The sequence below is a fragment of the Scyliorhinus torazame genome, chromosome 5, assembly GCF_047496885.1.
Source record: "Scyliorhinus torazame isolate Kashiwa2021f chromosome 5, sScyTor2.1, whole genome shotgun sequence".
Taxonomy (NCBI): Eukaryota; Metazoa; Chordata; class Chondrichthyes; order Carcharhiniformes; family Scyliorhinidae; genus Scyliorhinus; species Scyliorhinus torazame.
The window spans coordinates 326667574-326955931 of record NC_092711.1 but is presented as its reverse complement, the minus strand read 5'-3'; the positions used below and the strand labels follow the sequence as shown (position 1 = coordinate 326955931).

Genomic DNA, 288358 nt, shown 5'->3' with positions numbered 1-288358 from the left:
CGCGGCTAATTCTCAGGACTGACGACGGGAAAGTCACGGCTAATTCTCAGCACTGAGCACCAGGGAAACACGCGGCTAATTCTCAGCACTGAGCACCAGGGAAACACGCGGCTAATTCTCAGCACTGAGCACCAGGGAAACTCACGGCTAATTCTCAGCACTGAGCACCAGGGAAACACGCGGCTAATTCTCAGCACTGAGCACCAGGGAAACACACGGCTAATTCTCAGCACTGAGCACCAGGGAAACACACGGCTAATTCTCAGCACTGACGCCGGGAAACACGCGGCTAATTCTCAGCACTGACGCCGGGAAACACGCGGCTAATTCTCAGCACTGACGCCGGGAAACACACGGCTAATTCTCAGCACTGACGCCGGGAAACACACGGCTAATTCTCAGCACTGACGCAAGGAAACACGCGGATAATTCTCAGCACTGACGCCGGGAAACACGCGGCTAATTCTCAGCACTGACGCCGGGAAACACACGGCTAATTCTCAGCAATGACACCGGGAAACACACGGCTAATTCTCAGCACTGACGCTGGGAAACACGCGGCTAATTCTCAGCACTGACGCCGGGAAACACGCGGATAATTCTCAGCAATGACGCCGGGAAACACGCGGCTAATTCTCAGCACTGACGCCGGGAAACACACGGCTAATTCTCAGCACTGACGCCGGGAAACACGCAGCTAATTCTCAGCACTGAGCACCAGGGAAACACACGGCTAATTCTCAGCACTGACGCCGGGAAACACACGGCTAATTCTCAGCACTGACGCCGGGAAACACGCGGAAAATTCTCAGCAATGACGCCGGGAAACACGCGGCTAATTCTCACCACTGACGCCGGGAAACACACGGCTAATTCTCAGCAATGACACCGGGAAACACACGCCTAATTCTCAGCACTGACGCAAGGAAACACGCGGATAATTCTCAGCAATGACACTGGGAAACACGCGGCAAATTCTCAGCACTGACGCCGGGAAACACGCGGCAAATTCTCAGCACTGACGCTGGGAAATACACGGCTAATTCTCAGCACTGACGCAAGGAAACACGCGGCTAATTCTCAGCACTGACGACGGGAAACACGTGGCTAATTCTCAGCACTGACGACGGGAAACACACGGCTAATTCTCAGCACTGACGCCGGGAAACACGCGGCTAATTCTGAACACTGACGACGGGAAACACGTGGCTAATTCTCAGCACTGACGACGGGAAACACGTGGCTAATTCTCAGGACTGACGACGGGAAACACACGGCTAATTCTCAGCATTGACGCCGGGAAACACGCGGCTAATTCTCAGCACTGACGCCGGGAAACACACGGCTAATTCTCAGCACTGACGCCGGGAAACACACGGCTAATTCTCAGCACTGACGCAAGGAAACACGCGGAAAATTCTCAGCAATGACACCGGGAAACACGCGGCTAATTCTCAGGACTGACGACGGGAAACACGCGGATAATTCTCAGCAATGACACCGGGAAACACGCGGCTAATGCTCAGCACTGATGACGGGAAACACACGGCTAATTCTCAGCACTGACGCCGAGAAACACACGGCTAATTCTCAGCACTGACGCAAGGAAACACGCGGAAAATTCTCAGCAATGACACCGGGAAACACGCGGCTAATTCTCAGCACTGACGACGGGAAACACACGGCTTATTCTCAGCACTGACGTCGGGAAACACACGGCTAATTCCCAGCATTGACGCAAGGAAACACGCGGATAATTCTCAGCACTGACGCCGAGAAACACACGGCTAATTCTCAGCACTGACGCAAGGAAACACGCGGAAAATTCTCAGCAATGACACCGGGAAACACGCGGCTAATTCTCAGCACTGACGCCGGGAAACACACGGCTAATTCTCAGCAATGACGCAAGGAAACACGCGGATAATTCTCAGCAATGACACCGGGAAACACGCGGCTAATTCTCAGCACTGACGCCGGGAAACACACGGCTAATTCTCAGCACTGACGCAAGGAAGCACGCGGATAATTCTCAGCAATGACACCGGGAAACACGCGGCTAATTCTCAGCACTGACGCCGGGAAACACACGGCTAATTCTCAGCACTGACGCCGGGAAACACACGGCTAATTCTCAGCACTGACGGCGGGAAACACGCGGCTAATTCTCAGCACTGAGCACCAGGGAAACACACGGCTAATTCTCAGCACTGACGCCGGGAAACACGCGGCTAATTCTCAGCACTGACGCCGGGAAACACACGGCTAATTCTCAGCACTGACGCCGGGAAACACGCGGCTAATTCTCAGCACTGACGCCGGGAAACACGCGGCTAATTCTCAGCACTGACGCCGGGAAACACACGGCTAATTCTCATCACTGACGCAAGGAAATACGCGGATAATTCTCAGCAATGACACCGGGAAACACGCGGCTAATTCTCAGCACTGACGCCGGGAAACACACGGCTAATTCTCAGCACTGACGCAAGGAAACACACGGATAATTCTCAGCAATGACACCGGGAAACACGCGGCTAATTCTCAGCACTGACGCAAGGAAACACGCGGCTAATTCTCAGCACTGACGCAAGGAAACACGCGGATAATTCTCAGCAATGACACCGGGAAACACACGGCTAATTCTCAGCACTGACGCCGGGAAACACACGGCTAATTCTCAGCACTGACGCCGGGAAACACACGGCTAATTCTCAGCACTGAGCACCAGGGAAACACACGGCTAATTCTCAGCACTGACGGCGGGAAACACGCGGCTAATTCTCAGCACTGACGGCGGGAAACACGCGGCTAATTCTCAGCACTGAGCACCAGGGAAACACACGGCTAATTCTCAGCACTGACGCCGGGAAACACGCGGCTAATTCTCAGCACTGACGCCGGGAAACACACGGCTAATTCTCAGCACTGACGCCGGGAAACACGCGGCTAATTCTCAGCACTGACGCCGGGAAACACGCGGCTAATTCTCAGCACTGACGCCGGGAAACACACGGCTAATTCTCATCACTGACGCAAGGAAATACGCGGATAATTCTCAGCAATGACACCGGGAAACACGCGGCTAATTCTCAGCACTGACGCCGGGAAACACACGGCTAATTCTCAGCACTGACGCAAGGAAACACACGGATAATTCTCAGCAATGACACCGGGAAACACGCGGCTAATTCTCAGCACTGACGCAAGGTAACACGCGGCTAATTCTCAGCACTGACGCAAGGAAACACGCGGATAATTCTCAGCAATGACACCGGGAAACACGCGGCTAATTCTCAGCACTGACGCAAGGAAACACGCGGATAATTCTCAGCAATGACACCGGGAAACACGCGGCTAATTCTCAGCACTGACGCCGGGAAACACACGGCTAATTCTCAGCACTGACGCAAGGAAGCACGCGGATAATTCTCAGCAATGACACCGGGAAACACGCGGCTAATTCTCAGCACTGACGCCGGGAAACACTCGGCTAATTCTCAGCACTGACGCAAGGAAGCACGCGGATAATTCTCAGCAATGACACCGGTAAACACGCGGCTAATTCTCAGCACTGACGCCGGGAAACACACGGCTAATTCTCAGCACTGACGCCGGGAAACACACGGCTAATTCTCAGCACTGAGCACCAGGGAAACACACGGCTAATTCTCAGCACTGACGGCGGGAAACACGCGGCTAATTCTCAGCACTGACGGCGGGAAACACGCGGCTAATTCTCAGCACTGACGCCGGGAAACACACGGCTAATTCTCAGCACTGACGCCGGGAAACACACGGCTAATTCTCAGCACTGAGCACCAGGGAAACACACGGCTAATTCTCAGCACTGACGCCGGGAAACACACGGCTAATTCTCAGCACTGAGCACCAGGGAAACACACAGCTAATTCTCAGCACTGACGGCGGGAAACACGCGGCTAATTCTCAGCACTGACGGCGGGAAACACGCGGCTAATTCTCAGCACTGAGCACCAGGGAAACACGCGGCTAATTCTCAGCACTGACGCCGGGAAACACGCGGCTAATTCTCAGCACTGACGCCGGGAAACACGCGGCTAATTCTCAGCACTGACGCCGGGAAACACGCGGCTACTTCTCAGCACTGACGCCGGGAAACACGTGGCTAATTCTCAGCACTGACGCCGGGAAACACACGGCTAATTCTCAGCACTGACGCTGGGAAACACGTGGCTAATTCTCAGCACTGACGCCGGGAAACACACGGCTAATTCTCAGCACTGACGCTGGGAAACACGCGGCTAATTCTCATCACTGACGCAAGGAAATACGCGGATAATTCTCAGCACTGACGCAAGGAAACACGCGGCTAATTCTCAGCACTGACGCCAGGAAACACGCGGCTAATTCTCAGCACTGACGCCGGGAAACACGCGGCTAATTCTCAGCACTGACGCCGGGAAACACACGGCTAATTCTCATCACTGACGCAAGGAAATACGCGGATAATTCTCAGCACTGACGCAAGGAAACACGCGGCTAATTCTCAGCAATGACACAGGGAAACACGCGGCTAATTCTCAGCACTGACGCCGGGAAACGCGCGGCTAATTCTCAGCACCGACGCCGGGAAACACGCGGCTAATTCTCAGCAGTGACGTAAGGAAACACGCGGATAATTCTCAGCAATGACACCGGGAAACACGCGGCTAATTCTCAGCACTGACGCTGGGAAATACACGGCTAATTCTCAGCACTGACGCAAGGAAACACGCGGCTAATTCTCAGCACTGACGCCAGGAAACACGCGGCTAATTCTCAGCACTGAGCACCAGGGTAACACGCGGATAATTCTCAGCAATGACACCGGGAAACACGCGGCTAATTCTCAGCACTGACGCTGGGAAATACACGGCTAATTCTCAACACTGACGCCGGGAAACACACGGCTAATTCTCAGCACTGACGCCGGGAAACACGCGGCTAATTCTCAACACTGACGCCAGGAAACACACGGCTAATTCTCAGCACTGACGCTGGGAAACACGCGGCTAATTCTCAGCACTGACGCCGGGAAACACGCTGCTAATTCTCAGCACTGACGCCGGGAAACACGCGGCTAATTCTCAACACTGACGCCAGGAAACACACGGCTAATTCTCAGCACTGACGCTGGGAAACACACGGCTAATTCTCAGCACTGATACCGGGAAACACACGGCTAATTCTCAGCACTGACGACGGGAAACACGTGGCTAATTCTCAGGACTGACGACGGGAAACACACGGCTAATTCTCAGCACTGACGCCGGGAAACACGCGGCTAATTCTCAGCACTGACGCCGGGAAACACACGGCTAATTCTCAGCAATGACACCGGGAAACATGCGGCTAATTCTCAGCACTGATGACGGGAAACACACGGCTAATTCTCAGCACTGACGCCGAGAAACACACGGCTAATTCTCAGCACTGACGCAAGGAAACAAGCGGAAAATTCTCAGCAATGACACCGGGAAACACGCGGCTAATTCTCAGCACTGACGACGGGAAACACACGGCTTATTCTCAGCACTGACGCCGGGAAACACACGGCTAATTCCCAGCATTGACGCAAGGAAACACACGGATAATTGAGTGATGTTGATCTCCTATCTGCAGAGAGATAATAGGTTCCCTGTCCGATTGGAGAGTCCTTATGGCTAAATTAGCTAGTCAATCCTGTGTTGGGAAAGGGTTTTCCTGGGAGAAGTCAGTGTATCTCGTCTGTCCTCCCCTTGGTGTGTACCCTCTCCTTTGGGTCGGATAATCTCCTTCTGCTGCCTGTCTTTTAAAGGGGCATTCCTGTTGCCAGTGATCTGCACGGCCGCAATTAAAACATGAATGGCTCCCTCTATATCTGCCCCGTCCTCTTCTTCCAGTAGACCAATGGCCCCTCAGAGGGGGCTGCGGTTGTAGAGCTGTTGATTCGTTCGGTGGGCCATAAAAAGGGGGTGAGGGTCCCTTTGGGTGGGTTTGGTATCCTCCTCCTCGCTGATCCACCCACCCAAAGTCACAATATTAGGGCTCCTGCTGATAAACTACCATTTCTGCCGCTTGTTGGGATCGCCAATCATCCTTTTTCATTACATACTCAGTCTTAACCTTTGTAACTGAGCCTCCTTCTTGGCCTACACCCTCCTTCCAATAAAATCTGACTGCCCTTGCCATCTGGGAAGGGTCGTTCTCTGTCCAATTCATGTTATTACATTTCACAGCAGTAACCACAGAAGGTGGTAGGCAATGCATTAACATAGCACAATATTGAGGGGAATTCTGACCATTTTGATACAGCAAATCGCCTGACTGCCCCCGGTAGATTTCATTAAAACGCTCCAGAAATTCCTCTGGCTCTTCAGTCTTCTTAGGTTTTAGGTCTAAGATAACAGAAAGATTTATGGGCCTTTGAAATGTGCTATTCAACGCATTCAAGATCTGTGTCCTTCTATCGTCGTCTAACGCATAGGCCTGCTGAAGTGCGGCATGACTAGCATAATTCAGGTGGTTAAGATAATTGCGGTACTCTGCTGGGGTTAAAATCTGCTGGACTAGGGCCCAGAGGTCCCTTGAATCAGCTTGATAAATTGAGATGGTAGTCCTCAAGGAATCCATGAAGGCAGCAGGAGATTTTTTTCTATCTGGGATTGTAGCCATAATCTCACTGGGTGTCCATGGGAAGTAAACGTCTATCGTGGGGTTCGCTCCCGCAGTCACTGCGTCGGGGTTTCGCATCTTCCTAATCGGTAACTGTCTCCGAATGTCACCAGGGGGCACTCTAGCTATTTCCCCTGGTTGTTCCAAGACTTCAACGTCTCCCCCTGTCACTAGGGGGAGTTCTTTCTCTTCAAAAGAAGTTGTTTCAGCTTCCTTTGTTCCCGAATCTTGTGGTTTCTCCTTAGTTTGGAGAGACTTAGGTGATATGCTTAATTGTTTCTGGTGAGGGTCAAGCCCCTCTCTCGCTGTCCGAGATCTTGTCCTAGAGCTAACTGGGCTTGTGGGACAGAGTTCCTTTTGCTCTTCTGGTCGTGAAGTTGGTAAATCAGGACCCACACTATCACCCACACTATCATCCAAAAGGGCTTGAGTTTCTGGCATATTTGGAATCTGGGGAGCAATAACTGGGTATATATTATTGTACTCTGGTGGTTCTGGAATGAGCGCAGACCATGCTATGGGTGCAGACGGAACTTTTACTGACTTTTCCAAATTATTGAATTTGTCTTTTTCTGTCAATTCAAGGCCAGCCATTGAACTACGTAGCTCATCTCTTGTTTGACCCGCGTCTTTCCTGTCTCTACTTGCTCTTTTTTTAAATGCACATTCCTTTTTCAAGATCTGTAATGTTTTTAGGCTACCCTGTTCACTAATTGGAATCCCCATTTTAAGGACATTGTCCTGCCAGCTAGACAACATAATCTTATCTCTTTCTTCTTGACAATATTGCCTCCATAATCCAATTAATTCTTTAGCTTTTATACTTTGATTTTTTCTCCAAATTTGTCCCTGGATTTTCTTAACCATTTCTAGGTCTTTGGTGCCCCCTAGTGGCCATTCATCTCCCATTTTAGTTCTTAACTGTGCTGACAATTTTCTAAAATCCTTCGCTTTGTCCGGATACTTATCACATAATATTTGCAGTGGCATGCCTGGATCATTTGGGCTATCCAAGGAATTCCCCATAATCTCAACTAGTCCTTGGAACTGCGTTTTTCGCCACTACAGTCCAAGGAGAAAATGTTAGCTTAATCAACTATATTTTTAACACACACACACATAGAGGTGAACCATTTTCAATTTCAAATGTCGCATCGACCTCCCATAACGTAACCCAACCGAATTAACTCACAAATGAAGTTGAACCATTTATAGTTTTAAATGTCTCATCAACAACATAGCCTACCCCAGCCGAATTAACTCACAAATGAAGTTGAACCATTTATAGTTTTAAATGTCTCATCAACAACATAGCCTACCCCAGCCGAATTAACAATATGAAATCCCATCAATTAAAATGCTAATCCCCAGACTGACCTGTGATTTCGTCGAGGCGGTCTTTCTGTGCCAACCGCAAGTGACCAGACTAATCAGACGATAAGAAGAGGGGAACAATCAATGCGCGGTCATTTTCCAGTTCTACATTGAGGGCCCTCGTTCCCCATCCTCCTGTTCATAATCAGTCTAATTCTGATTTCGCAGTTGGACCAGGATCGCCCTGAGAAATCCCGGTTTTCGGCACCAAATGTTGAATCCCAAATTTCTTTATCCGTCAGTCTGGCCTCAATAAAAGTCGAGATGGATTTGCAAGTATAACAGAAGTTATTTTATTCAGCTTGCAAGCTACCTAGTCCACAGTGATACAGATAACATGTTGCTTTCTGCAGCCCCGGGAACTAAGTGAAGGTCCCAGACAAAGAGATCAGTACTCATACATTCAAATGGCATCAAGTTTCACATACTCGACACCCATAGGTCATCCTATGTCCCTCCTGACTTGTTTGATCTATTCTGATTGGCTCACTTCCAATCCCTTTCTCCGGCCCCTATCAATGCAGCATCACTCTCATAGACACACCTCTTCCTGCTTTTTCCATGCGGTCTAAAATCCTTTGTCTCTACTTGCCAGAATCAAAGTGGCTTATTTCTACATTACATTAACTAATATCTCTAAAGTAACTATTTTATATCACATTCGTCACTCTTAAGAGGAATGTGCTCACCCTGAACCCTGGTTAACACATTTTTGAAAGCCTCCCACTTACCAGCCGTCCCTTTGCTGCCAACAGACTTCCCCAATCAACTTTTGAAAGTTCCTGACTAATACCATCAAAATTGCTTGCCCCAATTTAGAATTTTAACTTTTGGGCCAGACCTATCATTCTCCATAGATATCTTAAAACGAATGGAATTATGGTCACTGGTCCCAAAGTGATCCCTCACTAACACTTCCGTCACCTGCCCTTCCTTATTCCCACGAGGTGGTCAAGTTTTGCCCCCTCTCTAGTCAGGCCATCCACATATTGAATGAGGAATTCCTCCTGAATACACTCGACAAATTTCTCTCCATCCAAACCCCGAGTGCTATGGCTGTCCCAGTCAATGTTGGGAAAGTTAAAGTCGCCAACTATTACCACCCTATTTTTCTTGCAGCTATCTATAAACTCCTTACATATTTGCTTCTCGATTTCCCGTTGACTATTTGGGGGCCTATAGTACAGTCCTATCAAAGTGATCTCTCCCTTCTTATTTTTCAGGTCTTTTTTATAAATGTAGAGTACCCAATTCATTTCTTCCAATTAAGGGGCAATTTAGCGCGGCCAATCCACCTACCCTGCACATCTTTTGGGTTGTGGGGCAAAACCCACGCAAACACGGGGAGAATGTGCAAACTCTACATGGGCAGTGACCCAGAGCCGGGATCGAACCTGGGACCTCGGCGCCTTGAGGCAGCAGTGCTAAGCACTGCGCCACTGTGCTGCCCTTTATTTTTCACTTCTACCCATATAGACTCAGTGGGCGAACCCTCGGATATATCCCCTCTCAGTGCTGCTGTGATATTCTCCCTAATCAAAAACGCGGCTCTTCCTCCTCTCCTATCTAAGGTCCTGTATAGAACCTTAGTTAGGCCACACTTGGAGTATAGTGTTCAATTCTGGTCGCCACACTACCAGAAGGATGTGGAGGCTTTAGAGAGGGTGCAGAAGAGATTTACCAGAATGTTGCCTGGTATGGAGGGCATTAGCTATGAGGAGCGGTTGAATAAACTCGGTTTGTTCTCACTGGAACGAAGGAGGTTGAGGGGAGACCTGATAGAGGTATACAAAATTATGAGGGGTATAGACAGAGTGGATAGTCAGAGGCTTTTCCCCAGGGTAGAGGGGTCAATTACTAGGGGGCATAGGTTTAAGGTGAGAGGGGCAAGGTTTAGAGTAGATGTACGAGGCAAGTTTTTTACGCAGAGGGTAGTAGGTGCCTGGAACTCGCTACCGGAGGAGGTGGTGGAAGCAGGGACGATAGTGACATTTAAGGGGCATCTTGACAAATACATGAATAGGATGGGAATAGAGGGATACGGACCCAGGAAGTGTAGAAGATTGTAGTTTAGTCGGGCAGCATGGTCGGCACGGGCTTGGAGGGCCGAAGGGCCTGTTCCTGTGCTGTACATTTCTTTGTTCTTTGTTCTTTGTTCTATCTCCTGGTCTATCTTTCCTAATGTGGAGATGCTGGCGTTGGACTGGGGTTGCACTGGGTGACAAAGTCAATGATGCCAGACGATACTTTGAATGCGACTCTTTGCAGGTAATTATGTCTTTACGGGTCCAGATGGAGAGGGATAATCACAGGTTAAAGAGGTGTGAATTGTCTCAAGCCAGGACAGTTGGTAGGATTTCGCAGGCCAGATGGAGGGGGGTGAATGTAATGCGACATGAATCCAAGGTCCCGGTTGAGGCCGTACTTGTGTGTGTGGAACTTGGCTATAAGTTTCTGCTCGGCGATTCTGCGTTGTCGTGCGTCCTGAAGGCCGCCTTGAAGAACGCTTACCCGAAGATCATTGACTTTGTCTATATATGTGTTTGTGGAACCCACCTCTTCATTCACCTGAGGAAGGAGCAGTGCTCCAAAAGCTAGTGATTCAAAACAAACCTGTTGGACTTTAACCTGCTGTTGTAAGACTTGATCTCTCCCCTGCTTTCTCAGACCATCTGTCCGGTCATGTTTTGCACACTCTCGCTGTGTTTATTTCTCTTAGCCTTACTGGACCCATTCACTGAGTTCTCCACAGTCTCTGGACTGTGGTCCTTTTTGATCTTTCTCTTTGGTTTCTCTGCCTTTCACTTTTCCCTTTACTGCGTTTTGTTTCTGTCCCCACTTTACTTCCCTCCGACTTCCTGCATCGGTTCCCACCCCCACATTAGTTCAAACCCTCCCCAACAAAATTAACAAACACTCCCCTGAGGACATCGGTTCCAGTCCTGCCCAGGTGCAGACCGTCCGGTTTGTACTGGTCCCACCTCCCCAGAACCGGTACCAATGTCCCAAGAATTTGAATCCCTCCCTCTTGCACCGTCTCTCGAGCCACGTATTCATCCTCTCTATCCTGACATTCCTACTCTGACTAGCTCGTGGCACTGGTAGCAATCCTGAGATTACCACCTTTGAGGTCCTACTTTTTAGTTTAACTCCTAACTTCCTAAATTCAGCTTGTAGGACCTCATCCCGTTTATTACCTATATCATTGGTGCCTACGTGCACCACGACAGCTGGCTGTTCACCCTTCCCCCCCCCAGAATGTCCTGCAACCTTGTCCCTTGCACCAGGGAGGCAACATACCATCCTGGAATCTTGATGGCGTCCGCTGAAATGCCTGTCTATTCTCGTCAGCACTGAATCCCCTATCACTATAGCTCTGCCACTCTTTTTCCTGCCCTTCTGTGCAGCAGAGCCAGCCACGGTGCCATGAACCTGGCTGCTGCTGCCTTCCCCTGGTGAGCCATCTCCCTCAACAGTATCCAAAATGTTATATCTGCTTTGGAGGGAGATGACCACGGGGGACCCCTGCACTGCCTTCCTACTCTTCCTCTGTCTGGTGGTCACCCATTTCCTATCTCCCTCAGAGCTTAAAACTCAAAATAAGAGATATCCGTACACGTGCACCTCCGGCCCTTTGCAAATTAAACTGAATTTGCTTTCAATGAACCTGCATTAATACGGCAACTCGGTGCATCTTAGGATGTTCCACATGCAATGCATTACATTTCTAGTGCAGTCACTTTTGTTGGCGAATGTAGCCGTGGCTGAGTTGAACAACCCCAATGAGATGTGTGACCAATCTTTTGTGATGTAGGATGAGAGGCCAAGGACTTCCATGCATCCAATTTCCTGTTCTGGCTTGGAATACCAGGGATCTTAAACATTTCCTGAACAGGTAGAATAAGCCTCAGCCTGGTGTCATGGAACTGGCCAAAGGAGGTGTTAGAGAATGGTCAGAGGCGACATGCCCTGCAGTCTTGCAAAGATCAGGATTGTACGGTTGTGGCCTCCCAGACAAATATGGTGAGGTGGTTCCTCAGAAGATGCAGCGAGAGCAGAGTTCATGGCAACGTGGACGACTCAGTTGCATAGGAGGGGAAGGAGAAGAGTGAAAGTGCTTTAGTGATAGGAGATTCCATAGTTAGTCAAATAAGGGCAGGACTGAGCATTAAATGCCACTGGGTACAAAGTGTTCAGCAGAGACAGGAAAGGAAGGAAGGAAGGTGGGGGTGGGGGAGCAGTGGCAACATTGAACAAAGAACAATACAGCACAGGAACAGGCCCTTCGACCCTCCAAGCCTGTACTGGTCATGGTACCAACCTTGGCCAAAGCCCTCAGCACATCCTTGTGCCGTGTCCCTCTATACCCGTCCTATCCATGTGTTTGTCAAGATGTCTTTTGAACGCCGTTAATGTATCTTCTTACACAACCTCCCCTGGCAACGCGTTCCAGGCACTCACCACCCTCTGTGTAAAAAAACCTGCCTCGCACATCTCCTCTAAACTTTGCCCCATGGACCTTAAACCTATGCCACCTGGTAACTGAAAACTCCACCATGGAAAAGTGTGCCTGCCCATCCACTCTATCCATGCCCCTCATAATCTTGTAGACCTCTATCAGGTCGCGCCTCAACCTCCATCGTTCCAATGAAAACAGTGTATTCAGCCTCTCCACATAGCTAACACTCTCCAGACCAGGCAACATCATGGTAAACCTCCTCTGCACCCTCTCCAAAGCCTCCACATCCTTCTGGTAGTGTAGTGACCAGAATTGTGCACAATATTCCCAGTGTGGCCGTGCCAAGGTTCTGAATGTTTGACGTTTTAGTTGCTGTGATATGAAGAGTCTAAAGTTCTTGTTCCTTTTTCACAAACACACATTTATTTCATTCCAACAGCCTTTGCACAAAACTCTCACTATACATCACCTGACAGAGGCCACCTGAAGCCCCTTTACATATCAGTGTCAATTAATGGATACTTAACATAAATGAGACAACTAATTGGAGGAAAAAAATAATTAGGTGAAAACAAAATTTCAAGAAACTCAAAAACACACACATGATTCACCCCCCCTTTTTTCCCCAGTTTTTTTTTGTTTGGACGAGAAAGAAAACAAAACAGTCACAGAAACAAGCGCCCTTCATTAACAATATCCAAAAGTTTCTGTGAACTCGCCCCTCTTTTTGTAAAACAGTCTGACAGTTGATAGCTACTGTTGACCCATTTAATTTTTGTTATTTCCCCTCTGTCCAACATCTGCTTCAAACTTGCGGTGTCTATCCGTAACCTCTTTTCATTTACACGTTTTGTAGAGTGCACATTTTCCACAGGGATTTATTGTCAATGTGACAATCAATAGGTATATTACCCAAATCCCCTAATACCAACATTTCTGTCAATGTCTGACTTATATAAAAGGCCATATCCACCACCTCTACAAGGCTGAATGTCTCAGCAGCCAAAGTGCTTTTTACCACTCTCCTTATTTTCTTTGTTTCCCACACAAGCGGGCAACATTTATCATTGTTCCCCAAAAGGAAAATTATAAAACCTCCTGCGCTTGAAACCCCATGACATAAATTTGCATAGGACACATCACTATAAACTATGAGTTTCAAGTGCCGAAGGTCACCTAAAACCGGGAACTTCAAAACACACTCCTGCATTTTTAGTTTGGCCAAACGCTTTATTTGCTCTTATTATGTCTTCCACTTTGGGATCATTCATTTTTGTACTCAACTCTGAGACATCAAAACTCACGTCCGGTCTAGTCTGTCTACCTAACCAGTTCAGTTGCCCAATTAAACTTCGCAGTTGCTCTTTTTCTATCTTTGAAACCATTGCGTCTTTTTGTGAAACTCGGCCACGACTAATTGCTATTGGGCTGATGCTTTCCAAATAAGATTGCTGACGTAAAGTTGCCCCTAACTTAGTCTGTCCAATTTCCAGTCCAATATATTTAAATGCACCGGAAGCCTGACTTCCAACCCTGAATTCTTTCCTCAAACCAGAGATTACAATAGCTTCAAAATCACTAGTCCCACCCCACAAAAAATCATCAACATGCATCATAAAGATGCCAGAAAGATTTCCTTTATAGTGCCAGTAAAACATTGCAAGATCTGCTTTCAACTGGCAACAGCCTAACTTTAACAAAACTGACCTTACCGGAAAATACCAGACTCTAGATGCATCATTTAATCCATATACGCATTTGTTCAACTTCCAGAGTACCCCTACTGTGTTAGCTGCTTCTTTGGGAGGACGGAGAAAAATGTCTCTCTGGAGCTGATGCCCCTGCAAAACGGCAGCTTTTATATCTATAATTTGCATTCCCATGCCTTTGTGGCTAATAGAGCCAAGAAGATCTTTAAAATAACCTTTCCTGCTGTAGGTGAATCTACCCTTAAATCCTGATCTTCTAAGTTTTCTTCAAATCCCCTTGCCACAAGCCTGGCCTTTGCCTTATAAGTTCCATCTGGAAGAACCTCTTCCGTGCAAATCCATCTGTGGGATAGAGCTCTTTGTCCTCTATCCGGTACTTCCGTGTATACCCCAAATTCACTCCAACTATGCAATTCTTGCTGTTTAGCATCTTTGATAACTTTTTCATCTAATTTATTTGAAGCCACCAAAATCTCACGTGCATGTGGGCTTCTACTCCTATTAGTATTCGTAGTCTTACTCATGGTCCGAGATCGTGATAAACTACATCCCCTCTCCCGCCTGGTATCTCGTTCTGAACTGCTACTGCTTGATCTTTCCCTTCTGCTGTGGGATGTCCTTTCAATAGTTCTTGACCTTTTCCTGCGGACCTGTTCACTATCCGATGTACAATCTGAACTGGCACTGCCTTTCTGTGCCCTCCATTTTTGAACTTCGTTTTCCCAATCCATTGTCTTGACTCCTTCCCCTGAATGCTGTCCATTCAACCAATGTTTATACTTTCCAGTGGCCTTCCCTGCTCTACTAATAACAGTTGCATCCTTCCATTGACTAGACCCTTCAGGCAAGTATGTCACTTTTGTACCAACTTTTGGCAGTTGCCCTTTCAGAAAAATGGCCTGTTCTAATTCATCAGAAGTGTTGTGTTCCTCTACAGAAACCCTGTCTATATCAGTTAACTGGTCCTCATAGTTCTGTAACACATGCGTACCAGATGACTCTGGTTCCTCGTCATGCCTGTCTGCTCTGTCTAAATTTGAAAATTTGTAATCTGTACCCATTATCCTTGATGAATGGACCCTAACAGTTTGATTACTATGTTGCAAAATAATTGTTTTGCCATCTATGCCTATGATCTTTCCTGGGCCTTTCCATTCATTAGAATTGTCTCTCTTATAGTATACCATGCCTCCTTGCTGAAAAAAGGCACCTGATGGCCATACATTATGTCTTAAAACTCTGCGAATTCTTTCAGAGACTTCTGCTTCCAAAAAAGCTTTTCTACTGCTATGTAATGCATTTAAATGTTCAGCAAAACCAGAGCTAATTGTAGTCCCCTCCCAAGCTGGAGGCTGGTCATCCAAAATGGACGGAATTTTAGGATTTCTACCAAACACTAATTGATAAGGACTATAGCCCCCAACCATCTGCAACAAATTCTTTGCATGTACCGCCATGCTAAAGCTGAATTTAGCCTGCAATTTGGTCGATCTGCCAAAAGTTTCCGAAGCATGTCCTCGATGACAGCATGATTTCTTTCACATACACCATTACTAAATGGGCTTTCTGCAGCCATATTCATAACTCTGATATTCACGTTTCCACTCATATCCCTGAACTCATCATTAGCAAATTCTCCCACATTGTCCGTAAGGAATTTTGCCGGTGGACCCATTCCTGTCCCGATTCATTTTTCCACGATTTGATCCAGAATTACTCTCTTTTCTTTACTTCGTACAATCGTTGATTGACTAAATCTGGTTGCTAAATCTACAAAATAAATATATTATTTGCTTTATCACAGATCTTAAGGTCCATGGCCACAATGTTGTTAAAATCCCTGGCCAAAGGTAGGGTTACTATCGGTCGTGCTGGTGTCCTTCTGTACTTCCTACAAACTTCACAGCGGTCACTAACCTGTTCTATCAGTTTAGTATCGTTGTCATCCCTTACCCCTGCATCCTTTAATAAATTTTTCAGCCTCCGAGGAGACGGATGTGCAAATTGCCTATGCAGTTTTAATACCACAAGCTTTTTATCAGCTAAAGTCCCATTTTCAACTGCCATTAACACATCCTTAACCACTCTGCTTGAAAAATTATTTGTCAGTAATGGAATACAATAGTGTCCCGACTGTGTAAATTGTAAGTCCACCGTCTTTCCAAAAACTGTTGCCTTATCCTGTTCCCTATCCAGTTTCATGTGTGCTTTTTTCATCGATGGTCTGCTCAGAAGCAAAGGTATCTCACTTGATACAACATCCGTGCTAATGAAATGATTCACTCCGGCAATATTGCAAGGGATCACCACTCTTTTCAGCGACTTCAGAGTATTATCATCCCCAAACTTGAAACTTGTGGAACTTCCAAATTCCTTAACCTTGTTACGATTTTCAGCATTCAAGGAGTCCAGGTAACATTTTAACCAGTCAATTCCACACACAGTAGATGTGCAGCCACTGTCCAATACAACACGGTTGAAGGATTCTGCAACCAACACCCTTATTACCGGCGTAAAACTGCTTGTCAATCGGACAATGTCTTCTTTCTGGTCACTATCCTTTTACTCTTTTGACTCTTCCGTGTCATGTGTCGCTTCAAACACTCTATCGCAACGAGTTGGACAGTTGAAAGCGTAATGGTATTGAGAGTCACATCGAAAACATCGATTTATCATGCCCCGTGCATTTCTGGGGTTCATCTTCCTATTGTTGGTTCTAACTGGGTTTCTGTCTTCATAATTTCCTTGTCTCGGTCTCCTTCTATAGTCTTGAGCCCTGTTCATAGCCATACGATTTTGCAATCCTGTTAGTAGTGTATCTTCCAAATTCTGCCTTATTGCAGGCTGACCTATTTGGGTCATCAGAGCCATCGGAATCGAATGTTTCCCCAGAAACATTTGTAAAACTTTTGTCATCTGTTCGAATAAGGTATCCTTATCAGTAAACTGAACTCCTGTCAAAACCAGGAGCCTACCCATGTTGCTCACTCTAGCACAGTCAAGTAATTTAAAGGCCAACACAGACTGTGGAAATTCCAGGTTGTGTTTCTGCAGCCTTTTATATAGTCTGCCAAATTCCATTATATAGTCTTCCATGGAGATATCCTCCATTTTCTGGATCTTATCAAAATCCGACCATGCTTCATACGCACTTAACAAGTCATCTTTCTTATAAATCTTATCCATATAATGTAATAAAGTCTCCAGACCTTCTTCTGAGTCTAACTCTTCCAATTCCAGCTCAGAAAGCTCTTTGTTTCGGATTTTACTGCCATATGGTAGAGAAAGAGCCAATGCCATACCTTGTTTTCTCTTTCCCAAAGCAGTTACCTTAGTCCACATAACTACTGCACTTCTCCATTGGTCGTACGATTCCCTTTCAGAAAATAAGGGAGGATAGTCATATCCAGCCATCTTTATCCTCGGTTCAGCCATATATCCCCTTTTTGTTTTTTCTTTTCTCACTCACTCCTTGGTTTGATCTGGAAAAGTTGCATCTTTCAACTCTTCACATTTGCACAGCAACCATCCTCTGCTACCAATTGTTAGATGTTTTAGTTGCTGTGATATGAAGAGTCTAAAGTTCTGTTCCTTTTTCACCAACAACCATTTATTTCATTCCAACAGACTTTGCACAAAACTCTAACCATCCATCACCTGCCAGAGGCCACATGAAACCCCTTTACATATCAGTGTCTATTAATGGATACTTAACATAAATGAGGCAACTAATTGCAATGTCTCTTAACCAATTACTTAACACTGTACAACTGTAGCAAGACTTGCCAGTTTTTATACTCAATGCCCCGTCCAATGAAGGCAAGCATTCTGTATGCTTTCTTGACTACCTTGTCCACTTGTGTTGCCACCTTCAAAGATCTGTGGATCTGCACACCCACATCTCTCTGACTTTCTATATTCCTTTTTAAAAATAAATTTAGAGTAGCCAATTATTTTTCTTTTCCAATTAAGGGGCAATTTACAAACAAAGAACAAAGAACAAAGAAATGTACAGCACAGGAACAGGCCCTTCGGCCCTCCAAGCCCGTGCCGACCATGCTGCCCGACTAAACTACAATCTTCTACACTTCCTGGGTCCGTATCCCTCTATTCCCATCCTATTCATGTTTTTGTCAAGATGCCCCTTAAATGTCACTTTCGTCCCTGCTTCCACCACCTCCTCCGGTAGCGAGTTCCAGGCACCCACTACCCTCTGTGTAAAAAACTTGCGTCATACATCTACTCTAATAAACCTTGCCCCTCTCACCTTAAACCTATGCCCCCGAGTAATTGACCCCTCTACCCTGGGGAAAAGCCTCTGACTATCCACTCTGTCATAATTTTGTAGACCTCTATCAGATCGCCCTTCAACCTTCGTCATTCCAGTGAGAACAAACCGAGTTTATTCAACCGCTCCTCATAGCTAATGCCCTTCATACCAAGCAACATTCTGGTAAATCTCTTCTGCACCCTCTCTAAAGCCTCCACATCCTTCTGGTAGTGTGGCGACCAGAATTGAACACTATACTCCAAGTGTGGCCTAACTAAGGTTCTATACAGCTGCAACATGACTTGCCAATTCATATACTCAATGCCCCGGCCAATGAAGGCAAGCATGCCGTATGCCTTCTTGACTACCTTCTCCACCTGTGTTGCCCCTTTCAGTGACCTGTGGACCTGTACATCTAGATCTCTCTGACTTTCAATACTCTTGAGGGTTCTACCATTCACTGTATATTCCCGACCTGCATTAGACCTTCCAAAATGCATTACCTCACATTTGTCCGGATTAAACTCCATCTGCCATCTCTCCGCCCAAGTCTCCAAACAATCTAAATCCTGCTGTATCCTCTGACAGTCCTCATCGCTATCCGCAATTCCACTAACCTTTGTGTCATCTGCAAACTTACTAATCAGACCAGTTACATTTTCCTCCAAATCATTTATATATACTACAAACAGCAAAGGTCCCAGCACTGATCCCTACGGAACACCACTGGTCACAGCCCTACAATTAGAAAAGCATCCTTCCATTGCTACTCTCTGCCTTCTATGACCTAGCCAGTTCTGTATCCACCTTGCCAGCTCACCACTGATCCCGTGTGACTTCACCTTTTGTAGTAGTCTACCATGAGGGACCTTGTCAAAGGCCTTACTGAAGTCCATATAGACAACATCCACTGTCCTACCTGTACCAATCATCTTTGTGACCTCCTCGAAAAACTCTATCAAGTTAGTGAGACACGACCTCCCCTTCACAAAACCATGCTGCCTCTCACTAATACGTCCATTTGCTTCCAAATGGGAGTAGATCCTGTCTCAAAGAATTCTCTCCAGTAATTTCCCTACCACTGAAGTAAGGCTCACCGGCCTGTAGTTCCCTGGATTATCCTTGCTACCCTTCTTAAACAGAGGAACAACATTGGCTATTCTCCAGTCCTCCGGGACATCACCTGAAGACAGTGAGGATCCAAAGATTTCTGTCAAGGCCTCAGCAATTTCCTCTCCAGCCTCCTTCTGTATTCTGGGGTAGATCCCATCAGGCCCTGGGGACTTATCTCCATTAATATTTTTAAGACGCCCAACACCTCGTCTTTTTGGATCTCAATGTGACCCAGGCTATCTACACACTCTTCTCCAGACTCAACATCTACCAATTCCTTCTCTTTGGTGAATACTGATGCAAAGTATTCATTTAGTACCTCGCCCATTTCCTCTGGCTCCACACATAGATTCCCTTGCCTATCCTTCAGTGGGCCAACCCTTTCCCTGGCTACCCTCTTCCTTTTTATGTACATGTAAAAAGCCTTGGGATTTTCCTTAACCCTATTTGCCAATGACTTTTCATGACCCCTTCTAGCCCTCCTGACTCCTTGCTTAAGTTCCTTCCTACTTTCCTTATATTCCACACAGGCTTCGTCTGTTCCCAGCCTTTTAGTCCTGACAAATGCTTCCTTTTTGTTTTTGACGAGGCCTACAATATCTCTCGTTATCCAAGGTTCCCGAAAATTGCCGTATTTATCCTTCTTCCTCACAGGAACATGCCGGTCCTGAATTCCTTTCAACTGACACTTGAAAGCCTCCCACATGTCAGATGTTGATTTACCCTTAAACATCCGCCCCCAATCTAGGTTCTTCAGTTCCCCCCTAATATTGTTAAAATTAGCCTTCCCCCAATTTAGCACATTCACCCTAGGACCACTCTTATCCTTGTCCACCAGCACTTTAAAACTTACTGAATTGTGGTCACTGTTCCCGAAATGCTCCCCTACTGAAACTTCTACCACCTGGCCGGGCTCATTCCCCAATACCAGGTCCAGTACCCCCCCTACCCTAGTTGGACTGTCTACATATTGTTTTAAGAAGCCCTCCTGGATGCTTCTTACAAACTCTGCCCCGTCTAAGCCCCTGGCACTAAGTGAGTCCCAGTCAATATTGGTGAAGTTGAAGTCTCCCATCACCACAATCCTGTTGTTTTTACTCTTTTCCAAAATCTGTCTACCTATCTGCTCCTCTATCTCCCGCTGGCTGTTGGGAGGCCTGTAGTAAACCCCCAACATTGTGACTGCACCCTTCTTATTCCTGATCTCTACCCATATAGCCTCACTGCCCTCTGAGGTGTCCGCCCGCAGTATAGCTGTGATATTCTCCCTAACCAGTAGCGCAACTCCTCCATCCCTTTTACATCCCCCTCTATCCCGCCTGAAACATCTAAATCCTGGAACGTTTAGCTGCCAATCCTGCCCTTCCCTCAACCAGGTCTCTGTAATGGCAATAACATCATAGTTCCAAGTACTAATCCAAGCTCTAAGTTAATCTGCCTTACCCGTAATACTTCTTGCATTAAAACATATGCACTTCAGGCCACCAGACCCGCTGTGTTCAGCAACTTCTCCCTGTCTGCTCTGCCTCAGAGCCACACTGTCCCTATTCCCTCGTTCTCCCTCAATGCTCTCACCTTCTGACCTATTGCTCCCGTGCCCACCCCCCCCTGCCATACTAGTTGAGTATGGCCAAACCACCTAACCAGCACATCTTTGGGTTGTGGGGGTGAAACCCATGCAGACATGGGGACAATGTGCAAACTCCACACGGACAGTGACCCAGGACTGGGATTCGAACCTGGGTCTTCAGCGCTACAGTGCCAGTGCTAACCACTGTGCCACATGCAGTCCTGACGCTCTATATTCCTACGAGTTTTGCCATTCACTGTATATTTCCACTTTATGTTAGACCTACCAAAATGCATTATCTCACATTTGTCTGGATTAAACTCCATTTGCCATTTCTCTGCCCAAGCCTCCAACCTATCTATGTCCTGCTGTATCCACTGACAATCCTCAACACTATCGGCCCTCCACCAAACTTGGTGTCATCCGCAAACTTATTAATCAGACCGGCTACATTTTCCTCCAAATCGTTTATATATACTACAAACAACAGAGGCCCCAGCACAGATCCCTGTGGAACACCACTAGTCACAACCTTCTATTCAGAAAAATACTCTTCTACTGCTACCCTCTGCCTTTCTTTGGTGAACACTGATGCAAACTATTCATTTAGTACCTCGCCCATTTCCTCTGGCTCAACATATAGTTTCCCACTACTGTCCTTAAGTGGACCAAGCCAGTCCTGTATCCATCTTGCCACCTCACCTCTGACCCCATGTGACTTCTCTTTTTGTACCAGCCTGGCATGAGGTACCTTGTAAAGTCCATGTAAACAACATCCACCGCCCTATAGTTTCCAGGATTATCTTTGCTACCCTTCTTAAACAGCGGTACCACATTAACTATTCTCCAGCCCTCTGGGACTTAAGCTGTACCCAGTGAGGATACAAAGATGTCAGTCATACCCCAGCAACTTCCTCCATTGCTTCCCTCAGTATTCTGGGGTAAATCTCATCAGGCCCAGGAGCCTTATCTACCTTAATGTCTTTTAAAACACCCAATACCAACTGCTCTTTGATGTCAACATGGCCCAGACTCTCCACACACCCGACCCAAGAATCATTTTCCACAAAGTCCCTTTCGTTGGTGAACACTGAAGCAAAGTACTCATTTAGTACCTCGCCCATTTCCTCTGGCTCAACATATAGTTTCCCACTACTGTCCTTAAGCGGTCCAATCCTTTCCCTGGCCACCCTCTTAGAATCATAGAATCATAGAAGTTTACAGCATGGAAACAGGCCCTTCGGCCCAACCAGTCCATGCCGCCCAGTTTTTACCATTAAGCTAGTCCCAGTTGCCCGCACTTGGCCCATAACCCTCTATACCCATCTTACCCATGTAACTATCTAAATGTTTTTTAAAAGACACAATTGTACCCGCCTCTACTACTACCTCTGGCAGCCCATTCCAGACACTCACTACCCTCTGAGTGAAGAAATTGCCCCTCTGGGCCCTTCTGAATCTCTCCCCTCTCACCTTAAACCTATGCCCTCTAGTTTTAGACTCCCCTACCTTTGGGAAAAGATGTTGACTATCTACCTTATCTATGCCCCTCATTATTTTATAGACCTCTATAAGATCACCCCTAAGCCTCCTACGCTCCAGGGAAAAAAGTCCCAGTCTATCCAGCCTCTCCTTATAACTCAAACCATCAAGTCCCGGCAACATCCTAGTAAATCTCTTGCTTTGTACATATGAATAAAAATCTTCGGGATTCACCTTAGCCCTACTTGCCAAGGACTTTTCATGACCTCCCCTAGACCTCCTAATTTCCCGCTTAAGTACCTTCCTACTTTCTTGATAATCCTCAAGGGTTTTGACTGTCCCCACCCTTCTAGACTGTACAAAAGCCTCCTCTTTAATCCTTGATTAAAGATGGCATCACAATACTGTAGACAGACCTTCTGTGACCGTAGATATGTTTCCAGGATGGGATGTTGATTCCCTGGTGCCAGGGTCACAGAGTAGCTACAGGACATTCCTTTGGGGAAGAATGAGCAGCCAGAGGTTGTGGTCCAAATCGACACTCGTGACATAAATAAGAAAAATGATAATGTCCTGCAAGCAGATTTTAGAGAGTTGGGAAGGGCCTCAAGAGCAGTAATTTCGGGGGGGGGGGTAAGTACAGTATTGTGTCTGGCCAAAAATCCAGAGACCCAGGGTAATGATCTGGGGACACAGGTTCAAAGTCCACCAGGACAGGAAGTGGAACTGGAAAACAATAAAACATCTGAGTCTAAAAGTCTAATGATGACCATTGTGGATTATCGTAAAAACCATCTGCTTCGCTAATGTCCTTTAGGGAAGGAAATCGGTCACCATTATCTGGTCTGGTCTACATGTGACCCCAGGCCCACAGTAATGTGGTTGACTCTTAAATTGACTCTGAAATAGCTCAGCAAGCCACTCAGTTGTATTCACTGCTACAAAAACACAAAAAAGGAATGAAACTGGACAGACCATCCAGCGCGACCCAGGTACCGGAAACCACAATGGCAAACCCAGCCCTGTCAATCCTGGACAGTCCTCCTTACTAACACCTGGGGTGTCATGTGAGAGTACCTTTAAGGAATAGGTGTTTATAAAATCGCTGCAGTGGATGTACCTTTAAGAAATAGGTGTTTATAAAATAGCCGTAGTGGATGTACCTTTAAGAAATAGGTGTTTATAAAATAGCTGTAGTGGATGTACCTTTAAGAAATGGGTGTTTATAAATTATCTGCAGTGGATGTACCTTTAAGAAATGGGTGTTTATAAATTATCTGCAGTGGATGTACCTTTAAGAAATGGGTGTTTATAAAATAGCTGTAGTGGATGTACCTTTAAGAAATGGGTGTTTATAAAATAGCTGTAGTGGATGTACCTTTAAGAAATGGGTGTTTATAAAATAGCTGTAGTGGATGTACCTTTAAGAAATGGGTGTTTATAAATTATCTGCAGTGGATGTACCTTTAAGAAATGGGTGTTTATAAAATAGCTGTAGTGGATGTACCTTTAAGAAATGGGTGTTTATAAATTATCTGCAGTGGATGTACCTTTAAGAAATGGGTGTTTATAAAATAGCTGTAGTGGATGTACCTTTAAGAAATGGGTGTTTATAAATTATCTGCAGTGGATGTACCTTTAAGAAATGGGTGTTTATAAAATAGCTGTAGTGGATGTACCTTTAAGAAATGGGTGTTTATAAATTATCTGCAGTGGATGTACCTTTAAGAAATGGGTGTTTATAAAATAGCTGTAGTGGATGTACCTTTAAGAAATGGGTGTTTATAAATTATCTGCAGTGGATGTACCTTTAAGAAATGGGTGTTTATAAAATAGCTGTAGTGGATGTACCTTTAAGAAATGGGTGTTTATAAAATAGCTGTAGTGGATGTACCTTTAAGAAATGGGTGTTTATAAATTATCTGCAGTGGATGTACCTTTAAGAAATGGGTGTTTATAAAATAGCTGTAGTGGATGTACCTTTAAGAAATGGGTGTTTATAAATTATCTGCAGTGGATGTACCTTTAAGAAATGGGTGTTTATAAAATAGCTGTAGTGGATGTACCTTTAAGAAATGGGTGTTTACAAATTAGCTGTAGTGGATGTACCTTTAAGAAATGGGTGTTTATAAAATAGCTGTAGTGGATGTACCTTTAAGAAATGGGTGTTTATAAAATAGCTGTAGTGGATGTACCTTTAAGAAATGGGTGTTTATCAGTGATGTCAGAGTGTGGGTGGAGCTGGGCTGTCTGTCTGCTTTTACTTACGCTTTAGGCTGTCTGCTACAGGGTGTGTTTAATTTCATTTTAGTTTTGGAGACGCTGCAGTCACAGCAAGTTGTGTATGAATCTTTGCAAGCTAAAGAATGTTCCTTTGGTGATTTCAAAGTGGTAACTGCTCTCAGTAGAGAAGTTAAACCTGATGTCTTTCTGGAAAGAGGTTTTTTTTTGTCTTATGGATGTTGCAAGGAAATATTAAGAGTTACTTATAGAGTACTGTATTCTTTGGGGGGATTTATTGGTGTTGATAGTTGTTAAGATGTTTACTGTGGGTTTATAAAATAGCTGTAGTGGATGTACCTTTAAGAAATGGGTGTTTATAAATTATCTGCAGTGGATGTACCTTTAAGAAATGGGTGTTTATAAAATAGCTGTAGTGGATGTACCTTTAAGAAATGGGTGTTTATAAATTATCTGCAGTGGATGTACCTTTAAGAAATGGGTGTTTATAAAATAGCTGTAGTGGATGTACCTTTAAGAAATGGGTGTTTATAAATTATCTGCAGTGGATGTACCTTTAAGAAATGGGTGTTTATAAAATAGCTGTAGTGGATGTACCTTTAAGAAATGGGTGTTTATAAAATAGCTGTAGTGGATGTACCTTTAAGAAATGGGTGTTTATAAATTATCTGCAGTGGATGTACCTTTAAGAAATGGGTGTTTATAAAATAGCTGTAGTGGATGTACCTTTAAGAAATGGGTGTTTATAAATTATCTGCAGTGGATGTACCTTTAAGAAATGGGTGTTTATAAAATAGCTGTAGTGGATGTACCTTTAAGAAATGGGTGTTTACAAATTAGCTGTAGTGGATGTACCTTTAAGAAATGGGTGTTTATAAAATAGCTGTAGTGGATGTACCTTTAAGAAATGGGTGTTTATAAAATAGCTGTAGTGGATGTACCTTTAAGAAATGGGTGTTTATCAGTGATGTCAGAGTGTGGGTGGAGCTGGGCTGTCTGTCTGCTTTTACTTACGCTTTAGGCTGTCTGCTACAGGGTGTGTTTAATTTCATTTTAGATTTGGAGACGCTGCAGTCACAGCAAGTTGTGTATGAATCTTTGCAAGCTAAAGAATGTTCCTTTGGTGATTTCAAAGTGGTAACTGCTCTCAGTAGAGAAGTTAAACCTGATGTCTTTCTGGAAAGAGGTTTTTTTTTGTCTTATGGATGTTGCAAGGAAATATTAAGAGTTACTTATAGAGTACTGTATTCTTTGGGGGGATTTATTGGTGTTGATAGTTGTTAAGATGTTTACTGTGGGTTTATAAAGTGTTAACTGGTTTCATAAATAAACATTGTTTTAATTTAAAAGTACTGGAACTCTCTGTTGCCCTACACCTGTAAGGTAGGCCCTTGTGCTCCCCATAACCACAGTCTATTAAAAGTTGTGGGTCAGGTGAACTCCCTGATACACTTTGGGGTTCTGGCCCATAACAGGGGCTTGTGCCATCATTGGGCGAGCTGTCTCACAGACTAGTTAAACAACAGCCTGACATAGTCATATTCACACAATCATACCTTACAGAAAATGTCTCACCGGCAGGACAGACCCAGCAGGGTGGCGGCTCAGTGGTAATCAGTCGGGAGGGAGTTGCCCTGGGAGTCTTCAACATTGACTCTGGACCCCATGAAGTCTCTTGGCTTCAGGTCAAACATGGGCAAAGAAACCTCCTGCTGATCACCATGTACCGTCCCCCCATAGCTGACCAATCAGTTCTCCTCCATGCTGAACACCACTTGGAGAAAGCACTGAGGGTGGCAAGGACACAGAGTGTTATCTGGGTGGGGACTTCACTAAGAAGTGGCTCGGTAACACCACCACAGACCCAGCTGGCCGGGTCCTCACAAACAGAGCTGCTAGACTGGGACTGGTGGTGAGGAAATCAACAAGTGCGACCTTATCCTCACCAATCTGCCTGCTGCAGATGCACCTGTCCAGCGGTAGGACTGACCACCACACATTTCTTGTGGAGATTAAAACCCGTCTTCACATTTAGGATCCCCTCCATCGTCTGGTCCATGTGTGGCACAGTGCTAAATGATGCTCAAAGGCACTGTGGGCCATCAGCAGCAGAATTGTATCAATCACAATCTGCAACCTCCTGGCCCGGCGTATCCCCCACTCCCCCATTACCACCCAGCCAGGGGATCACCCTGGTTCAATGAAGAGTGCAGGAGTACATGCCAGGAGCAACATCAGGCAGACCGAAAAATGAGGTGTCAACCTGTTGAAGCTACAACACAGGACTATAGTGGCAGGATCGGAAAGAGTCAGCATGGATTTATGAAGGGATAATCATGCTTGTCAAATCTACTGGAATTGTTTGAAGATGTAACTAGTAGAGTTGACAAGGGGGAGCCAGTGGATGCGATATATTTGGACTTTCAGAAAGCTTTTGACAAAGTCCCGCATAAGAGATTAGTGTGTAAAATTAAAGCCCATAGGATTCAGGGTAGTGTATTGAGATGGATAGAAAACTGGTTGGCAGACAGGAAACAAAGAGTAGGAATTAACGGGTCTGTTTTAAATTGGCAGGCAGGGACTTGTGGGATACCGAGGGATCGGTGCTGGGACCTCAGCTGTTCACAATATATATATATTTTTTAATTTAAGGGGCAATTGAGCGTGGCCAATCCACCTACCTGCACATCTTTTGGGTTGTGGGGGCAAAATCCACGCAGACACGGGGAGAATGTGCAAACTCCACACGGACAGTGACTCAGAGCTGGGATCGAACCTGGGACCTCGACGCCGTGAGGCCGCAGTGCTAACCCACTGCGGCACCGTGCTGCCCTCCACAATATATATTAATGATTTAGATGAGGGTACTAAATGTAATATCTCCAAATTTGCAGATGACGCAAAGCTGGGAGGAGGGTGAGCTGTGAGGAGGATGCAGAGATCCTTCAGTGTGATTTGGACAAGTTGAGCGAGTGGGCAAATGAATGGCAGATGCAGCATAATGTGGAGAAATGTGAGGTTACCCACTTTGGTCACAAAAACAAGAAGGCAGATTATTATCTGAATGGCCATAAATGAGGAGAGGGGAATGTGCAATGAGACCTGGGTGTCCTTGTGCACCAGTCACTGAAGGTAAGCATGCAGGTACAGCAGGCGGTACAGAAGGCAAATGGTATGTTGGCCTCCATTGTGAGAGGATTTGAGTACAGGAGCAGGGATGTGTTGCTGCAATTATCCAGGGCCTTGGTGAGGCCACACCTGGAGTATTGTGGGCAGATTTGGTCTCCTTATCGGAGGAAGGATGTTCTTGCTGTGGAGGGAGTGCAGCGAAGGTTTACCAGACTAATTCCTGGGATGGCGAGACTGATGTATGAGGAGAGATTGAGTCGGTTAGGATTGTATTCGCTGGAGTTCAGAAGAATGAGGGGGGAATCTCATAGAAACCTATAAAAACATTTTAAAAAAACATTTAGAGTATCCAATTCTTTATTTCCAATTAAGGGGCAATTTAGTGTGGCCAATTTCATAGACCCTGCACATCCTTTTGGGTTGCGGGTATGAGACCCTAGTAAAGATGGGGAGAAGGTGCAAGCTCCACACAGACAGTAACCCGGGGCCGGAATTGAACCTCGGTCTTCTGCATCATGAGGCAGCAGTGCTAACCACAGCGCACCGTGTCACCCCGAGAAACCTATAAAATTCTAACAGGACTGGACAGGGTAGATGCAGGAAGGATCTTCCCGATGATGGGTGTGTCCAGAACCAGGGGTCACAGTCTGAGGATACGGGGGAGACCATTTAGGACAGAGATGTGGAGAAATCTCTTCACCCAGAGAGTGGTCGGCCTGTGGAATCTGTTACCACAGGAAGTAGTTGAGTCCAAATCATTGTATGTTTTCAAGAGGCAGTTAGATATCGCAGTTAGGGCGAAGGGGATGAAAGGATATGCAGAAAAGTGGGATTAGGCTATTGAGTTGGATGATCAGCCATGATCGTAATGAATGGCGGAGCAGGCTCGAAGGGCCGAATGGCCTCCTCCTGCTTCTATTTTCTATGTTTCTATGTTATTTGCATAGGCAGCAACTCAGAGATTTGCAGATGACTGCACAATGTTCAGCATCATACGCAACTCCTCAGATACTAAAGTCGTTCATATTCAAATGTGTAAGACTTGGAAAATATCCAGGCTTGGCCTGATAAGTAGTAAGTAGCATTCACGCCACACAGGTACCAGGAAATAACCATCTCCAACAAGAGACAACCTCACCATTGTCCTGTGAGATTCAATGACATTACCATCGTTGAATCCCCCACTGTCAACTGGGGGTTACCATTAACCAGAAACTAAACTGGACCAGCAAAGTGAATAATGGTCCTGTCTATGCAGTAGACCTGGATTTCCAGAAGGCATTTGATAAGGTGCAGCACAAAAGGTTAATATATAGGGAAGATCACGGGCGGGATTCTCCCAACGGGAGTCTAAGAGCCGACGCCGGAGTAAAAACCGGAATGTTTCGCTCCGGCCGCGCCCGTTCCCAGACCCCTATTCTGGGGCCTCCGTGGGGCTGGCAGGGCCGAGGCACGGCATCCCGCGCATGCGCAGTGGCCCCCACCCCCCAGGCCGCCCCGCACAAAAATGGCGCAGGGATATAACATTGCCGGCGGAGGAAAGGAGGACTGCCGATCGGTGGGCCCCGATCCCGGGCCAGACACCATTGGATGCCCCCCTGGTGAGGGAGCCCCCCTCCACCCCCCACAAGCCGCCCCCCCGAGCGATCCCGCAGAGTTCCCGCCGGCAGCGACCAGGGGCGAACGGCGCCGGCGGGACTCTGTCGTGTCGGAGCGGCCACTTGGCTCATCCGGGCCGGAGAATCGGCAGCACCGACGATTCCAGCGACCCGCGGCCGGCGTCGGGGCGTCATGGCGCGGTTGCTCTAATTCTCCGGACCGGCGCGGAGCTCGGAGAATCGCCCCCCACATGCGGTTAGGGGTAATTTATTAGCTTGGCTAGAAGACTGGCGAACTAACAGAAAGCAGAGATCAGGATACATGGATCATTTTCTGGATGCAGGATGTAGCTAGCGGGGTTCGGTCCCCAGGCCCCAACTATTTACATCTATTTTAATGACTTGGATATCGGGATAAAAGGAAGTAGCCAAATTTGCAGATGACACTAAAATAGGTGGGATATGGATAGGTTAGGTGAATAGGCCAAAATCTGGGCCCACTCCACCCTCCCCAGCACAGCCCCCCCCATTCCACCCTGCCCCAGCACAGCCTCCCCCACTCCACCTTCCCCAGCACAGCCTCCCCCACCCCACCCTCCCCCAGCACAGCCTACCCCACTCCACCCTCCCCAGCACAGCCCCCCCCACCCCATCCTCCCCAGCACAGCCTCCCCCACCCCACCCTCCCCCAGCACAGCCTACCCCACTCCACCCTCCCCAGCACAGCCCCCCCCACCCCACCCTCCCCCAGCACAGCCTCCCCCACTCCACCCTCCCAGCACAGCCTCCCCCACCCCACCCTCCCCAGCACAGCCCCCCCACTCCACCCTCCCCAGCACAGCCCCCCCACCCCACCCTCCCCCAGCACAGCCTCCCCCACCCCACCCTCCCAGCACAGCCTCCCCCACTCCACCCTCCCCAGCACAGCCCCCCCACCCCACCCTCCCCCAGCACAGCCCCCCCACTCCACCCTCCCCAGCACAGCCCCCCCACTCCACCCTCCCCAGCACAGCCCCCCCCACCCCACCCCACCCTCCCCAGCACAGCCCCCCCACCCCACCCTCCCCAGCACAGCCTCCCCCACTCCACCCTCCCCCAGCACAGCCCCCCCACTCCACACTGCCCCAGCACAGCCCCCCCACTCCACACTGCCCCAGCACAGCCCCCCTACCCCACCCTCCCCAGCACAGCCCCCCCACCCCACCCTCCCCAGCACAGCCCCCCCCACTCCACCCTCCCCCAGCACAGCCCCCCCACTCCACCCTCCCCCAGCACAGCCTCCCCCACTCCACCCTCCCCAGCACAGCCCCCCCACTCCACCCTGCCCCAGCACAGCCCCCCCCCCACTCCACCCTCCCCCAGCACAGCCTCCCCCACTCCACCCTCCCCAGCACAGCCCCCCCACTCCACCCTCCCCAGCACAGCCCCCCCCACTCCACCTTCCCCAGCACAGCCCCCCCCACTCCACCCTCCCCAGCACAGCCCCCCCCACTCCACCCTCCCCCAGCACAGCCCCCCCATTCCACCCTGCCCCAGCACAGCCTCCTCCACTCCACCCTCCCCAGCACAGCCTCCCCCACTCCACCCTCCCCCAGCACAGCCCCCCCACCCCACCCTCCCCAGCACAGCCCCCCCCCACCCCACCCCACCCTCCCCAGTACAGCCCCCCCACCCCATCCTCCCCAGCACAGCCTCCCCCACTCCACCCTGCCCCAGCACAGCCTCCCCCACTCCACCCTCCCAGCACAGCCCCCCCACCCCACCCTCCCCAGCACAGCCCCCCCACCCCACCCTCCCCAGCACAGCCTCCCCCACCCCACCCTCCCCCAGCACAGCCTCCCCCACCCCACCCTCCCAGCACAGCCTCCCCCACCCCACCCTCCCCAGCACAGCCTCCCCCACCCCACCCTCCCCAGCACAGCCTCCCCCACCCCACCCTCCCCAGCACAGCCCCCCCACTCCACCCTCCCCAGCACAGCCCCCCCCCACCCCACCCTCCCCAGCACAGCCCCCCCACCCCACCCTCCCCCAGCACAGCCCCCCCCACCCCACCCTCCCCAGCACAGCCCCCCCACTCCACCCTCCCCAGCACAGCCCCCCCCCACCCCACCCTCCCCAGCACAGCCCCCCCACCCCACCCTCCCCCAGCACAGCCCCCCCCACTCCACCCTCCCCAGCACAGCCCCCCCCCCACCCCACCCTCCCCAGCACAGCCCCCCCCACCCCACCCTCCCCAGCACAGCCCCCCCCACCCCACCCTCCCCAGCACAGCCCCCCCACCCCACCCTCCCCAGCACAGCCCCCCCACCCCACCCTCCCCAGCACAGCCCCCCACCCCACCCTCCCCAGCACAGCCTCCCCCACTCCACCCTCCCCCAGCACAGCCCCCCCCACTCCACCCTGCCCCAGCACAGCCCCCCCCACCCCACCCTCCCCAGCACAGCCCCCCCACCCCACCCTCCCCCAGCACAGTCCCCCCCACTCCACCCTCCCCCAGCACAGCCCCCCCCCCACTCCACCCTCCCCCAGCACAGCCCCCCCCACTCCACCCTCCCCCAGCACAGCCTCCCCCACTCCACCCTCCCCCAGCACAGCCCCCCCACTCCACCCACCCCCACCCTACTCTCCTTCAGCAGAGGGGCCGCTAGCTGGCTGTGTTCCCCTGAGAGGGGGCTTTGTGTGGTTATGGGCGGGGCCCCTGTCTGAGAACCACCAGTGATTGGCTGTTACCGCTTGCCCCCCCACCCCCTTGGTTGTCTCCAGGTACTGAGCTGTGCTGGAGGAGGGTGGGGTGGAGGAGGGTGGGCTGAACTGGAGGAAGGTGGAGTGGGGGAGGGTAGGGTGGGGTGAGGGTGGGCTGGAGGAGGGTGGAATGGGGGGGCTGTGCTGGGGGAGGGTGGCGTGGGGGAGGGTGGACTGAGCTGGAGGAAGGTGGAGTGGGGGAGGGTGGGCTGGAGGAGGGTGGGGTGGGGTGAGGGTGGGCTGGAGGAGGGTGGGGTGGGGGAGGGTGGACTGAGCTGGAGGAAGGTGGAGTGGGGGAGGGTGGGCTGAGCTGGAGGAAGGTGGAGTGGGGGAGGGTGGGCTGGAGGAGGGTGGGGTGGGGGAGGGTGGAATGGGGGGCTGTGCTGGGGGTGGGTGGGGGTGAGGGTGGAGTGGAGGGGGCTGTGCTGGAGGAGGGTGAGATGGGGGTGGGGTGAGGATGGGGTGTGCTGGAGGTAGGGTTGGGGGGCTGGAGGAGGGTGGGTGGGGGGCGTGGACCCACTGGGTGAGCTCGCCGCTGCGGTTGCTTTCACCTAATGCCCTTTGTCCCTTTCAATTGTCTCCTCCTACTTGCGCTGCGTTTCCCTGGTGTTTTCACCCCCCCACCCCGGCCTACCCACTCCCCTCTACTCCCGCTTCCTACACCCCCACTCTCCCCTCTGTGTTGTGGTCTGTTGTGGTGCCCCCCCACCCCCCCCGGTCTGGAACATGCTGGCAAACTGGGAGATTGCCTCTAATCCTCTCATGGCGTATTTTATTTTCTCTAACTTCCTAATGTTCTCTAACGGGCAGCACGGTAGCATTGTGGATAGCACAATTGCTTCACAGCTCCAGGGTCCCAGGTTCGATTCCGGCTTGGGTCACTGTCTGTGCGGAGTCTGCACGTTCTCCCCGTGTCTGCGTGGGTTTCCTCCGGGTGCTCCGGTTTCCTCCCACAGTCCAAAGATGTGCGGGTTAGGTCGATTGGCCATGATAAATTGCCCTTAGTGTCCAAAATTTCCCTTAGTGTTGGGTGGGGTTACTGGGTTATGGGGATGGGGTGGCGGTGTTGGCCTTGGGTAGGGTGCTCTTTCCAAGAGCCGGTGCAGACTCGATGGGCTGAATGGCCTCCTTCTGCACTGTAAATTCTATGATGATAACTTGATGAATTCCGGCAGGTCAGAGAGCCAGTCGCAGCTTTGGGTGACGTTGCCAATCGCAGCTAAGCCTCCGGCAGGCCAGGGCGTCTGCCCCTCTCCCCATGAAGAGCTCTGGCTGTTCTGATACCCCGAAGACTACCACTAAAGGGAATAGCTCCACCCTCACCCTCCTGGTCATTGCCGTGTGGTGGTATGTATTAGGGGTAGTATGGTACCTGTGATGCCGAGAGGCTATTGGTAGACAGACACTGGGTCCTGGTTGGTCTGCCGCCTGCTGGCTCCACCCAGTAAGGCGGAGTATAAGAGCCCGGGTTCTCCCAGCAGCCGCACTCTGTAACTGAGCTGCTGGGGAACAAGTTTTGCTTAATAAAGCCTTCGATTGACTTCATCTCTTCGCGACTCGTGAGTAATTGATTGTGCTACAATTTATTAAGCAGACTTAAAAAGACTATGGAGCTCCGGATCGCCCCGGAGTGTCTGCGAATCAGCCCCCATGCAGCAAACTCGGCGGCCGTGTTTAAACACTGGCTAGCATGCTTCGAAGGTTACCTTCGAACGGTCCCCGGCTGGACCACGGAAGACCAGAATTCATGCAGGTCCCGCTATCTCCGGGGGAGAATGGGGACAGCAGACTCAACCCCCCCCAACGATCCATGTGCGGCCCGCGGGCGCCGCCATTTTGGGTCCCGGACACCACGCGGGGAGGATGGGCGCCGCCATCTTGTGACCCCCTCCCGGCCACGTGCGATCCATGGGGTCGGCCATTTTGTCCGCCCCCAACCGCGTGAGATCCATGGACGCCGCCATCTTGGCTGATAGCCAAGGACCCCAGCATAGACGGCTCCACGGGGTCGGAAGAAAACGCCACGATGCAACAACCACGACTGGCTTCGGTGACCCTGGACCAGTCGCGGCCCCGGACGCTCCAAACGGCACCAACAACGGTGCTGGTGAACGGGTACGAGACGCCATGCCTGATCGACTCTGGGAGCACAAAGTTTTATCCACCCGGATACGGTAAGACGCTGTTTTCTATCCATTTGTCCGAGCAGCCAAAAGATTTTCCTGGCAGCGGGATCCCATTCCGTAGAGATCAAAGGGTTCTGCATCGCGACCCTAATTTAAGAATTATCAGCTTTATGTCCTTCCCCAACTCTGCGCTCCCACTCTCTTGGGGTTAGATTTCCAATAACCTCCAGAGCCTAACGTTCCAATTCGGCGGCCCAATACCCCCACTCACTATCTGCAGCCTCGCGACCCTCAAGCTTGAATCGCCGTCCTTGTTTGCGAACCTCACCCCGGATTGCAAACCCGTCGCCACTAGGAGCAGACGGTACAGCGCCCAGGGTCGAACGTTTATCCGGTCTGAAGTCCAGCGGCTGCTGAAGGAAGGCATAATCCAGGCCAGCAATAGTCCCTGGAGAGCCCAGGTGGTAGTAGTAAAGACCGGGGAGAAGCAGAGGATGGTCGTAGACTATAGTCAAACCATCAATAAGTACACGCAGCTAGATGCGTACCCTCTCCCCCGCATATCCGACATGGTCAATCGGATTGCACAGTATAAGGTCTTTTCCACCGTGGACCTCAAGTCCGCCTACCACCAGCTCCCCATCCGCCCGAGTGACCGCAAGTACACCGCCTTCGAAGCAGACGGGCGGCTCTACCACTTTTTAAGGGTCCCATTTGGCGTCACGAACGGAGTCTCGGTCTTCCAACGGGAGATGGACCGAATGGTTGACCAGCACGGTTTACGAGCCACGTTCCCGTATCTCGACAATGTAACCATCTGCGGCCACGACCAGCAGGACCACGACGCCAACCTCCGCAAATTCCTCCAGACCGCTAACGCCCTGAACCTCACGTACAACGAGGAAAAATGCATGTTTAGCACCAACCGTCTGGCCATCCTGGGATACGTAGTGCGTAATGGAGTGATAGGCCCCGACCCTGAACGCATGCGTCACCTTATGGAATTTCCCCTCCCCCACTGCTCCAAAGCCCTGAAACGCTGCCTGGGCTTCTTCTCGTACTACGCCCAGTGGGTTCCCCAATACGCAGACAAGGCCCGCCCGTTAATCCAGTCCACTACCTTCCCCCTGTCGACAGAGGCCCACCAGGCCTTCAGCCGCATCAAAGCAGATATCGCAAAGGCCACGATGCGCGCCATCAACGAGTCCCTCCCCTTCCAAGTCGAGAGCAACGCATCCAACGTAGCTCTGGCGGCCACTCACAACCAAGCGGGCAGACCCGTGGCCTTTTTCTCCCGGACCCTCCACGCTTCAGAAATCCGCCACTCCTCAGTGGAAAAGGAAGCCCAAGCCATAGTGGAAGCTGTGCGACATTGGAGGCATTACCTGGCCGGCAGGAGATTCACTCTCCTCACTGACCAACGGTCGATTGCCTTCATGTTCGATAATGCACAGCGGGGCAAAATCAAGAACGACAAGATCTTGAGGTGGAGGATTGAACTCTCCACCTTCAACTACGAGATTTTGTATCGTCCCGGAAAGCCGTCTGATGCCCTATCCCACGGCACATGTGCCAACACACAAGTAGACCGCCTCCAAGCCCTCCACGAGGACCTCTGCCACCCGGGGGTCACTCGATTCTACCATTTTGTGAAGTTCCGCAACCTCCCCTACTCGGTTGAGGAGGTCCGAACAGCCACCAGGAACTGCCACATCTGCGCAGAGTGCAAACCGCACTTTTTCAGGCCGGATAGAGCGCACCTGATCAAGGCTTCCCGCCCCTTTTAACGCCTCAGTTTGGATTTCAAAGGCCCCCTCCCCTCCACCGACCACAACGCATACTTCCTGAACGTGGTGGACGAGTACTCCCGTTTCCCCTTCGCCATCCCCTGCCCCGACATGACAGCGACCACAGTCATTAAAGCCCTTGGCACCACATTCACACTGTTCGGTTTCCCCGCGTACATCCATAGCGACAGGGGGTCCTCCTTCATGAGTGACGAACTGCGTCAGTTCCTGCTCAGCAAGGGCATTGCCTCGAGCAGGACGACCCGTTACAACCCCCGGGGGAACGGTCAGGTAGAGAGGGAGAACGGCACGGTCTGGAAGACCGTCCTACTGGCCCTACGGTCCAGACGTCTCCCAGTTTCCCGTTGGCAGGAGGTCCTCCCGGATGCCGTCCACTCCATCCGGTCGCTGCTGTGTACCACCACTAATCAAACACCTCACAAGCGCCTCCTTGTCTTCCCCAGGAAGTCCTCCTCCGGAACGTCGCTGCCGACCTGGCTGGCAGCCCCAGGACCCATCTTGCTCCAAAAGCATGTGCGGGCACACAAATCGGATCCGTTGGTCGAGAGGGTTCACCTTCTCCACGCAAACCCGCAGTACGCCTACGTGGCGTACCCCAACGGCCGACAGGACACGGTCTCCCTGCGGGACATGGCGCCCGCCGGAACCACACACACCCATCCAACACCAATCACCCCCTCCCTCCCACCGCCGCACCCCACGCCTGCTCCCTTCCCGGGTGGATCGGCCCTCCTCCCGTGCCCGCCCAGGAGTAAAGAAACAGGGACGAACAGCGCACCGCTCCCAGAGACGACAGTGCCCGAGCCAGCACCTGCACCACCAACGGGGCTGAGACGATCGACGAGGACGACCAGGGCACCCGCTCGACTCGTGGAATCCGTGTGACGAAACAAAAATCTGTAAATAATTCTGACAAAACCTGTAAATAGTTAACTGTTGAGATCAATGCATAGCCACTGTATGGAAAATAATTCCAGGACCAGCTTTGTAAACCCCTACCACCATGCGACCCACCACCCCGCCGGGTTCCTTTTTAACAAGGGGTGAATGTGGTGGTATGTAATAGGGGTAGTACGGTACCTGTGATGCCGAGAGGCTATTGGTAGACAGACACTGGGTCCTGGTTGGATCTGCCGCCTGCTGGCTCCACCCAGTAAGGCGGAGTATAAGAGCCCGGGTTCTCCCAGCAGCCGCACTCTGTAACTGAGCTGCTGGGGAACAAGTTTTGCTTAATAAAGCCTCGATTGACTTCATCACTTCGCGACTCGTGAGTAATTGGTTGCGCCACAGACCGCAAAGAAGGACATCCAGTACCCGGCAAGTCTGGGCAAGGCCAGAACATGTGGGTGTGGTTGGCTGGGCCTCTCTGATACAAGTCATGATTGGCAAGTCATGTTGCAGCTGTATAGAACCTTAGTTAGGCCACACTTGGAGTATAGTGTTCAATTCTGGCCGCCACACTACCAGAAGGATGTGGAGGCTTTAGAGAGGGTGCAGAAGAGATTTACCAGGATGTTGCCTGGTATGGAGGGCATTAGCTATGAGGAGCGGTTGAATAAACTCGGTTTGTTCTCACTGGAACGAAGGAGGTTGAGGGGAGACCTGATAGAGGTATACAAAATTATGAGGGGCATAGACAGAGTGGATAGTCAGAGGCTTTTCCCCAGGGTAGAGGGGTCAATTACTAGGGGGCATAGGTTTAAGGTGAGAGGGGCAAGGTTTAGAGGAGATGTACGAGGCAAGTTTTTTACGCAGAGGGTAGTGGGTGCCTGGAACTCGCTACCGGAGGAGGTGATGGAAGCAGGGACGATAGTGACATTTAAGGGGCATCTTGACAAATACATGAATAGGATGGGAATAGAGAGATACGGACCCAGGAAGTGTAGAAGATTGTAGTTTAGTCGGGCAGCATGGTCGGCACGGGCTTGGAGGGCCGAAGGACGTGTTCCTGTGCTGTACTTTTCTTTGTTCTTTGTTCTTTGTTGATACAGTTCACACTTGTCATCCACCTCCAGGAAGAACCCACTCAATTCTTGTCCTGGTTATAACAAAGAACAATACAGCACAGGAACAGGCCCTTCGGCCCTCCAAGCCTGTACCGGTCATGACGCCAACCTTTGCGAAAACCCTCAGCACTTCCTTGTGCCGCATTCCTCTATACCCATCCTATCCATGTGTTTGTCAAGATGCCTTTTGAGGGCAGCACGGTGGTGCAGTGGGTTAGCCCTGCTGCCTCACGGCGTCGAGGTCCCAGGTTCGATCCCGGCTCTGGGTCACTGTCCATGTGGAGTTTGCACATTCTCCTCATGTTTGTGTGGGTTTCACCCCCACAACCCAAAGATGTGCAGGGTAGGTGGATTGGCCACGCTAAACTGCCCCTTAATTGGATAAAATGAATTGGGTACTCTAAATTTATAAAAGAAAAGAAGATACCTTTTCATAGATTATCATAGAATTTACAGTGCAGAAGGAGGCCATTCGGCCCATCAAGTCTGCACCGGCTCTTGGAAAGAGCACCCTACCCAAGGTCAACACCGCCACCCTATCCCCATGACCCAGTAACCCCACCCAACACTAAGGGCAATTTATCATGGCCAATCCACCTAACCTGCACATCTTTGGACTGTGGGAGGAAACCGGAGCACCCGGAGGAAACCCACGCACACACGGGGAGGATGTGCAGACTCCACACAGACAGTGACCCAAGCCGGAATCGAACCTGGGACCCTGGAGCTGGGAAGCATTGTGCTATCCACAATGCTACCATTTTTTGAACGGCATTAATGTATTTGCTTCCACAACCTCCCCTCTGCGTAAAAAGCCTGTCGCACACATCTCCTTTAAACTTTGCCCCACGGACCTTAACCCTATGTCCCCTGGTGACTGACCCCTCCAGCCTGGGAAAGAGTGCCTGCCCACCCACTCTATCCATGTCCCTTATAATCGTGTCGACCTCTATCAGGTCACCCCTCAACCTCCGTCTTTCTAATGAAAACAGTCCGAGACTATTCAGCCTCTCCATATCACCCCCGCAGGAACACTCCTCCATTCTGGCCCATTCTGCTCCCGGTTCTTTGACCCATCCCCATATCCTCTCTGGGTAGCTACCCAGTGGTAGAATGTTCCTCTTTCTCTGTGTTTTTAAAATTACTCTATCAGAGCTACAATGCCGGAGCTCAGTGTGGACAGGGGCAAACTCCCAATCCACTCCTCATCTGCTCCCAAACCCAATTCAAATTGAATCCAATTCATGGGGCAGGATTCTCTGCAATCGGCGCGATGTCCGCCGACCGGCGCCAAAAACGGCGCGAATCAGTCCGGCATCGCGCCGCCCCAAAGGTGCGGAATTCTCCGCTTCTTGAGGGGCCGAGCCTTCACCTTGAGGGGCTAGGCCCGCGCCGGACTGATTTCCGCCCCGCCAGCTGGCGCGGAAATGACTTTGCCGTGCGGCGCATGCGCGGGAGCGTCAGCGGCCGCTCACGGCATTCCCGCGCATGCGCAGTGGAGGGGGTCTCTTCCGCCTCCGCCATGGTGGAGACCATGGTGAAGGCGGAAGGGAAAGAGTGCCCCCACGGCACAGGCCCACCCGCGGATTGGTGGGCCCCGATCGTGGGCCAGGCCACCGTGGGGGCACCCCCCGGGGCCAGATCGCCCCGCGCCCCCTCCAGGACCCCGGAGCCCGCCCGCGCCGCCTTGTCCCGCCGGTAAGAGAGGTGGTTTGATTCTCGCCGGCGGGACAGGCATTCCAGCAGCGGGACTTCGGCCCATCGCGGGCCGGAGAATCGCCGGGTCGGGGGGGCCGGAGAATCGCCGGGGCGGGGGGGCCTGCCAACCGACGCGGCGCGATTCCCATCCCCGCCGAATATCCGGTGCTGGAGAATTCAGTGAATCCCGCCCCCGGCGATTCTCCGACCCGGCGGGGGGTCGGAGAATCCCGCCCATGATCCCCACAAGAGAGACGTATCAGATCCAGGCATTACACCTGACCTCACGCTTAGCTTAGCCAAAAGGCCGGGAAGCGATGTTCCTCCTTCTGTTGAAGTCCTAACCCTCGAGCTCTACCCCCCCCCCCGCCCCCCCCTCCCCCCCCCCCCCCCGCCCCCGCCCCCCCCCCGCCCACCGCCGCCCCCCCCGCCCCCCGCCCCCCCGCCCCCCCCCCCGCCCCCCCCCCCCCCCCCCCCGCCCCGCCCCCCCCCCCCTCCTCAAATGGTTAGTTTATTATCTTTGATGAAAAAGACCTCCGGGATGAAGATCAGCAGGGATCTGAACGGGAAAAAAAAACAATAAGATCGTAAGACACAGGAGCAGAATCCACTCGGCCCATCGAGTCTGCTCCGCCATTCAATCATGGCTGATATTTTCTCATCCCCATTCTCCTGCCTTCTCCCCATAACCCCGGATCCCCTTATTAATCAAGTACCTATCTATCTCTGTCTTAAAGACACTCAGTGATTTGGCCTCCATTGCCTTCTGCGGCAAAGAGTTCCACAGATTCACCACCCTCTGGCTGAAGAAATTCCTCCTCATCTCTGTTTTAAAGGATCGTCCCTTTAGTCTGAGATGACGTCCTCTGGTTCTCGTTTTTTCTACAAGTGGAAACATCGTCTCCACGTCCACTCTATCCAGGCCTCGCAGTATCCTGTAAGTTTCAATAAGATCCCCCCTCATCCTTCTAAACTCCAACGAGTACAGACCCAGAGTCCTCAACCGTTCCTCATACGACAAGCTCTTCATTAGGTAGTATGTTCATCTTGATAGTCTGCATTCTCAGTGGGAGTGGGCCCAACCTCTGCAGGTCCATTTTTACCTCTTCCACCAGATGCGTCAGGTTCCATTCATGGCTCTGTGTCCAGTCGTGAGCTATTTGGATCCCTAGGTATCGGAATTTGGTCTGGGCCAGTTTGAATGGCAGCCGCCCCAGCTCTGCAACCCCTTGCAGGTTCACCAGGAAGACTTCATTGTTGCCCAGGTTAAGTTTGTAAGGGGGTTCAAGATGTACAGCAGGACATTCGTGTAGAGTGAAACTCCATGCTCTCTGTCTCCGTTTTGAATGCCTCTCCACCCCTTCACTGCTCTAAGAGCGATCGCCAGTAGCTCAATTGACAGGGCAAACATAGCAGGGATAAGTGGCATCCCTGCCTCGTGCCTCTGTGAAGTCAGAAGCATCTCGAGCTGGTACTGTTTGTCTGTTTGTCTGTATGGGCGTTGTACAGCAGTTTCACCCATGAGGTTAACCCTGGCCCAAACCCAAATCGTTCCAGTACTGCCATTCAACCTTGTCCAGGAAGGTGATCACCTCTGGTGTCGCCTCCCCAGGTGGGGTCATGAACTTGTTCAGCAGGCACCTGATGCTCGCTGTTAATTGTCTGCCCTTGACAAAGCCCGTCTGGTCTTCGACGATTACCTCTGGCACACAACTCTCCAGTCTCCTCGCCAGGAATTTGGAGTCAGTGTTTAGGAGTGAGATTTTATTTATTTATTTTATTCGTTCATGGGATGTGGGCGACGCCGGCTGTGCCAGCATTTATTGCCCATCCCTAATTACCCTTGAGGGGGCAGTTAAGAGTCAAGCACATTGCTGTGGGTCTGGAGTCACATGTAGGCCAGACCAGGTAAGGACGGCAGATTTCCTTCCCTCAAGGACATGAGTGACCCAGGTGGGTTTTTATGACAATCGACAATGTTTCACAGTCATCATTCGACTTTTGATTCCAGATTTTTATTGAATTTAAATTGGTGGGTATTGAGCTTGGGTCCCCAGAGCACTACTCTGGGTCTCTGGATTATGTCCAGTGACAATCCCACTACGCCACCATCTTCACCATCTGTATGACCCGCACTCCATCAGGTCTTTGTCCTTTTTAGGGATCAGTGATATCAGTGATAGAACATAGAACAATACAGCGCAGTACAGGCCCTTCGGCCCACGATGTTGCACCGAAACAAAAGCCATCCAACCTACACTATGCCATTATCATCCATATGTTTATCCAATAAACTTTTAAATGCCCTCAATGTTGGCGAGTTCACCACTGTAGCAGGTAGGGCATTCCACGGCCTCACTACTCTTTGCGTAAAGAACCTACCTCTGACCTCTGTCCTATATCTATTACCCCTCAGTTTAAAGTTATGTCCCCTCGTGCCAGCCATATCCATCCGCGGGAGAAGGCTCTCACTGTCCACCCTATCCAACCCCCTGATCATTTTGTATGCCTCTATTAAGTCTCCTCTTAACCTTCTTCTCTCCAACGAAAACAACCTCAAGTCCATCAGCCTTTCCTCATAAGATTTTCCCTCCATACCAGGCAACATCCTGGTAAATCTCCTCTGCACCCGCTCCAAAGCCTCCACGTCCTTCCTATAATGCGGTGACCAGAACTGTACGCAATACTCCAAATGCGGCCGTACCAGAGTTCTGTACAGCTGCAACATGACCTCCCGACTCCGGAACTCAATCCCTCTACCAATAAAGGCCAACACTCCATAGGCCTTCTTCACAACCCTATCAACCTGGGTGGCAACTTTCAGGGATCTATGTACATGGACACCTAGATCCCTCTGCTCATCCACACTTTCAAGAACTTTACCATTAGCCAAATATTCCGCATTCCTGTTATTCCTTCCAAAGTGAATCACCTCACACTTCTCTACATTAAACTCCATTTGCCACCTCTCGGCCCAGCTCTGCAGCTTATCTATATCCCTCTGTAATCTGCTACATCCTTCCACACTATCGACAACACCACCGACTTTAGTATCGTCTGCAAATTTACTCACCCACCCTTCTGCGCCTTCCTCTAGGTCATTGATAAAAATGACAAACAGCAACGGCCCCAGAACAGATCCTTGTGGTACTCCACTTGTGACTGTACTCCATTCTGAACATTTCCCATCAACCACCACCCTCTGTCTTCTTTCAGCTAGCCAATTTCTGATCCACATCTCTAAATCACCCTCAATCCCCAGCCTCCGTATTTTTTGCAATAGCCTACCGTGGGGAACCTTATCAAACGCTTTGCTGAAATCCATATACACCACATCAACTGCTCTACCCTCGTCTACCTGTTCAGTCACCTTCTCAAAGAACTCAATAAGGTTTGTGAGGCATGACCTACCCTTCACAAAGCCATGCTGACTATTCCTGATCATATTATTCCTATCTAGATGATTATAAATCTTGTCTCTTATAATCCCCTCCAAGACTTTACCCACTACAGACGTGAGGCTCACCGGCCTATAGTTGCCGGGGTTGTCTCTGCTCCCCTTTTTGAACAAAGGGACCACATTTGCTGTCCTCCAGTCCTCTGGCACTATTCCTGTAGCCAATGATGACATAAAAATCAAAGCCAAAGGTCCAGCAATCTCTTCCCTGGCCTCCCATAGAATCCTAGGATAAATCCCATCAGGTCCCGGGGACTTATCTATTTTCAGCCTGTCCAGAATTGCCAACACCTCTTCCCTACGTACCTCAATGCCATCTATTCTATTAGCCTGGGGCTCAGCATTCTCCTCCACAACATTATCGTTTTCCTGAGTGAATACTGACGAAAAATATTCATTTAGTATCTCGCCTATCTCTTCAGACTCCACACACAATTTCCCATCCCTGTCCTTGACTGGTCCTACTCTTTCCCTAGTCATTCGCTTATTCCTGACATACCTATAGAAAGCTTTTGGGTTTTCCTTGATCCTTCCTGCCAAATACTTCTCATGTCCCCTCCTTGCTCGTCTTAGCTCTCTCTTTAGATCCTTCCTCGCTACCTTGTAACTATCCATCGCCCCAACCGAAACTTCACACCTCATCTTCACATAGGCCTCCTTCTTCCTCTTAACAAGAGATTCCACTTCCTTGGTAAACCACGGTTCCCTCGCTCGACGCCTTCCTCCCTGTCTGACCGGTACATACTTATCAAGAACACGCAGTAGCTGATCCTTGAACAAGCCCCACTTATCCAGTGTGCCCAACACTTGCAGCCTACTTCTCCACCTTATCCCCCCCAAGTCACGTCTAATGGCATCATAATTGCCCTTCCCCCAGCTATAACTCTTGCCCTGCGGTGTATACTTATCCCTTTCCATCATTAACGTAAACGTCACCGAATTGTGGTCACTGTCCCCAAAGTGCTCTCCTACCTCCAAATCCAACACCTGGCCTGGTTCATTACCCAAAACCAAATCCAACGTGGCCTCGCCTCTTGTTGGCCTGTCAACATATTGTTTCAGGAAACCCTCCTGCACACACTGTACAAAAAACGACCCATCTATTGTACTCGAACTATATCTTTTCCAGTCAATATTTGGAAAGTTAAAGTCTCCCATAATAACTACCCTGTTACTTTCGCTCATATCCAGAATCATCTTCGCCATCCTTTCCTCTACATCCCTAGAACTATTAGGAGGCCTATAAAAAACTCCCAACAGGGTGACCTCTCCTTTCCTGTTTCTAACTTCAGCCCATACTACCTCGGCAGAAGAGTCCCCATCTAGCATCCTCTCCGCCACCGTAATACTGCTCTTGACTAGCAGCGCCACACCTCCCCCTCTTTTGCCTCCTTCTCTGAGCTTACTAAAACACCTAAACCCCGGAACCTGCAACATCCATTCCTGTCCCTGCTCTATCCATGTCTCCGAAATGGCCACAACATCGAAGTCCCAGGTACCAACCCACGCTGCCAGTTCCCCTACCTTGTTTCGTATACTCCTGGCATTGAAGTAGACACACTTCAAACCACCTACCTGAACACTGGCCCCCTCCTGCGACATCAAATCTGTGCACCTGACCTCTATACTCTCATTCTCCCTTACCCTAAAACTACAATCCAGGTTCCCATGCCCCTGCTGCATTAGTTTAAACCCCCCCAAAGAGCACTAACAAATCTCCCCCCCAGGATATTTGATGTCACGTTGGTGGCAGGGTTCCGCATGATATTGAGTCAATGACCATCTCCGCAGGGCCAGTGCTGGCGTGAATGTTCTGTAAAATTCTTCCAGGAATCCGTCTGGCCCTTCCACGTCTGCATGGAGTTAATGCTCTCTATGACTTCCCCAGCTCTAGTGGTAGCCCCTTCTCCCACAATACTGACATGTCCAATCCATCAAGGAACTGTTTAATCTACAAGTCCCCCTCCGTGGGCTCGGAGATGTACAGCTCTCAGTGGAACGTCGCAAAGGTCCTGTTAATCTCATCTGACGCTGCAACTTGTTTGCCGTTCCTGTCCTGCAGCTGTGCTATTTCCCTTGTGGCTGCTTGCTTTCTCAGATGGTGAGCCAGCAGGCGGCTGGTCTGGTCCCCATGATCACAGAGGGTCCTCCATGTCTAGCAGAGCTGGTGTACTGATCTCCCGGTGGAGAGCGGGTCAAATTCCATTCATAATTTTTCCTCTCCGCCAGTAGTTCCACGATCGGGGAGTACTGCCAGTCGGTCAGCTGCTGCTGGGCCACCCTCTCATTCCTGTCCCTGACAGCGCTGTATCTGTAATCAACCCCCCCCCCGACAGCGCTGTATCTGTAATCAACCCCCCCCACAGCGCTGTATCTGTAATCAACCCCCCCCCCACAGCGCTGTATCTGTAATCAACCCCCCCCCCCGACAGCGATGTATCTGTAATCAACCCCCCCCCCGACAGCGCTGTATCTGTAATCAACCCCCCCCCCCGACAGCGCTGTATCTGTAATCAACCCCCCCCCGACAGCGCTGTATCTGTAATCACCCCCCTGACAGCGCTGTATCTGTAATCACCCCCTGACAGCGCTGTATCTGTAATCACCCCCCCTGACAGCGCTGTATCTGTAATCACCCCCCCTGACAGCACTGTATCTGTAATCACCCCGACAGCGCTGTATCTGTAATCACCCCCCCTGACAGCACTGTATCTGTAATCACCCCCTGACAGCGCTGTATCTGTAATCACCCCCTGACAGCGCTGTATCTGTAATCACCCCCCCTGACAGCGCTGTATCTGTAATCACCCCCCCTGACAGCACTGTATCTGTAATCACCCCCTGACAGCACTGTATCTGTAATCACCCCCTGACAGCGCTGTATCTGTAATCACCCCCCGACAGCGCTGTATCTGTAATCACCCCCCCCCCGCACAGCGCTGTATCTGTAATCACCCCCCCTGACAGCGCTGTATCTGTAATCACCCCCCCCCGCACAGCGCTGTATCTGTAATCACCCCCCCTGACAGCGCTGTATCTGTAATCACCCCCCCTGACAGCGCTGTATCTGTAATCACCCCCCCCGCACAGCGCTGTATCTGTAATCACCCCCTGACAGCGCTGTATCTGTAATCACCCCCTGACAGCGCTGTAATCACCCCCTGACAGCGCTGTATCTGTAATCACCCCCTGACAGCGCTGTATCTGTAATCACCCCCCCTGACAGCGTTGTATCTGTAATCACCCCCATGACAGCGCTGTATCTGTAATCAGCCCCCCCGACAGCGATGTATCTGTAATCACTCCCCCGACAGCGCTGTATCTGTAATCACCCCCCGACAGCGCTGTATCTGTAATCACCCCCCCGACAGCGCTGTATCTGTAATCACCCCCCCGACAGCGCTGTATCTGTAATCACCCCCCTGACAGCGCTGTATCTGTAATCAGCCCCCTGACAGCGCTGTATCTGTAATCACCCCCCCTGACAGCGCTGTATCTGTAATCCCCACCCCCCTGACAGCGCTGTATCTGTAATCACCCCCCCCCGACAGCGCTGTTTCTGTAATCACCCCCCCGACAGCGCTGTATCTGTAATCACCCCCCGACAGCGCTGTATCTGTAATCACCCCCCCGACAGCGCTGTATCTGTAATCACCCCCCCGACAGCGCTGTATCTGTAATCACCCCCCTGACAGCGCTGTATCTGTAATCACCCCCCTGACAGCGCTGTATCTGTAATCACCCCCCCGACAGCGCTGTATCTGTAATCACCCCCCTGACAGCGCTGTATCTGTAATCACCCCCCTGACAGCGCTGTATCTGTAATCACCCCCCTTGACAGCGCTGTATCTGTAATCACCCCCCTTGACAGCGCTGTATCTGTAATCACCCCCCCCCCCGCACAGCGCTGTATCTGTAATCAACCCCCTTGACAGCGCTGTATCTGTAATCACCCCCCTGACAGCGCTGTATCTGTAATCACCCCCCTGACAGCGCTGTATCTGTAATCACCCCCCTTGACAGCGCTGTATCTGTAATCACCCCCCTTGACAGCGCTGTATCTGTAATCACCCCCCCCCCGCACAGCGCTGTATCTGTAATCAACCCCCTTGACAGCGCTGTATCTGTAATCACCCCACTTGACAGCGTTGTATCTGTAATCACCCCCTGACAGCGCTGTATCTGTAATCACCCCCCTGACAGCGCTGTGTGCTGTAATCACCCCCCCGACAGCGCTGTATGCTGTAATCCCCCCCTGACAGCGCTGTATCTGTAATCACCCCCCCCCCGCACAGCGCTGTATCTGTAATCACCCCCCCTGACAGCGCTGTATCTGTAATCACCCCCCCTGACAGCGCTGTATCTGTAATCACCCCCCCCGCACAGCGCTGTATCTGTAATCACCCCCCCTGACAGCGCTGTATCTGTAATCACTCCCCTGACAGCGCTGTATCTGTAATCACCCCCCCCCTGACAGCGCTGTATCTGTAATCACCCCCCTTGACAGCGCTGTATCTGTAATCACCCCCCTGACAGCGCTGTATCTGTAATCACTCCCCTGACAGCGCTGTATCTGTAATCACCCCCCTTGACAGCGCTGTATCTGTAATCACCCCCCTGACAGCGCTGTATCTGTAATCACCCCCCCCTGACAGCGCTGTATCTGTAATCACCCCCCTTGACAGCGCTGTATCTGTAATCACCCCCCTGACAGCGCTGTATCTGTAATCACTCCCCTGACAGCGCTGTATCTGTAATCACCCCCCTTGACAGCGCTGTATCTGTAATCACTCCCCTGACAGCGCTGTATCTGTAATCACCCCCCTTGACAGCGCTGTTTCTGTAATCACCCCCTGACAGCGCTGTATCTGTAATCACCCCCCCCCGCACAGCGCTGTATCTGTAATCACCCCCCTGACAGCGCTGTATCTGTAATCACCCCCCTGACAGCGCTGTATCTGTAATCACCCCCCTGACAGCGTTGTATCTGTAATCACCCCCCTGACAGCGCTGTATCTGTAATCACTCCCCTGACAGCGCTGTATCTGTAATCACCCCCCTGACAGCGTTGTATCTGTAATCACCCCCCTGACAGCGCTGTATCTGTAATCACCCCCCCTGACAGCGTTGTATCTGTAATCACCCCCCTGACAGCGCTGTTTCTGTAATCACCCCCTGACAGCGCTGTGTGCTGTAATCACCCCCCTGACAGTGCTGTATCTGTAATCACCCCCCCCCGACAGCGCTGTTTCTGTAATCACCCCCTGACAGTGCTTTATCTGTAATCACCCCCCCTGACAGGGCTGTATCTGTAATCACCCCCCCTGACAGCGCTGTATCTGTAATCACCCCCCCTGACAGCGCTGTATCTGTAATCACCCCCCCCCTGACAGCGCTGTATCTGTAATCACCCCCCCCCCGACAGCGCTGTATCTGTAATCACCCCCCTGACAGCGCTGTATCTGTAATCACCCCCCTCGACAGCACTGTATCTGTAATCACTCCCCCGACAGCGCTGTATCTGTAATCACCCCCTGACAGCGCTGTATGCTGTAATCACCCCCCCTGACAGCGCTGTATGCTGTAATCACCCCCCTGACAGCGCTGTATCTGTAATCACCCCCCCTGACAGCGCTGTATCTGTAATCACCCCGACAGCGCTGTAATCACCCCCCCCCCCGACAGCGCTGTATCTGTAATCACCCCCCCTGACAGCGTTGTATCTGTAATCACCCCCATGACAGCGCTGTATCTGTAATCACCCCCCCCTGACAGCGCTGTATCTGTAATCACCCCGGCAGCGCTGTAATCACCCCCCTGACAGCGCTGTATCTGTAATCACCCCCTTGACAGCGCTGTATCTGTAATCACCCCGACAGTGCTGTAATCACCCCCCCTGACAGCGCTGTATCTGTAATCACCCCCCCGACAGCGCTGTGTGCTGTAATCACCCCCCCCCCTGACAGCGCTGTATGCTGTAATCACCCCCTGACAGCGCTGTATCTGTAATCACCCCGACAGCGCTGTTATCACCCCCCCTGACAGTGCTGTATCTGTAATCACCCCCCCGACAGCGCTGTGTGCTGTAATCACCCCCCCTGACAGCGTTGTATGCTGTAATCACCCCCTGACAGCGCTGCATCTGTAATCACCCCGACAGCGCTGTAATCACCCCCCCTGACAGCGCTGTATCTGTAATCACCCCCCCGACAGCGCTGTGTGCTGTAATCACCCCCCCCTGACAGCGCTGTCTGCTGTAATCACCCCCTGACAGCGCTGTATCTGTAATCACCCCCCTGACAGCGCTGTGTGCTGTAATCACCCCCCTGACAGCGCTGTATCTGTAATCACCCCCCTGACAGCACTGTATCTGTAATCACCCCCCGACAGCGCTGTATCTGTAATCACCCCCTGACAGCGCTGTATCTGTAATCACCCCCCTGACAGCGCTGTATCTGTAATCACCCCCTGACAGTGCTGTATCTGTAATCACCCCCTGACAGTGCTGTATGCTGTAATCACCCCCTGACAGTGCTGTATGCTGTAATCACCCCCTGACAGCGCTGTATCTGTAATCACCCCCCCTTATCACCACCATCGGAGCCTCCCAGAAGGTGGAGGCTGAGACTTCCCCATTCTGGTTGCAAGTTACATACCTGTCGATGACTTGTGATATTTCCTCACAGCGCACCTTGTCATCGAGGAGGGCTGTGTCCAGCTTCCATTGGGGTTGCCGGATCCGGCGTGTCTCCAAACTCACATCCAGGTGCATGGCCGGACATTACTATTGTGGAGTATTCTGCCACTACCACATCTGGAAGCTCCGATTTCCCCTCTCCAAAGAAGTCTTTCCTGGTGTAAACCTTATGGGCCTTGGGGGAAGGAGAACGCCCTCTCCGTGTGTGAACCTCCAGTGGTCTACTGCCTCCATCTGCTCCATAAAGGTGCTCAGTTCTCTCTCGGCGTGTTCCCGAATTTGGGGCTGGATCTGTCCGTCTGTGGGTTGTAGCCACCTGGGTTGGCCAACTCCCGACGTAAAATGGAGAACAGCAAAGGCTGAAGGGAAATTCAACCAACAGAGGCAGAAACCAGCAGGTGCAAGTTTACTGTGTATTAAACGCTATAAAAGCTAAGACAGCATCGATACAAGCAGCCATCTGCACAATAATGTAGCAGCCATCTACATACTAATGAGCGATCCTCGGGAACAATCGAAACATTTGGGATGAACAAGGCCAAGCCAGACTCCTCGGCGCCAGCAGGCGCCAACACAAAAGAGGTTAACGGACACCTCAAGACCGCCCATCGATCAGGGGACCGCTCCGGTATTGGGGAAATCGAACCAAGCGATTGGAACAAAGTCCAATCACTTGAAACCAGGTACGGGGTCCGCCCCGAAAGGCGGGAAGCCCCTGGGGACAATAAAGTTAAGCCCCCAAGTTCAAATCGTCCTTCTTGACCGGGTCACTCAGCAATGCGAACCAACCCTTGACAGTGACCTGTTCAGCCGCCGCCAAAAGACCGTAAGTCTTAAGTCAACGCTCGCTACGAGATAGGCGCTCCTAGCTACCAGTCCGTACCAGCTTTTGAATCCCGCAGACTCAGAACCCGAACGAAAGGCCATTTGTTCCCCTGACCTGGTGGGCCAGTCCGAAGCTAAGTATCGGCCTGTTAGTTGTAGAAATAGCTTAGAAGTAGAATTTATGCATGAGTAGCGATTACTGTGTATAATAAATGTGCTTTGATTTGAATCTTACTAATTGGTGTGTTGAGTTATTGATCATTACTTGAACTTGAACCTCGTGGCGGTATCATAAAGATACCTGGCGACTCGAGAGCAAAGGTTATAAAACAGATCAATTGAACCAACCAAAAGTTAGCAACAGGGTCCTGGACGCTGTTGAAGTCCCCACCATAATTAGCCAGCGGGAGTCTATGTCGGGGATTTCTGCCTTGGTTTTCAATATAAAGCTGGCACAGTTAGGGGCGTACACATTCACAAACACCACCGCTGCTTCTTCCAGGACACCGCTCACTATGACATCCGTGTACCAAAGAAAAGCCAAGCAGCGTGGCCTTAATGGCTATCGTCCAGTGGCTCTAACATCCATCATTATGAAGTGCTTCGAAAGGTTAGTCATGGCATGAATCAACTCCAGCCTCCTCGATTGCCTTGATCCACTACAGTTCGCCTACCGCTGCAACAGGTCCACAGCAGGCGCCAACTCCCTGCACTCAACTCTGGAACACCTCGATAACAAAGACACCTATGTCAGACTCCTATTTATTGACTACAGCTCAGCCTTCAACACCATTATTCCTACGAAACCCATCTCCAAACTCCGTGGCCTGGGCCTCGGCTCCTCCCTCTGCGACTGGATCCTGAACTTCCAAACCCATAGACCACAATCAGTAAGGATAGGCAACAACACCTCCTCCACGATCATCCTCAACACCGGTGCTCCACAAGGCTGTGTCCTCAGACCCCTACTATACTCCTTGTACACCTATGACTGTGTGGCCAAATTCCCCTCCAACCCGATTTTCAAATTTGCTCATGGTACCAACGTAGTGGGTCGGTTCTCAAACAATAACGAGACAGAATACAGGAATGAGATAGAGAATCTGGTGAACTGGTGCGACGACAATAATCTCTCCCTCAATGTCAACAAAACGAAGGAGATTGTCATCGACTTCAGAAAGCGTAATGGAGAACATGCCCCTGTCTACATCAATGGGAACGAAGTAGAAAGGGTCGAGAGCTTCAGGTTTTAGGTGTCCAGATTACCAACAACCTGTCCTGGTCCTCCCATGCTGATACTAGTTAAGAAAGCCCACCAACGACTCTACTTTCTCAGAAAACTAAGGAAATTTGGCATGTCAGCTACAACTCTCACCAATGTTTAAATACACCATTGAAAGCATTCTTTCTGGTTGTATCACAGCGGGGGGCCTCAAATGGGGTCTGGCCCACGATCGGTGCCCACCAATCGTTGAGCTGGCCTCTCTGAAGGAGGACCTCCTTTCTTCCGCAGCCCCGCAAGATCCGTCGGACAGCTTCTTGCGGGGTGGACTCGGGGAGGACGGTAACCACGCATTGCGTGGGTGACGCCAGTTATGCGGCACCAAGGCCTGGCGCGCATAAATGACGCGGCGCCGCTCCTTGCCCATTTTTGGGCCCTGAATCGGTCGGGATAGGGGCCGTTTCGCGCCGTCGTGAACCTCGACGGCGTTCAGGATGGTGCGAACACTGTCTCCATTTCAGAGAATCGCGCCCACCTTCTTCCGCCAGGAAAAAGAAACCAAAGTTTGAGGTCACGTACCAACCGACTCAAGAACAGCTTCTTTCCTGCTGCCATCAGACTTTTGAATGGACCTACCTCGTATTAAGTTGATCTTTTCTCTACACCCTAGCTATGACTGCAACATTACATTCTGCAGTCTCTCCTTCCTTCCCTATGTACGGTGTGCGTTGTCTGTATAACAACACTTTTCACTGTATACTAATACATGTGACAATAATAAATCAAAATACTGACCCCCAGGTCTGTAACTATCTTTGTTGCTGTCCTCATATTGAGAATCATGGCCACCCTTAGCCCTCGTCCCACCCAGACTTTTCTTACCCTCCGTCGGTCCTTCTCCCTCAGGTGTGTCTCTTGGAGGAGATTAGGTTGGCCCTTCGGCTTTTTAGATGGCGAAGACTCTGGATATTTTCACCGGGCCACAAACCCCATACAGACAGTCACCCAGGTCGGAATTGAACAAGGATCCCTGGCACTGTGAGGCAGCAGTGCTAACTACTGTGCCACCCTAATGTAGTTGCACTGGGGCAGTTCAGAGGAGGTTCACTTGATTGATTCCAGAGATGATTCCAGAGATATGGGGTTTGTCTTGTGAAGAGATATTCAACTGTTTGGGCCGACTCTCGAGTTTAGAAGAATGAGAGGAGATCAAATTGATGTGTATAAGATGCTAAAGGGGATTGACAAAGTAGACATAGAGCGGATGTTTCCTCTTGTGGGGCAATCTAGAACGAGGTCATAGTTTTAGGATAAGCAGATTTAAAGCACAGATGAGCAGAAATTACTTCTCTCAAAGGATCGTGAACCTGTGAGATTCACTACCCCAGAATGCGGTGGATGCTGGGACATTGAGTAAATTTAACGAGATAGACAGATTTTTAATTAGTAATGAGTTGAAGGGTTATGGAGGACGGGCAGGACGGTGGAGTTGAGGCCAGGATGGGATCAGCCATTGTATTGAATGGCGGACAGGCTCGAGGGGCTGAATTGCCTAAACTTGCTCCTAGTCCTTACATACATACTGTGGCTAACAGAGCAGGTCAGTTCTAGGAATCCTGCAGTGAGCAATTCACCTCCTGACCCCCAAAACCCTCCACCATCTACAAGGCACAAGTCAGGAGTGTGATGGAATACTCTCCACTTGCCTGGATGAGCGCGGCTCCAACAACACTCAAGAAGCTCAACAGCATCCAGGACAAAGCAGCCCCGCTTGATTGCTCCCCCTTCCACAAACATTCAAACCCTCCAACACCGACGAACATTGGAGGCTGTGTGTCCCATCTACAAGATGCACTGCAGTAACTCACCAAGGTTCCTTCGGCAATACCAAACCCATGACCTCCACCATCAAGAAGGACAAGAGCAGCAGGTACCTGGGAACCCCACCACCTGGAGATTCCCCTCCAAGTCACTCACCACCCTGACTTGGAAATATATCGCTGTTCCTTCACTGTTGCTGGGGAAACATACTGGAACTCCCTCCCTAACCACACAGTGGGTGTACCTACACCTCAGGGACTGCAGTGCTTGAAGAAGGCAGTTCACCACCATCTTCTCAAGGGAAACTAGGGATGGATAATAAATGCTGGTCTAGCCAGCGGCACCCACATCCCATAAATGAATGGATAAACGGGAATAATGCAAAGACAAGGACTTCAAGCAAAAAGTATTGTAGGCAATGTCAAATGGTAGTCCCTTGAAGTGGAAGGATAGGACAAATAAATCCAGAGTGCCTTGGATGACAAGGGAGATAAAGGTGAAGATGCGGAAGAAGTGCGCATTTGACATGTCGGGTAGCAAACACAACCAGGAATCAGGTTGACTAGAGAATGACCTTGTTCAAAAACGTTTGTAACCATAACCGCAGCAATTACAGAGCAGTCAGTTTAACATCAGTGGTGGGCGAGCTTCTGGAAACAATCATGAAGGATAGAATTAGTGGTGATATGGAAACATGTGGGTTTATTAGGAAGAGCCAGCATAGATTTCTAAAGGGGAAATCATCTTTAACTAACTTGCTAGAGTTTTATGAGGTAACAGAAAGAGCCATTGAGGGCATTGCTGTTGATGTGGTGAACATGGACTTTCAGAAAGCTTTTGTAACAGTGCCACACAACAGATTTCTAGGAAAAGTTAGAGCTCATGAATAAAAGGGGCGGTGAATAGAAAATTGGCGGAACAATGTGATGCAGAGAGTAACATAGAACATAGAACATTACAGCGCAGTACAGGCCCTTCGGCCCTCGATGTTGCGACGACCTGTGAAACCACTCTAAAGCCCATCTACACTATTCCCTTATCGTCCATATGTCTATCCAATGACCATTTGAATGCCCTTAGTGTTGGCGAGTCCACTACTGTTGCAGGCAGGGCATTCCACGCCCTTACTACTCCCTGAGTAAAGAAACTACCTCTGACATCTGTCCTATATCTATCTCCCCTCAATTTAAAGCTATGTCCCCTCGTGCTAGACATCACCATCGAAATGGATAACGGTCAATGGATATTTTTCGAGCTGGAGGAAGGTTTGCAGTGGAGTTCCCCAGGAGTTGGAATTGGGATCCTTGCTTTTCCTGATGTATATTAATGATCTAAATTTGTGGATAGGGGACATTTTCAAAGTTTGCAAATGACACAAAACTTGGAAGTATTGTAAACTGTGAAGAGGGCAGAGTAGAACTTCAAAAGGACATAGACAAGTTGGTGGATTGGGCAGATAGAGGGCAGATGAAGTTCAATGCAGAGAATTGTGAGGTGATGCATTTTAGTAGGAAGAAATTGGAGACACAATATAAGAGGTAAAACTCTTAAGGGGGTGATGGAGCAGAGGGACTTCGCTGCACATGCATAGATTATTGAAGGTGGTAGGACAGGTGGAGAAAGCAGACAATAAAGCTGATAGTATTCTGGGATTTATTAATAGGTACATAAAGTATAAGATCAAGGAGATTACACTGAACCTATAGAACACACTAGTTACACTTCAGTTGAGGTATTGTATACAGTTCTGGGCCACACTATAGGAAGAATGTGAACACATTGTAGAGATTGCAGGAGAGGTTCACAAGAATGGTTCCAGGGATGAGAAACTTTCGTTATGATAGATTACAGAGGTTGGGACTGTTCTTCTGGGGGAGAAGGTTAAGAAGAGATTTTATTGAGATGTTCAAAATCACGAGGGGGCTGGACAGAGTAGACGTGGAGAAACTGTTTCCCCTCGTAAAAGGATCAAGAACAAGAGGCACAGATTTAAAGTGATTTGCAAACGAAGCAAATGTGATGTGAGAAAAACCTTTTCACCCAGCGAGTGGTTCAGGTCTGGAATGCACGGCCTGGAAGTGTGGTGAAGGCAGGTTCAATCAAGGGATTCGAGAGGGCATTAGATGATTGTGCAGGGGGGTACGGGGAAAAGGCAGGGGAATGGTAGGTCATGATGCTTGTTTAGAGAGCTGGTGCAGACACGGTGGGCCGAATGGCCTCCTTCTGCAGCATAACAGTTCTGTGATTCTGTGACCAGAGGGGAAGTGAAAAACTAATAAGAAAAGCAAGGAGAAAGCATGAAGAAACACTGACATAAAACGGATTCCAAAGGTTTTCTATAAGCATGCAAATGATAAAATGATGGTTAATAAGTATAACCGATTAGGGATTTAAAAAAAGACTTCTATGCGGAGGCAGGAAAGTAGCGGAGGTATTAAATGAGTACTTTGCATCAGTTTTTACAAAGGCAGACGACATTACCCAGGCCCAGGTGCTGGTTAATGTTAATGATTTGGGCCTAAACGTAAGGGGCGCAATCGCGAAAATTGCGGATGACAGAAATTGGTGTGGAAATTACTGAGGAGGATAGTGTAGACAGCAGGAGGATATCAATTTACTGGTCAGGTGGACAGAACAGTGGAAAATGGAATTCAACTGTGTGTTAATGCACTTGGGGACAGCTAACAAGGCAAAGGATTATATTATGGATGGTAGGACTCTGGGAAGTGCATATCCACAGATCCCTGAAGTGGCAGGGAAGGTACATAAGATTGTTAAGAGGTCATTGGGGTGCTTGCCTTCATTAACTGAGGCATAAAATACAAGAGCCAGGGAGGTCGTGCTGGAACTGTATAAAACGCTGGTTAGGCCACAACTGGAGTACTGTGCAATTCTGGTCACTACATTATAGGAAGGATGTGATTGCACTGGAGTGGGTGCAGAGGAGATTTATCAGCATGTTGCCTAAGATGGAGGGTCTGAGCTATGAATACGTGGCTTGAGGGATGGTGCAAGAGGGAGGGATTCAAATTCCTAGGATATTGGAACCGGTTCTGGGGGAGGTGGGACCTGTACAAACCAGCCGGTCTGCACCTGGTAGGACCGGAACCAATGTCCTAGGGGGAGTGTTTGCGAGTGCTGTTGGGGAGGGTTTAAACTAATATGGCAGGGGGATGGGAACCAATGCAGGAAGTCAGAGGGAAGTAAAGTGGGGACAAAAACAAAACGCAGTAAAGGGAAAAGTGGAAGGCAGAGAAACCAAAGACAAAAATCAAAAAGGGCCACATTACATCAGAATTCTAAAAGGGCAATAAATGTCAACAAAACAAGCCTGAATTTTCTGTGTCTCAATGCGAGGAGCATTTGTAATAAGGTTGATGAATTAACTGTGCTGACAATCATTAACGGATTTGATGTAATTGAGATCACGGAGACCTGATTTCAGGGTGACCAAGGATGGGAACTCAACATCCACGGGTATTCAAAGGTAGGTAGGAGGAAAGGAAAGGAAGGTGGGGTAGCGTTGCTGCTTAAAGAGGAGATTAACACAATAGTAAGGAAAGACATTAGCCTGGACGATGTGGAGTCTGTATTGGTGGAGCTGCGGAACACCAAAGGGCAAAAAACGTTAGTGGGAGTTGTGTACAGACCACCAAACAATAGTTGTGAGGTTGGGGATGGCATCAAACAGGAAATTAGAAATGTGTGCAGTAAGGGTACAGCAGTTATTATGGGTGACTTCAATCTGCATATTGATTGAGCTAATCAAACTGGTAGCAATGCGATGAAGCAGGATTTCCTGGAATAGAGTCATAGACGTTTACAGCACGGAAACAGGCCCTTCGGCCCAACTTATCCATGCTGCCCAGTTTTTACCACTAAGCTAGTCCCAATTGCCCACATTTGGCCCATATCCCTCTATACCCATCTTACCCATACAACTGTCTAAATGCTTTTCAAAAGACAAAATTGTACCCGCCTCTACTGAGAACAAAGAACAATACAGCACAGGAACAGGCCCTTCGGCCCTCCAAGCCTGCGCCGACAATGGTACCTGCCCAAATTAAAACCATCTGCACTTACGGAGTCCGTATCCTTCCATTCCCACCCTATTCATAGATATATATTTTTTTCATAGAATATACAGTGCAGCAGGAGGCCATTCGGCCCATCGAGTCTGCACCGGCTCTTGGAAACAGCACCTTACCCAAGGTCCACACCTCCACCCGATCCCCACAACCCAGTAACCCCACCCAACACTAAGGGCAATTTTGGACACCAAGGGCAATTTAGCATGGCCAATCCACCTAACCCGCACATCTTTGGACTGTGGGAGGAAACCGGAGCACCTGAAGGAAACCCACGCACACACGGGGAGGATGTGCAGACTCCGCACAGACAGTGACCCAAGCCGGAATCGAACCTGGGACCCTGGAGCTGTGAAGCAATTGTGCTAACCACAATGCTACAATCCCGTGTGACTTCACCTTTTGTACCAGTCTATGAGGGACCTTGTCAAAGGCCTTACTGAAGTCCATATAGACATCATCCACTGCCCTACCTGCATCAATCATCTTTGTGACTTGCTCGAAAAAGTCTATCAAGTTAGTGAGACACGACCTCCCCTTCACAAAACTGTGCTGCCTCTCACTAATACGTCCATTTGCTTCCAAATAGGAGTAGATCCTGTCTCGAAGAATTCTCTCCAGTAATTTCCCTACCACTGACATAAGGCTCACCGGCCTGTAGTTCCCTGGATTATCCTTGCTACTCTTCTTAAACAGAGGAACAACATTGGCTATTCTCCAGTCCTCCGGGACATCACCTGAAGACAGTGAGGATCCAAAGATTTCTGTCAAGGCCTCAGCAATTTCCTCTCCAGCCTCCTTCAGTCCCATCAGGCCCTGGGGACTTATCTACCTTAATATTTTTTAAGACGCCCAACACCTTGTCTTTTTGGATCTCAATGTGACCCAGGCTATCTACACACCCTTCTCCAGACTCAACATCTACCAATTTCTTCTCTTTGGTGAATACTGATGTGAAGTATTCATTTAGTACCTCGCCCATTTCCTCTGGCTCCACACATAGATTCCCTTGCCTATCCTTCAGTGGGCCAACCCTTTCCCTGGCTACCCTCTTGCTTTTTATGTACGTGTAAAAAGCCTTGGGATTTTTCTTAACCCTATTTGCCAATGACTTTTCGTGACCCCTTCTAGCCCTCCTGACTCCTTGATTAAGTTCCTTCCTACTTTCCTTATATTCCACGCAGGCTTCATCTGTTCCCAGCCTTTTAGGCCTGACAAATGCCTCCTTTTTCCTTTTGACGAGGCCTACAATATCTCTCGTTATCCAAGGTTCCCGTAAATTGCCGTATTTATCCTTCTTCCTCAGAGGAACATGCCGGTCCTGAATTCCTTTCAACTGACACTTGAAAGCCTCCCACATGTCAGATGTTGATTTGCCCTCAAACATCCGCCCCCAATCTAGGTTCTTCAGTTCCCGCCTAATATTGTTATAATTAGCCTTCCCCCAATTTAGCACATTCACCCTAGGACCACTCTTATCCTTGTCCACCAGCACTTTAAAACTTACTGAATTGTGGTCACTGTTCCCGAAATGCTCCCCTACTGAAACTTCTACCGCCTGGCCGGGCTCATTCCCCAATACCAGGTCCAGTACCACCCCTTCCCTAGTTGGACTGTCTACATATTGTTTTAAGCCCTCCTCGATGCTCCTTACAAACTCTGCCCCATCTAAGCCCCTGGCACTAAGTGAGTCCCAGTCAATATTGGGGAAGTTGAAACCTCCCTTCACCACAACCCTGTTTCCAAAAATTTGTCTATCTGCTCCTCTAACTCCCGGTGGCTGTTGGGAGGCCTGTAGTAAACCCCCAACACTGTGACTGCACCCTTCTTATTCCTGATCTCTACCCGTATAGCCTAACTGCCCTCTGAGGTGTCCTCCCGTAGTACAGCTGTGATATCCTCCCTGACCAGTAGCGCAACTCCGCCACCCCTTTTACAACCCCCTCTATCCCGCCTGAAACATCTAAATCCTGTAACGTTTAGCTGCCAATCCTGCCCTTCCCTCAACCAGGTCTCTGTAATGGCAACAACATCATAGCTCCCTCCGACACCAGCTGTTTAGCCACGTGTTTAGCTGCTCTATCTTCCTATTTCTAGCCTCACTGGCACGTGGCACAGGGAGTAATCCCGAGATTACAACCTTAGAGGTCCTGTCTTTTAACTTTCTGCCTAGCTCCCTGAACTCCTGCTGCAGGTACTCATGCCCCTTCCTGCCTATGTCGTTAGTACCAATATGTACAACGGCCTCTGCCTGTTTGCCCTCCCCCTTCAGGATGCCCTCTACCCGTTCGGAGACATCCTGGACCCTGGCACCAGGGAGGCAACACACCATCCTGGAGTCTCTTTCACGTCCACAGAAGCACCTATCTGTGCCCCTGACTGTAGAGTCCCTTATTACTATTGCTCTTCTGCGCTTTGACCCTCCCTTCTGAACATCAGAGCCAGCCGTGGTGCCACTGCTCTGGCTGCTGCTGTCTTCCCCTGATAGGCTATCCCCCAAGACAGTATCCAAAGGGGTATACCTGTTCAAGAGGGGGACAACCACAGGGGATTCCTGCACTGACTGCCTGCCCTTTCTGGTGGTCACCCATTTCTCTGCCTGCACCTTGGGTGTGACCACATTTATATAACTGCTATCTATGATGCTTTCCGCCACCTGCATGCTCCTAAGTGCATCCAATTGCTGCTCCAACCGAACCATGCGGTCTGTGAGGAGCTCCAGTTGGGTGCACTTTCTGCAGATGAAGCCATCCGGAACGCTGGAAGCCTCCCGGACCTGCCACATCTCACAGTCAGAGCACTGCACCTTTCTAACTGACATTGCGGCAATTAATTAGTAAATTAAAGTTAAAAGTTAAAAAAAATGTTTTTTAAGTTACTGTTAACTATCTGTTTCCTAGCACTAGATTTCTACTATAAATGTGAAAGCTAAATACAGTACTCTCCGATCTCTGGCTTAGATACCCCTCTAAATTATAATTAAGTAATTATGTTTAATTAGTTACCAATGCTTAATTTTTTTAATTTAGTGTAGATTCCCAACCAGCCACTCAGGGCACAGCTTTTCTGTGATGTCACTTCAGTTTCTCTCTCCCCCCCCCCCCCCCCACACACACACAATTTGAAAAGGTAATAAAAGTAAAAATGAATAAAAATCACTTGCTTACCTTCTGAGGGTCTCAGATGTTCTCAGGTTCTCTCCCTGCTGATTAAAAGTTACAGGCCAGAAGAGAACAAAACAGTAGGGAAAAAACACCTTCTCCCACTCTTCACCTCACTGCACCAAATTACCAAGTTTCAAATTCTCACTCTGTCTGTGTCTCACTCACTCAGGCTGTGTCTCTTTGACCAGCGCAACACTTACTGAGTGCGCTTTCTGTCTGTCTTTTATAGACTTTAGGATGACTCACACTAAAACTTCAAAGAGAAGAATACAATGTGTACCTTTGTGCCCTAAACAGGCCTCAGGTGACTGCCAGATAACTGCCTCTCAGCAATTAGGGTGGGGGCAGCTTCAGCCAATAATCTACACTGCACTTTTAACTGAAAAACAACAGAATTAGATTTATCACTTACCTTTCCTGGTTACCTCACTGCACCAAATTACCAAGTTTCAAATTCTCACTGTCTGTGTCTCACTCACTAAGGCTGTGTCTATTGACCTGCGCAAGGCTGACTGTTTTTTTCCTTTCTGTCTCCCTCCTTTCTTGAATAGAGGTGTTACATTTTTGCAATGTCCTGGGATCTTTCCAATGCATCCACGATCTCCACAGCCATTTCTTCTTGGACCTCAGTAGGCCACTGTTGCCAACAGGAGATCGTATTCACAGCACAGAAACAGATCATTTGGTTCAACAGTCCATGCTGGACATCATCTATCTTCTTCTATCCCCTTCTTCAGTATCATAATCCGGCCAACACTCAGACAGAGCTGGCTAAAGTGAACTGGAAAATTAGATCATGGGATAGATCTGCAGAGGCAGACATTTAAGGAGATATTTCAGAATCAGAAAAATACATTCCAATGAAAGACACAAAGCGATTGTGATTGTTTTAATTGAATCTCTCTGATTTGCCTCTATTATTCCTGAAGACAGATACAGTACACTTGTTTAAACTCTCTGCAATTTCCTTATTCCCCATTATTAATTCCCCAGTCTCACCCAAGGGACCAACACTCACTTTAGCTACTCTGTTCCGTTTTATATTCTTGCATAAGCTTTTACTGTGTTTTTATATTTCTTGCTAGTTTACTCTTGCACTCCAATTGCTCCCTCTATTTTTAATCATCTTTGCTGGTTTCTAATCTCTGGTCTACAAGTAATCCTTGCAGTATTGAATATTTTTTTCAATTTGATTCCATTCTAAATTCCATGGTTTGCACAGATGCTTCGCAGTCTTTCTGGAATATATCTTTGGGAGTTATGAAATATCTCCTCAATGCTCAAACACGTACAACTGGAGCCAAAATTGTACTGACAAGCCCTGTTGTGGAGGAAGTATCTGGCCGGAAGGAGATGCTGGTCATCAACTCTCCTCTCTTGTTCTCGCTGCCCAGTATAGAGACTACAGCCCTCCAGTAAATATCCCCCCCCTACTTCAGGTTCCTATACTGTTTCTCACAAACTGTTTAACATTTGCCAACCTCAAGAAAACACAATTCAGGCAATAACTGGACAACAAAATTGAAATGAGAAAATGTGATGATAGATTCTGGTTTATGTTTTACAAAAATAAAATACTTAAGCATGATCATGATGGGTCCTTAAATATCGAATTCACAGACAGTGTCAAGTACACAGCAATGCGCGAGATTATCTTCTACAGCCAGTGTGTTCAGGATTCAACCAACACAGTCTGATATCCATCGAAGTGTCACACGCCTCATGCCTTGTACTTCTCTCTTCCCTTTTCACTGATTACACAAATGTGCTGAAAGAGAAAATGAGGACCCGTGTCAGCCGAACCAGAGGATCAAAGCTGCAACGAGCAATGTCCAGTTCACATTAATCATCTGGACTCAGATTTCATGCTGCCAAGTGGAAAGAACTTCCACAGATATAAAAAACAGGCTCCATGATTTGTGAAATAAAGGCAACAAAATGTTAATGATATAGTCAACATGGGGAGAGCAGAGATCAAACTGCACTGGGCTGCAGCCAGATCACACTTTGAAAGTGGGTTGAGTATGGTTCTGGTCAGAGTTACAAGACACGGATTCTGGGGTTGCAGCTCTGGAGGCTGGTTCCTCCTGTCAGAGTCAGAGTTATCGATCAAAATATCAGCTCAGAGGAAATGTTGCAGATGTAAATGAGATGGTTAAAGTAAATGCAGAAAATGATTTTAAAGTTTAGAAGAGACAGACAGGGGAGACTGGACAACACACAGACACGGGGACTGGACAACACACAGACAGGGGAGACTGGACAACACACAGACAGGGGAGACTGGACAACACACAGACAGGGGAGACTGGACAACACACAGACAGGGGGGACTGGACAACACACAGACAGGGGAGGAGACTGGACAACACACAGACACAGGGGAGACTGGACAACACACAGACAGGGGAGACTGGACAACACACAGACAGGGGAGACTGGACAACACACAGACAGGGGAGACTGGACAACACACAGACACAGGGGAGACTGGACAACACACAGACAGGGGAGACTGGACAACACACAGACACAGGGGACTGGACACACACAGACACAGGGGACTGGACAACACACAGACAGGGGAGACTGGACAACACACAGACAGGGGAGACTGGACAACACACAGACACAGGGGAGACTGGACAACACACAGACAGGGGAGACTGGACAACACACAGACAGGGGACTGGACAACACACAGACACAGGGGACTGGACAACACACAGACAGGGGAGACTGGACAACACACAGACAGGGGAGACTGGACAACACACAGACAGGGGAGACTGGACAACACACAGACAGGGGACTGGACAACACACAGACACAGGGGACTGGACAACACACAGACACAGGGGACTGGACAACACACAGACAGGGGAGACTGGACAACACAGACAGGGGAGGAGACTGGACAACACACAGACACAGGGGAGACTGGACAACACACAGACAGGGGGGACTGGACAACACACAGACAGTGGAGACTGGACAACACACAGACACGGGGACTGGACAACACACAGACAGGGGAGACTGGACAACACACAGACAGGGGACTGGACAACACACAGACAGGGGAGACTGGACAACACACAGACAGGGGACTGGACAACACACAGACAGGGGACTGTCAACACACAGACAGGGGACTGGACAACACACAGACACAGGGGACTGGACAACACACAGACAGGGGAGACTGGACAACACACAGACAGGAGACTGGACAACACACAGACAGGGGAGACTGGACAACACACAGACAGGGGACGGGACAACACACAGACACAGGGGACTGGACAACACACAGACACAGGGGACTGGACAACACACAGACAGGGGAGACTGGACAACACTCAGACACAGGGGACTGGACAACACACAGACAGAGGACTGGACAACACACAGACAGGGGACTGGACAACACACAGACAGGGGACTGGACAACACACAGACAGGGGACTGGACAACACACAGACAGGGGAGACTGGACAACACACAGACAGGGGAGACTGGACAACACACAGACAGGGGAGACTGGACAACACACAGACAGGGGAGACTGGACAACACACAGACAGGGGACTGGACAACACACAGACACAGGGGACTGGACAACACACAGACAGGGGACTGGACAACACACAGACAGTGGAGACTGGACAACACACAGACACAGGGGACTGGACAGCACACAGACAGGGGACTGGACAACACACAGACACAGGGGAGACTGGACAACTCACAGACACAGGGGATTGGACAACACACAGACAGGGGACTGGACAATACACAGACACAGGGAGACTGGACAACACACAGACACAGGGGACTGGACAACACACAGACACAGGGGACTGGACAACACACAGACAGTGGAGACTGGACAACACACAGACACAGGGGACTGGACAACACACAGACAGGGGACTGGACAACACACAGACACAGGGGACTGGACAACACACAGACAGGGGACTGGACAACACACAGACAGTGGAGACTGGACAACACACAGACACAGGGGACTGGACAGCACACAGACAGGGGACTGGACAACACACAGACACAGGGGAGACTGGACAACTCACAGACACAGGGGATTGGACAACACACAGACAGGGGACTGGACAATACACAGACACAGGGAGACTGGACAACACACAGACACAGGGGACTGGACAACACACAGACAGGGGACTGGACAACACACAGACAGTGGAGACTGGACAACACACAGACACAGGGGACTGGACAACACACAGACAGGGGACTGGACAACACACAGACACAGGGGACTGGACAACACACAGACAGGGGACTGGACAACACACAGACAGTGGAGACTGGACAACACACAGACACAGGGGACTGGACAGCACACAGACAGGGGACTGGACAACACACAGACACAGGGGAGACTGGACAACTCACAGACACAGGGGATTGGACAACACACAGACAGGGGACTGGACAACACACAGACAGGGGACTGGACAACACACAGACAGGGGACTGGACAACACACAGACAGGGGACTGGACAACATACAGACAGGGGAGACTGGACAACACACAGACACAGGGGACTGGACAACACACAGACAGGGGAGACTGGACAACACACAGACAGGAGACTGGACAACACACAGACAGGGGAGACTGGACAATACACAGACACAGGGGACTGGACAACACACAGACAGGGGACTGGACAACACACAGACAGGGGACTGGACAATGCACAGACAGGGGACTGGACAATGCACAGACAGGGGACTGGACAACACACAGACAGGGGGGACTGGACAACACACAGACAGGGGACTGGACAACACACAGACAGGGGAGACTGGACAACACACAGACGGGGGACTGGACAACACACAGACAGGGGAGACTGGACAACACACAGACAGGGGAGACTGGACAACACACAGACACAGGGGACTGGACAACACACAGACAGGGGACTGGACAACACACAGACAGGGGACTGGACAATGCACAGACAGGGGACTGGACAATGCACAGACAGGGGACTGGACAACACACAGACAGGGGAGACTGGACAACACACAGACAGGGGACTGGACAACATACAGACAGGGGAGACTGGATAATACACAGACACAGGGGACTGGACAACACACAGACAGGGGACTGGACAACACACAGACACAGGGGACTGGACAACACACAGACAGGGGACTGGACAACACACAGGCAGGGGAGACTGGACAACACACAGACACAGGGGACTGGACAACACACAGACAGGGGAGACTGGACAACACACGGACAGGAGACTGGACAACACACAGACAGGGGAGACTGGACAATACACAGACACAGGGGACTGGACAACACACAGACAGGGGACTGGACAACACACAGACAGGGGACTGGACAATGCACAGACAGGGGACTGGACAATGCACAGACAGGGGACTGGACAACACACAGACAGGGGGGACTGGACAACACACAGACAGGGGAGACTGGACAACACACAGACAGGGGAGACTGGACAACACACAGACAGGGGAGACTGGACAACACACAGACAGGGGACTGGACAATACACAGACAGGGGACTGGACAACATACAGACAGGGGAGACTGGACAACACATAGACAGGGGAGACTGGACAATACACAGACACAGGGGACTGGACAACACACAGACAGGGGACTGGACAACACACAGACACAGGGGACTGGACAACACACAGACAGGGGAGACTGGACAACACACAGACACAGGGGACTGGACAACACACAGACAGGGGAGACTGGACAACACACAGACAGGGGACTGGACAACACACAGACAGGGGAGACTGGACAACACACAGACAGGGGAGACTGGACAACACACAGACAGGGGACTGGACAACACACAGACAGGGGAGACTGGACAACACACAGACAGGGGAGACTGGACAACACACCGACAGGGGACTGGACAACACACAGACAGGGGACTGGACAATACACAGACACAGGGGACTGGACAACACACAGACAGGGGAGACTGGACAACACACAGACACAGGGGACTGGACAACACACAGACAGGGGACTGGACAACACACAGACAGGAGACTGGACAACACACAGACAGGGGACTGGACAACACACAGACAGGGGACTGGACAACACACAGATAGGGGACTGGACAACACACAGACAGGGGACTGGACAACACACAGACACAGGGGAGACTGGACAACACACAGACAGGGGACTGGACAACACACAGACAGGGGAGACTGGACAACACACAGACAGGGGACTGGACAATACACAGACACAGGGGAGACTGGACAACACACAGACAGGGGAGACTGGACAACACACAGACAGGGGAGACTGGACAACACACAGACAGGGAAGACTGGACAACACACAGACAGGGAAGACTGGACAACACACAGACAGGGGAGACTGGACAACACACAGACAGGGGACTGGACAACACACAGACACAGGGGACTGGACAACACACAGACAGGGGACTGGACAACACACAGACACAGGGGACTGGACAACACACAGACAGGGGAGACTGGACAACACACAGACAGGGGAGACTGGACAACACACAGACAGGGGAGACTGGACAATACACAGACAGGGGGGACTGGACAACACACAGACAGGGGAGACTGGACAACACACAGACAGGGGAGACTGGACAACACACAGACAGGGGAGACTGGACAACACACAGACAGGGGGGACTGGACAACACACAGACAGGGGAGACTGGACAACACACAGACAGGGGAGACTGGACAACACACAGACAGGGGAGACTGGACAACACACAGACAGAACTGGCTCATGTGAACTTGAAATTAGGCTACGGGATAGATGAATAGAGATGCAATGGCAAACATTTAAGGGGAGATTTCAGAATACGCAATGATGATACACTGCAATGCGAGAAAGACTGTAAGCTGCGGAAAGAATATTCCAGCCATGGCTAACTAAAAGCAGCATATTCTTTAAATGGAGAGGGATTGCTGAACTCAGGTATAGAGGGATCTGGGTGCCTCAGTAAATGAATCACCAAACGTTTGTAAGCAAATACAACAAGTGATTAGGAAGCAAATGTAATGTTGCTGTTTATTATAAGGGTAATGCAACGTAAAAGTAGGGATGTTCTGCTGGAATTGTCCAGGGCACTGGGAGGAGACCACATCTGGAGTACAGTGTACATTGGGAGGAGACCACATCTGGAGTACAGTGTACAATTTTGGTCTGTTAATTTAAGAAAGATAGCTGTTCATAGAATGTTCACTTGACTGATGTCCGTGTTGCCAGTGGGGTTGGGGGTGCGCATTATATTATGAAGAAAGGTTGGACTGGGTGATTCTATGTCCATTAGAGTTTAGAAGATTGAGAGGTGCACTTATTGAAACATACAAGATGCTGAGGGGACTGGACAGGGTGGATTCTGAATGAGTTTTTGCCTCTCTGGAAGAATCTAGAACTAGAGGACATAGTTTAAAAGTATGGGGTCTCCCATTTAAGACTGCGATGAGAAGAATGTTTAATCTCGCAGAGGGTCGAGTGTCTTTGGAACTCTCTTCCCCAGAGCGGCGGAGGGAGGGTCAGTGAATATTTTTAAGGCAGAGGTAGATAGATTCGTGATTAACGAGGGAGTCAAAGGTTATAGAGAGTAGGCGGAATGTGGAGTTGAGGCCAATCAGTCCGATCAGCCGATCTGATTGAATGTTGAAGCAGACTCGAGGGTTGAATGACCTGTGGATGGTCCACACGGCTGTCACTGTTCATCGGTGGTGGAGATTTGGATGTTTGTGGAAGGAGCAGCAATCAAGCGGGCTGCTTTGTCCTGGATGGTGTTGAGCTTCTTGAGTGCTGTTGGAGCTGAACTCAACCAGGCAAGTGGAGAGTGTTCCATCACACTCCTGACTTGTGCATTGTAGATGATGGACAGACTTTGGGGGGGGGTCAGGAGGTGAGTTTCGCAGGATTCCCAGCCTCTGACCTGCCCTGGTAGCCACAGTATTAATGTGGCTGGGTCCAGTTCAGTTTCTGATCAATGGTAACCCCCAGGATGTTGATAGTGGGGGATTCAGCGATGGTAACGGCATTGAATGTTAATGGGCGGTGGTTAGATCCTCTCGTGTATGTGATGATCATTGCCTGGCACTTGTGTGATGCGAACATAACTTGCCACCTGTCAGCCCGAGCTTGGATATTGTCCGGGTCTCGCTGCATTTGGACAGGGACTGCTTCATTATCTGAGGAGTCGCGAATGCTGCGGAACATTGTGCAGTCGTCCACAAACATCCCCACTTCTGACCTTATGATGGAAGGAAAGTCATTGATGAAGCAGCTGAAGATGGTTGGGCCTAGGACACGACCCTGAGCAACTCCTGCAGTGATGTCCTGGAGCTGAGATGATTGACCTCCAACCACCACAACCATCTTCCTTTGTGCCAGGTATGACTCCAACCAGCGGAGAGTTTCCCCGATTCCCAAATGCTGCCTTGATGTCGAGGGCAGTCGCTCTCACCTCACCTCTGGTATTCAGCTCTTTAGTCCAGGTTTGAACCAAAGCTGGAGAAGTTTGTTTTTTTATAATTAATGAAGGGAAGACTGGGTGGAACCTAACTGAGGTGTTCCAAATCAGGAAGGGCAGGGCAGCACGGTGGTGCAGTGGTTAGCACTGCTGCCTCATGGCGCCGAGGTCCCAGGTTTGATCCCGGCTCTGGGTCACTGTCCGTGTGGAGTTTGCACATTCTTCCCGTGTGTGTGCACCCCCACACCCCAAAGGTGTGCAGGCTAGGTGGATTGGACACGCTAAATTGCCCCTTAATTGGAAAAAATGAATTGGGTACTCTAAATTTATTTTCTTTTAAATAGGGAGGGGCTGGGGCAGAGTAAAAAAATACTTCCCATTAGCAGAAGGGTCAAGAAGCAGAGGACAGTGATTGAAAGTGATTTGCAAAGTCCAGCAACAGTGACATGAGGAAAGGATTCTTTATGCAGTGACTGCTTAGGGTCTGGAATGCTTGAATGGAGACAAATTCAGTCATAGCTTTCAAAAGAAAATTGGATGAACATCTGAGGAAAAATGTTGGGTCACTGGGAAAGGGCAAGGGAGTGTGGCCAGCAGAGATGCTCCTGCAGAAAGCCCACATACACAACATGGACAGAATGGTCTCCTCTGTGCTGTATTCATTCTACAATTGTCAATGTGCAGTTCCAAATTATACATTGTAAAGTACTTACATTCAAGTCTCTGAAGTATTCATTATAATCGAGTGCGTATCCAACCACAAACTTGTCAGGAACTTCAAAACCAACAACTATAAACAAAATTCCTTGAGGTGAGTGAAAGGCAATAACTAAAATGTTAAAAATTATTGATACTTCTAATTTCACCCATGCTTCAAAAATCACATGGAACACCCAAATACTGACCTCCTCCAGGTTTGAATTTCAAATGTTTGGAAAATATGATATTCGAAGGTCTGGGGAGCATGGGACTGTGGGGGCTTACACTGGGTGGAATATTAAAGGTTGGGAGGAGTTGGCCCTACAGGGCTCTTTTAAGAGACATTAACAGAATTTATATTGTATTTTATGGCATTTTCCAAAGAAAGGTGACTTATTAAGTGTTTTCAGAATCCTTAAAGGGGAGGGGGAGCAGTCACAAGTTGTGGTTTACATCGGTACCAATGTCATGGTTAAGAGAAGGGACAGGGATGTAAAACAGGAATTTAGGGAGCTACGGTGGAAGCTGAGAGCCAGGACAAACCATGTTGTCAGCTCTGGTTTGTTGCCGGTGCCACGTGCTAGCGAGGTGAGGAACAGGGAGAGACGGCAGATAAACACGTGGCTGCAGGGATGGTGTAGGAGGGAGGGTTTCAGGTACGTGGATAATTGGAGTACATTCTGGGGAAGGTGGGACCTGTACAGACTGATATCCTGGGAGGGAAATTTGCTACGGCTCTTCGGGGGGGTTTAAACTAATTTGCCAGGGGGCAGGGAGAACGAGCTGTGTTCCAGTAGCCAGTGTCGAGAGTAGTGAGGTACTGAGGAGGGTATCAAGGTTGCAGGAGTGTACCGGCAGACAGGAAGGTGGGTTGAAGTGTGTCTACTTCAATGCAAGGAGCATCCGGAATAAGGTAGGTGAACTTGGAGCGTGGATTGGTACTTGGGACTACGATGTTGTGGCCATTACGGAGACATGGTTAGAACAGGGACAGGAATGGTTGTTGGAAGTTCTGGGGTATAGATGTTTCAGTAAGAGTAGGGAAAGTGGTAAAAGAGGTGGAGGAGTTGCATTGTTAATCAGGGATAGTTTAACGGCTGCAGAAAGGCAGTTTGAAGGGGATCTGCCTACTGAGATAATATGGGCTGAAGTTAGAAATAGGAAAGGAGCGGTCACATTGTTAGGAGTTCTCTATAGGCCCCCAAATAGTAATAGAGATGTGGAGGAAGAAATTGCAAAACAGATTATGGATAGGTGTGGAGGTCTCAGGGTAGTTGTCATGGGTGACTTTAACTTTCCAAATATCATAACTTCCGGTTGCGGCGATGCCTAGCTAAGCCGCACGTTTCGGCGGCTCCAGCTCCAACGGACCTTCGGGCTCTTTTAAGAGCCCCAACGGGAAATTTTTGGGCGACGCAACCCGGTGTGGGGTGAGTGAATAGGGAGTCCCCCCCCCAACGAAAGAGGAAAATATCGGCGGCGGCGGCTGCAGCGCGAGGAATCGTCGACGAAAGGGACAGAAAGGGAGAAGACACAAGATGGCGGCGGAGAAAGCCCAGGCGACATGGGGGCCCGAGCAAGACGAATTTCTGAGACGGTGTGTGGAGCTACTAAAGAGGGAGGTGCTGACCCCGATGCTACAGGCAATTGAGGGGCTCAAGGAGGCACAAAGGACCCAGGAGACAGAGCTCCGCGTGGTGGAGCAGAAGGTGACGGATAATGAGGATGAGATCCTGGGCCTGGCGGTCAAAACACAGACGCACGAGGCACTCCATAAAAAGTGTATTGAAAGGATTGAGGCCCTAGAAAACAGAGCGCGAAGGAAGAACCTTCGGATACTGAGTCTCCCTGAGGGAGTGGAAGAAGCGGACTGTGGAGCTTATGTAAGTACGATGCTAAGCTCATTGATGGGAGATGAGGCCCCTGCGGGCCCCTTGGAGGTGGAGTAGGCACATCAGATCCCGGCGAGAAGACCAAAAGCGGGAGAACCACCCAGGGCGACAATCATGCGATTTCACCGCCTTAAAGATAGAGAAGAGGTCCTGAGATGGGCTAAAAAGGTGCGGAGTAGCAGATGGGAGAATGCAGTGGTACGGGTGTACCAGGATTGGAGTGCGGAGGTGGCGAGAAGGAGGGCGAGTTTTAACCGAGCCAAGGAGGTGTTACACAAAAAGGTGAAGTTCGGGATGCTGCAGCCGGCACGACGATGGGTCACGTACCAGGAGAGACACCATTATTTCGATACGGCGGAAGAAGCATGGACCTTTATTAAAGAGGAGAAATTGGATCGGAACTGAGGGACTGATACTGTAGGGAATGTTATTGTTATTGTTATGGTTGATGTAAAAAGAGAAGTAAATTGGTATGGGGGGGAGACACTAGGAAATGTGGGCGCCGGTGAGGGGGGAAAGAAGGGACATAGGCGGAGAATGAGGAATGGGAGGGGGAGAGGAAAGGGAGCTGCGCCACAAGAGGCGGGTCAGATAAAGGGATGTTCCCGCGCCAGAAAGATTATGGCGGGAAGACAGGCGCAAGGCGGATGGGAGTTCCCCACACGGGGGGGTTAAGGAGTGAGGAGTAGCCGGGGTCAGTTGAAGTCAGCTGACTTGCGGAAGTAATATGGGGGGAGCAATCACGCTAGAAAGGGATCTAGCGGGGGGGGGGGGGGGGGGGGGGAGACAACTGGGTTGCTGCTGCGGAAATCAAAAAGGAAATGGCTAAAGAGTGGGTGGACGGGGATGGAATGCGACGCCTGGGGAGCGAGTGGGAGCGCGGAGGCGGGATATGGGACTGGCCTAGAGAAGGTAATGGCTAGTCGACACGGGAGGGGGGCAGGTAGCCCCCTAGTGAGGCTGATCACGTGGAACGTGAGAGGCCTGAACGGACCGATTAAAAGGGCCCGAATGCTCGCGCACTTGAAAGGACTAAGGGCAGACGTGGTTATGCTCCAAGAGACGCACCTGAAGGTGGCGGACCAAGTTAGGTTAAGAAAAGGATGGGTGGGACAAGTGTTCCACTCAGGACTAGATGCAAAGAATAGAGGGGTGGCCATATTGGTGGGGAAACGGGTAGCATTTGAAGCAAAGAACATCGCAGCAGATAGCGGAGGTAGATATGTAATGATGAGTGGCAGGCTGGAGGGAATGGAGGTCGTGTTGGTTAATGGATATGCCCCGAATTGGGACGATGCGGGATTTATGAGACGGATGCTGGGTCGTATACCGGACCTGGAGGTAGGAAACTTGATAATGGGAGGAGACTTCACTACCGTGCTGGACCCAGGGCTAGATAGATCCAGATCAAAGACCGGAAGAAGGCCGGCAACGGCCAAGGTGCTCAAGGGGTTTATGGACCAAACGGGGGGAGTGGATCCGTGGCGATTTCTTAGACCGAGGGCCAGGGAGTTCTCCTTCTTCTCCCATGTCCATAAAGTGTACTCCCGGATAGATTTTTTTGTTCTGGGAAGGTCGTTGATCTCAAGGGTGGAAGAAGCTGAGTATTCAGCCATAGCGGTTTCGGACCATGCCCCACACTGGGTGGACCTGGAACTAGGAGAGGAAAGGGAGCAGAGAGCACTCTGGCGATTAGATGTGGGACTGATGGCGGATGAGGGAGTGTGTGGAAGAGTGCGGGGGTGTATTGAGAGATACCTGGAGGTCAATGACGACGGGAGGTCCGTGTGGGAGTGGTATGGGAAGCACTAAAAGCGGTGGTCAGAGGAGAGCTGATCTCCATCAGGGCCCACAAAGGGAAAACAGAGGCCAAAGAAAGGGAAAGATTACTGGGGGAAATTTTAAGGGTGGACAGGGAATTTGCAGAGACTCCGGAGGAGGGACTGTACAGGGAGAGGAGACGACTCCAGACGGAGTTTGACCTCCTGACCACCAGAAAGGCGGAGGTGCTGTGGAGGAAGGCACAGGGGAGGAGATATGAATATGGGGAAAAGGCTAGTCGCCTGCTGGCTCAATTGCGAAAGAGGACAGCAGCGAGGGAGATAGGAGGAATTAGAGACGAAAAGGGAGCCACGGTGCGAAGAGCAGGGAAGATAAACGAGGTGTTCAAGACCTTTTATGAGGGACTGTATAGGTCCCAACCCCCAGAGGGAGAGGAGGGGATGCGGCAGTTCCTGGATCAATTGAGGTTCCCAAGGGTGGAGGAGCAGGAGGTGGAAGGCCTGGGGGCACCCATTGGGGTGGACGAGGTTATTAAGGGGCTGGGGAACATGCAAGCAGGGAAGGCTCCGGGACCAGACGGGTTCCCGGTGGAATTTTATAGAAAATACGTGGACTTGTTGGCCCCGTTGTTGGTGAGGACGTTCAATGAGGCCAGGGAAGGAGGGACTTTACCCCCGACAATGTCGGAGGCGACGATATCGCTAATTCTGAAGAGGGATAAAGATCCGTTGCAGTGCGGGTCCTATAGACCTATTTCATTATTGAATGTGGACGCCAAATTGCTGGCAAAGGTACTGACATCGAGGATGGAGGACTGTGTCCCGGGGGTGGTGCACGAAGACCAGACAGGGTTCGTAAAGGGGAGACAACTGAATGTCAACGTGCGACGACTATTAGGGGTGATAATGATGCCCCCAGTGGAGGGGGAGGCAGAGATAGTGGCGGCAATGGATGCAGAGAAGGCGTTTGATAGGGTGGAGTGGGAGTATTTATGGGAGGCGTTAAGGAGGTTTGGGTTCGGGAACGGGTTTATTAGCTGGGTCAAACTTCTTTATGGGGCCCCAACGGCAAGTGTAGTCACGGGTCGGCAAAGATCGGAGTATTTCCGATTATATAGGGGAACAAGACAGGGATGCCCGCTATCTCCACTATTGTTCGCGTTGGCAATTGAACCTCTGGCCATGGCGTTGAGAGACTCCAGGAAATGGAGAGGGGTGATTAGAGGGGGAGAAGAACACCGAGTCTTGCTATACGCGGATGACCTACTGTTGTGTGTCGGACCCAGCGGGGGGGATGATAGAGGTTATGCGGATGTTGAGGGAGTTCGGAGATTTCTCGAGATATAGGCTTAACATGGGGAAGAGTGAACTATTCGTGATACACCCAGGGGACCAGAGTAGAGAGATAGAAGGCCTGCCTCTAAGGAAAGTGGAAAGAAACTTCCGATACCTGGGGATTCAGATCGCTAGGAGCTGGGGAACCTGGCACAGACTTAATCTGACACGATTGGTAGAACAAATGGAGGAGGACTTCAAGAGGTGGGACATGCAGCCTCTGTCGCTGGCGGGCAGGGTGCAGGCAATTAAGATGATGGTCCTCCCGAGGTTCTTATTTGTATTTCAATGTCTCCCTATACTAATCACTAAGACCTTTTTAAAAAAAATAGACAGGAGCATCACGAGCTTCGTGTGGGCAGGGAAAGTCCCGAGGGTAAGGAGGGGGTTCCTACAACGTAGCAGGGACAGAGGAGGATTGGCGCTACCAAATTTGGGCGACTACTATTGGGCCGCCAATGTGGCGATGATTCGTAAATGGATGATGGAGGGAGAGGGAGCGGCGTGGAAAAGACTGGAGAGACAGTCCTGTCAAGGGACGAGCTTAGAGGCCCTGGTGACGGCGCCGCTACCGCTCTCACCAAAAAAGTTTACCACGAACCCGGTGGTGACGGCAACATTGAATATCTGGGGACAATGGAGGCGACAGAGAGGTGTGCGGGGAGCCCTGGTGGGGTCCCCAATCAGGAACAACCATAGGTTTGCCCCAGGAAGAATGGATGGAGGATTTCAGAGCTGGCACCAGTTGGGAATTAGGAGGGTGAGAGATTTATTTATAGATGGGACGTTTGCGAGCTTGGGAGCATTGGACGAAAAGTATAAGTTGCCCCGGGGAAACTTCCTTAGATATATGCAGGTGAGGGCATTCACAAGACAACAGGTGAGGGAATTTCCGCTGCTCCCGACACAGGGGATACAGGACAGGGTGCTTTCGGGGGTGTGGGTCGGAGAGGGCAAGGTGTCAGAGATATACCGAGAGATGAGGGAAGAGGGGGAGGAGTTGGTGGGAGAATTAAAAGGAAAGTGGGAAGAAGAGCTAGGGGAGGAGATAGAGGGGGGTATGTGGGCTGATGCCCTAAGCAGGGTAAATTCCTCTTCCTCGTGCGCCAGGCTTAGCCTGATTCAATTTAAGGTGCTACATAGAGCACACATAATGGGAGCAAGACTGAGCAGGTTCTTTGGAGTGGAGGACAAGTATGGGAGGTGCGGCGGAAGCCCAGCAAACCACGCACATATGTTTTGGTCGTGCCCGGCACTGGAGGGGTATTGGAAGTGAGTGACGGGAGTGATTTCTAAGGTGGTGAAGGCCCGGGTCAAACCAGGCTGGGGGTTAGCTCTATTTGGAGTTGCGGATGAGCCGGGAGTGCAGGAGGCGAAAGAGGCCGACGTTGTGGCCTTTGCGTCCCTAGTAGCCCGGCGCAGGATCCTACTCATGTGGAAGGAGGCGAAACCCCCCGGACTGGAGGCCTGGGTAAATGATATGGCGGGGTTCATTAAACTGGAGCAGATAAAGTTTGCCCTGAGAGGATCGGCTCAAGGGTTCACCAGGCGGTGGCAGCCATTTCTCGACTACCTAGGGGAACGTTAGAGGGAAGACAGATGACCAGCAGCAGCAACCCAGGGGGGGGAAGGGTGGGGGGGGGAAGTTTTAGTTTATGTTAAACGATTAGATTACCATGTTGATTAGCCATTTGTTTATTGTTAAACTTTCTTTACTGTTATGTTTGATCTGTAAAGGGAAATTTTGATCGAAAAAACTTCAATAAAACATATTTTTAAAAAAAAACTTTCCAAATATTGATTAGAACCTCTATCGGTCGAACAGATCGGATGGGGCAGTTTTTGTAGTGTTTGCAGGAGGGTTTCATGACACAATATGTGGATAGGCTGACAAGAGGGGGGCCACATTGGATTTGGTACTGGGTAATGAACCGGGCCAAGTGTTAGATTTGTTTGTGGGAGAGCACTTTGGAGATAGTGACCACAATTCGGTGTCTTTCACTATTGCAATGGAGAGGGATAGGAACATACGGCAGGGCAAGGTTTATAATTGGGGGAGGGGTAATTATGATGCGATTAGGCAAGAATTAGGGAGCATAAGATGGGAACAGAAACTGTCAGGGAAAGGCACAAATGAAAAGTGGAGCTTGTTCAAGGAACAAATACTGCGTGTCCTTGATAGGTATGTCCCTGTCAGGCAGGGAGGAAATGGCCGTGTGAGGGAACCACGGTTCACAAAAGAGGTTGAATGTCTTGTCAAGAGGAAAAGGAAGGTTATGTAAGGATGAGAAAACAAGGTTCAGTTGGGTCGCTTGAGGGTTACAAGGGAGCAAGGAATGAGCTGAAAAAAGGGCTTAGGAGAGCTAGCAGGGGGCATGAGAAGTCCTTAGCGGGTCGGATCAAGGAAACCCCAAGGCTTTTTACTCTTATGTGAGAAATAAAAGAATGACCAGGGTGAGGGCAGGGCCAGTCAAGGACAGTAGTGGGAACTTGTGCATGGAGTCAGAAGAAATAGGAGAGGCGTTGAATGAATACTTTTCTTCAGTGTTCACAAAGGAGAGGGGCCATGTTTTTGAGGATGAGAGTGTGATACAGGCGGGTAGGCTGGAGGAGGTAGATGTTCTGAGGAAGGATGTATTAGCAATTTTGAAAAACCTGAGGGTCGACAAGTCCCCTGGGCCAGATGGGATATATCCAAGGATTCTTTGGGAGGCAAGGGATGAGATTGCAGTCTTTGGCTTTGATCTTTGGGTCCTCGCTGTCCACGGGGATAATGCCAGAGGACTGGAGAGTGGCGACTGTTGTTCCTCTGCTCAAGAAAGGGAATAGGAATGACCTGGTAATTATAGGCCGGTTAGTCTTACTTCGGTGGTCGGGAAGATAATGGAAAAGGGCCTGAAGGATAGGATTTATGACCAATTGGAAAGATGCAGCTTAATCCGGGATAGTCAACATGGATTCGTGAAGGGTAGGTCTTGTCTCACAAATTTGATTGAATTCTTTGAGGAGGTAACTAAGTGTGTAGATGAAGGTAGAGCAGTTGATGTCATATACATGGATTTTAGTCAGGCGTTTGATAAGGTTCCCCATGGCCGGCTCATGAAGAAAGTAAGGAGGTGTGGGATAAAGGGAAACTTGGCCAATTGGATAAGTAACTGGCTATCACATAAAGACAGAGGGTGGTGGTTGATGGAAAATTTTCAGACTGGAGACCAGTTACCAGCGGTGTACCACAGGGATCAGTGCTGGGTCCTCAGCTATTCGTGATTTTTATCAATGACTTGGAGGAGGGGGCTGAAGGGTGGGTCAGTAAATTTGCTGATGACACCAAGATTGGTGGAATAGTGGATGAGGTGGAGGGCTGTTGTAGGCTGCAAAGAGATATTGATAGGATGCAGAGCTGGGCCAAAAAATGGCAGATGGAGTTTAACCCTGATAAGCAATTAAACACGTGGCTACAGGGATGGTGCAGGCGGGAGGGATTCAGATTTCTGGATAACTGGGGCTCTTACTGGGGAAGGTGGGACCTCTACAGACAGGATGGTCTACATCTGAACCTGAGGGGCATAAATATCCTGGGGGGGAGATTTGTTAGTGCTCTTTAGGGGGGTTTAAACTAATGCAGCAGGGGCATGGGAACCTGGATTGTAGTTTTAGGGCACGGGAGAATGAGAGTATAGAGGTCAGGAGCACAGATTTGACGTCGCAGGAGGGGGCCAGTGTTCAGGTAGGTGGTTTGAATGTGTCTACTTCAATGCCAGGAGTATACAAAATAAGGTAGGGGAACTGGCAGCATGGGTTGGTACCTGGGACTTCGATGTTGTGGCCATTTCGGAGACATGAATAGAGCAGGGACAGGAATGGATGTTGCAGGTTCCGGGGTTTAGGTGTTTTAGTAAGCTCAGAGAAGGAGGCAAAAGAGGGGGAGGTGTGGCGCTGCTAGTCAAGAGCAGTATTACGGTGGCGGAGAGGATGCTAGACGGGGACTCTTCTTCCGAGGTAGTATGGGCTGAGGTTAGAAACAGGAAAGGAGAGGTCACACTGTTGGGAGTTTTCTATAGGCCTCCAAATAGCTCTAGGGATGTAGAGGAAAGGATGGCGAAGATGATTCTGGATAAGAGCGAAAGTAACAGGGTAGTTATTATGGGAGACTTTAACTTTCCAAATATTGACTGGAAAAGATATAGTTCGAGTACATTAGATGGGTCGTTTTTTGTACAGTGTGTGCAGGAGGGTTTCCTGACACAATATGTTGACAGGCCAACAAGAGGCAAGGCCACTTTGGATTTGGTTTTGGGTAATGAACCAGGCCAGGTGTTGGATTTGGAGGTAGGAGAGCACTTTGGGGACAGTGACCACAATTCGGTGACGTTTACGTTAGTGATGGAAAGGGATAAGTATACACCGCAGGGCAAGAGTTATAGCTGGGGGAAGGGCAATTATGATGCCATTAGACATGACTTGGGGGGGATAGGTTGGAGAAGTAGGCTGCAAGTGTTGGGCACACTGGATAAGTGGAGCTTGTTCAAGGAACAGCTACTGCGTGTTCTTGATAAGTACGTACCGGTCAGGCAGGGAGGAAGGCGTCGAGTGAGGGAACCGGGGTTTACCAAGGAAGTGGAATCTCTTGTTAAGAGGAAGAAGGAGGCCTATGTGAAGATGAGGTGTGAAGTTTCTATGACACCGAGATCCCTCTGCTCATCCACACTTCCAAGAACTTTACCATTAGCCAAATATTCCGCATTCCTGTTATTCCTTCCAAAGTGAATCACCTCACACTTCTCTACATTAAACTCCATTTGCCACCCCTCAGCCCAGCTCTGCAGCTTATCTATGTCCCCCTGTAACCTGCTACATCCTTCCACACTATCGACAACACCACCGACTTTAGTATCGTCTGCAAATTTACTCACCCACCCTTCTGCGCCTTCCTCTAGGTCATTGATAAAAATGACAAACAGCAACGGCCCCAGAACAGATCCTTGTGGTACTCCACTTGTAACTGAACTCCATTCTGAACATTTCCCATCAACCACCACCCTGTCTTCTTTCAGCTAGCCAATTTCTGATCCACATCTCTAAATCACCCTCAATCCCCAGCCTCCGTATTTTCTGCAATAGCCTACCGTGGGGAACCTTATCAAACGCTTTGCTGAAATCCATATACACCACATCACCTGCTCTACCCTCGTCTACCTGTTCAGTCACCTTCTCAAAGAACTCGATAAGGTTTGTGAGGCATGACCTACCCTTCACAAAGCCATGCTGACTATCCCTGATCATATTATTCCTATCTAGATGATTATAAATCTTGTCTCTTATAATCCCCTCCAAGACTTTACCCACTACAGACGTGAGGCTCACCGGTCTATAGTTGCCGGGGTTGTCTCTGCTCCCCTTTTGAACAAAGGGACCACATTTGCTATCCTCCAGTCCTCTGGCACTATTCCTGTAGTCAATGATGACATAAAAATCAAAGCCAAAGGTCCAGCAATCTCTTCCCTGGCCTCCCAGAGAATCCTAGGATAAATCCCTTCAGGACCCGGGGACTTATCTATTTTCAGCCTGTCCAGAATTGCCAACACCTCTTCCCTACGTACCTCAATGCCATCTATTCTAATAGCCTGGGTCTCAGCATTCTCCTCCACAACATTATCTTTTTCCTGAGTGAATACTGACGAAAAATATTCATTTAGTATCTCGCCTATCTCTTCAGACTCCACACACAACTTCCCATCCCTGTCCTTGACTGGTCCTACTCTTTCCCTAGTTATTCGCTTATTCCTGACATACCTATAGATTTTCATGTGTCCATGTACATAGATCCCTGAAAGTTGCCACCCAGGTTGATAGGACTGTGAAGAAGGCCTATGGAGTGTTGGCCTTTATTGGTAGAGGGATTGAGTTCCGGAGTCATGAGGTCATGTTGCAGCTGTACAAAACTCTGGTACGGCTGCATTTGGAGTATTGCGTACAGTTCTGGTCACCGCATTATAGGAAGGACGTGGAAGCTTTGGAGCGGGTGCAGAGGAGATTTACCAGGATGTTGCCTGCTATGGAGGGAAAATCTTATGAGGAAAGGCTGATGGACTTGAGGTTGTTTTCGTTAGAGAGAAGAAGGTTAAGAGGAGACTTAATAGAGGCATTCAAAATGATCAAGGGGTTAGATAGGGTGGACAGTGAGAGCCTTCTCCCGCGGATGGAAATGGCTAGCACGAGGGGACATAGCTTTAAACTGAGGGGTAATAGATATAGGACAGAGGTCAGAGGTAGGTTCTTTACGCAAAGAGTAGTGAGGCCGTGGAATGCCCTACCTGCTACAGTAGTGAACTCGCCAACATTGAGGGCATTTAAAGGTTTATTGGATAAGCATATGGATGATAATGGCATAGTGTAGGTTAGATGGCTTTTGTTTCGGTGCAACATCGTGGGCCAAAGGGCCTGTGCTGCGCTGTATCGTTCTATGTTCTATGTTCTAAGTGCGAGGTGATTCATTTTGGTAGAAAAAAATTTGAATGCGGATTACAGGGTCAACGGCAGGGTTCTGAGGAATGTGGAGGAACAGAGAGATCTTGGGGTTCATGTCCACAGATCTCTGAAGGTTGCCACTCAAGTGGATAGAGCCGCGAAGAAGACTTATAGTGTGTTAGCGTTTATTAACAGGGGGCTTGAGTTTAAGAGCCGCGGGGTTATGCTGCAACTATACATGACCCTGGTGAGACCACATTTGGAGTATTGTGTGCAGTTCTGGTCACCTCATTATAGGAACCATGTGGAAGCATTGGAAAGGGTGCAAAGGAGATTTACCAGGATGCTGCCTGGTTTGGAGGATAGGTCTTATGAGGAAAGGTTGAGGGAGCTAGGGCTTTTCTCATTGGAGCGAAGGAGGATGAGAGGCGACTTAATAGAGGTTTATAAGATGATGAGGGGGATAGATAAAGTGGACGTTCAGAGACTATTTCCTCGGGTGGATGTAGCTGTTACAAGGAGGCATAACTGTAAGGTTCAGGGTGGGAGATATAGGAGGGATGTCCGAGGTAGGTTCTTTACTCAGAGAGTGGTTCGGGTGTGGAATGGACTGCCTGCTGTGATAGTGGAGTCGGACACTTGAGGAACTTTCAAGCGGTTATTGGATAGGCACATGGAGCACACCAGAATGACAGGGAGTGGGATAGTTTGATCTTGGTTTCTGACAATGCTCGGCACAACATCGAGGGCCGAAGGGCCTGTTCTGTGCTGTACTGTTCTATGTTCTATTAAATTGATTTAATTTCGAACTGCAGCAATGGTCTGTGATAGGAGGAATTAATGCCAGTCCTCGGAGCTTAATTCAAAATACCTGGGTTTAAATGGAAATTATTCTGAGCAACTTTTTATTTTGATGATATATTTAAGCACTTGGTCCTTACAGTAACTTTAAAAATATATAATTTTATTCTCCTTTTTCACATTTTCTCCCAAATTCACACCCACCACCAATAAGCAGTAACGAATGTAATGTAAATCTCCATTTCAACAACAGTAATCCCATTCTCCCACCAAACTCCCAAACAGCAGCCCGCATGTTAACAAACAAATAACAAAAAGGAATCAGGAATCACCCATAGTCACCATTAACACATAGTCAGTCCCCACCACCTCCAACCCTAATGTTCGATGTGATCCAATTCTTGAAAGTGCATAAAGGGCAGCACAAGTGGTTAGCACTGTGGCTTCACAGCGTCAGGGTCTCAGGTTCGATTCCCTGCTGGGTCACTGTCTGTGCGGAGTCTGCACGTTCTCCCCGTGTGTGCGTGGGTTTCCTCCGGGTGCTCCGGTTTCCTCCCACAGTCCAAAGACATGCAGGTTAGGTGGATTGGCCATGATAAATTGCCCTTAGTGACCAAAAAAGGTTAGGAGGGGTTATTGGGTTTCGGGGATAGGGTGGAAGTGAGGGCTTAAGTGGGTCGGTGCAGACTCGATGGGCCGAATGGCCTCCTTCTGCACTGTATGTTCTATGTTCTATAATGAATAACACCCATGAATTGTAGAACCCCTCCATCCTTCCCCTCAGTTCAAATTTGACCTTTTCAAGTGTTAGGAATTCCAGCAGGTCCCGCCGCCACAGACCTCTCCACCCTAACAGGATCCGCCAACGAGGCGAAGGCTACAACATCTGCCTCCACACCCGTTTCCGACCACGGCTGGTCCGACACCCCGAACATGGCCTCCCGAGGACCCAGGTCCCGTTTCACGTGCACCACTTTAGAGATTATCCTAAAAATCTTCCAGTAATCCTCCAGCTTTGGACAGGACCAAAACATATGAACGTGGTTTGCGGGCCCTCCCCCCCCGCAAGTTCACACACATCTTCTACCCCCTCAAAGAGCCGGCTCATCCTCGCCCTTGAGGGGACAGTGAAAACAGCGCGAGAGGTGAGTGAGCCGGGACAGTGAAAACAGCGCGAGAGGTGAGTGAGCTGGGACAGTGAAAACAGCACGGGAGGTGAGTGAGCTGGGACAGTGAAAACAGCGCGAGAGGTGAGTGAGCCGGGACAGTGAAAACAGCACGGGAGGTGAGTGAGCTGGGACAGTGAAAACAGCGCGAGAGGTGAGTGAGCCGGGACAGTGAAAACAGCGCGAGAGGTGAGTGAGCTGGGACAGTGAAAACAGCGCGGGAGCTGAGTGAGCCGGGACAGTGAAAACAGCGCGAGAGGAGAGTGAGCCGGGACAGTGAAAACAGCACGGGAGGTGAGTGAGCCGGGACAGTGAAAACAGCACGGGAGGTGAGTGAGCCGGGACAGTGAAAACAGCGCGGGAGCTGAGTGAGCCGGGACAGTGAAAACAGCGCGGGAGGTGAGTGAGCTGGGACAGTGAAAACAGCGCAGAGACTTAAAAAGTCCAGGAGCTGCGAGTCAGAGCGGAGATTTTAAAAGATCGCGGCCTAGTTTCGGGAGACGTTCGGAGGAGGAGGAGCAGTCTCTGTCAGGGAGAGAACCTGAGAACATCTAAGACACTCAGAAGGTAAGTAAGTGATTTTACTCATTTTTACTTTTATACCTTTTTCAAATTGTGTGTGTCGGGGGGAAACTGAAGTGACATCACAGAAAAGCTGTGGCCTGAGTGGCTGGCAGGGAATCTACACTAAATTAAAAAAATTAAGCATTGGTAACTAATTAGACATAATTACTTAATTATAATTTAGAGGGGTATCTAAGCCAGAGATCGGAGAGTACTATATATAGCTTTCGCATTTCTATTAGAAATCTAGTGCTAGGATTCAGATAGTTAACAGTAACATTGAAAATTTTTAAAAAATGTTTTAAAAAATGTTTTTTTTTTAATTTAAGTTTTAATTAATTGACGCAATGTCAGTTAGAGGGGTGCAGTGCTCTGACTGTGAGATGTGGCAGGTCCGGGAGGCTTCCAGCGTCCCGGATAGCTTCATCTGCAGAAAGTGCACCCAACTGGAGCTCCTCACAGACCACATGGTTCGGTTGGAGCAGCAATTGGATGCACTTAGGAGCATGCAGGTGGCGGATAGCGTCATAGATCGCAGTTATGTAAATGTGGTCACACCCAAGGTGCAGGCAGAGAAATGGGTGACCACCAGAAAGGGCAGGCAGTCAGTGCAGGAATCCCCTGTGGTTGTCCCCCTCTCGAACAGGTATACCCCTTTGGATACTGTCGGGGGGATAGCCTATCAGGGGAAAACAGCAGCAGCCAGAGCAGTGGCACCACGGCTGGCTCTGATGTTCAGAAGGGAGGGTCAAAGCGCAGAAGAGCAATAGTAATAGGGGACTCTATAGTCAGGGGCACAGATAGGCGCTTCTGTGGACGTGAAAGAGACTCCAGGATGGTATGTTGCCTCTCTGGTGCCAGGGTCCAGGATGTCTCCGAACGGGTAGAGGGCATCCTGAAGGGGGAGGGCAAACAGGCAGAGGTCGTTGTACATATTGGTACTAACGACATAGGCAGGAAGGGGCATGAGGTCCTGCAGCAGGATTTCAGGGAGCTAGGCAGAAAGTTAAAAGACAGGACCTCTAGGGTTGTAATCTCGGGATTCCTCCCTGTGCCACGTGCCAGTGAGGCTAGAAATAGGAAGATAGAGCAGCTAAACACGTGGCTAAACAGCTGGTGTAGGAGGGAGGGTTTCCGTTATCTGGACCACTGGGAGCTCTTCCGGGGCAGGTGTGACCTATATAAAGACGGGTTGCATCTAAACCGGAGAGGCATAAATATCCTGGTCGCGAGGTTTGCTAGTGTCACACAGGAGGGTTTAAACTAGTATGGCAGGGGGGTGGGCACGAGAGCAATAGGTCAGAAGGTGAGAGCATTGAGGGAGAACTAGGGAATAGGGACAGTGGGGCTCTGAGGCAGAGCAGACAGGGAGAAGTTGCTGAACACAGCGGGTCTGGTGGCCTGAAATGCATATGTTTTAATGCAAGAAGTATTACGGGTAAGGCAGATGAACTTAGAGCTTGGATTAGTACTTGGAACTATGATGTTGTTGCCATTACAGAGACCTGGTTGAGGGAAGGGCAGGATTGGCAGCTAAACGCTCCAGGATTTAGATGTTTCAGGCGGGATAGAGGGGGATGTAAAAGGGGAGGCGGAGTTGCGCTACTGGTTCGGGAGAATATCACAGCTGTACTGAGGGAGGACACCTCAGAGGGCAGTGAGGCTATATGGGTAGAGATCAGGAATAAGAAGGGTGCAGTCACAATGTTGGGGGTTTACTACAGGCCTCCCAACAGCCAGCGGGAGATAGAGGAGCAGATAGGTAGACAGATTTTGGAAAAGAGTAAAAACAACAGGGTTGTGGTGATGGGAGACTTCAACTTCCCCAATATTGACTGGGACTCACTTAGTGCCAGGGGCTTAGATGGGGCGGAGTTTGTAAGGAGCATCCAGGAGGGCTTCTTAAAACAATATGTAGACAGTCCAACTAGGGAAGGGGCGGTACTGGACCTGGTATTGGGGAATGAGCCCGGCCAGGTGGTAGATGTTTCAGTAGGGGAGCATTTCAGTAACAGTGACCACAATTCAGTAAGTTTTAAAGTACTGGTGGACAAGGATAAGAGTGGCCCTAGGATGAATGTGCTAAATTGGGGGAAGGCTAATTATAATAATATTAGGCGGGAACTGAAGAACATAGATTGGGGTCGGATGTTTGAGAGCAAATCAACATCTGACATGTGGGAGGCTTTCAAGTGTCAGTTGAAAGGAATTCAGGACCGGCATGTTTCTGTGAGGAAGAAGGATAAATACGGTAATTTTCGGGAACCTTGGATAACGAGAGATATTGTAGGCCTCGTCAAAAAGAAAAAGGAGGCATTTGTCAGGGCTAAAAGGCTGGGAACAGACGAAGCCTGCGTGGAATATAAGGAAAGTAGGAAGGAACTTAAGCAAGGAGTCAGGAGGGCTAGAAGGGGTCACGAAAAGTCATTGGCAAACAGGGTTAAGGACAATCCCAAGGCTTTTTACACGTACATAAAAAGCAAGAGGGTAGCCAGGGAAAGGGTTGGCCCACTGAAGGATAGGCAAGGGAATCTATGTGTGGAGCCAGAGGAAATGGGCGAGGTACTAAATGAATACTTTGCATCAGTATTCACCAAAGAGAAGGAATTGGTAGATGTTGAGTCTGGAGAAGGGTGTGTAGATAGCCTGGGTCACATTGAGATCCAAAAAGATGAGGTGTTGGGTGTCTTAAAAAATATTAAGGTAGATAAGTCCCCAGGGCCTGATGGGATCTACCCCAGAATACTGAAGGAGGCTGGAGAGGAAATTGCTGAGGCCTTGACAGAAATCTTTGGATCCTCACTGCCTTCAGGGGATGTCCCGGAGGACTGGAGAATAGCCAATGTTGTTCCTCTGTTTAAGAAGGGTAGCAAGGATAATCCAGGGAACTACAGGCCGGTGAGCCTTACTTCAGTGGTAGGGAAATTGCTGGAGAGAATTCTTCGAGACAGGATCTACTCCCATTTGGAAGCAAATGGACGTATTAGTGAGAGGCAGCACGGTTTTGTGAAGGGGAAGTCGTGTCTCACTAACTTGATAAGAGTTTTTCGAGGAGGTCACTAAGATGATTGATGCAGGTAGGGCAGTGGATGTTGTCTATATGGACTTCAGTAAGGCCTTTGACAAGGTCCTTCATGGTAGACTAGTACAAAAGGTGAAGTCACACGGGATCAGTGGTGAGCTGGCAAGGTGGATACAGAACTGGCTAGGTCATAGTAGGCAGAGGGTAGCAATGGAAGGATGCTTTTCTAATTGGAGGGCTGTGACCAGTGGTGTTCTGCAGGGATCAGTGCTGGGACCTTTGCTGTTTGTAGTATATATAAATGATTTGGAGGAAAATGTAACTGGTCTGATTAGTAAGTTTGCAGACGACACAAAGGTTGGTGGAATTGCAGATAGCGATGAGGACTGTCAGAGGATACAGCAGGATTTAGATTGTTTGGAGACTTGGGCGGAGAGATGGCAGATGGAGTTTAATCCGGACAAATGTGAGGTAATGCATTTTGGAAGGTCTAATGCAGGTAGGGAATATACAGTGAATGGTAGAACCCTCAAGAGTATTGAAAGTCAAAGAGATCTAGGAGTACAGGTCCACAGGTCATTGAAAGGGGCAACACAGGTGGAGAAGGTAGTCAAGAAGGCATACAGCATGCTTGCCTTCATTGGCCGGGGCATTGAGTATAAGAATTGGCAAGTCATGTTGCAGCTGTATAGAACCTTAGTTAGGCCACACTTGGAGTATAGTGTTCAATTCTGGTCGCCACACTACCAGAAGGATGTGGAGGCTTTAGAGAGGGTGCAGAAGAGATTTACCAGAATGTTGCCTGGTATGGAGGGCATTAGCTATGAGGAGCAGTTGAATAAACTCGGTTTGTTCTCACTGGAACGAAGGAGGTTGAGGGGAGACCTGATAGAGTTCTACAAAATTATGAGGGGCATAGACAGAGTGGATAGTCAGAGGCTTTTCCCCAGGGTAGAGGGGTCAATTACTAGGGGGCATAGGTTTAAGGTGAGAGGGGCAAGGTTTAGAGTAGATGTATGAGGCAAGTTTTATATGCAGAGGGTAGTGGGTGCCTGGAACTCGCTACCGGAGGAGGTAGTGGAAGCAGGGACGATAGTGACATTTAAGGGGCATCTTGACAAATATATGAATAGGATGGGAATAGAAGGATACGGACCCAGGAAATGTAGAAGATTGTAGTTTAGTTGGGTAGCATGGTCGGCACTGGCTTGGAGGGCCGAAGGGCCTGTTCCTGTGCTGTACATTTCTTTGTTCTTTGTTGTGTGCTCTACACACCACCTTCAGCTGTATCAGCCCCAACCTCGCACACGAGGTGGAGGCGTTCACCCTCCGGAGCACCTCACACCAGAACCCCTCCTCCATACCCTCTCCCAACTCTTCCTCCCACTTTGCCTTGATTCCATGCAGCCGTGCCTTCTCCTCTCTCAAAATAGCCCCTTAAACCGCCGACACTACCCCCTTCTCCAGTCCGCCTGTCGTCAGCACCTCCTCCAGCAATGTGGAGGCCGGCTCCACCGGGAAGCTCTGGTTTGCAGGTCAACAAGGATCTTGACTTTAAACGCAATACTCACAGTCTGGTCGATAGCCCACACTTCGTGGCGTTCGTTTCACCAGCAGACTATAAAGAAGCAAGAGAGAGTTATTGGAATGATATTGTCAAATAGAATCATCGAGCACAGTCTCCTCTGCTCCAAGGAAAATAATCCCAGTCTATCCTATCTCTCTTCATAACTAAAACTCTCCAGTCCAGGCAACATCCTGGTAAATCTCCTCTGCACCCTTTCCAGTGCTAGCACATCTCTCCTACAACCCTTTTGGAGTAACCTTTATCCTGGGAGAGGAGGAAAAATCCTCTGAAGATGGGGATGAGAAAGAGATGGGGAAGATGCTGGGACTGGTAAACCAGAGACCCAGGCTAATGCTCTGAAATCCCACCATGGCACCTGTTACAATTAATAAAGTCTGGAATTGAAAGCGAGTCTCAGTAATGATGACCATGAAAGTATTGGCAATTGTTGTAAAACCCCATCTTGTTCACTAATGCCCTTCAGGGAAGAAAATCCCTGAACTGGGCTCCAGACCCACAGAAATGTGGTTGACTCTGAAATGGATGAGCAAGACACTCAGTTCAAGGGCAATTCGGGATGGACAACAAATTCTGACCTCATGGTGAACACCTACATCACATTAAATAATAAAGGGCAAAACTAGGAATGTGGTGTCCCGCTGGCAGTGCACTCCCGCTCAGGGATTTCTGGGGTGGCTTCAATGGGAATTCCCATTAACAGTGTGGAGGAGCAGAGAATTCTGCCGTCAGCGACAATGTACCATCCCCCACTGCCGAGAAACAGGCAACTGGGGGGCGGAGAATTCCGCCCATGGCCGATATAGTTCGGATTTCAGGAATGCTGTGGTGTCAGGACTCAGGGATGTGGGAGCAAGATCCATGGGATGGGAACTGAAATTATTTTATAAAATATGTATGTCTGGGGATTCTGAAGCAAACAGTAACTCAAGGCCTTTAGGCAGTTAGAAAATCTATTGCCCACTATTTATATTGGTTAGCAGCTGACACTGTACAGGCTGCACACATGAAGCTTACCTGACCACTTTCACCATGTTGGGTTTGTAATCCTGCAACATGTTCAGCAGAGTTTGCATTGTTTTACCCGTATCAATTATATCCTGTGAACAAAGGGAGTTTATCATCTTCATAGAAAGTTGTGTGTGCTCCAGCGCTTCCCCCATGCCCAGCGCACCATCCAGCGCTTCCCCCATGCCCAGCGCACCATCCAGCGCTTCCCCCATGCCCAGCGCACCATCCTGCGCTCCCCCCATGCCCAGCGCACCATCCAGCGCTTCCCCCATGCCCAGCGCACCATCCTGCGCTCCCCCCATGCCCAGCGCACCATCCAGCGCTTCCCCCATGCCCAGCGCACCATCCAGCGCTTCCCCCATACCCAGCGCACCATCCAGCGCTCCCCCCATGCCCAGCGCACCATCCTGCGCTCCCCCCATGCCCAGCACACCATCCTGCGCTCCCCCCATGCCCAGCGCACCATCCAGCGCTTCCCCCATGCCCAGCGCACCATCCAGCGCTCCCCCCATGCCCAGCGCACCACCCAGCGCTCCCATGCCCAGTGCACCACCCAGCGCTCCCCATGCCCAGTGCACCACCCAGCGCTCCCCCATGCCCAGTGCACCACCCAGCGCTCCCATGCCCAGTGCACCACCCAGCGCTCCCCCATGCCCAGCGCACCATCCAGCGCTCCCCCATGCCCAGTGCACCACCCAGCGCTTCCCTCATGCCCAGCGCACCATGCAGCGCTTCCCCCATGCCCAGCGCACCATGCAGCGCTTCCCCCATGCCCAGCGCACTATGCAGCGCTCCCCCATGCCCAGCGCACCATGCAGCGCTTCCCCCATGCCCAGCGCACCATGCAGCGCTTCCCCCATGCCCAGCGCACCATGCAGCGCTTCCCCCATGCCCAGCGCACCATGCAGCGCATCCCCCATGCCCAGCGCACCATGCAGCGCTTCCCCCATGCCCAGCGCACTATGCAGCGCTCCCCCATGCCCAGCGCACCACCCAGCGCTCCCCCAATGCCCAGCACACCATCCAGCGCTCCCCCCATGCCCAGCACACCATCCAGCGCTCCCCCATGCCCAGCACACCATCCAGCGCTCCCCCCATGCCCAGCGCACCATGCAGCGCTTCCCCCATGCCCAGCGCACCATGCAGCGCATCCCCCATGCCCAGCGCACTATGCAGCGCTTCCCCATGCCCAGCGCACCATGCAGCGCATCCCCCATGCCCAGCGCACCATGCAGCGCTCCCCCCATGCCCAGCGCACCACCCAGCGCTCCCCATGCCTAGCGCATCACCCAGGGCTTCCCCCATGCCCAGCGCACCACCCAGCGCTCCCCCATGCCCAGCGCACCATCCAGCGCTCCCCCCAGGCCCAGCGCACCACCCAGCGCTCCCCCCCAGGCCCAGCACACCACCCAGCGCTCCCCCATGCCCAGCGCACCACCCAGCGCTCCCCCCAGGCCCAGCGCACCACCCAGCGCTCCCCCCAGGCCCAGCGCACCACCCAGCGCTTCCCCCATGCCCAGAGCACCACCCAGCGCTTCCCCCATGCCCAGCGCACCATGCGCTTCCCCCATGCCCAGCGCACCATGCAGCGCTTCCCCCATGCCCAGCGCACCATCCAGCGCTCCCCCATTCCCAGCGCACCATGCAACGCTTCCCTCATGCCCAGCGCACCATGCAGCGCTTCCCCCATGCCCAGCGCACCATCCAGCGCTCCCCCATGCCCAGCGCACCACCCAGCGCTTCCCCCATGCCCAGCGCACCACCCAGCGTTTCCCCCATGCCCAGCGCACCACCCAGTGCTCCCCCAGCGTTTCCCGTCATGCCCAGCGCACCATCCAGCGTTTGCCCCAGGCCCAGCGCACCATCCAGCGTTTGCCCCAGGCCCAGCGCGCCAAGCAGCGCACCATGCAACGCGCCATGCTCTCCCAACCTCCAGCACTATCGCTCCCATATGAGCTTCCCATTCTCCTGCTACTTCTTAGTTATCTGCAGACTCACACCATCCCCATAAACTTCAGCTCATCTGAAACTTGCTGCAAGTTCGGATAGTGGCAGCAATGTATCATTCACCCACTCCGAGGCTACAGTAGTTCACAACACTTAACATAGAACATAGAAAATACAGCACAGAACAGGCCCTTCGGCCCACGATGTTGTGCCGAACCTTTGTCCTAGATTAATCATAGATTATCATTGAATTTACAGTGCGGAAGGAGGCCATTCAGCCCTTTGAGTCTGCACCGGCTCCTGGAAAGAGCACCCTACCCAAACTCAACACCTCCACCCAACACCAAGGGCAATTTTGGACATTAAGGGCAATTTATCATTGGCCAATTCACCTAACCTGCACATCTTTGGACTGTGGGAGGAAAACGGAGCACCCGGAGGAAACCCACGCAGACACGGGGAGGACGTGCAGACTCCGCACAGACAGTGACCCAAGCCGGAATCGAACCTGGGACCCTGGAGCTGTGAAGCATTGTGCTATCCACAATGCTACCGTGCTGCCCTTAAGAACAAATAAATCTACACTATATCATTTTACCGTAATCCATGTACCTATCCAATAGCTGCTTGAAGGTCCCTAATGTTTCCGACTCAACTAATTCCACAGGCAGTGCATTCCATGCCCCCACTACTCTCTGGGTAAAGAACCTACCTCTGACATCCCCCTATATCTTCCACCTTTCACCTTAAATTTATGTCCCCTTGTAATGGTTTGTTCCACCCGGGGAAAAAGTCTCTGACTGTCTACTCTATCTATTCCCCTGATCATCTTATAAACCTCTATCAAGTCGCCCCTCATCCTTCTCCGTTCTAATGAGAAAAGGCCTAGCACCTTAACCTTTCCTCGTAAGACCGACTCTCCATTCCAGGCAACATCCTGGTAAATCTTCTTTGCACCTTTTCCAAAGCTTCTAACATCCTTCCTAAAATGAGGCGACCAGAACTGTACACAGTACTCCAAATGTGGCCTTACCAAAGTTTTGTACAGCTGCATCATCACCTCACGGCTCTTAAATTCAATCCCTCTGTTAATGAACGCGAGCACACCATAGGCCTTCTTCACAGCTCTATCCACTTGAGTGGCAACTTTCAAAGATGTATGAACATAGACCCCAAGATCTCTCTGCTCCTCCACATTGCCAAGAACTCTACCGTTAACCCTGTATTCCGCATTCATATTTGTCCTTCCAAAATGGACAACCTCACACTTTTCAGGGTTAAACTCTATCTGCCACTTCTCAGCCCAGCTCTGCATCCTATCTATGTCACTTTGCAGCCGACAACAGCCCTCCTTACTATCCACAACTCCACCAATCTTCGTATCGTCTGCAAATTTACTGACCCACCCTTCAACTCCCTCATCCAAGTCATTCATGAAAATCACAAACAGCAGAGGACCCAGAACTGATCCCTGCGGTACGCCACTGGTAACTGGGATCCAGGCTGAATATTTGCCATCCACCACCACTCCCTGACTTCTATCAGTTAGCCAGTTCGTTATCCAACTGGCCAAATTTCCCACTATCCCATGCCTCCTTAGAACATAGAACAATACAGCGCAGTACAGGCCCTTCGGCCCACGATGTTGCACCAAAACAAAAGCCATCTAACCTACACTATTCCATTATCATCCATATGTTTATCCAATAAACTTTTAAATGCCCTCAATGTTGGCGAGTTCACTACTGTAGCAGGTAGGGCATTCCACGGCCTCACTACTCTTTGCGTAAAGAACCTACCTCTGACCTCTGTCCTATATCTATTACCCCTCAGTTTAAAGTTATGTCCCCTCGTGCCAGCCATTTCCATCCGCGGGAGAAGGCTCTCACTGTCCACCCTATCCAACCCCCTAATCATTTTGTATGCCTCTATTAAGTCACCTCTTAACCTTCTTCTCTCCAACGAAAACAACCTCAAGTCCATCAGCCTTTCCTCATAAGATTTTCCCTCCATACCAGGCAACATCCTGGTAAATCTCCTCTGCACCCGCTCCAAAGCCTCTACGTCCTTCCTATAATGCGGTGACCAGAACTGTACGCAATACTCCAAATGCTGCCGTACCAGAGTTCTGTACAGCTGCAACATGACCTCCTGACTCCGGAACTCAATCCCTCTACCAATAAAGGCCAACACTCCATAGGCCTTCTTCACAACCCTATCAACCGGGGTGGCAACTTTCAGGGATCTATGTACATGGACACCTAGATCCCTCTGCTCATCCACACTTTCAAGAACTTTTCCATTAACCAAATATTCCACATTCCTGTTATTCCTTCCAAAGTGAATCACCTCACACTTCTCTACATTAAACTCCATTTGCCACCTCTCAGCCCAGCTCTGCAGCTTATCTATATCCCTCTGTAACCTGCTACATCCTTCCACACTATCGACAACACCACCGACTTTAGTATCGTCTGCAAATTTACTCACCCACCCTTCTGCGCCTTCCTCTAGGTCATTGATAAAAATGACAAACAGCAACGGCCCCAGAACAGATCCTTGTGGTACTCCACTTGTGACTGAACTCCATTCTGAACATTTCCCATCAACCACCACCTTCTGTCTTCTTTCAGCTAGCCAATTTCTGATCCACATCTCTAAATCATCCTCAATCCCCAGCCTCCGTATTTTCTGCAATAGCCTACCGTGGGGAACCTTATCAAACGCTTTGCTGAAATCCATATACACCACATCAACTGCTCTACCCTCGTCTACCTGTTCAGTCACCTTCTCAAAGAACTCGATAAGGTTTGTGAGGCATGACCTACCCTTCACAAAGCCATGCTGACTATCCCTGATCATATTATTCCTATCTAGATGATTATAAATCTTGTCTCTTTTAATCCCCTCCAAGACTTTACCCACTACAGACGTGAGGCTCACCGGTCTATAGTTGCCGGGGTTGTCTCTGCTCCCCTTTTTGAACAAAGGGACCACATTTACTATCCTCCAGTCCTCTGGCACTATTCCTGTAGCCAATGATGACATAAAAATCAAAGCCAATGGTCCAGCAATCTCTTCCCTGGCCTCCCAGAGAATCCTAGGGTAAATCCCATCAGGTCCCGGGGACTTATCTATTTTCAGCCTGTCCAGAATTGCCAACACCTCTTCCCTACGTACCTCAATGCCATCTAATCTATTTACCTGGAGCTCAGCATTCTCCTCCACAACATTATCTTTTTCCTGAGTGAATACTGACGAAAAATATTCATTTAGTATCTCGCCTATCTCTTCAGACTCTACACACAACTTCCCATCCCTGTCCTTGACTGGTCCTACTCTTTCCCTAGTCATTCGCTTATTCCTGACATACCTATAGAAAGATTTTGGGTTTTCCTTGATCCTTCCTGCCAAATACTTCTCATGTCCCCTCCTTGCTCGTCTTAGCTCTCTCTTCAGATCCTTCCTCACTACCTTGTAACTATCCATCGCACCAACTGAAACTTCACACCTCATCTTCACATAGGCCTCCTTCTTCCTCTTAACAAGAGATTCCACTTCTTTGGTAAACCACGGTTCCCTCGCTCGGCACCTTCCTCCCTGCCTGACCGGTACATACTTATCAAGAACACGCAGTAGCTGATTCTTGAACAAGCTCCACTTATCCAGTGTGTCCAACACTTGCAGCCTACTTCTCCACCTTATCCCCCCCAAGTCACGTCTAATGGCATCATAATTGCCCTTCCCCCAGCTATAACTCTTGCCCTGCGGTGTATACTTATCCCTTTCCATCCTTAACGTAAACGTCACCGAATTGTGGTCACTGTCCCCAAAGTGCTCACCTACCTCCAAATCCAACACCTGGCCTGGTTCATTACCCAAAACCAAATCCAATGTGGCCTCGCCTCTTGTTGGCCTGTCAACAAACTGTGTCAGGAAACCCTCCTGCACACACTGTATAAAAAACGACCCATCTAATGTACTCGAACTATATCTTTTCCAGACAATATTTGGAAAGTTAAAGTCTCCCATAATAACTACCCTGTTACTTTCGCTCTTATCCAGAATCATCTTCGCCATCCTTTCCTCTACATCCCTAGAACTATTAGGAGGCCTATCGAAGACTCCCAACAGTGTGACCTCTCCTTTCATGTTTCTAACCTCAGCCCATACTACCTCGGAAGATGAGTCCCCATCTAGCATCCTCTCCGCCACCGTAATACTGCTCTTGACTAGCAGCGCCACACCTCCCCCTCTTTTGCCTCCTCTGAGCTTACTAAAACACCTAAACCCCGGAACCTGCAACATCCATTCCTGTCCCTGCTCTATCCATGTCTCCGAAATGGCCACAACATCGAAGTCCCAGGTACCAACCCATGCTGCCAGTTCCCCTACCTTATTTCGTATACTCCTGGCATTGAAGTAGACACACTTCAAACCACCTACCTGAACACTGGCCCCCTCCTGCGATGTCAAATCTGAGCTCCTGACCTCTATACTCTCATTCACCCGTACCCTAAAACTACAATCCAGGTTCCCATGCCCCTGCTGCATTAGTTTAAACCCCCCCCAAAGAGCACTAACAAATCTCCCCCCCAGGATATTTGTGCCCCGCAGGTTCAGATGTAGACCATCCTGTCTGTAGAGGTCCCACCTTCCCCAGAAAGAGCCCCTTACTTTCTGCATAAGCCTACCATGGGGAACTTTATCAAATGCCTTACTAAAATCCATGTACACTACATCCACTGCTGTACCTTCATCCACATGCTTGGTCACCTCCTCAAAGAATTCAATAAGATTTGTAAGGCAAGACCTACCCTTCACAAATCCGTGCTGACTATCCCTAATCAAGCAGTGTCTTTCCAGATGCTCAGAAATCCTATCTTTCAGTACCCTTTCCATTACTTTGCCTACCACCGAAGAAAGACTAACTGGCCTGTAATTCCCAGGGTTGTCCCTAGTCCCTTTTTTGAACAGGGGCACGACATTCGCCACTCTCCAATCCCCTGGTACCACCCCTGTTGACAGTGAGGACGAAAAGATCATTGCCAACGACTCTGCAATTTCATCTCTTGCTTCCCATAGAATCCTTGGATATATCCCGTCAGGCCCGGGGGACTTGTCTATCCTCAAGTTTTTCAAAATGCCCAACACATCTTCCTTCCTAACAAGTATTTCCTCGAGCTTACCAGTCTGTTTCACACTGTCCTCTCCAACAATATCGCCCCTCTCATTTGTAAATACAGAAGAAAAGTACTCGTTCAAGACCTCTCCTATCTCTTCAGACTCAATACACAATCTCCCGCTACTGTCCTTGATCGGACCTACCCTCGCTCTAGTCATAGTTAAAGTTTGCATTCTCATGTCTCCAAGGCTTCGCCATCCTTAATTCTTCCAGCCATAAATAATCCTGGTCCTGTGACCCCACATTCACCCTCCTGCCCACCATTGGCGGCCGAGGCACTCAACTCTGGAATTGCAGACAAAAACCTCTCCTTTTGGATGACAAATCTCAAAAAAGACCTTGACCAAGCTTTTTGGCCACTTGTCCCATCGAGTTATAAAAGGTAGTTTTCCGCTGGGGAATTTTCTCAGGAGATGCACAAAGAGAACAGTCAATGGTTACATTATTTAGGGGCTCTGGAGATTAAAGTCTGTGGAAGATCGGCTCAAAAAAGAAAAGGAAGCCCGTCAGGGTGTACACAGCCGGAAGCCCGTCAGGGTGTACACAGTCGCGAGCCCGTCGGGGTGTACACAGTCGCAAGCCCGTCAGGGTGTACACAGTCGCAAGCCCGTCAGGGTGTACACAGTCGCAAGCCCGTCAGGGTGTACACAGTCGGGAGCCCGTCGGGGTGTACACAGTCGGGAGCCCGTCGGGGTGTACAGAGTCGCACGCCCGTCAGGGTGTACACAGTCGCAAGCCCGTCAGGGTGTACACAGTCGCAAGCCCGTCAGGGTGTACACAGTCGGGAGCCCGTCGGGGTGTACACAGTCGGGAGCCCGTCGGGGTGTACAGAGTCGCACGCCCGTCAGGGTGTACACAGTCGCAAGCCCGTCAGGGTGTACACAGTCGCAAGCCCGTCAGGGTGTACACAGTCGCAAGCCCGTCAGGGTGTACACAGTCGGAAGCCCGTCAGGGTGTACACAGTCGGGAGCCCGTCAGGGTGTACACAGTCGCAAGCTCGTCAGGGTGTACACAGTCGCAAGCCCGTCAGGGTGTACACAGTCGGAAGCCCGTCAGGGTGTACACGGTCGGGAGCCCGTCGGGGTGTACACAGTCGCAAGCTCGTCAGGGTGTACACAGTCGCAAGCTCGTCAGGGTGTACACGGTCGGGAGCCCGTCAGGGTGTACACAGTCGCAAGCTCGTCAGGGTGTACACAGTCGCAAGCCCGTCAGGGTGTACACAGTCGGGAGCCTGTCAGGGTGTACACAGTCGCAAGCCCGTCGGGGTGTACACGGTCGGGAGCCCGTCAGGGTGTACACAGTCGCAAGCCCGTCAGGGTGTACACAGTCGCAAGCCCGTCAGGGTGTACACAGTCGCAAGCCCGCCGGGGTGTACACAGTCGCAAGCCCGCCGGGGTGTACACAGTCGCAAGCCCGTCGGGGTGTACACAGTCGCAAGCCCGTCAGGGTGTACACAGTCACACTGGAGGGTTTAAACTAGTATGGCAGGGGGGTGGGCACGGGAGCAATAGGTCAGAAGGTGAGAGCATTGAGGGAGAACGAGGGAATAGGGACAGGGTGGCTCTGAGGCAGAGCAGACGGGAGAAGTTGCTGAACACAGCGGGTCTGGTGGCCTGAAGTGCGTATGTTTTAATGCAAGGAGCATTACGGGTAAGGCAGATGAACTTAGAGCTTGGATTACTACTTGGAACTATGATGTTGTTGCCATTACAGAGACCTGGTTGAGGGAAGGGCAGGATTGGCAGCTAAACGTTCCAGGATTTAGATGTTTCAGGCGGGATAGAGAGGGATGTAAAAGGGGAGGCGGAGTTGCGCTACTTGTTCGGGAGAATATCACAGCTGTACTGCGAGAGGACACCTCAGAGGGCAGTGAGGCTATATGGGTAGAGATCAGGAATAAGAAGGGTGCAGTCACAATGTTGGGGGTATACTACAGGCCTCCCAACAGCCAGCGGGAGATAGAGGAGCAGATAGGTAGACAGATTTTGGAAAAGAGTAAAAACAACAGGGTTGTGGTGATGGGAGACTTCAACTTCCCCAATATTGACTGGGACTCACTTAGTGCCAGGGGCTTAGACGGGGCGGAGTTTGTAAGGAGCATCCAGGAGGACTTCTTAAAATAATATGTAAACAGTCCAACTAGGGAAGGGGCGGTACTGGACCTGGTATTGGGGAATGAGCCCGGCCAGGTGGTAGATGTTTCAGTAGGGGAGCATTTCGGTAACAGTGACCACAATTCAGTAAGTTTTAAATTACTGGTGGACAAGGATAAGAGTGGTCCGAGGATGAATGTGATAAATTGGGGGAAGGCTAATTATAACAATATTAGGCGGGAACTGAAGAACATAGATTGGGGGCGGATGTTTGAGGGCAAATCAACATCTGACATGTGGGAGGCTTTCAAGTATCAGTTGAAAGGAATACAGGACCGGCATGTTCCTGTGAGGAAGAAAGATAAATACGGCAATTTTCGGGAACCTTGGATGACGAGTGATATTGTAGGCCTCGTCAAAAAGAAAAAGGAGGCATTTGTCAGGGCTAAAAGGCTGGGAACAGACGAAGCCTGTGTGGCATATAAGGAAAGTAGGAAGGAACTTAAGCAAGGAGTCAGGAGGGCTAGAAGGGGTCACGAAAAGTCATTGGCAAATAGGGTTAAGGAAAATCCCAAGGCTTTTTACACGTACATAAAAAGCAAGAGGGTAGCCAGGGAAAGGGTTGGCCCACTGAAGGATAGGCAAGGGAATCTATGTGTGGAGCCAGAGGAAATGGGCGAGGTACTAAATGAATACTTTGCATCAGTATTCACCAAAGAGAAGGAATTGGTAGATGTTGAGTCTGGAGAAGGGGGTGTAGATAGCCTGGGTCACATTGTGATCCAAAAAGACGAGGTGTTGGGTGTCTTAAAAAATATTAAGGTAGATAAGTCCCCAGGGCCTGATGGGATCTACCCCAGAATACTGAAGGAGGCTGGAGAGGAAATTGCTGAGGCCTTGACAGAAATCTTTGGATCCTCGCTGTCTTCAGGGGATGTCCCGGAGGACTGGAGAATAGCCAATGTTGTTCCTCTGTTTAAGAAGGGTAGCAAGGATAATCCCGGGAACTACAGGCCAGTGAGCCTTACTTCAGTGGTAGGGAAATTACTGGAGAGAATTCTTCGAGACAGGATCTACTCCCATTTGGAAGCAAATGGACGTATTAGTGAGAGGCAGCACGGTTTTGTGAAGGGGAGGTAGTGTCTCACTAACTTGATAGAGTTTTTCGAGGAGGTCACTAAGATGATTGATGCAGGTAGGGCAGTAGATGTTGTCTATATGGACTTCAGTAAGGCCTTTGACAAGGTCCCTCATGGTAGACTAGTACAAAAGGTGAAGTCACACGGGATCAGGGGTGAACTGGCAAGGCGGATACAGAACTGGCTAGGCCATAGAAGGCAGAGAGTAGCAATGGAGGGATGCTTTTCTAATTGGAGGGCTGTGACCAGTGGTGTTCCACAGGGATCAGTGCTGGGACCTTTGCTGTTTGTAGTATATATAAATGATTTGGAGGAAAATGTAACTGGTCTGATTAGTAAGTTTGCAGACGACACAAAGGTTGGCGGAATTGCGGATAGCGATGAGGACTGTCTGAGGATACAGCAGGATTTAGATTGTCTGGAGACTTGGGCGGAGAGATGGCAGATGGAGTTTAATCTGGACAAATGTGAGGTAATGCATTTTGGAAGGTCTAATGCAGGTAGGGAATATACAGTGAATGGTAGAACCCTCAAGAGTATTGAAAGTCAAAGAGATCTAGGAGTACAGGTCCACAGGTCATTGAAAGGGGCAACACAGGTGGAGAAGGTAGTCAAGAAGGCATACGGCATGCTTGCCTTCATTGGCCGGGGCATTGAGTATAAGAATTGGCAAGTCATGTTGCAGCTGTATAGAACCTTAGTTAGGCCACACTTGGAGTATAGTGTTCAATTCTGGTCGCCACACTACCAGAAGGATGTGGAGGCTTTAGAGAGGGTGCAGAAGAGATTTACCAGAATGTTGTCTGGTATGGAGGGCATAAGCTATGAGGAGCGATTGAATAAACTCGGTTTGTTCTCACTGGAACAACGGAGGTTGAGGGGCGACCTGATAGAGGTCTACAAAATTTTGAGGGGCATAGACAGAGTGGATAGTCAGAGGCTTTTCCCCAGGGTAGAGGGGTCAATTACTAGGGGGCATAGGTTTAAGGTGAGAGGGGCAAGGTTTAGAGTAGATGTACGAGGCAAGTTTTTTACGCAGAGGGTAGTGGGTGCCTGGAACTCGCTACCGGAGGAGGTAGTGGAAACAGGGACGATAGGGACATTTAAGGGGCATCTTGACAAATATATGAATAGTTTGGGAAGAGAAGGATACGGACCCAGGAAGTGTAGAAGATTGTAGTTTAGTCGGGCAGCATGGTCGGCACGGGCTTGGAGGGCCGAAGGGCCTGTTCCTGTGCTGTACATTTCTTGGTTCTTTGTTCTTTGTTAGTCGCAAGCCCGTCGGCGTGTACACAGTCGGGAGCCCGTCAGGGTGTACACAGTCGGGAGCCCGTCAGGGTGTACACAGTCGCAAGCCCGCCGGGGTGTACACAGTCGCAAGCCCGCCGGGGTGTACACAGTCGCAAGCCCGTCAGGGTGTACACAGTCGCAAGCCCGTCGGGGTGTACACAGTCGCAAGCCCGTCGGGGTGTACACAGTCGGAAGCCCGTCAGGGTGTACACAGTCGCAAGCCCGCCGGGGTGTACACAGTCGCAAGCCCGTCGGGATGTACACAGTCGTAAGCCCGTCGGGGTGTACACAGTCGGAAGCCCGTCAGGGTGTACACAGTCGGAAGCCCGCCAGGGTGTACACAGTCGCACGCCCGTCAGGGTGTACACAGTCGGAAGCCCGTCAGGGTGTACACAGCCGGAAGCCCGTCGGGGTGTACACAGCTGGGAGCCCGTCGGGGTGTACACAGTCGGAAGCCCGTCGGGGTGTACACAGTCGGAAGCCCGTCGGGGTGTACACAGTCGGAAGCCCGTCGGGGTGTACACAGTCGGAAGCCCGTCGGGGTGTACACAGCTGGGAGCCCGTCGGGGTGTACACAGTCGGAAGCCCGTCGGGGTGTACACAGTCGGAAGCCCGTCGGGGTGTACACAGTCGGAAGCCCGTCGGGGTGTACACAGTCGGAAGCCCGTCAGGGTGTACACAGTCGGAAGCCCGTCGGGGTGTACACAGTCGGAAGCCCGTCAGGGTGTACACAGTCGGAAGCCCGTCGGGGTGTACACAGTCGGAAGCCCGTCGGGGTGTACACAGTCGGAAGCCCGTCGGGGTGTACACAGTCGGAAGCCCGTCGGGGTGTACACAGTCGGAAGCCCGTCGGGGTGTACACAGTCGGAAGCCCGTCAGGGTGTACACAGCTGGGAGCCCATTGGGGTGTACACAGTCGGAGCTGCTGGTTACGAACTCTTTGAGGTTAGTCACCTTTGGGCTTGATGCGCTGCTTTGAAATATTTAATTGTCCGTTCAAAATTTTCCAGAGGCTTGTGAACCTGCATTCCTTTTTTCAGTTCTAGAAACTGCTTTAAAGTAACGACCTGACCAACTAGAAGAGACTGATAGCTCCTGAGTAAATGTAGCAAAATGAGCAGTGGGTGTTGGGACCTTCTCATGGAGAGTAATGTTTTTAGCAATTTATGGGTCCCAAGTGCTTTGTTGTGTCTCATCTCAGTGGTGACGTCAAACCAACGTTTCCCCAAACACACAAACCAGCCTTGCTTCAATCACCATCAAACACTCCTTTATTTTAAAAATCTATGAAATCTGCTCTTGCCTCTGCTCCAGTGCAAATATCTCAGACATCTGCTCACATCTCTACTTTCATCCCTGGGTCCATCCTGGTGAATTTCCAGTACAGTCTTTATGGCTTTGATGTTCTCTTAATAACACAGCAACATCATTTCAGGAGAGCACAGATCACTAATTGTCTGCACAATTACTCTGATCAATTCCTGGAGAATAACTTTCCCCAAGAAGAGAAAAATCTGCCAGATACAAGAGAGATTCCAGTTTAGACTATTTTGCCTGATTAACGTAGAAACCAGAATGGAACAGAGTTCACAAAATGTATAATGTTAAGGGAGAAGCCAGCTATCTTGGGAAAGGACAATAAATGTGCAGAAATGCCAGACTAGGTGGATATATAGACACAAAATAATCAATGGCACAATTCAGAACATTAACATAAACTTAAAATAAAAAAGACTGACCTCAACGATTAATACATTCTGTCTCCCAGAGATGCGAGATGGGGGAGAAAATGAAAAATGTTTAAATGTTGAACATTTTATTGCAACACACACAATGTCACAGAAATTGAGTCTTCTGCAGCACAATATGCTTATAAAATATACAGTAGCTTTCCTTGCCAATTGCAGGGTGTAAATCATCATTTCCCAAATTCTAATTTATCTGATACATTATCAACATCCTCACAAATCCAACAAATGATTGGATTGGATTTGTTTATTGTCACGTGTAGTGAGGTACAGTGAAAAGTATTTTTCTGCGAGCAGCTCAACAGATCATTAAATACATGAGAAGAAAAGGGAATAAAAGAAAATACATAATAGGGCAACACAAGGTATCCAATGTAACTGCATAGACACCGGCATCGGGTGAAGCATACAGGGTGTAGTGTTCATGAGGTCAGTCTATAAGAGGGTCATTTAGGAGTCTGGTGACAGTGGGGAAGAAGCTGTTTTTGAGTCTGTTCGTGCGTGTTCTCAGACTTCTGTATCTCCTGCCCGATGGAAGAAGTTGGAAGAGTGAGTAAGCCGGGTGGGAGGGATCTTTGATTATACTGCCCGTTTTCCCTAGGCAGCGGGAGGTGTAGATGGAGTCAATGGATGGGAGGCAGGTTTGTGTGATGGACTGGGCGGTGTTCACGACTCTCTGAAGTTTCTTGCGGTCCTGGGCCGAGCAGTTGCCATACCAGGCTGTGATGCAGCCTGATAGGATGCTTTCTATGGTGCATCTGTAAAAGTTGGTAAGAGTTAATGTGGACATGCCGAATTTCCTTAGTTTCCTGAGGAAGTATAGGCGCTGTTGTGCTTTCTTGGTGGTAGCGTCGACGTGGGTGGACCAGGACAGATTTTTGGAGATGTGCACCCTAGGAATTTGAAACTGCTAACCATCTCCACCTCGGCCCCGTTGATGCTGACAGGGGTGTGTACAGTACTTTGCTTCCTGAAGTCAATGACCAGCTCTTTAGTTTTGCTGGCATTGAGGGAGAGATTGTTGTCGCTGCACCACTCCACTAGGTTCTCTATCTCCCTCCTGTATTCTGACTCGTCGTTATTCGAGATCCAGCCCCACTATGGTCATATCGTCAGCAAACCTGTAGATGGAGTTGGAACCAAGTTTTGCCACGCAGTCGTGTGTGTACAGGGAGTAGAGTAGGGGGCTAAGTACGCAGCCTTGCGGGGCGCCGGTGTTGAGGACTATTGTGGAGGAGGTGTTGTTGTTCATTCTGTTGTGGTCTGTTGGTCAGAAAATCGAGGATCCAGTTGCAGAGTGGGGAGCCAAGTCCTAGGTTTTGGAGCTTTGATATGAGCTTGGCGGGGATTATGGTGTTGAGGTGGAGCTGTAGTCAATAAATAGGAGTCTGATGTAGGAGTCCTTGTTTTCGAGATGCTCTAGGGATGAGTGTAGGGCCAGAGAAATGGCGTCTGATGTGGACCGGTTGCAGCGGTATGCGAATTGCAGTGGATCAAGGCGTTCTGGGAGTATGGAGGTGATGCGCTTCATGATCAACCTCTCGAAGCACTTCATTACGACTGAAGTCAGGGTCACTGGACAGTAGTCATTGAGGCACGTTGCCTGGTTCTTCTTTGGTACCGGTATGATGGTGGTCTTCTTGAAGCAGGTGGGGACCTCGGAGTGGAGTAGGGACAGGTTAAAGATGTCCGCGAATACCTCTGCCAGCTGGTCCGCGCAGGCTCTGAGTGCTCGACCAGGGATTCCTTCCGGGACCCTCGCCTTCCGAGGGTTCACTTTCAGGAAGGCCAATCTGACTTTGGAAGCTGTGATGGTGGGTATGGGTGAATTATGGGCTGCTGGGGCACACGACAGCGGATTGTTGGTTACCTGCTCGAACCGAGCATAGAATGCATTGAGTTCATCGGGGAGGGGTGCGCTGCTGCCAGAGATACTGTTCGGCTTCGCTTTGTAGCCCGTTATGTTGTTTAGTCCTTGCCACAACCGCCGAGAGTCTGTCTGTGACTCTAGCTTGGTTTGATATTCTCACTTGGCATCTCGGATTGCTTTGCGGAGGTCGTACCTGGATTTCTTGTATAGGTCAGGGTCGTCTGTCTTGAACGCCTCAGATCTGTCCTTCAGTAGGGAGTCAATCTCGCGATTGAGCCATGGTTTCCGGTTGGGGAACGCACGTACTGCTTTCTTTGGCACGCAGTCGTCCACACATTTGCTGATGAAGTCTGTGACGGTGGTGGCATACTCATTTAAGTTGGTCGCTGAGTTCTTAAATATGGACCAGTTCACTGTCTCTAAGCAGTCACGTAAGAGCTCTTCTGTTTCCTCGGACCAGCACTGCACAACCTTCTTAGCTGGATTCTCCCGCTTGAGTTTCTGCTTGTATGCCGGGAGAAGGAGCACCGTCTTATGGTCTGATTTCCCAAAGTGCGGTCAGGGGATGGAACGGTAGGCGGCCTTGATTTTTGAGTAGCAGTGGTCAAGAGTGTTGTCGCCCCTGGTGGGACAGATGTGCTGGTGGAATTTTGGCAGGACACTCTTGAGGTTGGCCTTGTTGAGGTCTCCGGCCACGATGAACAAGGCCTCCGGGTGTTCTGTTTCGTAGTTGTTTATTACTGTGTATAGTTCGTCCAGCGCCTTCCTCACTTCTGCCTGGGGTGGGATGTAGACCGCTGAAAATGGCTGAAGTGAACTCACGTGGAAGATAATATGGGCGGCACTTCACGGTCAGGTATTCCAGGTCCGGGGAGCAGTAGGTCGCCAGGGTCGCCACATCCAAGCACCAGGAGGAGTTGATGAGGAGGCAAACCCCTCCACCCTTCGCTTTGCCTGATGATGCCGTGCGGTCCGCCCGGTGAATTGAGAAGCCTTCAGGTTGTCTGGCACAGTCCGGTGAGGCGGGGGTGAGCCATGTCTCTGTGAAACAGAGCACACAGCAGTCTCTTACTTCCCTCTGAGAGGCAAGTCTGGCGTTAAGTTCATCCAGCTTGTTTTCGATCGCTTGGACGTTTGCCAGGAGTATGCCGGGGAGAGGGGTCTTGAAACCGCGTTGCTTCAGTCTAACCTGCAGACCGCCGCGTTTCCCTCGCTTCCTCGGTCGGCGGCTGCTGCTGGATGATCCTGGGATCCGATGGCAGATGTCAGCTGTTGTGGACGGTAGGTGGTTGTGTCTGGCGGGGCCAGGGCACTGTTTACGTATCTGGGGTCGCGTCTGGCAGGGTCCCGGGCACTGGTTGAGGTAGAGGGGTTGCTAGGGGGGCATGTTTGCGATCTGGATGGGTCCCAAACACAACCAAATGAGGCTGCATTCCGTGTTTTTAAAATTTATTTCATGGGTTGTACATATCGCTGGCTAGACCAGCATTTATTGCCCATCCCTAATTGCCCCTTGAGAAGGTGCTGGTGAGCTGCCTTCCTGAACCGTTGCAGTCTGTGCCCACTGTATTGTTAGGGAGGGAATTCCAAGATTTTGCCCCAGCGACAGTGAAGGATCGGCGATATATTTCCAAGTTGGGGTGATGAGCGACTTGGAAAGGGGGAGCAACCAAACGGGCTGCTTTGTCCTGGATGGTGTTGAGCTTCTTGAGTGTTGTTGGAGCTGCGCTCATCCAGGCAAGTGGAGAGTATTCCATTACACTCCCGACTTGTGCCTTGTAGATGGTGGACAGGCTTTGGGGGGTCAGGAGGTGAGAACTCGCTGTAGGATTCCTAGCCTCTGACCTGCCCTGGTAGCCTCAGCATTTATGTGGCTAGTCCAGTTCAATTTCTTATTTTTTCTTTGTTAAATTTAGAGTGCCCAATTATTTTTTTTTCCAATTAAGGGGCAATTTAGCATGTCCAATCCACCTAACCTGCACATCTTTGGGTTGTGGGGGTGAAACCCACGCAGATATGGGGAGAATGTGCAAATTCTACATGGACAGTGATCCAGGGCTGGGATCAAACCTGGGACCTCAGCGCTGTGAGGCGCAGTGCTAACCACTGAGCCACCGTACTGCCCCAGTTCAGTTTCTGATCAATGGTAACCCCCAGGATGCTGATTGTGGGGGATTCAGCGATGGTGATGTCATTGAAAGTTAAGGGGCGATGGTTCGATTCTCTTTTGTTGGAGGTGATAATTGCCTGGCATTTGTGTTGTCGAAATGTTACTTGCCACTTGTCAGCCCATTAGAAAGCAACTTGTTAAAAATAAAGTTTAATTATCCCGGCACATTGTGTCTGACCACCAAGAAAAGCAAAAATGAATGAAACTCATCTGATGGTTAAAAAAAGGTGGCCTGTCTTTGAGCAAGTAATTCTGTACATTCCCATTTCCCCCACCCATATTCCCCACCCTCTACCTGTACCCCCAGCCCCGAACCCTTTTCCACCCTTGCCTGCACTCTGCTTGCCCCTCTGTGGATCAGCACTGTGGCATCATCCTCTAGCTTTGCCGACCTGTTCTGCAATGAGTATTACCGCTATTGTCACACCTTGCCCGTTAAGGTTGAAAGGTCGTCTCCTCCGATCACCTTGATCTCCCCTGTTGACTGCTCATTCTGCAATTTAAAAACAAATCAATTTGCTTTATTTTGCATTCAGAGATCAGTTTAATCCAATTAACTGAAAGCACAGAACCAAATCTGTCTCAATAATAACCAATTGATTTGATCAGAGCAATTTAATGATCGTAAATAATTGTAACGTCTCATATCGGTTATAACAACATTTTAAAAAGTCGATTTGATCTCTCTGCCAGTTATCAGAACAAAATCAGTTTCAGGTCAAAGCAAATTACTGTGGATGCTGGAATCTGAAACAGAAACAGAAAATACGGGACAATCTCAGCAGGTCTGACAGCCTCTGTGGAGAGAGAAGGGAGCGAACGTTTCCAGTCTGGGTGACTCGACAGCTTTGACAGTCATCCAGACTCAAAACCCTTTTGTCTCACAGATGCTGTCAGAACTGCTGAGATTGTCCAGTATTTTCTGTTCAGATTACAGGTAAAATAGAGTCTGTCGAACCTGGCGTACAACAGGAGGGTACAGTGCGGCCTCTCCCTCCCTACATTCAACTCTCCCCTCCCTATCTATGCAACCTCTAGCCCACAACCCTCCAAGATACGCTCCACTAATTCTGGTCTCTTATACATTCCCAATCATAACTGCGCCATCATTCGTGGCCAGGCTTTCAGTTTCCTGGGCTCCCAGGTCTGGAATTCTCTCCTCTACGTTGCTGATGCTCCTGCGTTCTTGTGTTAAGACACTCGTTAAAAACTATCTCTTTGACCAAGTTTTTGATCAAGCAGCTGTTTGCAATAGGCAGAGTACGGAGATTACTGACTGTACTCAACCAGTCAGCGCTTGCACATAATGCGAGATGTGACTTCGCGATTGGACAGCACTTGCTGAACATTCCCGAGTGGCTAAGAGTTACACGAACAATCAATGTACAATTATCTGTCAGGCTCACAAAGTAGCTCATTTATGCTTGCTAGAACCTCCACATATTCACACGCAGTGCCCTGCCCTCTGCAGCAAAGAAACATGTCCAGGCATTGCACCTTTTTTTGATGTGGAGATGCCGGCCTTGGACTGGGGTGAGCACAGTAGGAAGTCTTACAAACCAGGTTAAAGCTTCAAACACTAGCTTTCGGAGCACTGCTCCTTCCTCACCTGAGGGGGGGCGGGAGGGCACAAACCACGTTCATATGTTTTGGTCCTGGGGTTACCGGGTTATGGGGATAGGGTGGATGTGTGGGCTTGGGTAGGGTGCTCTTTCCAAGAGCCAGTGCAGACTCGATGGGCCGAATGGCCTCCTTCTGCACTGTAAATTCTGTGATGTGTTAATGGTGACTGTGGGTGATTCCTGATTCCTCTTTGTCATTTGTTTATGTGAACATGCGTGCTAATGTTTGGGGGATTGGTGGGATGATGGGATCGTTGTTATTGATATGGGGACTGACATTACATTTGTTACTGATTACTGTGTATTGGTGGGTGTAAATTTTGTAGAAAATGTGAAAAAGGAGAATTAAAATATATATATATTTTTAAAAAATCCTTACACAATAACTCTTCAAGCGGATGAAGTCCACCGTCATTGGGATTGACTGGTCACTGTTCCGATTCAGAGCTTTAATATAGTCTAAAAGGTCAGCAAAAAACTTATAGCCACCCTTCAGTACACAGAGGGCAACGATGTGATGATTTCCCATGGCTTTCATTATATCCCTTGCCAAACGCTCAGTTCTGTGGATAGAGAAAGAGATATTCACTCACATCTTTCTGAAATGGTCTAAAACTGGTTCATGAAAAATCAGCACCAAGAAAATGGAATGAATCAGTTGATTCGCTTCCTGTAGTTCCAAATGCTAAAATGTAGCATTTTACATCATTCCTCTCCTTATAACCAAAATTGGCAGCTCCAAAGTCATGAATGACACTGTGAAATCAACTCCTAATTTACCCATTTCTAGTGAATGATTTCAAAGGAAAAAATGGCAGCAGTTAAAAAGAACAGAAAGATACCATTTAACACTGAAACGGCCCAGAATGGTTACAGCACAGGTGATCATTCCGTCTGTGACAGTTCACCCAGTGCCAAATATCCTCCAGCCAATTAGCCAATTTTCTTTTGAAAGTAATGATTGAATCTGCCTGCAACAAATTCTCTGGCACGGCTTTCCAGGTCCGAACCAGCTGCTTTGGAACAAAACATTTTTTCTTTTGGCCATTTACCTTAAAATAGTGTCAGGATGTCTTTGATCCTTTGGGCATAATGGGGACAGTTCATTCAAATCTACTCTGTCCAGATACCTCAATGATTTAGAAAACCTCCAACAAGTCTTCTCTCAACCTGGTCTTACCCCAAAACAACCCCAACTTCTTTAATCTATCCTCATATTTAGGGAATTACCTACCTAACAAGAACATAAGAACTAGGAGCAGGAGTCGGCCATCTGTCCCCTCGAGCCTGCTCCACCATTCAATGAGATCATGGCTGATCTTTTGTGGACTCAGCTCCACTTTCCGGCCCGAACACCATAACCCTTAATCCCTTTATTCTTCAAAAAACTATCGATCTTTATCTTAAAAACATTTAATGAAGGAGCCTCTACTGCTTCACTGGGCAAGGAATTCCACAGATTCACAACCCTTTGGGTGAAGAAGTTCCTCCTAAACTCAGTCCTAAATCTACTTCCCCTTATTTTGAGGCTATGCCCCCTAGTTCTGCTTTCATCCGCCAGTGGAAACAACCTGCCCGCATCTATCCTGTCTATTCCCTTCATAATTTCTATAAGATCCCCCCGCATCCTTCTAAATTCCAACGAGTACAGTCCCAGTCTACTCAACCTCTCCTTGTAATCCAACCCCATCAGCTCTGGGATTAACCGAGTGAATCTTCTCTGCACACCCTCCAGTGCCAGTACGTCCTTTCTCAGGTAAGGAGACCAAAACTGAACACAAGCTTTAAATTGAAGGGAGATAGATATAGGACAGGTGTCAGAGGTAGGTTATTTACACAGAGAGTAGTAAGGGTGTGGAATGCCCTGCCTGCAACAGCAGTGGACTCGCCAACACTAAGGGCATTCAAATGGTCATTGGATAGACATATGGACGATAAGGGAATAGTGTAGATGGGCTTTAGAGTGGTTTCACAGGTCGGCGCAACATCGAGGGCCAAAGGGCCTGTACTGCGCTGTAATGTTCTATATTCTATATATAATACTCCAGGTGTGGACTCACTAACACCTTATACAGTTGCAGCATAACCTCCCTAGTCTTAAACTCCATCCCTCTAGCAATGAAGGACAAAATTCCATTTGCCTTCTTAATCACCCGTTGCACCTGTAAACCAACTTTTTGCGACTCATGCACTAGCACACCCAGGTCTCTCTGCACAGCAGCATGTTTTAATATTTTATCATTTAAATAATAATCCCTTTTGCCATTATTCCCACCAAAATGGATAACCTCACGTGTCAACATTGTATTCCATCTGCCAGACCCTAGCCCATTCACTTAACCTATCCAAATCCCTCTGCAGACTTCCGGTATCCTCTGCACTTTTTGCTTTACCACTCATCTTAGTGTCGTCTGCAAACTTGGACACATTGCCCTTGGTCCCCAACTCCAAATCATCTATGTAAATTGTGAACAGTTGTGGGCCCAACACTGATCCCTGAGGGACACCACTAGCTACTGATTGCCAACCAGAGAAACACCCATTAATCCCCGCTCTTTGCTCTCTATTAATTAACCAATCCTCTATCCATGCTCCTACTTTCCCCTTAATGCCATGCATCTTTCTCTTCTGCAGCAACCTTTTATGTGGCATCTTGTCAAAGGCTTTCTGGAAATCCAGATATACCACATCCATTGGCTCGCCGTTATCTACCGCACTGGTAATGTCCTCAAAAAATTCCACTAAATTAGTTAGGCATGACCTGCCCTTTATGTACCCATGCTGCGTCTGCCCAATGGGACAATTTCCATCCAGATGCCTCGCTATTTCTTCCTTGATGATAGATTCCAGCATCTTCCCTACTACCGAAGTTAAGCTCACTGGCCTATAATTACCCGCTTTCTGCCTACTTCCTTTCTTTTAAAAAAAAACTTTTTATTCAATTTTAACAAATTTTCAGCAACCACCTCCCCCCCCCCCTTACAGAAAGAAAAAAAAAACACACAGAAAGACACCGCACGCCTAAATTATACAGAGAATTCCCCCAATATACAAACCCCCCCACAAAACAAAATAAACACATACCCAGAGACTACCCCCTCTCCCCCTCCCCCCTCTCCCTCAGCTGTCATAGCCTCATTTCTATTAGTCACTGGTATGTTATTTGTGTCTTCCACTGTGAAGACCGATCCAAAAAACCTGTTCAGTTCCTCAGCCATTTCATCTCCCATTATTAAATCTCCCTTCTCATCCTCTAAAGGACCAATATTTACCTTAGCCACTCTTTTTTGTTTTGTATATTTATAGAAACTTTTGCTGTCTGTTTTTATATTCTGATCAAGTTTACTCTCATAATCTATCTTAATCTTCTTTCTAGCTTTTTTAGTAGCTTTCTGTTGCCCCCTAAAGATTTCCCAGTCCTCTAGTCTCCCACTAATCATTGCCACTTTGTATGCTGTTTCCTTCAATTTGATTCTCTCCCTTATTTCTTTAGATATCCACGGTCAATTTTCCCTCTTTCTACTGTCCTTCCTTTTTGTTGGTATAAACCTTTGCTGAGCACTGTGAAAAATCACTTGGAAGGTTCTCCACTGTTCCTCAACTGTTTCACCATAAAGTCTTTGCTCCCAGTCTACCTGAGCTAGCTCTTCTCTCATCCCATTGTAATCTCCTTTGTTTAAGCACAAAACACTAGTGCTTGATTTTACCTTCTCACCCTCCATCTGTATTTTAAATTCCACCATATTATGATCACTCATTCCGAGAGGATCCCTAACTATGAGACCATTAATCAATCCTGTCTCATTACACAGGACTAGATCTAGGACCGCGTGTTCCCTCGTAGGTTCCATTACATACTGTTCAAGGAAACTATCGCGGATACATTCTATAAACTCCTCCTCAAGGCTGCCTTGACTGACCTGGTTAAACCAATCGACATGTAGATTAAAATCCCCCATGATAACTGCTGTACAATTTCTACATGCATCAGTTATTTCTTTGTTTATTGCCTGCCCCACCATAATATTACTATTTGGTGGCCTATAGACTACTCCAATTAGTGACTTTTTCGCCTTACTATTCCTGATTTCCACCCAAATGGATTCAACCTTATCCTCCATAGCACCGATGTCATCCCCTATTATTGCCCGGATGTCATCCTTAAATAACAGAGCTACACCACCTCCCTTACCATCCACTCTGTCCTTCCAAATAGTTTGATACCCTCGGATATTTAACTCCCAGTCGTGACCATCCTGTAACCATGTTTCAGTAATGGCCACTAAATCAGTCATTCACGATGATTTGCGCCATCAACTCATTTACCTTATTCCGAATACTACGAGCATTCAGGTAAAGTACACTTATGTTAGCTTTTATACCTGTTTTGAATCTTAACACCTTGATCAGTAACCTCTCCTAAGTTATGTTCCTCTCAACGTTTCTAATTTTCCTTGTCGTTGAACCCATATCTTCATGTAACAACCTGCCGCGTCGCTTACCATTTATGTTTTTACTTCCCGTTTTATTCCTTTTAGTATTACTGGGCCTATTCACTGAACTCCCCTCAGTCACTGTACCTTGTAGTCGCCCTTTTTGATTTTTGACTATGGCTTCTCTGCCTTACACTCTCTCCCTTACTGCCTTTTGTTTCTGCCCTTGTTTTCATAGAATCATAGAATTTACAGTGTAGAAGGAGGCCATTCGGCCCATCGAGTCTGCACCGGCTCTTTGAAAGAGCACCCTACCCAAGACCTCCACCCTATCCCCATAACCCAGTAACCCCACCCAACACTAAGGGCAATTTTGGACACTAACGGCAATTTATCATGACCAATCCACCTAACCTGCACATCTTTGGACTGTGGGAGGAAACCGGAGCACCCGGAAGAAACCCACGCACATAAAGGGAGAACGTGCAGACTCCGCACAGACAGTGACCCAAGTCGGGAATCGAACCTGGGATCCTGGAGCTGTGAAGCAATTGTGCTAATCACCATGCTACCGTGCTGCCCTGAAGGTTTTACTACCTTCCGACTTCCTGCATCATTTCCCATCCCCCTGCCACATTAGTTTAAACACTCCCTAACCGCTCTAGCAAATAGCCCCCCTAGGATATCAGTTCCAGTCCTGCCCAGGTGTAACCTGTCACGTTTGTACAGGTCCCACCTCCGGACACCGGAGAGAGGAGCTCCGGACACCGGAGAGGAGCTCTGGACACCGGAGAGGAGCTCTGGACACCGGAGAGGAGCTCTGGACACCGGAGAGGAGCCCCGGACATCGGAGATCCGGACACCGGAGAGAGGAGCTCCGGACACCGGAGAAGAGCTCTGGACACCGGAGAGGAGCCCCGGACATCGGAGATCCGGACACCGGAGAGAGGAGCTCCGGACACCGGAGAGAGGAGCTCCGGACACCGGAGAGAGGAGCTCCGGACACCGGAGAGAGGAGCTCTGGACACCGGAGAGGAGCTCTGGACACCGGAGAGGAGCCCCGGACATCGGAGCTCCGGACACCGGAGAGAGGAGCTCCGGACACCGGAGAGAGGAGCTCCGGACACCGGAGAGGAGCTCTGGACACCGGAGAGGAGCCCCGGACATCGGAGATCCGGACACCGGAGAGAGGAGCTCCGGACACCGGAGAGAGGAGCTCCGGACACCGGAGAGAGGAGCTCCGGACACCGGAGAGAGGAGCTCCGGACACCGGAGAGAGGAGCTCCGGACACCGGAGAGAGGAGCTCCGGACACCGGAGAGAGGAGCTCTGGACACCGGAGAGGAGCTCTGGACACCGGAGAGGAGCCCCGGACATCGGAGATCCGGACACCGGAGAGAGGAGCTCCGGACACCGGAGAGAGGAGCTCCGGACACCGGAGAGAGGAGCTCCGGACACCGGAGACGGGAGCTCCGGACACTGGAGACGGGAGCTCCGGACACTGGAGAGAGGAGCTCCAGGCACTGGAGAGAGGAGCTCCGGACACCGGAGAGGAGCTCCGGACACTGGAGAGGAGCTCTGGACACTGGAGAGGAGCTCTAGACACTGGAGATCCGGACACTAGAGAGAGGAGCTCCGGACACCGGAGATCCGGACACCGGAGAGGAGCCCCGGACACTGGAGAGAGGAGCTCTAGACACTGGAGAGGAGCTCCGGACACCGGAGATCCGGACACTGGAGAGGAGCTCCGGGACCAGAGAGGAGCTCTGGACACCGGAGAAGAGCTCCGGACACCGGAGATCCGGACACTGGAGGAGCTCCGGACACCGGAGAGAGGAGCTCCGGACACCGGAGAGGAGCTCTGGACACCGGAGAAGAGCTCCGGACATCGGAGATCCGGACACTGGAGAGAGGAGCTCCGGACACCGGAGAAGAGCTCCGGACACCAGAGATCCAGACACTGGAGAGAGGAGCTCCGGACACCGGAGAGGAGCTCCGGACATCGGAGATCCGGACACTGGAGAGAGAAGCTCCGGACACCGGAGAGAGGAGCTCCGGACACCGGAGAGAGGAGCTCCGGACACCGGAGAGGAGCTCTGGACACCGGAGAGGAGCCCCGGACACCGGAGATCCGGACACTGGAGAGAGGAGCTCCGGACACCGGAGAGGAGCTCCGGACATCGGAGATCCGGACACTGGAGAGAGGAGCTCCGGACACCGGAGAGAGGAGCTCCGGACACCAGAGATCCGGACACTGGAGAGAGGAGCTCCGGACATCGGAGATCCGGACACTGGAGAGAGGAGCCCCGGACACCGGAGAAGAGCTCCGGACACCGGAGAGGAGCTCCGGACACCGGAGAAGAGCTCCGGACACCGGAGATCCGGACACTGGAGAGAGGAGCTCCGGACACCGGAGAGAGGAGCCCCGGACACCGGAGAGGAGCCCCGGACATCGGAGATCCGGACACTGGAGAGAGGAGCTCCGGACACCGGAGAAGAGCTCCGGCACCGGAGATCCGGACACTGGAGAGAGGAGCTCCGGACACCGGAGAGGAGCCCCGGACACTGGAGAAGAGCTCCGGACACCGGAGATGCGGACACTGGAGAGAGGAGCTCCGGAGCTGCGGACCCCGGAAGGGGGGAGCCGGAGAGGAGGTAAAGAAAACCTTGACCCGAGGTAAAGAAAATCAAAAAAAGTGACATCACCGGAAAACGGTAACTTGATTGGTTGGTGGGGAATTTGCACTCAACCTGAAACTAAAACATTGTTAAACTAATTACACTCAATTAATTAATTACTGAATAATAAATAGAAGATTCTACAAACCAAAGGCAGGTTAAAAAACGTACCCAAAACCGAGTTTTTGCTTAATCTTGAGTAAAGGGGGAGTAAATAAGGGGCCTAGTCATGGCAGGAGAGCTCACACCCGGGATATGCTCCTCCTGTGCTATGTGGCAAATCATGGAAGCTTCATTTGTCCCTGATGGCCAAGTGTGCAGGAAGTGTCCAACTGCAGCTACTGACTAAACGCGTTTCAGAGCTGGAGCTGAGGGTGGATTCACTGTGGAGCATCCGCGATGCTGAGCAGGTCGTGGATCACACGTTCTGTGAGGTGGTCACACTGCAGATAAGGATTGAACAGGCAGAGAGGGCATGGGTAACCACCAGGAGGAGTGGAGGAAGGCAGATAGTGCAGGAGTCCCCTGTGGCCATCCCTCTTTCTAACAGATACACCGTTTTGAATACTGTTGGGGGGGGGTGACTGTACAGAGGAAAAGTGTGGCAGCCGACATAATGGCACATGGGGGGGATCTGCTGCACTAGAGGAGTGGGGGAAGAATGGCCGAGCTATAGTGGCAGGAATTAAATTGTTAGGGGAACAGATAGGTGCTACCAAGGCCGTCAACGTGACTCTCGGATGATGTGTTGCCTCCCTGGTGCCAGGGTCCGGGATGTCACTGAACAGCTGCAGGGCATCCTGAAGGGGGAGAGTGGTAAGGCAGAGGACATGGTGCAGGTTGGTAGCAATGGTAGAAAGAGGGATGAGATCTTGCATCAGGAATTCAGGGCGCTGGGCTGTAACCTCTCGGGTTGTAATCTCTGGATTACTCCCAGTGCCACGCACTAGCGAGTATAGAAATAGGAGAATAGCGCAGATGAACGTGTGTCTTAAGAGTTGGCACAGGAGGGAGGGTTTTAGATTCCTGGATTACTAGGACCGTTTCTGGGGAAGGTGAGACCTGTACAATTGCGACGGTCTACATCTGAAGCAGGGCGGGGCTAACATCCTTGCTGGTGGGTTTGCTGGTGCTGTTGGGAAGAGTTTAAACAAATTCGGCAGGGAGAGGGGACGCAGACTGTTAGCAGAATAGGGACACAGTGTACCACAGAAAAATAATCAGGTCAGAGGGGATACAGCGGCTAGTAAGCTTCGGGAGAGTAAGACAAGGCTGAATGGTCTCTACTTTAATGCCTGGAGTATTACAGGTAAAACGGTTGAGTTAAGGGCGAGGATTGAAACGTGGAATTATGATCTAGCAGCCATCACACAGACGTGGTTGAGGGAGGGGCAGGATTGGCAGCTTAATATCGCGGAATACAGAATCTTCACGAGGGACAAGGGAGGGGGCAAAAGAGGGGGAGGCATTGCACTATTAGTTAACGAGTCAATTACTGCAATAAGGAGAGATGATATCTCAGGGTGGCGTTAAATGAAGTTTTGCGGATAGAGTTCAGGAATAAAAAAGGGACAGCCTCCCCGGCCAGGCGCCGGCTTTTCACAGTAACTCGGACAATAAGCGATTATTATTATTATTATAGTGAGTGATTTCAACTTTCCCAACAGTATCATAGAATTTACAGTGCAGTAGGAGGCCATTCGGCCCATCGTGTCTGCACCGGCCCTTACAAAGAGCACCCTACTCAAGCCCACGTCTCTACCCTATCTCCGTAACCCCTACTTAACCCTTTTTGGACACTAAGGGCAATTTAGTTCGGCTAATCCACCCAACCTACACATCTTTGGACTGTGGGAGGAAACCGGAGCACCCGGAGGAAACCCACGCAGACACGGGGAGAACATGCAGACTCCGTACAGACAGTGACCCAAGCTGGGAATCGAACCTGGGACTCTGGAGCTGTGAAGCAACTGTGCTAACCACTGTGCTACCATGCCGCCCTTAATATTTCAATCATTTTCTGTCTTTGTTTCAGATTTGCAGTGTCTGCAGTCTTTTACTTTTGCGTCAAAGGACAGTGAGTTGTCTTTTCTGCACTGAGGGTTATTGCAGGTCCCTCTGGCTGTGATTATCCATCTCTGAGATTTTCTTTTTAAAATTAAGGGGCAATTTAACATGGCCAATCCACTTAACCTGCACATCTTTGGGTTGGGGGGGGGGTGAAGCCCACGCAAACTCAGGGAAAATGTGCAATCTCCACACGGACAGTGACCCAGAGCCGGGATTGAACCTGAGACCTTGGCGCCGCGAGGCCGCAGTTCTAACCACCAGGCCACCGTGCTGCCCATTAACTGGGATAGTCATCGTGTTAAGGGCTTAGATGGAGCAGAGTTCATAAAATGTACACAAGAGACCTTTTAGCTCAATATGTGGAGGATCCAACAAGGGATGGTGCAGGGCTGGACCCAATTCTGGGAAATGAAGCCAGACAGGTGGTTGATGTGTTGGTGGGGGAGCATTTTAGTGACAGCGAGCACAACATGGTACAATTTAAGTTTGTTATGGACAAGGAAAGAGACAAATTGCAGAAATAGGTCTTGGATTGGGGGAGAGCAGACTTTAGTAAAATAATGATGTGGAGATGCCGGCGTTGGACTGGGGTGAGCACAGTAAGAAGTTTTAAAACACCAGGTTAAAGTCCAACAGGTTTGTTTCAAACACTAGCTTTCGGAGCACTGCTCCTTCATCTAAACTGGAGAGGCATAATTATCCTGGCCGCGAGGTTTGCTAGTGTCACACGGGAGGGTTTAAACTAGTATGGCAGGGGGGTGGGCACGGGAGCAATAGGTCAGAAGGTGAGAGCATTGAGGGAGAACTAGGGTATAGGGACAGTGGGGCTCTGAGGCAGAGCAGACAGGGAGAAGTTGCTGAACACAGCGGGTCTGGTGGCCTGAAGTGCATATGTTTTAATGCAAGAAGTATTACGGGTAAGGCAGATGAACTTAGAGCTTGGATTAGTACTTGGAACTATGATGTTGTTGCCATTACAGAGACCTGGTTGAGGGAAGGGCAGGATTGGCAGCTAAACGTTCCAGGATTCAGATGTTTCAGGCGGGATAGAGGGGGATGTAAAAGGGGTGGCGGAGTTGCGCTACTGGTTAGGGAGAATATCACAGCTGTACTGCGGGAGGACACCTCAGAGGGCAGCGAGGCTATATGGGTGGAGATCAGGAATAAGAAGGGTGCAGTCACAATGTTGGGGGTTTATTACAGGCCTCCCAACAGCCAGCGGGAGATAGAGGAGCAGATAGGTAGACAGATTTTGGAAAAGAGTAAAAACAACAGGGTTGTGGTGATGGGAGACTTCAACTTCCCCAATATTGACTGGGACTCACTTAGTGCCAGGGGCTTAGACGGGGCGGAGTTTGTAAGGAGCATCCAGGAGGGCTTCTTAAAACAATATGTGGACAGTCCAACTAGGGAAGGGGCGGTACTGGACCTGGTATTGGGGAATGAGCCCGGCCAGGTGGTAGATGTTTCAGTAGGGGAGCATTTCGGGAACAGTGACCACAATTCAGTAAGTTTTAAAGTGCTGGTGGACAAGGATAAGAGTGGTCCTAGGATGAATGTGCTAAATTGGGGGAAGGCTAATTATAACAATATTAGGCGGGAACTGAAGAACATAGATTGGGGGCGGATGCTTGAGGGCAAATCAACATCTGACATGTGGGAGGCTTTCAAGTGTCAGTTGAAAGGAATTCAGGACCGGCATGTTCCTGTGAGGAAGAAGGATAAATACGGCAATTTTCGGGAACCTTGGATAACGAGAGATATTGTAGGCCTCGTCAAAAAGAAAAAGGAGGCATTTGTCAGGGCTAAAATGCTGGGAACAGACGAAGCCTGTGTGGAATATAAGGAAAGTAGGAAGGAACTTAAGCAAGGAGTCAGGAGGGCTAGAAGGGGTCACGAAAAGTCACTGGCAAATAGGGTTAAGGAAAATCCCAAGGCTTTTTACACGTACATAAAAAGCAAGAGGGTAGCCAGGGAAAGGGTTGGCCCACTGAAGGATAGGCAAGGGAATCTACGTGTGGAGCCAGAGGAAATGGGCGAGGTACTAAATGAATACTTTGCATCAGTATTCACCAAAGAGAAGAAATTGGTAGATGTTGAGTCTGGAGAAGGGGGTGTAGATAGCCTGGGTCACATTGAGATCCAAAAAGACGAGGTGTTGGGTGTCTTAAGAAATATTAAGGTAGATAAGTCCCCGGGGCCTGAAGGGATCTGCCCCAGAATACTGAAGGAGGCTGGAGAGGAAATTGCTGAGGCCTTGACAGAAATCTTTGGATCCTCACAGTCTTCAGGTGATGTCCCGGAGGACTGGAGAATAGCCAATGTTGTTCCTCTGTTTAAGAAGGGTAGCAAGGATAATCCAGGGAACTACAGGCCGGTGAGCCTTACTTCAGTGGTAGGGAAATTACTGGAGAGAATTCTTCGAGACAGGATCTACTCCCATTTGGAAGCAAATGGACGTATTAGTGAGAGGCAGCATGGTTTTGTGAAGGGGAGGTCGTGTCTCACTAACTTGATAAGAGTTTTTCGAGGAGGTCACTAAGATGATTGATGCAGGTAGGGCAGTGGATGTTGTCTATATGGACTTCAGTAAGGCCTTTGACAAGGTCCCTCATGGTAGACTAGTACAAAAGGTGAAGTCACACGGGATCAGGGGTGAGCTGGCAAGGTGGATAGAGAACTGGCTAGGTCATAGAAGGCAGACAGTAGCAATGGAAGGATGCTTTTCTAATTGGAGGGCTGTGACCAGTGGTGTTCCACAGGGATCAGTGCTGAGACCTTTGCTCTTTGTAGTATATATAAATGATTTGGAGAAAAATGTAACTGGTCTGATTAGTAAGTTTGCAGACGACACTAAAGTTGGTGGAATTGTGGATAGCGATGAGGACTGTCAGAGGATACAGCAGGATTTAGATTGTTTGGAGACTTGGGCGGAGAGATGGCAGATGGAGTTTAATCCCGACAAATGTGAGGTAATGCATTTTGGAAGGTCTAATGCAGGTAGGGAATATACAGTGAATGGTAGAACCCTCAAGAGTATTGAAAGTCAGAGAGCTCTAGGTGTACAGGTCCACAGGTCACTGAAAGGGGCAACACAGGTGGAGAAGGTAGTCAAGAAGGCATACGGCATGCTTGCCTTCATTGGCCGGGGCATTGAGTATAAGAATTGGCAAGTCATGTTGCAGCTGTATAGAACCTTAGTTAGGCCACACTTGGAGTAAAGTGTTCAATTCTGGTCGCCACACTACCAGAAGGATGTGGAGGCTTTAGAGAGGGTGCAGAAGAGATTTACCAGAATGTTGCCTGGTATGGAGGGCATTAGCTATGAGGAGCAGTTGAATAAACTCGGTTTGTTCTCACTGGAACGAAGGAGGCTGAGGGGCGACCTGATCGAGGTCTACAAAATTATGAGGGGCATAGACAGAGTGGATAGTCAGAGGCTTTTCCCCAGGGATGAGGGGTCAATTACTAGGGGGCATAGGTTTAAGGTGAGAGGGGCAAAGTTTAGAGTAGATGTATGAGGCACGTTTTTTTACACAGAGGGTAGTGGGTGCCTGGAACCAGATTATGCAGGACCACTTTTTCCTAGAAGCAGCAAAGGTAATTTGTACTTTTTAGTCAAAACTGATAGCTGCATGGGAGAAATTGACCTCAGAGCAAAGCAAATGGAGTCACTACCAAAAAGGTATTGGCAGAAATGATGACCTCAAGAGGTAGACCAGAATAGATAACTGGGCCGTGAAATATGCGCCTGAGAGTAATGGAATGGCTGAGAGGTCTGTAAGAAAAGTAAAGGATTGGATAATAAAGAATCAGAATGATAAAGGTTGGGATAAAGACATTGAGAGAATAGTATTTGATCTTAATAGTAATCTCGGAACCTCTGTCTCCCAGGGACAAGGGGACCCAAGTGAATCTGGAAATTATCAAGTAGGAGAGGAAGTGTGGGTGAAGCTACCAACTAAGACTGCAGGGAAAATAATCAGTGCAGCTGTAAAATGTAAAGACAAGGGTAAACATACAGTTGACTTAGAGAAGCACGGTGTCTGGAGCAAAAGAAATTGTATCACAATTAAAACACATGACCCAATTGGTGGGAAGACAGTGAATTAAAACCCGTTAGCAGCATTGATTGGACAGATGATAAAGTCAAAATGTCATGTTCGGAACTTACCTTCATAAAAGTCCGGTCATAATCAAAATAAAGTAATTAAAGTAAATGCAGTAGCAATATCAGGAATGTATCAGGGTAAAGTTTCGACCAGATTGGGTCACTGAGTGAACAAAAGAGGAGGGGTTTGAGATTCTTCGAATGTCACTCAGGGGTGCAATGACAGAAGGAGGAGGCTTAACAGGCTTTAATTGTATGAAGGACATAAAGGATAAGGAAAATAAACCAGTTCAAAAAGAAAAAGGAAAGAAATGGTGGCAAAAGAAATCCGGAAGTCCTGGAGAGGGCACTTCTGGAGTGTTCAAACGAAAATAGAAAGTACAAATTAAAGAATAGGGCCCTCTCCACCCTTGACCTGTTCATTTGGATTGGATTGGATTTGTTTATTGTCACGTGTACCGAGGTACAGTGAAAAGTATTTTTCTGCGAGCAGCTCAACAGATCATTAAGTACATGAGAAGAAAAGGGAATAAAAGAAAATACATAATAGGGTAACACAACATATACAATATAACTACATAAGCATCGGCATCGGATGAAGCAGACAGGGTGTAGTGTTAATGAAATCAGTCCATAAGAGGGTCAGTTAGGAGTCTGGTGACAGTGGGGAAGAAGCTGTTTTTGAGTCTGTTCGTGCGTGTTCTCAGACTTCTGTATCTCCTGCCTGATGGAAGAAGTTGGAAGAGTGAGTAAGCCGGGTGGGAGGGATCTTTGATTAAAGTGCCCGCTTTCCCTCGGCAGCGGGAGGTGTAGATGGAGTCAATGGATGGGAGGCAGGTTGGTGTGATGGACTGGGCGGTGTTCACGACTCTCTGAAGTTTCTTGCGGTCCTGGGCCGAGCAGTTGCCATACCAGGCTGTGATGCAGCCTGATAGGATGCTTTCTATGGTGCATCTGTAAAAGTTGGTAAGATTCAATGTGGACATGCCGAATTTCCTTAGTTTCCTGGGGAAGTATAGGCGCTGTTGTGCTTTCTTGGTGGTAGCGTCAACGCGGGTGGACCAGGACAGATTTTTGGAGATGTGTACCCCTAGGAATTTGAAACTGCTAACCATCTCCACCTCGGCCCCGTTGATGCTGACGGGTGTGTACAGTACTTTGCTTCCTGAAGTCAATTACCAGCTCTTTAGTTTTGCTGGCATTGAGGGAGAGATTGTTGTCGCTACACCACTCCACTAGGTTCTCTATCTCCCTCTTGTATTCGGACTCATCGTTATTCGAGATCCGGCCCACTATGGTTGTATCGTCAGCAAACTTGTAGATGGAGTTGGAACCAAGTTTTGCCACGCAGTCGTGTGTGTACAGGGAGTAGAGTAGGGGGCTAAGTACGCAGCCTTGCGGGGCGCCGGTGTTGAGGACTATTGTGGAGGAGGTGTTGTTGTTCATTCTTACTGATTGTGGTCTGTTGGTCAGAAAATCGAGAATCCAGTTGCAGAGTGGGGAGCCAAGTCCTAGGTTTTGGAGCTTTGATATGAGCTTGGCTGGGATTATGGTGTTGAGGCGGAGCTGTAGTCAATAAATAGGAGTCTGATGTAGGAGTCCTTGTTTTCGAGATGCTCTAGGGATGAGTGTAGGACCAGGGAAATGGTGTCTGATGTGGACCGGTTGCAGCGGTAGGTGAATTGCAGTGGATCAAGGCGTTCTGGGAGTATGGAGGTGATGCGCTTCATGATCAACCTCTCGAAGCACTTCATTACGACTGAAGTTAGGGCCACTGGTCGGTAGTCATTGAGGCACGTTGCCTGGTTCTTCTTTGGTACCGGTATGATGGTGGTCTTCTTGAAGCAAGTGGGGACCTTGGAGTGGAGTAGGGACAGGTTAAAGATGTCCGTGAATACCTCTGCCGGCTGGTCCGCGCAGGCTCTGAGTGCACGACCAGGGATCCCGTCTGGGCCCCTCGCCTTCCGAGGTTTCACTTTCAGGAAGGCCAATCTGACTTTGGAAGCTGTGATGGTGGGTTTGGGTGAATTACGGGCTGCTGGGGCACTCAACAGCGGATTGTTGGTTGCCTGCTCGAACCGGGCATAGAATGCATTGAGTTCATTGGGGAGGGGTGCGTTGCTGCCAGAGATACTGTTCAGCTTCGCTTTGTAGCCCGTTATGTTGTTTAGTCCTTGCCACAACCGCCGAGAGTCTGTCTGTGACTCTAGCTTGGTTTGATATCCTCTCTTGGAATTCCTGATGGCTTTGCGGAGGTCGTACCTGGATTTCTTGTATAGGTCAGGGTCGTCTGTCTTGAACGCCTCAGATCTGTCCTTCAGTAGGGAGTCAATCTCGCGATTGAGCCATGGTTTCCGGTTGGGGAACGTACGTACTGCTTTCTTTGGCACGCAGTCGTCCACACATTTGCTGATGAAGTCTGTGACGGTGGTGGCATACTCATTTAAGTTGTAAATTTGATTTTTCAGATTTAAAAAAATAAATAACAGACAGGATTGGGTGAAAACTAATGATACAATTGGCTACATATTTGAGGGAATTAAATGACAGAGCCCAGGGGAAAACTTTACGTGGTAGAAACAAATTAAAATATCAAATTATTACTGAACAGATCTCTAACTGGACATCAGTTGATGGATGATCTGCTGTCTCCATGGGGTATGTACTACGCGGTGGAGTTATTGAGGGACTCGGCAGACAGCAGCGACTGACGAGGAACCCCAACATGATAAATGACAATAGTTTAAGAATTATTTTTGTAGCTTGATGCCAAGGCAGGAAAATTATTACCAATGCAGCAAACAATATTGCATTAACGAGCTGGAATAGTTATTAAGGAAGAAATGTCATGTAAATTGGTAGGGACTGTTATGTTATGATAATGGGGGGTATGTGTGCCGTTCGAGAACTTGATCAGCATTTCTAAACTGTGTGAATGTTTTAATAGAGGGGGAATAGTGGTAGTTTTGTGTGTTTTCTTGATTTAACTGCATAGAACATCACAAATAATATGGATGTTGTTAAAACGCCATATTTTGTATTTAATGACTATTAGTCCCAAAGCCACGAAGGGATGTGTCGATATTGTACTTTATTTTTAGTATTGAAATTGTGATAACAGTTGCAAATATGTAAAGTTGTAACACACCGTCTATTTGTGTGGTTAGGTAATGAGTAATGTATTAAGATAAGACTTTAATTTTTTATTTTTTTTACTGTGTATTTAACAATAGGGAGAATTTATTTGGAAAAAGTGACAGTTCGGTGTGGTTTTGCGAATACTGTTGGCATATTATATTGCAAATATTGTAATGGAAAATATACACTTTCTTTTTTTTAAACAAATATATTTTATTCAAGATTTTTGGCCAAACATAACAGTACGTAGTGTTTCTTTTAAACAACAATAAAGCAATATAAATAACAGTGGCCAGTTTTAAACAAATAAATAAATAATATATAAACAAAAACAGAACTGAATGGCAACTGCCTTGTCCAAAATAAATACTCTCCAAAAATACAATCCAACAATCCAATATACAATTACCTATAGCAACTACCTATACATATTATACATATACAATAACATCTCTGAGAGTCCGTTCGATTCCTCCCCCCCCTCCCCCCTGGGTTGCTGTTGTCTACTTCTTTTCCATTCCCTCTATCTTTCTGTGAGGTAATCGACGAACGGTTGCCACCGCCTGGTGAACCCCTGAGCCGAACCCCTTAACACGAACTTAATCCGTTCTAACTTTATAAACCCTGCCATGTTGTTTATCCAGGTCTCCACGCCCGGGGGTTTGGCTTCCTTCCACATTAACAATATCCTGCGCCGGGCTACTAGGGACGCAAAGGCCAACACGCCAGCCTCTCTCGCATCCTGCACTCCCGGCTCTTCTGCAACCCCAAATATAGCCAACCCCCAGCTTGGTTCGACCCAGACCCCCACCACCTTCGAAAGCACCCTTGCCACCCCCACCCAGAACCCCTGTAGTGCCGGGCATGACCAGAACATGTGGGTGTGATTCGCTAGGCCTCTCGAGCATCTCGCACACCTATCCTCTACTCCAAAAAGTTTACTAAGCCATTGCCTTAGTCATATGCGCCCTGTGTAACACCAGGCTTAGCCTGGCACACGAGGACGATGACTTTACCCTACGTAGGGCATCAGCCCACAGCCCCTCCTCAATCTCCTCCCTCAGTTCTTCTTCCCATTTCCCTTTCAGCTCATCTACCATGATCTCCCCCTCATCCCACATTTCCCTGTATATGTCCCGACACCTTACCATCCCCCACCCATGTCTCTGAGATCACTCTATCCTGCACCTCCTGCGTCGGGAGCTGCGGGAATTCCCTCACCTGTTGCCTCGCAAAAGCCCTCAGTTGCATATACCGAAATGCATTCCCTTGGGGCAACCCATATTTTTCCGTCAGCGCTCCCAGACTCGCAAACGTCCCATCTACAAACAGATCTCTCAGTTGTACTACCCCTGCTCTTTGCCATGCTCCAAATCCCCCATCCATTCTCCCCGGAACAAACCTATGATTATTTCTTATCGGGGACCGCACCGAAGCTCCCGTCCTTCCCCTATGCCGTCTCCACTGCCCTCAAATTTACAATGTAGCCACCACCACCGGGCTTGTGGTGTATTTCTTTGGTGAGAACGGCAACGGTGCCGTCACCATTGCTTGTAGGCTAGTCCCCCTGTAGGACTCTCTCTCCAATCTCTTCCACGCCGCTCCCTCCCCTTCTCCCATCCACTTACACACCATTGAAACATTTGCGGCCCAGTAGTACTCACTTAGGCTCGGTAGTGCCAGCGACCCCCTGTCCCTACTACGCTGCAAGAATCCCCTCCTCACTCTCGGGGTCTTCCTAGCCCACACAAAACTCATAATACTCTTCTCGATTCTTTTGAAAAAAGCCTTCGTGATCACCACCGGGAGGCACTGAAACACAAAAAGGAATCTCGGGAGGACCACCATTTTAACCGCCTGCACCCTACCTGCCACTGACAGGGACACCATGTCCCATCTCTTAAAGTCCTCCTCCATCTGTTCCACCAACCGCGTTAAATTAAGCCTGTGTAATGTACCCCAATTCTTGGCTATCTGGATCCCCAAGTACCGGAAGTCCCTTGTTACCTTCCTCAACGGTAAATCCTCTATCTCTCTGCTCTGCTCCCCTGGATGCACCACAAACAACTCACTTTTCCCCATGTTCAGTTTATACCCTGAAAACTCCCCAAACTCCCCAAGTATCCGCATTATCTCTGGCATCCCCTCCGCCGGGTCCGCCACATATAGCAACAAATCATTCGCATACAGAGATACCCGGTGTTCTTCTCCCCCCCTGAGAACTCCCCTCCACTTCCTGGAACCCCTCAATGCTATGGCCAGGGGTTCAATCGCCAGTGCAAACAATAATGTGGACAGAGGACATCCCTGCCTCGTCCCTCTATGGAGCCGAAAATAGTCAGACCCCCGTCCATTCGTGACCACGCTCGCCATAGGGGCCCTATACAGCAACTGTACCCACCTGATATACCCATCCCCAAAACCAAATCTCCTCAGCACCTCCCACAAATAATCCCACTCCACTCTATCAAATGCTTTCTCGGCATCCATCGCCACCACTATCTCCGCTTCCCCCTCTGGTGGGGGCATCATCATTACCCCTAGCAGCCTCCGTATATTTGTATTCAGCTGTCTCTCCTTCACAAACCCAGTTTGGTCCTCATGAACCACCCCCGGGACACAATCCTCTATCCTCATTGCCATTACCTTGGCCAGAATCTTAGCGTCCACATTCAGGAGGGAAATGGGCCTGTAGGACCCGCATTGCAGCGTATCTTTTTCCTTCTTTAGGAGGAGCGATATCGTTGCCTCTGACATAGTCGGGGGCAGCTGCCCCCTTTCCCTCGCCTCATTAAAGGTTCTCATCAGTAGCGGGGCCAGCAAGTCCATATATTTCCTTCAGAATTCAACTGGGAATCCGTCTGGTCCCGGGGCCTTCCCCGCCTGCATGCTCCCAATCCCTTTCACTACTTCCTCCGTCTCAATCTGTGCTCCCAGTCCCACCCTCTCCTGCTCCTCCACCTTCGGAAATTCTAGCTGATCCAGAAAGCACATCATTCTCTCCTTCCCATCCGGGGGCTGAGCTTCATATAATCTTTCGTAAAATGCCTTGAACACGCCATTCACTCTCTCCACTCCCCGCTCCATCTCTCCCTCCTCATCTCTCACCCCCCCTATCTCCCTCGCTGCTCCCCTTTTCCTCAGTTGGTGGGCCAGCAACCTGCTCGCCTTCTCCCCGTATTCGTACTGTACACCCTGTGCCTTCCTCCATTGTGCCTCTGCATTACCCGTAGTCAACAAGTCAAATTCTACATGTAGCCTTTGCCTTTCCCTGTACAGTCCCTCCTCCGGTGCCTCCGCATATTGTCTGTCCACCCTCAGAAGTTCTTTCAACAACCGCTCCCTTTCCCTACCCTCCTGCTTTCCTTTATGTGCCCTAATAGATGTCAGCTCCCCTCTAACCACTGCCTTCAGCGCCTCCCAGACCACTCCCACCTGTACCGCCCCATTATCATTGAGTTCCAAGTACCTTTCAATACACCCCCTCACCCTTAAACACACACCCTCATCTGCCAATAATCCCATGTCCATTCTCCAGGGTGGACGCTGTTGTTTTTCTTCCCCTATCTCCAGGTCCACCCAATGTGGAGCATGATCCGAAATGGCTATAGCCGTGTACTCCGTCCCCGTCACCTTTGGGATCAGTGCCCTTCCCAAAACAAAAAAATCTATTCGTGAATAAACTTTGTGGACATAGGAGAAAAACGAAAACTCCTTACTCCTAGGTCTACTAAATCTCCAGGGGTCTACACCTCCCATCTGCTCCATAAAGTCCGTAAGCACCCTAGCTGCAGCCGCCCTCCTTCCGGTCCTGGACCTCGATCTGTCCAGCCCTGGGTCCAGCACCGTATTAAAATCTCCCCCCATTACCAACTTCCTCACTTCTAGGTCCGGGATTCATCCTAACATACGCCTCATAAAGTTGGCATCATCCCAGTTCGGGGCATATACGTTCACTAAGACCACCGCCTCCCCTTGCAATTTGCCACTCACCATCACGTATCTGCCCCCGCTATCCGCCACTATAGTCTTTGCCTCAAACATTACCCGCTTCCCCACTAGTATGGCCACCCTCCTGTTTTTTGCGCCTAGCCCCGAATGAAACACCTGCCCCACCCATCCTTTGCGAAGTCTGACCTGGTCTGTCAGCTTCAGATGCGTCTCCGGAAGCATAACCACATCTGCCTTAAGTTTCTTTAGGTGTGCGAGGACCCGTGCCCTCTTTATCGGCCCGTTCAGCCCTCTCACATTCCACGCGATCAACCGGGTTGGGGGGGTTCTTTACCCCCCCCCCCTTGACGACTAGCCATCTCCTTTTTCAATCCAGCTCCTCACCCGGTTCCCACGTAGCCATATCTCCCCCAAGCGGCGCCCCCCCGCCCAGACAACCCCCCCCCCCCCCCATACCAGCTCCCCAGTCTCCCCAGCAGCAGCAACCCAGTTAACCCCCCCCTCCCCCCGCTAGATCCCAAACTAGCGCAATTGCACCCCCCACGTTGCTCCCAGAAGTCAGCAAACTCTGGCCGACCTCGGCTTCCCCGTGACCTCAGCTCACACTGTGCGAGGCCCCCTCCTTCCTGCTTCCCTGTTCCCGCCGTGATTACCATAGCGCGGGAACAAAGCCCGCGCTTCCCTTTTGGCCCCGCCCCCAATGGCCGGCGCCCTCAGCTCCTCATCCTCCCTCCCCCCCTCCCCCACGACATAAGAACATAATAAGAACATAAGAACTAGGAGCAGGAGTCGGCCATCTGGCCCCTCGAGCCTGCTCCGCCATTCAATGAGATCATGGCTGATCTTTTGTGGACTCAGCTCCACTTTCCGGCCCGAACACCATAACCCTTAATCCCTTTATTCTTCAAAAAACGATCTATCTTTATCTTAAAAACATTTAATGAAGGAGCCTCTACTGCTTCACTGGGCAAGGAATTCCATAGATTCACAACCCTTTGGGTGAAGAAGTTCCTCCTAAACTCAGTCCTAAATCTACTTCCCCTTATTTTGAGGCTATGCCCCCTAGTTCTGCTTTCACCCGCCAGTGGAAACAACCTGCCCGCATCTATCCTATCTATTCCCTTCATAATCTATATGTTTCAATAAGATCCCCCCGCATCCTTCTAAATTCCAACGAGTACAGTCCCAGTCTACTCAACCTCTCCTCGTAATCCAACCCCTTCAGCTCTGGGATTAACCTAGTGAATCTCCTCTGCACACCCTCCAGTACCAGTACGTCCTTGCTCAAGTAAGGAGACCAAAACTGAACACAAAACTCCAGGCGTGGCCTCACTAACACCTTATACAATTGCAGCATAACCTCCCTAGTCTTAAACTCCATCCCTCTAGCAACGAAGGACAAAATTCCATTTGCCTTCTTAATCACCTGTTGCACCGGAAAACCAACTTTCTGAGACTCATGCACTAGCACACCCAGGTCTCTCTGCACAGCAGCATGTTTTAATATTTTATCATTTAAATAATAATCCCTTTTGCCGTTGTTCTTACCAAAATGGATAACCTCACATTTGTCAACATTGTATTCCATCTGCCAGACCCTAGTCCATTCACTTAGCCTGTCCAAATCCCTCTGCAGACTTCCAGTATCCTCTGCACTTTTTGCTTTACCACTTATCTTAGTGTCGTCTGCAAACTTGGACACATTGCCCTTGGTCCCCAACTCCAAATCATCTATGTAAATTATGAACAGTTGTGGGCCCAACACTGATCCCTGAGGGACACCACTAGCTACTGATTGCCAACCAGAGAAACACCCATTAATCCCCACTCTTTGCCTTCTATTAATTAACCAATCCTCTACCCATGCTCCTACTTTCCCCTTAATGCCATGCATCTTTATCTTATGCAACAACCTTTTGTGTGGCACCTTGTCAAAGGCTTTCTGGAAATCCAGATATACCACATCCATTGGCTCCCCGTTATCTACCGCACTGGTAATGTCCTCAAAAAATTCCACTAAATTAGTTAGGCACGACCTGCCCTTTATGAACCCATGCTGCATCTGTCCAATGGGACAATTTCCATCCAGATGCCTCGCTATTTCTTCCTTGATGATAGATTCCAGCATCTTCCCCACTACCGAAGTTAAGCTCACTGGCCTATAATTACCCACTTTCTGCCTACCTCCTTTTTTAAACAGTGGTGTCACGTTTGCTAATTTCCAATCCGCCGGGACCACCCCAGAGTCTAGTGAATTTTGGTAAATTATCACTAGTGCATTTGCAATTTCCCTAGCCATCTCTTTTAGCACTCTGGGATGCATTCCAACAGGGCCAGGAGACTTGTCTACCTTTAGCCCCATTAGCTTGCCCATCACTACCTCCTTGGTGATATCAATCCTCTCAAGGTCCTCACCTGTCATAGCCTCATTTCCATCAGTCACTGGCATGTTATTTGTGTCTTCCACTGTGAAGACCGACCCAAAAAACCTGTTCAGTTCCTCAGCCATTTCCTCATCTCCCATTATTAAATCTCCCTTCTCATCCTCTAAAGGACCAATATTTACCTTAGCACTCTTTTTTGTTTTATGTACTTGTAGAAACTTTTACTATCTGTTTTTATATTCTGAGCAAGTTTACTCTCATAATCTATCTTACTCTTCTTTATAGCTTTTTTAGTAGCTTTCTGTTGCCCCCTAAAGATTTCCCAGTCCTCTAGTCTCCCACTGATCTTTGCTACTTTGTATGTTTTTTCCTTCAATTTGATACTCTCCCTTATTTCCTTAGATATCCACGGTCGATTTTCCCTCTTTTTACCGTCCTTCCTTTTTGTTAGTATAAACCTTTGCTGGGCACTGTGAAAAATCACTTGGAAGGTTCTCCACTGTTCCTCAACTGTTTCACCATAAAGTCTTTGCTCCCAGTCTACCTTAGCTAGTTCTTCTCTCATCCCATTGTAATCTCCTTTGTTTAAGCACAAAACACTAGTGCTTGATTTTACCTTCTCACCCTCCATCTGTATTTTAAATTCCACCATATTGTGATCGCTCCTTCCGAGAGGATCCCTAACTATGAGATCCTGAATCAATCCTGTCTCATTACACAGGACCAGATCTAGGACCGCTTGTTCCCTCGTAGGTTCCATTACATACTGTTCGAGAAAACTATCGCGGATACATTCTATAAACTCCTCCTCAAGGCTGCCTTGACCGACCTGGTTAAACCAATCAACATGTAGATTAAAATCCCCCATGATAACTGCTGTACCATTTCTACATGCATCTGTTATTTCTTTGTTTATTGCCTGCCCCACCATAATGTTACTATTTGGTGGCCTATAGATTACTCCTATCAGTGACTTTTTCACCTTACTATTCCTGATTTCCACCCAAATGGATTCAACCTTATCCTCCATAGCACCGATGTCATCCCTTACTGTTGCCCGGATGTCATCCTTAAATAACAGAGCTACACCACCTCCCTTACCATCCACTCTGTCCTTCCGAAAAGTTTGATACCCTCGGATATTTAACTCCCAGTCGTGACCATCCTTTAACCATGTTTCAGTAATGGCCACTAAATCATAGTCATTCACGATGATTTGCGCCATCAACTCATTTACCTTATTCCGAATACTACGAGCATTCAGATAAAGTACACTTATGTTGGCTTTTTTACCTCTGTTCTGAATCTTAACACCTCGATCAGTAACCTCTCCTAAGTTATATTTCCTCTTAACCTTTCTCCTAATTTTCCTTGTCGTCGAACCCACATCTTCCTGTAACAACCTGCCGCATCGCTTACCATTAATGTTTTCACTTCCCGTTTTATTTCTTTTAGTATTCCTGGTCTTATTCACTGAGCTCCCCTCAGTCACTGTACCTTGTACTGGCGCCCTTTTTGATTTTTGACTATGGCTTCTCTGCCTTACACTTTCCCCCTTACTGCTTTTTATTTCTGTCCCTGTTTTACTACCTTCCAACTTCCTGCATCGGTTCCCATCCCCCTGCCACATTAGTTTAAACTCTCCCCAACAGCTCTAGCAAACACCCCCCCTAGGACATCGGTTCCAGTCCTGCCCAGGTGCAGACCGTCCGGTTTGTACTGGTCCCACCTCCCCCAGAATCGGTTCCAATGTCCCAGGAATTTGAATCCCTCCCTCTTGCACCATCTCTCGAGCCACGTATTCATCCTCTCTATCCTGACATTCCTACTCTGACTAGCAATCCTGAGATTACTACCTTTGAGGTCCTACTTTTTAGTTTAACTCCTAGCTCCCTAAATTCAGCTTGTAGGACCTCGTCCCGTTTTTTACCTATATCGTTGGTGCCTATGTGCACCACGACAGCTGGCTGTTCACCCTCCCTCCCCAGAATGTCCTGCAGCCGCTCCGAGACATCCTTGACCCTTGCACCAGGGAGGCAACATACCATCCTGGAGTCTCGATTTCGTCCGCAGAACCGCCTGTCTATTCCCCTTACAATTGAGTCCCCTATCACTATAGCCCTGCCATTCTTCTTCCTGCTCATGGGGAAGAGAGAAAAGTTACAGGGTCACAGGATTAACAACTTGGGAAGTCATCTCTTCCCTCTTTTCCCCCCCTTCATCCCACATATTCACCCCCCCCACTTTGTCCCAAACGTTCTTTTTATGGCCCGCTCACTCCAGTTTCTCCTCGACAATAAATGTCCACGTCTCATCTGCCGTTTCGAAGTAATGGTGTTTCCCTTGATGTGTGACCCACAGTCTTGCCGGTTTGAGCATTCCAAATTTAATCTTCCGTTTGTGCAGCACCGCCTTGGCCCGATTAAAGCTTGCCCTCCTTCTCGCCACCTCCGCACTCCAATCTTGATATACGCGGATCACCGCGTTCTCCCACCTACTGCTCCGAGTTTTCTTTGCCCATCTGAGGACCATCTCTCTGTCCTTATATCGGAGAAATCTCACCACTATGGCTCGAGGAATTTCTCCAGCCCTCGGTCTTCGCGCCATAACTCGATAGGCTCCCTCCACCTCCAGCGGACCCGTCGGGGCCTCCGATCCCATTAACGAGTGCAGCATCGTGCTCACATATGCCCCGACGTCCGCCCCTTCTACACCTTCGGGAAGACCAAGAATCCTTAAATTCTTCCTCCTCGCATTATTCTCCAGCACCTCCAGCCTTTCCACACACCTTTTGTGTTGTGCCTCGTGCATCTCCGTTTTCACCACCAGGCCCTGTATGTCGTCCTCATTCTCAGCAGCCTTTGCCTTCACGACCCGAAGCTCCTGTGCCTGGGTCTTTTGCTCCTCCTTTAGCCCCTCAATCGTTTGTAATATCGGGGCCAACAGCTCCTTCTTCATCTCCTTTTTAAGTTCTTCAACGCAACGCCGCAGGAACTCTTGTTGGTCAGGGCCCCATGTTAAACTGCCTCCTTCCGACGCCATCTTACTTTGTGCCTGCCTTCCTGGCCGCTGCTCTAGAGGATCCACCGCAATCTGGCCACTTTCCTCTCTTTTTTCTATCCGTGTCCAGGCGGGATTCCCTTCTGGATTACAGCACAGTGTTTTTTGCCGTTAAAATTGCCGTTGGGGCTCCCATCAAGAGCCCAAAAGTCCGTTCCACCGGGAGCTGCCGAAACGTGCGACCTAGCTGGTCATCGCCGCACCCGGAAGTCCAAAATATACACTTTCATGTTGTCAGGGAAATGATGACAGACGAAAGGGATTTGAAGGAAATTTGTCAGAAAGATATTCTCTCATGTACACCAGGGGTTGGCAGACATACATGGTTCAGGACAATGTTAGACATTAATGTGGAGAAGTTAGGAATAGAAGCAGGATCAATTGAACCGTTTAAATTAATGAAGCAAGGGAATCAGTGGGTGGTACATGATATCATAATTTACCATTCCAATGAGAAACGGAAAGCAATTTGGTTGACGGAAAAATGGGACACTACACAGCCAGTGATGGACAAAAGACCTTTTTGGTTACTGATGGACTGAGTTGTGTGCTGTCTCTAAGGGGCATGAGGAAGCTTTTACGGTGCTGCTACCCCAAGGAAGTAAAATGCTTTGGAGGTAGTGGAACACACGGATATAGCTATTGCGTTACCTTCCTCAGCGGCTGCGGCTATGGTTCACGGTAATTGGACTTGAGGAAAGAACGAAAAAAGACTCTTTATCGACACTGGTCTGTGATATGGATACATTTACGAATTGATTTTGGTGCACAATTTAAAATCACAACATGTACATACAAATGAGAAAGGTCGGGGATAAATGTTAGTCAGTACAATTAGATGGGGGGATAATTGACCAAATGATATAGTTATGTTTCAAATGTGAAGACGGGGTGTAATTGATAATATGGAAAGATGTGTCATTTGAAAGATGGAAGTCTGACAATACCTGATTTAAGAAATATGAGAGGATACAGGGAAAGATCCCACGAAGGGTTAAGAGCAGCTGCAAAGAGCAGGATTATAAAATGCAGATTCTTTCTCCCAAACAGGCTTAGCAAACACACAGGATTTTTGTATGAACTAAAAACAATGGTTCACACCCTCATTGAAAGTAACTATCTTAGTAAGCATCTGGAAAAGCATGGATGAGGGTTTCAGTTGAGCTAGGTGATAAATGTAAAATTAAAAGAAAATTGGAGACTATCAGTCTACGAGAAACATAATTTAAAGCTAAAATCAAAGTCAAAATTATGAGCTGGGGACACAATTGGAAAATAAAACTATAGAAATGACAGGGATCAAGATTCACACCCCTATTGAAATCAAAGCATTTTGAACATCACAAAGGACAATGTAATCAGATCTGAGGGCTGAGGCCATGCCCAAAATGAATACATAGTCGTGTTAGAAAAATTCAGATTAAAGGTACCTTTTACAATCCAAGTGAAATAAAAGTTACTTTACAATAAAGTCATAAAAACTTAATAACTGTCAGAAAAATATATAAACCCGAAGAAAGGGGACAGCCAGCAGAGCTAGCTCTCACAGCTCGGTACATGGGAAAGATAGAACACAGCAACCGGGCTCACCAGCGAATACATCTAAAGAAGACTAGATTTTAAAAAGAAGATTGATTGTCAAGTTGAAAACATAGTTTGACCTGAAAAGCACCCACCGAAGCCTGCATAGGAGTCGGGGAGTGAGAATCCCTGTTCACCATTTAGAATATCGACCCTTTTTTGGTATAGGGGGAATTCTAAGAATAGTGGTGAGTTTTTAACTTCAGTACAGGGACGGTCATGTCTTACCAACTTGCTAGAGTTTTTTGAGGAGGTGACAAATTAATTGATGAGGGAAAGGCTGTGGATGTCGTCTATTTGGACTTTAGTAAGGCCTTTGACAAGGTGCCTCATGGCAAACTGGTACAAAAGGTAAAGTCGCATGTGATTTAGAGTGTTCTAGCTAGGTGGATAAAGAACTGGCTTGGCAACAGGAGACAGAGAGTGACAGTGGAAGGGAGTTTTTCAGAATGGAGATCTGTAACTAGTGGTGTTCCACAGGGATCACTGTTGTCTGATCTGGAGGAAAATGTAGATGGTTTGATTAGCAAGTTTACAGATTACACAAAGACAGGTGGAGTAGCACATGGTGAAGGGGACTGTCAGCGAATACAGCAGAATATAGATAGATTGGAGAGTTGGGCAGAGAAATGGCAGATGGAGTTCAATCCCGACAAATATGAGGTGATGCATTTTGGAAGATCAAATTCAGGTGTGAATTATACGGTAAATGGCAGAGCCCTTCGAAGCATTGACATACAGAGGGATCTGGACGTTCAGGTCCATTGTTCCATGAAAGTGGCAATGCAGATGGATAAGTTGGTCAAGAATGCATACGGCATGTTTGTCTTCATCAGCCAGGGCACTGAGTACATGAGTTGGCAGGTCATGTTACAGTTGTATTAAACTTTAGTTAGGCCACATTTGGAATGTTGTGTGCAGTTCTGGTCGCCACACTACCAGAAGGATGTGGATGCTTTGGAGAGAGCGCAAAGAAGGCTTACCAAGACGCTGCCTCGTTTGGAGGGTGTTGGCTATGAGGAGAGGTTGAATAAACTCGGATTGTTTGGAAAGTCGGAGGCTGAGGGGAGACCCGAGTTCACAAAAATTTACAAAATTCCGAGAGGTGTAGACAGGGTGAATAGTCAGAAGCTTTTCCCAGGTGGAAGAGTCAATTACAAGTGGGCACAGGGTCAAGGTGAGAGGGGGAAAGTTCAGGGGAGATATGCAGGGGAAGTTTTTCACGCAGGGAGTGGTAGAGTCAGGCACCATAGCAACGTTTAAGATGCATCTTGATGGGGCGGCACGGTGGCGCAGTGGGTTAGTCCTGTTACCTCACGGCGCCGAGGTCCCAGGTTCCATCCCGGCTCTGGGTCACTGTCCGTGTGGAGTTTGCACATTCTCCACGTGTCTGCGTGGGTTTTGCCCCCACAACCCAGAGATGAGCAGGGCAGGTGGATTGGCCACGCTAAATTGCCCCTTAATTGGAAAAAATGAATTGGGTACTCTAAATTTTTTTTAAAAAGATGCATCTTGATAGACACATGAACAGGCGCAGAATGGAGATCATTTGGACAATAAGTAGTAGGTCTAAATAAGGAATCTAGATCAGCACAGGTTTGTTGGGCCGAAGGGCCTGTTTCTGTGCTGTATTGTCCTTTGTCTCTCATATCTCCAATAGTCTGGGAAATGTTCATTTGGCCACTTGTATTTATAATAAAATAATTGGAAGAGTTTGAGGGGGCAATTTAATTATGGAGCTCTAGAGGCCAACTTAACCATGGGACAGGTTGATTAGAGAAGGTTGAGAAGAGTTTAGTTTTACTCTTCCTGTTCCAAAAACTCACTCCAAGGCTTTAGCCTGATGTTGAGTACGTGACTGTCAGTGCTGGCTTGTAACTACTTTCTTTTTCTAATTAATTTCTTGGTTTAAACATCAGCATTGACACATTCCAGCAATGCAGGATCAGGTCTTTAAAGAGGCAGCACACACCCAGTATGTGCACTCAGCTCTCACATTTTACTGTTACAATTTGAGCACAGCATTCACAGCTCTTTCCTGATCTTGCCTGTGATCATTACGTGTTGTATATTGGCACTTAAAACTGTATGTGAAAGATACATATAAGTGACATCAGAATAAGAACATGGTGCCAGGAAAATACACTAAAATCTAAGATTGCAAATGAGTAGTTTGTGCCCGTGCCTCGGTGAAAATGTTGTGCCAGTGTTAGATACAGAAGGCAATGAAGCTGATCATAATGTGGCCCAGAATAGCTAAATGTTGTGACTGACTTTCCAGAAGCTCTCCATCAACGGTGTTTAACAGTTCTAAAGATAGAGGCCACCAACCTGTCCATGATCAAACCATGAGGAATAAATACTCTCTCCAGGTCATTGGAGTAATGTTTCGGGATGCAAAACAGATCAAGGCCATAGCCTTGTTCATCATCGGTGATCTGTAAAAGAGAATCATTGCAAAGTTATTCCACTATCTTGCTGAACACACACACCTGGGACTCAACATAATCAAATCTACAGTACAAAGTCTGAGTTCTTCTGAAACAATTTGGTGACAGAAATTAACACTTCCTGCTCCTGTGTGTCAGCTCAATAATCTCCTTCAAAACTAGTGTTGCAGTTTCCAGGGGCGAAATGGTATCTTGCTGTTTCTGTGCAACAGGCTCAGGGGGCTGAGAACGTTCTCCTCCGTTGGTGGAAGCTTGTTCTGGTGGCTGTACAGATCGCCACAGGAAACTCAAGGTCGGATTTCTGTCTCCGAGAGAGAGAGAGAGAGAGAGCGAGAGAGAGACTGCTCACAGTATAATCAGCAAGTCTGTTAATGACTAAAACAAGAAAAAGGGAGGTGTTCAAAACAAATTTAATGTGATTCAAACCGATTTATAACCCACAGAGGCAGGAATTGTGCCGATTTTAAAAGAGACAAAATAAAACTAAAACAGCTTTCATAAATGCAAAATAAAATTCAGATTCCAGTGAATAGCAAAGATATAAAGAACAACAAAAGGTGACAGCACAGATTGCAAGAGCTACAACAGGGAGTATGGAAAGAAAAGGGACATCAAAATCACACAGAAACATCAGTTACATTGGGGGGGAAAGAGGGTGGTCAAGGTGAGAGTCCTCGGGAATGGATCATAGTGGATGGGCATGAGCGGGCCTGCGGCTGGGACTGCAGAATCCTGGGTCACTGTCCGTGTGGAGTTTGCACATTCTCCCCGTGTCTGCGTGGGTTTCACCCCCACAACCCAAAGATGTGCTGGTTAGGTGGATTGGCCACGCTAAACTGTCCCTTAATTAGAACAAAATAATAATTGGCTACTCTAAATTTTTTTTTTAAATAGTGGATGGAGATGCTGAACAATTGTCATACATCAGTGCTACAGTGGAGGAGTTTGACAGAGTGTGGCATCAAGGAGCCCTAGCTAAACTGGAGACAATGGGAAGGATAAGAGGATCTAACCATCACCCCTTAACATTCAATAGCATTACTGAATCCCCCACTATCAGCATCCTGGGGTTACCATTGATCAGAAACTGAACTGGATCCAGCCACATTAATACTGTGGCTACCAGGGCAGGTCAAAGACAAGGAATCCTATGGCAACTAACTCGCCTCCTGACTCCCCAAAGCCTGTCCACCATCTACAATGCACAGATCAGGAGTGTATTGGAATACTCTCCACTTAAGACCATAAGACAAAGGATCAGAATTGGGCCACTCGGCCCATCGAGTCTGCTCCAACATTCAATCATGGTTGATATTTTTCTCATCCCCATTCTCCTTCCTTTTCCCCATAACCCCTGGATGAGCGCAGCTCCAACAACACTCAAGAAGCTCGACACCATCCAGGAAAAAGCAGCCCGCTTGATTGCCCCCCCTTCCACTAACATTCAAACCCTCCACCACTGACGAACAGTAGCAGTCGTGTGTAACATCTACAAGATGCACTGCAGGAACTCACCAAGATTCCTTAGGCAACACCTTCCAAACCCACGACCACTACCATCTAGAAGGACAAGAGCAGCAGATACCTGGAACTCCACCACCTGGAGGTTCCCCTCCAAGTCACTCATTAACCCGACTTGGAAATATATCGCCGTTCCTTCACTGTCGCTGGGGCAAATTCCGGGAAGCCCCTCACTAACAACACTCTGGGTATACCTACACCTCAAGGACTGCAGCAGTTCAAGAAGGCAGATCACCACCACCTTCTGAAGGGCAACTAGGGATGGGCAATAAATACTGGCCTAATCTCAACATTCCAATAGTAACGAATTCCACAGGCCAACCACTCTTTGGGTAAAGAAATTTCTCCTCATCTCTGTCCTAAATGGTCTACCCCCCACCTCAGTCTGTGATAGTTGTGGACACCCCCACCATTGGGAACATCCTCCCCCCGGGCCTCCCCCTTCCCCAAGCCCCCCCTGCCCCCGGGTCCCCCCTCCTCCCGGGCCCCCACCCCCCTCAGGCCCCCCCTCCTCCCGGGCCCCCACCCCCCTCCCCCCTCCCCAGGCCCCCCCTCCTCCCGGGCCCCCCCTCCTCCCGGGCCCCCCCTCCCCAGGCCCACATCTACCATGTACAGTCCTTTTAGAATTTTCCATGAGATCCCCCCTCATTTTCCTGAACTCCAGCGAGAACAATCCCAACCAACTCAATCTCTCCTCGTACGCCAGGGACGCCACCCCAGGAATCAGTCTGGTACACCTTCGCTGCACTCCCTCCACAGCAAGAACATCCTTCCTCCGATAAGGAGACCAAATCTGCACATAATATTCCAGATGTGGCCTCACCAAGGCCCTGGATAATTGCAGCAACACATCCCTGCTCCTGTACTCGAATCCTCTCACAATGGAGGCCAGCATCCCATTAGCCTTCTGTACCGCCTGTTGTACCTGCATGCTTACCTTCAGTGACTGGTGTACGAGGACATTAACCTCTCCTAGTTTATGGCCATTCAGATAATAGTCTGCTTTCGTGTTTTTGTGACCAAAGTGGGTAACCTCACATTTCTCCACATTATACTGCATCTGCCATTCATTTGCCCACTCGCTCAACTTGTCCAAATCGCACTGAAGGATCTCTGCATCCTCCTCACAGCTCACCCTCCCACACAACTTGGTGTCATCTGCAAATCTGGAGATATGACATTTTGTTCCCTCATCTAAATCATTGATATATATTGTGAATAGCTGGGGTCCCAGCACCGATCCCTGGGTACCCCACTAGTTACTGCCTGCCAATTTGAAAATGACCCGTTAATTCCTACTCTGTTTCCTGTCTGCCAACCCGTTTTACACAACCCCCAATCCCACTCACTCATTTAACCTCTTACGTGGGACTTTGTCAAGAGCCTTCTGAAAATACAAATAAACCACATGTACTCAATTCCCCGTCAACTGAACTAGTTACATCCTCGAAGAATTCCAGTAGATTTGTCAAGTGTGACATCCCCTTTGCAAATCCATGCTGACTCTGTCCGATCCTGCCACTGATTTCTAAGCGCTCTACTATAATGGATTCTAGAATTTTCCATGCTACTGACCGCAGGCTTACTGGTCTATAGTTCCCGGCTTTCTCTCTACCTCCCTTTTTAAATAGCGGAGTGACGTGAGCTACTCTCCAATCTGTAGGAACTGTTCCAGAATCTATTAGAATCCTGGAAGGTGACCACCAATCATAGAATTTAAAGTGCAGAAGGAGGTCATTTGGCCATTCGAGTCTGCACCAGCTCTTGGAAAGAGCACCCCACCCAAGCCCACACCTCCACCTTATCCCCAAAACCCCACCAAACCGAACCTAACCTTTTTGGACACTAAGGGCAATTGATCATGGCCAATCCACTTAACCTGCACGTCTTTGGACTGTGGGAGGAAACCGGAGCACCCGGAGGAAACCCACGCAGACACGGGGAGGACGTGCAGACTCCGCACAGACAGTGACCCAAGCCGAAATCGAACCTGGGACCCCCGGCGCTGTAAAGCAACAGTGCTGAAGCACTGTGCTACCGTGCTGCCTCTCTTCCCCCCCTCCCCCTCCCCTCTGGACCCACCCCTCCCTCCAGCTCCCTCCCCCCTCCTGGACCCTCCCCTGGACCCCCTCTTCCCCACATCCCCACTCCGCTACCCTCCCCCCTCCCTTTCCCCCTCTCCCCACCGTCCTCTCCCCTCCCCTCTCCACTGGACCCCCTTCACGCTCCCCCCACTCCCCTCCCCACCCCCCTCTCCCCACCCTCCCCCCACTCCCCTCCCCACCCCCCTCTCTCCACCCCACCCAACACCCCCTCCCCCCTTTCGCCAACCCCTCCATTCCCCTCCCCCTCGCCACACCCCACCCCCTCCTCTCCCCACCCCAGGACCCTCCCATCACTCCCCCACACCTTCATCTCCTCCCCCCCCGGCCCGGACCCTCCCATCTCCCCCAGACACTCCCCCCCCCTCCCCCCACCATCTCCCCCCTCCCCTCAACATCTCCCTCCTCCCCCCCGGACCCTCCCATCTCCTCCTCCCCCCACCCACCCCCCGGACCTTCCCATCTCCTCCCTCCCCCCGGACCCTCCCATCTCCTCCTCCTCGCCCCCCTCTCCCCCCCCCGGACCCTCCCATCTCCTCCCCCCCGGACCCTCCCATATCCCTCCCCCCCCTACGGACCCTCCCATCTCCCCCCCCTACGGACCCACTCATCTACCCCCCCCCACGGACCCTCCCATCTCCCCCACGGACCCTCCCATCTCCCCCCCACGGACCCTCCCATCTCCACCCCCCCACGGACCCTCCCATCTCCCCCCCCCCCCACGGACCTTCCCACCTCCCGCCCCCCACCCCACGGACCCTCCCATCTCACTCCCCCCCCCCCGGACCCTCCCATCTCCTCCCCCGGACCCTCCCCCCCCAGACCCTCCCATCTCCTCCCCCCCACCCCGGACCCTCCCATCTCCTCCCTCCCCCCCCGGACCCTCCCATCTCCTCCCCCGGACCCTCCCCCCCCAGACCCTCCCATCTCACTCCCCCCCCCCCGGACCCTCCCATCTCCTCCCCCGGACCCTCCCCCCCCAGACCCTCCCATCTCCTCCCCCCCACCCCGGACCCTCCCATCTCCCCCCCCACCACCGGAACTTCCCATCTCCTCCCCCCCCCCCCCCCCCCGGACCCTTCCATCTCCCCCCCCCCCCCTACCCCATGGACCCTCCCCTCTCCCCCCCAATACCCCCCTCCCGGGCTCTCCAATCCCCCCGCCCCGCCCCGCCCGCTCTCACCACCACGCACTCCACCGCCGCCGCCATTGCCGCTCTGTGACCGGAGCTCAGGCCCCGCCCCCTGGTGAAGCCCCGCCCCCTGGTGAAGCCCCGCCCCCTGGTTAAGCCCCGCCCCCTGGTGAAGCCCCGCCCCCGCTATTTCCCGCGACCTTTTGCCAATTAACAAAAAACAGATTTTTTCCCCCCAAGTTGACAATAATAATAATAATCTTTATTGTCACAAGTCCCCAAACCCCCCCAGACCCCCCCCCTCCCCCCAAACCCCCCTCCCCCCACCCAGACCCCCCACCCAGTCCCTCCCCCCACCCAGACCCCCCCCCCTCCCCCCAAACCCCCCCTCCCCCCCCCCAGACCCCCCCCCTCCCCCCCCCCAGACCCCCCTCCCCCCAAACCCCCCCTCCCCCCACCCAGACCCCCCTCCCCCCAAACCCCCCCTCCCCCCCACCCAGTCCCTCCCCCCCCCCAGACCCCCCCCCCTCCCCCCACCCAGTCCCTCCCCCCCCCCACCCAGTCCCTCCCCCCCCCCACCCAGTCCCTCCCCCCCCCCAGACCCCCCCCCCTCCCCCCACCCCCCCCCCCATGGGGGTATCTCTGCTGTGACGTCACTGTGAAAGCCCCGAGCCGCCACATTGGGGGGATCCGGAGTCGGAGGGACGGGCCCCGGGAGGGTGGCGGCTGCAGCTCGGGACCTTCGGGGGGGGGGGGGGGGGGGGGGGGAGATCCGAGGACTTTCTGATCCGGGAGACATTTTGGCTGAATTGAGCTTTGTGGAGTCTGTCAGGTTCATCAGCAGCGCTGTGGCCGGGCAGCACGGTAGCACAGTGGTTAGCACTGCTGCCGCACAGCTCCCTGGTCCCAGGTTCGATTCCGGCTTGGGTCACTGTCTGTGCGGAGTCTGCACGTCGCCCCCGTGTCTGCGTGGGTTTTCTCCGGGAGCTCCGGTTTCCCCCCCCACGGCCCGAAAGACGTGCTGTTAGGTGGATTGGCCGTGATAAATTGCCCATAGTGTCCAAAAAGGTTAGATGGGGTTACAGGGATAGGGTGGAGGTGTGGGCTTAGATAGGGTGATCTTTCCATGGGCCTGTGCAGACTCGATGGGCCGAATGGTCTCCTTCTGCACTGTAAATTCTATGATCTACCTTTCGATACTCTGATTAAGCAGTTAAGAGTCAACAATCTTACAACCAAGGTCAACTTTGACACAGACTTGATTACAAAATCCAGTTCATCTGCAATGTGATTGACAAACAAACAAACAACTTTAAATCTAAGGCAGATATACTTTTATTAAAAACATTCAATGACTAAGTGTTTTGGACAAAAAGTAACACCATGATACTTAGAAACTAAAAATGTTAAATACATTAAAACATTGGAATATGGCAACTTTTTCCTGGTGTTTTGTGTCGAATGTCAAAGGCAACTTTACCTCCACATGAATTCAAAGCTGCGAATCCGACGTCCGTGAACATTTTACATTTTTGTCCTAACTTTGAATAAGCATTCCTCACTGCATGCAAACAGAATCACTATTAAACATTATTTACTGCACAGAAAACTATCAAGGTTCATTTAAACTTTTCTGTGACCGACAGTGAATACAGATGTTTTCTAGCAAAGGCTCAAGAACAAAAATGAATATTTCCAAATACTCCAAAAATTGACATAATGAGACCCTTACATGTAAAATAGGTTCAAGAGTGACCAGGCCGTATACATCACCACAAATTGCAGTGCAGGATTTATGCCAAAACTTATATTGTTCCTTATATAATATTGCAGCTTGAAAGCAATTCACGAACTGGTGGTAATACAGCTCAGCTCTTATAAGGGCAACTTTAAACACACATAAATGCCGACTCACCAACTGACATTATAACCTGTTCAGCAATGTATCTTGGCCCAAAGATGGATGCAAATAGTTGGTTATTTATTCTCAAGTCCAGTAGCAATATTTGTGAATTTTAAAAATTTGATTCTGGGAACTGGGACATTGTTAACATTTATTGCCCATTCCAAATGCTACGCTTGATTATTGAACCCCTTCAATTGTATTCGTAGCAGTTTGATATTAAGTCAACTCAGAGATTTGCTTGGCTATTTCAGAGGACAATTAAGAATCAACCACATTTGGTTGGACTGGAGTCACAGAGTCCAGATAAAGATGGAAGGTTTCGTTCCCTAACGGACTTCAATGGGACAGCTTCACGGCCGCTGTTATGAATTTTAAAACTGAATTCCAATTCTGCAGGATTTCAATTCCCGTTCACAGGATTATTAGTCCAGGCTTGTGAGTTACCAGTCAAGTAACAACGCCCAACCTATTGTTCCTCTTCATCTTCTTCAGCCAGATTTCTTGAGAAATCAGCAATCCAGACAAAATTCACATTGTTAGTTTGGAAACTTCTGGCATTTGCATCCAATGAAATGGTTTCAATTCAAAGTCCATTAAAATCAACAAGTTCTAGGAAATAAGTTTCCCTCTCTGGGCTGAAATGGTTAATAGAAAGCTGCTACAGATAAGCCATGAGAGACAATCAAAACATTTGCTCCATTCAAATGAAATGACTATTACAAAACAGACTTTACCAGAGGGTTTGACCACATTACCTCCGTTTCATATTTAAGGCACTTGTATGTCCATTAAATATAAACGTTGGATTTGCACAAAGATCGTTTAACCAGCCAGTGTATAAATTTGAGTGTTTTAACAGGATAATTCGATTTCCAATTTTGACAACAATTGAATAAAAATGAAGTTATAAGTAAGCTCATACTGTAGGCTGCTAAATACAAATTGGTATGCCATTTTGCAAGTAACTGGCTTACACTATCATCTGAAATTGGTTCTCAGCTTCATATGAATAAGTAAAAATAAAGTCAGACTGGTGCCCTTGATGGAGAGAAACATTGCAACAACCATTGCTTCACTGTCAATCTTGTAAGTACAAAGTGTCCACAAATCTGTATCTATAGCCCAGAACTAATTTCATATTTTGGTTGAATTGCGTTAGCTACAGGTTCAGTCACGAAGCAATTTCATTTAATGCTATTTTTGTACATCACCTCCCCCCCCCCCCCCCCATTCAATCATTTTAAATTCCAGATCCTGTGTTTAGAATAATGTTGCAAAATTACCAGATGTCAGTCCAAACATCAGGGTTGAATAGCCCCCATTAGTATCACATGGTAGAATAATGGGAGGCCAACCTCTTGCCAACGACTCCTCAATATCATTGTCAACACAATGGGCGGATACTTGGCACTGCTCCATCGGAGAGAGAAGGAAACTGGGATTATTTCTAGAGGGCTGGAGGTTATGAATACATTCTCTTTCTTCAGACAGAAAGATGTAAATAAAGTTTCAAAATATAGGCCACCCAATCTTCAGTTTGTGTTTAAACACAATTAAAATACTTGGAAAGACAAATGAATTAGTTTAAAAGAAATGAAATAAAAGAGATTTATAAAGATTTCCATAAAGCTTTTGATAAGGTCCCATAATAAAAGGTATGGGGAGAATGTGGGCACATGGAGGGAGATGGTTGCATTGCTGATAAGTTTCCCAGAGATGGTTGTGTTGGGGTTGGAGGTGGATGAGAAAACCCTGGGCTCGAGATTGACTGAATTCCATCAAAGACTGCAGATGACACCAAAACTGGGGAGGGGTGGACATCACGGTGTATTGTGACAATGGATATGAAAGGATGCCAGAGGATAAAATAAGGCAGCAATAGGAGTGGATATAGTTCAATACTGAGAAATCTGAAGTAATTTATTTTGGAATAGGAAAAGGCATTGTACCTCGAATTGCAAGCTTTTGAATGGAGCAAAGATCATTTTGTTCCCAGATACACCAGTCAGAAAAAATTGCAACACAAGTAGGTAAGCAGTGTAAAAGACAAAGAGAATGTTTGGCTCCTATTGAGCACAAAAGGAAGCACAGTTCAACAAGACCGCAGGCTGCAGCTGCAGGTTTGAGCCAGTCTATGATTGATATTGAAGCAATATAAAATATGCACTGTCGAATCACTGGCATCTGCCAAGAATGAGGAGAAATTAGAGAATTGAGGCATCTTTTGTCCAGAGTGGAGAAGGTTAAGGAGTGGCCTGAAATAGGTTTTCAGGATTATAAAGGGTTATAAGGCAAACAGTGATAACCTATTTCACTTTGTCAACAAGACTGCAAGAGGCCACAGATTTAAAATAAAATCAACGGTTTGAAAAAATGTTTGTAAGATTGGGTGTCTGGAATGTGCAACTCGCTGATTGGGACAATGTAATTTGAGTTATTTTCAAAGGTGACAAGACTGTTGCTTTAAAGAGTGAAATATTAATAAACACCAAGGAACACGAGAATGGAATTGGACTTAAGGCTCACAGAGAAAAATACCAGTGCGGGCTGTGAGCTACTAGTTTATGATTAGAGGCCAGCGACCTGCTGCTACTCCGGAATAGTATCTTGTATAGAACCGAGTGACAATAAACATTGATCGTATAATTTTAATATTATTTTCATATGCACACAGATATTCAGCCTCCACTTGCCTCTTTTTTGCCCAAAAATAAGAGACAGAAGTCCCAAGTCTGGGACATCAGACAGACCAAGAACAGCAAGCTAGATATATTTTAAACAGCACACTTGCCAGGGTAAGTAAGAGGAAGGCCTGTAGCTTCCCTAATAAGTAGGGGCTGGTTTAGCGCAGTAGGTTAAACAGCTGGCTTGTAATGCAGAACAATGCCAGCAGCGTGGGTTCACTTCCCGTACCGGCCTCCCCAAATAGGCGCCGGAATGTGGTGACTAGGGGCTTTTCACAGTATCTTCATTGAAACCTACTTGTGACAATAAGCTATTATTCTTATTAATTTGTTCGTCATACCACTGCATTCTTCTGAAGCACTGTTACACAAGTGGTTATATTGAAGCCCTTTAACATTTGGTTCCTGTGCACCAAGTCATCAAGGTGCGCCAGGGAGGTACAGGCAAGTTAGGGTTTAACCAACAAATTTGATTCTAGAGGACAAATGGTCAACAGCAGAATAGATGAACCAACAAAAAAGGAATGCCGTCTTTGTGTGGGACAAACTCCACTGAACAACAATTGCTGCGCAGTATGAATAGAATGTGATAACATTTGCTATTTTGATTTTGATCTGGATAAAAGTAGCTTTAATATTCCCAGTGTTGGGGTGAAGACAGGTTAGGCTAATTGCCTCTGGCCATATTACGCACTCAACAATAGATAAAAACTGTAGTTATCCCGTCATCTTCTCTTCCCCAAAATAAGTATAAGTTGCAATTTGCTGTTCAAAGCCAATGTATATATTACAGAAATACAAATTAAAAGTTCCAGTCTTTTGCGACGCAGTGGTATACATATATATATACATATATATATATATTATATATACACACACACACACATCACGTTCAACAGTATATACGTTTTATATTGCAAAACTAAAAATGAATACACATAGCTCCCTCTTCTAGAGAGAAGAATGCAATACCCAGAAGCAAACACACACAAATAATCTCACTAATGCAGATCACAAGAAAAATCAGGTCAGCTTTAGGATTGAATTTAATGATCATGATTGAATCCACCATCAGATCACCGATCAGTTCATTGCTCCGGGCTATTTGCTGCATTTTTCCCTCCTCGAGATGTTGACTCCTTCTTTGGTGTTTGTTACCTTCCACTACCTTGTCAAAGTTATTTGGCTGCAGCTGGATGGTGACATCTGTTGACACTAAATGCCCACACATGCAAGTTCAGTGAGGGGTCACTTCAAAGTAACCTTCCTTCACCCAGGACCACAGCTAACTCTTGCACTCCTGCAATGTCTACCAGTTCTACACTATCCTTTGATCCTGTTAACTTTCAAACCAAGAATGTGACCTCGAGTGTTGGGAGGCTCAGCCATTCATAACTTACATAAGAATTAGGTACAGTAAGAAGTCTTACAACACCAGGTTAAAATCCAACAGGTTTCTTTCGAATCACTAGCTGGAAACAAACCTGTTGGACTTTAACCTGTTGTAAGACTTCTTCCTGTGCTCACCCCAGCCCAACACCGGCATCTCCACATCATAATAGGAGCAGGCCATTTGGCCCCTTTAGCCTGTTCTGTCACAGCTGATCTAATTGGATCTACCCCCAGCCGATATCCATTGACTCCCTTGTCAATTGCGAATGTAACTTGCTGACCAATCGGACTGCCTCCCACCAATCTGCATTTCCAGTGCGACTGAGTTCTGGGGTTGGAGATTTAAACTAACTCACCCACTGTTATAATAGGAGTTCTTCGGGATGAGAAAAGTGAGGGAATTCAGTTCCTGCCCCCAACGCGGCAACATCACTTCCACCTGATTTCATGTCTTATTTGTAAATTGATATCATGAATACTTCTCTGAAACATAGGAACAGGAGGCAGCCATTTAGCCGATTACAATGGGGCAGGAGGCGATTCAGCCCAAGTCGGTGTACCTTGAGTTGCAGACAGGGAGTTAACAGATTATAAGGAATGGCTGCAATTGGCTGCGAGATAATCAGATGTGGCAGAAAAAGGCACAATAATTGATTGGCGATGGAAGGATAAAAGTGCTACTTGCAACACACATTTTGTTCTTCAGTTGGTCCAAAGGCTTACTGGGACATGGAAATGTTGAGTTAATGGTACAAATAGGACCAAGCTGGCTTGCATGGCCATCAGGAGAGCAAAGAAATGGCTAAGAATCTGTTAAAAAAGTTAAATGACCAAATAGTCTTGAAGACCTTTCATTACAATCTATTCCATTGACTTGCACATGACTTTGGGGAGAGTGCAGTTTGATCGTTGTCACATCAACGTTATTCTGACAAGCAGCAGGTTCTTCACAATTTTGAAGCAGATTTTTAAAAACACAATGTTTACAATCAGATGCTAAAAAACTATGCTAAACTCAGTCGGTGAACTTATTCCATTTTTGCTATAGCTGCGTTTTACATCCATTGATCTTATATCTTCGGCAGTGTATTTGCAATTTTGTTGAATAACATACAACTGTTTTGAAAAGAGTTCGACACAATGTTTTCAGAGCTATTTTAGTTAAGTCAAGGGTGAAGTGTTGCCTAATATTAATTCAAGCAACCTGTGGAAAATTAAAGTATTTTACAGAGAGTACAATTAATTTAGACCAAGAATTTATGGTCTAAAATATTGCTGCTGGTAAAACCAACATGTAAAAACATTCAGCTGGGCAACTAAGAGCACATGTAAAGATCAGGGGCATTCAATAATCAGATACATTTAGGCAACAAAACAACACAACAGAATATATATATATTTATAAAATGAATATTTTGTTTAGCCATTCAAACTAAAAAAAAACAGGATTAAAGAAAGGTCTGGAGGCCAGTACATCCACTGGTGACAGAGTAACAACTAGTCTAAATTTAGTTTTTTGTCCTGGCAGTTACTTTTAACATCAAGTTGGGTGAGGTATGAAGAAGGAAGCAAGCTATAAACAGCATCGTTTACTGATCAGAAACAACCTAATTCTAATACATTTTTAAAAATTCTGAAGCTTTAACCTTTATAAAGAAAACCATAATCACAGGAAGAAAATTAAGATGGAAATAATACTTTATATACTGAGTAAATCTAGCAATAGTCAAAACCATTCATTTCCATTAAAACATTTAATACAGACTTCAACATCGAGACTAAACCATGATGATTTCGTTGGCAATGGCATTTGCACCAGTATGTTTGACTAGGCAGTGATTAGTTGACCAAGTTAAACCTTAGCGTTTGCAGATTGCACTTTCAGCAGTACGGTTCTGAAATTACGGCGGAAATAAAAACACGGGCCAGTCTCGAGCTTTTTCAAGGAACACCACCACCTGGGAACTCACTCATCTCATCTCTCTGCTTCCTACATTTTCATCAGTTGAACACAGACGGGGTGTAGTGGAACCGGGAGACGTATCCATTCCCAGCCAGGCGCCTGGCTTTACTGAGCATAATCCCACATCAGTACAGAGATGTGGATCATCCCATTATGTGGACTCGTCTAATGCGAACTGGGTTGAAACTGTAAATGTATTTTGCTTCGGACTGGCCGCTAATCAAGATCTTTGTGTGAAAATATCTTATTCTAGTCATTGGATTGCAGATTTTAATTTGAGCTTTTATTTTCAAACGTCTCTTGTTTGATGTTGAACTCCAGGAGCACACAAAGGCACCACACGCTTAATTGTTAAGTGTTGTTCGCTCTCATGGCCCTCATTATGCAGAGGAGCATCAGCAGGTCAGCTTGGGCCATCTAATCATCATTCAGCAAATCAAATTATTTCCATTTTAATTCAAAAGGCTGTAAAAAAAAAAGATTCTAAATAATCCATTTCATGGAATCGCTGGATCGAACAGCAGGTATATTAGCCGTGCTATTTCACTACATTATCCCTTCCTGAGGAGGAACAGTGACAGAGCAAAAAGATTTCTTGAAAGATCTTTGGATATTTTCTATGCTTCTCGCGAGCCCATTAGCGTTTTGAGCACAATTTACCACCTCATCCACTCGGTCCACAGGCATTTTCTTGGCACTTTCCTGCATCCAAGGCTCCGTTAGTTTTTCTGTTCAACACAAAAAAGGGAAAAAAAAAACAGTTGGCCAAAGTTATTTGCATTGCAAACTGTCTGACAACCCATACAACATGCAATATTACCTCTAGAGATTCAGGCATCCATTTAAATCAGAAGGAATTTGAATGCATTTTTCTATACCTCTTCTAAGACCTAATGAACAAACAAAAAATGACTATTACTTATAACGATTTTAAACTTAGCTAATCTGCTTTAAGCACTAATAAATATGAATTTCCGTGCCTTTGTTCCTCTCTCTAAGTGATGTTTTGTTAATGTGCCCTTCATTAAATGTCTTCTCTCTGGCCCGCCCCGCCTCTCCATCCATTAACCCTACATGGCTGGCGTGGGCCAGTGAAGAGTGATCAGAAACAAATGTGATTTTAAAATGAATGAACTCTGCCTGGTCCAAGATTAAACACTTACAGTAAAGCACAGGCCAAGAATCAGCCAGCTCTATGTGGCTTACCGCCACAGTGAGCCCGGAAACAGCTTGTAAATACATTTTATTTGATAAGAGGTGTACAATAAAATGACCAAGTTTCGATAAGGTAGACAAAGTCTGTTTCTATTCGTCGATGGTTCAAGGACAGGAGTGCGTAGCGTTACAGGGGTGAATGGAAGAACCTTAACTCGAGTGGTGGGGCAACATGTGGCGCAGTGGTTAGCACTAGGACTGCAGGGCCGAGGTCCCAGGTTTGATCCCGGCCCTGGGTCACTGTCAGTGTGGAGTTTGCGCATTCTCCCCGTGTTTGCGTGGGTTTCACCCTCACAACCCAAAGATGTGCAGGCTAGGTGGATTGGCCACGTTAAATTGCCCGTTAATTGGAATAAAAGTAATTGGATATTCTAAATTTATTTTTAAAAAACTGCTGAATGGTAACAATCTGAAACTCTGTCTACGAAGGGAGCAGCAGAGACACTGAAAGATTTAAAATGGAAATTGGAGGACGAGGGGGCGAGCACGAGGGAGCGAGGGCGCGACGGAGCGAGGGCGCGGGGGCAACGGGGCGGGGGCAACGGAGCGATGTCTTCTCTCTGGCCCGCCCCGCCTCGCCATTCATTAACCCTACATGGCTGGCGTGGGCCAGTGAAGAGTGATCAGAAACAAATGTGATTTAAAATGAATTAACTCTGCCTGGTCAAGGATTAGAGTGCAACACTTACAGTAAAGCACAGGCCAAGAATCAGCCAGCTTTATGTGGCTTACCGCCACAGTGAGCCCGGAAACAGCTTGTAAAGACATTTTATTTGATAAGAGGTGTACAATAAAATGACCAAGTTTAGATAAGGTAGACAAAGTCTGTTCTATTCGTCGATGGTTCAAGGACAGGAGTGCGCAGCGTTACAGGGGTGAATGGAAGAACCTTAACTCGAGTGGTGGGGCAACATGTGGCGCAGTGGTTAGCACTAGCACTGCGGCACCGAGGGTCCCAGGTTTGATCCCGGCCCTGGGTCACTGTCAGTGTGGAGTTTGCACATTCTCCCCGTGTTTGCATGGGTTTCGCCCCCACAACCCAAAGATGTGTAGGCTAGGTGGATTGGCCACACTAAATTGCCCCTTAATTGGAAAAAAATGAATTGGATATTCTAATTTATTTTAAAAAACTGTTGAATGGTAACAATCTGAAACTCTGTCTACGAAGGGAGGCAGCAGAGACACTGAAAGATTTAAAATGGAAATTGGAGCGCGAGGACGGGGGCGACGGCAACGGGGCGACGGCAACGGGGCGACGGCAACGGGGCGACGGCAACGGGGGCGACGGCAACGGGGCGGGGCAACGGGGCGGGGCAACGGCAATGGGCTTAATCGATCACGAATTGGCATGAACTCAATGGACCAAATAGCTGTCTTGTGTGTCAAAATGACTGATTCTAAACGCCGCATTTAGCTCCCCTCCACCACTAGATCAAGGATAAAATTCAACCCTAGCCAAGGCTAAATGATAGCAACAATACGCAGACGGTACAATAACCCCAGGTAAGAAATTCAAAAGTGAGAAGCATGACAAACAACATTGGGATGACAACGTGAGTAATACAATCCTTCATCAATAAAACAACACAGCAGCATGTTTGCTATAGGTCGGCTGTTTGTATCTGAAGGAAAATTTAAATTATTTCCCCAAGGCACCGGTATTTGAATATTTGGAACAGTGGCACCTCCCTCCTCCGACACCGTCATAATGACGCTGATGTACCTCTGGGTCACGATCAGCTTCTTGCTGTTGGCTGCACCGAGAGACACTCTCTCTTTCTTCATCCTCCTCATCTCGGTCATCATTCCCACTGTGGTTTTTACAGTACAGTCTGTGAAACAAATCAACTTTAACATTCACAATTCTCACACATGGATTTCAACTTTCCAAATGGAAGTTCTTTTAAAAATAGCACGATGTATAAAACAATCTCAGCCAAAGATTCTCATTTTATTCTGAGTTCAGCATGCAATCACTCCAGTTACAAGATAAAATATAAAACTACTCAATTTCCGGAGCAGACTAGACAGCATCAAACAACCTGCCAAAGCAACCTCATTTTCTGCACCCGCCCTCCACCCCCTTTCCCCTCGGCCCTCCGACTGTCCTTTCTCTCCCTCTGTTATTCACATTTAAAAATCTTTTCCTTGGTGGTCGGAGCAGTCTTTCACAGCCCAGAAGCCGAGTTGTTCCTTGGGGACTGGGTAGGAAGTCTGCAGCTGAAGGAGACGACAAAGCAGGAGGGCAATGCCACAGAAACGAGGCACATCAGCCCTTCAGCCCTTCCACATCGAATCAGTGGGTATCCATTTTGTATAAATTGTTCATCACATGATTCGCAGCAACCAATGGCAATGCACAATAACATACGCCATCGACCAATGGGAGTGCAGTGATGTATACATACAAAACAACCCCACATCCACATCCCCAATTTGCTTAGAGTTGGTGGTGGTGAGCTGGGTACTTGAACCACTGCACCCATGTGGTGTGAAAAAAGTCTTGGTGAGTTGAAATGGTGCACTTTGTACATGGTACACACTGCTCCGTGGTGGGGACAGTGATGGTACACACTGCTCCGTGGTGGGGACAGTGATGGTACACACTGCTCCGTGGTGGGGACAGTGATGGTACACACTGCTCCGTGGTGGGGACAGTGATGGTACACACTGCTCCGTGGTGGGGACAGTGATGGTACACACTGCTCCGTGGTGGGGGGGGGGGACAGTGATGGTACACACTGCTCCGTGGTGGGGGGGGACAGTGATGGTACACACTGCTCCGTGGTGGGGGGGGACAGTGATGGTACACACTGCTCCGTGGTGGGGACAGTGATGGTACACACTGCTCCGTGGTGGGGACAGTGATGGTACACACTGCTCCGTGGTGGGGACAGTGATGGTACACACTGCTCCGTGGTGGGGACAGTGATGGTACACACTGCTCCGTGGTGGGGACAGTGATGGTACACACTGCTCCGTGGTGGGGGGAGCGATGGTACACACTGCTCCGTGGTGGGGGGACAGTGATGGTACACACTGCTCCGTGGTGGGGGGACAGTGATGGTACACACTGCTCCGTGGTGGGGACAGCGATGGTACACACTGCTCCGTGGTGGGGGGGACAGTGATGGTACACACTGCTCCGTGGTGGGGACAGCGATGGTACACACTGCTCCGTGGTGGGGACAGTGATGGTACACACTGCTCCGTGGTGGGGGGGTGATGGTACACACGGCTCCGTGGTGGGGGGGTGATGGTACACACTGCTCCGTGGTGGGGACAGTGATGGTACACACTGCTCCGTGGTGGGGGGAGTGATGGTACACGCGGCTCCGTGGTGGGGACAGTGATGGTACACACTGCTCTGTGGTGGGGGGAGTGATGGTACACACTGCTCCGTGGTGGGGGGAGTGATGGTACACACTGCTCCGTGGTGGGAGGAGTGATGGTACACACTGCTCCGTGGTGGAGGGAGTGATGGTGCACACTGCTGCGTGGTGGGGACAGTGATGGTACACACTGCTCCGTGGTGGGGACAGTGATGGTACACACTGCTCCGTGGTGGGGACAGTGATGGTACACACTGCTCCGTGGTGGGGACAGTGATGGTACACACTGCTCCGTGGTGGGGACAGTGATGGTACACACTGCTCCGTGGTGGGGGGGGACAGTGATGGTACACACTGCTCCGTGGTGGGGGGGGGACAGTGATGGTACACACTGCTCCGTGGTGGGGACAGTGATGGTACACACTGCTCCGTGGTGGGGACAGTGATGGTACACACTGCTCCGTGGTGGGGACAGTGATGGTACACACGGCTCCGTGGTGGGGACAGTGATGGTACACACGGCTCAGTGGTGGGGACAGTGATGGTACACACTGCTCCGTGGTGGAGGGAGTGATGGCACACACTGCTCCGTGGTGGGGGGAGTGATGGTACACACTGTTCCGTGGTGGGGACAGTGATGGTACACACGGCTCCGTGGTGGGGACAGTGATGGTACACACGGCTCCGTGGTGGGGACAGTGATGGTACACACTGCTCCGTGGTGGAGGGAGTGATGGCACACACTGCTCCGTGGTGGGGACAGTGATGGTACACACGGCTCCGTGGTGGGGACAGTGATGGTACACACGGCTCCGTGGTGGGGACAGTGATGGTACACACTGCTCCGTGGTGGGGACAGCGATGGTACACACTGCTCCGTGGTGGGGACAGCGATGGTACACACTGCTCCGTGGTGGGGACAGTGATGGTACACACTGCTCCGTGGTGGGGACAGTGATGGTACACACGGCTCCGTGGTGGGGACAGTGATGGTACACACGGCTCCGTGGTGGGGACAGTGATGGTACACACTGCTCCGTGGTGGCGGGAGTGATGGTACACACTGCTCCGTGGTGGGGACAGCGATGGTACACACTGCTCCGTGGTGGGGGGGGACAGTGATGGTACACACTGCTCCGTGGTGGGGACAGTGATGGTACACACTGCTCCGTGGTGGGGACAGTGATGGTACACACTGCTCCGTGGTGGGGACAGTGATGGTACACACTGCTCCGTGGTGGGGACAGTGATGGTACACACTGCTCCGTGGTGGGGACAGTGATGGTACACACTGCTCCGTGGTGGGGACAGTGATGGTACACACTGCTCCGTGGTGGGGACAGTGATGGTACACACGGCTCCGTGGTGGGGGGGTGATGGTACACACTGCTCCGTGGTGGGGACAGTGATGGTACACACTGCTCCGTGGTGGGGGGAGTGATGGTACACACTGCTCCGTGGTGGGGGGAGTGATGGTACACACTGCTCCGTGGTGGGGGGAGTGATGGTACACACTGCTCCGTGGTGGGAGGAGTGATGGTACACACTGCTCCGTGGTGGAGGGAGTGATGGTGCACACTGCTGCGTGGTGGGGACAGTGATGGTACACACTGCTCCGTGGTGGGGACAGTGATGGTACACACTGCTCCGTGGTGGGGACAGTGATGGTACACACTGCTCCGTGGTGGGGACAGTGATGGTACACACTGCTCCGTGGTGGGGACAGTGATGGTACACACTGCTCCGTGGTGGGGGGGGACAGTGATGGTACACACTGCTCCGTGGTGGGGGGGGACAGTGATGGTACACACTGCTCCGTGGTGGGGGGGGACAGTGATGGTACACACTGCTCCGTGGTGGGGACAGTGATGGTACACACTGCTCCGTGGTGGGGACAGTGATGGTACACACTGCTCCGTGGTGGGGGACAGTGATGGTACACACTGCTCAGTGGTGGGGACAGTGATGGTACACACTGCTCCGTGGTGGGGACAGTGATGGTACACACTGCTCCGTGGTGGGGACAGTGATGGTACACACTGCTCCGTGGTGGGGACAGTGATGGTACACACTGCTCCGTGGTGGGGACAGTGATGGTACACACTGCTCCGTGGTGGGGACAGTGATGGTACACACTGCTCCGTGGTGGGGACAGTGATGGTACACACTGCTCCGTGGTGGGGGGGGACAGTGATGGTACACACTGCTCCGTGGTGGGGGGGGACAGTGATGGTACACACTGCTCCGTGGTGGGGGGGGACAGTGATGGTACACACTGCTCCGTGGTGGGGACAGTGATGGTACACACTGCTCAGTGGTGGGGACAGTGATGGTACACACTGCTCCGTGGTGGGGACAGTGATGGTACACACTGCTCCGTGGTGGGGACAGTGATGGTACACACTGCTCCGTGGTGGGGACAGTGATGGTACACACTGCTCCGTGGTGGGGACAGTGATGGTACACACTGCTCCGTGGTGGGGACAGTGATGGTACACACTGCTCCGTGGTGGGGACAGTGATGGTACACACTGCTCCGTGGTGGGGACAGTGATGGTACACACTGCTCCGTGGTGGGGACAGTGATGGTACACACGGCTCCGTGGTGGGGACAGTGATGGTACACACGGCTCCGTGGTGGGGACAGTGATGGTACACACGGCTCCGTGGTGGGGACAGTGATGGTACACACTGCTCCGTGGTGGGGGACAGTGATGGTACACACTGCTCCGTGGTGGGGACAGTGATGGTACACACTGCTCCGTGGTGGGGACAGTGATGGTACACACTGCTCCGTGGTGGGGACAGTGATGGTACACACTGCTCCGTGGTGGGGACAGTGATGGTACACACTGCTCCGTGGTGGGGACAATGATGGTACACACGGCTCCGTGGTGGGACAGTGATGGTACACACGGCTCCGTGGTGGGGGGGGGTGATGGTACACACTGCTCCGTGGTGGGGACAGTGATGGTACACACTGCTCCGTGGTGGGGGGAGTGATGGTACACGCGGATCCGTGGTGGGGACAGTGATGGTACACACTGCTCCGTGGTGGGGGGAGTGATGGTACACACTGCTCCGTGGTGGGGGGAGTGATGGTACACACTGCTCCGTGGTGGGAGGAGTGATGGTACACACTGCTCCGTGGTGGGGACAGTGATGGTGCACACTGCTCCGTGGTGGGGACAGTGATGGTACACACTGCTCCGTGGTGGGGACAGTGATGGTACACACTGCTCCGTGGTGGGGACAGTGATGGTACACACTGCTCCGTGGTGGGGACAGTGATGGTACACACTGCTCCGTGGTGGGGACAGTGATGGTACACACTGCTCCGTGGTGGGGGGGGACAGTGATGGTACACACTGCTCCGTGGTGGGGGGGGGACAGTGATGGTACACACTGCTCCGTGGTGGGGGGGGGACAGTGATGGTACACACTGCTCCGTGGTGGGGACAGTGATGGTACACACTGCTCCGTGGTGGGGACAGTGATGGTACACACTGCTCCGTGGTGGGGACAGTGATGGTACACACTGCTCCGTGGTGGGGACAGTGATGGTACACACTGCCTCCGTGGTGGGGACAGTGATGGTACACACTGCTCCGTGGTGGGGACAGTGATGGTACACACTGCTCCGTGGTGGGGACAGTGATGGTACACACGGCTCCGTGGTGGGGACAGTGATGGTACACACTGCTCCGTGGTGGAGGGAGAGTGATGGCACACACTGCTCCGTGGTGGGGGGAGTGATTGGTACACACTGTTCCGTGGTGGGGGACAGTGATGGTACACACGGCTCCGTGGTGGGGACAGTGATGATACACACTGCTCCGTGGTGGAGGGAGTGATGATACACACTGCTCCGTGGTGGAGGGAGTGATGGCACACACTGCTCCGTGGTGGGGGGAGTGATGGTACACACTGCTCCGTGGTGGGGACAGTGATGGTACACACGGCTCCGTGGTGGTGACAGTGATGGTACACACGGCTCCGTGGTGGGGGACAGTGATGGTACACACTGCTCCGTGGTGGGGACAGCGATGGTACACACTGCTCCGTGGTGGGGACAGTGATGGGTACACACTGCTCCGTGGTGGGGACAGTGATGGTACACACTGCTCCGTGGTGGGGACAGTGATGGTACACACGGCTCCGTGGTGGGGACAGTGATGGTACACACTGCTCCGTGGTGGAGGGAGTGATGGCACACACTGCTCCGTGGTGGGGGGGAGTGATGGTACACACTGCTCCGTGGTGGGGACAGTGATGGTACACACGACTCCGTGGTGGGGGACAGTGATGGTACACACGGCTCCGTGGTGGGGACAGTGATGGTCCACACTGGTCCGTGGGTGGGGACAGTGATGGTCCACACTGCTCCGTGGTGGGGACAGTGATGGTCCACACTGCTCCGTGGTGGGGACAGTGATGGTACACACGGCTCTGTGGTGGGGACAGTGATGGTACACACTGCTCCGTGGTGGGAACAGTGATGGTACACACTGCTCCGTGGTGGGAGGGAGTGATGGTACACACTGCTCCGTGGTGGGGGGAGTGATGGTACACACTGCTCCGTGGTGGGGGGGAGTGATGGTACACACTGCTCCGTGGTGGAGGGAGTGATGGTACACACTGCTCCGTGGTGGAGGGAGTGATGGTACACACTGCTGCGTGGTGGAGGGAGCGATGGTACACACTGCTCCGTGGTGGGGACAGTGATGGTGCACACTGCTCCGTGGTGGGGGGGAGCGATGGTACACACTGCTCCGTGGTGTGTGGGTGTGGGGGGGGGGGGGGGGGGGGGGGGGGGGGGGGAGGTGATGGTACACACTGCTCCGTGGTGGGGACAGTGATGGTGCACACTGCTCCGTGGTGGGGACAGTGATGGTGCACACTGCTCCGTGGTGGGGACAGTGATGGTGCACACTGCTCCGTGGTGGGGACAGTGATGGTGCAAACTGCTCCGTGGTGGGGACAGTGATGGTACACTGCTCCGTGGTGGGGACAGTGATGGTACACACTGCTCCGTGGTGGGGACAGTGATGGTACACACTGCTCCGTGGTGGGGACAGTGATGGTACACACTGCTCCGTGGTGGGGACAGTGATGGTACACACTGCTCCGTGGTGGGGACAGTGATGGTACACACTGCTCCGTGGTGGGGACAGTGATGGTACACACTGCTCCGTGGTGGGGACAGTGATGGTACACACTGCTCCGTGGTGGGGACAGTGATGGTACACACTGCTCCGTGGTGGGGACAGTGATGGTACACACTGCTCCGTGGTGGGGACAGTGATGGTACACACTGCTCCGTGGTGGGGACAGTGATGGTACACACTGCTCCGTCGGTGGAAGGGGTGAATGTTTAAGGTGGTGGATTGCGGACTGATCAAGTGGGCTGCTTTGGCCTGGAGGTGTCAAGCTCAAGTTGTTGGGACAGCTCTAATCCAGGCAAGTGGAGATATTCCATTTTACGTCTGATTTGTGCCTTGAAGATGGTGGGAGGCTTTCGGGAATCAGGAGGTGAGTTACTCTCCGCAGAATTCACAACCTCTGAAGCGCTCTTGTAGTTACAATAATTTCATGGCTAGCCCAGTTAGCTCTCTGGTTAATGAGAAACACAAGGGAAGACATACTGCCCTCTGCAATTTAGTTACGTTGTTCGTGTTTGGACCAAGGCTGTAACGAAGGGAAATCGTTGCTCAGTAAAATATTTTCCATCGTGACCGAGTTGACAGAACTGTCACCATTTTTTTAATATAAATTTAGAGTTGCCAATTATTTTTCCAATTAAGGTGCAATTTAGCGTGGCCAATCCACCTACCCTGCGCATCTTTGGGTGTGTGGGGGTGAAACCCACGCAGACACGGGGAGAATGTGCAAACTCCACACGGACAGTGACTCGATGCCGGGATTCGAACCCGGGTCCTCAGCGCCGTGAGGCTGCAGTGCTAACCACTGCGCCACCCTAAATCTCACATTTTTTATTCATTTACAGGATGTGAGTCACTGGGTGTTTGAATTTCTTTCTCGACCAGGCCATTGTTTATTGCCCATCCCTAATTGCCCTTGAGGGGGTATTTTAGAGTTAACCCCATTGCTGTGGGTCTGGAGTCACCATGTGGGCCAGACCAGGTAAGGACTGCAGATTTCCTTCCCTAAAGGACATTAGTGACCCAGATGGGGTTTCATGACCATCAGTAGACTTTCAGTAGACTGACATCTATAAGACAAGACTATAAGACACAGGGAGCAGAATTAGGCCACTCGGCCCATCGAGTCTGCTCCGCCATTCAATCACGGCTGATATTTTCTCATCCCCATTCTCCTGCCTTCTCCCCATAACCCCGGATCCCCTTATTAATCAAGAACCTATCTATCTCAGTCTTAAAGACACTCAGTGATTTGGCCTCCACAGCCTTCTGCGGCAAAGAGTTCCACAGATTCACCACCCTCTGGCTGAAGAAATTCCTCCTCATCTCTGTTTTAAAGGATCGTCCCTTTAGTCTGAGATGGTGTCCTCTGGTTCTGGTTTTTCCTCCAAGTGAAACATCCTCTCCACGTCCACTCTATCCAGGCCTCGCAGTATCCTGTAAGTTTCAATAAGATCCCCCCTCATCATTCTAAACTCCAACGAGTACAGACCCAGAGTCCTCAACCGTTCCTCATACGACAAGCTCTTCATTCCAGGGATCATTCTTGTGAACCTCCTCTGGACCCTTTTCAAGGCCAGCCCATCTGTCCTTAGATACGGGGCCAAAACTGCTCACAATACTCCAAATGGGGTCTGACCAGAGCCTTATACAGCCTCAATAGTACACCCCTGGTCTTGTATTCTAGCTCTCTCGACATGTATGCCAATATTGCATTTGTCTTCCTAACTGCCGACTGAACCTGCACGTTAACCTTAAGAGAATCGTGAACAAGGTTCCTTTGTGTTTCTGATTTCCGAAACCTTTTCCCATTTAGAAAATAGTCTATGCCTCTATTCTTCCTACCAAAGTGCATAACCGTACACATTTTATTCATTCTGCCACTTCTTTGCACTCTTCTAGCCTGTCCAGGCCGTTCTGCAGTCGCCCTGCTTCCTCAATACTACCTATCCCTCTACATATCTTATTTTAAATATAAACTTAAAGTACCCAATTCTTTTTTTCCAATTAAGGGGCAATTTAGCGTGGCCAATCCACCTACCCTGCACATCTTTGGGTTGTGGAGGTGAGACCCACACAGACACGGGGAGAATGTGCAAACTCCAGACAAAGCGTGACCCGGGGCCGGGATCGAAATAGGATCCATCGCACGTGGGACAGCAGTGCTAACCACTGCGCCACCGTGCTGCCCACCCTCGACATATCTTTGTATCATCTGCAAACTCAGCAACTATGCCCTCAGATCCTTCTTCCAGATTATTATTAGACCATAAGACCATAAGACACAGGAGCAGAATTAGGCCACTCAGCCCATCGAGTCTGCTCCGCCATTCAATCATGGCTGATATTTTCTCATCCACATTCTCCTGCCTTTTCCCCATATTGTGAATAGCTATGGTCCCAACACTGACCCCTGTGGAACACCACTCGTCACCGGCTGATATCCTGAAAAGAATCCCTTTATCCCCACTCTCTGCCTTCTACCTGTCAGCCAATCCTCTTTCCATGCCAATACCTTGCCCCGAACACCATGGGCTCTCAACTTATATGTCACCTTAACATGATGCTGGGCACCTGATCAGGAGGTCAAGGTGAATGCTTATATGTAACCCCCCCAAAAAGGAGGAATGTATAGACTTCAAAAAGATTTAAATAGGGAAGTAAAGAGGATAAATAACCATTAATCGTAGAGTTCAGTACCTGTAGATCCCTCGGTCAAGATTCTCAATGAATTTGGCTCTATCTTCAACTGCACAGTGATAATGATAGGTCTTGATGCAAGCTTTAATTTCACAGCCAATGGTTGCACCTATTTGGCTGCATAATGTACATTTCTGAAATTTTACAAACAAGTTATTCACATTTCAGAAAATCCAAACATTGTTTGCCCGCGCACTAATCACTACAAAAAGGAACAGAATGCCAGATTGCTCCCCATTTCTTTTTTTTAATTATATTTTTATTAAAGATTTCATAATTAACAAACACAATCTAAACTACAACACAACCCGGAAAATTGTTCAAACGTGGTGCAATTATCATCCCCAAACACAAGGAGACTGGGATATAGTAATATAGAAAACACACCAAGGCCATATCACCCCCCCCCCCTCAAACAGGGGATGGTAATTAACTCTTTGAAGTGCAAGATAAATGGTTGTCACCTCAGGTAGAATCCCTCTGCCCATCCCCTAATCGCGTACTTGACCGTTTCCAGTTATAAAAAGTCCATAAGGTCACCCAACCAGACCGAGGCACTGGGCGGAGCGGAGGCTTCATCCCAGCAGAGCTCCTATCAGCAAGGCAATGGTGAGCGCATCAATCTTCACCCCTGTCCGCAGCCCCAGCGAGTATGATAGCCTGAAAATGGCCACCAATGGACAAGGCTCCAGATCGATATTAAGAACCGCTGACATGGTGCTGAAGGAGACCTAAAAGCTCACCATCTTTGGACAAGACCAGAACGTGTGGGTACGGTTGGCGGGCCCACGAGAACACCGCTCACACCTGTCTTTCACTCTATCAAAGAACCCGCTCATCCTGTTTTTGGTGAAATGAGCTCTGTGAGCCACTTCGAGTTGGATCAGGCTGAGCCGTGGGCAGGATGAGGTGGAGTTTACCCTACAAAGGGCCTCATATCATACACACTCATTGAGGATGGGTCCCAACTCTCCTTCCATTTCGCTATCCCCCCCATTTCTACCTCAGCTCAAAATAAAGTCCAATAAACAGTTAAAATGTGCAAGAGCGAAGGCGGCACGGTTAGCACTGCTGCCTCACAGCGCCAAGGATCCAGGTTCGATCCCAGGCCTCTGTGTGGGGCTTGCACATTCTCCCTGTGTCTGCATGGGTGTCACCCCCACAACCCAAAGATGCGCAGGTTAGGTGGATTGGCCTCGCTAAAGTGCCCCTTAATTGGAAAACAAAATAATTGAGTACTCTTAAAAAAAAATTTTTTTTTAATTTATGTGAAAGAGCCCAGTCAGTGTGGAACACAGAGTACAACAGGCATGGTTCTTGCACTGCCCGCATGAATTGTGTTGATTGTTATTCTATAATCTAATACACTGTGTGTAATGCTGAAATATATTGGAAACAAAACATTTTGATTAAATAAATGAGGAAATGTTTGCAGAGCTATGAAGAAACAGTAAGGCAGTCAGATTAGCAGCTAATTCCACAGGCCAGCACAGTCTCTGTGAGCCTCGTCTGCTGTAATTGCTCTCTACTCATTCCCAATATTACAATACAAGCTTAAGATCCACTCAGGATAAATAAACAGATCGTAAAGTTTGCATTAAGTCAAAGCTGTTCAGTCAATAAAGAAAATACACTAAATGGCCAACATTCTGATTTGATCAAAATTATATTTAAAATGATGACTGAACAGAAACAAAGGCATCATTCAGATTATTAATTCACATCGAACATTTTGCACAAATGGAATTCGGATACGAACCATTCTTTTTCCCCTTTTGATTTCTTGAATGACTGTTTTAATATCAAAATCGCCGAAATCTTTTCTAGATGAATTTGTGAGTTGGACAGTACCAGAAGAAAATAACTGCAATTAAAAACAAGTTTCATTAAATTACTGTGCTGCATAGAGCTATTTTTAACTAAAGATCTTGGTTAGAAGAGAACAGGCCCAGATTTTACAGTTTGCTGATCTTATCGTTTTAAATTAGGGATGACAGTGACCGAAGCTGAAAAGGTCTGAAAACGTTCATGTCCATATTGTAATACCAAGAGGCAGAATCGCTGCCAACTATGGGGTCAGATAAATATCACATTTTTATGATCTGTAGTGGAATACAAATGAGCTGAGGCCACACAAATGGGTGGAAATGGAACATAGAAAATACAGCACAGAACAGGCCCTTCAGCCCACGATGTTGTGCCGAACCTTTGTCCTAGATTAATCATAGATCATAGAATTTACAGTGCAGGAGGCCATTCGGCCCATTGAGTCTGCACCGGCTCTTGGAAAGAGCACCCTACCCAAGGTCAACACCCCCACCCAACACTAAGGGCAATTTATCATGGCCAATCCACCTAACCTGCACATCTTTGGACTGTGGGAGGAAACCGGAGCACCCGGAGGAAACCCACACACACACGGGGAGGATGTGCAGACTCCGCACAGATAATGACCCAAGCCGGAATCGAACCTGGGATCCTGGAGCTGTGAAGCAATTGTGCTATCCACAATGCTACCGTGCTGCCCTTGAGAACAAATAAATCTACACTATATCATTCTACCGTAATCCATGGACCTATCCAATAGGGGCTGGTTTAGCACACTGGGCTAAATCGCTGGCTTTTAAAGCAGACCAAGCAGGCCAGCAGCACGGTTCAATTCCCGTACCAGCCTCCCCGAACAGGCGCCGGAATGTGGCGACTAGGGGCTCTTCACAGTAACTTCATTGAAGCCTACTTGTGACAAGAAGCGATTTTCATTTTCATTTCATTTCATTTTCAATAGCTGCTTGAAGGTCCCTAATGTTTCCGACTCAACTACTTCCACAGGCAGTGCATTCCATGCCCCCACTACTCTCTGGGTAAAGAACCTACCTCTGATATCCCTCCTATATCTTCTACCTTTCACCTTAAATTTATGTCCCCTTGTAATGGTTTGTTCCACCCGGGGAAAAAGTCTCTCGACTGTCTAATCTATCTATTCCCCTGATCATCTTATAAACCTCTATCAAGTCGCCCCTCATCCTTCTCCGTTCTAATGAGAAAAGGCCTAGCACCCTCAACCTTTCCTCATAAGACCTACTCTCCATTCCAGGCAACATCCTGGTAAATCTCCTTTGCACCTTTTCCAAAGCTTCCACATCCTTCCTAAAATGAGGCGACCAGAACTGTACACAGTACTCCAAATGTGGCCTGACCAAAGTTTTGTACAGCTGCATCACCACCTCACGGCTCTTAAATTCAATCCCTCTGTTAATGAACGCGAGCACACCATAGGCCTTCTTCACAGCTCTATGCACTTGAGTGGCAACTTTCAAAGATGTATGAACAAAGACCCCAAGATCTCTCTGCTCCTCCACATTGCCAAGAACTCTACCGTTAACCCTGTATTCCGCATTCATATTTGTCCTTCCAAAATGGACAACCTCACACTTTTCAGGGTTAAACTCCATCTGCCACTTCTCAGCCCAGCTCTGCATCCTAACTATGTCTCTTTGCAGCCGACAACAGCCCTCCTCACGATCCACAACTCCACCAATCTTAGTATTGTCTCCAAATTTACTGGCCCACCCTTCAACTCCCTCATCCAAGTCATTAATGAAAATCACAAACAGCAGAGGACCCAGAACTGATCCCTGCGGTACGCCACTGGTAACTGGGCTCCAGGCTGAATATTTGCCATCCACCACCACTCTCTGACTTCTATCGGTTAGCCAGTTCGTTATCCAACTGGCCAGATTTCCCACTACCCCATGCCTCCTTACTTTCTGCATAAGCCTACCATGGGGAACTTCATCAAATGCCTTACTAAAATCCATGTACACTACATCCACTGCTTTACCTTCATCCACATGCTTGGTCACCTCCTCAAATAATTCAATAAGATTTGTAAGGCAAGACCTACCCCTCACAAATCCGTGCTGACTATCCCTAATCAAGCAGTGTCTTTCCAGATGCTCAGAAATCCTATCCTTCAGTACCTTTTCCATTACTTTGCCTACCACCGAAGTAAGACTAACAGTCCTGTAATTCCCAGGGTTATCCCGAGTCACTTTTCTGAACAGGGGCACGACATTCGCCATTCTCCAATCCCCTGGTACCACCCCTGTTGACAATGAGGGCGAAAAGATCATTGCCAACGGCTCTGCAATTTCATCTCTTGCTTCCCATAGAATCCTTGGATATATCCCGTCAGGCCTGGGGGACTTGTCTATCCTCAAGTTTTTCAAAATGCCCAACACATCTTCCTTCCTAACAGGTATTTCCTCGAGCTTACCAGTCTGTTTCACACGGTCCTCTCCAACAATATGGCCCCTCTCATTTGTAAACAAAGAAAAGTACTTGTTCAAGACCTCGCATTTCTCTTCAGACTCACTACACAATCTCCCGCTACTGTCCTTGATCGGACCTACCCTCGCTCTAGTCATTCTTATATTTCTCACATATGTGTAAAAGGCCTTGGGGTTTTCCTTGATCCTACCCGCCAAAGATTGTTCATGCCCTCTCTTAGCTCTCCTAATACCTTTCTTCAGTTACCTCCTAGCTATCTTGTATCCCTCCAGCGCCCTGCCTGAACCTTGTTTCCTCAGCCTGACAGAAGTCTCCTTTTTCCTCTTAACAAGACATTCAACCTCTCTTGTCAACCATGGTTCCCTCACTCAACCATCTCTTCCCTGCCTGACAGGGACATACATATCAAGGACACGTAGTACCTGTTCCTTGAACAAGTTCCACATTTCAATTGCGTCCTTCCCTGACAGCCTATGTTCCCAACTTATGCACTTCGATTCTTGTCTGACAACATTGTATTTACCCTTCCCCCAATTGTAAACCTTGCCCTGTTGCACGCACCTATCCCTCTCCATTACTCAAGTGAAAGTCACAGAATTGTGGTCACTATCTCCAAAATGCTCCCCCACTAACAAATCTATCACTTGCCCTAGTTCTTTGTTCTTTGTATTACCAAGTACCAAATCCAATATTGCCTCCCCTCTGGTCGGACAATCTACATACTGTGTTAGAAAAGCTTCCTGGACACACTGCACAAACACCACCCCATTCAAACTATTTGATCTAAAGAGTTTCCACTCAATGTTTGGGAAGCTAAAGTCACCCATGACTACTACCCTGTGACTTCTGCACCTTTCCAAAATCTGTTTCCCAATCTGTTCCTCCACATCTCTGCTACTATTGGGGGGCCTATAGAAAACTCCTAACAAGGTGACTGCTCCTTTCCTATTTCTGACTTCAACCCATACTACCTCAGTAGGCAGATACTCCTCGAACTGCCTTTCTACAGCTGTTATACTATCTCTAATTAATAATGCCACCCCCCCACCTCTTTTACCACCCTCCCTAATCTTATTGAAACATCTATAACCAGGGACCTCCAACAACCATTTCTGCCCCTCTTCTATCCAAGTTTCCGTGATGGCCACCACATCGTAGTCCCAAGTACCGATCCATGCCTTAAGTTCACCCACCTTATTCCTGATGCTTCTTGCGTTGAAGTATACACACTTCAACCCATCTCCGTGCCTGCAAGTACTCTCCTTTGTCAGTGTTCCCTTCCCCACTGCCTCATTACACGCTTTGGCGTCCTGAATATCGGCTACCTTAGTTGCTGGACTACAAATCCGGTTCCCATTCCCCTGCCAAATTAGTTTAAACCCTCCCGAAGAGTACTAGAAAACCTCCCTCCCAGGATATTGGTGCCCCTCTGGTTCAGATGCAACCCGTCCTGCTTGTACAGGTCCCACCTTCCCCAGAATGCGCTCCAATTATCCAAATACCTGAAGCCCTCCCTCCTACACCATTCCTGCAGCCACGTGTTCAACTGCACTCTCTCCCTATTCCTAGCCTCGCTATCACGTGGCACCGGCAACAAACCAGAGATGACAACTCGGTCTGTCCCGGCTTTTAACTTCCAGCCTAACTCCCTAAACTCGTTTATTACCTCCACACCCCTTTTCCTACCCTCGTCATTGGTACCAGTGTGCACCACGACTTCTGGCTGCCCCCCCTCCCCCTTAAGGATCCTGAAGACACGATCTGAGACATCCCTGGCCCTGGCACCCGGGAGGCAACATACCTTCCGGGAGTCTCGCTCGCGACCACAGAATCTCCGATCTATTCCCCTAACCATTGAATCTCCTACTACTATTGCTTTTCTATTCTCCCCCTTCCCTTCTGAGCCCCAGAGCCAGACTCAGTGCCAGAGACCTGGCCGCTAGGGCCTTCTCCCGGTAGGTCATCCCCCCCAACAGCATCCAAAACGGTATACTTGTTTTGAAGGGGAACGGCCACGAGGGATCCCTGCACTGTCTGCCTGTTTGTTTTCTTTCCCCTGACTGTAACCCAGCTACTCTTGTCCTGTACCTTGGGTGTGGTTACCTCCCTGTAACTCTTATCTATCACCCCCTCTACCTCCCGGACGATCCGAAGTTCATCCAGCTTCAGCTCCAGTTCCCTAACACGGTCTTTGAGGAGCTGGAGTTGAGTGCACTTCCCGCAGGTATAGTCAGCGGGGACACCGGTGGTATCCCTCACCACCCACATCCTACAGGAGGAGCATGCAACTTGCCTAGCCTCCATCCCCTCTTACCTTACAGAATATAGCTGCCCTGTGGACCAACTGGACCTCCGCCCTCCGACTCTGCTCCCAGTCAGCTGCACTCTCTGCAAACTCCTGGCTCTCTTCTCGCTCTTTGCGGAAATGTAGGAAACAAAATGAAAGGAGCACTTTACTCCCTCCTCACCTAACTCCCTCAGTCACCAAACTCTCACTATAGTACTCAAATGCACCAAATTCAGCACTCAGTGCAGTTCGGACCATTGGGGGGGGGGGGGGGGGGGGGGGGGGGGGGGGCAGTTCCGGGAGTTACAGTGACCGTGAATCTTTTTTGGGGGGGGGGGCAGTTCCGGGAGTTACAGTGACGGTGAATCTTTTTTGGGGGGGCATTTCCGGAAGTTACAGTGACTGTGAATCTTTTGGGGGGGGGGGGGCAATTCCGGGAGTTACAGTGACCGTGAATCTTTTAGGGGGGGGGGGGGGGCAGTTCCGGGAGTTACAGTGACCGTGAATCTTTTTTGGGGGGGGCAGTTCCGGGAGTTACAGTGACCGTGAATCTTTTGGGGAGGGGCAGTTCCAGGAGTTATAGTGACCGTGAATCTTTTTTGGGGGGGCAGTTCCGGAAGTTACAGTGACTGTGAATCTTTTGGGGGGGGGGCAATTCCGGGAGTTACAGTGACCGTGAATCTTTTGGGGGGGGGCAGTTCCGGGAGTTACAGTGACCGTGAATCTTTTTTGGGGGGGCAGTTCCGGGAGTTATAGTGAGTGAATCTTTTGGGGGGTGGCAGTTCCGGGAGTTATAGTGACCGTGAATCTTTGGGGGGGGGCAGTTCCAGGAGTTAAAGTGCCGTGAATCTTATGGGGGTGGGGCAGTTCCGGGAGTTACAGTGACCGTGAATCTTTGGAGGGGGTGTGCAGTTCTAGGAGTTATAGTGACCGTAAATCTTTTGGGGGGGGGCAGTTCCGGGAATTACAGTGGCCGTGAATATTTTTGGGGGGGCAGTTCCGGGAGTTACAGTGACTGTGAATGTTTTTGGGGGGGGGGGGGTGCAGTTCTGGGAGTTATAGTGACCGTGAATCTTTTGGGGGTGGCGCAGATCCGGGAGTTACAGTGACCGTGAATCTTTGGAGGGGGTGTGCAGTTCTAGGAGTTATAGTGACCGTAAATCTTTTGGGGGGGGGGCAGTTCCGGGAGTTACAGTGACCGTGAATGTTTTTTGGGGGGGCAGTTCCGGGAGTTATAGTGACCGTGAATCTTTTGGGGGGGGGACGGGGGCAGTTCCGGGAGTTACAGTGACCGTGAATCTTTTGGGGGGGGGGGGCAGTTCCGCGTGTTTATAGTGTCCGTGAATCTTTGGGGGGGGGGCTGTTCCGGGAGTTATAGTGACCGTGAATCTTTGGAAGGGCAGTTCCAGGAGTTACAGTGACCGTGAATCTTTAGGGGGGGGGCAATTCCGGGAGTTATAGTGACCGTGAATCTTTTGGGGGTGGCGCTGTTCCGGGAGTTATAGTGACCGTCAATCTTTTGGGGGGGGCAGTTCCGGGAGTTACAGTGACCGTGAATCTTTTGGGGTGGGCAGTTCCGGGAGTTACAGTGACTGTGAATCTTTTGGGGGAGGGTGCAGTTCCGGGAGTTATAGTGACCGTGAATCTTTTTGGGGGGGCAGTTCCGGGAGTTACAGTAACCGTGAATCTTTTTTGGGGGGGGGCAGTTCCGTGAGTTATAGTGACCGTGGATCTTTTTTGGGGGGGCAGTTCCGGGAGTTCTAGTGACCGTGAATCTTTTGGGGTGGCGGGGGCAGTTCCGGGAGTTACAGTGACCGTGAATCTTTTTGGGGGGGGCAGTTCCGCGAATTATAGTGTCCGTGAATCTTTGGGGGGGGGGCTGTTCATGGAGTTACAGTGACCGTGAATCTTTGGGGGGGTGAGCAATTCCGGGAGTTACAGTGACCGTGAATCTTTTGGGGGGGGTGAGCAATTCCGGGAGTTACAGTGACCGTGAATCTTTTGGGGGGGTGAGCAATTCAGGGAGTTACAGTGACCGTGAATCTTTTGGGGGGGGCTGGGGGCAGTTCCGGGAGTTATAGTGACCGTGAATCTTTTGGGCGGGGGGCAGTTCCGGGAGTTACAGTGACCGTGAATGTTTGGGGGGGGGGGCAGTTCCAGGAGTTATAGTGACCGTGAATCTTTCGGGGGGGGCAGTTCTGGGAGTTATATTGACCGTGAATCTTTTTTGTGGGAGGGGGGGTAGTTCCGGGAGTTATAGTGACCGTGAATCTTTTTTTTGGAGGGGGGGGGGGAAGTTCCGGGAGTTATAGTGACCGTGAATCTTTTGGGGGGGCCTGGGGGCAGTTCCAGGAGTTATAGCGACCGTGAATCTTTTTTGGGGGGGGCAGTTCCGGGAGTTATAGTGACCGTGAATCTTTTGGGGGGGGGAGCAGTTCCGGGAGTTACAGTGACCGTGAATCTTTTGGGGGGGGGCAGTTCCGGGAGTTACAGTGACCGTGAATCTTTTTTGTGGGGGGCAGTTCCGGGAGTTATAGTGACCGTGAATCTTTTTGGGGGGGGGGGGGTGGCAGTTCCAGGAGTTATAGTGACCGTGAATCTTTTGGGGGGGGCAGTTCCATGAGTTCTAGCGACCGTGAATCTTTTTTGGGGGGGGCAGTTCCGGGAGTTACAGTAACCGTGAATCTTTTGGGGGGGGGGGTGGCAGTTCCAGGAGTTATAGTGACCGTGAATCTTTTGGGGGGGGCAGTTCCATGAGTTCTAGCGACCGTGAATCTTTTTTGGGGGGGGCAGTTCCGGGAGTTACAGTGACCGTGAATCTTTTGGGGGGGGCGGGGGCAGTTCCGTGAGTTACAGTGACCGTGAATCTTTTGGGGGGGGGGGCAGTTCCGCGAGTTATAGTGACCGTGAATCTTTGGGGGGGGGCTGTTCCGGGAGTTATAGTGACCGTGAATCTTTTTTTTGGAGGGGGGGCAGTTCCGGGAGTTATAGTGACCGTGAATCTTTTGGGGGGGGCAGTTCCGGGAGTTATAGTGACCGTGAATCTTGGCGGGGTGGGCAGTTCCGGGAGTTATAGCGACCGTGAATCTTTGTGGGGGTGTGCAGTTCTAGGAGTTATAGTGACCGTGAATCTTTTGGGGGGGGCAGTTCCGGGAATTACAGTGGCCGTGAATATTTTTGGGGGGGCAGTTCCGGGAGTTACAGTGACTGTGAATGTTTTTGGGGGGGGGGTGCAGTTCTGGGAGTTATAGTGACCGTGAATCTTTTGGGGGTGGCGCAGTTCCGGGAGTTACAGTGACCATGAATCTTTTTGGGGGGGGGGGCAGTTCCGGGAGTTACAGTGACCGTGAATCTTTTTGGGGGGTCAGTTCCGGGAGTTACAGTAACCGTGAATTTTTTTTTGGGGGTGGGCAGTTCCGTGGATTATACTGACCGTGAATCTTTTTGGGGGGGGGCAGTTCCAGGAGTTATAGTGACCGTGAATCTTTTGGGGGGGGCGGGGGCAGTTCCGTGAGTTACAGTGACCGTGAATCTTTGGAAGGGCAGTTCCAGGAGTTACAGTGACCGTGAATCTTTTGGGGGGGCAGTTCCGCGAGTGATAGTGACCGTGAATCTTTTGGGGGGGGGGGCAGTTCCGGGAGTTATAGTGACCGTGAATCTTTTTTGGGGGGGGGGCAGTTCCAGGAGTTATACTGAAAGTGAATCTTTGGGGGGGGGGGGCTGTTCCGGGAGTTATAGTGACCGTGAATCTTTGGGGGGGCCAGTTCCAGGAGTTACAGTGACCATGAATCTTTTGGGGGGGGCAATTCCGGGAGTTACAGTAACCGTGAATCTTTTCTTTGGGGGGGGCAGTTCTGGGAGTTATAGTGACCGTGAATCTTTGGGGCGGGGGCAGTTCCGGGAGTTACAGTGACCGTGAATCTTTTGGGGGGGGGCAGTTCCGGGAGTTACAGTGACCGTGAATTTTTTTTGTGGGGGCAGTTCCGGGAGTTACAGTGACCATGAATCTTTTTGGGGGGGCAGTTCCGGGAGTTATAGTGACCATGAATCTTTTTGGGGGGGCAGTTCCGGGAGTTACAGTAACCGTGAATTTTTTTTTGGGGGTGGGCAGTTCCGTGAGTTATAGTGACCGTGAATCTTTTGGGGGGGGGCAGTTCCATGAGTTCTAGTGACCGTGAATCTTTTTTTGGGGGTGGGCAGTTCCGTGAGTTATAGTGACCGTGAATCTTTTGGGGGGGGGCAGTTCCATGAGTTATAGTGACCGTGAATCTTTTTGGGGGGGGCAGTTCCAGGAGTTATAGTGACCGTGAATCTTTTGGGGGGGGGCAGTTCCATGAGTTCTAGTGACCGTGAATCTTTTTTTGGGGGGGGCAGTTCCGGGAGTTATAGTGACCGTGAATCTTTTGGGGGGGGCGGGGGCAGTTCCGTGAGTTACAGTGACCGTGAATCTTTTGGGGGGGGGGGGCAGTTCCGCGAGTTATAGTGACCGTGAATCTTTGGGGGGGGGCTGTTCCGGGAGTTATAGTGACCGTGAATCTTTTGAAGGGCAGTTCCAGGAGTTACAGTGACCGTGAATCTTTTGGGGGGGGCAGTTCCGGGAATTACAGTGGCCGTGAATCTTTTTGGGGGGGCAGTTCCGGGAGTTACAGTGACTGTGAATGTTTTGGGGGGGGGGGGTGCAGTTCTAGGAGTGCCAGTGACCGTGAATGTTTGGGGGGGGAGGGCAGTTCCATGAGTTCTAGTGACCGTGAATCTTTTTTGGGGGGGGGGGGGGCAGTTCCGGGAGTTACAGTGGCCGTGAATCTTTTGGGGGGGGGGCAGTTCCAGGAGTTACAGTGACCGTGAATCCTTTGGGGGGAGGGCAATTCCGGGATTTACAGTGACCGTGAATCTTTTGGGGGGGGGGGCAGTTCCGGGAATTATAGTGACCGTGAATCTTTGGGGGGGGCAGTTCCAGGAGTTATAGTGACCGTGAATCTTTTGGGGGGGCCAGTTCCGGGAGTTACAGTAACCAATAATTTATTTTGTGGGGGGGGGGCAGTTCCGGGAGTTATAGTGACCGTGAATCTTTTTTTGGGGGGGGAGGCAGTTCCAGGAGTTATACTGAACGTGAATCTTTGGGGGGGGGGCTGTTCCGGGAGTTATAGTGACCGTGAATCTTTTAGGGGGGGGCAGTTCCGGGAGTTATAGTGACCGTGAATCTTTGGGGGGGGGGGCGTTCCGGGAGTTACAGTGACCGTGAATCTTTTTTTGTGGGGGGGTGGCAGTTCCGGGAGTTATAGTGACCGTGAATCTTTTTTGGGGGGGGGCGGCAGTTCCAGGAGTTATACTGAACGTGAATCTTTGGGGGGGGCTGGTCTGGGAGTTATAGTGACCGTGAATCTTTTGGGGTGGGGGCAGTTCCAGGAGTTACAGTGACTGTGAATCTTTTGGGGGGGGGTGGGTAGTTCCAGGAGTTATATTGACCGTGAATCTTTTGGGGGGGAGCCAGTTCCGGGAGTTACAGTAACCATTAATCTTTTTTTGGGGGGGGGCAGTTCCGGGAGTTATAGTGACCGTGAATCTTTTGGGGGGGGCAGTTTTAGGAGTTACAGTGACCGTGAATCTTTTGGGGGGGGGGATGGGGGCAATTCCGGGAGTTACAGTGACCGCAAATCTTTTTTTGGGGGGGGGGCAGTTCCGGGAGTTATAGTGACCGTGAATCTGTTGGGGGGGGGGCCAGTTCCGGGACTTACAGTGACCGTGAATCTTTTTTGGGAGGGGGGCAGTTCCGGGAGTTACAGTGACCGTGAATCTTTGGGGGGGGGGGGCAGTTCCAGGAGTTATAGTGACTGTGAATCTTTTGGGGGGGGGGGGCAGTTCCGGGAGTTACAGTGACCGTGAATCTTTTGGGGGGGCGGCAGTTCCGGGAGTTACAGTGACCGTGAATCCTTTGGGGGGGGCAATTCCGGGAGTTACAGTGACTGTGAATCTTTTTTGGGGGGGGGGGGGCAGGTCTGGGAGTTACAGTGACCGTAAATCTTTGGGGGGGGGCAGTTCCAGGAGTTATAGTGACCGTGAATCTTTGGGGGGGGGGGCTGTTCCGGGAGTTATAGTTCCCCGGAATCTTTGGGGGGGGCAGTTCCAGGAGTTATAGTGACCGTGAATCTTTTGGGGGGGCCAGCTCCGGGAGTTATAGTGACCGTGAATCTTTTGGGGGGGGTGCAGTTCCAGGAGTTAGAGACCGGGAATCTTTTGGGGGGGGCAGTTCCAGGAGTTACAGTGACCGTGAATCTTTTGGGGGGGGCAGTTCCGGGAGTTATAGTGACCGTCAATCTTTTGGGGGGGGGGCAGTTCCGGGAGTTACAGTGACCGTGAATCTTTTTGGGAGGGCAGTTCCGGGAGTTACAGTAACCGTGAATCTTTTGGGGGGGGGGGGGGTGGCAGTTCCAGGAGTTATAGTGACCGTGAATCTTTTGGGGGGGGGGCAGTTCCGGGAGTTATAGTGACCGTGAATCTTTTGGGGGGGGGGCAGTTCCATGAGTTCTAGCGACCGTGAATCTTTTTTGGGGGGGGGCAGTTCCGGGAGTTATAGTGACCGTGAATCTTTTGGGGGGGCGGGGGCAGTTCCGTGAGTTACAGTGACCGTGAATCTTTTTTGGGGGGGGCAGTTCCGCGAGTTATAGTGACCGTGAATCTTTGGGGGGGGGGCTGTTCCGGGAGTTATAGTGACCGTGAATCTTTGGGGGGGGGGCTGTTCCGGGAGTTATAGTGACCGTGAATCTTTTTTTTGGAGGGGGGGCAGTTCCGGGAGTTATAGTGACCGTGAATCTTTTGGGGGGGGGCAGTTCCGGGAGTTATAGCGACCGTGAATCTTTGTGGGGGTGTGCAGTTCTAGGAGTTATAGTGACCGTGAATCTTTTGGGGGGGGCAGTTCCGGGAATTACAGTGGCCGTGAATATTTTGGGGGGGGCAGTTCCGGGAGTTACAGTGACTGTGAATGTTTTTGGGGGGGGGGTGCAGTTCTGGGAGTTATAGTGACCGTGAATCTTTTGGGGGTGGCGCAGTTCCGGGAGTTACAGTGACCATGAATCTTTTTGGGGGGGGGGGCAGTTCCGGGAGTTACAGTGACCGTGAATCTTTTTTGGGGGGGGCAGTTCCGGGAGTTATAGTGACCATGAATCTTTTGGGGGGGCCAGTTCCGGGAGTTACAGTAACCATTAATTTTTTTTGTGGGGGGGGGGGCAGTTCCGGGAGTTATAGTGACCGTGAATCTTTTTTGGGGGGGGGCGGCAGTTCCAGGAGTTATACTGAACGTGAATCTTTGGGGGGGGGGGCTGGTCTGGGAGTTATAGTGACCGTGAATCTTTTGGGGTGGGGGCAGTTCCAGGAGTTACAGTGACCGTGAATCTTTTTTGGGGGGGGGCAGTTCCGGGACTTACAGTGACCGTGAATCTTTTGGGGGGGGGGCAATTCCGGGAGTTACAGTAACTGTGAATCTTTTGTTTGGGGGGGGGTGGGTAGTTCCAGGAGTTATAGTGACCGTGAATCTTTTGGGGGGGAGCCAGTTCCGGGAGTTACAGTAACCATTAATCTTTTTTTTGGGGGGGGCAGTTCCGGGAGTTATAGTGACCGTGAATCTTTTGGGGGGGGCAGTTCCGGGAGTTACAGTGACCGTGAATCTTTTTTTGGGGGGGGGCAGTGCCGGGAGTTATAGTGACCGTGAATCTTTTGGGGGGGGCAGTTTTAGGAGTTACAGTGACCGTGAATCTTTTTGGGGGGGGGATGGGGGCAATTCCGGGAGTTACAGTGACCGCAAATCTTTTTTGGGGGGGGGGGGCAGTTCCGGGAGTTATAGTGACCGTGAATCTGTTGGGGGGGGCCAGTTCCGGGACTTACAGTGACCGTGAATCTTTTTTGGGAGGGGGGCAGTTCCGGGAGTTACAGTGACCGTGAATCTTTGGGGGGGGGGGGTGGGCAGTTCCAGGAGTTATAGTGACTGTGAATCTTTTGGGGGGGGGGGGCAGTTCCGGGAGTTACAGTGACCGTGAATCTTTTGGGGGGGCGGCAGTTCCGGGAGTTACAGTGACCGTGAATCCTTTGGGGGGGGCAATTCCGGGAGTTACAGTGACTGTGAATCTTTTTTTTGGGGGGGGGCAGGTCTGGGAGTTACAGTGACCGTAAATCTTTGGGGGGGGGGGCAGTTCCAGGAGTTATAGTGACCGTGAATCTTTGGAGGGGGGGGGCTGTTCCGGCAGTTATAGTTCCCCGGAATCTTTGGGGGGGGCAGTTCCAGGAGTTATAGTGACCGTGAATCTTTTGGGGGGGCCAGCTCCGGGAGTTATAGTGACCGTGAATCTTTTGGGGGGGTGCAGTTCCAGGAGTTAGAGACCGGGAATCTTTTGGGGGGGGGCAGTTCCAGGAGTTAAAGTGACCGTGAATCTTTTGGGGGGGGCAGTTCTGGGAGTTATAGTGACCGTCAATCTTTTGGGGGGGGGGGGCAGTTCCGGGAGTTACAGTGACCGTGAACCTTTTTGGGAGGGCAGTTCCGGGAGTTACAGTAACCGTGAATCTTTTTTGGGGGGGGCAGTTCCAGGAGTTACAGTGACCGTGAATCTTTTGGGGGGGGCAGTTCCGGGAGTTATAGTGACCGTCAATCTTTTGGGGGGGGGGCAGTTCCGGGAGTTACAGTGACCGTGAATCTTTTTGGGAGGGCAGTTCCGGGAGTTACAGTAACCGTGAATCTTTTGGGGGGGGGGGGTGGCAGTTCCAGGAGTTATAGTGACCGTGAATCTTTTGGGGGGGGGCAGTTCCGGGAGTTATAGTGACCGTGAATCTTTTGGGGGGGGGGCAGTTCCATGAGTTCTAGCGACCGTGAATCTTTTTTGGGGGGGGGCAGTTCCGGGAGTTATAGTGACCGTGAATCTTTTGGGGGGGCGGGGGCAGTTCCGTGAGTTACAGTGACCGTGAATCTTTTTTGGGGGGGGCAGTTCCGCGAGTTATAGTGACCGTGAATCTTTGGGGGGGGGGCTGTTCCGGGAGTTATAGTGACCGTGAATCTTTGGGGGGGGGGCTGTTCCGGGAGTTATAGTGACCGTGAATCTTTTTTTTGGAGGGGGGGCAGTTCCGGGAGTTATAGTGACCGTGAATCTTTTGGGGGGGGGCAGTTCCGGGAGTTATAGCGACCGTGAATCTTTGTGGGGGTGTGCAGTTCTAGGAGTTATAGTGACCGTGAATCTTTTGGGGGGGGCAGTTCCGGGAATTACAGTGGCCGTGAATATTTTGGGGGGGGCAGTTCCGGGAGTTACAGTGACTGTGAATGTTTTTGGGGGGGGGGTGCAGTTCTGGGAGTTATAGTGACCGTGAATCTTTTGGGGGTGGCGCAGTTCCGGGAGTTACAGTGACCATGAATCTTTTTGGGGGGGGGGGCAGTTCCGGGAGTTACAGTGACCGTGAATCTTTTTGGGGGGGGGCAGTTCCGGGAGTTATAGTGACCATGAATCTTTTGGGGGGGCCAGTTCCGGGAGTTACAGTAACCATTAATTTTTTTTGTGGGGGGGGGGCAGTTCCGGGAGTTATAGTGACCGTGAATCTTTTTTGGGGGGGGGGGGCAGTTCCAGGAGTTATACTGAACGTGAATCTTTGGGGGGGGGGCTGTTCCGGGAGTGAGAGTGACCGTGAATCTTTGGGGGGGGGGGCGTTCCGGGAGTTACAGTGACCGTGAATCTTTTTTGTGGGGGGGGGGGCAGTTCCGGGAGTTATAGTGACCGTGAATCTTTTTTGGGGGGGGGCGGCAGTTCCAGGAGTTATACTGAACGTGAATCTTTGGGGGGGGGGGCTGGTCTGGGAGTTATAGTGACCGTGAATCTTTTGGGGTGGGGGCAGTTCCAGGAGTTACAGTGACCGTGAATCTTTTTTGGGGGGGGGCAGTTCCGGGACTTACAGTGACCGTGAATCTTTTGGGGGGGGGGCAATTCCGGGAGTTACAGTAACTGTGAATCTTTTGTTTGGGGGGGGGTGGGTAGTTCCAGGAGTTATAGTGACCGTGAATCTTTTGGGGGGGAGCCAGTTCCGGGAGTTACAGTAACCATTAATCTTTTTTTTGGGGGGGGCAGTTCCGGGAGTTATAGTGACCGTGAATCTTTTGGGGGGGGCAGTTCCGGGAGTTACAGTGACCGTGAATCTTTTTTTGGGGGGGGGCAGTGCCGGGAGTTATAGTGACCGTGAATCTTTTGGGGGGGGCAGTTTTAGGAGTTACAGTGACCGTGAATCTTTTTTGGGGGGGGATGGGGGCAATTCCGGGAGTTACAGTGACCGCAAATCTTTTTTGGGGGGGGGGGGCAGTTCCGGGAGTTATAGTGACCGTGAATCTGTTGGGGGGGGCCAGTTCCGGGACTTACAGTGACCGTGAATCTTTTTTGGGAGGGGGGCAGTTCCGGGAGTTACAGTGACCGTGAATCTTTGGGGGGGGGGGGGTGGGCAGTTCCAGGAGTTATAGTGACTGTGAATCTTTTGGGGGGGGGGGGCAGTTCCGGGAGTTACAGTGACCGTGAATCTTTTGGGGGGGCGGCAGTTCCGGGAGTTACAGTGACCGTGAATCCTTTGGGGGGGGCAATTCCGGGAGTTACAGTGACTGTGAATCTTTTTTTTGGGGGGGGGGCAGGTCTGGGAGTTACAGTGACCGTAAATCTTTGGGGGGGGGGGCAGTTCCAGGAGTTATAGTGACCGTGAATCTTTGGAGGGGGGGGGCTGTTCCGGCAGTTATAGTTCCCCGGAATCTTTGGGGGGGGCAGTTCCAGGAGTTATAGTGACCGTGAATCTTTTGGGGGGGCCAGCTCCGGGAGTTATAGTGACCGTGAATCTTTTGGGGGGGTGCAGTTCCAGGAGTTAGAGACCGGGAATCTTTTGGGGGGGGGCAGTTCCAGGAGTTAAAGTGACCGTGAATCTTTTGGGGGGGGCAGTTCTGGGAGTTATAGTGACCGTCAATCTTTTGGGGGGGGGGGGCAGTTCCGGGAGTTACAGTGACCGTGAACCTTTTTGGGAGGGCAGTTCCGGGAGTTACAGTAACCGTGAATCTTTTTTGGGGGGGGCAGTTCCAGGAGTTATAGTGACCGTGAATCTTTTGGGGGGGGCAGTTCCATGAGTTCTAGCGACCGTGAATCTTTTTTGGGGGGGGGCAGTTCTGGGAGTTATAGTGACCGTGAATCTTTTGGGGGGGCGGGGGCAGTTCCGTGAGTTACAGTGACCGTGAATCTTTTGGGGGGGGGGGGGCAGTTCCGCGAGTTATAGTGACCGTGAATCTTTGGGGGGGGCTGTTCCGGGAGTTATAGTGACCGTGAATCTTTTTTTTGGAGGGGGGGGCAGTTCCGGGAGTTATAGTGACCGTGAATCTTTTGGGGGGGGGCAGTTCCGGGAGTTATAGTGACCGTGAATCTTGGCGGGGTGGGCAGTTCCGGGAGTTATAGCGACCGTGAATCTTTGTGGGGGTGTGCAGTTCTAGGAGTTATAGTGACCGTGAATCTTTTGGGGGGGGCAGTTCCGGGAATTACAGTGGCCGTGAATATTTTTGGGGGGGCAGTTCCGGGAGTTACAGTGACTGTGAATGTTTTTGGGGGGGGTGCAATTCTGGGAGTTATAGTGACCGTGAATCTTTTGGGGGTGGCGCAGTTCCGGGAGTTACAGTGACCATGAATCTTTTGGGGGGGGGGGCAGTTCCGGGAGTTACAGTGACCGTGAATCTTTTGGGGGGGGGCAGTTCCGGGAGTTATAGTGACCGTGAATCTTTTTGGGGGGTCAGTTCCGGGAGTTACAGTAACCGTGAATTTTTTTTTGGGGGTGGGCAGTTCCGTGGATTATACTGACCATGAATCTTTTGGGGGGGGGGGCAGTTCCAGGAGTTATAGTGACCGTGAATCTTTTGGGGGGGGCGGGGGCAGTTCCGTGAGTTACAGTGACCGTGAACCTTTTGGGGGGTCAGTTCCGCGAGTTATAGTGACCGTGAATCTTTTGGGGGGGGGGGCTGTTCCGGGAGTTATAGTGACCGTGAATCTTTGGAAGGGCAGTTCCAGGAGTTACAGTTACCGTGAATCTTTTGGGGGGGCCAGTTCGGGGAGTTAGTGACAGTGAATTTTTTTGGGGGGGGGGGGGGGGGGAGTTAGTTCCAGGAGTTACAGTGACCGTAAATCTTTTGGGGGGGGGGCAGTTCCGGAAGTTACAGTGACCGTGAATGTTTGGGGGGGGGCAGTTCCATGAGTTATAGTGACCATGAATCTTTTGGGGGGGGCCAGTTCCGGGGATTACAGGAACCATTAATTTTTTTTGTGGGGGGGGGGCAGTTCCGGGAGTTATAGTGACCGTGAATCTTTGGGGGGGGGGCAGTTCCGGGAGTTATAGTGACCGTGAATCTTTGGGGGGGCCAGTTCCAGGAGTTAGTGACCGTGAATCTTTTTTGGGGGGGGGGGGGGCAGTTCCAGAAGTTACAGTGACCGTGTATCATTTGGGGGGGGGGCAGTTCCGGGAGTTACAGTGACCATGAATCTTTTGGGGGGGGCAATTCCGGGAGTTACAGTAACCGTGAATCTTTTCTTTGGGGGGGGCAGTTCTGGTAGTTACAGTGACCGTGAATCTTTTGGGGGGGGGCAGTTCCGGGAGTTACAGTGACCGTGAATTTTTTGGGGGGGGGCAGTTCCGGGAGTTATAGTGACCATGAATCTTTTTGGGAGGGCAGTTCCGGGAGTTACAGTAACCGTGAATTTTTTTTTGGGGGTGGGCAGTTCCGTGAGTTATAGTGACCGTGAATCTTTTTGGGGGGGGCAGTTCCAGGAGTTATAGTGACCGTGAATCTTTGGGGGGGGGGCAGTTCCATGAGTTCTAGTGACCGTGAATCTTTTTTTGGGGGGGGCAGTTCCGGGAGTTATAGTGACCGTGAATCTTTTGGGGGGGGGCGGGGGCAGTTCCGTGAGTTACAGTGACCGTGAATCTTTTGGGGGGGGGGCAGTTCCGCGAGTTATAGTGACCGTGAATCTTTGGGGGGGGGCTGTTCCGGGAGTTATAGTGACCGTGAATCTTTGGAAGGGCAGTTCCAGGAGTTACAGTGACCGTGAATCTTTTGGGGGGGCCAGTTCCGTGAGTTAGTGACGGTGAATTTTTTTTTGGGGGGGGGGGGAATTTGTTCCAGGAGTTACAGTGACCGTGAATCTTTTGGGGGGGGGGCAGTTCCGGAAGTTACAGTGACCGTGAATCTTCCGGGGGGGGGGGGCAGTTCCAGGAGTTATAGTGACCGTGAATCTTTTGGGGGGGGGGCAGTTCCAGGAGTTATAGTGACCGTGAATCTTTTGGGGGGGGCAGTTCCATGAGTTCTAGTGACCGTGAATCTTTTTTGGGGGGGGGGCAGTTCCGGGAGTTATAGTGACCGTGAATCTTTTGGGGGGGGGCGGGGGCAGTTCCGTGAGTTACAGTGACCATGAATCTTTTGGGGGGGGCAGTTCCGCGAGTTATAGTGACCGTGAATCTTTTGGGGGGGGGGGCTGTTCCGGGAGTTATAGTGACCGTGAATCTTTGGAAGGGCAGTTCCAGGAGTTACAGTGACCGTGAATCTTTTTGGGGGGCCAGTTCCGGGAGTTAGTGACGGTGAATGTTTTTTTTTGGGGGGGGGGGGGGGGGGGGAGTTAGTTCCAGGTGTTACAGTGACCGTGAATCTTTTGGGGGGGACAGTTCCGCGAGTTATAGTGACCATGAATCTTTGGGGGGGGGGCTGTTCCGGGAGTTATAGTGACCGTGAATCTTTGGAAGGGCAGTTCCAGGAGTTACAGTGACCGTGAATCTTTTGGGGGGGCCAGTTCCGGGAGTTAGTGACGGTGAATTTTTTTGGGGGGGAGTTAGTTCCAGGAGTTACAGTGACCGTGAATCTTTTTTTGGGGGGGGGGGTCGGGAGTTCCGTAAGTTACAGTGACCGTGAATCTTCTGGGGGGGGGGGCAGTTCCAGGAGTTATAGTGACCGTGAATCTTTTGGGGGGGGGGCAGTTCCAGGAGTTATAGTGACCGTGAATCTTTTGGAGGGGGCAGTTCCATGAGTTCTAGTGACCGTGAATCTTTTTTGGGGGGGGCAGTTCCGGGAGTTATAGTGACCGTGAATCTTTTGGGGGGGGGCAGTTCCGGGAGTTATAGTTACCGTGAATCTTGGCGGGGTGGGCAGTTCCGGGAGTTATAGCGACCGTGAATCTTTGTGGGGGTGTGCAGTTCTAGAAGTTATAGTGACCATGAATCTTTTGGGGGGGGGGCAGTTCCGGGAATTACAGTGGCCGTGAATCTTTTTGGGGGGGCAGTTCCGGGAGTTACAGTGACCGTGAATGTTTTTGGGGGGGGGGGGGGGGGTGGGTGCAGTTCCGTGAGTTATAGCGACCGTGAATCTTTTTTGGGGGGGCAGTTCTGGGAGTTATAGTGACCGTGAATCTTGGCGGGGTGGGCAGTTCCGGGAGTTATAGCGACCGTGAATCTTTGTGGGGGTGTGCAGTTCTAGGAGTTATAGTGACCGTGAATCTTTTGGGGGGGGCAGTTCCGGGAATTACAGTGGCCGTGAATCTTTTTGGGGGGGCAGTTCCGGGAGTTACAGTGACTGTGAATGTTTTGGGGGGGGGGGGTGGGTAGTTCCAGGAGTTATAGTGACCGTGAATCTTTTGGGGGGGAGCCAGTTCCGGGAGTTACAGTAACCATTAATCTTTTTTTGGGGGGGGCAGTTCCGGGAGTTATAGTGACCGTGAATCTTTTGGGGGGGGGCAGTTCCGGGAGTTACAGTGACCGTGAATCTTTGGGGGGGGGCAGTTTTAGGAGTTACAGTGACCGCAAATCTTTTGGGGGGGGGGCAGTTCCGGGAGTTATAGTGACCGTGAATCTGTTGGGGGGGGCCAGTTCCGGGACTTACAGTGACCGTGAATCTTTTTTGGGAGGGGGGCAGTTCCGGGAGATCCAGTCACCGTGAATCTTTGGGGTGGGGGGGGTGGGCAGTTCCAGGAGTTATAGTGACTGTGAATCTTTTGGGGGGGGGGCAGTTCCGGGAGTTACAGTGACCGTGAATCTTTTGGGGGGGGGCGGCAGTTCCGGGAGTTACAGTGACCGTGAATCCTTTGGGGGGGGCAATTCCGGGAGTTACAGTGACTGTGAATCTTTTTTTGGGGGGGGGCAGGTCTGGGAGTTACAGTGACCGTAAATCTTTGGGGGGGGGGGGCAGTTCCAGGAGTTATAGTGACCGTGAATCTTTGGGGGGGGGGGCTGTTCCGGGAGTTATCGTTCCCCGGAATCTTTGGGGGGGGCAGTTCCAGGAGTTATAGTGACCGTGAATCTTTTGGGGGGGCCAGCTCCGGGAGTTATAGTGACCGTGAATCTTTTGGGGGGGGTGCAGTTCCAGGAGTTAGAGACCGGGAATCTTTTGGGGGGGGCAGTTCCAGGAGTTACAGTGACCGTGAATCTTTTGGGGGGGGCAGTTCCGGGAGTTATAGTGACCGTCAATCTTTTGGGGGGGGGGCAGTTCCGGGAGTTACAGTGACCGTGAATCTTTTGCGGGGGGCAGTTCCGGGAGTTAGTGACCGTGAATCATTTTGGGGGGGGGGCAGTTCCGTGAGTTATAGTGACCGTGAATCTTTTTTGGGGGGGGCAGTTCCAGGAGTTATAGTGACCGTGAATCTTTTGGGGGGGGGGGGGGCAGTTCCAGGAGTTATAGTGACCGTGTATCCTTGGGGGAGGGCTGTTCCGGGAGTTATAGTGATCGTGAATCTTTGGGGGACAGTTCCAGGAGTAATAGTGACCGTGAATCTTTTGGGGGGGCCAGTTCCGGGAGTTAGAGACCGGGAATCTTTTGGGGGGGGGCAATTCAGGGAGTTAGTGACCGTAAATCGTTTTGTGGATGGGGGGCAGTTCCAGGAGTTATAGTGACCGTGAATCTTTTTTGGTAGGGGGGGGCAGTTCCGGGAGTTACAGTGGCCGTGAATCTTTTGGGGGGGGCAGTTCCAGGAGTTACAGTGACCGTGAATCCTTTGGGGGGGGCAATTCCGGGAGTTACAGTGACCGTGAATCTTTTTTTTGGGGGGGAGCAATTCCGGGAGTTATAGTGACCGTGAATCTTTGGGAGGGGGGCTGTTCCGGGAGTTATAGTTCCCGTGAGTCTTTGGGGGGGGCAGTTCCAGGAAGTTATAGTGACCGTGAATCATTTGGGGGGGGGGCAGTTACGGGAGTTACAGTGACCGCAAATCTTTTTTTTTTGGGGGGGGGGGGCAGTTCCGGGAGGTACAGTGACCGTGAATCTTTTGGGGGGGGGCAGTTCCGGGAGTTACAGTGACCGTGAATCTTTGGGGGGGGGGGCAGTTCCACGAGTTAGTGACCGTGAATCTTTTGGGGGGGTGCAGTTCCGGGAGTTACAGTGACCGTGAATCTGTTGGGGGGGCCAGTTCCGGGAGTTACCATGACCGTGAATCTTTTTTTGGGAGGTTCTCAGTTCCGCGAGTTACAGTGACCGTGAATCTTTTGGGGGGGGCGGGGGCAGTTCCGTGAGTTACAGTGACCGTGAATCTTTTGGGGGGGGGGCAGTTCCGCGAGTTATAGTGACCGTGAATCTTTGGGGGGGGGAGCTGTTCCGGGAGTTATAGTGACCGTGAATCTTTGGAAGGGCAGTTCCACGAGTTACAGTGACCGTGAATCTTTTGGGGGGGCCAGTTCCGGGAGTTAGTGACGGTGAATTTTTTTTTGGGGGGGGGGGGGGGAGTTAGTTCCAGGAGTTACAGTGACCGCGAATCTTTGGGGGGGGGGCAGTTCCCGAAGTTACAGTGACCGTGAATCTTCTGGGGGGGGGGGGCAGTTCCAGGAGTTATAGTGACCGTGAATCTTTTTTGGGGGGGGTCAGTTCCGGGAGTTATAGTGACCGTGAATCTTTTTTGTGGGGGGGGGGGGGGGGGTAGTTCCGGGAGTGAAAGTGACCGTGAATCTTTTTTTTGGAGGGGGGGGCAGTTCCGGGAGTTATAGTGACCGTGAATCTTTTGGGGGTGGGCAGTTCCGGGAGTTATAGCGACCGTGAATCTTTGTGGGGGGGGGGGCAGTTCCGGGAATTACAGTGGCCGTGAATCTTTTTTGGGGGGGCAGTTCCGGGAGTTACAGTGACCGTGAATGTTTTTTGGGGGGGGGTGGGTGCAGTTCCGGGAGTTATAGTGACCGTGAATCTTGGCGGGGTGGGCAGTTCCGGGAGTTATAGCGACCGTGAATCTTTGTGGGGGTGTGCAGTTCTAGGAGTTCTAGTGACCGTGAATCTTTTGGGGGGGGGGCAGTTTCTGGAATTACAGTGGCCGTGAATCTTTTTGGGGGGGCAGTTCCGGGAGTTAGTGACTGTGAATGTTTTTGGGGGGAGGGGGTGCAGTTCTGGGAGTTATAGTGACCGTGAATCTTTTGGGGGGGGGGGGGCAGTTCCGGGAGTTATAGTGGCCGTCAATCTTTTGGGGGGGACAGTTCCGGGAGTTACAGTGACCGTGAATGTTTTTGGGGGGAGGGGGTGCAGTTCTGGGAGTTATAGTGACCGTGAATCTTTTGGGAGGGGGAGCAGTTCCGGGAGTTATAGTGGCCGTCAATCTTTTGGGGGGGACAGTTCCGGGAGTTACAGTGACCGTGAATCTTTTGGGGGGGGGGGCAGTTCCGGGAGTTACATTGACCGTGAATGTTTTTTTGGGGGGGCAGCTCCGGGAGTTACAGTGACCGTGAATCTTTTGGGGGGGGGGGCAGTTCCGGGAGTTACATTGACCGTGAATGTTTTTTTGGGGGGGCAGTTCCGGGAGTTACAGTGACCGTGAATCTTTTGGGGGGGGGGGCAGTTCCGGGAGTTACATTGACCGTGAATGTTTTTTTGGGGGGGCAGCTCCGGGAGTTACAGTGACCGTGAATCTTTTGGGGGGGGCAGTTCCGTGAGTTACAGTAACCGTGAATTTTTTTTTGGGGGTGGGCAGTTCCGTGGATTATACTGACCGTGAATCTTTTTGGGGGGGGGCAGTTCCAGGAGTTATAGTGACCGTGAATCTTTTGGGGGGGGGCAGTTCCAGGAGTTATAGTGACCGTGAATCTTTTGGGGGGGGCAGTTCCAGGAGTTATAGTGACCGTGAATCTTTTGGGGGGGGGGCAGTTCCAGGAGTTATAGTGACCGTGAATCCTTGGGGGAGGGCTGTTCCGGGAGTTATAGTGATCGTGAATCTTAGGGGGGGGGGCAGTTCCAGGAGTTATAGTGACCGTGAATCTTTTGGGGGAGGGCAGTTCCATGAGTTCTAGTGACCGTGAATCTTTTTTGGGGGGGGCGGGGGCAGTTCCGTGAGTTACAGTGACCGTGAACCTTTTGGGGGGGCAGTTCCGCGAGTTATAGTGACCGTGAATCTTTTGGGGGGGGGTGCAGTTCCAGGAGTTAGAGACCGGGAATCTTTTGGGGGGGGCAGTTCCAGGAGTTACAGTGACCGTGAATCTTTTGGGGGGGCAGTTCTGGGAGTTATAGTGACCGTCAATCTTTTGGGGGGGGGGCAGTTCCGGGAGTTACAGTGGCCGTGAATCTTTTTGGGAGGGCAGTTCCGGGAGTTACAGTAACCGTGAATCTTTTGGGGGGGGGGGGGGTGGCAGTTCCAGGAGTTATAGTGACCGTGAATCTTTTGGGGGGGGGGCAGTTCCATGAGTTCTAGCGACCGTGAATCTTTTTTGGGGGGGGGGCAGTTCCGGGAGTTACAGTGACCGTGAATCTTTTGGGGGGGCGGGGGCAGTTCCGTGAGTTACAGTGACCGTGAATCTTTTTTTGGGGGAGCAGTTCCGCGAGTTATAGTGACCGTGAATCTTTGGGGGGGGGGGGCTGTTCCGTGAGTTACAGTGACCGTGAATCTTTTTTTTGGAGGGGGGGCAGTTCCGGGAGTTATAGCGACCGTGAATCTTTGTGGGGGTGTGCAGTTCTAGGAGTTATAGTGACCGTGAATCTTTTGGGGGGGGCAGTTCCGGGAATTACAGTGGCCGTGAATATTTTGGGGGGGGCAGTTCCGGGAGTTACAGTGACTGTGAATGTTTTTGGGGGGGGGGGTGCAGTTCTGGGAGTTATAGTGACCGTGAATCTTTTGGGGGTGGCGCAGTTCCGGGAGTTACAGTGACCGTGAATCTTTTGGGGGGGGGGGGCAGTTCCGGGAGTTATAGTGACCGTGAATCTTTTGGGGGGGCCAGTTCCGGGAGTTACAGTAACCATTAATTTTTTTTGTGGGGGGGGGGCAGTTCCGGGAGTTATAGTGACCGTGAATCTTTTTGGGGGGGGGGGGGGCAGTTCCAGGAGTTATACTGAACGTGAATCTTTGGGGGGGGAGCTGTTCCGGGAGTTATAGTGACCGTGAATCTTTTGGGGGGGGGCAGTTCCAGGAGTTATAGTGACCGTGAATCTTTTGGGGGGGGCAGTTCCAGGAGTTATAGTGACCGTGAATCTTTTGGGGGGGGTGCAGTTCCAGGAGTTATAGTGACCGTGAATCTTTTGGGGGGGGGCAGTTCCAGGAGTTATAGTGACCGTGAATCCTTGGGGGAGGGCTGTTCCGGGAGTTATAGTGATCGTGAATCTTAGGGGGGGGGCAGTTCCAGGAGTTATAGTGACCGTGAATCTTTTGGGGGAGGCAGTTCCATGAGTTCTAGTGACCGTGAATCTTTTTTGGGGGGGGCGGGGGCAGTTCCGTGAGTTACAGTGACCGTGAACCTTTTGGGGGGGCAGTTCCGCGAGTTATAGTGACCGTGAATCTTTTGGGGGGGGGTGCAGTTCCAGGAGTTAGAGACCGGGAATCTTTTGGGGGGGGCAGTTCCAGGAGTTACAGTGACCGTGAATCTTTTGGGGGGGCAGTTCTGGGAGTTATAGTGACCGTCAATCTTTTGGGGGGGGGGCAGTTCCGGGAGTTACAGTAACCGTGAATCTTTTGGGGGGGGGGGGTGGCAGTTCCAGGAGTTATAGTGACCGTGAATCTTTTGGGGGGGGGGCAGTTCCATGAGTTCTAGCGACCGTGAATCTTTTTTGGGGGGGGGCAGTTCCGGGAGTTATAGTGACCGTGAATCTTTTGGGGGGGCGGGGGCAGTTCCGTGAGTTACAGTGACCGTGAATCTTTTTTTGGGGGGGCAGTTCCGCGAGTTATAGTGACCGTGAATCTTTTTTTGCGGGGGCAGTTCCGCGAGTTATAGTGACCGTGAATCTTTGGGGGGGGGGCTGTTCCGGGAGTTATAGTGACCGTGAATCTTTTTTTTGGAGGGGGGGCAGTTCCGGGAGTTATAGTGACCGTGGATCTTTTGGGGGGGGGGCAGTTCCGGGAGTTATAGCGACCGTGAATCTTTGTGGGGGTGTGCAGTTCTAGGAGTTATAGTGACCGTGAATCTTTTGGGGGGGGCAGTTCCGGGAATTACAGTGGCCGTGAATATTTTGGGGGGGGCAGTTCCGGGAGTTACAGTGACTGTGAATGTTTTTGGGGGGGTGGTGCAGTTCTGGGAGTTAGAGTGACCGTGAATCTTTTGGGGGTGGCGCAGTTCCGGGAGTTACAGTGACCATGAATCTTTTTGGGGGGGGGGGGCAGTTCCGGGAGTTACAGTGACCGTGAATCTTTTGGGGGGGGGGGGCAGTTCCGGGAGTTATAGTGACCGTGAATCTTTTGGGGGGGCCAGTTCCGGGAGTTACAGTAACCATTAATTTTTTTTGTGGGGGGGGGCAGTTCCGGGAGTTATAGTGACCGTGAATCTTTTTGGGGGGGGGGGGGCAGTTCCAGGAGTTATACTGAACGTGAATCTTTGGGGGGGGGGCTGTTCCGGGAGTTATAGTGACCGTGAATCTTTGGGGGGGGGGGCGTTCCGGGAGTTACAGTGACCGTGAATCTTTTTTGTGGGGGGGGGCAGTTCCGGGAGTTATAGTGACCGTGAATCTTTTTGGGGGGGGGCGGCAGTTCCAGGAGTTATACTGAACGTGAATCTTTGGGGGGGGCTGGTCTGGGAGTTATAGTGACCGTGAATCTTTTGGGGTGGGGGCAGTTCCAGGAGTTACAGTGACCGTGAATCTTTTGGGGGGGGGGGCAGTTCCGGGACTTACAGTGACCGTGAATCTTTTGGGGGGGGGGCAATTCCGGGAGTTACAGTAACTGTGAATCTTTTGTTTGGGGGGGGGGGGGTGGGTAGTTCCAGGAGTTATAGTGACCGTGAATCTTTTGGGGGGGAGCCAGTTCCGGGAGTTACAGTAACCATTAATCTTTTTTTTGGGGGGGGCAGTTCCGGGAGTTATAGTGACCGTGAATCTTTTGGGGGGGGCAGTTCCGGGAGTTACAGTGACCGTGAATCTTTTTTGGGGGGGGGGGCAGTGCCGGGAGTTATAGTGACCGTGAATCTTTTGGGGGGGGCAGTTTTAGGAGTTACAGTGACCGTGAATCTTTTTTGGGGGGGGATGGGGGCAATTCCGGGAGTTACAGTGACCGCAAATCTTTTTTGGGGGGGGGGGCAGTTCCGGGAGTTATAGTGACCGTGAATCTGTTGGGGGGGGCCAGTTCCGGGACTTACAGTGACCGTGAATCTTTTTTGGGAGGGGGGCAGTTCCGGGAGTTACAGTGACCGTGAATCTTTGGGGGGGGGGGGGGTGGGCAGTTCCAGGAGTTATAGTGACTGTGAATCTTTTGGGGGGGGGGGGGCAGTTCCGGGAGTTACAGTGACCGTGAATCTTTTGGGGGGGCGGCAGTTCCGGGAGTTACAGTGACCGTGAATCCTTTGGGGGGGGCAATTCCGGGAGTTACAGTGACTGTGAATCTTTTTTTTGGGGGGGGGCAGGTCTGGGAGTTACAGTGACCGTAAATCTTTGGGGGGGGGGCAGTTCCAGGAGTTATAGTGACCGTGAGTCTTTGGAGGGGGGGGCTGTTCCGGCAGTTATAGTTCCCCGGAATCTTTGGGGGGGGCAGTTCCAGGAGTTATAGTGACCGTGAATCTTTTGGGGGGGCCAGCTCCGGGAGTTATAGTGACCGTGAATCTTTTGGGGGGGTGCAGTTCCAGGAGTTAGAGACCGGGAATCTTTTGGGGGGGGGGCAGTTCCAGGAGTTAAAGTGACCGTGAATCTTTTGGGGGGGGCAGTTCCGGGAGTTATAGTGACCGTCAATCTTTTGGGGGGGGGGGCAGTTCCGGGAGTTACAGTGACCGTGAATCTTTTTGGGAGGGCAGTTCCGGGAGTTACAGTAACCGTGAATCTTTTTGGGGGGGGGCAGTTCCAGGAGTTATAGTGACCGTGAATCTTTTGGGGGGGGCAGTTCCATGAGTTCTAGCGACCGTGAATCTTTTTTGGGGGGGGGCAGTTCCGGGAGTTATAGTGACCGTGAATCTTTTGGGGGGGCGGGGGCAGTTCCGTGAGTTACAGTGACCGTGAATCTTTTGGGGGGGGGGGGGCAGTTCCGCGAGTTATAGTGACCGTGAATCTTTGGGGGGGGGCTGTTCCGGGAGTTATAGTGACCGTGAATCTTTTTTTTGGAGGGGGGGGCAGTTCCGGGAGTTCTCGTGACCGTGAATCTTTTGGGGGGGGGCAGTTCCGGGAGTTATAGTGACCGTGAATCTTGGCGGGGTGGGCAGTTCCGGGAGTTAGTGACGGTGAATTTTTTTTGGGGGGGGGGGGGGGGGGAGTTAGTTCCAGGAGTTACAGTGACCGCGAATCTTTGGGGGGGGGCAGTTCCCGAAGTTACAGTGACCGTGAATCTTCTGGGGGGGGGGGGCAGTTCCAGGAGTTATAGTGACCGTGAATCTTTTTCGGGGGGGTCAGTTCCGGGAGTTATAGTGACCGTGAATCTTTTTTGTGGGGGGGGGGGGGTAGTTCCGGGAGTTATAGTGACCGTGAATCTTTTTTTTGGAGGGGGGGGGCAGTTCCGGGAGTTATAGTGACCGTGAATCTTTTGGGGGTGGGCAGTTCCGGGAGTTATAGCGACCGTGAATCTTTGTGGGGGTGTGCAGTTCTAGAAGTTATAGTGACCGTGAATCTTTTGGGGGGGGGGGCAGTTCCGGGAATTACAGTGGCCGTGAATCTTTTTTGGGGGGGCAGTTCCGGGAGTTACAGTGACCGTGAATGTTTTTTGGGGGGGGGTGGGTGCAGTTCCGGGAGTTATAGTGACCGTGAATCTTGGCGGGGTGGGCAGTTCCGGGAGTTATAGCGACCGTGAATCTTTGTGGGGGTGTGCAGTTCAAGGAGTTCTAGTGACCGTGAATCTTTTGGGGGGGGGGCAGTTCCTGGAATTACAGTGGCCGTGAATCTTTTTGGGGGGGCAGTTCCGGGAGTTAGTGACTGTGAATGTTTTTGGGGTGAGGGGGTGCAGTTCTGGGAGTTATAGTGACCGTGAATCTTTTGGGGGGGGGGGCAGTTCCGGGAGTTTTAGTGGCCGTCAATCTTTTGGGGGGGACAGTTCCGGGAGTTACAGTGACCGTGAATCTTTTGGGGGGGGGCAGTTCCGGGAGTTACATTGACCGTGAATGTTTTTTTGGGGGGGCAGCTCCGGGAGTTACAGTGACCGTGAATCTTTTGGGGGGGGCAGTTCCGGGAGTTATAGTGACCGTGAATCTTTTTGGGGGGTCAGTTCCGTGAGTTACAGTAACCGTGAATTTTTTTTTGGGGGTGGGCAGTTCCGTGGATTATACTGACCGTGAATCTTTTTGGGGGGGGGCAGTTCCAGGAGTTATAGTGACCGTGAATCTTTTGGGGGGGGGGCAGTTCCAGGAGTTATAGTGACCGTGAATCTTTTGGGGGGGGCAGTTCCAGGAGTTATAGTGACCGTGAATCTTTTGGGGGGGGGCAGTTCCAGGAGTTATAGTGACCGTGAATCCTTGGGGGAGGGCTGTTCCGGGAGTTATAGTGATCGTGAATCTTAGGGGGGGGGGGCAGTTCCAGGAGTTATAGTGACCGTGAATCTTTTGGGGGAGGCAGTTCCATGAGTTCTAGTGACCGTGAATCTTTTTGGGGGGGGGGGCTGTTCCGGGAGTTATAGTGACCGTGAATCTTTGGAAGGGCAGTTCCAGGAGTTACAGTGACCGTGAACCTTTTGGGGGGGCAGTTCCGCGAGTTATAGTGACCGTGAATCTTTTTGGGGGGGGGGGCTGTTCCGGGAGTTATAGTGACCGTGAATCTTTGGAAGGGCAGTTCCAGGAGTTACAGTGACCGTGAATCTTTTGGGGGGGCCAGTTCCGGGAGTTAGTGACGGTGAATTTTTTTGGGGGGGGGGAGTTAGTTCCAGGAGTTACAGTGACCGTGATTCTTTTGGGGGGGGGGGGGCAGTTCCGGAAGTTACAGTGACCGTGAATCTTCTGGGGGGGGGGCAGTTCCAGGAGTTATAGTGACCGTGAATCTTATTTTTTGGGGGGGGGGGCAGTTCCGGGAGTTCCAGTGACCGTGAATGTTTGGGGGGGGGGGGGCAGTTCCATGAGTTATAGTGACCGTGAATCTTTTTTGGGGGGGGGCAGTTCCGGGAGTTACAGTGGCCGTGAATCTTTTGGGGGGGGGCAGTTCCAGGAGTTACAGTGACCGTGAATCCTTTGGGGGGAGGGCAATTCCGGGAGTTACAGTGACCGTGAATCTTTTTGGGGGGGGGGGCAGTTCCGGGAATTATAGTGACCGTGAATCTTTGGGGGGGGGCAGTTCCAGGAGTTATAGTGACCATGAATCTTTTGGGGGGGCCAGTTCCGGGAGTTACAGTAACCATTAATTTTTTTTGTGGGGGGGGGCAGTTCCGGGAGTTATAGTGACCGTGAATCTTTTTTTGGGGGGGGGGGCAGTTCCAGGAGTTATACTGAACGTGAATCTTTGGGGGGGGGGGGGCTGTTCCAGGAGTTATAGTGACCGTGAATCTTTTGGGGGAGGGCCAGTTCCGGGAGTTAGTGACCGTGAATATTTTGGGGGGGGGGCAGTTCCAGGAGTTACAGTGACCGTGTATCTTTTGGGGGGGGGGGCAGTTCCGGGAGTTACAGTGACCGTGAATCTTTTGGGGGGGGCAATTCCGGCAGTTACATTAACCGTGAATCTTTTCTTTGGGGGGGGGGGGCAGTTCCGGGAGTTACAGTGACTGTGAATCTTTGGCGGGGAGGATGGGTAGTTCCGGGAGTTATAGTGACCATGAATCTTTTGGGGGGGGGGGGTCAGTTCCGGGAGTTACAGTGACCGTGAATCTTTTGGGGGGGGGGCAGTTCCAGGAGTTATAGTGACCGTGAATCTTTTGGGGGGGGTCAGTTCCGGGAGTTACAGTGACCGTGAATCTTTGACGGGGGGGATGGGTAGTTCTGGGAGTTATAGTGACCATGAATCTTTTGGGGGGGGGGGGGTCAGTTCCGGGAGTTACAGTGACCGTGAATCTTTTGGGGGGGGGGGGGCAGTTCCAGGAGTTATAGTGACCGTGAATCTTTGGGGGCGGGGGGGGGCTGTTCCGGGAGTTATAGTTCCCGTGAATCTTTGGGGGGGGGGGCAGTTCCAGGAGTTACAGTGACCGTGAATCTTTGGGGGGGGAAGCTGCTCCGGGAGTTATAGTTCCCGTGAATATTTGGGGGGGGGCAGCTCCAGGAGTTACAGTGACCGCGAGTCTTTTTTTGGGGGGGGGCAGTTCCGGGAGTTACAGTGACCGTGAATCTTTGGTGGGGGGGGGGCCAGTTCCAGGAGTTATAGTGACCGTGAATCTTTTTTTGGGGGGGGGGGGGCAGTTCCGGGAGTTACAGTGACCGTGAATCTTTTTTTTGGGGGGGGAGCAATTCCGGGAGTTATAGTGACCGTGAATCTTTGGGAGGGGGGGGGCTGTTCCGGGAGTTATAGTTCCCGTGAGTCTTTGGGGGGGGGGGCAGTTCCACGAATTAGTGACCGTGAATCTTTTGGGGGTTGCAGTTCCGGGAGTTACAGTGACCGTGAATCTTTTGGGGGGGGCGGGGGCAGTTCCGTGAGTTACAGTGACCGTGAATCTTTTGGGGGGGGGGCAGTTCCGGGAGTTATAGTGACCGTGAATCTTTGGGGGGGGGGGGCAGTTCCGGGAGTTATAGTGACCGTGAATCTTTGGGGGGGGGGGGCAGTTCCAGGAGTTACAGTGACCGTGAATCTTTTGGGGGGGCCAGTTCCGGGAGTTAGTGACGGTGAATTTTTTGGGGGGGGGGGGGGGGAGTTAGTTCCAGGAGTTACAGTGACCGCGAATCTTTGGGGGGGGGGCAGTTCCCGAAGTTACAGTGACCGTGAATCTTCTGGGGGGGGGGGCAGTTCCAGGAGTTATAGTGACCGTGAATCTTTTTTGTGGGGGGGGGGTAGTTCCGGGAGTTATAGTGACCGTGAATCTTTTTTTTGGAGGGGGGGGGCAGTTCCGGGAGTTATAGTGACCGTGAATCTTTTGGGGGGGGGGGCAGTTCCGGGAGTTATAGCGACCGTGAATCTTTGTGGGGGGGGGCAGTTCTAGAAGTTATAGTGACCGTGAATCTTTTGGGGGGGGGGGCAGTTCCGGGAATTACAGTGGCCGTGAATCTTTTTTGGGGGGGCAGTTCCGGGAGTTACAGTGGCCGTGAATCTTTTTTGGGGGGGGGTGGGTGCAGTTCCGGGAGTTATAGCGACCGTGAATCTTTGTGGGGGGGGGGCAGTTCCTGGAATTACAGAGGCCGTGAATCTTTTTGGGGGGGCAGTTCCGGGAGTTATAACGACCGTGAATCTTTGTGGGGGTGTGCAGTTCTAGGAGTTCTAGTGACCGTGAATCTTTTGGGGGGGGGGCAGTTCCTGGAATTACAGTGGCCGTGAATCTTTTTGGGGGGGCAGTTCCGGGAGTTAGTGACTGTGAATGTTTTTGGGGGGAGGGGGTGCAGTTCTGGGAGTTATAGTGACCGTGAATCTTTTGGGGGGGGGGGGGCAGTTCCGGGAGTTATAGTGGCCGTCAATCTTTTGGGGGGGACAGTTCCGGGAGTTACAGTGACCGTGAATCTTTTGGGGGGGGCAGTTCCAGGAGTTATAGTGACCGTGAATCTTTTGGGGGGGGCAGTTCCAGGAGTTATAGTGGCCGTCAATCTTTTGGGGGGGACAGTTCCGGGAGTTACAGTGACCGTGAATCTTTTGGGGGGGGCAGTTCCGGGAGTTATAGTGACCGTCAATCTTAGGGGGGGGGGCAGTTCCATGAGTTCTAGTGACCGTGAATCTTTTGGGGTGGGGGGGCCAGTTCCGGGAGTTAGTGACGGTGAATTTTTTTTTGGGGGGGAGTTAGTTCCAGGAGTTACAGTGACCGTGATTCTTTTGGGGGGGGGGGGGCAGTTCCGGAAGTTACAGTGACCGTGAATCTTCTGGGGGGGGGGGCAGTTCCAGGAGTTATAGTGACCGTGAATCTTTTTTGGGGGGGGCAGTTCCGGGAGTTACAGTGGCCGTGAATCTTTTGGGGGGGGGGCAGTTCCAGGAGTTACAGTGACCGTGAATCCTTTGGGGGGAGGGCAATTCCGGGAGTTACAGTGACCGTGAATCTTTTTTGGGGGGGGGGCAGTTCCGGGAATTATAGTGACCGTGAATCTTTGGGGGGGGGCAGTTCCAGGAGTTATAGGGACCATGAATCTTTTGGGGGGGCCAGTTCCGGGAGTTACAGTAACCATTAATTTTTTTTGTGGGGGGGGGGCAGTTCCGGGAGTTATAGTGACCGTGAATCTTTTTTTGGGGGGGGGGGCAGTTCCAGGAGTTATACTGAACGTGAATCTTTGGGGGGGGGGGCTGTTCCAGGAGTTATAGTGACCGTGAATCTTTTGGGGGAGGGCCAGTTCCGGGAGTTAGTGACCGTGAATATTTTGGGGGGGGGGCAGTTCCAGGAGTTACAGTGACCGTGTATCTTTTGGGGGGGGGGGGCAGTTCCGGGAGTTACAGTGACCGTGAATCTTTTGGGGGGGGCAATTCCGGCAGTTACAGTAACCGTGAATCTTTTCTTTGGGGGGGGGGGCAGTTCCGGGAGTTACAGTGACTGTGAATCTTTGGCGGGGGGGATGGGTAGTTCCGGGAGTTATAGTGACCGTGAATCTTTTGGGGGGGGTCAGTTCCGGGAGTTACAGTGACCGTGAATCTTTGACGGGGGGGATGGGTAGTTCTGGGAGTTATAGTGACCATGAATCTTTTGGGGCGGGGGGGTCAGTTCCGGGAGTTACAGTGACCGTGAATCTTTTGGGGGGGGGGTCAGTTCCAGGAGTTATAGTGACCGTGAATCTTTGGGGGCGGGGGGGCTGTTCCGGGAGTTATAGTTCCCGTGAATCTTTGGGGGGGGGGGGCAGTTCCAGGAGTTACAGTGACCGTGAATCTTTGGGGGGGGAAGCTGCTCCGGGAGTTATAGTTCCCGTGAATATTTGGGGGGGGCAGCTCCAGGAGTTACAGTGACCGCGAGTCTTTTTTTGGGGGGGGGCAGTTCCGGGAGTTACAGTGACCGTGAATCTTTGGTGGGGGGGGCCAGTTCCAGGAGTTATAGTGACCGTGAATCTTTTTTTTGGGGGGGGGGGGGGCAGTTCCGGGAGTTACAGTGGCCGTGAATCTTTTGGGGGGGGGGGGCAGTTCCAGGAGTTACAGTGACCGTGAATCCTTTGGGGGGGGGGGGGCAATTCCGGGAGTTACAGTGACCGTGAATCTTCTTTTTGGGGGGGGAGCAATTCCGGGAGTTATAGTGACCGTCAATCTTAGGGGGGGGGGGCAGTTCCATGAGTTCTAGTGACCGTGAATCTTTTGGGGTGGGGGGGCCAGTTCCGGGAGTTAGTGACGGTGAATTTTTTTTTGGGGGGGAGTTAGTTCCAGGAGTTACAGTGACCGTGATTCTTTTGGGGGGGGGGGGGCAGTTCCGGAAGTTACAGTGACCGTGAATCTTCTGGGGGGGGGGGCAGTTCCAGGAGTTATAGTGACCGTGAATCTTTTTTGGGGGGGGCAGTTCCGGGAGTTACAGTGGCCGTGAATCTTTTGGGGGGGGGGCAGTTCCAGGAGTTACAGTGACCGTGAATCCTTTGGGGGGAGGGCAATTCCGGGAGTTACAGTGACCGTGAATCTTTTTTGGGGGGGGGGCAGTTCCGGGAATTATAGTGACCGTGAATCTTTGGGGGGGGGCAGTTCCAGGAGTTATAGGGACCATGAATCTTTTGGGGGGGCCAGTTCCGGGAGTTACAGTAACCATTAATTTTTTTTGTGGGGGGGGGGCAGTTCCGGGAGTTATAGTGACCGTGAATCTTTTTTTGGGGGGGGGGGCAGTTCCAGGAGTTATACTGAACGTGAATCTTTGGGGGGGGGGGCTGTTCCAGGAGTTATAGTGACCGTGAATCTTTTGGGGGAGGGCCAGTTCCGGGAGTTAGTGACCGTGAATATTTTGGGGGGGGGGCAGTTCCAGGAGTTACAGTGACCGTGTATCTTTTGGGGGGGGGGGGCAGTTCCGGGAGTTACAGTGACCGTGAATCTTTTGGGGGGGGCAATTCCGGCAGTTACAGTAACCGTGAATCTTTTCTTTGGGGGGGGGGGGCAGTTCCGGGAGTTACAGTGACTGTGAATCTTTGGCGGGGGGGATGGGTAGTTCCGGGAGTTATAGTGACCGTGAATCTTTTGGGGGGGGTCAGTTCCGGGAGTTACAGTGACCGTGAATCTTTGACGGGGGGGATGGGTAGTTCTGGGAGTTATAGTGACCATGAATCTTTTGGGGCGGGGGGGGTCAGTTCCGGGAGTTACAGTGACCGTGAATCTTTTGGGGGGGGGGTCAGTTCCAGGAGTTATAGTGACCGTGAATCTTTGGGGGCGGGGGGGCTGTTCCGGGAGTTATAGTTCCCGTGAATCTTTGGGGGGGGGGGGGGCAGTTCCAGGAGTTACAGTGACCGTGAATCTTTGGGGGGGAAGCTGCTCCGGGAGTTATAGTTCCCGTGAATATTTGGGGGGGGCAGCTCCAGGAGTTACAGTGACCGCGAGTCTTTTTTTGGGGGGGGGCAGTTCCGGGAGTTACAGTGACCGTGAATCTTTGGTGGGGGGGGCCAGTTCCAGGAGTTATAGTGACCGTGAATCTTTTTTTGGGGGGGGGGGGGGGGCAGTTCCGGGAGTTACAGTGGCCGTGAATCTTTTGGGGGGGGGGGCAGTTCCAGGAGTTACAGTGACCGTGAATCCTTTGGGGGGGGGGGGGGCAATTCCGGGAGTTACAGTGACCGTGAATCTTCTTTTTGGGGGGGGAGCAATTCCGGGAGTTATAGTGACCGTGAATCTTTGGGAGGGGGGGGCTGTTCCGGGAGTTATAGTTCCCGTGAGTCTTTGGGGGGGGCAGTTCCAGGAGTTATAGTGACCGTGAATCATTTGGGGGGGGGGGGGCAGTTACGGGAGTTACAGTGACCGCGAATCTTTTTTTGGGGGGGGGGGCAGTTCCGGGAGGTACAGTGACCGTGAATCTTTTGGGGGGGGCAGTTCCGGGAGTTATGGTGACCGTGAATCTTTTGGGGGGGGGCAGTTCCAGTAGTTATAGTGACCGTGAATCTTTTGGGAGGGGGCAGTTCCGGGAGTTACAGTGACCGTGAATCTTTGGGGGGGGCAGTTCCGGGAGTTATAGTGACTGTGAATCTTTTGGGGGGGGCAGTTCCGGGAGTTACAGTGACTGTGAATCTTTTGCGGGGGGGCAGTTCCGGGAGTTACAGTGACCGTGAATCTTTTTTGGGGGGGGGGGGGGGGGAGTTCCGTGAGTTATAGTGACCGTGAATCTTTTGGGGGGGGGGGGGCAGTTCCGGGAGTTAGTGACCGTGAATCTTTTGGGGGGGGGGGCAGTTCCGGGAGTTACAGTGACCGTGAATCTGTTGGGGGGGGCCAGTTCCGGGAGTTACAGTGACCGTGAATCTTTTTTTGGGAGGGAGTCAGTTCCGGGAGTTACAGTGACCGTGAATCTTTGGGGGGGGTGGGGGCAGTTCCGGGAGTTACAGTGACCGTGAATCTTTTGGGGGGGCCATTTCCGGGAGTTATAGTGACCGTGAATCATTTGGGTGGGGGGGCAGTTACGGGAGTTATAGTGACCGTGAATCTTTTGGGGTGGGGGGGTAGTTCCAGGAGTTATAGTGACCGTGAATCTTTTGGGGGGGAGCCAGTTCCGGGAGTTACAGTAACCATTAATCTTTTTTGGGGGGGGGCAGTTCCGGGAGTTATAGTGACCGTGAATCTTTTGGGGGGGGGCAGTTCCGGGAGTTACAGTGACCGTGAATCTGTTGGGGGGGGGCCAGTTCCGGGAGTTACAGTGACCGTGAATCTTTTTTGGGAGGGGGGCAGTTCCGGGAGTTACAGTGACCGTGAATCTTTGGGGGGGGGGGTGGGCAGTTCCAGGAGTTATAGTGACTGTGAATCTTTTGGGGTGGGGCAGTTCCGGGAGTTACAGTGACTGTGAATCTTTTTTTTGGGGGGGGGCAGTTCTGGGAGTTATAGTTCCCCGGAATCTTTGGGGGGGGGGCAGTTCCAGGAGTTATAGTGACCGTGAATCTTTTGGGGGGGGGGGCCAGCTCCGGGAGTTCTTGTGACCGTGAATCTTTTGGGGGGGGTGCAGTTCCAGGAGTTAGAGACCGGGAATCTTTTGGGGGGGCAGTTCCAGGAGTTACAGTGACCGTGAATCTTTTGGGGGGGGGGCAGTTCCGGGAGTTATAGTGACCGTGAATCTTTTTTTGGGGGGGGGGGGGCAGTGCCGTGAGTTATAGTGGCCGTGAATCTTTTTGGGGGGGGGCAGTTTTAGGAGTTACAGTGACCGTGAATCTTTTGGGGGGGGGATGGGGGCAATTCCGGGAGTTACAGTGACCGCGAATCTTTTTGGGGGGGGGCAGTTCCGGGAGTTATAGTGACCGTGAATCTGTTGGGGGGGGGGCCAGTTCCGGGAGTTATAGTGACCGTGAATCTTTGGGGGCGGGGGGGCTGTTCCGGGAGTTATAGTTCCCGTGAATCTTTGGGGGGGGGGGGGGCAGTTCCAGGAGTTACAGTGACCGTGAATCTTTGGGGGGGGAAGCTGCTCCGGGAGTTATACTTCCCGTGAATATTTGGGGGGGGCAGCTCCAGGAGTTACAGTGACCGCGAGTCTTTTTTGGGGGGGGGGCAGTTCCGGGAGTTACAGTGACCGTGAATCTTTGGTGGGGGGGGGCCAGTTCCAGGAGTTATAGTGACCGTGAATCTTTTTTTGGGGGGGGGGGGGGCAGTTCCGGGAGTTACAGTGGCCGTGAATCTTTTGGGGGGGGGGGCAGTTCCAGGAGTTACAGTGACCGTGAATCCTTTGGGGGGGGGGGGCAATTCCGGGAGTTACAGTGACCGTGCATCTTCTTTTTGCGGGGGGAGCAATTCCGGGAGTTATAGTGACCGTGAATCTTTGGGAGGGGGGGGCTGTTCCGGGAGTTATAGTTCCCGTGAGTCTTTGGGGGGGGCAGTTCCAGGAGTTATAGTGACCGTGAATCATTTGGGGGGGGGGGCAGTTATGGGAGTTACAGTGACCGCGAATCTTTTTTTGGGGGGGGGGCAGTTCCGGGAGGTACAGTGACCGTGAATCTTTTGGGGGGGGCAGTTCCGGGAGTTATGGTGACCGTGAATCTTTTGGGGGGGGGCAGTTCCAGTAGTTATAGTGACCGTGAATCTTTTGGGAGGGGGCAGTTCCGGGAGTTACAGTGACCGTGAATCTTTGGGGGGGGCAGTTCCGGGAGTTATAGTGACCGTGAATCTTTTGGGGGGGGGGGGCAGTTCCGGGAGTTAGTGACCGTGAATCTTTAGGGGGGGCAGTTCCAGGGGTTATAGTGACAGTGAACCTTTTGGGGGGGGGGCAGTTCCGGGAGTTAGTGACCGTGAATCTTTTTGGGGGGGCAGTTCCAGGAGTTCCAGTGACCGTGAATCTTTTGGGGGGGGGGGGTCAGTTCCGGGAGTTACAGTGACCGTGAATCTTTTGGGGGGGCGCAGTTCCGGGAGTTACAGTAACCGTGAATCTTTGGCGGGGGGGGGGGGTAGTTCCAGGAGTTACAGTGACCGTGAATCTTTTGGGAGGGGGGGGCAGTTCCATGAGTTACAGTGACCGTGAATCTTTTGGGGGGGGGGGGCAGTTCCGGGAGTTACAGTGACCGTGAATCTTTTTTTTTGGGGGGGGGGGGCAGTGCCGTGAGTTATAGTGGCCGTGAATCTTTTTGGGGGGGGGCAGTTTTAGGAGTTACAGTGACCGTGAATCTTTTGGGGGGGGGGATGGGGGCAATTCCGGGAGTTACAGTGACCGCGAATCTTTTTGGGGGGGGGCAGTTCCGGGAGTTATAGTGACCGTGAATCTGTTGGGGGGGGGGCCAGTTCCGGGAGTTACAGTGACCGTGAATCTTTTTTGGGAGGGGGGCAGTTCCGGGAGTTACAGTGACCGTGAATCTTTGGGGGGGGGGGGTGGGCAGTTCCATGAGTTATAGTGACTGTGAATCTTTTGCGGGGGGGCAGTTCCGGGAGTTACAGTGACCGTGAATCTTTTTTGGGGGGGGGGGGGGAGTTCCGTGAGTTATAGTGACCGTGAATCTTTTGGGGGGGGGGGGGAGCAGTTCCGGGAGTTACAGTGACCGTGAATCTGTTGGGGGGGGCCAGTTCCGGGAGTTACAGTGACCGTGAATCTTTTTTTGGGAGGGAGTCAGTTCCGGGAGTTACAGTGACCGTGAATCTTTGGGGGGGGTGGGGGCAGTTCCGGGAGTTACAGTGACCGTGAATCTTTTGGGGGGGGCGGCAGTTCCGGGAGTTACAGTGACCGTAAATCTTTGGGGGGGGCCAGTTCCGGGAGTTATAGTGACTGTGAATCATTTGGGTGGGGGGGCAGTTACGGGAGTTATAGTGACCGTGAATCTTTTGGGGTGGGGGGGTAGTTCCAGGAGTTATAGTGACCGTGAATCTTTTGGGGGGGAGCCAGTTCCGGGAGTTACAGTAACCATTAATCTTTTTTGGGGGGGGCAGTTCCGGGAGTTATAGTGACCGTGAATCTTTTGGGGGGGGGCAGTTCCAGGAGTTACAGTGACCGTGAATCTGTTGGGGGGGGGGGCCAGTTCCGGGAGTTACAGTGACCGTGAATCTTTTTTGGGAGGGGGGCAGTTCCGGGAGTTACAGTGACCGTGAATCTTTGGGGGGGGGGTGGGCAGTTCCAGGAGTTATAGTGACTGTGAATCTTTTGGGGTGGGGCAGTTCCGGGAGTTACAGTGACTGTGAATCTTTTTTTTGGGGGGGGGCAGTTCTGGGAGTTACAGTGACCGTAAATATTTGGGGGGGGGGCAGTTCCAGGAGTTATAGTGACCGTGAATCTTTGGGGGGAGGGGCTGTTCCGGGAGTTATAGTTCCCCGGAATCTTTGGGGGGGGGGCAGTTCCAGGAGTTATAGTGACCGTGAATCTTTTGGGGGGGGGGCCAGCTCCGGGAGTTCTTGTGACCGTGAATCTTTTGGGGGGGGTGCAGTTCCAGGAGTTAGAGACCGGGAATCTTTTGGGGGGGCAGTTCCAGGAGTTACAGTGACCGTGAATCTTTTGGGGGGGGGCAGTTCCGGGAGTTATAGTGACCGTCAATCTTTTGGGGGGGGGCAGTTCCGGGAGTTACAGTGACTGTGAATCTTTTGCGGGGGGGCAGTTCCGGGAGTTACAGTGACCGTGAATCTTTTTTTTGGGGGGGAGTTCCGTGAGTTATAGTGACCGTGAATCTTTTGGGGGGGGGGGGGGGCAGTTCCGGGAGTTAGTGACCGTGAATCTTTAGGGGGGGCAGTTCCAGGGGTTATAGTGACAGTGAACCTTTTGGGGGGGGGCAGTTCCGGGAGTTAGTGACCGTGAATCTTTTTGGGGGGGCAGTTCCAGGAGTTCCAGTGACCGTGAATCTTTTGGGGGGGGGGGGTCAGTTCCGGGAGTTACAGTGACCGTGAATCTTTTGGGGGGGCGCAGTTCCGGGAGTTACAGTAACCGTGAATCTTTGGCGGGGGGGGGGGGTAGTTCCAGGAGTTATAGTGACCGTGAATCTTTTGGGAGGGGGGGGCAGTTCCATGAGTTACAGTGACCGTGAATCTTTTGGGGGGGGGGGCAGTTCCGGGAGTTACAGTGACCGTGAATCTTTTTTTTTGGGGGGGGGGGCAGTGCCGTGAGTTATAGTGGCCGTGAATCTTTTTTGGGGGGGGCAGTTTTAGGAGTTACAGTGACCGCGAATCTTTTTGGGGGGGGGCAGTTCCGGGAGTTATAGTGACCGTGAATCTGTTGGGGGGGGCCAGTTCCGGGAGTTACAGTGACCGTGAATCTTTTTTGGGAGGGGGGCAGTTCCGGGAGTTACAGTGACAGTGAATCTTTGGGGGGGGGTGGGGGGGTGGGCAGTTCCATGAGTTATAGTGACTGTGAATCTTTTGGGGTGGGGCAGTTCCGGGAGTTACAGTGACCGTGAATCTTTTGGGGGGGCGGCAGTTCCGGGAGTTACAGTGACCGTGAATCCTTTGGGGGGGGGCAGTTCTGGGAGTTACAGTGACCGTAATTCTTTGGGGGGGGGGGGCAGTTCCAGGAGTTATAGTGACCGTGAATCTTTGGGGGGGGGGCTGTTCCGGGAGTTATAGTTCCCCGGAATCTTTGGGGGGGGGCAGTTCCAGGAGTTATAGTGACCGTGAATCTTTTTGGGGGGGGCCAGCTCCGGGAGTTATGGGTACCGTGAATCTTTTGGGGGGGGTGCAGTTCCAGGAGTTAGAGACCGGGAATCTTTTGGGGGGGGCAGTTCCAGGAGTTACAGTGACCGTGAATCTTTTGGGGGGGGCAGTTCCGGGAGTTACAGTGACTGTGAATCTTTTGCGGGGGGCAGTTCCGGGAGTTACAGTGACCGTGAATCTTTTTTGGGGGGGGGCAGTTCCGTGAGTTATAGTGACCGTGAATCTTTTTGGGGGGGGGGGGGCAGTTCCGGGAGTTAGTGACCGTGAATCTTTAGGGGGGGGGGGGCAGTTCCGGGAGTTAGTGACCGTGAATCTTTTGGGGGGGGGCAGTTCCAGGAGTTCCAGTGACCGTGAATCTTTTGGGGGGGGGGGTCAGTTCCGGGAGTTACAGTGACCGTGAATCTTTTGGGGGGGCGCAGTTCCGGGAGTTACAGTGACCGTGAATCTTTGGCGGGGGGGGGGGGGGGTAGTTCCAGGAGTTATAGTGACCGTGAATCTTTTGGGAGGGGGGGGGCAGTTCCATGAGTTACAGTGACCGTGAATCTTCTGGGAGGGGGTGCAGTTCCGGGAGTTACCATGAACGTGAATCTTTTTGGGGGGGGGGGGGCAGTTCCGTGAGTTACAGTGACCGCGAATATTTTTTTGGGGGGGGGCAATTCCGGGAGTTACAGTGACCGTGAATCTTTTTTGTGGAGGGGGGGCAGTTCCGTGAGTTACAGTGACCGTGAATCTTTTGTGGGGGGGCAGATCCAGGAGTTACAGTGACCGTGAATCTTTTGGGAGGGGGGGCAGTTCCGGGAGTTACAGTGACCGTGAATCTTTTTTTGGGGGGGGGGCAGTTCCGGGTGTTACAGTGACCGTGAATCTTTTGGGGGGGGGCGGCAGTTCCGGGAGTTACAGTGACCGTGAATCCTTTGGGGGGGGGGGGCAATTCCGGGAGTTACAGTGACCGTGAATCTTTTTTTGGGGGGGGCAGTTCCGGGAGTTACAGTGACCGTGAATCTTTTGGGGGGGGGTGGGGGCAATTCCGGGAGTTACAGTGACCGTGAATCGTTTTGGGGGGGGGTGGCAGTTCCGGGAGTTACAGTGACCGTGAATCTTTTGGGGGGGGTCAATTCCGGGAGTTACAGTGACCGTGAATCTTTTTTTTTTGGGTGGTGGGGCAGTTCCGGGAGTTACAGTGACCGTGAATCTTTTGGGGGGGGTCAATTCCGGGAGTTACAGTGACCGTGAATCTTTTTTTTTTGGGTGGTGGGGCAGTTCCGGGAGTTACAGTGACCGTGAATCTTTGGGGGGTGGGCAGTTCCGGGAGTTACAGTGACCGTGAATGTTTTGTTTCACTGATGCCCATTTTTAGCAAATGTTGTTTGATCGCAGAATGACATCTAATGTTGGACACAGTTATTAGTTTTGCAAGCACAATGGAAGAAGGGACATTCTGTTTGATCCGCCAGTCTTCAGTCCAGCCGACATACTGAGCTTCACACTGGCACTAAAACCCATGTGTGAATGAGATTGTGTCAGAGGACACAGCAGAATACAGATAGATCGGAGAGTTGGTCAGAGAAATGGCAGATGGAGTTCAACCTGGATAAATGCGAGGTGATGTATTTTGGAAGATCAAATTCAGGTGTGAATTATACAGTAAATGGCAGAACCCTTAGTAACATTAACATGGAGGGATCTGGGCGTTCAGGTCCATAGTTCCATGAAAGTGGCAATGCAGATGGATAAGGTGGTCAAGAATGCAGATAGCATGCTTGCCTTCATTGGCCAGGCCATTGAGTACAAGAGTTGGCAGGTCACAGTACAGTTGTATAATAGTTTAATTAGGCCACATTTGGAATATTGCGTGCAGGTCGGCCGCCCCACTACCAGAAGGATGCGGGTACATTGGAGAGAGTGGAAAGAAGGTTGACCAGGATGGTGCCTGATCTGGAGGGCATTAGCTATGAGGAGAGGATGAATTAACTCAGATTGCCAGTCAGGCTAGCGGTGTGGCACATTTGCGTCTACTGGAAGCTACAGGGCCCCGTTCTTTATAGGCAGAAGAACATGTACACACATTGTGCCTGTTTTAACAAAACAAAACTAAGTGATAGGCAACGCTGGTTCATTCCATACAGCAAAACATTGGCCAGTGACAAGCTGTCCAATTTAAATTTCAAACAATGCTTGCCAGTGTTATGGACCAGGGTTTAGAGAACCCCAAAGTGTATCATGGAGTTCACCTGACCCACATCTTTTAATAGATTGAGGTATGGGGAGCACACGGCCCACTCTACAGGTGTGGGACAGCAGAAATGGAAAAGTATTTTTTAAAGCAAAGCAATGTTTATTCTATGAACTCAAGTTAACCTTTTTAAAACACAGTGAACATCTTAGCAACCATCAATTCAGATACAACCCCCAAAGAATACAACACTAAGTAAACATTTAAGCTTTTCTTTTAACATCCATAAGACTTAAAAAACCTTCAAAATAGAAAGACATCAGGCTTAATTTCATTACTGATAATATTTATAATTCTGAATTCACCAAATGATCAAGAGCTAGATTTTTGATGGCAGAGAGACCAGCAGTACACCTGCTTGGTCTGGCTTCAGCTCCAACACTGAAAACGAAACTAAAAACACACTCTGCAGCCTGCTCAAAAACGAAAGTAAAAAGCTGACAGACATCCCAGCTCCACCCACTCTCTGACATCACTGCAGTAGTAAACACCCATTTCTTAAAGGTACTCTCACTCCAGATATTTATATACATACCTGTAATGACCTCCAATTGGCATTATTGGTTGGCCAATTGGAGTATGAGCTCCCTCAATGATAGCTCATTGAGGGGGCCAATATAAGCACCTGTGTAGGCTTTGTGAGGCAGTCTTAAGTTGACAGGAATGCTAGCAGCACTGTTTGGAGCTGCTCTTGGATATCACATTCGTCATAGTTATTGTAAATAAATACTGGCGTAGTGACGGAACCCCTGCCTCCTGTGGATTATTACAGTGGCGACGAGGTAAACAAAGAACCTTGCGGAGACCAGCTGCCACACTCTGAGGCTAAGCCTTGCTATTTCAAAAATGCCATTTTTTGGGAAGTTAGATGCATTCGGCCCGACTATAATGTGTTACTTCTTCCAGGCCAATGAGATAACGGAGGACGGAAGGAAACGGGTTATCCTGCTGTCGGCGTACGGACCCTCAGCCTTCGCCATTATACGTAGTCTAACTTATCCCGATACGCTGGACACGCTACCCTTCCAAGAATTAAAGAAATTGGTGGAAGAGCATTATGACCCAAAACCACCCCTCATTTTGCGTAGGTACAGATTCTACACAACGAAGCGGGAAGACAGAGAGTCAGTCACAAATTTCTTGACCCACCTGAGAAGGCTGGTGGAAAAATGTGAGTTCGGCCCGACGCTAAATGAAATGCTTCGGGACCGGTTAGTGTGTGGCATAAATGACCTCCCAATACAGAAGCGCCTGTTGGCGGAAACGCAGCTCGACTGCAGGCGGGCGTTCCAGCTCGCACTGTCCCTCGAAAAGGCAGCAAGTGGGGCGCAGGAACTACAGGGCACGCCAATGGAGGTAGATACCTGGGAGAGGGACTACCACAATGGGTCCAGCTACCAGATAGCCGCCCTCAGGAAAAGCCTGAGGAATAGAGGGCCAAAGGAAAACCCCATAACTGCCCCCAAGTCTGTTAGGACTAACTGGAGACAGAGGGAACTACCGGCTGAGGCTCCCCCAACAGAGAATGACCGTTTCTGGCACCAGACAGAGTGGGGTAACAGCGACAGAAACCCTAGAAGATGGCAAAAGAGGAATAGCAGGTGGGGACGCACAACCTAGACGCCCCATCCTCCTCCGAAGGGGAACAATTATATAATATTGCGACAAAAAAGCAGAACCTATTAAGATTACCCCACGGGTGAACGGTTGGCCGACAATAATGGAAACAGACACGGGTGCGGCCGTATCAGTAATGGGAGTGGCAGCATTTTAAAAAATCAAAGATGGACTCCAGCCACTAACCCTAACAAAAACATCGACAAAACTTAAAACCTACACAGGGGAACCCCTGGAAGTTCTAGGCACGACTCATGTACCCGTGGAATATGACAAACAATTGCTCAGATTACCATTGACGATAGTAGAGGGCTCCGGACCGAACTTAATAGGATGGAACTGGCTGAAAGACCTAAAATTAGATTGGATGAAAATTTCCCAGAGTGGAAGCGGGCCGTTGAGTGGAGTACTCCAAAAATACCCGGAGGTCTTCCAAGAAGGTTTGGGGGAAATTATAGGCGCCAAAGCAACTTTGCACGTGGACCCAGAAGCCCTTCCGAAATGTTGTAAGGCCAGGCCGGTACCTTTTGCATTCAGGAAGAAAGTAGATGTGGAAATAGAAAGGTTACGGCGCGACGGCATTATCAGACCAGTACAGTTCTCGGAATGGGCAGCGCCGATGGTACCAATTTTGAAGCCAGGCGGCTCGATACGTCTCTGTGGAGATTTCAAACAGACGGTAAACAAATACGCACTGCTGGACAAATACCCGATCCCGAAAATAGACGACCTATATGCCAAATTGGCAGATGGGCTTTTGTTCACGAAACTGGACATGAGCCACGCCTACCTGCAGTTAAAACTGGACAAGGACTCCCAGAGGTTCGCTACAATCAACACCCTGAAGGGACTTTTTTGTTATACTAGGCTACCCTTCGGAGTGTCATCAGCCTGCGCGATATTCCAGCGCACGATGGAAAATATTCTGCAGGGACTACCACAGGTGGCGATTTATTTGGACGATATCTTAATCACAGGTGGGATAAACAGGGAACACTTAAGGAACCTGGAGGAAGTGCTCAGGCGTTTCGCAAAGGCAGGCGTACGGCTGAAAAGAGAAAAATGCTTTTTTCTGGCCCCACAAGTAACGTACCTGGGATATAAAGTAGACGAGTCAGGCTTACACCCATTGGAAGACAGAGTAAGGGCAGTAAAAGAAGCCCCATCTCCCACCACGGTCCAGGAGCTACGATCATTTCTCGGGTTGGTAACCTATTATGGCAAATCTATTGAAAATAGGACGTCCGTCCTAGAACCCCCTCCACCAGCTACTAAAAAAGGGACAAGAATGGAAATGGTCCGCCCGCCAAAACCGAGCATTTGGGGACATTAAGGAACAGCTGTCATCCGAAAATGTCCCAGAGCATTATGACCCAAGGAAGGAGTTGGTGGTCACGTGTGATGCATCACCTTTACAGGGTAGGAGCCGTCTTAGCCCATAGAGGAAGGAATGGGGAAGAATGGCCAATAGCCTATGCTTCGAGGACCTTGGCGATGGCTGAGAGAAAGTACGCCCAAATCGAGAAGGACGGACTGGCGGTGATATTTGCAGTAAAAAAATTTCACCAGTATCTGTACGGGCGGAAATTCACCATGGTGACGGACCATAAGCCGTTATTAGGGTTATTAAAAGAAGACAAGCCAATACCCCCGATTGCATCAACTAGAATCCAAATCTGGGCGTTGCTACTGGCGGCGTATAGATACGTTCTGGAGCACAGACCGGGAACGCGAGTAGCAAATGCAGATGCTTTGGGCAGACCTCCCCGCTGCTAATACCGAAAGTAGAGGAGACAGTAATGACTCTAAATTTTTTGGACACCCTACCAGTGGACGCACAACATATTTGGTTGTGGATGCAAAAAGACCCAGTTTTAGCCAAGATGAAGCATTTACTGCTAACAGGGGAACTGGAGAGACCAGTGGAGCCCCAGATGCACCCATACTGGAACAGAAGGGACCAAATAACCGTAGAAGACGGTATCCTATTATGGGGAGCCCGGGTAATAGTCCCAGCTCAGGGCCGTCGGGCAATCTTAACCGAGTTACATCACGGACACCCAGGGGTGTCTAAAATGAAGATGCTAGCTCGAAGCTACGTTTGGTGGCCAGGATTGGACACAGACATAGCAGCCTTGGTACATCGGTGCCAGGAGTGCCAACAGGGGCAAAGAGTGCCACCAGCTGCGCCATTGCACCCGTGGGAATGGCCAGGCAGACCGTGGACCCGCCTGCATATTGACCACGCCGGCCCTTTCATGGGCTCAATGTTTTTGGTGATAGTGGACGCCCACTCCAAATGGTTGGATGTCCACCGGGTAAACGCGGCAAGCACAGCATCGACAATTGAAAAGCTCAGGGCCTCGTTTGCAACACATGGACTTCCGGAGGTATTGGTGTCAGACACCGGAACGGCATTCACAAGTGGGGAATTTGGAAAATTCCGAAAGAGAAACGGAGTCCGCCACATCAAAACGGCCTCTTACCATCCAGCGTCCAACGGCCTGGCAGAGAGAGCGGTCCAGACACTAAAAGCGGGACTCAAGAAGCAGCCGGCAGCGTCAATGGACACAAAGCTCTCCCGCTGGCTGTTTGTTTACCGGACCACACCGCATTCCACAACGGGCATACCGCCAGCTGAACTCTTAATGGGAAGGCGGCTGCGAACGAGGCTGAGTCTCCTTTTCCCAAATTTAACGGGGAAAGTGGAGAAACAACAGGAAGTCCAACGCAGGGGGCATGATAATAGTTGGCAGCAGAGACATTTCCAGGTGGGGGCACCGGTTTGGGTCAAGAATTATGGGAATGGACCAACGTGGGTCAAAGGCACGGTAGAGTCCCAAACAGGGCCCATATCCTATGAAGTTTCGATAGGAGGTAAGGTGCTGAAGAAACACCTAGACCAAATAAGGGCAGCAGAACCACAGCTGGAGGCAGGCGAAGCAGGACTGCCTCAAGCTGGGATAGCTCAGAGGGAAAAGATACCCACACCCCAGCCCCGAGCAATTTCTCCAGACCCCGTCATCCAGTCGCCAGAGTCGGAGATGGACAGACTTTATGGCACCCGAGAGATTGGAGATATTCTGTTTGATTGGTTGCCTGGTGGCCAATGGATTATCCAGGGACTGTATTCTGCTCAGCAACAGACAGCGATTAGGTCCTGCCAGGTGGGATTTTTCAGATGACCGGGCAGAAAACTCCTAGATGCTGAGAGGAGAGGCTGTGTGTTGCTCTCTCGCCCAAATGTTTCCTGCACTCTGTGCCTCAGTCTGCAGACCCAAGACCCTGTTGAGTCTACAGTGAAAAACATTACAAACTGAAAGCAAAGACGTCCAACTGGGGGCCTGGACTGAAAGAACCTAACTGGAAGCTGTCCATCTGAAACAGAGTATTTTATCCTTTTACTTTTAGTAATTATTGGGCAGCCAAAGACCAAAACAGACTTTGGGTGTTTAATTTTTTATTTATTTAAAGAGCCCAGTTCTTTCCCCCCCCCCCCCAATTAAGGGGCAATTTCGCATGGGCAATCCACCTACTCTGCACATCTTTCGGTTTCATAGAATTTTATCACAGAATTTACAGTGCAGAAGGAGGTCATTCGGCCCATCGAGTCTGCACCGGCTCTTGGAAAGAGCACCCTACCTAAGGTCCACACCTCCACCCTATCCCCATAACCCAGCAACCCCACCCAACACTAAGGGCAATTTGGCATGGCCAATCCACCTAACCCGCACATCTTTGGACTGTGGGAGGAAACCGGAGCACCCGGAGGAAACCCACGCAGACACGGGGAGAACGTGCAGACTCCGCACAGACAGTGACCCAAGCCAGGAATCGAACCAAGGACCCTGGAGCTGTGAAGCAATTGTGCTAACCACTGTGCTACCGTGCTGCCCTCGTTGTGGATTGTGGGGGTGAGACTCACACAGACACAGGGAGAAGGTGCAACTCCTCACGGACACGGACCCGGGATCGAACCGGAGACCCTCGGCACTGCGCCGCCCTGGGCATTTTTAAAAATGAAGAGTTAATGTTAACTGTGCTGTGACTCCGGGTGAAGTGGAGCTGGAATTGACCGCGCACTAGCCCAGGTATAGTAACAAGAGTGACATGACTTTCTGAGCCAATCAGAAATATTTGGGAGGTTTCCCCCTATGGACAGACGTAATGTGTCATTTCTACTCATTTATCATGCTTTAAGCAAAACTTAACGATATGAATCCTGTAATGGACGACAAACATGACACGCATCACATACAGGAACTCTCGTGTTCAGATGCAAAAACTGGCCCCAAAATACAACAGACCTCATGAAATATATTGGCAGTGCCTATCCCCAAAGTGTTTCAAACACTATTGAATCCACTTACCATGCATTTGTAATGTGCTGCAACCTTTTTAGCATTTGACGTGTGGAGTTTTCCTCTGGTTTCATTTTCTTCATCTCCAGCATGACAGAAGCCACACTTTGGCCCTGTAATTGTGGGGCTGCTGCAATGAGGAGACCGCTCCCTCTACAATGGTTAATGTAGACACAAAATCAAAACAAAGGCAAGAGTTATCTACAACATCCCAAAGGCAGCAAAACGTTCATTTACAGAATCACAGAATCGTTTCAACGTAGAAAGACGCCATTTAGCCCATTGCGTCAGGATCGGGTAGCCACACAAACAATTCAGCAAGTATCATTCTTCTAACTTCACCCGTAACCCTGAAAATACTTCCTTTTCAGATAATAAGTCTAATTTTCTCTTGAACGCTTCGACTGAATGTGCCTCCACCACACTCTGTCAGTATTTTCCAGACCCTAACCACTCCCTGTGTGAATGTGCCTCCTCCACACTCTCAAACAGTATATTTCAGAACCTAACCACTCGCTGTGAAAAAGTCTTTACTTCTGTCACTTTGGCTTCTTTTACAATTGTCATGTGAGAGTACCTTTAAGAAATGGGTGTTTAAGAAAGGAACCTTTAAGAAATGGGTGTTTATCAGTGATGTCAGAGTGTGGGTGCAGCTGGGCTGTCTGTCGGCTTTTTACTTTCGTTTTAGGCTGTTTGCTGCAGGGTGTTTTATAGTTTCGTTTTCAGAGCTGGATAGCTGCAGTCACAGCCAGAAGGGGTATTAGTCTTTCTCTCTGTAATCTAAAGACTGTAAATCAATCCTTTGGTGATTTAAAACTAATAACTGCTCTCAGTAGTGACTTTAATCTGATGTGCTTCGGTTTAAAGGTATTTTCTAAGTATTTTCTATGGATGTTAAAAGGACAGCTGAAGGATTACTTAGTGTCGTATTCTTTGGGGGTTGTATTTGAGTTAATGGTTGGTAAGATATTCACCATGTTTTAAAAAGGTTAGCTTGAGTTCATAGAATAAACATTGTTTTGCTTTAAAAAATACTTTTCCATTTCTGCTGTACCACACCTGTAGAGTGGGCCGTGTGCTCCCCATACCACAATCTATTAAAAGTTGTGGGTCAGGTGAACTCCATGATACACTTTGGGGTTCTCTAAACCCTGGCCCATAATAAACTGGGGGCTCAAGGGGGATAAAAGTCTATCTATTGGATTGGCTTAGTGAACATAAAGACAGGAGACGTGAGCATATTGTGGGTGCTTTTCATAGAACATAACAGCGCAGTACAGGCCCTTCGGCCCTCGATGTTGTGCCGACCTGTGAAACCACTCTAACGCCCATCTACATTATTCCCCTATTGTCCATGTGCCTATCCAATGAACATTTGAATGTCCTTAGTGTTGGCGAGTCCACTACTGTTGCAGGCAGGGCATTCCACGCCCTTACTACTCTCTGAGTAAAGAACCTACCTCTGACATCTGTCTTATCTGCACTGGGGCTGGTTGCACTGGGGCTGGTTTAGCACAGGGCTAAATCGCTGGCTTTTAAAGCAGACCAAGGCAGGCCAGCAACACGGTTCAATTCCCGTTCCAGCCTCCCCGAACAGGCGCCGGAATGTGGCGACTAGGGGCTTTTCACAGTAACTTCATTTGAAGCCTACTTGTGACAATAAGCGATTTTCATTTCATTATATCTATCTCCCCTCAATTTAAAGCGATGTCCCCTCGTGTAGACATCACCATCCGAGGAAAAAGGCTCTCACTTTCCACCCTATCCAATCCTCTGATCATCTTGTATGCCTCAATTAAGTCACCTCTTAACCTTCTTCTCTCTAACGAAAACAGCCTCAAGTCCCTCAGCCTTTCCTCATAAGATCTTCCCTCCATACCAGGCAACATTCTGGTAAATCTCCTCTGCACCCTTTCCAATGCTTCCACATCCTTCCTATAATGCGACCAGAATTGCACGCAATACTCCAAATGCGGCCGCACCAGAGTTTTGTATAGCTGCAACATGACCTCATGGCTCCTAAACTCAATCCCTCTACCAATACAAGCTAACACACCGTCCGCCTTCTTAACAACCCTCTCAACCTGGGTGGCAACTTTCAGGGATCTATGTACATGGACACAGAGATCTCTCTGCTCATCCACACTGCCAAGAATCTTACCATTAGCCCAGTACTCAGTCTTCCTGTTATTCCTTCCAAAATGAATCACCTCACACTTTTCTGCATTAAACTCCATTTGCCACCTCTCAGCCCAGCGCTGCAGCTTATCTATGTCCCTCTGTAACTTGTAACATCCTTCCGCACTGTCCACAACTCCACCGACTTTAGTGTCATCTGCAAATTTACTCACCCATCCTTCTACGCCCTCCTCCAGGTCATTTATAAAAATGACAAACAGCAGTGGCCCCAAAACAGATCCTTGTGGTACACCACTAGTAACTGGACTCCAGTCTGAACACTTCCCATCAACCACCACCACATCAACTGCTTTACCCTCATCCACCTGTTTGGTCACCTTCTCAAAGAACTCAATAAGGTTTGTGAGGCACGACCTACCCTTCACAAAACCGTGTTGACTATCTCTAATCAAATTATTCCTTTCCAGATGATTATACATCCTATCTCTTATAAACCTTTCCAAGATTTTGCCTACAACAGAAGTAAGGCTCACTGGTCTATAGTTACCGGGGTTATCTCTACTCCCCTTCTTGAACAAGGGGACAACATTTGCTATCCTCCAGTCTTCTGGCACTATTCCTGTAGACAAAGATGACTTAAAGATCAAGACCAAAGGCTCAGCAATCTCCTCCCTAGCTTCCCAGAGAATCCTAGGATAAATCCCATCCGGCCCAGGTGACTTATCTATTTTCACACTTTCCAGAATTGCTAACACCTCCTCCTTATGAACCTCAAGCCCTTCTAGTCTAGTAGTCTGAATCTCAGTATTCTCCTCAATAACATTGTCTTTTTCATGTGTGAATACTGACGAAAAATATTCATTTAGCACCTCTCCTATCTCCTCGGACTCCAAGCACAACTTCCCACTACTGTCCTTGACTGGCCCTACTCTTACCCTAGTCATTCGTTTATTCCTGACATATCTATAGAAAGCTTTAGGGTTATCCTTGATCCTACCTGCCAAAGACTTCTCATGTCCCCTCCTGGCTCTTCTTAGCTCTCTCTTTAGGTCCTTCCTAGCTAACTTGTAACTTTCGAGCGCCCTAACTGAACCTTCATGTCTCATCTTTAAATAAGTCTCCTTCTTCCTCTTGACAAGTGTTTTGACTGCTTTAGTAAACCACGGTTCCCTCACTCGACCACTTCCTCCCTGCCTGACAGGTACATACTTATCAAGGATACGCAGTAGCTGTTCCTTGAACAAGCTCCACATTTCCATTGTGCCCATTCCCTGCAGTTTTCGTCTCCATCCGATGTATCCTACATCTTGCCTCATCGCATCATAATTGCCTTTCCCCCAGATATAACTCTTGCCCTGCGGTATATACCTATCCCTTTCCATCACTAAAGTAAACGTAATCGAATTGTGGTCACTATCACCAAAGTGCTCACCTACCTCCAAATCTAACACCTGTCCTGGTTCATTACCCAGTACCAAATCCAATATGGCCTCGCCTCTCGTTGGCCTATCTACATACTGTGTCAGGAAACCCTCCTGCACACATTGGACAAAAACAGACCTATCTAATGTACTAATGAACTATAGCGTTTCCAGTCAGTATTTGGAAAGTTAAAGTCCCCCATAACAACTACCCTGTTGCTTTCGCTCCTATCCAGAATCATCTTTGCAATCCTCTCCTCTACATCTCTGGAACTTTGGAGGCCTATAGAAAACCCCTAACAGGGTGACCTCTCCTTTCCTGTTTCTAACCTCATCCCATACTCCCTCAGTAGACGAGTCCTCATCAAACGTCCTTTCTGCCACCGTAATACTGTCCTTGACTAACAATGCCACCCCTCCCCCTCTTTTACCACCTTCCCCGAGCTTACTGAAATATCTAAATCCCGGCAGCTGCAACAACCATTCCTGTCCCTGCTCTATCCATGTCTCCAAAATGGCCACAACATCAAAGTCCCAGGTACCAACCCATGCCGCAAGTTCACCCACCTTATTCCGGATGCTCCTGGCATTGAAGAAGACACACTTTAAACCACCTTCCTGCCTGCCAGTACACTCCTGTAACTTTGAAACCCTACTCATGACCTCACTACTCTCAACCTCCTGTCTACTGGACTAGTTTAAACCCTCCCGAAGAGCATTAGCAAATTTCCCCCCCAGAATATTGGTAGCCCTCTGGTCCAGGTGTAGACCATCCCGTTTGTAGAGGTCCCACCGACGCCAGAATGAGCCCCAATTATCCAGAAATCTGAAACCCTCCCTCCTGCACCATCCCTGTAGCCACGTGTTCAACTCCTCACTCTCCCTATTCCTCGTCTCGCTATCACGTGGCACGGGTGTGGTATTTTAGTTTAAGTGGGGAGTGTGTTGTGGACAATGGCTCTTTCAGAGACTCTGAAGTTTTTGGGGGTGGAGACGGTCACACGCAGTACCTTACGGACAGAGACTAAAAGCAGACTCTTAGATTTGGCAAAAACTTTGCAGTTAACATTACCTGACAAAATGCGAAAAGATGAGGTAATTATGGCGGTGGCTAAGCATTTAAAGTTCCCTGAGATACAGTCTGACTCATTAGAAATGGCAAAGATCCAGTTGCAGATTAAGCAACTTGAACTTGAAAAAGAATTAAAGCAGCTTGAATATGCAATGAGGGAAAAAGAAAAGAAGAAGAAAGAAACAAAGAAAGAGATAGAGGAAAGGGAAAAAGAGAGAGTTTGAACTTCAGAAAATGGCTATGAAACATAACAGTCAGTTGTAATTGGCAGACATAAAGGGAAATGTACAGTTGGAGGATAGTGAGAAAGAGCGTCATAGGCGAAGACTTTGTGGGGATCTATTGAAATATGTTCAAGCATTGCCAAGGTTTGACGAGAAGGAGGTGGAAGCCTTTTTCATTTCATTTGAGAAGGTAGCTAAACAAATGAAATGGCCACAGGACATGGGGGTATTACTAATTCAAACAAAGCTGGTAGGTAGGGCGAGTGACGTGTTTGCATCACTACCGGAGGAGATATTTGGGACATACGAGGTGGAGAAAAAATCCATCTTGGGTGCATATGAACTAGTGCCTGAAGCTTACAGACAAAGGTTTAGAAATTTAAGGAAAGAATTTGGTCAAACATACATGGAGTTTGAAAGGCTCAAACAGAGTAATATTGATATACTTTTGGAGGAGTTTAAAAATTCAATTCCTGATGTAGTGAGAACTCATGTGGAAGAGCAGAGGGTTAAAACTGCGAGATTAGCAGCAGAAATGGGAGATGATTATGAATTAGTTCTTGGTTTCCGACATCAGTTTTAGCCTGTGAGGGATAGAAACTGGGGACATGAGAAATACTCAAGTGGTAAAGGTAAAGGTGATCTGATGGGAGATAATAAGGAGAGTGTACCTGAGATTAAAAAAGAAATCCAGGAGGGTGGAAGATAAATTAAAAGTTTCAAATGTTTTCACTGTAATAAACTAGGCCATGTAAAGTCACAGTGTTGGTGGTTGAAGAAAAGCACTGGGAAGGCTGATGTGGTAAAACAGGATAAGACAGTGGGGTTTGTTAAAGTGGTAAAGGAAAGCCCAAGTGAAGCAAAGGAGGTGCAAAAGATTGTACAGCCTAATCAAGAGGTGACTGATAAGAAGGTGCCAGATCTCTTTAAAGAATTTACTTGTGTGGGTAAAGTTTACTCATGTTTATCAGGAGGAGCAGGTAAAAAAGTTACAATTTTAAGAGATACGGGAGCTAGTCAATCTTTAATGGCAAGAGATGAGGAGTTATGTAGTTTGGGAAGAATATTGCCAGAAAAGGTGGTAATTTGTGGAATTCAGGGTGACACGAGTAGTGTTCCATTTTCTAAGGTAAGGTTGGAAAGTCCGGTGAAGAGTGGTGAAGTGGTAGTAAGAGTAATAGAGAAACTATCTTGTCCAGGAATACAGTTTATCTCGGGTAATGATGTAGCTGGATCGCAGGTGGGAGTGATGCCTACTGTGGTGGATAAGCCAGTGGAAAATCAGACAACTGAAGTGTTGAAGGACGAATATCCTGGGATTTTTCCGGATTGTGTAATAACAAGGTAGTAACAAGGTCGCAAAGTCACAGGTTAAGACAAGAGGAGAAATCAAAGAGTGAAGATGAAGTTGAAGTGCAATTATCAGAAACGATTTTTGATCAGATGGTTGAACAAGAACAAGAACAGGTGGAGGATGAGGCGGATTTTTTAAGTTCAGGAAAATTTGCGGAGTTACAACAGAAAAATGTAGAAATAAAACGGATGTATCAGAAAGCATACACGGAAGAGGAATCTGAGTGTATACCAGAGTGTGATTACCGTAAAAGTGATGTCTTGGAGAGAAAATGGAGACCTTCACATATGCAGACGGATGAAAAGTGGGCAGACGTTCATCAAGTAGTATTGCCGGTAGGGTATAGAAAGGAGGTGTTGCGAGTTGCACACGAGGTACCAGTGGGAGGTCATTTGGGTATAAGGAAAACTCACGCTAAAATACAAAAACATTTTTATTGGCCTGGACTACAGAAAGATGTAGTTAAATTTTGTCAATCATGTCACACATGTCAAGTGATAGGGGGGCAGCACGGTGGCGCAGTGGGTTAGCCCTGTTGCCTCACGGCGCCGAGGTCCCAGGTTCGATCCCGGCTCTGGGTCACTGTCCGTGTGGAGTTTGCACATTCTCCCCTTGTTTGCGTGGGTTTCGCCCCCACAACCTTAAAGATGTGCAGGATAGGTGAATTGGCCATGTTAAATTGCCCCCTAATTGGAAAAAAAATGAATTGGGCACTCTAAATTTATTTTAAAAAGTGATAGGGAAACCTCAAGCAGTGATAAAACCAGCACCCTTTATACCCATTCCAGCATTGAGGAACCTTTTACAAGGGTCCTAATTGATTGCGTAGGACCACTTCCGAAAACAAAAAGTGGGAATCAATATCTTTTGACGATAATGGATGTGTCTACTAGGTTTCCAGAGGCCATTCCAGTATGTAATATTACAGCTAAAAAGATTGTGGAGTCACTTAAATTCTTTACTAGATATAGACTACCCACAGAAATACAATCGGATCAAGGATCAAATTTTACTTCAAGGTTATTCAAAGAAGTTATGGATAGCTCAGGAATAAAACAATTTAAATCAACAGCGTACCATCCAGAATCGCAGGGAGCGTTAGAAAGGTGGCATCAGACATTAAAGACAATGTCGAGGGCTTATTGTGACGATTATCCAGAGGATTGGGATAATGGAATTACATTCGACTGTTTGCAATTAGGGATGCACCTAGTGAGTCAACCAAATTCAGTCCTTTTTGGTCATGAGGTAAGAGGACTCCTTAAATTGATTAAGGAAAAATTAGTGAGTGAGAAACTGGAAATTACATTATTGGATTACGTGCCAAATTTTAGGAAACAATTAAATGGAGGTGAATTGGCTAGACAACATTTAAAAGGTGCACAAATGTGATGAAACAGGCAGTGGACAAGAAATCCAAAGTTTGTAGTTTTGCCTGTGGCGATACAGTTTTAGTATTGTTACCAGTGGTAGGTGAATCTTTAAAAGCTAGGTTTTGTGGACCTTATCAGATTGAAAGGAAATTAAGTGAGGTGAATTGTGGTACAAACACCAGATAGAAGGAAGACTCACCGAGTGTGTCATGTGAATATGCTTAAAAGGTACTTTGAAAGGGAAGGAGAGAAAAAGGAGGTCTTAATGATTCTCACTCAAAGTGACGAATCAAATCCTGATGACTGTGAATTTGACATACCTCAAACAAAATTGGAAAACGAGGATGTTCTTAAAAATTGTTGAGTTACCTTCCAGAGGAAAAACGGACTGACCTGAAAGAGTTATTGATGTCACATGGGCAAGTTTGTAGAGATAAATTGGGAAGTACTAAAATGGCTATACATGATGTAGATGTGGGAAAGGCTGTTCCAATCAAACATCCATACAGACTTTTTAAAATTGGCACAGGTTAACAAAGAGATTGAGAATATGCTTAAAAATGGCATAATTGAAGTGGGTTGCAGCCAATGGAGCTCACCCATAGTGATGGTACCAAAAACAGACGGTACCCAACGGTTGTGTGGACTATAGAAAGGTTAATGCAGTTACAAGAACGGACTCTTATCCTATCCCACGTTTGGAGGATTGCATTGAGAAAGTGGGACAATCAGCTTTTATTTCCAATCTGGATTTACTTAAAGGTGACTGGCAGGTACCTTTATCCGAAAGGGCGAAGGATATTTCAGCTTTTGTGACTCCAGATGGTATATACCAATTCAAAGTTATGCCATTTGGCATGAAAAACGCCCCAGCCACATTTCAACGGTTAACTAACGAAGTTGTTTCAGGATTACCCAATTGTGCGGTGTACATCGACGATCTGGTAATTTTCAGCCAGACATGGAAAGAACATTTAAAAATATCTGATGGAGTTATTCGATCGACTTCAGGAGCGGGTTTGGTGATAAACCCAGCCAAAAGTGAATTTGGAAAAGCCCAAGTCACTTTCCTTGACTATACAATCGGACAGGGCCAAATGGTCACACAGGATGTGAAACCAACAGTGATTGAGGAGTTTCCGATACCCTCAAGGCAAAGGGAAATAATGCGATTTCTTGGCAGGAGTGGATTTGATCGAACATTTGTGCAAAAGTTTTGTAGCGTGGTTGCTCCACTAATGGACTTGCTGAAGAAACATCAAAAATTTCAATGGACAGCGGACTTCCAACAGGCATTTGACTGCCTGAAAGCTGTGATCACCAATGCTCCTGTGTTGGAGAATTACAAGGGACTCTGTGATCAGATTGAACTAAAGTATCTGACTTTAAAGAGAAATGCCGAGACGTAGAGAAATGGACGGATCGTGCAGAGACCTTCTTGTTCAAAGAGACTGTCAATCGAGAAGGATTTCAGTTGGAGGAAGAACAACGAAAAAAAAATGGACTATATTATTTTACCTGTTTGCGTGTTGTTTTTTGAAACAAAAAAGTATATTTACTGTGTGCATTTCTTAAAGAATAGTGGAAAGGTGAAAAATGAAACCATCTTGAAGTTGATGCGAGAGTACATTTAAGAAATGCGTGTTTAAGAAATGGGTGTTTATCAGTGATGTCAGAGTGTGGGTGGAGTTGGGCTGTCGATCAGCTTTTTACTTTCGTTTTAGGCTGTTTGCTACACTGTGTTTTAGTTTCGTTTTCAGAGCTGGATAGCTGCAGTCACAGCCAGAAGGGGTATTAGTCTTTCTCCCTGTAATCTAAAGACTGTAAATCGATCCTTTGGTGATTTAAAACTAATAACTGCTCTCAGCAGTGACTTTAACCTGATGTGCTTCTGTTTAAAGGTTTTTTTCTAAGTCTTATGGATGTTAAAAGGACAGCTTAAGCATTACTTAGTGTTGTATTATTTGGGGGTTGTATTTGAATTAATGGTTGCTGAGATGTTCACTGTATGTTTTAAAAAGGTTAACGCGAGTTCATAGAATAAACATTGTAATGCTTTAAAAAATACGTTTTCCATTTCTGCTATACCGCGCCTGTAGAGTGGGCCGTGTGCTCCCCATACCACAATCTATTAAAAGTTGTGGGTCAGGTGAACTCCATGATACACTTTTGGGTTCCCTAAACCCTGGCCCATAACACTATTACTTTAAAATCTGTGCCCGTAGGAGCAGAATTAGGTCACTCGGCCCATCGAGTCTGCTCCGCCATTTAATCACGGCTGATATTTTTCTCATCCCCATTCTCCTGCCTTCTTCCCATAACCCGATTCCTTTTTTAATCAAGAACCTATCTATCTCGGTCTTAAAGACACTCAGTGATTTGGCCTCCACAGCCTTCTGCGGCAAAGAATTCCACAGATTCACCACCCTCTGGCTGAAGAAAGTTTGAAAGGATCGTCCCTTTAGTCTGAGTGGAAAGAGTTTCTTCCTATCTGGTACAACATCGAGGGCCGAAGGACCTGTTCTGTGCTGTACCGTTCTAAGTTCTATCTACTCTATCAAACATTTCAGGATTTTGAATCCTTGTATCAAATTTCCTCTGACTCTCCATTTGTCCAAGGAAAATAGTCCCAAATTTTCCAATGCATCTTCAGAACTGAAATTCCTCAACCCTGGGACCATTGCCATCAATCCTTTCTGCATTCTCTCCAACAGCATCACATCCTTGCGAACGTGCAGCTCCCAGAACTGCACTCAATACTGCAGCTGAGACCAAACTAGTGTCTTATACAAGTTCAACATAACCTCCTTGCTCTTGTACTCTATGCCTCTATTAATAAAGCCCAGAATACTACATGCTTTATTAACTTCTCTCTCCACCTGCCACCGTCAATGACTTGTGCACAAATACATCCAGGTTCCTCTGCTCTTGCACCACCAATTATGCCCATTATTTTATATTGCTCCATGTTCTTCCTACCAAAATGAATCACTTCACATTTCTCTGCATTGAACTTGATCCAATGCCAAGCCACTGATTTCTCCAACTTGTCTATGTCCTTTTGAATTGAATACTGTCCTCCTCACACTTCTCAATGCTTCAAAGTTTTGGATTATCCACAAATTTTGAAATAGCACCCTGTATATCAAGGTTTAGGTCATTAGAAGCCCAACAGTGGCCCTGAGGAACTCGACTACAAATCTTCCACCAGCCCATAAAATATAATTGGTTAGCACTGCTGCCTCACAGCACCGAGGACCCGGGTTTGGCACGGTGGCGCAGTGGTTAGCACTACTGTCTCAGAGCACCGAGGACCCGGATTCGGCACGGTGGCGCAGTGGTTAGCACAAGTTGCAAAAACAGGTTTGGGATTGGAGTCGAGCGGATTTTAGTAAAATACGACAGGTAGAAAGAGTTACTTATGGGGAAATCTACAGATGAGCTGTAGTGGGGAGCAGGATTCAAAAAGAAAATGGGGGGGGGGGGGGTTAACAGGTCAGCGATGTTCCCTCCAGGGTGACAGGAAGGAGCAACCCGCCCAGAGAATCATGGGTGACCAGAGATATTCAGGATGGGATGAGAAGGAAGAGAGAGGCTTTTAGCTGGTACAAGGGGAGCAAATCAGCGGAGACATTAGTGGAATACAGAAAGTGCAGGGTGGAGCTTAAGAAAGCAATTCGGAGAGCAAAGAGGGGAGGGATATGAGAAAGTTCTGGCTGGAAAAAGTAGGTAAAATCCCAAAATATTCTACAAGTATATCAATGGGAGTAGGATAACCAGGGAAAGAGTAGGTCCCATTTGCAGAGCTGCCAACCTTTCCCAACAGAAATCGGTATTCCAGATACCAAAAATCAGTATTTTGGCAATAAAATCCGGATTTTAATTTCAAAGAAAAAATGCCCACCAATCTGAAGTACAGCTTTACACCTTTATTGCACAAATCTAAAACACAAATAGAAAATGCAAATCCAATGCTTCACACCTGTACATCATGAGTGGGTGTTTTCAAATTAAGTTTCAGACATTCAGTAAATCTAAGAATTAAAAATGCGAACCCCTCGAGGGCTGTAATCTCGGGATTACTCCCTGTGCCACGTGCCAATGAGGCTAGAAATAGGAAGATAGAGCAGCTAAACACATGGCTAAACAGCTGGTGTAGGAGGGAGGGTTTCCATTATCTGGACCACTGGGAGCTCTTCCGGGGCAGGTGTGACCTGTATAAGAAGGACGGGTTGCATCTAAACCGGAGAGGCATAAATATCCTGGCCGCGAAGTTTGCTAGTGTCACACGGGAGGGTTTAAACTAGTATGGCAGGGGGGTGGGCACGGGAGCAATAGGTCAGAAGGTGAGAGCATTGAGGGAGAACTAGGGAATAGGGACAGTGTGGCTCTGAGGCAGAGCAGACAGGGAGAAGCTGCTGAACACAGCGGGTCTGGTGGCCTGAAGTGCGTATGTTTTAATGCAAGAAGTATTACGGGTAAGGCAGATGAACTTAGAGCTTGGATTAGTACTTGGAACTATGATATTGTTGCCATTACAGAGACCTGGTTGAGGGAAGGGCAGGATTGGCAGCTAAACGTTCCAGGATTTAGATGTTTCAGGCGGGATAGAGGGGGATGTAAAAGGGGAGGCGGAGTTGCGCTACTGGTTCGGGAGAATATCACAGCTGTACTGCGGGAGGACACCACAGAGGGCAGTGAGGCTATATGGGTAGAGATCAGGAATAAGAAGGGTGCAGTCACAATGTTGGGGGTTTACTACAGGCCTCCCAACAGCCAGCGGGAGATAGAGGAGCAGATAGGTAGACAGATTTTGGAAAAGAGTAAAAACAACAGGGTTGTGGTGATGGGAGACTTCAACTTCCCCAATATTGACTGGGACTCACTTAGTGCCAGGGGCTTAGACGGGGGGAGATTGTAAGGAGCATCCAGGAGGGCTTCTTAAAACAATATGTAGACAGTCCAACTAGGGAAGGGGCGGTACTGGACCTGGTATTGGGGAATGAGCCCGGCCAGGTGGTAGATGTTTCAGTAGGGGAGCATTTCGGTAACAGTGACCACAATTCAGTAAGTTTTAAAGTACTGGTGGACAAGGATAAGAGTGGTCCTAGGATGAATGTGCTAAATTGGGGGAAGGCTAATTATAACAATATTAGGCGGGAACTGAAGAACATAGATTGGGGGCGGATGTTTGAGAGCAAATCAACATCTGACATGTGGGAGGCTTTCAAGTGTCAGTTGAAAGGGATTCAGGACCGGCATGTTCCTGTGAGGAAGAAGGATAAATACGGCAATTTTCGGGAACCTTGGATGACGAGAGATATTGTAGGCCTCGTCAAAAAGAAAAAGGAGGCATTTATCAGGGCTAAAAGGCTGGGAACAGACGAAGCCTGCGTGGAATATAAGGAAAGTAGGAAGGAACTTAAGCAAGGAGTCAGGAGGGCTAGAAGGGGGTCACGAAAAGTCATTGGCAAATAGGGTTAAGGAAAATCCCAAGGCTTTTTACACGTACATAAAAAGCAAAAGGGTAGCCAGGGAAAGGGTTGGTCCACTGAAGGATAGGCAAGGGAATCTATGTGTGGAGCCAGAGGAAATGGGCGAGGTACTAAATGAATACTTTGCATCAGTATTCACCAAAGAGAAGGAATTGGTAGATGTTAAGTCTGGAGAAGGGTGTGTAGATAGCCTGGGTCACATTGAGATCCAAAAAGACGAGGTGTTGGGTGTCTTAAAAAATATTACGGTAGATAAGTCCCCAGGGCCTGATGGGATCTACCCCAGAATACTGAAGGAGGCTGGAGAGGAAATTGCTGAGGCCTTGACGGAAATCTTTGGATCCTCGCTGTCTTCGGGGGATGTCCCGGAGGACTGGAGAATAGCCAATGTTGTTCCTCTGTTTAAGAAGGGTGGCAAGGATAATCCCGGGAACTACAGGCCGGTGAGCCTTACTTCAGTGGTAGGGAAATTACTGGAGAGAATTCTTCGAGACAGGATCTACTCCCATTTGGAAGCAAATGGACGTATTAGTGAGAGGCAGCACGGTTTTGTGAAGGGGAGGTCGTGTCTCACTAACTTGATAGAGTTTTTCGAGGAGGTCACTAAGATGATTGATGCAGGTAGGGCAGTGGATGTTGTCTATATGGACTTCAGTAAGGCCTTTGACAAGGTCCCTCATGGTAGACTAGTACAAAAGGTGAAGTCACACGGGATCAGGGGTGAGCTGGCAAGGTGGATACAGAACTGGCTAGGCCATAGAAGGCAGAGAGTAGCAATGGAAGGATGCTTTTCTAATTGGAGGGCTGTGACCAGTGGTGTTCCACAGGGATCAGTGCTGGGGCCTTTGCTCTTTGTAGTATATATAAATGATTTGGAGGAAAATGTAACTGGTCTGATTAGTAAGTTTGCAGACGACACAAAGGTTGGTGGAATTGCGGATAGCGATGAGGACTGTCGGAGGATACAGCAGGATTTAGATTGTTTGGAGACTTGGGCGGAGAGATGGCAGATGGAGTTTAATCCGGACAAATGTGAGGTAATGCATTTTGTAAGGTCTAATGCAGGTAGGGCAGATACGGTGAATGGTAGAACCCTCAAGAGTATTGAAAGTCAAAGAGATCTAGGAGTACAGGTCCACAGGTCACTGAAAGGGGCAACACAGGTGGAGAAGGTAGTCAAGAAGGCATACGGCATGCTTGCCTTCACTGGCCGGGGCATTGAGTATAAGAATTGGCAAGTCATGTTGCAGCTGTATAGAACCTTAGTTAGGCCACACTTGGAGTATAGTGTTCAATTCTGGTCGCCACACTACCAGAAGGATGTGGAGGCTTTACAGAGGGTGCAGAAGAGATTTACCAGAATGTTGCCTGGTATGGAGGGCATTAGCTATGAGGAGCGGTTGAATAAACTCGGTTTGTTCTCACTGGAACGAAGGAGGTTGAGGGGAGACCTGATAGAGGTATACAAAATTATGAGGGGCATAGACAGAGTGGATAGTCAGAGGCTTTTCCCCGGGGTAGAGGGGTCAATTACTAGGGGGCATAGGTTTAAGGTGAGAGGGGCAAGGTTTAGAGTAGATGTACGAGGCAAGGCTTTTACGCAGAGGGTAGTGGGTGCCTGGAACTCGCTACCGGAGGAGGTGGTGGAAGCAGGGACGATAGTGACGTTTAAGGGGCATCTTGACAAATACATGAATAGGATGGGAATAGAGGGAATACGGACCCAGGAAGTGTAGAAGATTGTAGTTTAGTCGGGCAGCATGGTCGGCACGGGCTTGGAGGGCCGAAGGGCCTGTTCCTGTGCTGTACATTTCTTAGTTCTTTGTAAAACATTCGCCTTTTTACAGGAAGTTCAAAATTGTCCTTCCACCAGTATCCGAGTCAGCTCCACCTCACGGAGGCAGCTCTTTTGCATTTGGCAAGGCAGTGATGGAATTACCTGCTTTCATCTTAATTTTAAAGTTTACCTCGGACTTACTTAGGGATGTAGTTCTGTCACACTTATCAAGCAGTTTTACATTGAATTGCATTTTCCATCAGCACTGTCAGGCTTGAGCCTAGACTTTCTAGGTTAAGAAATCAGAAAGTGTCTTGGTTCCTAAACTGGGTTGAAACTCAGTGGAGTTCTTCCTGACCAGACTCCGTTCATCTTGTGTTACTATGTGCGATTGACGATACCTCCAGCATGATTTTTGGAAGATGACAATACTTCAGCTTACGGATTGATTTTCCCCTCAGCTGGGAGATATCCACCCAAACTTCATCCGATTGTCCTGTCCAATGCAGTTCCTTCAATGTGTCAACCTGGAATTGAGCAAATTCCACTTCTAAGTCATCCAGAACATCTCCCAAGACATGGAATCGCTTTGAAGTAACAAATTGATGTAACGTTTCCCTCCATCCTCCCCCTTGGATCTCCCACTCTTGTTTGTAGCAGCAATTCGTCCTGAAGGGGAAATTTGGTGGTGACATAGTCACACACTGCAACACCGTCCTTTTGGACTGATGAGTAGGAGTTACTCATATCTTGCAAGGTGAGGTGTCCGGTCTTGAGAAACTGCCTGGCTTGTTCACCAACGACAAGGTCTTCATCGGACTTCTGCAGTTGTCCTTGTGCATGTAGCTAGCAAGCAATGGAACACTGGCAATTGCAGAAGGTTTCACAGAGCAAAGCAGCAGGTCCTGAAGAAAGTCGAACAGCTTCTGATGTAGAGTCTGAACCTTGGAAGCTTCATTTTGGAGCTCTAGATTGAGTCTGTTAAACACAGGATGTGTATATTGAAGATACAATACAGTTAGTTTCTGTCACAAAGCTTTGCATAAGTCCCGGAAACTTTGCCTTGAGATAGCTGTACTGTTGTATTAGTAACGGGGTGCTAGCTGAGGGAGACTCCTTCTTGCATCCAGCACTTGAACAGCTGCTTTTTCCCTCTCTCTTACTGTTGTCAGTCTTGCTACCATGCACAAGAATAGCCGTTTTCTGAACAGATCCTGCACTGGTCTTTTTGGGTCTGACTGTTGCAGGGGCCCGTTTCCTGATAGCAGCTGAAACCAGGCAACACTCTTTGTTTTGGCATCGTGAATGCTGTTTTTTGTTTCTGCAAACAATGTTCTTGTTGTAGATGATGTGCTACATGCAACACAACTGTGTGCGTGCGCGGGTGTGCGCGCGCGTGCGGGTGTTGAGCAATCTCCTTGGTCTCAGCCTCTGGAGGTTTGGTAGACGTCTTTCCAGAAATGCCAATCTTCAGTCGCTTCGTGTCTCTCAAGCCCCCTTCATTCTTTCAATCTCCTTTCTCAGATTCTGCTTCTTGGGAGAAGTACTCTTGTAACGCAGACCATGGTTCCAGAAATCTGTCTCGTGATCTTTCTAAGGTCAATTATCTCGTATAGACATGTTTGAGTAGTCTGGGATTTTTTAGATTGCACAATGTTTGTATTCCCTTGAACTCTTTGTGGCGCTTGCTAGACTTCTCAAGGTAGTAATAGACTGGGCACAAGCAAGTCCACTGGAGAGATTGGCAGCTGATTTGCTTTTCACAGTAACTTCATTTGAAGCTGACTTGTGACAATAAGCGATTTTCATTTTCATTTTCATTTCATTTCATTTTCACCATCGTCCCTGCTTCCACCACCTCCTCCGGAAGGATAGAGTTATTCCTCCGCACCACCGTCAGAACTCCCATCGGTTGATATGGAGACTTCCCTAATTTTCCCAAGGATGTCACCCTTGGTCTCACTGTCTCGAGTCTTGGCTATTGCTGTTGTCTTGGTCCGGCATGAAGCAAACTTAGAAGCAATCGAACTGTCCGGAAACATCACTTCCACAAGATCAGTCAAATGATCAGCAGCAGAAAACACCTCATGTTGCTCAACAGGAAATGTGTCATCAAAGTTTCTGCTCTGTTAACTGAGCTGTCTTGCTGTTGCACGAAAGGTTTAATATCACGAGTGCTTTCAGAAGCTTGCGCCACAGCATGATGTTTCTTGGATTGTATATGTGCCTGCGTGTCATTAGCTCCTCTGTGGGCGATGCTGAAGTTCGATGCGCAGATGTTACATCGTGGAGTGTATTCATGCTTCCTTGATTGTATAATAAAGGACAATCTTGATGTGTAGTCCTTATTGAAAGTCTGTTTTCTAGATTTAGCACCAGATGAAGTCCTGATCACTACTTACTCAATATTTGGGTTTTTCTTCCAACTTGACGATGCTGTCAATACAAGAGACTAACAGGCTTGAACTGAGGCCTACTGGTAACTCCTCCACAAACAGCCCTGCTGTGGCTGGCTTCCTCCCCACTAGACTAAGTCAAAACAGAAACAGCTGGAAATGGTAATGGAAGGCACTAGAAAACGTGTTCTATAATACTGCAGAGAACAAATGCAGCAGGGTTTAAATCACCCATCTGAGTTTTTAAATGATCAAGATGAAAACATTTAGAAATTGCATCACTGCATCATCCACAATTCCCAATGCTACAGGCACCTCGATGCCTCATGCGAGGCCGCGCAAAGGCCAGGATCACCTGACTCGCATGCGCTGTTAGTGTGCAGGGCAGAGAGGAGAGGGCGGGGCCTCTGCACGGAACTCTGTCGCCAAGGAAACCAAATAAAGCTTTTCTGGAGGCAGCTTACCAATCAGCTCTCCTTGTGCGTATTCAATGCTGGGATGGTGTAGGAGGGAGGGTTTCAGTTACATAGAACAATACAGCGCAGTACAGGCCCTTCGGCCCACGATGTTGCACCGAAACAAAAGCCATCTAACCTACACTATGCCATTATCATCCATATGTTTATCCAATAAACTTTTAAATGCCCTCAATGTTGGCGAGTTCACTACTGTAGCAGGTAGGGCATTCCACGGCCTCACTACTCTTTGCGTAAAGAACCTACCTCTGACCTCTGTCCTATATCTATTACCCCTCAGTTTAAAGTTATGTCCCCTCGTGCCAGCCATATCCATCCGCGGGAGAAGGCTCTCACTGTCCACCCTATCCAACCCCCTAATCATTTTGTATGCCTCTATTAAGTCTCCTCTTAACCTTCTTCTCTCCAACGAAAACAACCTCAAGTCCATCAGCCTTTCCTCATAAGATTTTCCCTCCATACCAGGCAACATCCTGGTAAATCTCCTCTGCACCCGCTCCAAAGCCTCCACGTCCTTCCTATAATGCGGTGACCAGAACTGTACGCAATACTCCAAATGCAGCCGTACCAGAGTTCTGTACAGCTGCAACATGACCTCCCGACTCCGGAACTCAATCCCTCTACCAATAAAGGCCAACACTCCATAGGCCTTCTTCACAACCCTATCAACCTGGGTGGCAACTTTCAGGGATCTATGTACATGGACACCTAGATCCCTCTGCTCATCCACACTTTCAAGAACTTTACCATTAGCCAAATATTCCGCATTCCTGTTATTCCTTCCAAAGTGAATCACCTCACACTTCTCTACATTAAACTCCATTTGCCACCTCTCAGCCCAGCTCTGCAGCTTATCTATATCCCTCCGTAACCTGCTACATCCTTCCACACTATCGACAACACCACCGACTTTAGTATCGTCTGCAAATTTACTCACCCACCCTTCTGCGCCTTCCTCTAGGTCATTGATAAAAATGACAAACAGCAACGGCCCCAGAACAGATCCTTGTGGTACTCCACTAGTGACTGTACTCCATTCTGAACATTTCCCATCAACCACCACCCTCTGTCTTCTTTCAGCTAGCCAATTTCTGATCCACATCTCTAAATCACCCTCAATCCCCAGCCTCCGTATTTTCTGCAATAGCCTACCGTGGGGAACCTTATCAAACGCTTTGCTGAAATCCATATACACCACATCAACTGCTCTACCCTCATCTACCTGTTCAGTCACCTTCTCAAAGAACTCAATAAGGTTTGTGAGGCATGACCTACCCTTCACAAAGCCATGCTGACTATCCCTGATCATATTATTCCTATCTAGATGATTATAAATCTTGTCCCTTATAATCCCCTCCAAGACTTTACCCACTACAGACGTGAGGCTCACCGGTCTATAGTTGCCGGGGTTGTCTCTGCTCCCCTTTTTGAACAAAGGGACCACATTTGCTGTCCTCCAGTCCTCTGGCACTATTCCTGTAGCCAATGATGACATAAAAATCAAAGCCAAAGGTCCAGCAATCTCTTCCCTGGCCTCCCAGAGAATCCTAGGATAAATCCCATCAGGACCCGGGGACTTATCTATTTTCAGCCTGTCCAGAATTGCCAACACCTCTTCCCTACGTACCTCAATGCCATCTATTCTATTAGCCTGGGGCTCAGCATTCTCCTCCACAACATTATCTTTTTCCTGAGTGAATACTGACACAAAATATTCATTTAGTATCTCGCCTATCTCTTCAGACTCCACACACAATTTCCCATCCCTGTCGTTGACTGGTCCTACTCTTTCCCTAGTCATTCGCTTATTCCTGACATACCTATAGAAAGCTTTTGGGTTTTCCTTGATCCTTCCTGCCAAATACTTCTCATGTCCCCTCCTTGCTCGTCTTAGCTCTCTCTTTAGATCCTTCCTCGCTACCTTGTAACTATCCATCGCCCCAACTGAAACTTCACACCTCATCTTCACATAGGCCTCCTTCTTCCTCTTAACAAGAGATTCCACTTCCTTGGTAAACCACGGTTCCCTCGCTCGACGCCTTCTTCCCTGCCTGACCGGCACATACTTATCAAGAACACGCAGTAGCTGATCCTTGAACAAGCCGTGGATAATTGGAGCACATTCTGGGATAGGTGGGACCTGTACAGACAGGACGGTTTGCATCTGAACCAGACTGGCACCAATATCCTGGGAGGGAAATTTGCTACGGCTCTTCGGGGGGGGGGTTTAAACTAATTTGTCAGGGGGATGGGAAAACGAGCTGTCGTCCAGAAGCCAGTGTTGAGAGTAGTGAGGTACTGAGGAGGGTATCAAGGTCGCAGGAGTGTACTAGCAGACAGAAAGGTGGGTTTAAATGTAGGTAGGTGAACTTTGAGCGTGGATTGATACTTGGGACTACGATGCTGTGGCCATTACGGAGGCATGGTTAGAACAGGGACAGGAACGGTTGTTGGAAGTTCCGGGGTATAGATGTTTCAGTGAGAGTAGGGAAGGTAGTAAAAGAGGTGGAGGAGTAGCATTGTTAATCAAGGATAGTTTAACGGCTGCAGAAAGGCAGTTCGAAGGGGATCTGCCGACTGAGGTAATGTGGGCTGAAGTTAGAAATAGGAAAGGAGCAGTCACGTTGTTAGGAGTTTTCTATAGGCCCCCAAATAGTAATAGAGATGTGGAGGAAGAAATTGCAAAACAGATTATGGATAGGTATGGAGGACTCAGGGTAGTTGTCATGGATGACTTTAACTTTCCAAATATTGATTGGAATAACCTCTATAGTTCGAACAGTTCAGATGGGACAGTTTTTGTACAGTGTGTGCAGGAGGGTTTCTTGACACAATATGTGGATAGGCCGACAAGAGGGAGGGGCCACATTGGATTTGGTACTGGGTAATGAACCGGGCCAAGTGTTAGATTTGTTTGTGGGAGAGCACTTTGGAGATAGTGACCACAATTCGGTGTCTTTCACTATTGCAATGGAGAGGGATAGGGCCATACGGCAGGGCAAGGTTTATAATTGGGGGAGGGGTAATTATGATGCGATTAGGCAAGAATTAGGGAGCATAAAATGGGAATAGAAACTGTCAGGGAAAGGCACAAATGAAAAGTGGAGCTTGTTCAAGGAACAAATAGTGCGTGTCCTTGATAGGTATGCCCGTCAGGCAGGGATGAAATGGCCGTGTGAGGGAACCATGGTTCACAAAAGAGGTTGAATGTCTTGTCAAGAGGAAAAAGGAAGCGTATGTAAGGATGAGAAAACAAGGTTCAGTTGGGTCGCTTGAGGGTTACAAGGTGGCAAGCAATGAGCTAAAAAAAGGGCTTAGGAGAGCTAGGAGGGGGCATGAGAAGTCCTTGGCGGGTCGGATCAAGGAACAGCCCACGGCTTTTTACTCTTATGTGAGAAATAAAAGAATGACCAGGGTGAGGGTAGGGCTGGTCAAGGACAGTAGTGGGAACTTGTGCATGGAGTCAGAAGAAATAGGGGAGGCGTTGAATGAATACCTTTCTTCAGTGTTCCCCAAGAAGAGGGGCCATGTTTTTGAGGATGAGTGTGTGATACAGGCGGGTAAGCTGGAGGAAGTAGATGTTCTGAGGAAGGATGTATTAGCAATTTTGAAAAACCTTAGAATCAACAAGTCCCCTGGGCCTGATGGGATATGTCCAAGGATTCTTTGGGAGGCAAGGGATGAGATTGCAGAGCCTTTGGCTTTGATCTTTGGGTCCTCACTGTCCACGGGGAGAATGCCAGAGGACTGGAGAGTGGCGAATGTTGTTCCTCTGTTCAAGAAAGGGAATAGGAATGACCCTGGTAATTATAGGCCGGTTAGTCTTATTTCGGTGGTCGTTAAATTAATGGAAAAGGTCCTGAATGATAGGATTTATGACCATTTGGAAAGATGCAGCTTAATCCAGAATAGTCAACACAGATTCGTGAAGGGTAAGTCTTGCCTCACAAATTTGATTTAATTCTTTGAGGAGGTAACTAAGTGTGTAGATGAAGGTACAGCAGTTGATGTTGTATACATGGATTTGATAAGGTTCCCCATGGTCGGCTTATGAAGAAAGTAAGGAGGTGTGGGATAGAGGGAAATTTGGCCAATTGGATAAGTAACTGGCTATCACATAGAAGACAGAGGGTGGTGGTGGATGGAAACTTTTCAGACTGGAGACCAGTTACCAGCGGTGTACCACAGGGATCAGTGCTGGGTCCTCTGCTATTTGTGATTTTTAATCAATGACTTGGAGGAGGAGGCTGAAGGGTGGGTCAGTAAATTTGCTGATGACACCAAGATTGGTGGAGTAGTGGATGAGTTGGAGGGCTGTTGTAGGCTGCAAAGAGACATTGATAGGATGCAGAGCTGGGCCGAAAAATGGCAGATGGAGTTTAACCCTGATAAGTGCAAGGCGATTCATTTTGATAGAAAAAAATTTGAATGCGGATTACAGGGTCAACGGCAGGGTTCTGAGGAATGTGGAGGAACAGAGAAATCTTGGGGTTCATGTCCACAGATCTCTGAAGGTTGCCATTCAAGTGGATAGAGCCGTGAAGAAGGCTTGTAGTGTGTTAGCGTTTATTAACAGGGGACTTGAGTTTAAGAGCCACAGGGTTAGGCTGCAACTGTACATGACCCTGGTGAGACCACATTTGGAGTATTGTGTGCAGTTCTGGTCACCTCACTATAGGAAGGATGTGGAAGTATTGGAAAGGGTGCAAAGGTGATTTACCAGGATGCTGCCTGGATTGGAGGGTAGGTCTTATGAGGAAAGGTTGAGGGAGCTAGGGCTTTTCTCATTGGAGCGGAGGAGGATGAGTGGTAACTTAATAGAGGTTTATAAGATGTTGAGGAGGATAGATAGAGTGGACGTTCAGAGACTATTTCCTCGGGTGGATGTTACAAGGGGGCATAACTGTAAGGTTCAGGGTGGGAGATATAGGAGGGATGTCCGAGGTAGGTTCTTTACTCAGAGAGTGATTAGGGTGTGGAATGGACTGCCTGCTGTGATAGTGGAGTCGGTCACTTTAGGAACTTTCAAGCGGTTATTGGATAGGCACATGGAGCACACCAGAATGACAGGGAGTGGGATAGCTTGATCTTGGTTTCGGACAATGCTCGGCTCAACATCGAAGGCCGAAGGACCTGTTCTGTGCTGTACTGTTCTATGTTCTAAATTGTACTCCCGAATTCAAACGGATTTTCTGTATAAAATATGGAAAATCCGTGCTGGCTGGCAACTCTGCATTTGGGATCAAGGAAGTATTCAGTGAAAGGTCTGACATTGGGAGGTTCTGAGGAACAAAGGGACCTTGGTGAGTTTGTCCACAGATCTCTGAAGGCAGGGGGGCAGGTTAATAGTGTGGTGAAAATAGCATTTGGGACACTCGCCTTTATCAATCAAGGCATAGATTACAAAAGCAGGGAGGTCATGTTGGAGTTGTATAGAACTTTGGTGAGGCCACAGCTGGAGCACTGTGTGTAGTTCTGTCGCCACATTACAGGATGGATGTGATTGCACTGGAGGGGGCGCAGAGGTGATTCACCAGGATGTTGCCTGGGATGGAACGTGTACGTTTTAAAGAGAGGTTGGGTTCTTTTCTCTGGAGCAGAGAAGACGGGCCGACCTTATCGAGGTGTACAACATTGAGGGGCATAGACAGGGTGGATAGGGAACAGCTTAGTTCCCTAGCTTAGGGACAGTTTAGGGACCCTTAGTTGAAGGGTCAGTTATGAGGGGACACAAGTTCAAGGTGATGGGCGGGAGGATTTGAGGAAAAGCTTTTTTACCCAGAGGGTGTTGACGGTCTGGAATGCACTGCCTGGGAGGGGGGTAGAGGCCGGTTGCCTCATATCCTTTAAAAAGTACCTGGATGAGCACTTGACACGTCATAACATTCAAGGCTATGGGCCTATGGAAAATGGGATTCGGTTGGTAGGTCAGGTGTTTTTCACCTGTCGGTGCAGACTCGATGTGCCGAAGGGCCTCTTCTGCACGGTCTGTGAAAGCCTAGATTAAAATACTCACCCTTTTAGGGCGGCACAGTGGTTACCACTGCTGCATCACGGCGCCAAGGACCCAAGTTCGATCCCGGTCCTGGGTCACTGTCTGTGTGGAGTTTGCACATTCTCCCCGTGCCTACCTGGGTCTCATCCTCAGAACCTGAGGATGGTTTAGCACCTGGGCTAAATCGCTGGCTTTTAAAGCAGACCAAGGCACGCCAGCAGCACGGTTCAATTCCCGTACCAGACTCCCCGAACAGTGCCGGAATGTGGCGACTAGGGGCTTTTCACAGTAACTTCATTGAAGCCTACTTGTGACAAAAAGCAATTTATTTCATTTTCATTTCAACCCAAAAGATGTGCAGGTTAGGTGAATTGGACACACTAAATTGACCCTTAATTGGGAAAAAAAATGAATTGGGTACTTTAAATTTTTTTTTTTTTAAATCCTCCCTTTTTTACACAGCAAATAATAATGACCTTGAACTTGCTTCCTACGAGGGCGCTCTAAGTGAATACGAGGGCGCGGTCGGTGAATACGAGGGCGCGGTCGGTGAATACGAGGGCCCTGTCGGTGAATACGAGGGCGCGGTCAGTGAATACGAGGGCGCGGTCAGTGAATACGAGGGCGCGGTCAGTGAATACGAGGGCGCGGTCAGTGAATACGAGGGCGCTGTCAGTGAATACGAGGGCGCTGTCAGTGAATACGAGGGCGCTGTCAGTGAATACGAGGGCGCTGTCAGTGAATACGAGGGCGCTGTCAGTGAATACGAGGGCGCTGTCAGTGAATACGAGGGCGCTGTCAGTGAATACGAGGGTGCTGTCAGTGAATACGAGGGTGCTGTCAGTGAATACGAGGGTGCTGTCAGTGAATACGAGGGTGCTCAGTGAATACGAGGGTGCTCAGTGAATACGAGGGTGCTGTCAGTGAATACGAGGGTGCTGTCAGTGAATACGAGGGTGCTGTCAGTGAATACGAGGGTGCTGTCAGTGAATACGAGGGTGCTGTCAGTGAATACGAGGGTGCTGTCAGTGAATACGAGGGTGCTGTCAGTGAATACGAGGGTGCTGTCAGTGAATACGAGGGTGCTGTCAGTGAATACGAGGGTGCTGTCAGTGAATACGAGGGTGCTGTCAGTGAATACGAGGGTGCTGTCAGTGAATACGAGGGTGCTGTCAGTGAATACGAGGGTGCTGTCAGTGAATACGAGGGTGCTGTCAGTGAATACGAGGGTGCTGTCAGTGAATACGAGGGTCCTGTAATATGGACTCAAAATGTTAACCTATTTACTCTTTCCACAGATGCTGCCTGGCCTGGAGTTCTTCTTGTATTTTCTGTTGTGTCACATTTTCTTATCTTTTATATGTTGTAAAATGTAACTGCCACTAAGTGACTCAAAGATTTCAGGAACATACGTCGGCTCTTTCGTAAAAGGAACAGAAATCATTTTAAAATAATTTCTAGATTGAGAAAATAGGGGCTTGGGAGGAAAAAGGGAAGGAGGAATAAAAATGACTTTTGCAAATTTTCATTACTCACATAGGAACTGCAGCTAGTTTCATCTTTTCCTTGAGACGATGTGGACATGGCATCATCTGACTCATCTTTGGAGTTGGGAGCTCTTCTCTTCTTTCTGTGCATTTGCTGAGCACCTCTGCGAGGACCTGTGGAATGCTCAGTCAAGTTTCCTGGGAACCCATCTGTCAGCAGCATCAGGCAATAATGAGTGGTTTATTTTTTAATTTGCACTTTAAACCTTTATTCAAAGATAGCAAAAATTCAACTGGTATCATAATTGTTATGTTCGTGCCCACACCACTTTAGTTTGGCCTGTTCTCACGCCATGCATCAGGAGAGTGAGCAGTTTCTGCCCAGGCCACATAGATGAGCATAATCGAAAAGGCCTCACTCACGCTGAGAATTTCCTCCCTGCTGCCCAACGGGATGGTCTTGGTGTTACGAGAGATTTCCAAGCTGGGAAGTTACAGTTCCCACATTTCAATGCACTATCACAATATTTTCAAAATTGACTTTAACCCATTAATTCTTTAATTTCAATAAACTATTTGTATTCAGCTCCAACAAAGCACCAGCTTGATCTGGCTTAGCTTCATTGACATTAACGGTCTAAATTATCCACCATTCAACAGATTGTTCAACAGATATTGTTGCAATTTGAGAGTTTCAAACTCAATCGCAGGGACATCACAAGCTGCAATCTTCAAATAAATCAGAGTCCAAGTAACTGGTAGCTACAGCCAAGTGGTAATGTTTAGAGAATGCCCATGTGATGATGGATAGCCCCTAAGGCTGCACAACAGACACTTTCCAATATGCTACCCAAGATCACAGCTCCAGGGCCCCGGGTTCAATTCCGGCTTCAGGTGACTGTGTGGAGTTTGTGCATTCTCCCAGTGTCTGCATGCGTTGCCTCCGGGTGCTCCGGTTTCCTCCCACAGTCCAAAGATGTGCGTTAGGTGTATTGGCCATGATAAATTGCCCCTTAGTGTCCAAAAGGTTAGGTGGGGTAAATGGGTTACTGAGATGGGTGGAGGCATGGGCTTAAGTGGGGTGCTGTTTCAAAGGGCCAGTGCAGACTCGATGGGCCTAATGGCCTCCTTCCACACTGTAAATTCTATGATTCTAAGTACTGTTCTGGTTTACATGATATGGTCCTGCGTTGTGTGAAAATAAGATGCACTAACATCGGAAATGATTTAAAGTTGAAAGTGGATGTGACAGAAAGTCTTAAGCAGAATACTAGATGAGGAACACCATGCAAGATTCCGAGATAGCAACCACTCATTGTGAAAAAATTCTCACACCACATTTGCTCCATTCGCGAAGCATTTTAAATCAGTGCCCTCTTGCTCTCAAAGAACAAAGAACAAAGAAATGTACAGCACAGGAACAAGCCCTTTGGCCCGACAAGCCCGTGCCGACCATGCTGCCCGACTAAACTACACTCTTCTACACTTCCGGGGTCCGTATCCCTCTATTCCCATCCTATTCATGTATTTGTCAAGATGCCCCTTAAATGTCACTATCGTCCCTGCTTCCACCACCTCCTCCGGTAGCGAGTTCCAGGCACCCACTACCCTCTGTGTAAAAAACTTGCCTCGCACATCTACTCTAAACCTTGCCCCTCTCACCTTAAACCTATGCCCCCTAGTAATTGACCCCTCTACCCCGGGGAAAAGCCTCTGACTATCCACTCTGTCTATGCCCCTCATAATTTTGTAGACCTATCAGGTCGCCCCTCAACCTCCGTCGTTCCAGTGAGAACAAACCGAGTTTATTCAACCGCTCCTCATAGCTAATGCCCTCCATACCAGGCAACATTCTGGTAAATCTCTTCTGCACCCTCTCTAAAGCCTCCACATCCTCCTCGAAAAACTATCTTGATCCTTTAACAAACGGGAACAGGGTTTCCCTATCTACTCTGTCCAGTCCCCTCCTCGTGATTTTAAACATCTATATCAAATTAGTAAAGAAATGTTTTTTGGGAAATTAATGTGATTGGAGGCGGATAAATCTCCAGGGCCTGATAATCTTCATCCCAGAGTGCTTAAGCAAGTGGCTCTAGAAATAGTAGATCTATTCGTGGTCATTTTCCAAAATTCTTTGGACTCTGGAATGGTTCCTCCAGTTTGGAGGGTAGCGAATGTAACCCCGCTATTCAAAAAGGTAGGCAGAGAGAAAACAGGGAACTATAGACCAGTGAACCTAACGTCGGTAGTAGGGAAGTTGCTGGAGTCAATTATCAAGGATTTGGAAAGCAGTGGTGTAATCAGACAAAGTCAGCATGGATTTACGAAAGGGAAACCATGCTTGACAAATCTATTAGAATTCTTGGAAGATGTAACTAGTAGAGTTGACCATGGAGAACTGGTGGATGTGGTTTATTTAAACTTTCAGGAGGCTTTCGACAAGGTCTCACATAGCAGGTTACTGTGTAAAGTTAAAGCGCATTGGATTGTGGGTAGTGTCTAGAAATGGATAGAAAGCTGGTTAGTAGACAGGAAGCAAAAAGTTGGAATAAATGGGTCTTTATCTGATTGGCAGCCAGTGACTAGTGGGGTACCACAGGGATCTGTGCTAGGACCCCAAGTGTTTACATTGTATATTACTGATTTGGACGAGGGAACTAAATGTATTGTCTCCAAATTTGCAGATGATACAAAGTTGGTTGGCAGGGTGAGCTGTGAGGAGGATGCAGAGATGCTTCAGCGGAATTTGGACAGGCTGAGTGAGTGGGTACATGCATGGCAGATGCAGTATAATGTGGATAAATGTGAGGTTATCCACTTCGGTAGCAGAAATAGGCAGGCAGATTATTATTTGATTGGGTGTAAATTGAGAGGCGGAGACTGACTTCCGGTTGCGGCAGGGATGAGTGAGCCGCACGTTTCGGCGGCTCCAGCTCCGACGGAACTTCGGGCTCTTTTAAGAGCCCCAACGGGGACTTTGACGGCCAAAAAACCCGGTGCGAGGCGCAAGGGAAGGGAGTCCCCCCCGAACGACGGAGGGAAAAACCGGCGGCGGCGGCTGCAGCCCGAAGAATCTGCAACCAGAAGGTCAGAGGGAGTGAAACAAAATGGCGGCGGAGAAACCACAGGTGACATGGGGGCCTGAGCAGGACGAGGTGGTGAGATGGTGCGTGGACTTGCTGAAGAAGGAGGTAATAACCCCGTTGTTACAGGCAATTGAGGGGCTTAAGGAGACTTTAAAGACCCAGGAGACTGAACTTCGCGTGGTGGAGCAGAAGGTGTCAGGTATTGAGGACGAGGTCCTGGGCCTGGCGGTCAAGACTCAGACGCACGAGGCACTTCATAAAAAGTGTGCTGACAGGATTGAGGCCCTTGAAAACGGAGCGCGAAGGAAGAACCTTAGGATACTAGGTCTCCCGGAGGGTGTGGAAGGAGTGGACTGTGGAGCGTACGCAAGTAAGATGCTGAGCTCACTGATGGGTGCTGACGCCCCTGCGGGCCCCATGGAGGTGGAGTGGGCAAATCGGATCCCGGCGAGAAGACCAAAAGCGGGAGAACCACCGAGGGCGATAATCGTGCGATTCTACCGCCTTAAGGACAGAAAAGAGGTCCTGAGATGGGCTAAAAAGGTGCGGAGTAGCAGATGGGAGAATGCGGTGGTAAGGATCTACCAGGATTGGAGTGCGGAGGTGGCGAGAAGGAGGGCAAGCTTCAACCGAGCCAAAGAGGTTTTGCACAAAAGGAAGGTGAAGTTTGGGATGCTGCAGCCGGCAAGACTATGGGTCACGCATCAGGAAAGACACTATTATTTCGAGACGGCGGAGGAAGCATGGTCCTTCATCAATGAAGAGAAACTGGACCGGAACTGAGGGACTGATGCTGCAGGGAACTGTTAGTGTTGTTATTATTGTTTTTGTTAATGGGATGGTGAAAGTTAATCGAGAAGTAAACAGGGAAGGGGGGGGACACTGGGGAAATGTGGGCGCCGGTGAGGGGGGAGAGGCGGGACATAGTCGGAGAATGGGGAAGGAGAGGGGGAGGGGAAAGGGAGCTGCGCCATAAGAGGCGGGTCAGGTAAAGGGATGTTCCCGCGCCAGAAAGAATAAGGCGGGAAAACAGGCGCAAGGCGGATGGGAGTTCCCTCACACCGGGAGGGTCGAGGAGCGAGCAGGAGTAGCCGGGGTCAGTTGAAGTCAGCTGACTTACGGAAGTGATTTGGGGGGAGCAATCAAGCTAGATAGGGATCTAGCGGGGTGGGGGGGGGGGGGGGGGGGGGGCGACAACTGGGTTGCTGCTGCGGAAATCCAAAAGGAAATGGCTAAAGAGAGGGTGGTCGGGGGCGGAATGCGGCGCTGGGGGAGCGAACGGGAGCGCGGAGGCGGGATATGGGACTGGCCTAGAGAAGGTAATGGCTAGTCGACACAGGAGGGGGGCAGGTAGCCCCCCCAGTGAGGCTGATCACGTGGAACGTGAGAGGCCTGAATGGACCGATAAAAAGGGCCCGAGCGCTCGCACATTTGAAAGGACTAAGGGCAGACGTGGTTATGCTCCAAGAGACGCCCCTAAAGGTGGCGGACCAAGTTAGGCTAAGGAAAGGATGGGTGGGACAGGTGTTCCACTCAGGACTGGACACAAAGAACAGAGGGGTGGCCGTTTTGGTGGGGAAACAGGTAGCATTTGAAGCAAAGACCATCGTAGCAGATAGTGGAGGTAGATATGTAATGGTGAGTGGTAGACTGGAGGGAATGGAGGTCGTGTTGGCTAATGTGTGTGCCCCAAATTGGGACGATGCAGGGTTCATGAGACGGATGCTGGGGCGTATTCGGGACCTGGAGGCAGGAAATTTGATTTTAGGAGGGGACTTCAATACGGTGCTGGACCCGGGGCTAGATAGATCCAGCTCAAGGACTGGAAGAAGGCCGGCAGCAGCCAAGGTACTTAAGGGGTTTATGGACCAAATGGGGGGAGTGGATCCATGGCGATTTCTTAGACCCAGGGCTAGGGAGTATTCCTTCTTCTCCCACGTCCATAAAGTGTACTCCCGGATAGATTTTTTTGTTTTAGGAAGGTCGTTGATCTCTAGGGTGGAAGAAGCTGAATACTCAGCCATAGCGGTTTCGGATCATGCCACACATTGGGTGGACCTAGAAGTAGGAGAGGACAGGGAGCAGAGAACACTCTGGCGATTAGATGTGGGACTGATGGCGGATGAGGGAGTGTGTGCAAGAGTGAGGGGGTGTATCGAGAGATACCTGGAGGTCAATGACGACGGCGAGGTCCCTGTGGGAGTGGTCTGGGAAGCACTAAAAGCGGTGGTCAGAGGAGAGCTGATTTCTATTGGGGCCCACAAAAGGAAAACAGAGGCCAAGGAAAGGGATAGATTACTGGGGGAGATTTTAAGGGTGGACAGGGAATTTGCAGAGACCCCGGAGGAGGAGCTGTACAGGGAGAGGAGACGACTCCAGACCGAGTTTGACCTTCTGACCACCAGAAAGGCGGAGGTACTGTGGAGGAAGGCACAGGGGAGGAGGTATGAATATGGGGAAAAGGCTAGTCGCCTGTTGGCGCACCAACTGCGAAAGAGGGCAGCAGCGAGGGAGATAGGAGGAATTAGGGATGAAAAGGGAGACACTGTGCGAAGGGCAGGAAAGATAAATGACGTGTTTAAGACCTTTTATGAAGAACTGTATAGGTCTCAGCCCCCAGAGGGAGATTGAGGTGGACGAGGTTATTAAGGGACTGGGAAGCATGCAAGCAGGGAAGGCCCCGGGGCCGGATGGGTTCCCGGTGGAATTCTACAGAAAATATGTGGACTTGTTGGCCCCGTTGTTGGCGAGGACGTTCAATGAGGCCAGGGAAGGGGGGACACTATCCCCGACAATGTCGGAGGCGACGATATCGCTAATTTTGAAGAGGGACAAAGATCCGATGCAGTGTGGGTCCTATAGACCTATTTCACTATTGAACGTGGACACCAAACTGCTGGCAAGTTGTGGGCAGTTTTGGTGTCCTTATCTGAGGAAGGATGTTCTTGCTAATGGAGGGAGTGGAGCGAAGGTTTACCCGGCTGATTCCCGGGATGGCGGGACTGTCACAGGAGGAGAGACTAAATCAGTTAGGATTATATTAATTGGGAGTTTAAAACAGTGAAGGGGAATCTCATAGAAACTTTAAAAATTCTAAGAAGATTAGACAGAGTAGATTCAGAAAGAACGTTCCTGATGGTGGTGGTGGTGGTGGGGGGGGGGCGGGGGGTCCAGAACTAGGGGTCATAGTTTGAGGATAAGGGGTAAACCTTTTGGGACTGAGGTGAGGAGAAATTTCTTCACCCAGAGAGCGGTGAATCTGTGGAATTCACTCACACAGAAAGTACTTGAGGCTAAAACGTTGTATAATTTCAAGATAAAACTCTTGGGGTTAAAGGGGTCAAGGGATATTGGGGGAAGGTGGGATCAGAGTATTGAGCTTGATGATCAGCCATGATCGTAATGAATGGCGGAGCAGGCTCGAAGGGCCGAATGGCCTCCTCCTGCTTCTATTTTCTATGTTTCTAAATCTCCTCCCAGCCTTCTTCTCTCCCAAGACTACAGTCCCAACCTCTCCAATCGATCCTCATCACTAAAGTTTCTCATCCCTGGAACCATTCTTGTAAACCTCTCCTCCTCTCTCTCTCCAATGTGTTCACATCCTTCCTGTAGTGTGGTGCCAGAACTGTACACAATACTTCAGCTGAGGTCTAACCTCCTTGCGAGGATGACACGGTGGCGCACTGGGTAGCACTGCTGCCTATGGCGCCGAGATCCCAGGTTCGATCCCGGCTCTGGGCCACTGTCCGTGTGGAGTTTGTACATTCTCTCAGTGTCTGCATGGGTTTCACCCCCACAACCCAAAGATGTCCAGGTCAGGTGAATTGGCCTTGCTGAATTGCCCCTTAATTGCCTTGCTCTTGTACTCTCTCTGCCCCTATTAATAAATCCCAGAATACTATCAGCTTTATTAACTGCTCGATCTGCATGTCTGGTCACCTGCAATGATCTATGCACAAAAACACACAGATCCCTGTGCTCCTGCACACCTTTAAGAATTTTACCCTCAGGAGGGACTGACGGCAATACTGCAAATACTGAAAGAGTTTGGAACCTTCTCGGGCTACAAACTTAATCTGGGCAAAGGTAACATTCCCAGTGAACCCAAAACGGCCCAGAACAGATTCCGTTACCTGGGGATCCAAATACCCAGAGACTGGACACAGATCCACAAGTGGAACCTGACCAGCCTGGTGGAGGAAGTAAGAAAAGACCTTCAACGGTGGAGCTCACTCCCACTCTCCCTGGCGGGAAGAGTGCAGACGATCAAGACGAACGTACTGCCAAGGTGCCTCTTCCTGTTTAGATCCATCCCGATCTTCATCCCCAAGGCCTTTTTCCAAAACATAGACAGGCTAATCATGGCGTTTGTGTGGGGGGGGCAAGAACCCGAGAATTCCCAAACCGACACTGCAAAGAGGGAAAGTCAGAGGGGACCTGGCTCTACCGAACCGACAATACTACCACTGGGCAGCAACGGCAGAAAAAGTGAGGGGATGGGTACAAGAATCCGACACAGATTGGGTACAAATGGAGGAGGCATCCTGTAAAGGAATAACCCTCCGGGCCCTGGCCACAGCAGCACTCCCATCCTCCTCAACAAGGTACATAACGAGCCCAGTGGTAGCGGCCACGCTGAGAGCGTTGACCCAGTTGGATATCCAAAATGTCCCTTATCGCCCCCATCTGCGGCAATCACAGGTTCCCCCCAACCATGCCAGATATCACCTTCAAAAGATGGAGACGGGATGGGGGCACACTGGCGGTCGGGGACTTCTACGTATGGCGCAGACTGGCGACACTGGACGAACTGACGAGAAAGTGGAAACTATCAATAGGACAGGAATTGAGAAACCTCCAAATAAAGCACTCCCTCCGCAAAGAGGAGGTCCGAAATTAGATGGGTCCGTTTTTGTCCAATGTGTGCAGGGGGGTTTCCTGACACAGTATGTAGATAGGCCAACAAGAGGCGAGGCCACATTGGATTTGGTACTGGGTAATGAACCAGGCCAGGTGTTGGATTTGGAGGTAGGTGAGCACTTTGGTGATAGTAACCACAATTCGGTTAAGTTTACTTTAGCGATGGAAAGGGATAGGTATATACCGCAGGGCAAGAGTTATAGCTGGGAGAAAGGCAATTATGATGCGATGAGGCAAGACTTAGGATGCATAGGATGGGGAAGGAAACTGCAGGGGATGGGCACAATTGAAATGTTGAGCTTGTTCAAGGAACAGCTACTGCGTGTCCTTGATAAGTATGTACCTGTCAGGCAGGGAGGATGTGGTCGAGCGAGGGAACCTTGGTTTACTAAAGTAGTTGAATCACTTGTCAAGAGGAAAAAGGAGACTTATGTAAAGATGAGACGTGAAGGTTCAATTAGGGCGCTCGAGAGTTACAAGTTAGCAAGGAAGGACCCAAAGAGAGAGCTAAGAGGAGCCAGGAGGGGACATGAGAAGTCTTGGATTGGATTTGTTTATTGTCACGTGTACTGAGGTACAGTGAAAAGTATTTTTCTGCGAGCAACTCAACAGATCATTAAGTACATGGGAAGAAAAGGGAAGAAAAGAAAATACATAATAGGGCAACACAACATATACAATATAACTACATAAGCACTGGCATCGGGTGAAGCATACAGGGTGTAGTGTTAATGAGGTCAGTCCATAAGAGGGTCATTTAGGAGTCTGGTAACAGCGGGCAACAAGCGGATTCTGAGTCTGTTCATGCGTGTTCTCAGACTTCTGTATCTCCTGCCCGATGGAAGAAGTTGGAAGAGTGAGTAAGCCGGGTGGGAGGGATCTTTGATTATGCTACCCGCTTTCCCCAGGCAGTGGGAGGTGTAGATGGGGTCAATGGATGGGAGGCAGATTTGTGAGATGGACTGGGCAGTGTTCACGACTCTGAAGTTTCTTGCGTTCCTGGGCCGAGCAGTTGCCATACCAGGCTGTGATTCAGCCCGATAGGATGCTTTCTATGGTGCATCTGTAAAAGTTGGTACGGGTTAATATGGACATGCTGAATTTCCTTAGTTTCCTGAGGAAGTATAAGGGCTGTTCTGCTTTCTTGGTGATAGCATCGACGTGGGTGGACCAGGACAGATTTTTGGAGATGTACACCCCTAGGAATTTGAAACTGCTAACCATCTCCACCTCGGCCCTGTTGATGCTGACAGGGGTGTGTACAGTACTTTGCTTCCTGAAGTCAATTACCAGCTCTTTAGTTTTACTGGCATTGAGGGAGACTGTTGTCGCTGCACCACTCCGCTAGGTTCTCTATCTCCCTCCTATATTCGGACTCATCGTTATTCGAGATCCGGCCCACTATGGTCGTATCGTCAGCAAACTTGTAAATGGAGTTGGAACCAAGTTTTGCCACGCAGTTGTGTGTGTACAGGGAGTAGAGTAGGGGGCTAAGTACGCAGCCTTGCGGGGCCCCGGTGTTGAGGACTATTGTGGAGGAGGTGTTGTTGTTCATTCTTACTGATTGTGGTCTGTTGGTCAGAAAATCGAGGATCCAATTGCAGAGTGGGGAGCCAAGTCCTAGGTTTTGGAACTTTGATATGAGCTTGGCTGGGATTATGGTGTTGAGGCGGAGCTGTAGTCAATAAATAGGAGTATGATGTAGGAGTCCTTGTTTTCGAGATGCTCTAGGGATGAGTGTAGGGCCAGGGAAATAGCGTCTGCTGTGGACCGGTTGCAATGGTATGCGAATTGCAGTGGATCAAGGCGTTCTGGGAGTATGGAGGTGATGCGCTTCATGATCAACCTCTCAAAGCACTTCATTGTGACTGAAGGCAGGGCCACCGGACGGTAGTCATTGAGGCATGTTGCCTGGTTCTTCTCTGGCACCGGTTTAATGGTGGTCTTCTTGAAGCAGGTGGGGACCTCGGAGTGGAGTAGGGACAGGTTAAAGATGTCCGTGAATACCTCTGCCAGCTGGTCCGCGCAGGCTCTGAGTACACGACCAGGGATCCCGTCCGGGCCCGTCGCCTTCCGAGGGTTCACTTTCAGGACGGCCAATCTGACTTCGGAAGCTGTGATGGTGGGTATGAGTGAGTTATGGGCTGCTGGGGCACTCGCCAGCGGATTGTTGGTTACCTGCTCGAACCGGGCATAGAATGCATTGAGCTCATCGGGGAGGGGTGCGCTGCTGCCAGAGATACTGTTTGGCTTCGCTTTGTAGCCCGTTATGTTGTTTAGTCCTTGCCACAAATTGCCGAGAGTCTGTCTGTGACTCTAGCTTGGTTTGATATTCTCTCTTGGCATCTCGGATGGCTTTGCGGAGGTCGTACCTGGATTTCTTTTATAGGTCAGGGTCGTCTGACTTTAACGCCTCAGATCTGTCCTTCAGTAGGGAGTCAATCTCGTGATTGAGCCATGGTTTCCGGTTGGGGAACGCACGTACTGCTTTCTTTGTCACGCAGTCGTCCACACATTTGCTGATGAAGTCTGTGACGGTGGTGGCATACTCATTTAAGTTGGTCGCGGAGTTCTTAAATATGGACCAGTCCACTGTCTCTAAGCAGTCACGTAAGAGCTCTTCTGTTTTCTCGGACCAGCACTGCACAACCTTCTTAGCTGCATTCTCCCGCTTGAGTTTCCGCTTGTATGCCGGGAGAAGGAGCACCGTCTTATGGTCGGATTTCCCAAAGTGCGGTCGGGGGATGGAACGGTAGGCGCCCTTGATTTTTGAGTAGCAATGGTCAAGAGTGTTGTCGCCCCTGGTGAGACAGGAGATGTGCTGGTGGAATTTTGGCAGGACACTCGAGGTTGGCCTTGTTGAAGTCTCCGGCCACAATGAGCAAGGCCTCCGGGTGTTCTGTTTCGTAGTTGTTTATAACTGTGTATAGTTCGTCCAGGACCTTCCTCACTTCTGCCTGGGGTGGGATGTAGACCGCTGTGAAAATGGCTGAAGTGAACTCACGTGGAAAATGGTATGGGTGGCACTTCACGGTCAGGTATTCCAGGTCTGGGGAGCAGTAGGTCGCCACGGTCGCCACATCCAAGACGTGCTTGTTAGGTGAACGGGACTTCTGAATTGTCCCTCAGTGTGCCCAAACAGGTGTCGGAATGTGGGGACTAGGGTATTTTCACAGTAACTTCATTGCAGTTAATGTAAGTTGTGACAACAATAAACATTACAATAATTATAACATAGCGGGACTGGTGGTCTGAATTGCATTTGTTTCAACATGAGAAGTATAACAGGTGTCGTTGCCATTACGGAGACTTGATTGAGGGAGGATTGGCAGCTAAACTTTGGCTTTTGGCAAATGCCCGCATAAGAAATGAGTGTATAAAATTAAAGTGCATGGGATTAGGGACAGTGGATTGAGATGGATAGAAAACGGGTTGGCAGACAGGAAACAAAGAGTCGGAATTAACGGGTCATTTTCAAATTGGCAGGCAGCGGCGAGTGGGGTACCCAGGGATCGGTGCTGGGACCCCAGCTATTCACAATATATATCAATGATTTAGAAGAGGGAACAAAACGTCATATCTCCAGATTTGCAGATGACATCAAATTGTGTGGGAGGGTGAGCTGTGAGGAAGATGCAGAGATCCTTCAGTGCGATTTGGACAAGTTGAGCGAGTGGGCAAATGAATGGCAGATGCAGTATAATGTGGAGAAATGTGAGGTTACCCACTTTGGTCACAAAAACACGAAAGCAGACTATTATCTGAATGGCCATAAATTAGGAGAGGTTAATGTCCTCGTACACCAGTCACTGAAGGTAAGCATGCAGGTACAACAGGCGGTAAAGAAGGCAAATGGTATGCTGGCCTTCATCATGAGAGGATTCGAGTACAGGAGCAGGGATGTGTTGCTGCAATTATCCAGGGCCTTGGTGAGGCCACACCTGGAATATTGTGTGCAGTTTTGGTCTCCTTATCGGAGGAAGGATGTTCTTGCTATCGAGGGAGTGCAGAGAAGGTTTACCAGATTAATTCCAGCGATGGCGGGACGATGTATGAGGAGAGATTGACTAGGTTAGGATTGTATTTGCTGGAGTTCAGATGAGGGGGGAATCTCATAGGAACGTGTAAAATTCTAACAGGACTGGACAGGGTAAATGCAGGAAGGATGTTCCTGATGGCGGGGGTGTCCAGAATTATGGGTCACAGGCTGAGGATACGGCTTAGTCCATTTAGGACTAAGTAGTTGAGCCCAAAACATTGTCTGGTTTCAAGAAGCAGTTAGATATAGCAGTTAGGGTGAAGGGATTAAAGGATATGGAGGAATGTGGGATCCGGCTATCGAGTTGGATGATCAGCCATGATCATAATGAATGGCAGAGTGGGCTTGAAGGGCTGAATGGCCATCCCTGCTCCTATTTTTTCCTGTTTCTATTATGTTTTCAAGAAGCAGTCAGATTATTCTGTTTGCAGAACACCGAGAGCTTCATTCAATTTCTAATGCTTCCCTCTGCAAGCCACTCGTGCTCAATATATCCTCCAGAGGACCAGAACTCCAAATTCGGCAGTTAACAAAGGTGCCAGTAGAAATGAAAGTACTGCATTTTCAGTTTCAACCCCTCTCCCCAAACACATTTTCTTGGCACACAACTGAGCCACTTGCTGGTTATGGATTATTGCTGTTACCGAGCAGAAACTAGTGGGACCATTCTTGCAGAAAGATTGTCTTTTGGCTGGTCAAGTACCAGACTAACAGAAAAAGATGGACATCTACAACACAGCCCTGTCTGATCAGACAATGGCAGTGGCAAGGTTATGCAGAAAATGTTTGAAAGGAAAATCAAGGATTGTAGTTGGCAATACCATGAATTGCACTGATTCACTGGACTTCAATTACCTTCACTGGAATCCTCTGCACCTTCTTTATGTTTTTGACAGAGAATCCTGTCAAAAAAAGGAAATTAAAAAGTACAAGTCAGCATTTCAACTCATCGAATAGTTAAACAACATTCCACAAATAAATCAGAAATAAATATGAATAGTGTGAACATACAAATAAATCCCCTGTGACGGATCTTCCTTGATCTGGGCTTTATCAAGTTTTGCACAATAATAATGATATGTTCTGGGGCAAGTTTTTACGTCACATCCAATCGTGGCTCCAGGGCGATGACAGCAAGAGCAACTCTGTGGAAGGAAAGGAAACAACATTAATTTAAAACAATCAAATACATGTATGGATAAAAAAGGTTTTCAAGACAAAAGGTAAAAAGAGAAACATGTGTTTCTGTGTGTCTATTTTGTTATACAATACAGGGCGGGATGGTGGGTCAGTTTATCATGTGGATCGTAAGATGCTTAATGAGTGTTGTGTGTATTAATTGGAAAATGTCCTGAATAAAAGATCATATGGGAAGGAAATCTTCACTTTAAATTGCGCATCAGAAGAAGAGATCTTGCCTCCCCTATCTCATCCTCAGAAACAAACTTGTCCAGCAACGAACGAGGTGGCAACTGTGGAAATGTGACTAACCCCTTCCTCACAAAGTTCACGCTGTAATTACCAGAACCCGTTTCCACCCCGAAAGCTGGAACTTTCAGGTCTTCCGCCCCGCAAATTTACCCTCCACAAACAAACCCCGAAACCTGCAAATCTACCCTCCACAAACCCCAAAACCTCTCTATCCCCTCCCACTTCCAAACCCTGCATGTCCACTCCGCCCTGCAAATCTACCCTCCACAAACAAACCCCAAAACCTCTCTATCCCCTCCCGCTTCCAAACCCTGCATGTCCACTCCGCCCTGCAAATCTACCCTCCACAAACAAACCCCAAAACCTCTCTATCCCCTCCCGCTTCCAAACCCTGCATTTCCACTCCGCCCTGCAAATCTACCCTCCACAAACAAACCCCAAAACCTCTCTATCCCCTCCCGCTTCCAAACCCTGCATGTCCACTCCGCCCTGCAAATCTACCCTCCACAAACAAACCGCGGAACCTCACTATCCCCTCCCGCTTCCAAACCCTGCATGTCAAATCCAAACCCACTGGAATAAATCTATGGTTCCCACATCTTGGTGACCACAGCAACAGTCCCTCCAGCTTAAAATGTTGCCTAAACTGGTTCCAAACGCTTTTTAAAAAAATGTTTTAAATGTTTTTAAGGCATTTATAATTTTAACAATTTTCAAGAAAAAAAAAGCAAAGTGAATAACACCCAACCAAACCCAGCCAACATGGCTCCCATACACAATTCCCCAATCCCAATTTCCCACTCACTATTTCCCACCTTATCCAACCCCCCCCCCCCATGCCTCCCTCTTTCCCTTTACCACAACGCGCCCCCCCCCCCCTTCTGACAGCTTCATTTTACCCAAAGTCGTTGATGAACAGCTGCCACCTCCGGGCGTACCCTGGCATCGATCTTCTCGGGGTGAGTTTGATCTTCTCAAGCCTGAGAAACCCGGCCATGTCACTGACCCAAACCCCCGATTCCAGGGGTTCCAAGTCCCTCCACAGCAATAAAATCCGTCTCTGGGCTACCAGGGAGGCAAGGGCCAAAACATCAGCCTCTCTCGCTCCCTGGACTCCCAGGTCTTCCGACACACCAAACGTCGCCACTCTGGGCTCGGAACCAGCAGTGCCTTCAATACCTTCGACATGACGTCGGCAAATCCTTGCCAAAACTCGAAGCCTCGGACATGCCCAAACCATATGGACATGATTTGAAGGCCCCCCCATCCACACCACCCACACCTTCAAAGAACCTGCTCATAAGGGCCACAGTCATGTGCACCCTGTGGATCACCTTGAATTGTATCAGGCTAAGCCTGGCACACGGCGAGGACGTGTTGACTCGCCTCAGGGCATCCTCCCATACCTCCAACTCCCTGGTCAGTTCTGGCTCCAAACTCTTAACGAGGCTACAACTACCAGACTCGAAGAGTACCTGGATGGTGAGGACAAAAGTGGAGCCATCACTAAGCCCTCAGACTCAACCCTAAACAGAAAACTATCTCCATCCATCCCCAAACCGTCTCTCCCAGCACCACCCATTTCCGAACCTTTGTGCTATTTGCCACCCAATAACAGTTCACATAATTCGGCAACGCCAACCTTCCCCTGACAGTCTGTCCCTCTGCAAAAGGCTCTCGGGATCCGAGGCATCTTTACTGCCCACACAAAGGCCAAAATCATCCTATTCACCGTCCCCAAAAAAGGATTATATCGGAAAATTGGAACTTCCGGTGGCAACCGTGGAGTGATTGGTCGCACACTTGATGGCTCCCGCTCAAGGTGGATTTTTTCGGTCTTTTCCCCGCCCGATGGACGAAGTATTTGAGAGCAAGAGGTGCAGGAGTGCCTGGGGAAGGTTTCACCCCTCTTACTGGTGTTGCTGGTAGATGGATCCACGGACTAGGAGCGTTTCAAGAAGGAAAGAGCTGCTTGAACAGGCTTGGTGGTGCGCGGAGAGAAGATAGCGGAGGGTAAGGGGGCTGCTCTGACTGCACAGTGGTCGGCAGAGCAGTTAATAGAGTTCCTCAATGAAACGTTTTGGCTGCAGAGGAAAGAGACCCTGGAAGACCTGGCCAAGGTGGAGGAACTGATTAATTTGGGGATCGAGAGAATGGAGCAGAGGCTGGAATCCTAGTGCCGGGTGGTCCAGAAAGTGGAGGAGGCGATGGGGGAGCACGGGTTGGTCTCATTGGTGGCCGAGATGGGGGTGATGCGGGAGACCCAGACGAGGCTGAGGGAGAAGGTGGAGGATCTGGAGAATCGCTCCAGAAGGCAGGGAAGACCCTGGGGTGGGACGGGTTCCCAGTGGAGTTTTACAAAATGTTTGGGGAGGACTTGGGGCCATTGCTGGTGAAGGCGGACAATGAAGCATTGTCTCAGACTTCCATGTCCCTGATATTAAAGAAGGATAAGAATCCGGAGCAGTGGGGGTCGGACCGCCCGATATCATTACTGAATGTAGACATCAAGCTGTTGGTGAGGTGTTGGCATCGCGAATCGAGGACTGCGTCCCGGGGATGATAAGCGAAGATCAAACGGGTTTTGTGAAGGGGTGGCAGTTGACGGCAAACGTGAGGAGGCTGCTTAATGTAATCATGATGGCTTCGAAGGGGCAGGAGATGGAGGTAGTGGTGGGGATGGACTTGAAAAAGGCATTTGATGGGGAGGAGTATGTGCTGCAAGTGTGGAGGTGGTTCGGGCAGGGGTTTGTAGACTGGGCCCAGTTGTTATACAAGGTGCCGGTTGCGAGTGTGCAGATGAACCGAGGCAGGGGTGCCCATTCTCTCCATTGCTCTTCGCCATGGCGATGAGCCGCTGGCAATAGCGCTTAGAGAATCGAGGGATCGAAGGACGCGGAGGGGGCATCGGAGAGGGATTGAAGGGCGCGCATGGGGGGGGGTCCAGCACAAGGTTGCATTATATGCGGATGACCCGTTGAACAGTATCGGAGACACCATGGGGATTTGAGGGGGATTTGGCCGTTTCCTGGGGTACAAGCTGAAGATGGGGAAGAGCAAGGTGTTCCCAATTGGGACTGCAGGAGAGGACATTAGGGGAGTTTCGTTTAGGGATTCGGCTGCGAGCTTCAGATATTTGGGTATCCAGGTGTTGCGGGGCTGGGCGCAGCTGCACAAGTTGAACCTGGTTCGTCTGGCGGGGTAAAGTGGATTTCAAGAGGTGGGATGTGCTGCCACTGGGTGGGGTGGGTGCAGACAGTGAAAATGACAGTGCTGACAAAGTTTCCGTTTGTGTTCCAGAACCTTCCAATCTTCGTCCCCAAGTTGTTTTTTTAAGAAGGTCAATGTGTTGATCTCTGGCTTTATGTGGGTGGGGAAGACCCCGTGGGTTTGGAGGGCTTTCCTGGAGCGGGGAGGGGTTTGCTGAACATGATGAATAATTACACGCCGGTGAATTTCGCGACGGTTAGGAAGTGGGTCATGGGGAAGGGTCAGCGTGGGGTCAGATGGAGGCGGCAACTTGTAGGGGAACATGTTTGAGGGCTTTATTGTTGGAACCTCGACCTTTCTTGCCAGCCAGATACTCCTTGAGCCCAGTGGTGGTATCAGCGGTCCGAAGGGTGTGGGGGCAGCGAGGCAGCATTTAGGGCTGGAGGTGTGGGTGCCGATCTGCAATAACCATAGGTTTGTGAAGGGTAGTTGGATGTGAGGTTTCGGGGGTGAAGGCAGGCAGGGATTGAGCGATTTGACGATCTGTCCATAGGGGGCAAATTTGCGAGGTTGGAGGGCCTGGAGGAAGAGTAGGAGTTGCCAGGGGGAACGGTTTTAGGTATCAGCAGGTCTGGGACTTGGTAAGGAGAGAGGTGCCGTTCTCCCCGGGGCTGCCGCCCCTGGGGCCGAGATGGGGAGGGGAAGGTATCCAACGTCTGGAAGGAGTTGATGGATTGGGAGGCGTCCTGAAGAGAAAGTGGGAGGACGAGCTGGGAGGGGAGGTGGGGGCTGAGATCTGGGCAGAGACCTTGTGAAGGGTGAATGCATCCACTCCACATCCACTCTATCCAGGCCTCGCAGTATTCTGCAAGTTTCAATAAGATCCCCCCCTCATCCTTCTAAACTCCAATGTATACAGTCTAACCCTAACCCAGAGTCCTCAACCATTCCTCATACGACAAGCTCTTCATTCCAGGGATAATTCTGGTGAACCTCCTCTGGACCCTTTCCAAGGCCAGTACATCCTTCCTTAGATACGGGGCCCAAAACTGCTCACAATACTCCAAATGGGGTCTGACCAGAGCCTTATACAGCCTCAGAAGTACATCCCTGGTCTTGTATTCTAGCCCTCTCGACATGAATGCTAATATTGCATTTGCCTTGCTAACTGCCGACTGAACCTGCACGTTAACCTTAAGAGAATCTTGAACAAGGACTCCCAAGTCCCTTTGTGCTTTTGATTTCCTAAGCATCTTCCCATTTCGAAAATAGTCTATGCCTCCATTTCTCCTTCCAAAGTGCATAACCTCACACTTTTCCACATTGTATTTCATTTGCCACTTCACTGCCCACTCTCCCAGCCTGTCCAACTCCTTCTGCAGCCACCCTGCTCCCTCAATACTACCTGTCCCTCTACAGATCTTTGCATCATCTGCAAACTTAGCAACAGCGCCTTCAGTTCCTTCTTCCAGATCATTAATGTATATTGTGAAATGTTGTGGTCCCAGACCCCTGAGGCACAACACTAGTCACCGGCTGCCATCCTGAAAAAGACCTCTTTATCCCCTCTCTGCTTTCTGCCAGTCAGCCAATCCTCTATCCATGCCAGTATCTTACTCTTAACACCATTAGCTTGTAACTTATTTAACAGCCTCCTATATGACACCTTGTCAAAGGCCTTCTGGAAATCGGCCTCCCCGAACAGGCGCCGGAATGTGGCTTTTCACAGTAACTTCATTGAAGCCTACTTGTGACAATAAGCGATTATTATTAAATAGATCACATCCACTGGTTCTTCTTTGTCTAACTTCCTTGATACCTCCTCAAAGAATCACCTGCCAGTGATGCTCACATCCCAGTGATGCCCCAGGACGAAGATTAATGACCTTTAACAACCACAAGCCACAACCATCTTCCTTTGTGCTAGGTATGACTCCAACCAGTGGAGTATTTCCTCCCATTTCCTTTTCACTCCAGTTTTGCTCGGGCTCCTTGATGCCATACTCAGTCAAATGCAGCCTTGGTGTCAAGGCGACTTACTATTACCTCACCTCTTGATTTTAGCTCATTTGTCCATGTTTGGAGCAAGGCTGCAATGGCGTCAGGAACTGAAACCCTGGTGGAAACCAAACTGAGCATCAGGTTATTGCTGTGTCAGTGAGCAGGTTATTGCTGTGTCAGTGAGCAGGTTATTGCTGTGTCAGTGAGCAGGTTATTGCTGTGTCAGTGAGCAGGTTATTGCTGTGTCGGTGAGCAGGTTATTGCTGTGTCAGTGAGCAGGTTAACGCTGTGTCAGTGAGCAGGTTATTGCTGTGTCAGTGAGCAGGTTAACGCTGTGTCAGTGAGCAGGTTATTGCTGAGTCAGTGAGCAGGTTAACGCTGTGTCAGTGAGCAGGTTAACGCTGTGTCAGTGAGCAGGTTATTGCTGTGTCGGTGAGCAGGTTATTGCTGTGTCAGTGAGCAGGTTAACGCTGTGTCAGTGAGCAGGTTATTGCTGTGTCGGTGAGCAGGTTATTGCTGTGTCAGTGAGCAGGTTATTGCTGTGTCGGTGAGCAGGTTATTGCTGTGTCGGTGAGCAGGTTATTGCTGTGTCAGTGAGCAGGTTAACGCTGTGTCAGTGAGCAGGTTATTGCTGTGTCAGTGAGCAGGTTATTGCTGTGTCAGTGAGCAGGTTAACGCTGTGTCAGTGAGCAGGTTATTGCTGTGTCAGTGAGCAGGTTATTGCTGTGTCGGTGAGCAGGTTATTGCTGTGTCAGTGAGCAGGTTATTGCTGTGTCAGTGAGCAGGTTATTGCTGTGTCAGTGAGCAGGTTATTGCTGTGTCGGTGAGCAGGTTATTGCTGTGTCAGTGAGCAGGTTATTGCTGTGTCGGTGAGCAGGTTATTGCTGTGTCGGTGAGCAGGTTATTGGTGTGTCGGTGAGCAGGTTATCTCTGTGTCAATGAGCAGGTTATTGCAGTGTCAGTGAGCAGGTTATTGCTGTGTCGGTGAGCAGGTTATTGCTGTGTCAGTGAGCAGGTTATTGCTGTGTCAGTGAGCAGATTAACGCTGTGTCGGTTAGCAGGTTATTGCTGTGTCAGTGAGCAGGTTATTGCTGTGTCAGTGAGCAGATTAACGCTGTGTCGGTTAGCAGGTTATTGCTGTGTCAGTGAGCAGGTTATTGCTGTGTCAGTGAGCAGATTAACGCTGTGTCAGTGAGCAGGTTATTGCTGTGTCAGTGAGCAGGTTATTGCTGTGTCAGTGAGCAGGTTATTGCTGTGTCGGTGAGCAGGTTATTGCTGTGTCAGTGAGCAGGTTATTGCTGTGTCAGTGAGCAGGTTATTGCTGTGTCGGTGAGCAGGTTATTGCTGGGTCAGTGAGCAGGTTATTGCTGGGTCAGTGAGCAGGTTAATGCTGTATCAGTGAGCAGATTAACGCTGTGTCAGTGAGCAGGTTATTGCTGTGTCGGTGAGCAGGTTATTGCTGGGTCAGTGAGCAGGTTATTGCTGGGTCAGTGAGCAGGTTATTGCTGTGTCAGTGAGCAGGTTAACGCTGTGTCAGTGAGCAGGTTAACGCTGTGTCAGTGAGCAGGTTAACGCTGTGTCAGTGAGCAGGTTATTGCTGTGTCAGTGAGCAGGTTATTGCTGTGTCAGTGAGCAGGTTATTGCTGTGTCAGTGAGCAGGTTATTGCTGTGTCAGTGAGCAGATTAACGCTGTGTCAGTGAGCAGATTATTGCTGTGTCAGTGAGCAGGTTATTGCTGTGTCGGTGACCAGGTTATTGCTGTGTCGGTGAGCAGGTTATTGCTGTGTCGGTGAGCAGGTTATTGCTGTGTCAGTGAGCAGGTTATTGCTGGGTCAGTGAGCAGGTTATTGCTGTGTCGGTGAGCAGGTTATTGCTGTGTCGGTGAGCAGGTTAACGCTGTGTCAGTGAGCAGGTTATTGCTGTGTCGGTGAGCAGGTTATTGCTGTGTCAGGGAGCAGGTTATTGCTGTGTCAGTGAGCAGGTTATTGCTGTGTCGGTGAGCAGGTTATTGCTGTGTCGGTGAGCAGGTTAACGCTGTGTCAGTGAGCAGGTTATTGCTGTGTCGGTGAGCAGGTTATTGCTGTGTCAGGGAGCAGGTTATTGCTGTGTCAGTGAGCAGGTTATTGCTGTGTCGGTGAGCAGGTTATTGCTGTGTCGGTGAGCAGGTTAACGCTGTGTCAGTGAGCAGGTTATTGCTGTGTCGGTGAGCAGGTTAACGCTGTGTCGGTGAACAGGTTATTGCTGTGTCAGTGAGCAGGTTATTGCTGTGTCAGTGAGCAGGTTATTGATGTGTCGGTGAGCAGGTTATTGCTGTGTCAGTGAGCAGGTTATTGCTGTGTCAGTGAGCAGGTTATTGCTGTGTCAGTGAGCAGGTTATTGCTGTGTCAGTGAGCAGGTTATTGCTGTGTCAGTGAGCAGGTTATTGCTGTGTCAGTGAGCAGGTTATTGCTGTGTCAGTGAGCAGGTTATTGCTGTGTCAGTGAGCAGGTTAACGCTGTGTCAGTGAGCAGGTTAACGCTGTGTCAGTGAGCAGGTTAATGCTGTGTCAGTGAGCAGATTATCGCTGTGTCAGTGAGCAGGTTATTGCTGTGTCAGTGAGCAGGTTATTGCTGTGTCAGTGAGCAGGTTATTGCTGGGTCAGTGAGCAGATTAACGCTGTGTCAGTGAGCAGGCTATTGCTGTGTCAGTGAGCAGGTTATTGCTGTGTCAGTGAGCAGGTTATTGCTGTGTCAGTGAGCAGGTTATTGCTGTGTCAGTGAGCAGGTTATTGCTGTGTCGGTGAGCAGGTTATTGCTGTGTCAGTGAGCAGGTTAACGCTGTGTCAGTGAGCAGGTTAACGCTGTGTCAGTGAGCAGGTTAACGCTGTGTCAGTGAGCAGGTTAACGCTGTGTCAGTGAGCAGGTTATTGCTGTGTCAGTGAGCAGATTAACGCTGTGTCAGTGAGCAGGTTATTGCTGTGTCGGTGAGCAGGTTATTGCTGTGTCAGTGAGCAGGTTATTGCTGTGTCAGTGAGCAGGTTATTGCTGTGTCAGTGAGCAGATTAACGCTGTGTCAGTGAGCAGGTTATTGCTGTGTCAGTGAGCAGGTTATTGCTGTGTCAGTGAGCAGATTATTGCTGTGTCAGTGAGCAGGTTATTGCTGTGTCAGTGAGCAGGTTATTGCTGTGTCGGTGAGCAGGTTATTGCAGTGTCAGTGAGCAGGTTACTGCAGTGTCAGTGAGCAGGTTAATGCTGTGTCAGTGAGCAGGTTATTGCTGTGTCAGTGAGCAGGTTATTGCTGTGTCGGTGAGCAGGTTAATGCTGTGTCGGTGAGCAGGTTATTGGTGTGTCAGTGAGCAGGTTAATGCTGTGTCAGTGAGCAGGTTATTGCTGTGGCAGTGAGCAAGTTATTGCTGTGTCAGTGAGCAGGTTAATGCTGTGTCGGTGAGCAGGTTATTGGTGTGTCAGTGAGCAGGTTATTGGTGTGTCAGTGAGCAGGTTATTGCTGTGTCAGTGAGCAGGTTAACGCTGTGTCAGTGAGCAGGTTAACGCTGTGTCAGTGAGCAGGTTATTGCTGTGTCAGTGAGCAGGTTATTGCTGTGTCAGTGAGCAGGTTAATGCTGTGTCAGTGAGTAGGTTATTGCTGTGTCAGTGAGCAGGTTAACGCTGTGTCAGTGAGCAGGTTAACGCTGTGTCAGTGAGCAGGTTATTGCTGTGTCAGTGAGCAGGTTATTGCTGTGTCGGTGAGCAGGTTATTGCTGTGTCGGTGAGCAGGTTATTGCTGTGTCAGTGAGCAGGTTATTGTTGTGTCAGTGAGCAGGTTATTGCTGTGTCAGTGAGCAGGTTAATGCTGTGTCGGTGAGCAGGTTATTGCGGTGTCAGTGAGCAGGTTATTGCTGTGTCAGTGAGCAGGTTATTGCTGTGTCAGTGAGCAGGTTATTGCTGTGTCGGTGAGCAGGTTAATGCTGTGTCGGTGAGCTGGTTAATGCTGTGTCAGTGAGCAGGTTAACGCTGTGTCAGTGAGCAGGTTATTGCTGTGTCAGTGAGCAGGTTAATGCTGTGTCAGTGAGCAGGTTAATGCTGTGTCAGTGAGCAGGTTAATGCTGTGTCAGTGAGCAGGTTAATGCTGTGTCAGTGAGCAGGTTAATGCTGTGTCAGTGAGCAGGTTATTGCTGTGTCGGTGAGCAGGTTAATGCTGTGTCGGTGAGCTGGTTAATGCTGTGTCAGTGAGCAGGTTAACGCTGTGTCAGTGAGCAGGTTATTGCTGTGTCAGTGAGCAGGTTAATGCTGTGTCAGTGAGCAGGTTAATGCTGTGTCAGTGAGCAGGTTAATGCTGTGTCAGTGAGCAGGTTAATGCTGTGTCAGTGAGCAGGTTATTGCTGTGTCAGTGAGCAGGTTATTGCTGTGTCAGTGAGCAGGTTAACGCTGTGTCAGTGAGCAGGTTAATGCTGTGTCAGTGAGCAGGTTGTTGCTGTGTCAGTGAGCAGGTTAATGCTGTGTCAGTGAGCAGGTTATTGCTGTGTCAGTGAGCAGGTTATTGCTGTGTCAGTGAGCAGGTTAACGCTGTGTCAGTGAGCAGGTTAACGCTGTGTCAGTGAGCAGGTTAACGCTGTGTCAGTGAGCAGGTTAATGCTGTGTCAGTGAGCAGGTTATTGCTGTGTCAGTGAGCAGGTTATTGCTGTGTCAGTGAGCAGGTTATTGCTGTGTCAGTGAGCAGATTAACGCTGTGTCAGTGAGCAGGTTATTGCTGTGTCAGTGAGCAGGTTATTGCTGTGTAAGTGAGCAGGTTAATGCTGTGTCAGTGAGCAGGTTAATGCTGTGTCAGTGAGCAGGTTATTGCGGTGTCAGTGAGCAGGTTATTGCTGTGTCAGTGAGCAGGTTATTGCTGTGTAAGTGAGCAGGTTAATGCTGTGTCAGTGAGCAGGTTAATGCTGTGTCAGTGAGCAGGTTATTGCGGTGTCAGTGAGCAGGTTATTGCTGTGTCAGTGAGCAGGTTATTGCTGTGTCAGTGAGCACGTTATTGCTGTGTCAGTGAGCAGGTTATTGCTGCGTCAGTGAGCAGGTTATTGCTGTGTCAGTGAGCAGGTTATTGCTGTGTCAGTGAGCAGGTTATTGCTGTGTCAGTGAGCAGGTTATTGCTGTGTCAGTGAGCAGGTTATTGCTGTGTCAGTGAGCAGGTTAACGCTGTGTCAGTGAGCAGATTAACGCTGTGTCAGTGAGCAGATTATTGCTGTGTCAGTGAGCAGGTTATTGCTGTGTCAGTGAGCAGGTTATTGCTGTGTCAGTGAGCAGGTTAATGCTGTGTCAGTGAGCAGGTTAATGCTGTGTCAGTGAGCAGGTTAATGCTGTGTCAGTGAGCAGGTTATTGCTGTGTCAGTGAGCAGGTTATTGCTGTGTCAGTGAGCAGGTTAACGCTGTGTCAGTGAGCAGGTTAATGCTGTGTCAGTGAGCAGGTTATTGCTGTGTCAGTGAGCAGGTTAATGCTGTGTCAGTGAGCAGGTTATTGCTGTGTCAGTGAGCAGGTTAATGCTGTGTCAGTGAGCAGGTTATTGCTGTGTCAGTGAGCAGGTTAACGCTGTGTCAGTGAGCAGGTTAATGCTGTGTCAGTGAGCAGGTTATTGCTGTGTCAGTGAGCAGGTTATTGCTGTGTCAGTGAGCAGATTAACGCTGTGTCAGTGAGCAGGTTATTGCTGTGTCAGTGAGCAGGTTATTGCTGTGTCAATGAGCAGGTTAATGCTGTGTCAGTGAGCAGGTTATTGCGGTGTCAGTGAGCAGGTTATTGCTGTGTCAGTGAGCAGGTTATTGCTGTGTCAGTGAGCAGGTTATTGCTGTGTCAGTGAGCAGGTTATTGCTGTGTCAGTGAGCAGGTTATTGCTGTGTCAGTGAGCAGGTTATTGCTGTGTCAGTGAGCAGGTTATTGCTGTGTCAGTGAGCAGGTTAACGCTGTGTCAGTGAGCAGATTATTGCTGTGTCAGTGAGCAGGTTATTGCTGTGTCAGTGAGCAGGTTATTGCTGTGTCAGTGAGCAGATTATTGCTGTGGCAGTGAGCAGGTTATTGCTGTGTCAGTGAGCAGGTTATTGCTGTGTCAGTGAGCAGATTATTGCTGTGTCAGTGAGCAGGTTATTGCTGTGTCAGTGAGCAGGTTATTGCTGTGTCAATGAGCAGGTTAATGCTGTGTCGGTGAGCAGGTTATTGCTGTGTCGGTGAGCAGGTTAATGCGGTGTCGGTGAGCAGGTTAATGCTGTGTCGGTGAGCAGGTTAATGCTGTGTCGGTGAGCAGGTTAATGCTGTGTCATTGAGCAGGTTATTGCTGTGTCAGTGAGCAGATTAACGCTGTGTCGGTGAGCAGGTTATTGCTGTGTCGGTGAGCAGGTTATTGCTGTGTCGGTGAGCAGGTTATTGCAGTGTCAGTGAGCAGGTTACTGCAGTGTCAGTGAGCAGGTTAATGCTGTGTCAGTGAGCAGGTTATTGCTGTGTCAGTGAGCAGGTTATTGCTGTGTCGGTGAGCAGGTTAATGCTGTGTCGGTGAGCAGGTTATTGGTGTGTCAGTGAGCAGGTTAATGCTGTGTCAGTGAGCAGGTTATTGCTGTGGCAGTGAGCAAGTTATTGCTGTGTCAGTGAGCAGGTTAATGCTGTGTCGGTGAGCAGGTTATTGGTGTGTCAGTGAGCAGGTTATTGGTGTGTCAGTGAGCAGGTTATTGCTGTGTCAGTGAGCAGGTTAACGCTGTGTCAGTGAGCAGGTTAACGCTGTGTCAGTGAGCAGGTTATTGCTGTGTCAGTGAGCAGGTTATTGCTGTGTCAGTGAGCAGGTTAATGCTGTGTCAGTGAGTAGGTTATTGCTGTGTCAGTGAGCAGGTTAACGCTGTGTCAGTGAGCAGGTTAACGCTGTGTCAGTGAGCAGGTTATTGCTGTGTCAGTGAGCAGGTTATTGCTGTGTCGGTGAGCAGGTTATTGCTGTGTCGGTGAGCAGGTTATTGCTGTGTCAGTGAGCAGGTTATTGTTGTGTCAGTGAGCAGGTTATTGCTGTGTCAGTGAGCAGGTTAATGCTGTGTCGGTGAGCAGGTTATTGCGGTGTCAGTGAGCAGGTTATTGCTGTGTCAGTGAGCAGGTTATTGCTGTGTCAGTGAGCAGGTTATTGCTGTGTCGGTGAGCAGGTTAATGCTGTGTCGTTGAGCTGGTTAATGCTGTGTCAGTGAGCAGGTTAACGCTGTGTCAGTGAGCAGGTTATTGCTGTGTCAGTGAGCAGGTTAATGCTGTGTCAGTGAGCAGGTTAATGCTGTGTCAGTGAGCAGGTTAATGCTGTGTCAGTGAGCAGGTTAATGCTGTGTCAGTGAGCAGGTTAATGCTGTGTCAGTGAGCAGGTTATTGCTGTGTCGGTGAGCAGGTTAATGCTGTGTCGGTGAGCTGGTTAATGCTGTGTCAGTGAGCAGGTTAACGCTGTGTCAGTGAGCAGGTTATTGCTGTGTCAGTGAGCAGGTTAATGCTGTGTCAGTGAGCAGGTTAATGCTGTGTCAGTGAGCAGGTTAATGCTGTGTCAGTGAGCAGGTTATTGCTGTGTCAGTGAGCAGGTTATTGCTGTGTCAGTGAGCAGGTTAACGCTGTGTCAGTGAGCAGGTTAATGCTGTGTCAGTGAGCAGGTTGTTGCTGTGTCAGTGAGCAGGTTAATGCTGTGTCAGTGAGCAGGTTATTGCTGTGTCAGTGAGCAGGTTATTGCTGTGTCAGTGAGCAGGTTAACGCTGTGTCAGTGAGCAGGTTAACGCTGTGTCAGTGAGCAGGTTAACGCTGTGTCAGTGAGCAGGTTAATGCTGTGTCAGTGAGCAGGTTATTGCTGTGTCAGTGAGCAGGTTATTGCTGTGTCAGTGAGCAGGTTATTGCTGTGTCAGTGAGCAGATTAACGCTGTGTCAGTGAGCAGGTTATTGCTGTGTCAGTGAGCAGGTTATTGCTGTGTAAGTGAGCAGGTTAATGCTGTGTCAGTGAGCAGGTTAATGCTGTGTCAGTGAGCAGGTTATTGCGGTGTCAGTGAGCAGGTTATTGCTGTGTCAGTGAGCAGGTTATTGCTGTGTCAGTGAGCACGTTATTGCTGTGTCAGTGAGCAGGTTATTGCTGCGTCAGTGAGCAGGTTATTGCTGCGTCAGTGAGCAGGTTATTGCTGTGTCAGTGAGCAGGTTATTGCTGTGTCAGTGAGCAGGTTATTGCTGTGTCAGTGAGCAGGTTATTGCTGTGTCAGTGAGCAGGTTATTGCTGTGTCAGTGAGCAGGTTAACGCTGTGTCAGTGAGCAGATTATTGCTGTGTCAGTGAGCAGGTTATTGCTGTGTCAGTGAGCAGGTTATTGCTGTGTCAGTGAGCCGATTATTGCTGTGGCAGTGAGCAGGTTATTGCTGTGTCAGTGAGCAGGTTATTGCTGTGTCAGTGAGCAGGTTATTGCTGTGTCGGTGAGCAGGTTAATGCTGTGTCGGTGAGCTGGTTAATGCTGTGTCAGTGAGCAGGTTAACGCTGTGTCAGTGAGCAGGTTATTGCTGTGTCAGTGAGCAGGTTAATGCTGTGTCAGTGAGCAGGTTAATGCTGTGTCAGTGAGCAGGTTAATGCTGTGTCAGTGAGCAGGTTAATGCTGTGTCAGTGAGCAGGTTAATGCTGTGTCAGTGAGCAGGTTATTGCTGTGTCGGTGAGCAGGTTAATGCTGTGTCGGTGAGCTGGTTAATGCTGTGTCAGTGAGCAGGTTAACGCTGTGTCAGTGAGCAGGTTATTGCTGTGTCAGTGAGCAGGTTAATGCTGTGTCAGTGAGCAGGTTAATGCTGTGTCAGTGAGCAGGTTAATGCTGTGTCAGTGAGCAGGTTAATGCTGTGTCAGTGAGCAGGTTATTGCTGTGTCAGTGAGCAGGTTATTGCTGTGTCAGTGAGCAGGTTAACGCTGTGTCAGTGAGCAGGTTAATGCTGTGTCAGTGAGCAGGTTGTTGCTGTGTCAGTGAGCAGGTTAATGCTGTGTCAGTGAGCAGGTTATTGCTGTGTCAGTGAGCAGGTTAATGCTGTGTCAGTGAGCAGGTTATTGCTGTGTCAGTGAGCAGGTTAACGCTGTGTCAGTGAGCAGGTTAACGCTGTGTCAGTGAGCAGGTTAATGCTGTGTCAGTGAGCAGGTTATTGCTGTGTCAGTGAGCAGGTTATTGCTGTGTCAGTGAGCAGATTAACGCTGTGTCAGTGAGCAGGTTATTGCTGTGTCAGTGAGCAGGTTATTGCTGTGTAAGTGAGCAGGTTAATGCTGTGTCAGTGAGCAGGTTAATGCTGTGTCAGTGAGCAGGTTATTGCGGTGTCAGTGAGCAGGTTATTGCTGTGTCAGTGAGCAGGTTATTGCTGTGTCAGTGAGCACGTTATTGCTGTGTCAGTGAGCAGGTTATTGCTGCGTCAGTGAGCAGGTTATTGCTGCGTCAGTGAGCAGGTTATTGCTGTGTCAGTGAGCAGGTTATTGCTGTGTCAGTGAGCAGGTTATTGCTGTGTCAGTGAGCAGGTTATTGCTGTGTCAGTGAGCAGGTTATTGCTGTGTCAGTGAGCAGGTTATTGCTGTGTCAGTGAGCAGGTTAACGCTGTGTCAGTGAGCAGATTAACGCTGTGTCAGTGAGCAGATTATTGCTGTGTCAGTGAGCAGGTTATTGCTGTGTCAGTGAGCAGGTTATTGCTGTGTCAGTGAGCAGGTTAATGCTGTGTCAGTGAGCAGGTTAATGCTGTGTCAGTGAGCAGGTTAATGCTGTGTCAGTGAGCAGGTTATTGCTGTGTCAGTGAGCAGGTTATTGCTGTTTAAACGCTGTGTCAGTGAGCAGGTTAATGCTGTGTCAGTGAGCAGGTTATTGCTGTGTCAGTGAGCAGGTTAATGCTGTGTCAGTGAGCAGGTTATTGCTGTGTCAGTGAGCAGGTTAATGCTGTGTCAGTGAGCAGGTTATTGCTGTGTCAGTGAGCAGGTTAACGCTGTGTCAGTGAGCAGGTTAATGCTGTGTCAGTGAGCAGGTTATTGCTGTGTCAGTGAGCAGGTTATTGCTGTGTCAGTGAGCAGATTAACGCTGTGTCAGTGAGCAGGTTATTGCTGTGTCAGTGAGCAGGTTATTGCTGTGTCAGTGAGCAGGTTAATGCTGTGTCAGTGAGCAGGTTATTGCGGTGTCAGTGAGCAGGTTATTGCTGTGTCAGTGAGCAGGTTATTGCTGTGTCAGTGAGGAGGTGTTATTGCTGTGTCAGTGAGCAGGTTATTGCCTGTGTCAGTGAGCAGGTTATTGCTGTGTCAGTGAGCAGGTTATTGCTGTGTCAGTGAGCAGGTTATTGCTGTGTCAGTGAGCAGGTTATTGCTGTGTCAGTGAGCAGGTTAACGCTGTGTCAGTGAGCAGATTATTGCTTTGTCAGTGAGCAGGTTATTGCTGTGTCAGTGAGCAGGTTATTGCTGTGTCAGTGAGCAGATTATTGCTGTGGCAGTGAGCAGGTTATTGCTGTGTCAGTGAGCAGGTATTGCTGTGTCAGTGAGCAGATTATTGCTGTGTCAGTGAGCAGGTTATTGCTGTGTCAGTGAGCAGGTTATTGCTGTGTCAATGAGCAGGTTAATGCTGTGTCGGTGAGCAGGTTATTGCTGTGTCGGTGAGGCAGGTTAATGCTGTGTCGGTGAGCAGGTTAATGCTGTGTCGGTGAGCAGGTTAATGCTGTGTCATTGAGCAGGTTATTGCTGTGTCAGTGAGCAGATTAACGCTGTGTCGGTGAGCAGGTTATTGCTGTGTCAGTGAGCAGGTTAATGCTGTGTCAGTGAGCAGGTTATTGCTGTGTCAGTGAGCAGGTTAACGCTGTGTCAGTGGGCAGGTTAACGCTGTGTCAGTGAGCAGGTTAACGCTGTGTCAGTGAGCAGGTTATTGCTGTGTCAGTGAGCAGGTTAATGCTGTGTCAGTGAGCAGGTTATTGCTGTGTCAGTGAGCAGATTAACGGCTGTGTCAGTGAGCAGGTTATTGCTGTGTCAGTGAGCAGGTTATTGCTGTGTCAGTGAGCAGGTTATTGCTGTGTCAGTGAGCAGGTTATTGCTGTGTCAGTGAGCAGATTATTGCTGTGTCAGTGAGCAGATTATTGCTGTGTCAGTGAGCAGATTAACGCTGTGTCAGTGAGCAGATTATTGCTGTGTCAGTGAGCAGGTTATTGCTGTGTCAGTGAGCAGGTTATTGCTGTGTCAGTGAGCAGGTTATTGCTGTGTCAGTGAGCAGATTATTGCTGTGGCAGTGAGCAGGTTATTGCTGTGTCCGTGAGCAGATTATTGCTGTGTCAGTGAGCAGGTTAATGCTGTGTCAGTGAGGCAGGTTATTGCTGTGTCAGTGAGCAGGTTAATGCTGTGTCAGTGAGCAGGTTATTGCTGTGTCAGTGAGCAGATTAACGCTGTGTCAGTGAGCAGGTTATCGCTGTGTCAGTGAGCAGGTTATTGCTGTGTCAGTGAGCAGGTTATTGCTGTGTCAGTGAGCAGGTTATTGCTGTGTCAGTGAGCAGGTTATTGCTGTGTCAGTGAGCAGATTATTGCTGTGTCAGTGAGCAGATTATTGCTGTGTCAGTGAGCAGATTATTGCTGTGTCAGTGAGCAGGTTATTGCTGTGTCAGTGAGCAGGTTATTGCTGTGTCAGTGAGCAGGTTATTGCTGTGTCAGTGAGCAGGTTATTGCTGTGTCAGTGAGCAGGTTATTGCTGTGTCAGTGAGCAGGTTATTGCTGTGCCAGTGAGCAGGTTATTGCTGTGTCAGTGAGCAGGTTATTGCTGTGTCAGTGAGCAGATTATTGCTGTGTCAGTGAGCAGATTATTGCTGTGTCAGTGAGCAGGTTATTGCTGTGTCAGTGAGCAGGTTATTGCTGTGTCAGTGAGCAGGTTATTGCTGTGTCAGTGAGCAGGTTATTGCTGTGTCAGTGAGCAGGTTATTGCTGTGTCAGTGAGCAGGTTATTGCTGTGTCAGTGAGCAGGTTATTGCTGTGTCAGTGAGCAGGTTATTGCTGTGTCAGTGAGCAGGTTATTGCTGTGTCAGTGAGCAGGTTATTGCTGTGTCAGTGAGCAGGTTATTGCTGTGTCAGTGAGCAGGTTAACACTGTGTCAGTGAGCAGGTTATTGCTGTGTCAGTGAGCAGATTAACGCTGTGTCAGTGAGCAGGTTAACGCTGTGTCAGTGAGCAGGTTATTGCTGTGTCAGTGAGCAGATTAACGCTGTGTCAGTGAGCAGGTTAACGCTGTGTCAGTGAGCAGGTTATTGCTGTGTCAGTGAGCAGGTTATTGCTGTGTCGGGTGAGAAGGTTATTGCTGTGTCAGTGAGCAGGTTATTGCTGTGTCAGTGAGCAGGTTATTGCTGTGTCGGTGAGCAGGTTATTGCTGTGTCAGTTAGCAGGTTATTGCTGTGTCAGTGAGCAGGTTATTGCTGTGTCAGTGAGCAGGTTATTGCTGTGTCAGTGAGCAGGTTATTGCTGTGTCAGTGAGCAGGTTATTGCTGTGTCAGTGAGCAGGTTATTGCTGTGTCAGTGGGCAGGTTAATGCTGTGTCAGTTAGCAGGTTATTGCTGTGTCAGTGAGCAGGTTAATGCTGTGTCAGTGGGCAGGTTAATGCTGTGTCAGTTAGCAGGTTATTGCTGTGTCAGTGAGCAGGTTAATGCTGTGGTCAGCATCGCTTGACAGCACTGTCACCGACACTTTCCACGACTTTGCTGATGATCAAAGTAAATTGCTGGGGCATGAAACAATGTGGCTTGAGAAAGAATCGATAGGGATGACCTGCTTCCATTTACAGAGAGTTTGATTGCCAGTGGCACAGATTGAAGTAATGATAGAAAGATTAGAGGGAAGTTGAAGAGAAATCTTCTCACCCAGAGGGTCGCAGGAGGTCTGGAACTTACTGCTTGATGGAAGGCAGAAACCCCATTGCATTTACATAGCACTTGGGATCATAGAATTTACAGTACAGAAAGAGGCCGTTCGGCCCATCGAGTCTGCATCGGCCCCGTACAAAGAGCATCCTACTCAAGCCCACGTCTCTACCCTATCCTCGTAACCCAGCAACCCCCACCAAACCTTTTTGGACACTAAGGGCAATGTATCATGACCAATCCACCTAACCTGCATATCTTTGGACTGTGGGAGGAAACCGGAGCGCCCGAAAGAAACCCATGCAGACACGGGGAGAACGTGCAGACTCCGTGCAGACTGTGACCCAAGCCGGGAATCGAACCCGGAACCCCTGGAGCTGTGAAGCAACTGTGCTAATCACTGTGCTTCCGTGCTACACAGGGTAACAGACCAAGGCAAGCGGATGAAATTGGATAATGCTCTTTCAGCTGGCACAGACACATTGGACTCAAATAATCACCTTGCGTGGGAAATTTATATGATTCAATGGAGGAGTCATTGAGTAAATCCGACGGTAACGTAGGTTATTTTGCCCCCACCCTCACTACCTAGTATTGCTGTTGCTAATCTCAGCACCCCCATACCACTGGATAAATCAGCAGAGACTGGGAATAAAACCTCAGTCCTTCATATTGGTATACCCTAGTACTACAACTTGAGGTAACTTCATGCAAGGGCAGACAGCAGACAGGAAATTGAGATAGTCAGAGGTACATGGCACTGGTGTATCGCTCGAAACTGGGAACCATGAAATAACAGACATGCACAAAAGGAAAAATGTAGTGGTTCTTTCTCCAAATAAATTTGCTACTTTTGTGCATGCTTTGCACACACCTCAAAATTTAGGGTAGAATGTGAGTTAGTAAAGCTACATACCAGTTTACTTCCTCTTTTTATTTCCTTCTTGATATCTTCAAGCAAGAAGCCGCCAAGAGTCTCATTCTCAGAGTGTGAGAGGTCACCAGAGCAGATGAAAATAACTAGAAATAGGAAGAAAAAGTGCCATAAGTTTGCTGCCAGGACAACCTTTACATATGCAACCTCCAGAGAATTTGTCTGACTACACACCACATAATCGCCGAATCTATTCGGGGGATGGTGGGTTTATGAAGCAATTGGAGCACAATACAGAAGTCCTGGTGAGTGGAAAAAAATAATTTGCCAATCAAAGTAATGGAGGGAAACTAGACCAGCAAGTCACTCATGCCAAAGGGATAGTTAGTGATTAGTCCATGTAGATGACCACACATCTCTGCTGTTTCCCCAGCACAGTGAGCAAATGCCATATGCAGTGGGATACCATCATACACATCAGGGTTTCTGCAATCAATTCCTACACACAAGACTATCTGGATTTAATAAGAATAAAACCAAATTTGTCAGTATCTGCATGTCCAGGGTCATTCAATGATGGTCACTGAAAACGCCAACATAAACCAACCATTTTAGCATATCCTAAATTTCAAGTAAGGAAATCAGAGGAAGCTTTAGGTGGGGAGATGCTTCACTTCCTATCGAACTCCGTGCTCCAAGCAACTCCCGCTTCTCTTCACTTACCAGACATTTGTGATGTGCTGCCATCTTCTGGCTTTGGGCTATTAACAACTGGCCACAATGCTCTTCTTTATTCACTTTACAGAAAGCACATTTTGGTTGTCTTGAACCCCTCTTTTTGGCCTTGGAATCAGCAGCCGCCATCCTTCAACGTGGCCTCAAACTGAAATTTTCAAAAAGGTATAAAGAAAGATGTACAGCGAATTATTTGAATGGGCAGGCAATTCCCCAACAGGATATATAGATTGGTAATGTGATAGAGGACTTCTGTCCGCCCCACTAATATAGAGACAAACTCAAGTTTTCAAATGAGGATTAAGATTCATTTTCCTACATTTTTGAAAGAGTGGATCCTTCACAAATTAACGTTTAGAGATTGATTTTCTTCCATATCATAGCTTCACATTCAAGTTAAATCACCTTGAAGTTGGTTTGACTCAATCAGATCATTTCATCAGCATTCTCGGATGTTGGTGTCACTGCAAAACATGTTCTTTTTCCGTGACTCTACCTTCCTACACAGTCAAATTCGGGGGTAGCCACTCGGAATTCGAGCTTACTCCTCCATTCAATAAGATCACAGCTTACCTCATTTTAACCTGAACTTCACATTACTGCCTAGCCCCGATCACTTTCATCCCCTTGCTCAGCTACAATCTATCTACTTCTTCCTTAAAGATATTCAAAGCTTCAACCACATTTTCAGTAAGAGAATTCCAAAGTTGCAGCCCTCAGAAAAGAATTCCCATCTGTCTTACTTATTTAGTTCTAGATTCGCCGACAAGAGGAAATGTTCTCTTCACATCCACCCTGTCAAGTCCCCTCAGGTTCTTCTATGTTTCAATCAACTTGCCTCTTACTCTTCTAAACTCCAGTGGATACAAGCTGAGCCTGTCTCATATCTGTTTGAGCAGTGAGACACGAGTCACATGTGAAAAAGCCATGAAGTGTGAAATTTAGCCTCAGTGACAAATCAGCCCAGAGTACCATTTGACCTTAAGAGGTTCAGACTCCAAATAAGTCTACTGGAATGCACGATACTTTTAAATTGTGCTGTCTCAGTGCTGCATGCCAGGGGCATCTGAATTCAGAGTCGGCCATTTGGCTCCCCATACCTGCTCCGCCATACAATCATGGCTGACCTGACTGTGACCTCAACTCACGGTGGCTAAATGGTTAGCACTGCAGCCTCACAGCTCCACAGACCGGGGTTCAATTCTGGCCTCAGGTGACTGTCTGTGTGGAGTCTGCACTTTCTCCCCGTGTCCGTGGGTTTCCTCCGGGTGCTCCGGTTTCCTCCCACAGTCCAAAAATGTGCAGGTTAGGTGGATTGGACATGATAAATTGCTCCTTAGTATCCAAAAGGTTAGGTAAAGTTACTGTGGGTTACAGGGATAGGGTGGGGGTGTGTGGGACTAGGTAGGATTTTGTTTCAATGGGTCAGTACAGACACGGTGGGCTGAATGGCCTCCTTCTGCACTGTAATGATTCTATAAAATCATAATTTTTGTGTTGGCAGGAAGCGCCGAGTGGTGTGCCACAGTGATCAGTGACTCGGACATGACTCAGACGTGACGAGGACGTATCAAGTGGTGTGCCACAAGGATCAGTGATAAGGTAGTGGTGAGGGTGACGAGGAAGCGACCAGGAAGCGGCCAGGGGTGTGCCACAGGGATCAGTGGCGGGGGAAGCGGCGGGGGAAGCGGCCAGGAAGTGACGAGTGGTGTGCCACAGGGATCAGTGATAAGGTAGTGGAGAGGAGGGTGACGAGTGGTGTGCCACAGGGATCAGTGGCGAGGGAGCGGCGAGAGAAGTGACTTGTGTGCCTCAGGAATCAGTGTTTGGGTCACAAATTTATACAATTTATGTCAATGAGTTGAATGAAGAGGCTGAAGGTGCGGTTGCTAAATTTGCTGACGACAAAGATAGGTCGGAAAATAAATTGTGAAGATGTAAGGAGGCTACAAAGGGACATGGAGAGGTTGAATGGGCAAAGATCTGGCAAATGGGAGAATAATATGTACGCACGGTAGCACAATTGCTTCACAGCTCCAGGGTCCCAGGTTCAATTCCGGCTTGGGTCACTGTCTGTGCGGAGTCTGCACATCCTCCCCCGTGTCTGCGTGGGTTTCCTCCGGGTGCTCCGGTTTCCTCCCACAGTCCAAAGATGTGCAGATTAGGTGGATTGGCCATGATAAATTGTCCTTAGTGTCCAAAATTGCCCTTAGTGTTGGGTGGGGTTACTGGGTTATGGGGATAGGGTGGAGCTGTGGGCTTGGATAGGGCGCTCTTTCCAAGAGCCGGTGCAGACTCGATGGGCCGAATGGCCTCCTTCTGCACTGTAAATTCTATGAAATGTGAAATTGTCCATTTTGGCAAGAAGAATAAATTTTTTAAATTATCCAAAAGGTGAGAGATTACACAGCTCAGAGCTGCAGAGGGATCTGGATGTCCTAGCGCATGAATTGCAGAAGGCGACTATACAGGTACAGCGAGTAATTAGGAAACTTAATGGAATGTTCAGTATTTATTGTGAGGGGAATTGATTACAAAAATAGGAAATTTATGCTTCAACTGTACAGGACATTGATGAGACATCAGGAATATTGTGGACAGTATTGGTCTCCACCTTTACAGAAAGATGTCATTGCATTACTACTTCGGAGAAAGTTTACTAGACTCATCCCAGGAATGTGTGGGTTCTCTCAAGGAAAGTTTGAAGCTTATATCCACTGGAGTTTAGAAGAATAAGAGGCAGGACAGCACGGCGGCGCAGAGGTCCCAGGTTCAATCCCAGCTCTGGGTCACTGTCCGTGTGGAGTTTGCACAATCTCCCCGTGTTTGCGTGGGTTTTGCCCCCACAACCCAAGGCTGTTCAGGGTAGGTGGATTGGCCACGCTAAATTGCCTTTTAATTGGAAAAAATGAATTGGATACTCTAAATTTTTTAAATAAAAAATAGAGTAAGAGGCAACTTGAGCAAAGTGTTTAACATCCTGAGGGGTATTGACAGGATAGATGTGGAGAGAATGTTACCTTTTGTGGGAGAATCTAGAACTCGGGGTTACTGTTTAAAAATAAGGGGTCGCACATTTAAGAAGAGACAAGGAGAATTATTTTCTCTCAAGAGGGTTGTGAGCCTCTGGAACTCTGAGAGCAGAGTATTTACAAGGCAGAGCGGGGTAGATTCTTGATTTACATGTCGGTGAAAGATTATCGGGGTTGGGCAGGGATGTGGGGGACATTCCGGCACCTGTTCGGGTACACAGAGGGAGAATTCAGAATATCCAATTCACCTAACAGCAAGTCTTTCGGGACTTGAGAGGAAACCGGAGCACCCGGAGGAAACCCACGCAGACACGGGGAGAACATGCAGATTCCACGCAGACAGGTGACCCAAGACGGGAATCGAACCTGGGACCCTGGAGCTGTGAAGCAACAGTGCTACACACTGTCCTAGCATGCTGCCCATGCCGTTATCGTACCTGCTGCCACCACCTCCCCAGGCAGCACGTTCCATATATTTACCATCCTCTGTGTAAAGAAACTTGCCTCACACATCTGTTCTAAAACTTTTCCCCCACACACTTTAAAACTAGATCCCTAGGACTTGACTCTCCTACCCTAGTAAAGAGCATCTGACTATCCACTCTGTCCATGCCACTCATAATCCTGTAGACCTCTATCAGGTCACCTCTCAACCTCCATCGTTCCAGTGAGAACAGACCGGGTTTATCTAACCTCTCCTCATAGCACATCTTTCTGGTAGTATGGCGACCAGAATTGTACACAATATTCCAAAAGAGGCCTAACTAAGGTCCTGTACAGCTGCAACATGACGTGCCGATTTTTATATTCAATGCCCCGACCGAGAGAAGGTCAGCATGCCGTATGCCTTTTTAAAAATAAATTTAGAGTACCCAATTCATTTTTTACAATTAAGGGGCAATTTAGCGTGGCCAACCCACCTACCTGCACATCTTTGGGTTGTGGGGGGCAAAACCCACGCAAACACGGGGAGAATGTGCAAACTCCACACGGACAGTGACCCAGAGCCTGGATCGAACCTGGGACCTCGGCGCCATGAGGCAGCAATGCTAACCACTGCGCCACTGTGCTGCCGTTGCCGTATGCCTTCTTGACCAGCTTATCCAAATGCGTTGCCACTTTTAGTGATCCGTGGACATGCACGCCCAGATGTCTCTGCCTGTCAACAGGTGATTAAGAAAGTGAATGGAGTTTTGTCCTAGAGGGGTGGAGTTTAAGACTAGGGAGGGTTATGCTGCAACTGTATATAAGTTGTTAGTGAGGCCACACCTTGGAGTGTTTTGTTCAGATTTGGTCTCCTGCTGACCTACTGCTCTGGCTCCCACCCCCCCTGCCATACTAGGCAGTTCAATTTGTTTCCATGCCTTCCACTTTTCTCTTTTCTAGCTTATGTTTCTGTCCTTTAAACTAATGCAGCAGGGGCAATAGGGAACCTGGATTGTAGTTTTAGGGTAAGGGAGAATGAGAGTATAGAGGTCAGGAGCACAGATTTGACGTCGCAGGAGGGGGCCAGTGTTCAGGTAGGTGGTTTGAAGTGTGTCTACTTCAATGCCAGGAGTATACGAAACAAGGTAGGGGAACTGGCAGCATGGGTTGGTACCTGGGACTTCGATGTTGTGGCCATTTCGGAGACATGGATAGAGCAGGGACAGGAATGGATGTTGCAGGTTCCGGGGTTGAGGTGTTTTAGTAAGCTCAGAGAAGGAGGCAAAAGAGGGGGAGGTGTGGCGCTGCTAGTCAAGAGCAGTATTACGGTGGCGGAGAGGATGCTCGATGGGGACTCTTCTTCCGAGGTAGTATGGGCTGAAGTTAGAAACAGGAAAGGCGAGGTCACCCTGTTGGGAGTTTTTTATAGGCCTCCTAATAGTTCTAGGGATGTAGAGGAAAGGATGGCGAAGATGATTCTGGATATGAGCGAAAGTAACAGGGTAGTTATTATGGGAGACTTTAACTTTCCAAATATTGACTGGAAAAGATATAGTTCGAGTACAATAGATGGGTCGTTTTTTGTACAGTGTGTGCAGGAGGGTTTCCTGAAACAATATGTTGACAGGCCAACAAGAGGCGAGGCCACGTTGGATTTGGTTTTTGGGTAATGAACCAGGCCAGGTGTTGGATTTGGAGGTAGGAGAGCACTTTGGGGACAGTGACCACAATTCGGTGACGTTTACATTAATGATGGAAAGGGATAAGTATACACCGCAGGGCAAGAGTTGGGGGAAGGGCAAATTATGATGCCATTAGACATGACTTGGGGAGGATAAGGTGGAGAAGTAGGCTGCAAGTGTTGGGGCACACTGGATAAGTGGGGCTTGTTCAAGGATCAGCTACTGCGTGTTCTTGATAAGTATGTACCGGTCAGACAGGGAGGAAGGAGTCGAGCGAGGGAACCGTGGTTTACCAAGGAAGTGGAATCTCTTGTTAAGAGAAGAAGGAGGCCTATGTGAAGATGAAGTGTGAAGTTTCGGTTGGGGCGATGGATAGTTACAAGGTAGCGAGGAAGGATCTAAAGAGAGAGCTAAGACGAGCAAGGAGGGGACATGTGAAGTATTTGGCAGGAAGGATCAAGGAAAACCCAAAAGCTTTCTATAGGTATGTCAGGAATAAGCGAATGACTAGGGAAGAGTAGGACCAGTCAAGGACAGGGATGGGAAATTGTGTGTGGAGTCTGACGAGATAGGCGAGATACTAAATGAATATTTTTCGTCAGTATTCACTCAGGAAAAAGATAATGTTGTGGAGGAGAATGCTGAGCCCCAGGCTAATAGAATAGATGGCATTGAGGTACGTAGGGGAAGAGGTGTTGGCAATTCTGGACAGGCTGAAAATAGATAAGTCCCCGGGACCTGATGGGATTTATCCTAGGATTCTCTGGGAGGCCAGGGAAGAGATTGCTGGACCTTTGGCTTTGATTTTTATGTCATCATTGGCTACAGGAATAGTGCCAGAGGACTGGAGGACAGCAAATGTGGTCCCTTTGTTCAAAAAAGGGGAGCAGAGACAACCCCGGCAACTATAGACCGGTGAGCCTCACGTCTGTAGTGGGTAAAGTCTTGGAGGGGATTATAAGAGACAAGATTTATAATCATCTAGATAGGAATAATATGATCAGGGATAGTCAGCATGGCTTTGTGAAGGGTAGGTCATGCCTCACAAACCTTATTGAGTTCTTTGAGAAGGTGACTGAACAGGTAGACGAGGGTAGAGCAGTTGATGTGGTGTATATGGATTTCAGCAAAGCGTTTGATAAGGTTCCCCACGGAGTAGGCTATTGCAAAAAATACGGAGGCTGGGGATTGAGGGTGATTTAGAGATGTGGATCAGAAATTGGCTAGCTGAAAGAAGACAGAGGGTGGTGGTTGATGGGAAATGTTCAGAATGGAGTACAGTCACAAGTGGAGTACCACAAGGATCTGTTCTGGGGCCGTTGCTGTTTGTCATTTTTATCAATGACCTAGAGGAAGGCGCAGAAGGGTGGGTGAGTAAATTTGCAGACGATACTAAAGTCGGTGGTGTTGTCGATAGTGTGGAAGGATGTAGCAGGTTACAGAGGGATATAGATAAGCTGCAGAGCTGGGCTGAGAGGTGGCAAATGGAGTTTAATGTAGAGAAGTGTGAGGTGATTCACTTTGGAAGGAATAACAGGAATGCGGAATATTTGGCTAATGGTAAAGTTCTTGAAAGTGTGGATGAGCAGAGGGATCTAGGTGTCCATGTACATAGATCCCTGAAAGTTGCCACCCAGGTTGATAGGGTTGTGAAGAAGGCCTATGGAGTGTTGGCCTTTATTGGTAGAGGGATTGAGTTCCGGAGTCGGGGAGGGTCATGTTGCAGCTGTACAGAACTCTGGTACGGCCGCATATGGAGTATTGTGTACAGTTCTGGTCACCGCATTATAGGAAGGGACGTGGAGGCTTTGGAGCGGGTGCAGAGGAGATTTTACCAGGATGTTGCCTGGTATGGAGGGAAAATCTTATGAGGAAAGGCTGATGGACTTGAGGTTGTTTTCGTTGGAGAGAAGGTTAAGAGGAGACTTAATAGAGGCATACAAAATGATCAGGGGGTTGGATAGGGTGGACAGTGAGAGCCTTCTCCCGCGGATGGATATGGCTGGCACGAGGGGACATAACTTTAAACTGAGGGGTAATAGATATAGGACAGAGGTCAGAGGTAGGTTCTTTACGCAAAGAGTAGTGAGGCCGTGGAATGCCTACCTGCTACAGTAGTGAACTCGCCAACATTGAGGGCATTTAAAAGTTTATTGGATAAACATATGGATGATAATGGCATAGTGTAGGTTAGATGGCTTTTGTTTCAGTGGCAACATCGTGGGCCGAGAGGGCCTGTGCTGCGCTGTATTGTTCTATGTTCTATGTCCCCTCTTTACTGCCCTCTGACTTCCTGCATTGGTTCCCATCCACCGCCACATTAGTTTAAACCCTTCCCAACAGCGTTAGCAAACAAACCCCCTCCACCCCACTCCCCCCCGAGGACATTGGTTCCAGTCCTGCCCAGGCGTAGACCATCTTTAGAACACATTTACAACAGATGTGAAGGCGTCAGAAATGAGTGCCGAGAAAATTCACAAGAGTGGTTTGAGGGATCTGGGATTTCTGTGATGCAGTGAGGTTGGAGAAGTTAGGACTGTTCTCCTTGGAGCACACCAGGGGCCATTGGCCCATCATGTGTGTAGCAGCTCTCCAAATGGGATTTGAGCAAGGTATTCTAAATCCCGAGGGGTCTGCACAGATAGGGACTAACTGCTCCCATTGGTGGCAGGATCGAGAACCAGAGGGCAAGGACATGATATTTTGCAAAAGAAACAATGGCAACATGAGAAAATGGTTTTTTCACAGTGAGTGGTATTCCAAACACCAGAATGATTCCTGTGGCGGCAGGGATTGTCATCGGAGGAGAGATTGGGCCGGTATTCACTGGAATTTAGAAGAATGAGAGGGGATCATAGGAATTAGGAGAAGTAGGCAATTCAGCCCCTCGAGTCGGCTCCGCTGTTCAATCAGATCCTGGCTGATCTCTTCCTGGTCTCAAATCCACCTCCCTACCTGATCCCCATATCCCTTTCGCAGAAATATATCGATCTCTTTCTTGAAACCATTTAATGACTCAGATTCCACTGCACTCAGGGGCAGCCGAGTTCCACAACTTTACCCACCCTTTGCGAGTAGTTCCTCCTCATCTCAGTTCTAAACTCACTGCATCTGCAACCTATATCCGTGACTTCTCGTTCTAGATTGCCCAACAAGGGGAAACTTTGGTCCACGATTACTTTATCAATCCCTTTTAGTATTTTATACACCTCAATCAGATCCCCTCTCACCTTCTAAACTCCAGCGGTTATAAGCCCAATCTGTTTAATTTCTCCTCAAAAGTCATCCCCTTGGCTGATATATGGATTTACCAAGATTTGACGGCAGATTTGGCAAAAAGACGGGTGACTTTTTGGACAGGCGAAGGCGCACGCTTTGGAGGGTCTATTCTGCGAAGTTGAGGGTGACGTACAATACAAGGATCTCTATTTCAGAACGGTGGAGGCAGTGGAGACATTCGTGAAGGCCAAAGGATTGGGACTGAAATGAGAGATAGAACATAGAACAGCCCAGCACAGTACTGGCCCTTCGGCCCACGATGTTGTGCAACCATTTATCCTAATCTAAATATCAACCTAACCTACACCCCTTCAATTTAGTGCTGTCCATGTGCCTGTCCAAGAGTCGCTTAAATGTCCCGAATGACTGACTCCACAATCTCTACTGGCAGTGCATTCCACACACCCACTACTCCCTGTGCAAAGAAACTACCTCTGACATCTCCCCTATATCTTCCTCCAATCATCTTAAAATTATGTCCCCTCAGGGCGGCACGTGGTGCAGTGGTTAGCACTGGGACTGCGTCGCTGAGGACCTGGGTTCGAATCCCAGCCCTGGGTCACTGTCCATGTGGAGTTTGCACGTTCTCCCCATATCTGCGTAGGTTTCTCCCCCCACATCCAAAGATGCGCTGGCTAGGTAGATTGGCCATGCTAAATTGCCCCTTAATTGGAAAATAAAAATAATTGGCTACTCTAAAAAAAAATTTTTTAATTATGTCCCCTCGTCTGGGGAAAAGTCTCTGGCTATCCACTCTATCCATGCCTCTCATCACCTTGTATACCTCTATCAAGTATATAGACCCTTCCTTCTTCGCTCCAGTGAGAAAAACCCTAGCTCCCTCAACCTTTCTTCATAAGACATGCCCTCCAGTCCAGGCATAAATCTCCTCTGCACCCTCGCCAAAGCATCCACATCCTTCCTATAATGAGGTGAGCAGAACTGGACACAATATTCCAAGTGCGGTCTAACCAGGGTTTTATAAAGCTGCAGCAAAACCTCACGGCTCTTGAACTCAATCCCCCTGTTAATGAAAGCCAACACACCATACGCCTTCTTAACAACCCTATCAACCTGGGTGGCAACTTTGAGGGATCTGTGTACGTGGACCCAAAGATCCCTCTGTTCCTCCACACTTCCAAGAATCCTGCCTTTAACCCTGTATTCAGCATTCAAATTCGACCTTCCAAAATGAATCACTTCACATTTCAACACCATCTGCCACTTCTCAGCCCAGCTCTGCATCCTGTCAATGATCTGTTGTAACCTGCAACAACCCTCAACACTATCTACAACTCCACCAACCTTTGTGTCATCGGCAAACTTACTAACCCACCCTTCCACTTCCTCATCCAAGTCATTTCTAAAAACCACAAAGAACAGAGGTCCCAGAACAGATCTCTGCAGGGCACCACTGGTCACCGACCTCCAGGCGGAATACATTCTATCCACTACCACTCGCTGTCTTCTTTCGGCCAGCCAATTCTGTATCCAGACAGCCAAATTTCCCTTCATGCCATGCCCCCTAACTTTCTGAATGAGTCTACCATGGGGAACCTTAGATGGGACTGGAAATGAGATCTGGACGGAGGGGAAGGGTGACTGGGCTTAGTCTATGTTTTTAGTTTATGGGTTTTACATTATGTACTGGGTGAGGGGAATGTAGGGCTCTTGGGGTTGGTTGAAGGTGGGAGGCTAGTTTGGCTGTGTTTAGAGTTTGTTATAAGTATTTTGGGTTTGGGGGGTTAGGGTTAGGACAGGCTTTGGTGGGGGTAGTTGGAGGGTGGTGGTTGTTGATGTGGGTTTAGATTCCTGGGATTGGGAGGAGGGGGTTTCGGGTAGGGGCCTCCGCACTGGCTCGCAGAGTTTGGCCAATGAATGGGAATATGGTGGGAGGGGGCGTGGCTGTGGAAGTCTGGTTGAGCGTGGGGATGGGGGGAGCGTGGGGATGGGGGGAGCGTGGGGATGGGGGGGAGCGTGGGGATGGGGGGAGCGTGGGGGATGGGGGGAGCGTGGGGGATGGGGGGGAGCGTGGGGATGGGGGGAGCGTGGGGATGGGGGGAGCGTGGGGATGGGGGGAGCGTGGGGATGGGGGGAGCGTGGGGATGGGGGGAGCGTGGGGATGGGGGGGGGGTGAGTGATACTGGGTGAAGGGTTTGTTATGGGGGAGTAGTTGGGGCGTTTCTTTGGGGGGGGGGGGGGGGGGTTCGACTGTAACAAGAAGATGGGGCAGGTTAGGCCCAGACGCAGGATCCGGGGCTATGATGATAGTGGATGGGGTCAGAGACCCCAAGTCAGAATAGTAACGTGGAACAGGAGGGGGGTTTGGGGGACCGGCTGAGAGATCGAAGATTTGTACACATTTGAAGAGCTTGAAGGCTGATGTAGTGATGCTACAGGCGACACATCTGAGGGTGAAAGATCAGGTAAAGCTTTGGAAGGGCAGTGTGAGTCAGTAAGGCTCGGGGTGTGTGGCGGTACTGGTAGGCAAGAGGGTACGGTTCCAGATGGAGAAGGTGGTGGCGGACGGGGGGGGGGGGGGGGGGGGGGGGGGGGGGGGCAGGTATGTAGTAGTGACAGGTGTGTTGGAGGGTAAGTTGGTGGCATTAGTGAGCGCATATGATCCCAACTAAGATGATGTGGGGTTTGAAAAATGTTGGGTGCTATCCCCATGAAGCTGGTCGAGGAGTAATTGTACAGGGGGGGGTCTCGCAATCAGGCGTTGAAGACGGTCGTGGGGGGGGGGGGGGGGGGGTGATTTTGTTCAAGGCTAAGGTAGAGAGGGTGGAGAGGGAAAGAAACGTCAAAGACTGATAGAGGAGATTTTGGAATGTTTGCTGAGGGCACGGACCTGGGTCTCCTGGTTGAAAGAAAGGAGCTACAAGAGAGGTTCGATCAGCTGTCCACGGGAAAAGCAGTACGTCAGCTATGAGTGAGGGGAGAAGACAGGTCATATGCTGGCTGGCCAACTTCGAAGGGAGGCAGCGGAGAGGGAGATTGTCCAGATACGGAATAAGGTGGGGAAGTTGATGGTGGCTCTGGAGCAGATTAATGAAGTATTTGTAGACTTTCATAGAGCCCTATATAGGTCAGAGACTCCGGAGGCGAAACAGGGGATGAGGGAGTTCCTGGATGGGTTAGAGTGCCCGAGGTTGGCGAAGAAGGTTAGGGGCGGATTGGAGGAGCCGGTGAGGGTGCAAGAAGGGAAGGGGGCAATTGGGAGGATGAACACAGGGAAGGTGGCGGGGACGACAGGCTCCAAGCCAAAACCTTTAAGAAATTTAAAGACAAGTTAGCTCCACTGATAGTGGGCATATCGGAGGATGCGATGGGTTCTTGCCACAAACGCTTGTCACTGCTAAAGAAAGAAGAGGACCCAGTGGAGAGTGGGACGTATAGACCCATTTCACTGAAATTTAGATGCCAAAATTTTGGCAAAGGTGTTAGCGTTAAGGCTGGAGCTGTATCTCCTGAAGGGAGGCCAGACGGGGTTGTTTGCAGTTGTTTACGAAGGTTGCTGAATGCGGTCCTCTCCCGAGCAGAGGGAAGGGAGACGAAGGTGGTGGTGGCTCTGGATGCGGAGAAGGCATTCAACCGGGTAGAATGGAGTTATCTGATGGCTGTACTGGTGAGGTTTGGGATCACATCTCTGAACATGAACAGGCAATTTATCACGGCCAATCCACCCACCCTGCACATCTTTGGACTGTGGGAGGAAACCGGTGATCTGGACGAAACCCATGCAGACACGGGAGAATGGTACAAACTCCCGTGGGGGGGGGGGGGTAAGAGTGTGTGGGGGGGAGGGAGTGTGTGTGTGGGGGGGGGGTGGGGGGAAGTGTGTGGGCGGGGGGGTGGGGCGTGGTGTGTGTGGGGGGGGGGGAGGGAAGTGTGGGGGGGAGAGGGGGGGGCGGGGGGGGGGTGGGGGGGAGTGGGGGTCGGGGGGGGAGTGTGTGTGTGTGTGTGTGTGGGGGGGGGGGGGGGGAGTGTGGGGGGGAATGTGGGGGGGGGAAAGAGTGTGTGTGCGGGGGCGAGCATGTGGGGGGGGAGCTTGTTGGGGGGGGGGGAGCTTGTTGGGGGGGGGAGCTTGTGGGGGGGGGGAGCTTGTGGGGGGGGGGAGCTTGTGGGGGGGGGAGCTTGTATGGGGGGGGAGCTTGTGGGGGGGGGCTTGTGGGGGGGGAGCTTGTGGGGGGGGGGCTTGTGGGGGGGGGAGCTTGTGGGGGGGGGAGCTTGTGGGGGGGGGAGCTTGTGGGGGGGGGGAGCTTGTGGGGGGGGGAGCTTGGGGGGGGAGCTGGGGGGGGGAGCTTGGGGGGGGAGCTTGTGGGGGGGGAGCTTGTGGGGGGGGAGCTTGTGGGGGGGGAGCTTGTGGGGGGGGAGCTTGTGGTGGGGGGAGCTTGTGGGGGGGGAGCTTGTGGGGGGGGAGCTTGTGGGGGGGGAGCTTGTGGGGGGGGGAGCTTGTGGGGGGGAGCTTGTGGGGGGGGAGCTTGTGGGGGGGGGGGAGCTTGTGGGGGGGGGAGCTTGTGGGGGGGGAGCTTGTGGGGGGGGAGCTTGTGGGGGGGGAGCTTGTGGGGGGGGAGCTTGTGGGGGGGGAGCTTGTGGGGGGGGAGCTTGTGGGGGGGAGCTTGTGGGGGGGGAGCTTGTGGGGGGGGAGCTTGTGGGGGGGAGCTTGTGGGGGGGAGCTTGTGGGGGGGGAGCTTGTGGGGGGGAGCTTGCTGGGGGGGGGGAGCTTGTGGGGGGGGAGCTTGTGGGGGGGGGGAGTTTGTGGGGGGGGGTAGCTTGTGGGGGGGGAGCTTGTGGGGGGGGAGCTTGTGGGGGGGGGAGCTTGTGGGGGGGGAGCTTGTGGGGGGGGGAGCTTGTGGGGGGGGAGCTTGTGGGGGGGGGGGGAGCTTGGGGGGGGGGAGCTTGTGGGGGGGGGAGCTTGTGGGGGGGGGGGAGCTTGTGGGGGGGGGAGCTTGTGGGGGGGGGGGAGCTTGTGGGGGGGGGGAGGCTTGTGGGGGGGGGGAGCTTGTGGTGGGGGGGAGGGGAGGGTGGGGGAGGGAGGGGAGGGTGGGGAGGGAGGGGAGGGAGGGGAGGGTGGGGAGGGGAGGGGAGGGAGGGGAGGGTGGGGAGGGAGGGGAGGGTGGGGAGGGTGGGGAGGGAGGGGAGGGGTGGGGAGGGAGGGGAGGGTGCGGAGGGAGGGGAGGGTGGGGAGGGAGGGGAGCGCGGGGGAGGGGAGCGCGGGGGGAGGGGAGCGCGGGGGGAGGGGGAGCGCGGGGGGAGGGGAGCGCGGGGGGAGGGGAGCGCGGGGGGGAGGGGAGCGCGGGGGGAGGGGAGCGCGGGGGGAGGGGAGCGTGGGGGGAGGGGAGCGAGGGGGGGAGGGGAGCGCGGGGGGAGGGGAGCGCGGGGGGAGGGGAGAGCGCGGGGGGAGGGGAGCGGCGGGGGGAGGGGGAGCGCGGGGGGAGGGGAGCGCGGGGGGAGGGGGAGCGCGGGGGGAGGGGAGCGCGGGGGGAGGGGAGCGCGGGGGGGAGGGGGAGCGCGGGGGGAGGGGAGCGCGGGGGGAGGGGAGCGCGGGGGGAGGGGGAGCGCGGGGGGAGGGGGAGCGCGGGGGGAGGGGGGAGGCGCGGGGGAGGGGAGCGCGGGGGGGAGGGGAGCGCGGGGGGAGGGTGAGCGCGGGGGGGAGGGGGAGCGCGGGGGGGAGGGGAACGCGGGGGGAGGGGAAGCGTGGGGGGAGGGGAGCGTGGGGGGGGAGGGGAGCGTGGGGGGAGGGGAGCGTGGGGGAGGGGAGCGTGGGGGGGGATGTGCGTGGGGGGGGATGTGCGTGGGGGGGGATGTGCGTGGGGGGGGGATGTGCGTGGGGGGGGATGTGCGTGGGGGGGGATGTGCGTGGGGGGGGGATGTGCGTGGGGGGGGGATGTGCGTGGGGGGGGATGTGCGTGGGGGGGGGATGTGCGTGGGGGGGGATGTGCGTGGGGGGGGATGTGCGTGGGGGGGGGATGTGCGTGGGGGGGGATGTGCGTGGGGGGGGATGTGCGTGGGGGGGGGGATGTGCGTGGGGGGGGGATGTGCGTGGGGGGGGATGTGCGTGGGGGGGGAGAAAGTGTGTGGAAGGGGGGGGGATAGTGTTGTGGGGGGGGGGGGAGTGTGTGGGGGGGGGGGGGGAAGAGTGTGGTGGGGGGGGGGGGGAGTGTGTGGGGGGGGGGGAGTGTGTGTGGGGGGGGTGCGTGTGGGGGGGGGGTGTGTGCGTGTGGGGGGGGGGAGTGAGTGTGGGGGGGGGAGTGAGTGTGGGGGGGGGGGAAGTATGTGGGGGGGGAGGGAGTGTGTGTGGGGGGGGGGAGAGTGTGTGTGGGGGGGGGGGAGAGTGTGTGTGGGGGGGGTGTGCGTGGGGGGGGATGTGCGTGGGGGGGGATGTGTGGGGGGGGGGATGTGTGGGGGTGGGGGGATGTGTGGGGGGGGGGGGATGTGCGTGGGGGGGGGGGATGTGCGTGGGGGGGGGGGATGTGCGTGGGGGGGGGGATGTGCGTGGGGGGGGGATGTGCGTGGGGGGGGGATGTGCGTGGGGGGGGGATGTGCGTGGGGGGGGGGATGTGCGTGGGGGGGGGGATGTGCGTGGGGGGGGGATGTGCGTGGGGGGGGATGTGCGTGGGGGGGGGATGTGCGTGGGGGGGGATGTGCGTGGGGGGGAGGGGAGCGTGGGGGGGAGGGGAGCGTGGGGGAGGGGAGCGTGGGGGGGGGGGAAGTGTTGTGGGGGGGGGGAGTGTGTGTGGGGGGGGTGTGCGTGTGGGGTGTGTGCGCGTGTGGGGGGGGGGAAGTATGTGGGGGGGGAGGGAGTGTGTGTTGGGGGGGGGGGGGAGAGTGTGTGTGGGGGGGGGGTGTGCGTGGGGGGGGGTGTGCGTGGGGGGGGGGGTGTGCGTGGGGGGGGGATGTGCGTGGGGGGGGGATGTGCGTGGGGGGGGATGTGCGTGGGGGGGGGATGTGCGTGGGGGGGGATGTGCGTGGGGGGGGATTGTGCGTGGGGGGGGGATGTGCGTGGGGGGGGGGGATGTGCGTGGGGGGGGGG

At 50.0% G+C, this 288358-nt stretch overlaps 2 protein-coding genes across 3 annotated transcripts; both read right to left on the bottom strand.

The window, feature by feature from the left end:
* Positions 1-62811: 62811 nt before the first annotated feature.
* On the bottom strand, positions 62812-143949 carry hprt1 (hypoxanthine phosphoribosyltransferase 1). Of its 2 annotated transcripts, XM_072506007.1 has the most exons (9): positions 143887-143949; positions 138962-139068; positions 109604-109787; positions 108030-108095; positions 103554-103571; positions 90167-90249; positions 89136-89182; positions 70550-70626; positions 62812-63042 (listed from the first exon to the last, which is right to left on the bottom strand). In XM_072506007.1, the coding sequence occupies exons 1-9, from the start codon at positions 143911-143913 to the stop codon at positions 62995-62997; spliced, it is 657 nt and encodes a 218-aa protein (XP_072362108.1). In that variant the 5' UTR covers positions 143914-143949; the 3' UTR covers positions 62812-62994. The 2 variants fall into 2 exon arrangements, with proteins under 2 accessions (XP_072362108.1, XP_072362109.1); XM_072506008.1 differs by lacking the exon at positions 108030-108095.
* A 1205-nt stretch (positions 143950-145154) lies between these two features.
* On the bottom strand, positions 145155-281464 carry phf6 (PHD finger protein 6). The gene is given in 12 exon segments (XM_072506006.1): positions 145155-152508; positions 154719-154827; positions 164190-164323; positions 165949-166053; positions 214589-214732; positions 239838-239998; positions 252689-252735; positions 252845-252978; positions 272211-272287; positions 272290-272314; positions 272892-273051; positions 281274-281464. Coding segments are annotated over 11 exon segments (1086 nt in total). The 5' UTR covers positions 273033-273051; positions 281274-281464; the 3' UTR covers positions 145155-152499.
* Between the last annotated feature and the right edge of the window lie 6894 nt (positions 281465-288358).

Excerpts from the sequence above, each read along its gene's own strand:
- hprt1 (XM_072506007.1), bottom strand. The coding sequence starts at position 143,913 with ATGGCGGCGGCGGTGGAGTGCGTGGTG. Across the intron at positions 139,069-143,886 it reads CGGCGGTGGAGTGCGTGGTG|ATCACCGATGATGAACAAGG; the intron begins GTGAGAGCGGGC and ends TCTCTTTTACAG. Across the intron at positions 70,627-89,135 it reads TGTGGGCTATCGACCAGACT|TTGTTGGTTTTGAAGTTCCT; the intron begins GTGAGTATTGCG and ends TTTTGTTTATAG.